This window comes from Thunnus thynnus, chromosome 15, assembly GCF_963924715.1.
Source record: "Thunnus thynnus chromosome 15, fThuThy2.1, whole genome shotgun sequence".
NCBI classification, from domain to species: domain Eukaryota; kingdom Metazoa; phylum Chordata; class Actinopteri; order Scombriformes; family Scombridae; genus Thunnus; species Thunnus thynnus.
In genome coordinates this window covers 13522450-13752974 of record NC_089531.1, presented here as the reverse complement: position 1 = coordinate 13752974, position 230525 = coordinate 13522450, and the positions used below count along the sequence as shown (strand labels likewise).

The window sequence follows — 230525 nt, the reverse complement described above, 5'->3', positions numbered from 1 at the left end:
CTCACATGTTAACCAGCCGAACTCTTATCAATCCCTCTGACTGACATCCTCACTTGCAGAAGCTCTACTGCCTGACTGAATTTCCTCTAGCTGCCTCTCTCACCTCCATATTAGTCTCTCATCACCTCTCCATAGAAGGCATGATTGCTTCAGTGATAACGGGCAATAAAATATGCTGATATTATATGACTCAGATACTATTACTGTGTGCCAACAAATTAGCTTAATATAATCAGGTGAATCACCTGTTCAGTGCCAGAGGTTTTGACATATTTAATTCATTAATGTAACCTAACTAGTCATTAAAAAATATTGAAAATTGGCCTGTAAATTCATTACAGACCTAATTAGTCTACAATTCTACAATTCTTGGCAACAGATTTTATTTATAGAAATATAACAGAGATCCATAACAAGTCCCAAAAGTAAGAATTAAGATCTTCAGAATTTTAGGCAGTTTTCTTGGTAATCTACCAAAAAGTGTCCCAAACTACCTGACTTCCCCCAAAAATGGCTATTATTCCCTTCAAACTTTGCTTTGTGACCTGGACGATGATATTTTAAAATGTATCTATTTCCAAAAGGAAAGTCAGAAAACACAACATATGAATCAAAATGAACATGTATTTATACTAAAGTTAAACAAAAGTGACCACAAAAGATTTAGAAGTGAGTAGTTTTTCAAGATTTACAATTATACTTTAATTCACTTTCACAAATCAGCCCCCAAATATTGTCTCCCATCATTATATCCGATGATTCATATGTTGTTTCTTCTGACTTGATGTTAATGAAAATGTGCAAATTTGCCCGTTTTCCCATTGGAAATAAGTATATTTCAAAATATCACTGTCCAGGTCATTTTGGGGGTGAAGTCAGGTAATTTGCAATAAAGCAACATCCAACAACCATTTCTGGTGTCATACATTCATTATTTTAGCTGCAGTACTCTTATTCCTTGCTAGTTCCCGCCCATCCTAGTTATCTCAGACCAATCAAAATGATTGTTTCATGTAAAGGACATTTGTATTGTAGCAAAAATGCAACAACATGTTTTGTACTTGGCTGCTAATATCTAAAGAGCCCAAGATGCAAAACTGTATTTGTCCCATTTTACCTGATGTCCCACATTACCTTTTTAAAAAGATCTTTACTGAAATTCAGAACCAAATAACAATTACATATATAGTACATACATACAGTACATCTTGTTTTCCACAGTTTTAAACATAGATTACTCCAGAGCCCCTAAAGTCTCAAAAGGTGGTATTTTTTATCTTGTGCACACAACTTATTATCTTGTAGGAACAAGTTATTATCTGAAAAAATACCACCTTTTGGTACTTTAGGGGTTCTGTAAAAAACATAGCAAATTGACTATTCAAATAAAGCGATGAACGCCGCCATGTTTCTAACATACTTGAGAAATCAACAAACTATTAAAAGCTATAAACCCAACTTACCCCCTAGGTCTTCAAAGCATAGGCCTATCATGCCTTTACTGTACAGATATTAACCTGTTCCCACAAGATAATAACTTGTGCGCACATGATTAAAAAAATACCAGCTTTTGGGGCTTTAGGAGCTCCGTACGACACCTAAAATCATCTGTATCAGGCATAAACAATTAGGAAATAACACACGGAACAAACATTGTGTTATTTAGAGTAATGGGTGGTGCACACTCCGGAGCAGCAGGGGGCGGTAAAGCTCCCAACACGCCGGTTGTCCACCACCAGGAGGCAGATAGCCGCGCAATGCACGCTGGTACTTCCTTTCTCTCCGTGGCCATATTGGAGTAAACTCACAGTAAGATCAGCTCCGAGTTTTTTGTATTTAAAATCATCGGGATTTGTGTATTTGAGGGTTTTGTTTGTATCCAGAGGTTAACGACAGTCTTCTGTTTCCCTCCTGTCGCTTGCAGGTTGGCCGGTCCGGACTAAACCGCAAAAATGGTGGCCGCAAAGAAAACGGTGAGTGCGGTCGGCTCGGGCCGCGATGCACGCGCTGCTAAGGGGGCCAGGCTTCACGTGGAGACTCATGTCTGCCAGGCCCTCTTCATCTCTCCTTATATTTCTTATTCTGTTTGTGATTAATATTACATGTAGCTGCAGTTATTGTAGTTAGACACGGCCGATGTCTGTTAATGTGTCAAACGACGCTGAAGTCCGCTTCTAGTTGCCGGTTAAAGGGAAAAGTCAGAGAAAGCAAATGATGATATTTAGCAGCTGATTCTTCGTTTTTGCACCATTTACACTCATGAACAGTGTTAGACATCGTAGCAAAAAGCCTAAACGCTGTTTAAATCCTCTTCTAAATGTGTGAAACCATCTATTTTGCTTACGAAAATTGAAAAAATGGCGATTCCACTGTTTTTTTCCCTCCTCCACCCAGACCACATTAGAGCAGATCCAGATCAAAAACCACTACACTTAGACTTGTAATCTAGTTGATTGTAAAGCAGATCTGGACTAGGTTATTAAGATTTTACAAGTTTAAGTACAGTAGTTTTTGATCTGGACCTGGTCTCATTTGGGCAGGATGGGGGAAAAGCAGTGAATTTGCACTTTTTCTCTGTTTTCATAAGCTAATTAAAGGTTTTACAAATCTGTAAGTTGATCTTAATGAGTCTCTGTAGTCTCCTTGTTAATATAGTCCAGATTCAACAAGTCTTAGTTTAGTGGGTTTTGATCTGGACCTGGTCAAAAAGCAGTGAAATCGCCCTTTTTTCAGTTTTCATTAGCTAAATAAAGGTTTCACACATCTGAAAGTGGGTTTAAACAGTATTAAGGCTTTTTGCTACGATGTCTAAACACTCCTTCATAAGTGTAAGTGGTGCAAAAATTGAGAATCAGCAGCTATATATCATATATGCTTCCCTTAACATTACCCTTAACCCTGAAACTTCTAACAATGTACGTTAACAGATTTGATGTGCTAGGCTCCTTGTGCCCACTGTCAAAATGTTAATGGTAGATATTGAATGTAACTTACGTTGTCGGGGCAAATGGTGTAAGTTATTATTAGCAGTTTAGTTTCTTAGCTGTCACTGACTTGACTCTGTCTGTGTGTATTTAGAAAAAGTCCATGGAGTCCATCAACTCCCGACTCCAGCTGGTGATGAAGAGTGGGAAATACGTCCTGGGCTACAAGCAGTCCCAGAAGATGATCCGTCAGGGAAAAGCCAAGCTGGTCATCCTGGCCAACAACTGCCCTGCTCTCAGGTATAGTGGTGGGGTTTGATGCATGAAGCTGCAGTTATTTTATTCATTTATTTATTTTATATCATTTAGTGTTAGTGGTCAAGCAATACAGGGTCATTGATGTCATTTGTTGATGACTGGTCTGTAATATCAGGGCTGTATTGAAGATAATAAGGCTGAACATTCAAGAGGATGTGTAGGTTTTTGTTGCCGTATTCATCCCTCTTGTTAAAACTGGCTAATATGAAGCTTCAGCCGTCTGAATAAGTCAAATCAAGTAGATATTTCTCAATGTTGCAGGTTACTAATCATGCTTTATTTCAAATACATTCTTGTAAAGCCCCTTGTTTAATTAAACAGGAAGGTTAACCAGACATTTGACATCGATCAACTCATGAAAAACTAATCAAAGCTGATGTGGCACAACTTGGCTCTGGTTTATCCCTGTTGCCATAGTGACCAAAACTCAAATACCACTTAAAAATTAAATTTTTGATAGTGTTGTGTAGTCGGCTGGAATTCACTTTGTGCAAATAACAGATCAGGATTCTGAGTGAGAGTAAATCATCAATATAACATTTATTTCTTGGCAAACATGTCACACTGTTTAAACTGATTATTTTAGATAATAGTTAAAATCCTCTCAACTAATTTAACCGTTTTAAAACTAACCTGCTTAGAGCCTCAAGTGTAGCACGACTAGTCAACACCTTTTTTGAGGCATTTTTGCTGCCTCTTCCTGTGTCCTTTGTCAACTTTATCATGTTTGTGCGACTACCTGCTACCTTGACTCACATTTTTTTTCTGTCTTCCCTGTCCAGGAAATCTGAGATCGAGTACTACGCCATGCTGGCCAAGACTGGTGTCCACCACTACAGTGGAAACAACATTGAGCTTGGCACAGCCTGCGGTAAATACTACAGGGTGTGCACACTGGCGATCATTGACCCTGGTGAGTATCCGCCTTGGTATTGGACTCCTTCTAATGTAAAGTTGATCTCCAAACTTTTCCTTTTAATGCCACAGACACCGAGCTTGTTCTTTGGCTCAGACAAGAATATTTAATGGACTAATGGGAGGTTTCTGATGGTGGACATTAGCCTGGGGGGAGAGTTCATGATAGAATACAACATCTGTGTGTGTTTTCAGATGGTTGATCGTCTTTTTATTGCTCTGGATACCTTAAAAATGCCAGTTCACCTGTTTGCATAGACTAGTAATGTAGTATTTGTTACATGTACTGTTGCATCAAATGTTTTTAGTTGGATGTGATGTAACCTGATCTAATATCCATGCATCAGTGTCTCTACTGGAGCTCAACCTCACGTCAAAACATCATAAATAACACAAATGCACACAAAATCAAGTCATCAGGGTTAAATTCAGCCAACAAATGACTCAAAAGGTCTCTGAATTGGTCTTAATGTTCACATTTAAGACTAGATGGGGGAACTGTACTTAGATTGAGCTTTGTTCAAACCGTTAGTGTATATTTTGTTACTTCCTGCCACTTTTGTTCAGTTTCTTGTGCCTGTTGGACCGGCTGAACTTAAGACTAGTGGTTCACTAGATGAAAGCTTGTCAGGGTACTCAGTCCTGTCTGATCAGTTCACTAATGCTCCGTTGGTGACATTTGCATGTTTGTGGGGGGTATTTAAAGATTTATCTGTCCTGTGCTCGAGGATATGACTTTGATGTCTTGGTACTGAGTGTGTGGAAGTTTCTCTTTATTTTGATCCACTGACTCTTTGTTTATCTTTTCTCTTCAGGCGATTCTGACATCATCAGGAGCATGCCAGATCAGCAGCAGCCACCTCAGTAGAGCTGTCCCCCACCCCGTTGTTATAAATAAAGTCGGTGTTAACAATACATGCTGCTGGCTTTTCTTTTCTTTTAAATCAACCTGCCTGTCATGACATGGTGTTAGTCCTGCAAGTGTCCACAAGAGAGCAGCACTGTCCTCTTTTGGTTTTTCTCAGATGAGGAGACCAACACTCACACTTCAGTACCTCCTTCTGTGTTGAAGGATTTCCTCTCGTCTCCACTGAGCTGTTTATAGTATCACACCGTCAACAGAGTTACGCCACAGAAACGATTCTGTAGGTCAAATTGTAAACAGACTTACTTCAGAGACTTGTGTAACAAAGCATAACAGGGTTATCAGTTTCTGTGTAAACCATCATGATCCACTCAACTGACCGCTTATCAGCCTGTTGATGTCAAAATTACGCAACTGCTGGTCTTTGAGAATTGTTTTTTTTTTTTTTTTTCTCACTTACATAAACCTCACAAATGACCGTCTGCTGCATTAGCTGCAGCCTGGTGACTGTAATAGAGTACGGACGTGCTGCTTTCAGAGGCATTAAAGGCTTTACGTGGGCGATGGCTGCCGCTGTCACACATACTGTTGATGTTCTGCGACTTGTAGGAGAAGCCAAGAATGAAGTGGTTGGCGGGTTAATTTATTTTCAGCCACATGCCTGAGAAAAGTCTCAATGAAAAGTTTTGTTCACAGAGGAAGCAACACAACATGCTGATTATCCATGTGACACTCGTATTTTACACATACTATGGTTGAGTTTGTATAATTAAAGTGTATAATTCACTTTAAATAGAGATTAAAGTTCTCAGGCACTATGCCTGATTTGAAGCATAGAGCAGTTATAAATTAATTTAATACTTAATACAATATGTTGTACATATTTCCTCCTGGAACAACTTTTCATGCTCACAAATCTTTTCTTGCTTTAATCCCTGATAGTCTTTTCATTTGAATTTTAAGAAGCATAAATTTAATTTCCTGCGTCCAAATTTTTAATATGTGCATTAATAAGTAATCAAACAGCAAAATGTTCTATGCACAGTACTAACGTATGACCTTCTGAATTTATATCAACTTTTACTTCATTAACCAAGCTGAAAACGGCTCCATACTTCAACATTTAAGAGTCAAATTTGGCTTCTCAAGATGGTAGTTGTACTCAGTTTAAAAAGGAATCATGTTAAAACTACTTAAAGATGTTTTTGGAAGAGTACTGACACCCATCTTTATACATTTACTTGTGAAATAACACAATATTTCTCTCAGATCTTTACCGATTAATCCACTAGGAAGCAACATGTCTCCATTTGTAACAAAGGTGAAGAATTTCCACTTCAAACTCTCAGGTTGCATTTGGAGCTGCATCAATTACAAGAATGTTACAACCACTACAGCAGCACTTGCGCAACAGAAGAACATGCTGGTCATTTGCTGGCTTGAGGGCGTACATGTGGATTGGAAAGCATGACGGAGCTCCTGCCAACCCAAGTGATCGTGGTTACATATATAACTTCAGAGGTGGATAAATGGAAAGATTAATTCACCCTTGAGGCAGCGGTGTGTTCTCATGTAGCTCTGAGATCACAGTGTAGCTACAAACCTGCTCTGTTGCTGCTGCTGGTGGAGGCTGACTGCCTTGCTGAAGGGCAGCTCGGTAGTGTAGGTGGAGATAAAGTAGATTAAACCTTTCATTTGCAGCTGCTGATGGAGGTCCAGTCTGCACTGGCTCAGTCCTTTATGGCTGCCTGAGCAGTAGCAGCCCCATCAGTGACACTAAAAAGAAGCAAACTTGTATGCAAGATATATAAACACTGATAAACACTGTTTAAGCTCCATAAAAACAACTGAATATGAGGTAATGTCCACTCAAGGTCCACTTACTCTGGGGCCATCTGGGGCTCTTGACTGTATCACACTCAACATTTAAAGCCAACATGGATGAAATGTGGTCATCTAAGTCTCTGAAAGAAAGACAATAACCTCCGAGCCACATAACAACTATTACATTTTCTTGTGACCTCAGTTGTCAGAGTCAGAATCAGTTTTATTGGCTAAATATGTGTGGACACATGAGGACTTTGCTAAAACAGCTAAAGCAAGTACAGCAGGCTATCAATAATAAGTAGACTTAAAGATATAGCTGTTATATGCAGGCAAGTAGGTGAAAAAAATAGAATAAAATCATAAAAAGTGCTTATTGTATGGTGTAATGTTATAAATTACTTCATGTGCATACAGTGGGTTATGTTTATGCATTTAGATACACACATTTTTATCCTGTCTAACCTATGTAAAGTTATTTGTAACATTTTGTACATGTTTATATTGCACAATTTTAATATAAATGTAATACAATATATGTGATTTATTGTATATGATCAGTACATGAACCAGTAATGTCTGACTCCAACCTGTCAGATTACATTTATTTGGTTTATCTCCTATTTCTAAATACTTAAAGAGAAATGCCTGCTGTAATATTTGTAGGAAAACAATGTTGTATACATCATTCACACACATTTATGACATCAAAACGGCCTGTTCTTTTTCAAAACACATGAGATTTTACAAGGGAGGAGCTGAATACCAACAGCAGGCAGATGTCGTCTTCATTCACTGGAAGGTAAGAATCATGAACTGGCAAAATATGATAAAAAAAAAAAAAATTAATCCTATGATGTGGAGATCAGATGTCATTCTTTGGCGTAGGTTTGTTGCCCTGCAGGGGCTGATGCATCCACCCAGAGGCAGACATAAACCGTCCATTATCCAGCGAGGGGTTTGGCCCAGTTTTTCCAGTCATTGCATCCCTAAGCCGTTTTCTGGATTCCCAATTAAATTGAGTGAAATCATCCCAGATGATCTGCTCACGTGCGGCAGATGCCCCGAATCAAATGAGGACAATATCGAAAGAGAGGCTGCAGAGCAAGATTTGAACTACAAGTGTGAACAATTTGCACCGAAAAGAACGAATATCTGTTGAATGTTTTTCATCCCTTCACATTTTTGGGCTACAGTTAGGTCTTTTTTTTCTGACTGGAGTTTGAGTTTGTTTGTAGGTTATTCATGCTCGTAGATAACTGAATAGAAGCAGAATTTACATTAATAAAAATAGAAATATATATCATAAAAATATAAAACTACACATACATTCATACTCATACATACACATTTACAAATACAACCTCACATACAAACCATATATACATTTTAAATGCCATAAAAAGAACAATATACAACAAAAACAGACCCCAAAGACTTCCTATTATGTAGGACAAAGTACTTTTAATACAATTCAGTCAAAAAATCCTAAACACAACGAATAGTTTTATCATGTTGGATGCCAAAGTACATTTAAAATATTTTTCACCCTGAATGCACAAACTGAACAGTCTGTGTGCATCAGTTACACCTCAGTTTGTGTTGTGAGCTTCATTGTATATTATCACACAGAACGTTATTGATCACACACTTCTCTCGGTGTCTCTGGGGAACGTCATAACAGACAGAAAGTGAAATTGAACTCCGGGCAGTGTGAAGGAATTTTCCATATAGACACCAATCAGACCGACATCTCTTCATGGTCGTTCTCATGGGAAGCTCCGCTGAAGTAAATAATGTTATGACTCGAGTCAAGACGGCTAAACAAATTCTTATCTGGACTTAAAATAGTTGTTGCTCACATCTCCTCAGACGTCTGGTAGCATTTCACAATTTCAACTCTGTGCTCTAAAACTGTATCCAAATGTCTCCTTAATCAATTAATATCAATAAATTATTTTGCTTAAGACTTCCAAGGTTTCTGAAATACAGCTCCACACATCACAGGCAGTAAACCGAGCAGTTTCAAGGCAATTTTATTTGTATAACACATTTCAACAACAAGGCAATTCAAAGTGCTTTAGAGTATAAAAGGCATCAAGACAGAATATAAAAGGCCATGTAAAAAGACATTTAAATACAATTAAAAGGTGTATTTGGAGTGTTAATTCAGTTTAATACACAACAGAATGATTGAATTTATGGCTCTAAATCAGTGGTTCTCAAACCTTTTCACCCCTAAACTGACGCAAATTAGACCACAGACCCCCATCTGGTAAGATTTTTGCTTTTAGATGTTTTTTATTACAGACAGTGTATGAAATCCATTGTGTGTGTGTCATTGTGTTACTTATGGATGGAGAATCACTGCTCTAAGGGGATGTTAAAGTCTCTCTAATCTTTATTTTTTTAGTTTTAGGTATTAGTATACAGCGAGTTATTTTTTAAAGGGCTTCGGGGTAAAATGTTTGTGAAGTAAAATATCAAAGGAGAATAGTGAATTCTATCTAGGTCACAAAACTGAAAACTACATGTCCTCTTTCATATCTCTCCTTTTTGCAGCTGATGTTATTGTACAACCCTCTTTCCGCATCCAACAAGCATTTCAACAAGAAAAGAGACAGAATGTGACCCACTTGTGTTTTTTTTTTTCCCCCCTTCTGGCCTGTCCCAGTGGGAGAAAGTAGGTGAGTGTGTCTGTCTAGTAGCCTACTGTCAGACCAAAGGTAATGCCAGCCTCCATTTTGAGGCAGGCAGCTAAATCCTTGCTGATCTGGCAGCTTGTTCGTCCCCACTGGTTGAGGGGGAGGATGCTGAACCTCTGAGGGCAGCAGGATGCATCCACATCAGGCTGACTCCCATTTTCTGAACAGTCATACTCTTGACTTTTATTAGTCTGTATGGTAATATAATCCAAAAGTGGTTTAATAACACGGTCTAATAACAAAGTTTAAAGCTGTTGCTGGTTTTATGTGCAGAATAAGAGCAGAATTTGTGAGGACTTTTGGTTATATACCGAGCTGGCACTGAATCAATCCAGTCAGCCCTCAGTCGGCCACTGTGCTCAGTTTCCGCCTGTTAAGCATTTAATTATTGTTGACTGATGTTTCCCCAAGATGCCAACTCTGCTATCACAAGACACAGTGCACTGTAATTTGAATAGGATGAGCATGACGTTGGATTCAGCCAGCTCTAAAAAAAAACAAAAACATACTTCCATGTGAGAAAGACTGTAAAACCCAGTTCAGGTGCAGCATTTTGGCACATTTACACTCACACTAAACCCCAAATGTCAGTTTTTCTTGGGTCTGTGCCTCCAATTGAGTCTTTCTCATGCAAGATATGTCGACATGTCATTTCAGTAAATAATGAAATAAAGGATGGCTGAAGTCCATCTAGCTGCCTCGGTTTCAGGGTCCTCGCATTGTACATGCTGGCTCACTGTCACATGGTATCATGGTTTACTGGGATACTCGAATACAGTAGAAATGTCTGCTGTGAAAAGACTCTATGCTGTCAGTGTGAGAATGAAACATATTTACTTAAAATGTTATAAGGTCTCTTTAAAACTTATAAACTTCTGTGTACATTATGAAATAAGAGATACGACCAAAACCATGAAGCAAAATACAACTAGAATGGAAATTGCATTTACATGAAAAAAGGAGAAATATTTTCATTATGAAGAATTAACATATGTACCTCAAATTGTTTTATGTACTATAGATAGAGGAAAGTGAATTAATGTTGTTGTCTGTTCTTTTTGTGCTTATATTTCTCTATTCATAAAATGTTATCTTTGAGCTTATATTGCCATAATATATATTTCTTTTTTACATTTTTTTTGAGATGACAATGAAAAAGCTTGAGTGCAAAACAAACAAACCAGTGACTCAGTGAATAAATATAGCAGACGTCAGTTGATTTTGTTGGGTTTTTTTTATTCAGAATTGAAGACATGAGCTCATGCAGATCCAACAACAGGATGTGTGTGAATGGAAAGCGATGAAAAACAGTCTTGAGTGATTCGAATAAAATGGGTCATCAGCCAGATCACGGGTTCAGATACAAGACATTTCCTCCTTCGACTATACGAGCATCTCAAACAGCTCTGCAGCTTTTCTGTCTCATCGCACAAACACTGACGTCGAGACACTCACTTCTGTATTGTGTGTTTTTTGTTTTTCTTTGAAGCTCGTGTCATCCGGACAAGAGCGGCTGATGACTTTACCGTGTTACAGATGAACAAAACACAAACACGTCAGTCTTCAGCGAGCTCACACTGACTTTAAAGTGCAATTTTCATTTTTCGGATTTTGTTGGATTTGCAAAAGCAAAAGCGTACATAATTCACACAAGGACAACAATGAAAGGGGGCCGACAAATGGCTACATTATCAACTACAGTATTAGTATCAAATGGAGTACTACTTCATGGTATTATCCAGGTCTAAAGAGTTGTTGGATGCACTGTTGCATAGCATAGTCTGAACGTTTCTTTTTTTACTGTTGGTAGCAGATACTACTTGGGAATAGTTGGAAACGATGGGATTAAGCATATCTAATATTATTTATTCCGTTATTAATTCTCATAATGCTCGACTGCCTAAACAGGCAAAACACAAGCATCTGGTTAACTAGCTTCATATACTGTATATTGATTTTGTGCTACTATGCTAAACTAAATCAATGCTTTAGATCCCATCCAATCGTTAATCTGAGAAAAAAAAAAAAAAAAAAGGTCACCAGCACAGGAAATATCTCGACATGATATCACTGTATGTGCAAAAGAAACGTTACTACATATAAAGGAGTTATGTCATAAGGTCGGGCAAGCACACACACACACACACATACACACACACAGTGTCTGCACGTACAGCAGCATGTCACGCCGTCTTTATAGGAAAATGCCCTCAGTCCAGCTAAGTTAGCTCAACTAAAAAGATCACAATATACCACCATGATCCTTGTAGAAAAAAGAAAAAAATAATAATCATAAAGACACAGTCGATGCTATTGCAGCTGCAACTCGTTTGGGAACACAAGACAGACGTCTCAACCGAAACATTTTCACACACACTAACGTTCACACATTTTTTTTAGATTTCGTGTATTGCCTCGATGTACGTCTGGAATCTGTAGAGTGCAAATGTGTAAAACAATTAGGTTTGTGATTAAGTGCTTCGCTGGATGATTACAAACGAATGCCAGTCGTTCTTAACTTTTTGAGATCTTGGAACAGGAAGGCAAACTGGATTAAAAATCGGAGGGTGAACCACGGTTTTCACTGGCAGTCGATGGGTTATAGGTTTACAGACGGTGTGTTAAGCAGATACAAAAGGAAGACGTACTTGTTATTGGTCAAGGAACCCTTTTCAGCATGATTTCCTGCAGGACAAGCTACATCAATACAACAGATGATATTTTATCACAACAGGTCACCCTTTTTCCTAATCGCTTCTTTTTTCTCTCAGTTTTTTTTTTTTAAACTGTTATACAAAAAAGTCATACAAAAATACCCCGACGTTACATTCAAAGAAGGAATTTTTCAACTTCTGAAAAAAAAAGTGCTCTTGCATAACTGATCGTGTATGTCGCTTTTTTCCTTCTCACTCTCTCTGTCTCTATCTCTCTTCAGGTAGTTTGTTTCTAGACAAAGACCACGAGGGAGATTCACAGTATTGAGGGGGTGCGGGGAGGGGGTGTTAACAGTTGGTGGCCAGACCGCTGCACGATTCACTCAAAGAAAAGTGCAAATTAAGTTGGGACAGAGTGTTCAGCGTGCAAGAGTTTAGACGCTGCCAGGGGGGAGACAGCAGCTGCCAAGAGGGGAGGGTTGGAGGTGGTGGTGGTGGCGGTGGTGAGGAGGGGGGAGCAGTTGGAAGTTGCTGCGATAATGTCCTTGGAGGAGGACAGAGGAGAGGAGAGGGGAGGATGATACGTCACAACAACGAGGGGCGGCGGTTGGGCAAGATTGATAGAAATACTGGCTCCGGGTCTCCCTAATCTAATCTAAACGTTGGGTAGAGTCACAAATCCGGGCTGAAACCAGCCTCTAACACGTTGTTGTGTCTTGTTTTTCAACGTGTTCAGGCCATTGTGGGAAGTGTTGGGGAGGCGGGTGGCGGGGTGTTTGGGATCCATAGAAGACGTTTCTCATGCCTCCATATACTGAGGCGGGGGCTCCTTCGGTGGGATGGCGATAGCCTCCTCGTACGGTGGCAGAAGAACCTGAAACGTAGCAGAAAAAAAAGTGTTGCTCAGTCTCGACTCATAGAGCTAATATGTCTTCATCTATTCTGCTGAACGGCCTTTAAGGAGTCACGTGGTTTCAGTTTGACAGTTTTAAACTGTAAATCGTGCACATGTGAGCTAGAAACATTCACCTAAATATATCGGTTCCTTGGACTGGATTGGAGTTATTGGTATCTTATCAAAACATACCCATCTGATTTTTTGTGCTTCTAGACATGACTGCTCGACATTAAGTACAGTTTCTTATTCACTGTCATTATAAAATGTGTTTTTCCCGCTATTAGCTACATTCATACATACGTTCTTGGTTGAGGTGGATCATCCACTCAGTTTTAGGTGCTAAAGCAAATCCCTGACCTCATGTTACTTTACATAAAAATTGCCCTAAAGACACAGATTTAGGAAAAAGAGAGCACAGATCAGTGCATCCCAAGATGTTTTATGAGAAATTTTGTGCAACATAATAATGTAATCTAAGACAAGGCCCACTTACTTGCTTTTTGGTGCTTTCTACTACATCTCATGGTCTCCTTCGGCAAATTGAGCTGGCTCAGATGTCATCAAGTGTTGAACCTCAGTTACGTGATAAAAAGCGGTCACTCCACACTGATGATGACACTTAAGTCTGCTCCATTAACTGAAGAAGCCTGTGAGATGTGATTGAAAGCTCCAAAAGCTAACAGAGGGACCTTTGAGCTGTTCTTTTCAACTTTTCACACAGATTTTCTTTAAAAATACTCAGTAGCTCTGAATTCTATATAGGAAAACACTCAATTTCTCTCTATTTTACTCTAAATAAAGGCAGAAATTTAGATTTTTTAAAGATTTTTTTTTTTTAGAATAACGTGGCGGACAGTAAATATAATGCACTCTTAAGCAAATAGATTCAGTGATTTCAGTCAGTCTTAACCACTGCTGCAGGTTTCCTCTCCATCTTTTGTGCCCTTTTACTCCATCCCTACATAAAGCATGACTAGCTGCGAGGATAACATCTACACACAGGCTTCTCTCTATCAGAGGTCTTTCTCTGTAAATGGTGTTATAAAACCAGCTCTGCTGCTAATTCAGGGGGGGAGAAAGAGAGAGAGAGAGAGAGAGAGAGAGAGAGAGAGAGGGAGAGAGCGAGATAGAGAGAATATGCTCCGAGGGGATGGAATTGTGAAGCGGCCAGGGAGGCCCGGCGAACACATCACAGCGGGGATTTGAAATGAAGCGGACAAGCAGACAATTATGTAACATGTCCAGAAGAAGAGAGGAGGGCGGACAGAGATATATAGAGAGGAGAGAGGGAGGAGGGAAAAAAAAAAGAGAGAGAGAGAGAGAGAGAGACCCGACCCCTGTGCATTTTAATGGCATTTATATAAAAGCACACAGATAAGCAGCTGGGTACTTGATGTTCGAGGCTTTAAAAAGCCATTTAGACACACTGCTGGCTCTCTAATAGTAAAAATAGATGGAGCACTCGATTCATTCAGAGCGGTGTGTGTGTGTGTGTGTGTGTGTGTGTGTGTGTGTGTGTGTGTGTGTGAGAGAATGCAGTGTTAAAACCATGTGGTCACTATTCATACCAATATCAGAGCTGTTATAAACCAATGCGCTATAAATATTTGTTGCATTTAAATAATAGCCGTCCCCTGATACATTTCTAATTAAAATTCACAAAGCTTGTGCTGTGGCTTTCATTTTGACCTAGTTGCCTCAGCTGTTTGCTTCATTTTGTTTCCTAATTCGTTTGAATAAATATCTGATTTTCTGGTATCCTTTTATCCATAAACACACACACTCACTTTGTTTCCATTTGATTAATGACTCACAGTCGGTATTTTATTCATTTGTATTATTTGTTCAATAATAGATAATTATTCTTACAAGCTGTGTGTAAATGATTCCACCCGAAAGACATTTCCTATGATATGCTCTTAAACTTCTTTTGTTTCATGTTGTGTTTGTTAACAACACAACAACAATTTCACCAGAGCTTATGCCAATTTTAATTGTCACAGAAAGGAGGGTTTAATAATACACAATAACTGCAGAATTTCAAGCTGCAAATGCTTCACAAATCAGCTTTAAGATATATTTAAACTGGCACTAAAATGGAGCGAATGGGAGCACAGTGGACAAAGTGTAGAGAACAATCTGCAAACTATTTACATTTTTTTTTAGTCATGAACTTGTGGCCTGAAGTCTTTCTTTTCATAACTTAAAGTTTCCTTGCGAAATCAATCCAAAGACAGCAATACTGAGAATGATCCCTGAAGACTGTAGACATTGATATTTGCTGAATATTGTGTTGGTTATAGTAAGGAAATGCTTGACTGCATATCGGCTTAGTGAGGATATTTCCACAGGAGAACAGACAAGCAGAGAGGAAGTGTAGGAAATGAAATTACCTTTAAACTCAGTTTACACAAAAACAAATGGTCCCAACTTACTGCATATAGTTTCTTAGGCCTATGAAATTAAGTGAAACCAAATGTTTATGCTAAGGCATAATCTAATTCATTGTGGCTCCATTTCTTTTTCCTCTTATATACTATTTTCAATGACTTTCTTTCTGTTTTCTGCTTTATCCTGCAACTTCATTTGTAAGTTAATTTTTGCAAATTTCTATAAGCAATTAAACTTGAACATGTAATATATAAAAATATAGATATATAAAGGAGGTATTTCTAAACCAAGTGTATTCATGACAGTGTTTCTCTCAACATTTGATTGAGGAAAACAAGCAGGAAACATATCTATCACATCTGCAGTGGACAAAACTGACTCACACTAATCCAATATTTGCTAAAACGCCATGTGATACACTAATGGATCCGTTCCTGTCTGCGGGATCTGTTTCATAAGGTGAAAAACGTGTCAGCAGTGTGAACCGGAGGCTACGTCACCACAAGGACAAAATGACAGACAGATGAAGGGCTACGTATTGAGACGACAGCGGGTGTGAAACAGATTAGTGTCTTATGCATGAGTGTGGAGGATTACAGCAAACAGACAAATGGAAACAGTGACTACGCTAAAGCCGCTCAGAAACCCCATGAGTCAACGCTGAAGGGGACAAGCGGGGATGGAGGACACCCGACCGGCCAATCGCACCTCAGAATGACCTACAGCACCTACTGTACTGCTACCCACAGCACCGGTGTCACTTCACTGGCCGTCAGGAAACTGAGACAAACTGCACGGTGACAACACGCGGCCATTTAAACAGCTCAAAAACAGAACTTTGGCCCTGAGCAATTTCACTATTGTACTAAAATCTACAATACAAACTATTTAGATGAAATTTAAGGGTTGCTATTAACATGTGTAGGATTCTAACTTTAACAAACAATTTACATATCTAACATAAACATAAAATCTGTGCAGCTGCAGGTTCTCAATCACCTTAAATACAACCTAATTTCTAATTTTAATTCACAAATATTTAAAATACTACACATACCTATACATGTATGTAGGAACTGTGATGTGGTAGATTATTCCTGTTACTTACTAAGTTACAGTGATTTTAAAGCAGGACCAGACTAACCTGAACCCCCTTGGAAAAGTTATCTGACAGTTATTTGAAATGACCACAACACATCGAGACATGATGAAAAGTTTATCTAAAATATGATTCTGCCATAAACAGTTTCTAAAGAAACTTTTTGGAAATTTGTTCTATATACACTGTAAACAAACAGTACACTTCCAAGTTACAGCCTATGTCTGTTCATATTTTCTCTTTTCTTTTTTTAAACAGACAATAAAAACGAATAAAATCATCTGTGATACTTTTGTCTCATTGTTATGTCTTTTATGATTTTTTTTTTTAAAAGTCAATTTTATTATCCTTTTTTAACTGGGGAAATGATTGAATAGCAAATGATTCCTGTCTTCCTGTGTGATGTGGATTCATTTAACTGCTCGAGTCTGAGGTTGAGGTTAATGAGGTTCTTGACTACTTTGAGAATTAACTTCCTGTTTATATTTCAGGATCTAAACTGCTGCTCTAAACACAAACGTATGTACATGTAATGCCTAAATCCTTACCTTGTACATTTAGTGGTATTGACTCATTGAACTGCAATAACATGCAAAAGTAAATATAGCCTATATTTTAGTATTTCTGAATAAAATCTCATCTTTGTGTTAATGTACCAAGCATCTGTGTTAATGTACCAAGCAGGCGGATGAAAACGACTTTTCAAAGCCTTTATCGGAATTACTTAGCTTAGCTTATATAATGAATCGAGAGCTTGTAAGCCAAAAGAGTAAAAAAAAAATCAATGCTGTGCCAAAGCAATTATATTATTATCCCGAGGTGGAGGGGTTGTCAGTGTGTCCTTGAGGTGAGGGGGCTGGATAGTGGATGTGGGGACTCACCGTGGTGTCGTTGGTGGTGACATAAACCAGGACCTCTGTGGTGCCCCTGCCGCTCACGTATCTGTAGCAGTTCCACACGCAGCCAATCAGGTAGGCCTGTGCCCGGGAGATGAAAACAAAGAAACACACAATGACCTTCAGCAACAGTGTCACCACTTTTCATTATTACTGATGGTGCTCGCTATGATGCCATCCATTCATCAAGGTTAGGCATGCGGACAGCAGAGATGCATCATCACAACTTGATGTATTCTACTGTGAAAATATAAGGATTTTACGTGTCGACATTTTCCCGTACGGTGTTGCCCTTTTGGTTCTTTAGCCAAGGCAACTTATCAGGCATCTCTTGCCTCAGCAAGGCTTCGGCTGCTCTGAGGTTTAGGTTTGTCTGACTTGGCAGGGGAACAGGAGGTTCATTGTGTATGTGTGTGAGTAGCGTGCTGAGTCGATACCTCTGCCAGCAGGCAACAGTAAGAGCAACCAACCAACCAGCAAGCCAGTCGGCCTGCTAGTCAATCACTATACCATCTGCTGAGTCTCACTGAGATACAAACTCTAAACTGAGGTCAACTCAACCGGTGCGCACCACTCTGCACACATCTACACTTGTATAACAACATATTAGAGATATTCTACATATTCATTCTATCTTCGAGAAAAGGTCCAAATATTTATTCTGTCCCTGACTTCAAAATAACCTTTTTATTTGTGGGTGTTTGACCATCTTGTCCATTTACATTCATAAATGGTAAACGCATTTATATAGCACCTTTCTAGTCTTCCAACTACTCAAAGTGCTTTAGTGCTTTACACTACATGCCACATTCATCCATTCTCACACACACTGTCATACACTAATGGCAAAGACTGCCATGGAAAGTGCCAACCTGCTCATCATTCACACACCGATGGCGCAGCCTTCGGGAGAAATTTGGGGTTCAGTATCTTCCCCAAGGACATTTCAACATGTAAACTGTAGGAGCCGGGGATCGAACCGTCAATCTTCTGATTAGCCGACGACCTGCTCTACCTCCTGAGCCACAGCCGCCCGTCATACTGTCTCTTTTTATTCATCCAACCATGTATTCATCTACATCCCCGTATCTACTGCATCCCTCTCTCTTCTCTCTCCAGCTCTCCCTTCTCCTGTCTGTCTCTGTCATTTATGCCAAGTGCATTCAACTGGAGGATGCTGGCTTCAGCAGGAACTTCAGCAGGTGTTGCCACTGTGCTGAAAGCTCGATCCTTCAGGTTTCATATCTGGCCCTGGTCCAGGGGACTGACCCAACTATCATCACTAAATGACAACAGTACACTTTAAGTGAATCCCATCACTGAAAAAGAGGATGGACTGCTCATTTTTTCCAAATTTCAGATTAACGTTTTGACGCAGCACAAACATTACATATTTGTTTTCATTAACAGATCATAAACTTGGACTTTTAAAGCAATAAGCAGTTTAACTACCAAAATATTCTGCGCAACAAAGCTCTGTGTCTGAGAGATGACATTTATAACTCCTGTCTGTGAGTCGTGCAGTGTGTCTTCCAGTGGCTGCTTCTGTTCATAAAACCCCAGCTCTGTCTCTGGATATCTGCCGAGAACATTTCCAATCTGAGCTTAGAGGAGAAACAAGTTGATTTGATTGTACAGATGACTGCAACTTCATGTCCCATCTTGTCCCAGAGCCCCAGAGCGTAGCTGCGCCTGGAGAATCATCCATGCATTAAGGGGGAATTAGCTTGACAGTAGTTGGTTTCCTGTTGTCCCTGACCCGCTGCTCTCTGACTGTGTGATAATCTCATGTAGAACATTGATAATGGAAACGTTCACGCTGGAGGATTCATTATACATGCCATATGGTTTATAATTCTAAGAGATGAGCACAGTGTGAGACTTAATTGGCTTAATCACATGGCAATATGATGAATAAATCTGTAAAAAAAAAAAAGGCGACTTCTGTACAACTGTGAGTGAGCAATGTTCACTGACTGTGTAGAATCTGAAACTATGTGTTGCATGTACGGTTCACACTGTTATGTTTTAGATTCAGTGGATGTTTTCAGTTTAATTAAGGCTTTAAAAAAGGCTAAAGATTTGCTGAGAGAGACTCTGTACCTTGAAGGAGAGGATGCAGCCAATGAAGAGAAGAACTGCAAAAACTAGGCACATGTTGTTGGTGGACATGATGTCCTCTTTGTAAGGGAATGTCCCCGGCTGGAGGAGGGCAGAAGAGGTAAAGAGAGAGAGACACATGAATATAAATAAATGCAAGGTGTGAAGCAAAAAAAAAAAAAAATCAGTGAAGAGAGAAATGTGAGGTTAAAGTAGGTAAGTGGCCTTTTTCTTTAAAATCAGACTCAAAACTTGACCTTTGAGTGCTTAACATCCAAGGAGTCTAAAATGGACACCTAATCTACATAACTAAGACCAGTGTTCATGCCTGAGTGGCCTGTTTTTTTTTTCTCCACCAAACGCCTCTTGTTTAGCAGCGTTACTCAACAGATGCTCTGGAGAAGCACTAATCCCTGAATCTGTCTTATGGTTAAGCAATTATCACAAGCTTCATGAGCTACTCCTTGATCTGAAATGGTTTTGTATTCAACTGAAACATTTTGTCTTTCCATTAAGAACAAAATAGAGGGTATGAAGAAAGTCATTTAGATGTAGAGAAACAGTCCTCACCAGCTGCTGGAGGTAGTCCTGCACGGTGTTGGGGTAAACCACCACGCTAATGGCTACCAGTGTGTTAAGGGCAAAGTCGAAGATTTGGTAGCAGAAGAATGGAATGATCCAAGCAGCGTGTTGCTATTTGGGAGAGATTGAAAACAGATGAGGAAAAGATGAAAACAACTTAAGGATGATTTTTATACATATATCTTTCTCATTTCTACTGTTTATTTACCTTGTAAGCACCGTATGTTGCCATGCCGCATATAAGAATCATGAGTAGTGATATTGCAGTGGCTATGCAGATATCTGTAAAGGGAAAACAGAACAATGTGAGAACAGTTAATCTAGTTTACCGGTGAAGAACGGAGGCAAACATGTAATTTCACTGGAACCTTGGAATCCACTGACGTAATCCAAAAGTCTTTATAGGGATGAAGCACCTTAAGTAACCTCACTATTTTTAGCACACAATCTGCGTCGGACAAAAAAAACATGATCAGCACGTGGGGTGATTGTTATGCAAGAGGTGCTAAATGTGATGAAACGTAACATCCCTCTCACGTTCACATTACAGCTATCAAAACTTGACTGATGAGACACTTGTCAGTGTCACTGCAGGAGTCCGCTCACGGGGAGCCGCTGACGTCTGGCTCAGGCAGGACATGTGCTGTTTGTTAAAAGTCCCAGATCACTATGCACTATTGGCAGTTACTGAACTTGGTATTCAGAATCAGTACTGACTGTGAAACAAAGGAATCAATGTATCCCTGCTAGAGTTTGACCAGCAGTGTTAGTGGCTCAGGACTTTTACTAAAAACAAGCTCACAACAAACTGAGTGAAACTTCATCATCACAACTGTTGGTGTGCCCTTACACTCGGCAACAGTGATTATGACAGTAGTGATACTGTGTTAAGACCCAGGAAATGATGATACCCTGCCATCTTTAATCCATTGCCACACACACACACACACAACAAAGACACATATGTTAAACCTGCAGTGCAGATCGTTAACATATAAATGAACTTCCGTTACATTCAAGCCCTTTGCCAAACGAGTTCAAACAAAGCTGATAAATCTCTCAGTTTTTAATCTGGTGTCGGGTTTGACATTCCTGCGCTGGCTGGGCTCGATGGGCAGAGCATGCGCACTAAAGACTTCCGCTGGGCAAGCCGCCTAACTTCAGGTTAGCCCTCTGCTAACTTGAATAGGGATAAAATAATTTAATCGTGCGGCTCTTCTAGACTTTCCAAATGTTATCAAACCGAATGGATCAAATTCTGACAGTGAAACGAGTCACTTCGTGGAGGTTGTGTGACGTTAAAACAATTCATCCACCGTTTTACAGCCACAACAGAACTGACAGAGAAGGCTACGGCGGCGTCTATGACATAAGTACGAATCGACAGTGTTTTTGTAATTACTCTCACTGCCAGAAGGGGGAGACAAAAGTCCTGCACTCCAGCTTTAACACTTTATATATACAATACACGCATAAATGCACTGCAACTCCTCATCCTACACATGTCATCCACACATCTGAGCTTTAATTTCATTATTTCTATGCATATGAACCTTGGTACTATTGACACCTGACTATTACAAAACCACGACACCAGCTTGTCTCCTTCCTTTCCCCACTTTTGCACAATCTTTGACTGATTCTGTACTAGTAACAACTGAGCGGAGGAGTCAGTCAAGATGGCCGTTTTAATCTGACGGAGAATTAGAGCAGTCGTTTTTAATCAGAGTGGCCAGTGACAGCGTCTGTGGCGCTCCAGAGGCGACCGTGACGATGATAGCCGCTGGAGGGGAGGCACTGAAAATACACATGCACTCTGATTTGTTCTCTATGTAGCCTGGCCGACTCAGCTATGTCTGTGCTGAGAGCAGCACTCTGGGAAAAGAGGTGATGGGCAAAAAAGGAGAGGAGGTTTTTGAGCTGCGCATACACATGGGGGCTACAAGGACTGATCGTTTGAGTGAGCGCTCTCTGGTAGAGCTGGGAGATACATCAAAATAATATTGTTACGGAGCCACGAAACTTGTTAGTCTGCTCCCGGTTTAACTTGAAATCCACATTAAATTAAATATGTGTGAAATGACCTATGATCACATGAATTACTAACACTGGAGGCACTGAGGCAAAAATATTGTGTTTTTTGATGTCAGTTGAATCCGTTCTGGAAAGAGATAAATGCACTAAAATATGAGTTATTGTAAATGTATTTGACATTAGAGAAATTGTTGTCTATCCATTACCAAAACCATAAACTTAGAGACAACCTACACAGCAAATTAATATAGATACATCCTGAATGGGTTGTTGAATGACTGTGGACATCTGGAACTGTCCTTTAGACGACACATTGCTTCACTGAGGGCGTTTAACATAATCTATTATACAATTTATAACAAGTCCTGACACGTAACAATGAGGGGATTAGTTGCACTCACTTGCATCGTCCATGACATCGATGTCAGTTCCCAGCTCGGAGCTGGTAAGGTGGTAGCGGTACTGAATTGGGTCATTGAGAGCCGACAACAAGATGAGTAGGACGACCGCATTGATGAGCTGCAGGAAAATAAAAATCAATATTAAATGTCAAAGTGAAGTCACTCATTCGTTGATTCTTAGATCATCCTTTGGCAGTGGTACAAAGATGTTGACAAAATAATGAAGTGGACTATTTCTAGGTGTAATATGGAAGTGATGGATATGAGAAAAAGGATTTGACTTACTATTAATTTACATACTACTAATTAAGGCTACGGGTTATATTGCTGATTAATCTTTTAGTCTATAAAATATCATTCAACAGCCCAAAATCTAAAGATAATCCTTTAAGAAAAACTGAAACACTCACATTTCAAATTATAGAAATCAGCACATATTTGTCATATTTCCTCGGTAAATTACTTCAAAATGTATCTCAACTGTTGTTAATTAAATTTTCTGTTGATTACAATTGATTAATTGACTAGTTGTTTTAACTCTAATGGACAGGTTCAGTGCAGCATATGTCCAACCAGCATGATAAGAAAAAAATATCTGTTTTATCTGTCAGGGTTTTCATCTATGTGTACAACATCTTGTGGAGGTATTTGTCGCTTTATTTCTGGCCTCCTTGGCTCGATCTGACGACGTATACTTGATTAGTAGTAGGGTCAAACAGAGACTGGCACAAACACTTAGTAAAGGTCAGGGATTTACCAGGATTACTGTACTATGTTTAAAACTTTAGGTTATCCCGTAGGTGCAGTAAAAACAGACGCAAACTCTATATTTAACTTGGAATCTGGTACAAATGTAGGACAAATCAAATGGAAAAGGTTAGCAAGATTATCATTTCAGCACAACAAAAAGTGTAACGGTTTACTATGAAGGAAGGCACAATCACAAATTATGCTAATTAAATATAAAGTCTGTAAACATACCAACTTCACTTCACCTCCACTTATCATTCCAATTCATATTGTGTATATTCTGTATCTTTGTCTGCCCTGCACTGTGTAGATGTTTATAGATTTTTTTTAACTGCTAACTGTACATATATATCCTAACACACATAACACACATACATAGTTTACTTACATTCTACTTTATATCTGTGTCTATATTGGTATTCATACTTCTATTTATATTCTGCTTTTTTTGCACACACAGTTGTTTATAATGTCAATATGCATGCACATAGTCTTAATACTTCTATCTATATTCTGCTTTTTTTGCACACAGTTTTTATCATGTCAATGTGCAAGCACATAGTCCACCCCCACTACACAGAAATGTTAATGACTGCCCCTCTCTTACACTTTTATGTTTGTGTTCATTGTGTTTACTGCTTTTTCTGTTGACATCTGGACCACACTGACTTCATTATACTTTCTACTTGGCGAATGAATCTGATGTGTTATTTGATTAAAAAAACATATATAGTATATCAAAATAGCCAAAATAGAGCCCCTAAATTGAAATGCTGGTGATAAATTAGCACATCTTGTTGGTTAAATGCGTTAAATTGATCCATAAACCGATGGCATCCTCAAAAAAAGAAAAGGCAAACCAAAAATGAGTCGAAAACAAACAAAAAAAACAGCAGTTAGTAGCTAGCAAGCTAAAGCTGGAAAACTCCACCTGACATTTATAAAAACATTTTAACCGCATGTTCCACACATTTTGCCATATTTGTGTGTTTGACATGACATTTTAAAAAAAAAACCTGACTTACCATGTACCATATTCCCAGGATAATGGTGCCCGTCCGTACATGGCAGCAGAGGCAGCAGCTCGTCGAGTACCACCGGTCCCACGGCGAAATCATTGTTTATCCCTGCTAAGAAGTGTCGAGCTATTTCATGAATGCTGCCCGGAAATGTTTTATTCAAGACTCATATGTCCTTAAAAACGAAAAGAAGAAGAAGGTGGTGGTGGTGGTGGTGGTGGTTGGGGGAGTCGTTGGCGTCCTCGGTGCTAGGACCGCCACATCTAGCGTCTGTTTGACACGGTGCTCGTCTGTTTCTGAGAGTCGGTCGGTTGGTCGGTGAACGGAGAGAGAGAGAGAGAGAGAGAGCCGTTAATCTGGCTCATCCCGGAGTCACGTGACCGCAGGAGGGATTTTGACCGTTGCTTCATAATCGCAGAATATTCCAGTTCAAATCTGATCTGATGCTGCTTTTCCTTCAGATCACAAGCTTTTAAACTGTTTTTTTTTACGAGCAGTTTCTTATTGGGAGAAAATCGATAGTGTTACTGGTTTGACAAACCATCCAGTCTGCTCCCATTAAATCAAAAGCCAAAGGCACATTCATTACTCTATTCTTAAACAAAAAGGACCTGTTTGTACAAAAAGGGAAATCATGCTTTTTTGTTAAAATTCTGTCTTAAAACAACAGTCAGGTGCCCAGATGAACAGTAAAATAGGTTTTTCTTGCTGTAATCAGTCCTTCTATTCATATTGATCATCAGAAGATCCCTTCATAATGCACTTTCAAGTGATGGAAGACAAAATCCACAGTCCTTCTGTGCAAAAATGTATTTAAAGGTTTATCTGACGCTAATATGAAGCTTCAGCCATCCAAATGAGTTAAATCAAGTAGATATCTACTTTTTTTTAGCGCCAAAGTCCCTCTTTTTGTCAGTATACTTCCACCACAGCTCAACAGGGAAACACAAAGAGAGAATTTGATGTTAAAGACTGTAAATGTGGCAGATATCCACTTGATATGACTAACTCAGACTGAACAAAAACAACTGTGGAAACACTGTGGATTTTGGTCCCCATTGCTTACATTGAAAACACATTTGAAAGTGATATTTTAATACCCAGTATGAACAGGAGGAATGATTACAGTGAGGAAAACTTCTTTCAGTGTTAATATGGGCACCTGACTTGAAAAATTGTGAAGTTGTCCTTTAATGCAGTCTTGAACATGCCCTGAAAACATTACATTTTTGGTTGTTGGTTGGTTGTTTCTGGTGGTCAGACTAAAACAGGCGCAAAAGCCACATGTCACTAAACACTGCACTTATGTTTAAAACCTTGCCTGTAAATGCAATCATTTTACATGCCTCCAGTTCAAGGCTGGATTACCAAACTGGAAAAGTGAGCAACTGCTCTGGGGTCATTTGATTAACTGTAATTTTGTTTTGGAGCGCTGATCTTGAGGCGCTGTCTTGAAGAGGGGCCCTATATCATAATCTAGTTTTATTACCCTCATTATTTGAGCTTATATTGTGCTTACATGATACTTATTCCTAAATTAATTTGTGTTTAATCATATGCCCACACACAGAAAATCTGGGGCAATCCAACATAGGAGTACAGAGAGGAGGAGGAACGGGGGGGTTAACTAGCTCATTGTTGCCCCGGGGCCCCTATAGCAGGTTAATCTGGCTGTGCTTCAATGCAGCTGTTTGAACACTTTTCATGCAACAAGTAACAACTTGTTAAAATGAAACAGGTTGCCCAAATACTATCAAGATAACATAACTTGATTTATTCTTGACACCAGCAGTTGCTCCATATTGAGACATAATAAGACGATGTCACGACAATTGCGTTTTTTTTTCTTTTGATTTGAAAGAAGACAAAGTCTAAAAACTAAATTAAATCACTAAAAATGGATGTGGTTGTATGTTTGTTTGTTTTTGAAACCTTAATTTCATGCCAGTTTCCCTCTCTCTCTGTCTCTCTCTCTCTCTGGGCAAACATCCTGAAACCAAGCCTGACAGATGGACCAGTGACCACAGCTCTAAGCTCTGGTGGGTGGACCACATTAGGAGATTTTCCTCTCCCGCCATGACTTAATACTGACCAGACTGCCACCTCTTTAGATGCTGGAACGCAATTTACAGAGGAAAATCTCAACATGGGCATCCATTTCTTCTCAACTAGTGTCGCTTAGCCCTCAAAGCATCCCGTATAACAGTCACAGTGACGGTATTTTGTACTATTAAACAGATATATTTGTGTATGTGCACAGAGGACTCTGACATAATGACCGGAAATACAAAGCCTAATCCTTTTTTCCTCAGACCTGCAATAAATCCCAGCGTCAGTGTTTGGGTGAACAGATTTATTAGTCTGGCTATATAATGTTTGGACACTCTGCCACTTTATTTCTCAATGTAGCACACATACTGTTGTTGCCTGTGGGTTTCAGACACAAGGACTTTACATGGATCTTTTTTTTTTTTTTTTTTTAAACAGCATTAGCAAGTGATTTTCATAGCAGGGCTTTGAGCAACTGCAGCGCCATCCATTAGAGCGTGACCTTCACTATTAATATATCTGCCTTTCATACACACAAACAAGAAAAATAAGCACAACAATCCCCTGGCACTGGCAGGGAAGAATGAAAAAAAAAAAAAAACGTGGTATCTCTTTGAAGTGAAGGTGAATGGACAGTGAGCCAAAGATTGCGAGGGATTAAAAACGGGTAAATCCTAAATGAACTGGGAGATAAGGGATGGAGAGGGATGAGAGACGAAGGAGGTCAGGCTCTGTAAACGTGCCACGCGACCGGCTCACCACATTGACTGGGGCAGCGGTTTGGCCTCAGGAGGTTTATTGCAACTGGGGGTCTGTCAGAGACTGACACAGATTTTCACTGTAGCATATAGTGAATCCACATTGTATTAATCACAGAGTTCGGATTAGTTTTCGCTGCAAAAACCAATACAACATGGTAGCAGACAGAGCAAAAGCCCCATTTTTTATCATTTACTATCATATAGCATCGCTTGTGTGTGAATGAATGGTTATTTTTGACATGAAAACATGATTCAAAGTGGTGAAATTATCAGTATTTCTTCACGATAATGACCTAATTTAGTATATATGACTCACCTGAGAAGCTCAAGTTGGTAGAGTTAGTGTCACCTTTCAAATATTTTAACTATTTTATTTGTTTCATTTAGGAACATTCATCACTACTGGAAAAGCTACAAACAAAAAGTCACTCTGGTTGCTGTCACATCTTTTTTTTTTTTTTTACTATTTTCTAAACAGGTGAAATGACTCTAAAGTTGTCTTTTAAGGCAAAATTAAAGACAATGCTTTAATCTTTAAGAAGAAAAGAAAGAATAACTAGTTCTTCGACGTGTTGATATCAAGCATTTCTCATTTATTTTTCATTTTCAACATAGAAATATCATTTGAATCTCCTCAAAGAAAATCATTCACAAAACCATTTGCTAATGACACGTATATAAATACATTGATTGAATCATCTTAAATCATCGGTAAAAATTAAATGAAGAAAAAAAAAAGAGAAAGGCGTCTGCTGCCACGGCGACATTTCATTTTGTTCTTTATGATCTATCAGGTCTACCAACAACTATGTACCATCACCAGCTGATCAACACTGTGATGCGCTAAGCTGACCGACAAAGGTCCTGTTCATTTTCCACTAAACCGGATGCCCACAGAAAACACTGCAATTATTCTCCTATTACAGTATATACACTGAGTGGTGCTCCAGGACCAAGTACGAACAGTTAAAGCAAGAGATTGTTCATTTCATTTCATGTACACAAGTACTATTATCAAAGTCATGCAAGATGAAATTAATTCTGACATCAAAACTTGCAAATTGGATGGAAATTATAAAAAAGGTCGTCAATGCACTTTCTATACAACTACAGGTTAAGGCAATAGAATTAATTGTAAAAATGTTCAGTCAATTAAATTCCTGTTATATATACTGTGTGTGTGTGTTTGTGTGTTGTTTTAAACCAACTTTAATGTGGATTTAAAGCTGCTATGTACGTCTTCATTCTCAATTTATGTCAAAAAAACTTTTTTTTTTTTTTTCCCCGTCATAAATCCTGGAAGTCAGTAACAAAGCAAGAGTTACACATTTCACATTCAGCAAAAAGGTAGAAAAAACAATTCATCTACATCAAAAAGGAACTCAATACAGCCTTTTGCACAGTGCAATCACAGAAACTGGAAAAAGCCCTTACAATCTGTACATAATGGCATGGCTTTTTCTAGCACAAAAAAAAAGAAAGAAAAAGGTTTTTAAAAAATCATGTAGAGTGCAGAAGGAACCATAAAAATCAATGCACAGTCTAGTCTGATAAAAATCAACATACTCAGAAAGATAAAAAGTAGAAGGGCAATACTCAATAGTGCTACTGCATTATGGGATAATCCCACTGCTCCTTAACTTCACATTACAGTGCCTCCTGGTGGTTGACATCAGTTACTATGCTCTCCAGTCCCCAGTATGAATCCAGGATCAGCTTTTTATGCCCAAATTCTAAATGTAGCTTTGAAAAAAACACGTTTATCTGATCCAAAAGTAAATAAAAAGTTCTGCTGTCCATTTGTATGCCCGATGTCTCCCAAACTATCATCATAGTTTCAGTAAAATATGGCTAAATATGCTGCTTCAGTGTCTTGCTTTCCCGATCTCTAAAGCTCTGAAGCTCAAATAGTAGAATATCAATATTTTGGCAAAACTATGAATGTTTGGAACATACTATCGTATAGATGGGAAGCAGGAAGGTGGATTACACAGCAGGAGCGGTTGTGGAGAAGATACTTTTTTCCTGCTGTCGCTGACATGTTTTTCAACCTGACCACAGCTGCCGTTCCTCATAAAGGAGCAAACTACACCGTCAACAATGATGTGAGTGTTTGTACTCAAAGGAAAGATTTCAGGGGAAAAGGTTAAGTTTGAGTCTGTTTTACACTCATATGTCATAGGTACAGTTTATCCATACAGGCTGTGTAATGATATCTTCATAGAGCGACTACGCTGTAAGAAATATGGTACGAATGGAAAAGATGCGTACTCTCTGTGACATGCAAAAATGGATTCTGAACTTCAACCGAAACTATAATGAGGCTTTGGCAGTTTGACATATTTGTCTTGACAGTCGCATGTAGGTTACTGCACATGTTTCGTCCCAGCAACAAACCTACATGCAAGTACCGGGACGTATCCCTCCGCCGCAGCTCAGCAAGGAAACACAATGAGGGAACAAAAAAGACAGTTACTTTGGAAAAATACTCATCAGTTTGTCTCACACTAGCTTAGCTGAAGTTCAGAAGGCATTTTTGCATAGAACAAGGTATCACTTCATGGCCTGAGTGTACAGATGGTATGTGAGTGTTGTATTAAGATAGACTTGTAAAAATCCAAACCTATCCTTTAAAACTGATCTGAGATCAGCACTCATAAGCAGTTTGCTCTCACACATTTAATTCATATCAGGACGGCAGCATTGCAAACAAAACAAAGTGCAACATTTGGGGGAAGCAAAAAAAAACAACAAAAAACAAGCGCCTCTCGTGTAAATTAAATTTTCTTATAGCAAAAAAATAAAAATGAAGAAAACCCGTTTTTGTATTTTTGGGTTAACAATGATAAACATACACTCTTGGAGGGAAAAAAAAACACTTGTGATGCCATTAAAAATATGAACATAAACATGTACCTCCACTGCAAGTTCCACCTCTCCTGAAACTCCAATCTTTTTTTGCAGTGTAGCAAATAGTGCAAATTAGGTAAGATTTAAGTCCATAGGACCACATTTCATCATTTTATTTAGTCAAGCAGGTGATATCCACTGCTTGTTCTCGTTTTATTTCGGTAACTGATAAACTGTTAACGTATCTTAGAAAGAAACTCTGTACCTGGTAATTATTGCATGTGACACATTTAACAATCATTTGCATAAGTTGTGTATTAGACCTGTGATGTGACTTCATGTTTCCCTTCGGACCTTTTTCTTTTGGGAGGGCTTCGGAGGCTCCACGATCTGCTCAGACTTCTCTGTAAGGACATGAAAAAGAAAAATAGGAAATAAGAAATCTATGTTTGAATCCTTCAGAACATATGGATATAAATGACAGTATGTGCTTTAAAGAAATGCATAAAAAAGGAGAGGGATTAAATATTTATTAGAAGCTAGTTAATTATGCATTTTAAACATTTTTTTCCTCACTGTGAGTAGACACAGATTCAGTCAGAACAGTTTAACCTACTCTGAGAGGAGGAAATGTTGGGATTCTGCTTTTTGGAGGCCAGCACAGGAAGCTCTTGGGGTTTGGGTACAGTGGGAGGCGCTGCGCTCACCGTCTAAAAATCAAACAAATACAATGACATTACCAGAACAAGGAAAATACACACTTTCATATGATGTGAATATGTACAAATGAATACAAATGTTTTACACTTTTGTGCAATCTGACAGCTTGATGGTTTTTTTTTCTTGCCTGAGCCTCAGATGCAGCCTCCTCTTCTGTTTTCTTCTTCTTTCTTCTCCTCTTCTTGGATTTGGCTGCTCCCCCAGCAGGATCCTCAGTGTCCTTCTCATCCTCTGATACCTGCGATAACAAAAACAGATATTCAGATTGTTTGAAAATTAGGAACACTAAATTCTGGTGACAGTGATATTCATGGCAGGATTGACACTACGACAATACATCTAATCACTAAAGAGGGTCAAAGGCAATCTGTTGCAGATTTTTATCATATGGCTATTTAACATGTTGGCTTTTGTTTTGCTTCCTTAACAATGTGACACAGTAAAATCCAGAATTTTAAAAGCCTACTTCACACGTTATCAAGATTTTCAGGCCATGCCTAATAATAGGGATAATTTAGAAAACAGATTTAAATAGCCATGTGGAGGCCCTGAAGATAAAGCAGTGAATGTGAGTGTCAGTCAGACCTTGCTGGGAGCGGGCTGCTCCTTCACTGGAGGCGCTGGTGTCACCAACACGGGAGGCTCTTCATAGTTTCCCCAGTGCTCTGATGGGGCATTCCAGTCGGAGCTGGGGTCCACTGCTGCCACTCCATCTTAAAAATTAACATCAAAAGGATGGTCGTTAGATACAAAAAAAATGTATATGCATCTCTCTGAGTGGATACTTTTTGTATAATAAGCCATGTATTTAGTTTTAAGATGTGTTAAGATTCAGGATGACACTGTGCCCAGCATTATCACTGAACATTTTTACATTTTTTCCCCAATCTGGAGTTATTGGAGAGGGTGTGGGAGAAGGAGAAGAAGGAGAAGAAGAAGAGGAACAAAAAGAAGAACTTTATTGGTATGCTGAAGGGGTTGCTGAAATACTCACTGAATCCAGACCATGCTTCGTCAACTTCAGGGTGTCTCGCCCACTGCAGCCCAATTGAATTTGATACTGAATCTAAGAGAGACAGAAGGTAAATAAGAGAATGAGGGAGGTGAAAACTGTAAACTGGCCATGATTTATATATATATATATATATATATATATATATATATATATACAAAATAATGGTAGCTTTTAAATTGAAGCGAAAAACTAGGTAAGATTTGGATTACAGATATGGGAAGTAAGTCTGGTTTATGACTGGGAGATAAAGCTGATAGTTAATCACTGTAACAACCTGTGGTGTTAAGTCCCAGCATGGAGAACGACACGGGGTTGAGGTCAGTTTTATTTCGGCCATTGATACCACTCCACGCTGCTGAAGAGATCATACAGAAAGACAGATTATTATTTTGTTAGAATGCTGTTCCGGTAAACAAACAAAAAATCACAGTGAACACAAAGCTTAAATTTGATTTTATAAAAGATTCTGCTTAGTCAGAATTTCATTGTGTCAAATATGAGTGTTGCATTGTGTTTTGCTTACAGTCAATCACAGCCACAAAGATGACAAAGGTCACTGCAGAAAACAAACCCTCTTCTTATAAAAGTATTTTTCTTTAGGGGTTTTTTGCTGTGGCTAGTGGTTAGTTTGAATTTGGATTCTAAATGATTTACCCACCTGTTGACAAAGCCTCTAAGAGTAAAGTTTTCACAATGCATCAGTAAAACTCCCACTCAGTTTTCATTTTACTAGCAATACCACTTCTGCCCAGTAGAGGGCTCAAAATTATTATAACCTGAGTGAAATTAAACTCAAAGAATAATCTAATTGTGGATCTTTTGGTCTTCAAAATGGCAGTGTTTGTGTTTTTGTGTTGTTAGGATTAGCCTAACATAGCCTTTTTTGACTTTATAGCACTGTGGGAAATGCTGAGATAGTAACGAAAGCTTTGATCACATTGAGATAATTTAAATACATTTAAAAGTGAGATTGTTCAGTCCCCCTAATACAGAAAGGACGAGTCCTACAGCGTTCATCTAATATGGATGTGAACATCTTTAGAGCTGAAAGCTCATAGTCACTGTTTCAACTGTTTCATATCAAATCTAACGTGCTGAGTAGAGCCAAAAACAATTAAAACCTCACTGTTTTAATATTTAAAGACTGCATTGTAGATTCTGCTGTGTTTCACGCCACTATCAATATTTATATTTGTGGTGGAAAAGGTCTACACAGGTCTAGGTGCTACCTTGAGTCTCCTGCGCCCAGGACTGGGGTTCAGGTTGGGTCCTGTAATGTGGATTTGTGTGGATGGCACTCCACTTAGTCCCCTCCATGGTACCCATCTGACCCGGGATCTTCAAGGAAATCTCGGTCCACCGTCCGCCGTTGACTGAAGGCTCCTCTCTCCAGCTGGAGGCCACTGAGCCACCAGCTGCCTCCCCTTTGCCAGCTTCTCTTGAATGCAGGGACTCTGAAACAAGGAGTGGGGGAAAATATGCTTGAGTACCATGAACTATTACTAGATCACTACTGTTTGGCACTAAACTAACTGTTCACATGAAGGTTGTGATAACAATGTATGTTCATCACATAATAACATAATAACATAATAGAGTGTTTAGGCTTTTTAAATTAAACTATATTTCCATCACTGATGGGTCTAACTGAGGGCCTTTTCACACCTGAAAGTCCGAACCAAGGTTCATGTTTTTGTTCCACTGTATACATTTGATCTGGTTAGTTTGGTTTCACATTACAATTATGTGAGCACACTAAAGAAGTTCATGTGACATACCTTCGTCATCACCCGCATGGGCTGCGTCCCCTATACTTGATTGGTTTGTAGACAGGCGTAAGTCTGTTGTAAGTGTGTTGTCAATTTGGTGGGCAGCCTTATGTCATCGTTTGAATTAATGTAAAAATGTTATATTATTATACTATATATACTACAGTTTCTTTATCTTCAGGTGGCATTGCTCTCCCATCCTCTCTCTCTCATCCTCTCCCAAAATATGTGAAAGTGTCAGCATTTTTATGAGTTTTTTCCAGTTTATTTTTTATAACATCGTCGGTCCATATTTCAATTAAAAACTTGGTCTCCTGCTCTCCACATGTGCTACCGCGGCTCATTTCTTTCTTTTTCCGTGATGATAGCCTGCCAGAACTTCCTGTAATTGGTCCAAAAATCCAAACCATCCAAAAAATGTTTTCACACTAGAAATAAACTGAACCATGGTTCAATTTCGTCGCACCAAGGTTCGGCTGTTTGGTCCGGACCGTGGTCTGGGGGAGGTTTCACACTTGTAATATTGGTCCAGATCAAACTGAAAAGTCCTAAAGTCCAGACCAAACGAGGTAGGTGTGAAAGGGCCCAAAGAGTTGGAGTACTTCTCTGGTTGTGAAAGTGATACCCAATAGCTATATTCTAACATCTGCTAGGTGAATACCATGGTTTCCTCTGTTCTTCTTAGTGTTGGTGGGTGCTGTGGCCGCAGGTGACTCCCCACGGGTCTTGGTGGCTTCCACCAGTCCTGAGCTACCAGAGTCCTCAGGGCCCTTGTCCTTCCTGCGCTGCTGCCTCTTTTCTCGGTTACTGACTTTGGTCTCCCACGCACCTGGTGAACACAAATAAAACAACATCAAACAATTAGGTTACTCCGTATATGCAAAGCAATTATAAAGAAGTATTCTAGATGGTCGATGGTGGGTGAAATTTGGTTGATTATTTAACGAAGAGGCCGGCTACAACAGGAAAAGCTGAATAATATGTGTAAATCTCACAAAAACTGGAGGGGTTAAGTAGGTCGTAGTGAAACCACAATGGGCACATAGTAGTCAGTTTGAAAACGAGAAGTTATTGTGAAATTTCCCCTGTGGCAATAGAGTGTTACCATCGTCAGGTTCCTTCCCATCATTTGTAGACACATTCTGGGCCGGTTTCACATCTGCCTTGGTTTTCTTCTTGTTCTTTTTCACCTGCACTGGTGCCTGTACCTCACGCACCTGCGGACAGACAGAAATAGGTTATACTAAGGTATAGTTAGGGTTATAAAAAGTAGGATAAAAGTTCACTAACAACACATTTGAGCTTTGCCCCCCAAATAAACAGTTTTGGGTGCACTTCATTTTGACAGAAGCTTCTTAAACATACCTTCTCAGTTTTGATCTTTGGGGACAATTTGGAAACCACCTCAGTGACTTTATTTTCCTCTTGAGCCACAGTCACTGGTTGTCCATTGGATTGAGTCTTCTGCCAGACAGAGCAAACAACAAGTTATAAACTCAGTTCACCATTTAAAAGAAAAAGATGAATAATCTAGATAACTTTTAATTTCAACATGAATCTTTAATATATATTTTACAGATGAAGTACCATCAAGCTGATACATGAACATGAGTTTTTGTTTTTAAGGGAACATATTTTTCATTTCTAAAACTATAATTTATTGTGTCTACACTTTATTTGGAGGTTGATAATCTTTACATTATTGGTAACATCTGATTACAAACAGTTTTGACTGTGTGTTGACTGGTACTGGACTAGTTTCTGGAATATAAAGTGCTGTCTGAATAACAAGCTTTATGAAAGATAACGTTGTTCACACATGTGTGAAACATAATGCGTTTTAAATGTTATAAACACAATTAGCAGTTAGCTAATATGGCTGAACAATTAATCGTTTTCAAATCAAAATTGCGATTTGAAACAATGTGATTAGCAAATTGCAAAGGCTGCGATCAAGAGAGTGTTTGTATAGCTGATGTCTGAAAGAAGAAGGCCAGACGTGCATCACCACTGATAACGGATCAAACATTATCAGAGCTGTGGAACTAAATCAATGAACCAGGTTTCAGTGTTTTGGCCACAGGCCTCTCTCTCTGTCTGTGTGTGTGTTCAGTTATGTTTGCTTGTTGTCTTCAGTGTTGTTTTTGCACTTTTGTCTTTTAGATATTATTATTTGAAAGCACTTTGAGATGCATTGTTTGTATAAGTTATATATACATATGAATTATTACTATCTAATGTATTATTATTACAATTATTAATAATAACAACCTGCTTTGCTATTTATTTGCTTTACTTATTATTGTTGATTGTATTGCTTGTTATTGTATTACAGTCTGAAAAATGCATTACTGTACTTTACACATTTAATGTTTTGGTTCATGATTTTTTTTTCTTTTGCAGAAAATGCTGTGAAAGATGACACAAGAGTAAATCAGGCAGCAGGACTTTATGGCTGGCCGTTTCTCGCACAGTTGAAAAAAGAAGACCACACTGAGCGAATTTAATCTATCGGAGCACTCGTTGATTACAGAGTGTCCAACAAGATGGGGCTCAAGACAGAGGATGACTGGGAGGGTGTTGGAGCAGAGCAAGGTCTCGTCTAAGGAAGACACGTCACCTAGTCCCCACTTGGCGGGACACAGGTCCTTGAATCAAACAACAACGCCCTCCGTCCTCTCCAGGAGTTTACAGGTGTCCTCTCTAGTGAAGCGTATGTAAGCGTGTCATATCTGAAGCCAGTTCTGCACCTACTGGCTGAAAACGACAAGGACACCGACCTTACCAAGGCAATAAAGTCAAGAACACTTGGCTACATGGAGGATAAATACAGTGAACCAGCCACACAGGAGCTTCTGGACATCACTTTGTTCCTTGATCCAAGATTCAAGATTAACTACATAAGCGCAGACAATGTCCCAGACATCGAAGCAAGCGTGAAGACTGAGATGGAACAGGTGGCAAGGAAGGTAACTTGTCTTGTTTTTCTGTGCAGAACAAGATGCCACATAAAATATAAGTTATTGTATTTTGATTAAATTGATTGGCAATCTTAATTGTTTACATAAAATCACATTGCATGACTTAACAGCTCTTGTCTCTGTGTTGCAGAAGAAGAGGGTTTGTGTCAGCACCGCAGATGCCGTGCCACAAAGTGTAGCAGGGGCAGAGTCATCCACTGTGAAGAAGGGAAAGCGGTCATTGGGCAGCTTCTTCAATAGCAGTGCTGTGCCCCCTGCTTCATCTGCTGAGCAGTTGGAGGACGCCACGGAAACTGAGCTAAACAGCTACCTGATGACTCCTACCATTGATGGAGAGGAAGATCAACTGGCCTGGTGGAAGGTACACAATGTTAACTTTCCGATACCGAGCAAACTGGCTCACAAATTCCTCTGCATACCAGCCACCAGTTTGCCATCAGAGAGAATGTTTAGTGCTGGAGGCAATGCAGTCACGTGTCAGTGTTCCTGTCTGAAACCAGCAAAGGTTGACATGTTGGTTTCCTCGATAAAAAAATCTGCAAAGAGTGAATAATGAGTGTTGAGAAATAGAGATGTCTGGGAAGCAAGTATTATGCAAGGCTTCTGTTGCTTGGAGTAATTTTAAGATTTTATTTTTTCAGCACTTTATCCTGTACTGGCAGCCTTTGTGAAAAAAGAAAATTGGTCAAAAGTTAAATGCTGGTTATTAGCAAATAAATGTTTTAGTTGGACTTACAACATTTAGATTCCCATTTCTATTATTATATATAGTGATTTCTTCTTTGATAATTATTCTGTGGTTTGTCAGTTTATAAGCTAAATGCTGGATATCAGTAAATAATGTTCTATTGATCACAGATTGTGCAATATTTAGATGATACTCCTGTTCCATAAGTGAATGACCTACCTATTGTTTACAGAAAGGTAGCCTATTATTTTCTCATTGGAATTATTTTTTTATTATTATCATTACTTTATTTTCAACAGTCATAGCTTTTGTGATAATTGTTCTATACCAATTAAAAATGTAATAAATAGCCTACATGTTGGAAGCAATTCATATCTTTAAGTTCTCATCCTTACATTAGATTTTAGAGCAGCTAATATTTTGATGGTATTTCATGTGGTTATGCTCCATCACATGTTTTAAATCTATTACACAGCGAATATGAAACTGAAGCTTGACTTATATCGCACATCAAATCGCAACATCTGTCAGAAAAATCACTATTAAGTTAGATATTTCCCCCCAAAACCGTTCAGCCCTATTATGTAGTGCTTTAGATGGTAACGTTAATTATCTTTAAAAGTATTGGCTAGGTTTTATGTTTTAACTGCTCGCCATAACTATCATCTCATATCTTTAGCTAACAGGTTTATTTTTGACATTTTGATAAGTGGGTCGAATAAATAAGCCCCTGAATAGCTTAATTTACGTTGTGTAAACAATGTTGGCTATAAAGATGATGCTAATTAGCTATATGTTTAATTTGTACTGCTTCTGTAGATAAAATAATGCTGGGTTTAATGTGTAAGTAAGCTAACAGCAAGGAGAACAGTTTCGTTTAGCATGAAGTACAACCGTTAAAACTTCACGTCTTTGTTTTTAATTCAGCCACCGTGATTCAGAGTAACGATACCTTTTCCAGCGTTTTCTTTCTGTTCCTCTTCTTTTGTTCCTCTGGTTTAGCAGTTTTAGCGAAGTGGGCCTTAGCGGGCTCACCGCTGCCTTGGGTGACCGGGCATCCCCGCTTTTTCCCGACGAGCAGAGCGCCGCAGACGGCGGCCAACAGCAGCCCCACGGCGGCCGTAGTCAGGACGACCCACGTCGGGTATAGCTCGGGCTTCAGACCCAAATCTACCCCAAATTGAGCCCTAACATACCCTTCTCCGGAGGACAGGAGATCCTTCAAACGACTGGAAAGCAGCTCGGCTTTTTCCAGCGCAAAGCCTCGCAACTCTCCTGCCATCTTTCCTAATAGCTAAAAAAAAAAGAAAAAAAAATGTAGCTAGCTGTTAGCTATCATCGCCGTATGCTAAAACGGAGGAGTGGCTAATTTAATGTGACGGTTGAAATCTCAGTGAAACTACAATCCGCAGTTAATGATCTTAATGTTACAGCTCTATAAATCAGCAATAAAAGCTACATGCAGGGATTTAACCACATGTTAACCATACAGTCAAATCATGTTATATTATAGTTTGTCACACACACTTTAAATGAATACGGTTGACTCTCTGCTGTATGCAACATATTTCATCATTAATGCTATTTAATTACCATACAGAAACCATCTTCATTTTACAAAACTTTTTTTTATTTTGCATTAAAAATAACAGCATATTAAAACAATTTCCCCATAGATGCCAGCAGTAACAACTGCAGACTCAATAAAGTCTATTGGGTTATATTATAGGTACAAAATAGTTGCCCTATCACCTCCCACATTATTTGTGTTTAAGAAAAAATGAGGTTGTACTATGCATATAAGTGTTGAGGTAACAAATAGCCATGATCTAGGCTTTCGTACTTTAAATATTTTAGTATTTCTTCTCCTATACTTACTGCTTATTACAGTAAGTCAACGTGCAATTTTCAGTCCAGAAAGTAACATATTTCTCCTGGAAGAGTGTCATTTTAATCTGTCAACCATAATTAATGTTCTTGCAATCTTGTGATTAATGCTTGAAAAACCATTTGAATAAGACTGTTTTTGTTTTGTTTTTGTTTTTGTTTTTGTAACAAACCCCATACACAAAATAAATAAATATGACAAATGTAACAAATATTTAAGTGTCATTTTGTTTTCAGAAGTCAGCATCAAGAGTGAATTCGCAGTCCATCATGCTTGACATGACTCCAAATTTCTGGTACTCAGCAACTCGTTTCTCAAAGAAGTTGGTTTTCCCCTCCAGCGAAATGGACTCCATGAAGTCAAATGGATTCTCAGCTTGGTAAACCTTGAATTACAGGGGTGAAAATAGGTTATTTACGCAAAAATTTTGCACCATTACAAACAATAAACGTAACAATAGCATACACTGAACACATTTTAATGTGATTTAGTTATACTTTTTTAATCAAATAATATGAAAAACATATGTCTTTATGGTAATTTTTGCAAGGTCTGTGGCTTTTCTCAATCCTGGGCTCCACCTCTTAAATATGACAGTTAGGGATTTAATGAGAAATTACTATTTGGCTTTGATTGGCTCTCTTTTCTTGGGGATAAATTTAAAAAGCATCACCTTGGCCAGTCCAAGGTCAGTGAGAAGCCGGTCAGCCACAAACTCGATGTACTGCTTCATCAGACAACAGTTGATTCCAATGAGAGCCACTGGCAAGGCCTCTGTCAGAAACTCCTGCAACACAAAACAGGAAATGTTCAATTATTTACAGAACTGGTCTGGCCTATTGAGATTGTAGTCTTTTAGAATCAGACATTGAAAAATTACTAAACATTCAAGCTACTACTGGAGACAAAAGTAAACACTAGCTGACCTGTTCAATGCTGACAGCTTTGGTGATGATGTCCTTCACCCGATCCACCGATGGCTTCTTCACCAGGTAGCTGTACAGCAGGCAGGCGAAGTTACAGTGCAGGCCCTAGGAGAAACATTAAAAAACATGTCAGAAAAATTTATATAAAAACAACAGATAAGTGTGAGTACTGTCTCATCAGCAATTAACTGTGTTCATATGCACACTGCGACCATATTTTCTACCCAACCTGACCAAACAGCACTTAGATCACAGCCACTCAGACAGTTTTTAAACAGCAAAGTGTGGGTAGAAGTGCCGAACAAAGATGGCAACCACATTACAGGAATGGTAAATGCCAACAGTTATACAGTGCTGTGATCTGGGAGTTAGTTGAGTGACCTGAAATTACAGGAAAAACTTGATCCGCATAACCTCAATGCAGGTGTGTCAGATGAAATCATCCAAGATACACACAAAGTATAATTGAGCTTAAACACCACACCTGCACTGAGCAATACTGTATTAGTTGGTGTATGTTCACTTTACATGTAGGCTTTGATCAGTCATAAGTCATCTTATGATTGACCCAGCTACACTCTCTTTTTGACAGATTAGGCTACATGTCTGTCATTCATGTCACCTCATCCCGGCTGATCAGCTCATTGGAGTAGGTGAGGCCAGGCATTAGGCCTCTCTTCTTTAGCCAGTAGATGGCAGCGAATGAGCCAGAGAAGAAGATGCCTTCCACTGCTGCAAAAGCCACGAGTCGCTCCCCTGAGGGGCAAAAAAAAAGTTTTTGTCAAAAGAACTATTAACTCCAGATGAATGTAAAAGCCCTCTTGGTGTTTCATTATATGTGATTTAAAACACAATGTCTCCCTTACCGAATGTGGATTTGCTGTCATTTATCCACTGGAGGGCCCAGTCTGCTTTTCGTCTCACACAAGGCATGGTCTGAGTGGCATTGAATAAATAGTCCCTGAAATACATACACAATACAGAATTAGTTAGTTACTTTTGGCACATTTCACATTTCACATGTGTACTGATAACCATTTCCAGCTTTAAACATATAGCATAACAATTAATTAACCTATAAAAAGTAACAACAGCCTCACTGCTTGTTAAGGTAGAGGATTAAATGAATGCAGCAAATGCAAAAACAATAAAATATTAAGTCCAAATACTTTTATAAGCATTGTGCAGTAAAGTGCCTGTAGATGAAATTGAGACCATGAAATTGTTGTCTTCCTCATCAAGAGGTGCTACAGCTGGGAATGCAACGGTAACTGCCACAAAGTGGTGAAGACTTATCCTGTTACAGGATAACAGGTGCAGGTTTTACAGTTTGTTTTGAATCTTGAGAATTTTTTTTATAATTGAGGAATAAGACTTTATATGGTTGTGCACTTGCTTTGAGGCCACTGAGGCTCAGACACATAACGTTTAACCATCTAACCACTACAATATGTTACAGTTATGAATACTGACTTAGTAGAGGGAAACTATTTTATTGCTGGAACTGTTTTTAGTACATATTTAATACTCTACTGTTGTTCATTAGGCCAAAAAAAAAAGCAATACATTTACAAAATTGTCCACAGAAATCTGCTTGTTTCTAGAAGTTATACAGAGCCACTGAGCCATGAGAAGAGAGGACTGGACCGATGAGTAACTGACCTTTCCTTCAGGTCACGAATGTAAGTGTTGATGAGCATGCTGTACATCTCTGAGTGAACAGTCTCTATGAGGATCTGGAAGCTGTAGAAGGAGCGCGCTTCAGGGATCTGCACCTCCTGACAGAACCTCTGCACCTGTTAGGAAACACAGAAACACAAATACAAAAAAAACCACAACTTAGCCTTGGCACAATATTTCATTAAAAAATACAATCTTCAGCTATCATGGGGTCAAAAATGAGACTAAATCTGACTTAAGTTCACTCTAAAAAGTGTGCGCCATTTTGAAGTTGTGATATGAAATCATTTACTCACAGGGTAAACCTAGGACACAAGTTTCAGTGAGGTTGCGGTGTGCTAAAAGACAATCCGTACTGGCAGCGGCTAGAAACGCTGCCAATTTTGCAAGCGACTGTGGGAGAGGATCCACCTGTGCTCAGACAGTTCTGTATAATTCTGCCAGCAATACATTAAGATAAGTTGCTCTAAATCTATTTGCTCCTTGCGGTAGATACATTAAAAACGTTACAGATCTAACGCTCTCTCCAGAGGCTGCAAGACACCTGTTACAACTGAGTGATATGCATCTAACCCCTCTCTCACCAGGTTCTCATTCACGATACCATCACTAGCAGCAAAGAAGGCCAAGACGTGCGAAATGAAGTGTTTCTCCTCAGGTTTCAAACGATCCCAGTGTGCCAGGTCTTTGGATAGATCAACCTGAAAGACACATTAACAAGCCAAATGTAGATTGTTTACATTTTTCCAGTGATTATAGGCTGTGGTGCCATTTGTAGAAGGGTGAAAAACACAAATGAATTACTTATGGAGTACTTGGTTCTCCTTTACTAGACTGATACTGAAAAGTTTGTATTCTCTGCAAAATAACTTGATACATCTCTTAAGATGATTGTGGGTTTCCCCTTTAACCAAATTAAGTGAAACATTAATATTTTAACACCCACTTCCTCCACCGTCCAGAAAGAGGCTTGTGCCTGCTTGTACATCTTCCAGATGTCAGGGTACTGGATGGGGAAGATGACAAACCGCCTGGGGTTGTCCCGGAGCAAAGGTTCTTCCTCCGTCTCTGAACCACTCTTGGAGTCTGGATCTTTATCTTTGAAGCCATTCTAAACAAAAAAAAAGCCCAAACCAATGAGTAAATACATTTTAAACACATATTTAAATCAGTTTATATCGAAATGCTGTCAGTAGTGTCCCTACAATGGTTTCTTTTTGTTAATATCAGAGGTTTTCAAAGTGGGAAGTAGGTCCCAAACAGTTTCAGGGGAGACTCAGTGAAAGGAAGTGAAAAAATATTACATTAGTTATTACATTCGCTATCAAAATTAGATAACTTAGAATAGCAATACAGTAGTTTTGGGGAATTTTACTGTTTTTCACACTTTCCCAGAGTCAGCAACAAATCAATGCCTTCAGACAGACCTTTTTAATGTGGTCTGAAGCATGTCAAACAGCGATATCACGCTACCTTGGCTCAATTGTAGAGTGTCTATGGGATCATATAACATAATCATGATCCCACAGGCATCCAGGAATTGAACGAAACTAAGCAACTTCCAAGTTTTGTCTGAAGGGAAGCCCACAGTGTCAGACTTTGAAAACCTCCGGTTACTAGCTAAGAACTGTACCTTTAATCACAAACGAGGTCACTGCGCTTGCGCGTGAACTCGTAACATCCCAAAAACAAAGGACATTTCACATGAACATAGACAATATTGGATTTCAGTTATTTATAGAAACTCTAATCACTGCTAGAAACGATCTCGTTACTCTCCATAAACAAATTCGCGCATTTTATCTCCGTTTTTATCGGCGGTTGTGTCACATATTTATCCGACAAGCCTCCTAACCGTCACTGTTAGCTAACATGTGCAAACAAGGCCAGTTCTGATATTGTTATAAAACATGTGATAAACTAGTCATATAGATAAAACATGACTTTCATCCAGAAGTCTCTCTAATAAGGTTAACACACCGACAATAATGAACGTAATGGTTATTTTTACGTTACGACCCTCAACATATGTACATACATTCACACCGCAGCTATGTTGAAAACACTTACCGACTCTCTGTGAATATCAGACTGGCCATTTACATTCATTAGATCCATTTCCAGAGAAGTCAGTCTGTAAACGTCGGTGTCAGTCAGGGCTGCATTGGTTCTTGTTGTCAGTCACCTTGTGTGCAGCTGCAGCTCTGATGGTTAAACCCTTTAAACTGGGACCCTTTTAAAAGGAGTATTACTCCTCTAGTGGCGACTCACAATGCTACACTATTATAAAACCACATGACATATTTCCTGCTAAAGACAGTAAGACTTCACTCTTTCCATTATAACCTACTCACTTAACTTTCACTATTAGTCATCATACTATTCACTTAACTTACAATATTAGTCATCATACTATTCACTTAACTTACAATATTAGTCATCATACTGCACTCATTGGGGGGAGGGGAGAGTAAGTAAATACAGATGTTTGACAAAGCAGACAAGTATTCTGATAAATTCTTTTATTTGACAGGAATGTAATTTGACACATGACATCTGCTGTGTAAAATAGCAGAGGATAAATGTGCTGTAAACACAGAGGAACCATGTATACAATTCCCTTGCGTTGTCCGCACTGACATCTTCACCACCGCACTCATGCACAGCCAGATGTTAGTGTTTGTGTGAGTCGACAAAGTTGGACCGCTACACCGGTATGTTATGTATCCCCAACCGGAACACGTCATTCGTGCAAGCCCATGCGCAGTTTTGGGACTTAAGCATGAACACTTGATGGAAGGCCATTGGTGGATCGTCATCAACCTGGTGCAAAAAAATTGGGGAAATATTTGTGAGCAATTTGATGACATAATACAAATGGTCAACTAGGGCAAACATTTATTGTACATACATCACATAGGGTTTTATTTTTGCCATACATGCAATATTCATGATAAAACAAAGACAATCAGGCTGTTTAAGGAGACAAAAACCTTGCTCAATTTTAAAATTCATACAACAAAAACACAACAGTGATTCAGGTGGAGCAAGTGCGCAGGGCAACTGATATAACATGCAGTTGAGCGGTTGATAAATTTGCATGTTATAAATAGAAAATCTTATCAGCTTACCTGTAACTGTCCGAACACCATGATGAGGATGCAGCTGTCTATCGTGGGTTGGAAATCTTGTTCTGTGATAATGTGCTTAATTCGCTTGAAAGGCAAGTTCTGTAGATTGGAAACAATACAATCATTGGAGCGTACAGCAAAACTACCAATCGTAATGAATCACTATTAATATGCTATAGTGCTGCAACATACAATTATTTTCATGATCGATTAGTCTGCAGATTATTTTCTCGATTCATTGTGTATAATTTCTTAGAGCCCAAGATTTTTTGTTTTGTCTGTTCAACTGTCCAAAATCCAAACATATTCAGTTTACTATCATGTGCCACACATACAGTGCTGCTTGAAAGTTTGTGAGCCCTTTAGAATTTTCTCTATTTTTGCATAAATATGACCTGAAACATGATCAGATTTTTACACAAGTCCTTAAACTAGATAAAGGGAACCCAATTAAATAAATGAGACAAAAACATTAAACTTTTTCATTTATTTATTGTGAAAAATTATCCAATCTTACATATTTGTGGGAGGCAAAAGTATGTGAACCCTTCAGTAACTGGTGTGACCCCCTTTTGCAGCAATAACGTCAACCAAACATTTCCAGTTACTGTTTATCAGCCCTGCACATCGGCTTGGAGGAATTTTAGCCCATTCGTCCTTACAGAACAGTCTCAACTAGGGGATGTTGATGGACTTCTTTGCATGAACTACATGCTTCAGGTCCTTCCACAGCAATTCTATGGGATTAAGGTCGGGACTTTGACTCAGCCATTACAAAACATTAACTTTCTTCTGCTTTAACCATTCTTTGGAAGAACGACTTGTGTGTTTAGGGTTGTTGTCTTACTGCATGACCCACTTTCTGTTGAGCTTCAGTTCACAGACAGATACCTTGATATTTTCCTGTAGAATTTGCTGGTACAACTCAGAACTCATAGCTCTATCAATGATTGCAAGCTGTCCTGGTTCACAGGCAGCAAAGCAGCCCAAACCATGATACTACCACCACCGTGTTTCACAGATGGGTGAAGGTTCTTATGCTGGAATGCAGTGTTTGCTCATTGCCTCATTGGTCTCAACCATCCACACATTTTTCCAAACCCGTCCCGGCTTAACCTTGTGATCTTTAACAAACCTTAGACGGCAGCAATATTCTTTTGGGGGAGAAGTGGCTTTTCATTGCAACTCTGCCATGCTCACCATTGATGTTCAATGTTTTCCTGATGGTGGACTCAAGAACATTGACTGTAGTCACTGCAAGAGAGACCTTTAGTTTCCTGGACGTTACCCTGGGGTCCCTTATGACCTCCTGGAGTATTACACACCTGCTCTTGGTGTTATCTTTGTTATTCGACCACTCCTGGGGAGGGTAACAATGGTGTTGGATGTCTTCTATATCTACACAATCTGCGTGACAATCAACTGGTGGAGTCTAAACTCTTTAGAAATGGTTTTGTAACCCTTTCCAGCTTGCTGAACATAAACAACTCTTCCTCTAAGGTCCTCAGAAATCTCCTTTGTTTGAGCAATGACACACTTCCACAGACCTGTGTTGTGAAGCTCAGAGTTTGACAGTGAAGACCCAGATTTCTCTTCTTTAAATAAGGCAGGACTTCCCAGACTCACACCTGATTGTCATGCCATTGACTGAAACACCCGACTCTAATTTCCCCTTCAAATGAAGTGATAATCCTAGAGGTTCACATACTTTTGCCACGCACATATGTATACGTAACTTTGAATAATTTTCCTCAATAAATAAATGAAAAAGTGTAAGGTTTTTGACTCATTTGTTTAATTGATGTCCCTTTATCTAGTTTTAGGACTTGCATGGAAATGTGATTACATTTTAGGTCATATTTATGCATAAATAGGGAAAATTCTAAAGGGTTCATTAGCTTTCAAGCAGCACTGTACAAGCTTCAAAATCTCACATTTGAGAAGCTGCAACAAGCAAATGTTTGGCATTTTTGCTTAAAAAAATTACCAAAATTATTAATCAATTATCAAAATAGAATAATTTTATGTTGATCAACTAAACAAATAATCAACTAATTGTTGCAGCTCTAATATCCTTAATAGAAGAGGGGAGCTGTTCAATTTAGCAAAGTGAGAAACATTAATGGTCAGTATATGCACAAATGTAGGCACTTAAAAAGGTACAAAGAATAAAAAATGGACGGACTGGAAGCTGCCAGTAAATGGCTCCAGTCAGAAGAGATACGTACTGCTAGTTTGCCAGTTATGGCTTCCCTCCCCTGAAAGGGTGATCCTTCCCACGTCAAGCAGGCGTCAGCAGACTAAGAAAAAAAATATTTTTCTTTACATCAGATACAAGCACACAATTTAATCTATCATGCATCATTTACAAAAGTAATTTCAACAGCAAATGTCAAGTGAGATGAGATTTAGTTTTCAGCAAACGTCAGTGTTGATGTTGTAGCATATTTAAATTGTAATCATAACTGAACAAACTTACATATAGGTTACCCAGTCCCACCCTGTTGGTATTGTCAAACTGGTTGTAATATTCTTGTACGAAGCCTTCTCCGATTTTCTGCCATATTTCTTTCTCACAAGCCATGTGTGCAGCTGTGGATCTGTAAAGGAGAGGAAAAAAATAGTCTCTTTGTTACATGGCAGTCAAAGTTGTAGTAGATTGCAGGCTGGTCACTGCAACCCATGACTGATCACATTAATGAAGACTGTATATGGATGAATGGAAGGAGGTCACTTTCATCTAGGAAGGCAGCATGTTTTTATCTACAAAAAGCTACTGAAAAGAAAGGCGTACACCAATTAGGACCGAGTTACACGATTCTAAACAACATTACAGTTGTTATAAGCTCATAATGGTCCAGTTTGATCGAATCCATTAAAACACGACCAAATATGAATTTTTGTAGATGAAGCCACGAAATTATTTCTTAATTGCAAGATACTAAAAAGTCTATTCAGCTGCAGTTTTCCTTAATGAGCATCCACCAACCCTCTTATTATCTACTATGACCCCATGATTAGCACACACACACTCATCACAGTTAATGAATACATGAGGGAGAAGTTGACTGTGTTGATTTCGAAATTATAATGCACAGAAAGGACAATACAACTCATACTTGTGCATAATTATGGAAAACTTCCAAATCAGTGGATATATTCAGACTTTGACAGAAAGAGAAATACAAAAAACTAGTCTATCCAAGTAAGTTTCAAGTATGGGAAACATTAAGACATGTTATCAGATGAAAGGTCTACAGTGAAAGTAATCTGACAAATAATTTAGGCCACAATAATGTGTTTTATTTCACAAATGAACTGTTAGTAGGCTTTCTTACTTATGGATATAGTTAGTTACATGTTTTATTTCTGCTAATGTCCAACTTCTCCATGGATTACAACGATAACAAACACTAAACCTGTGACAACACGAAAAAAAAAAATCAACCTTATATCGCTGAATATGTTTTATGAAACTAGTCTCGGCAGCTCGACGTGCAACTTTAACGTTGTTTTCACGTCAACGTTTTTTAATGTTTACGGGGGCCAAGGTAGAAATTAACCCTGATTTAGAGTCATCATAGCCTGAGGGGGCTTATGGGTGTTATCTACTACATTTAGAGATAAAGAAAGACCGCAACAGAAAGCTGGAAACAACCCCAAACTGTCCACTGGACAACACCGGGAGCCACAAGTTGTCCAGTCACCCAACTTATGGCTAACAGTTACCGTTAGCACACAGATTTCCCGGAACCGTTTAACTATTCTTTGTCTCTTAATTTATCTTCGTTATACTCATCCCGAACAAGCCCGCGTTGATACAATTCGGCAAGTCATCATCTTTGAGAGGCACTTAGCTCAAAAAGAGTACTTTACCATGTAAGTTTTAGCTTACTTTTTCAATTAGCGTACAAGCCAGCGTGGAGTCAAATCCTCGAAGCTGATGAGCGTTCCCGCTTCCTCCGAGTTATGACAAACGTATGACGTCACCTGGAGGCCGACCAATGAAAGCTCAGAATTCTTGGTATTTCATCCCTGAGTTCAGGCTGTCAGGAGATCTTCCGGCCGGGATTTGTACGCAGAAGGAAAGGCTGCCTGAAAGACTGAACTCAGGACTACAGGTCTTATAATATTTGTAAGGAAGAAAAACTAAAAGTAAAAACCATTATGGCCATAATTGAAGGGGGAGGAAAAAACTAATCATGTGACATTCAACAAAACACTTGTCTCAAATAAATCTTTATTATTTTAAAAATGTGACTAAAATTAACCTGTAACTGAAACATATTTATTTCTAACTATTTTTGGCAAATAATGAATCATAGCTGTGACCATTATTGATTTAACTTTGTTTGAAGGGCAAGGGCTACATCACATATCTAAGGTCCAGTCGTCTTCAAGGTTCCTCCGACTGTTGTTACAAAACTCAATCACAGCTTCAACACCAGGCCAAACACAACTCAACTGTGCTTTTTTTGCTTTTAAAAAAGAAAGGTGCCTTCAAATATGTAGCCCATAACATCAGGCTAGAAATACATTGAATATTTGGAAATGGAAGACTTTAAATACTTAATTGGGTAAGATCAATATTGCTTGGGGTGACTGATTAGACATTAAAAATACAGATTAATCCATAACAGCGTGCAGGTCTTTACAAACACGAATAACAGGAATGTGATATATAAAAAAAAAAAAAAAAAGCTGGGTTGATCGTCACGTAATACATCTGAAGATCTTTACAACTCCTCTTATCGTACCTTCTTTTCAGTGTCCTATTGGCAGGTGGGATGATTTTGTCCTTCTGACTTGTTACAAATCTAACATCTTACATTGTTTTCTTCACAATTAGTGAAAACAAGATGGACAGAAATAACCATTTAGGCACTTTTTTTTAGAAAAAAAACGAGATATCATTTTGCTACAGTTCAGTGCTTGTTGCTGCCAAGAGAACGACACTCAAAAAATGCAGAATGTCTTCACGCACTTGACTTCCAGTGACTTGTTCAGAAAGGCTACTATTGCTTTGTTGAGGCCGCGGCACAAATAGATCCTTCTCGCAGTGGATGGCAGTAAAAGTTGTCCCTCTACAGTTTCACCCAACAGGCCTCTGAGGTTAGAACCGAGTTATCTGTTAAAATGTTGTAGTTATGTCACTGTTCTGGCTGTGATGTGAAATAATCATCTGTCTGGAACACGCTGGGGATCTCTTGACGCTGATGTGGTGCTGGTCTTCTTGGGCTGGCTGGTTTCTATGAGTGAAAAGACATAAATTAGATATCTCAATTGTCAAATAGCATGGGCTGGAAACAAAATAATACTTTCTGGACCCATGAAGTGCATGTTGAGGCATTTAATGATTGTATATTTGTATTGTGCTATTGTATGTAGCTTTGTATTTTGTATTATGTGTCCTGTGTGTTTTTTGCTATGTACTGTTTGCTATTGTGCTGTTATATGTTTCAATTGTGACCTGCCTAAGGGACTGCAGATGCAAATTAGCTAAAAGCTAACTCTGGTACAGTACATTAAATGGTAACATTTATGTTTAACACTATACATGGTCCCAATAAATACATAAATAAATGTAATTCCTGAATTCCTGAATAGAGATGGAGCTCTTATGACAATTAGGAACAATCATAGTGAAGGATTTTAAGGAGAGAAGGATCTCAGGCCTCAGTAGAAAAAAAACAATCCCTTAATTCACTGATTATGGTTGTTGATATGAAAACAAATGAAATCCATACAGAGAAATAGCAATTTAACACCAAAACAAATGACAAGTACATGAAGGAACACTCACATTTAAGAAGCCCGGGACACTCATTGTTCGGAGTATCTTCTTGAAAGCACCCGGTAATGTTCCTAGTTCTCCTTCTGCCTGTGTGACCTGCTCCTCCATAGCATTGACATTGGCTCCCACCATCTTTACAAAAGCCTGCAGGCACAAGTCCAGTCAAGTTTATTTATATATAGACTGAAATCACAAATTTACCTCTTCAATCTGTGCAGATTATGACACCTTCAAACCACAGACCAACCAAATAAAACATTACACACATGTAAAACAAAAAGGTTTAATAAGACCACCCAGGCACTCGTTCAGTGCCAAGACTGAGCTGAACGAAATCTCTAAAGGTTTTAAGTTTTATTATCTCCGCCAGGTGTAAGCCTGGAGGGGATCATGTGTTTGGTTGTATGTGTGCGTGTGTGTCTGTCCGCAGCTAATCTAACATAGTACTGGACTCATCAGCCTCATATTTTTTGTGCACATTTATGACACTATGTTCAAGGACCTCTCATGGTTGCGGTGATTCAATTTTTGAAAAACCTATTTTATAATGCCATTCCTTATGAGCCTATCGTAAAGTTTAGACTTTCATCTTTTCAGCAGTCCTCGCCATTTTACGATATGCATTACAACATAGCAAAAGGGCATTTCCAGCAATCTGCTAGGCTAAAAACAAGGCTTACCTAATCTTTTGCAGGCCATATTTTGGCCTCTCTCGTGGCTCAAAAACTGACATCCATAGAAAAGTTTGGTCTCATCTTGAACCAGAGCATCTGCAGATTAATTCCATACCCAATTCGTTATGTTCCACTAAAGTTAGACTCAATACAGGATGAATAAATCTGTTTCTGTTATGTTCGCCGCCATCTTCAATGTACACACATGGCAGAGATCTGCTCTCGACTGAGTTCATTCTTCTAGTTTGATCTTTTTTTAAATGGGAGTAAAGAAAATTGTTCAACTGAGAAGGCTTGTTCCAGTTAATTACATTTGCTATAACTAGGTCAGTTTTAAACACAATGTGGTCTACTGTGACAAAAGAATGAAGAGAGAAATATTACATCACTGGAAAATTTTGGTGACAAATAATTGTGAATGTTAGCAAAACATCCCCTTAGATGAAGAATGGAAATGACAAAAAAAACTTCAAGTGAAAGTAACCGTTTTCACTCTGTAACTTACCAACTATTAATGTGTCAGTGTGTGATATATTATTAGGATATGAAAACAGGAACAAACTGCACCACTAGGCCGATGTTTATTTCCATTAGTGCTCGAAGAAAAAAGGAAATAGTCTGCCACTGATGATGAAGAAAAGCTCTCTCCATCACATGTTACATCAAGGGTTTACGGTTTTATTTGATTTCATCCTGAATTAAATCTTTTTTATCTTGTAAACCATCCTGAATAGCACTGTATCAAATGTATTTATTATTCATTTTTATTATGATACAATATGTTCATTTCAGAATCCTTGTTAGTGTGTTTTTCCATTCTACTTTGGTCATTGGAGCAAGAGTGAATTACAAACTGACGGAATACAAAAATATTTTATACAAAACCAATTAAAAATCCCTTCAACCATCACTTACCTCTAACTTATCAATTCGTCTGTATATTTGTCTCATTTCATCCGACTTCTGCTGGATTTGAGGTAGGTTTTCACTCACTATCTGCGAGGTATCATTACGAATCTGGAGACAAAACACAAAATGATGTGAGACAGAAATATGCATGTAAATCAATAAAAATGAGATACTGTATAGAGCTGCAGCTAATGATTATTTTCATTATTAATGAATCTGTTGCAGGGCACAAGATTAGCACCAGCCACCAGCTAAATGCTGGCAAAATATTCAAGTGGTAGATTTGCTTCACTCACCAGCCAAAAAAACAATGATAATCTATTGAGTGGCTGGTAAAATTTGAACAATCACTCGTCATTTGTCCAGTGGACAAAAAGAAGTTAATTTTGCACCCTGTTCTCTCAATTAATCAATTAGTTGTTTGGTCAATAAAATGTCAGAAAATGGTGAAAATTTCATTGTTTCCCAAAGCTCAAGATACAACTTAAAATGTCTTTTTTTGTCCAGACAAAAAGTCCACAACCCAAAGATATAATAGAGGACTAAAGAAGCCAGACATTTTTCACATTTGAGAAGCTGAAATCAGAGGATTTGTCAATTTTCTTCTTTAAAAAGACTCAAAACAATTAATTGATTATAAAAATAGCTGGCAAGTAATTTAAAAGTTGGCAACTAATCGATTAATCGCCTTATCATTGCAGCTCTAACACCGTACATTCATAATCTACTACAGTTTCATAGCGTGACCTAGCTTACCATATCCAGCATTCCAACAAACTCGTCTACTCTCGTCAGCATTTCTTCCAAGCTTTTCTCTAAGCACAGGATCTAGAGGAGAAGGTTGCAAAATGTTACACAGAAACACACACACACACACACACACACACACACACACACACACAAAGTAAAGTTACTGACCAGTTCAGACAAATATCATAAATAACAAATTTGCCTCAAGGGGCTTCAACAAATCAAATGAACTTAGCAAACCTCAAACTTCTAGATACTTCAAATTCAATCCCTCACACCAGCTTCAGCTGAAACTCAATAAAATGCCTTTAAATTATGTCAGGACGAACCTCAGGAGCAAAACACAGGGGCCTTTGTCTTCCTACGGAGCCAACTAACTCACTCAGCTTCTATATAAATTGCCTGGTATCACGCATATCCAGTTAATGTCAGTCAGTGGGCTATCACAAGTAGAAATCAATACCTACAAACACAGACGTCTGCCTCATTAAGCTTAGAGTGATGCTGTTTTGACTGCCTCTGTGGCCTCAGACCATTTATGTGTGCGATATCACATCTAATGGGTTTGATTCAACACCTCAGGTTTGTAATGCAGACATCTGTTTGAAAGCCACAAGTTCAAGTGGAGATACATCTGACCACATCATGGGTTTTTTTTCTTCTTTCAGACTTCTGAAAGCTCCCATCAAAGCTACACATCTGTTTTCACAGGCTGAATAACAGCACTGCTTATAACAAGTAAGCTGTAAACTTGTGTGAAGTATCCTTTGAATTATAGGGGTGCTGTTTTATTTAACAATGTTTGAATAGTGTACATTTGGTGGAGGGTGCATAATGACTTGTTAAGGACACGAAACACAAACTTTTAGACTTGACTTTGGATTTATAATTACAAAACAATTATTTTTATCCTCTGTAAGCAGTAAATCAACATAATGTGCTGTAAAACCAATCATGTCGTTGCCTCAGCGTTGCTTAGCAACTATTCTGCTTAACCGTTGGTCCAGAACCGCATTGCTTCTTTGTTGAAACTGTTGTTAGCATATTGCAGTGATACAAATGTGTGCAGCATAGCTAACGTTAACGTAGCTGGTCTCACATGACTCTTGGCGGCCAGCAAAGCACAAACCTCTTCTCCCGCTGTCGCCCTGATGTAAGAGGAGTAGCTCAGGGCGGTGTGTCTCAGCACTTCGTCGTCCTGCTCTGGGTCTTGCTGGTCGTCTGTCCCGGGCTCCGCCGCGTCGTTGAGGCTCGGGCTCTGTGGGATAACGTTAGCTGCTGCGCCAAAGCTGGGGCTCTGCGACACGGTGCCGCTGCTCAGGATCTCGCTCACCATGGACAAACTGCTCGCACTCTGGGACACGATGCCGCTGTCTCTGCTTATCTCAGCGCTGGACTCCTCCAGGGGAGACAGGAGGCCCACCCTGTCAATCCGATGATGGTCCATGTCGCCTGTTTCTCTGATCTACACTGCTGTGTTTTGCCTTGTCAACTGACTGGATCACGTGTGTTGTGCTGCTGATGGTGGCTCATGAGGGTCAAAAACAGACAGTGTGTCACACAATAAAGCGCTTTAAACAATACTTTGAAACCTATTTTGATAATATATGTGTAATTGAAGACCAAGCAAAGCCACAGAAATATCAAATAAAGACTGAAATCACAAATACTGTTATGCTATAAATCTGCTATTGGGTTTAACATAAAAAGTTGGCTTTATAATCAAAAGCAATGCAGTAGGGCTTGCAAATAAATTACCTTCAAAACAGAAGAGGCACAAACTGATGTTGCTATCTAATGATTTTTTGGGAAAAGTATTTGCATGTCATGATTATAAAAATGTAGGCCTTCTCTTCCATCCCGAACCACTTTACAGCTCCTCCTAGTTATAATCTCATTAATTAGGTGTGCATTTCTTAATCTTGCATGTGTCATCTTCCAGCAAACACTTTGTGCACACACTGTACTTCCTCATGCTCATCAAAACCCTCTTAAAATGAGTAAGGGGGTGGGGTGTTGCTCGAAAAACGGGTAAAATGGGTAAAATGGGTTACCCCTCCACCCCCTACTCACCTTACCCATTTTTCCCATAATACACCCCTGTCCCATTACCCATTTTACTCTTCAGGCACCAGATATAAACATAATTGAATCTTTCTGTACACTTTAGGACTTACTTATGAACATCATTACAGAGAAGTCAAATATTAAACCTTTTTACTTTTACCTTTATATTCTCAGTGCTGTCTGTTTCTGTTATTTTGTCCACCTACTGTAATTTAATTAGAACTGTGAGCCATCTCAAGTCAAGTCTGCAATTTATACTTACAAGTAATTTATTCTCGAAATATTCTATTGTATGCAGAAATATTCTTGAAGCCCCTATTATATTGACTTCTTATGTCACTATGTTTGGGTTTTTTTTCAATATTTACCCTCCCTATCTATACTGTGCTATTTTTGGTGTTTACTCACTGATAAGAAACACAGTGGGAAAACTCTCAGCTGCAGTTGATGCACATGGAAAAACTTCCCAATGCTATTGTCACACACAAGAAACTGGGTAAAGTGGGTAAAAGGTGAGTAAGGGGGTGGAGTTACCCAAAAAATAGGTAAAATGAGTAAGGGGGCCTCCACTCTGTCCGGGGAATGCCAGGAAGGCAGCACTCACTGCGGCTTGTTTCCTGGTGGAACAGAGTTACTGTTATTCATTTTATCCATTTTTCCAATAATATCCCCTTTTGCCCATTTTACTTACCAGTGCTGGGTATAAACATAATTGAATCTTTCTGTAGGACTTACTTATAAACATCATTACAGAGAAATTAAATATTAAACCTTTATACGTTTACCTTGATATTCTCTGTGCTGGGTGTTTCTATTATTTTGTCCACCTACTGTAATTTAATTAGAACCATCTCAAGTCAAACCTTCTACAATTTATTATACTTATAATTAATTTATTCTTAAAATAGTCTGTTGTATGCAGAAATATTCTTGAAAGCCATATTATATTGACTTCTTTTGTCACTACCACCAAAGTTCTCTTTATTGTTTTTTTTTCTTTCAAATATTTACCCTCCCTATCAATACTGTGCTATTTTTTGGTTTTTACTCACTGATAAGAAACACAGTGGGAAAACATGCAGCTGTAATTGATGCACATAGAAAAACACTCCAGTGTTAGAAGAAGAAACTGGGTAAAATGGGTTAAATGGGGGTGGTAAATAGGTAAAATGGATAATGCGGGGGGTATTACCTGAAAAAATTGGGAAAATGGGTAAGAGTGGGGGACTGGTCTTGGTTTGTTTCCTGGTGGAACAGTGTTACTGTTATTCATTTTACCCATTTTAATAACCCTCTACCCACCCATTTTACTCCTCAGACATAATTTAATCTTTCTGTAAACTTTACGACTAACTTACAAACATCATTACAGAGAAATTAAATATTAAACCTTTCATGTTGGATGCTTGATATTCTCAATGCTGGGCGTTATTTTGTCCACCTACAGTAATTTAATTAGAACCATCTCCAGTCAAATGTTCTACAATTTATTATATTTATAATTAATTTATTCTTAAAATAGTCTGTTGTATGCAGAAATATTCTTGATATAAATATTCTTATTATTATTATACTGACTTCTTATGTCACTACCACCAAAGTTCTCTATTGTTTTTTTTTTTTTTTCTTCAAATATTTACCCTCTCTATCAATACTGTGCTTTCTTTGGTTTTTACTCATTGATAAGAAACACGGTGGGAAAACAGTCAGCTGCAGTTGATGCACATGGAAAAACTTCCCAGTGCTATTGTCACAAGAAGAATCTGAGTCAAAATAATCAAGAATTTCAATCTACTGACCAGATTTCTGTTTTTAAAATTCCTTGACTTGATTTTTCACGAGTTTCTGAACCACAATAAGTGAGAGATGTGATCAGATGAATACCCCTCCCACACCTCCCACCCTAACAAACACACACACACACACACACACACACACACACACACACACATGCACACACACACACACACACAAACACAGTGTAGAGCGTAGAGCTCAGCTGCCTGCCGCTGCGTGGTATTTCCAACATAACATCCCGGGTCAACACACTGACTCTGTCATTTTGTCTCTGACCCTCCACTCCGCTCTTTCTGTCCCTCTCTCTGTCCGTCGTCCTCAGGCACCCAGACCGGACGGAGGACCAACACCTGCTGGTTTCAGGTATGAGTGAGAGCAGCACATCAACACATCAGCAGGTTTCACACTGCAGCACTGGATGGTTTAGTTCAGTTTTGGGATTATAAAGGTTAAGCCTGCTATTGAAATGGCCCGGAGGGGTGAGCTGAGGTCGACCTCGGCCTGGACCAGGATCGAATTGTTTCCACTGGTTGTTTGTGCTTCATGAGCTGACATGAATTTATGAGGGGAAAGTGTTTTTTGTTTGTTTGTTTGTTTTTAAAGTTATGTGCAGGTGCATGTTGGCTTGCTGGTGAAATAAAGCTGAGCAGAAAATATACTTTGATGACAGCAAGAGACTGAACAATATTTACTGCATGTGTTCCTAGAATGATCAAAATTTAGAAGCAAGTGAGATTCACCAGAATAATCTTTGTCCTGAGTACAGTACAGTTTATTTACAGTCTTAGAGTAATGATCTCCAAATGTAAAATTGGCTTTTACATCATTAGAGGTCAGGATGGATTGCTTGTTCTGGTCTGTTGACTCACTTTATTGACATTTTATTAATAGGTCTATTGATTCTTTTTGCTCTGGCTAATTAAATGATCATCATACTGGCCTATCTGTTATCCACTTTGATTACACACAAGTAATTGTTGACCTCAGTTGTATTTTTTTCATCTTTGCCCCTAACTTACAGACCCTGTCACCAGAACTGAAAAGTCAGACATGATGAGAGGCATCGGACGAGGGCCGGTGAAGATGCAGAACATGTTAATGGAGCTAATGGTGCTTGTGGGGTGAGTATATTAAAAACTGATTACAGATCATCTTAACAGTATAGGTTTTTATGGAAGCCCATTTCCGCCAATGTGATAAAAAAAAAAAACATCATATAAGTCAATATAACGACAAACCTTCTCAAAATAATCACTTGGTATCTCAAAATAATGACTTAATATCTCAAAATAATTAGAAATTTCGCAAAATATTGAGAAATTATTACTAGCTCATTAGTTTGAGATACTAAGTCATTATTTTGAGAAAGTTTCTCATTATAACGACTTACAGGATCTTTTTTTTTCATCACATTGGCGGAAATGGGCTTCCATAGGTTTTATATCACACCATCATTTGTAATATTTTTTTACTGTGCAAGTAATAACTGAGAATCCAACACGTAATTCAAACCAAGTGAGTGCTGAAATTTCGACTTGATTTACTGCAAAAAGAGATGACTGAATGTGATTTTAATTTAACTTTAACTTCATAGTTATAGTCTTAAAGGGCTTAAAAATATTCAACATCATGAACTACAAAACACTTATGAGAACCCGGAAACCCTCTGAAGTATCTTTGTTAGATAATCTACATCTCTGACAAATCTCATGTTTTAGAGTCACTGGTATGAGTTACGGTGCCACTCAGAGACCTGACTATGATGATACACCCAACCCGGAGTTCCTCAACCCGTCCTGGATGGCCAGCATCCCTGATGACCAGCCGCTGTCTGAGATCACCATGCCTGGGACCCACAACACCATGGCCCTGTACGGCGGCATCTATGCTGAGTGCCAGACCTGGAGCCTTGAGTCCCAGCTCCGTGCTGGTGTCCGCTTCCTGGACATCCGTGTGCGTCACGTCAAGGGGAACCTGACCATCCACCACGGGGTGTCCTACCAGCGGGCTCACTTCGGCCACGTGCTGGTGGGTGTGGCTGACTTCCTGAGCAAGCATCCAAGTGAGACCGTGCTGATGCGCCTGAAGGAGGAGTTCAGTGAGACGTATGACATCTACGGGGCTGTGGTGGACTACATCCACCGCTACGTCCACTGGGACCTGCTATGGCACAGTCGGCTGGTGCCCACCATGGGCGAGGTCCGAGGGAAACTCATCGTCCTGCAAGACTTTTCTGGGCCAGACTTGGGGATGCGTTATGGTTCCCTGGACATATCTGACGACTGGAGGGTATGACAAACAGTTATGACTCTTATCTCTTATTCTTTTATTGAGGTTCTGATATTTAACAAACAAAATGCATCCATCCACTCTGAAATACATATAGAACCACATTTCATCTTAATAACACAGGAAAAACACAGGTTTGACACTACTACACTCACTTTATTACAATCAAGTTACTTGTCTCTTTATCAGTTAAGCAAGTACAGCTAAGAATAGTGAATGTTTCCCATAATTGATGCTCATAGTGTTTATTATCTTTTGTATGTAGTCATGTATCAGTCTGCCGTTGTCTTCCTATGTAATCAATAGGATAATTTATGACTCTTGAAATCATGATTGACTCCCAGGTTCCCACACTGCTGCACGTGGAGAAGAAATGGCAGAGCGCGTATGAGCACCTGGAGGCTGCACCCACAGGAAACATGGCCCAGATCTTCCTCACCTACAGCAGTGGAGCCGGTGTGTTCGCGTACCCAAGAGCCGTCGCTCAGCGCATCAACACGCAGCTGTACAACTACCTGAGGGCCAAGACGGACCTGAACCAGCGTTTTGGAATCATTTGCATGGACTTCCCCTCTGCTCCTATGATTCAAATGATCATTGAGTTCCAGCTTAAAGATGAGATAAAGAGAGGACAGGCCTTTAACAGAGTTCCCAGCAAGGCAAGTTTGAAATATACGATTTCCTTACTGAAAAAGAAGATGATCAAAGGTTTTACTGTTGATGCCTGAGCCAAAAATCAAGCACATGTACTTGTTGTGAGGGAAGAGTAGATTAGTCAATGACTGTACAATCAATGAGACGTCACTACAGCTGCTGCTCAAGTTCAATAGTGAAACAAACATGATTAAAATTACACCTCGGATGAAACTTCTGATTGTGTCATTCACCAAAGATACTGGGAACAAAATAAATGTCATAAAAAAATCAGTAATGGCAACATGTGGAGTTTTTGGTGTTTTCACACGTTTTATGAATATACATCACCAGTCAGATAATTTAGAAACTGTGAAAATAAAGCCAGAATAAATAACAACAATAACCATTCCACTAACACCTGATAGAAAGCTCCAAACACTTGTTTTGTTTTTGTGGTTCTGTGTCTCTTTGCATGGCTGTCAGGAGTTGTGTTTGAGATATAAACAGTCACGTTTCATTGTCACAGGGTGGCAGTGTTGCTGCAGGGCCGCGTGGCGTCAGGTTGTGTTGGCAGTAAAATCCTGTGGTGGCTGTTGGGGTGGGAGGTGATGGTGTCTGTCAGTGTGTAAACCTTTGCATCACAATTCCACTGCAACTATTACACTGCTGTTTCACTAGATTTGCAGGGAAACAGAGCCACATTCAGAGTTGTTGTTTTTTTTTTTTTTTTTTTTTTAACTTTTTAAGATTTAACTCACTTTTTCATCACTTTCATTACTTTTAAAGAGGCACATCAAGATCAGTTTACACATCATGTCTTCTGTGACTCTTAAAGAGCTCTACAGTATTGTGTCTGAAAAAAACAACCCCTGATTATGTCATCTGGGCTTTCTCAGCTTGGGTTTGACACTTTTTAACAGAAAGCCTGTATTACAAACAGGGGGTGAGGAGTTTGAAAGAAGTAGATGTTAAATAGGCATTTTTAGGAGTGTAGAATCTGGTGTTATAGGAGCTTGACACACACTAGGGACTAAAAACCAGGATATTTTGGCCTCTGCTGAATTGATTTTAACTGTTCTTCTAGTGTGTCTTTTGCAAGTTCCCCACCTTTAGAGTAGTGCAATACTGAATTGCTGAAATCACCACAAGTTTGCAGTCTTATGCCATCAGACTGTTTTGATTAATGCTGCAAACTCAAACTCTTCAGACCATGTGGTGAATGGACCATCAGGGCTACCATATCTGTTTAAAACACACTTTTATCTGCTAAAAATCAAATATAGATCAATAATTCTTCAACTCTTTTAATTTTTATGTCACTTTCACTCATCAGCCATAAACAGCAACATACTATAGCATAAGACTATAAAACTAGTAAGTGATGTTACCATTAAAATATACAAACATCTGCTCTGTTCTGTCAAAAAGAAAGAGAAATTAGAAAAATATTGGAATATTGAATGTTATTTAAAGATGTAATATGTATGTTTGTCAGGAAGAGTAGCAGGAGATGGACACAAACGCAGGACGCAGGAGCCAGTATGAACTGAAGAATGTCCCTTTAATAAAGATCCAGATGTGCAGGCATAGCAAAACAGAACAAAACAGAACTAAGCAGAGCAGAACAAACAGAGCAGTGAAGAACAAAGGAGCCAACAAGACTGAACTGAAAACCAGGACTTAAATACAAACTGAACTAATGAAACAACAAGGAACAGGTGGCAAGACACAGAGGCAGGCTGGGAGCTGATTGGCTGGGAAGACACATGGAGCAGGGCAGAGCTAATGCGGTTAATGCAGGGCAGGTGTGGAGGGAAAAGCAGTACAGAGACGCAGGAGGAAAACTCAGAGCAGCAGCAACAACACAATCCTCATCATAATAGATCATCACACATAAACCAGTTCAAGAACACATGACTTAAACACACAACCTCACCACAAGCTGCAAACTCTTATCTATAATCTCATGATAATGCAGCTCCTCAAATATGGTGCACAGAGGTTGAAACAGCAAATCACTCAAACCTAAAGAAACAAATGCCAAAGAACGTCTTCTAAAAGTACTGAATGCAAATACAAAAGACATGTTGAATGAACTGCCTGGTGTATAAATTGCTAATATCAACTTTAAGGGCATACTGCTACTCAGTCAAGTTAAGCAAACAGAGAAAAAGTCTGAGGGTATCTGACGGACAGGTGGAGGGACACAGAACCAGACTGGGACAGAACCATGACAATATTCTTGTATTATTTTCAGCTGCACTCGGCTTTTATTTTCTAATTGCTTCTCTGACAAGGACAAACATTATTGTTGTTATATAATAGCATTATATCCTCTTAGTTAAACACAAAGAGCATTGATTGCAACACACTTGTTGAAATGTTTTGGCCGGAAACAAAATGTCACAACTTCCTGCGAAAACCGAAGAGGATGTTAACAAAGTTGATGCTTGATTAACGCCGACTCATGCCTGGTTCAGCACTTATTAAGTGAAACCTGAAAGACAGAAGACAAATTAAGGCAGTGAAGCGTCTCCATTCAGAGTTGGACAGGTACAGTATAACACTCCTTGCTGCAGCTCCTCCTCCTCCTCCTCATGATGCTTTATTATCTTTGACTCCTTCTTCCTCTGCTGTAGATATGAACACATCTCCACAGATGGATTTCAAGTCTCAAAGCGCCGCGACGATTTCATCAATTAGTGAGACGTCTTTCCTCCAACACATTCATGCCTTCTTTTTGTCTTATTTGATCTCTTTTACTGTTATAATAATCCTTAACCTTCCTCCTTTTCCTTTCTTGTAGTTGTGGTGAATATTATTTGGTGGATGCTTATGATTGCAGCCATTGGTGTGGGTAGGTTTACTTTTTACATCAATTATGTAATATATTGTAGATTTTTCCTTATTTTTCATCATCGTCATTCACGATTGCATCTTGCATTCATATTGTTGTTCTGCATTGTAGGGGCCACAAACATGGGCCGCTGCCCTGTGCAGCCCAACGTTCCCATCTATCTGTTAGTACTGGGAGCGGCCAGCATCCTCTCTCTATCTCTGACCTACACCCAGAGCATCTGTGAGAGCGGTGCCGTCTGCCTCCTGATCTCATCCTGCATGGCCCTCCTGCACCTCTTCAGTTTTGGCTGGTTTATTGCAGGTGGGAGATGGGCAGGAGGAACTGTTATGTTTTTACTAAGATAAATCCATCTAGACTCTACAATGAGTACAAATTTTAGACATTTGTACTTTCCTTTATTTACATTTCATGCTACTTTATACCTCTATAGCCTTCATACCTTTATTTTACAGATTAAGATTTTATATATAAAGCTAAACTACCCAAAAGTATATAAAGTAGTTAAAATTAGCTCTCCCTCAACAAACTGCAACACTAAAATGCTACTTAACATAATATATAAGGCAAATATGAGTACTATTACTCTTGATACTTTAAGTATTGTTAATAGTGCTTAGCCTAGATACTTTTACTTAAAGAGACATTTTCAATATAGGATTTTAACCTGTAATGGTGTATTTTTATATAGCAGTGTTGCTGCTTTTGCATGATGATCTGAATACTTGCTTTTAATATTGTTTGTGGATTTTCCATTTGTGTTTAGGCCACAATTCAGTGTTGGTTTGATGGTTAACATACTTATAATAGTCCCTAAAAACCTCAAATTTCAAATTTTAAGTAGAAGTTAAGTTTAAAGCCAGGACAGAAAAAAAATCTTTATAGATAAAGTCTTCTTAAACTCAGTTAATCAGCTTCACTAGCACTGTGTGGATGTGGTTTGATCAGATTCGATTAATAGTAACCAAACAACCACTATCTGTAATCAGATTAAAAGTTGCGCTCAATCCTGATTGGTGCAGAGAAGTATGACATCACGTTTTCCCCACAGAGCCGCACTCACTTCAGCCGCCAAATTACCAAAATCACTCCAAAAAACAAAAAAATATATGTTTTCAGGGTCTTTAAATTCATTTCATTGTGAGGTTTCAGCTCTAATCTTCTGTTTTGTCTCTTTCTGTCCCTTGTAGGCACCTACTGGGTTTATAGTGTGTATCCTCCCGACTACTCACCTGGAGCAACTCGGTACTGCCAGAAGACTGCCTTTCAGTTTGCGTTTGTCGTCACCACTATTTTGTGGGTCACTTTGGCTCTATCGTTTCTCTGCGGCGGCTGCTTCATTTTGGTGGCCTGCTGCAAGTATGTAAGTGCGAGAAACAGGTTGTCACCCAACCGCGGCTCTTTCTACGGTGCGATAGGCGAGTCTCATGGAGGCGCTGCTGCCGGTGATGTGTGATTTAAATCCTGGTTCATGTCCTCAAATATCGAGGGAGTTTTACCTGTACAAAGGTTTTGACAGGAGTGAAACGTTTTGACAGTGATGATACTGATTCTGCTCCTGCTGCTGAGGATGATTTTTTTATTATTGGTTGTGGTTATTATAGTTGTTAGGTAGTTATAAAAGCTGTAGGCAGCTGCACTTCACTTTTTTCTTTACAAATTTCTTTTATGTTGCGCTTGAGGTTACATCTTGTGACAGCACCTCCCATCTTAATTTAACATTTGTTACTCACCGTAGGCCAATATAGTAAAATTAAGAGTTGTTGAAACATCACACTACTTTTACTCAACAGCACTGTCACACCACAGGCTTCCTGCATGTTGACACCAAAGCCAAATAGTTAACATCCGAGCCAAAAGAAGATAAGATGAAAAAGATTATTTAGAGGCAACTAATATTGACTCAGAGCTGAGATGAAGAATACATTGTAAATTGGTTCTATATAGTATGTGTTATATTCTGCTCTGCTATGTGTATGTGTGTGTGTGTGTGTGTGTGTGAGAGAGAGAGAGAGAGAGATGTTTTATTGCAGTGGAATAGTGTTGATTGCACTATTTAAGATGTTGTAATAACAATGGATTGTGCAGCGTTGCTTGAACATAAAAGTCGATGATTGTTTGCATGATTTGATTATATAAGTATAAGGAAACAATATGTTCCGTTAGTTTAGTGTTTTCAATGAATTGTTGTGTTGCCACTGCTGACTGACAGTTAAATGAGATGAACATGATTAAGGCTTGATGTAAGGACTTGAATAAAATAAAGTTCAACTGATTTTTGTCTCTGTTTTATGTTTTTTTTTAATGGTCACTTGCAGAATAAGGTTCTGACGCCGCTGAGTTTGTGACAGGAACGGTTTTAACAATAAAGAAAATAAATAAATAACATGGATAAAAGGCAGAACCAAAGATAACGAAGTTGTCTTTTATTGTAACAACGACCTTAATCAACTTTATTGATGAATTACTCCCACAATGATGCAAAGTACTTATCAGTGGGACAGTTTATTGGACAATATTAAATAAATAAATCAAACAAAGGGAAGGCTCTTCTATAAAATTGAAAAGCTTGAGAATTCTTATTAATTTATCCGTCTGGAGCTGAATGATGTTAGTTTAGATGAAGTCAATCTGTAGATTTTTATATTTTTTACAAGGCGGGAGGACTTTTTCCATTCAGGCATTTTTCAGGACTACTATTACAGCTAGCTGACGTCACTCAGACGTTGGTCTTTTCAATAGGACCCATCCGTAACTGGAGCATGTTAGCTTTGACTTTACCTGCTCCAATGAGCAATGATTAGGGGATAAATTGATGTTTGCAGAGGCTGTTTGTGGATCGTTTTAGAGACTTTAGTGTGATTTGGATATTTAGCGGCTGTCAGCTGAGTGAAGATGTGGAGTTCAGGCCGCCGTGTCCTTCAGGAGCTGCTCAGTCAGCCTGCTGTCAGGAGCTTCTCTGTGACTCCTGCACAGGTCAGTGTCTTTCTGAGCCTTTTAACTGAATATTAATACTATCTGTCAGTGTTTTAAACAGCTTTGACCCACGTTACTGAGCACGAAGCTGCTTACAGAAACGTGTCGTACAGCCATAGCTCGGTCTAAATTAAATGAATGAAGTAAACATTTTTATACGCCTATCACAACATCAACAGATTGTTTCTCTGTCTATAAAAATGACTTTGGAAAAAGGTTATATTTCAACTAATGGTCATACTTATAGTTTGGAGTTTTTAATTGATTATTTCCGTGTTTGTTTTGTTATTATAAACATCATTATAGTCTTGCAAATATTATATTATAGTTATGGTTATATCTATTTTTTATATGTGAGTGAGTATTAAGTTATCGTATATAATTTAATATTTAATTGCATTTGTTTCTTTTAATTACCTCATTATTTTTGTATTTTGATTTATGTCAAGCAGCTGCCTTTGGGATTAATAAATTACTCCATCCATTCATCCATCCATCCATATCTAATCTAATCTAATCTCCCCACACCACTGCATTAGACCAAGGTTGGATTACGAAACCAGCAAAGCAGGCAACTGCCCAGGGGCCCCAAAAGTGCACGTTTACTCCATATGTATCATTTGTGTCGACTTCATTTGATTAATTGAAAGTTAGTGAGAAATTTGCACCACTGAACTACAATATCAACTATGCGAGCTCCTCCATCTCGTGGTCCTGGTCTTGAAAAGTGACTGAGTCAAGATCTAATTTTTAAGACATGAATTGTTTATATTGAGCTCATTTGTTGTAAAGTTGTGTTTCATCAAATTACACACAGAAAACTGAGGGCAATGTAGTATTATTCCTTCATAGGAGTACTGTAAGGCTGCTATTATCTTCTTTAACAATCAGATATTCCGTTTATAAAATGTCAAAAATGCTGATCATTATTCCCTGAAGCCCAAGTTAACATATTCAGATGACTTGTTTTGCCTGACCAACAGTCAGAAACCCAAAGATGTTGAGTTTATAATCATGGAAAACTCAGAAAACTGAAAAATTGAGAAGCTGTTATCAGAGAATTTTGGGCATTTTTGCATTAAAAAAGGACATAAACAATTAATCAGTCATCAAACTTGTTGCCAATTAATTTTATGTCAACTGATTAATCATCTAATCACCTCAGCTCTAGATCATCTATCATATCATATGTATCACTATCATACTCTCATATGTAGTGGAGGTCATTAGGGGCCCAACAACAAACTTTTGCCCCATATAAGGTTAATCCGCCCATGCATTAGACCCTTGGAATAGGCTAATAGTTCTAATGTTGTTATTAGGGTTGCAATTAAGGATTATTTCTATTATTAAGTATATGTCAATTATATTTACGTTAATCTTTTTAACTAAAATAGAGAAAAAGACCCATCATATCTCCTCACAGCCGAAGTCTTCAGATGACTTGGTTTGTCTGACCAACAGCCCCAAAAACTCAAAGATATTCAATTTTTAATGATTAAAAAGAAAGACAGAGAAAACCTGGAACATTCTTCCATCTAAAAAAAACTATCAATTATCAAACATTGTTGTTCAACTTATCAATGAATCCCTTCACTTGCACCAGTTTGTTCCTTTCACAGCATTATGTTTGATTCATTTGCATTCAGATGATACATACATCTTTAATTTAAGTTGAAACTTGTGCGTCTGTTAACACAACCCTTAATGCTCTTAATGCTAAATGAAATGTTTATGAACAGTAAGCGGTCACTATGAGTGGGGAAAAAACATAAACAGCTCAGTCGAATAAAACATACCGATCTACCTCATAACATCCTCACCTGTGTTTTTTCCAGAGAATCATAACAAAAATCAAAACAGTTGTACTCTCATATAAAAGATACTGAATATTTGCACAGATTACACTACATGTAAAGTTGTGTGTTATTCACATTGACATTGTGGCAGACATAGAAGTTTTTTAAGAGTATATCCGTGTGCTTGATGTTCCTACAGAACACAGTTATTGTGGAGCGCTGGTGGCAGGTCCCCTTGTCTAAAGTAGGCAGCCCGCCGAGGCTTCACCCTCGAAGACACAGAATCTACAAGCTGGTTGAAAACACCAACCATGCTGCCAAGGAGAAGATGGAGCTCATCCTAACCCAGACTGTACCGAGTGAGTATGTCCAACTCTCATAATAGATCATGTAAACCTCAGATTTATGATTTCTGATGTGTCACAAAGTGTCAAAAAAAACTTTTCTTTGCACCAATAAAACTCTTTACTTTTATAAAAATAACTGTTTCTTTGTTTGTTCTGACAGAGCTCGGTGGACGAGGAGATACTGTGTTTGTCAAAAAGTCTGTTGGCAGAAATAAGCTGCTGGCCCAAGGCCTCGCAGTGTATCCATCACCAGACAACAAACAGATGTTTGCTGAGGAGTTAAGAGTGTGTATTGCACTTTAATACTTTCATTTATTTCCCTTCACTTATTCGATAGTTGTTGATCAACTGATCATTGTCGTCTTTTTACCTTCAGCTTTTGCGTGAAGGGAAACCAGAGGAAAGAATCCAAACCCGCACTGGACAACTGGTAAGTCTTATGCTGCATTCAAGTGCTCCTCAGATTGTCCCATTTCCTGAGTTGGGAAGTCGTTCTTCTGACTTTGGTGTGTTCATGAGCTTTTAAGTCGTAATGTGGAAACAACATGGACGCTACAAAGAAGATGTGTTGTATTTTGTCCCAGAGTTGCTGCTGTACCAGTACATTCCCTAAAACTACTAAGATATTGCTTTATCTGACTTGTTATCAAAGTTAATGCTAATAAATAACTTTTCTAACTAATCCAGGTCACTCTACGTGGACAACAGCTAACGGTTACAACCTAATACCACATTACAAATCACATGTGAGCAAAAAATTCATACACAATACATGAATTAATAAAACGTTTCTTGCCATCAACCAAAGATTTGCTTTTGTCCGCCATGTTTCTATGTATATGATGTCAACTTTTGGCAAGTTGTGTAGCAAAATTGTCGCAGACTTTCCGAGTTGTTATTCAGACTTGAGGGGGTCATCGTGAATTTTCCCAATCGGGAACTAATTTTTCTGATTATTCCGACGCCACATGAATGCCACGTTCATCTACTGAAGATATTTGAAAGTATTGAATTTTTTAAGTCTTAACAGCTGTCGTCAGTGTTTTTAACAAATGTTTCCTTGTCTTTTAAAGACAGTGGAGTTCCTTAAACGTTCCAAGCTGAATATCAACAAAATGCCTTCTGATGAATTCAAGCTCACTAAAGAAGTCGTCTGCAGGCAGCTTCTCAAGAAGGTACAGTAGCTTTTGGCTCAATGATCTTATGTTTATTTTCTTCCTTATTTTTGCTAAATAACATTAAAGTATCCAGGCAAAACACTGAGAATTGTCAACATTAAGTTAATTGTTTAATTGAATGTGACTTTTCCTCAGTTGGGAGTTGTTGTGCCACCTCATGCGTTGAAACTTCCATTTGAGCCAATCACGGACTTGGGTGACTACTGGTGTGAAGTTACGGTAAGATAAGATGATGAATTTGTCATTTTCTTTTTCAAAACATCATAAACATCATTTTACTCTCAAGCACTGTAGATGTCCTTTTTTTGAAGGTTTTTTTTTGTTTGTTTTTAGTGTTTAAAAAGTGTTTAAGATCTTATTACATATAGGTGCTGTATGTTGAAAAATAAACACACTGTATTAATAATAAAGAACGCTTTCTGGAGAGTTACTGTGGAATTTGTTTTTCCACTATGCCCATAAAAGCACCTGTTCATGTCACATTTGACTGAAGTTAATCTCTGTTCCTTCTTGTTTTCCTCCTCATTCAAACTATTTACATTAATGACAAAAGCTTGCATAACAGCAGTGGGGCTGACTGTTGTTTTAACAAAAAAAAACAGACTAATTTCCATCTTATCTTCCAGGTTAATGGAATGGACACAGTTCGCGTCCCCATGTCACTGGTGCCGTATGAAGACCCCTCTGCAAGTTATCAGCGGCAGTTGAAAGCACAAAGGCGGCAGCAGGCGGCCGCAGATGTTTCAGAACCTGCTGAGGAGGACGAAGCTGTTGTGAAGGCAGTTTCTGAGGTAGCAGCGGAAGCCGAAGCCGGTATAGACTCTGTGAGTCAAGTTAGTGAAGCTTCAGCCTTCACAGGAGCCTCTAAAGCTGAGCAAACAACAACAACAGCAGCAGCAACTACAGAGACGAGTCCAGACTCAACAGCACCACCAAGTGACAGCCCGAAGAAAGATTAATGAAGACGTCCATACAAGTACAGTGGGTTGTGTTTACCTGCAATACACATTTTACATGCATAAGAACAGTTGTCAGTGTGATTATTAAAATGCTTTGCTTTTTTTTTTTATTGTGTTTTAGCAAGTAAACACAATCCCTGTCTGTCATTTTGTGACCAGTGTGTCATTCTGGTGGTCGTGGTCATTATAATTATGTATCTAGTCATAAGAACATATTAAAACTTAAGTTTGATCCAGTTTTGGGGCCACTGTGCAGTAATTAGTATTGTGGAAAATAAAAGGTTATTTGTTGCCTTTCAGTGGGTTGACTTGTTAATGTAAGTTGTGTGAGGCAGCAGGTAGGACCTCGTCTTACATTAAAGGAACATGCAGTGTTGTGTTGGGGAACTATAGAACTACAGATATCTTATATGTGAACTCATTATGGTGAAAAAAATTCCCTAAATGCGGAACAGGAAGAAATACAGTGAAAGCCAACGCTCAACCACCTAAAACACTTGCAATGATTTGTTCATTTGGTGAATTTTCAAAGGGTTAAACGTGCTTCCTGTTTCGTGTTAAAATCAGATGGTTCTCTTGCCTCACTGTAGTTCAAGAACCAGCTGAAACTGAAATGCATATTTGGTTATCTGGCTGTTTAAAGTGATTTAGGACAGTGGGTAGATGTACTCTTTCACCACTGTGGCATTTTCAACATAAAGAACATAATAAAGCAAACCTTAAAAAAAAAAAAAGCCACATACACATGAACAACTTGCCCCCTCTAAAGCTTCATGAGCCATTATGAGTAACTGCAACAAGTTTGTGTTCCAACATCTTTACTTTTTTATTAAAAAATTGTTGATTCAACATATAAATATGTAATGTGTCACAGCTGTCTAATGACTCCAGTTCATTTCTCGTTAGCAACGGAAACATTTTACTGATATTTGTGATCATTGGAGAACCAAACCTGTTTGTTTTGGTAACTAGTTTCAGGGCAGAGTCATCTGTCTTTATCACAGAAGAGGAGTCATACATCAGTGTTTGCCATATGATCAGGAAGCATTCAAAGGAAAACGTTTATGAGGGGCATTTCAGGGTCTCACTACATCTGCCACTGATTGGACAAAGGTACCTTAAAGATAGGTATACTGCCTCTATAGAAAATAAGTGAAGTGACTTTATTTACTGTAAACTACTATTAAAGGAGAGTTTAACGGCTGTGACTGGATTTTCAATAGAGGAGCAACATCTTGTCAAACAAAAGAACTACTAAATATTAACAATTCAACACAAGTACAGGATGGAGGGCAGGATGGAAAAATCTGTATTAAGGTACAATATGTGTATTTTCTTCCCAAACGCAATCTTTCTCTTTGTGTACGGAAATCTGGAAAGCTCTATTCTAATTTCTGACGCAGGGTTTCCATCAAGAGTCCACACAATATGACATTTAGAAACCATATTTGGCCTGGGTCTGCCGGCGGGTTAGCTTGTTATCTGCCCAGCTGTTCTTCAGCTCCAGCTCACGTTCCTTTGCCTGAGAAAGAAGAGAAGAAAGTTAAATTCCTGGTCAGCTTTTTTTAAAGACAAAATGTCCCATGAAATGTCTGATGATTAAAGACCCGGTCTTATCTGTTTTTATTAAAGCTCAAGTGCTATAATTTAAAAACGTTTGCGAGCAGAGTCAGACCACCAGAGATATCAGGGGAAAACTTTATTATAGACAAGCCAAAAGCCTGAGTAAACAGACAAATACGAGCTTTAAATACCAACCAGCTCAACAATACAAATAAATCCCCTCCCTGTGCACTCACCCCAACTATGAATACCATCCGTGGTGTGTAAAAATAAAATCTATGTGGTGTGATAGAACAACACCCAACATGATCATTTGATTTGCCACAAGCTTTAAAAGTTAAACAAGTAACTACTGGATAAGATAAAACCAATTTGGCTAGTTTGTTGCTTGAACTTGCTGTTACTATACAACTCAAAGGCAAACAGTAGTCAACATGAGGCTTGAGCTTAGCCGTGTACAGACAAGCATGGCGGCCAACCAGCTGGACGTGTGCAGGCATGAATCCTGGATCTTTTGACTCCCAGCCTGCTCTGTATCTCCTATTCTGTGTCCACTTCCATCATTCAATTTATAACATAGTCATTTGTTTAAGAATGCAGATATGTAGACAGCTGAACAATGTTTATGGTTTTTTTATGTCGAAAGTATAATGTAGTGTTTTGAGGACTTACTAAAGCTCTGTGGATCAACTTATTTGTTGTGACCTCAGATTGGCAGACGAAAACACATCAGCTCTGAGTGACTATATGTTCTACTTTTTAGGTTAAATAATATTTGCTGCATATCGGCACAAGGTGACTTATTTGGGTGGTAAAATATGTACAAAACAGGCTGACTCAAATATCAGATGTAATCCTTTAAAGGCCCAAATATACATACAGATGTCCTCATGGACCCTCAAACAAAATTTTAAAAGTCACACAGTCACTGAAAGTGTAATGTGAGCTGAGTTCTCACCTGGTGAATGAGATATGTGATCTGGTGCTTGCGTCGCTGTTGTCCCGTAGGTTGTTCTCCTTTTTTCTGCAGAAATGAGAAAGTTTGCACATGTTGATGTTTCTTTGCAAAAGATTCTTGTGAGCGATCATGACCTGTTCTGACCTTTTATGCTTTCTGACTTGCATGGAATCTTTCTTGTAACAATCCTGTGAAGCTCAAGCCCATCTGCATTTTTAATTTGGTAGAAACCTCAAGACTCAAACCAAAGTTATTTCCTTACTCTTGGATTTTCATGTTGGGAGAAAAAAAAAAAAAAAAAAGACTCGTCAACTGAATCGGGCTATGAAATATTTTTAGATTCCACCACATCCAGCATTTTATGGCTAGAGGGCTTTTGGTGTTCCCAGTTTGAACTAACTGTAAGTCAATAGTAAGCAAAAGCACGAAGCATCCTAATCTTTTCCAAAAGCTGAGCAAAAACCTGACCATAAACCTCAGCACTAACCGGGTTAAACTTGTGTCAGGGGTCTTTCTGAATGAGTCAATGTACGAACAATGAGCAGCCCCGTGTCATACACCAGTTTGCTGTTTGAAAGGGGTATAAAGTCAAGTAATAGAGATCTAGCAGGTCACCTTGCTGAAAGACTGACGGACTTGTTTCTCCTCTGTTATGCTCTTGGTCATCCACTGCTGGTTGCCACTCAGCTGGTCGTCCCCTTTAATCTCCAGGAACTTCACCTCCTCTTTGCCCCTGTTTCTTTTCCCCTGCAGCCGCATGAACTGCAGCACAGGAAGAAAACGCTCATATCAGTTAAACAAGTTTTTCAAACCCAATATGGGACAGAACAGACGAACAAAAGATTGCTGGCAAGACAGCGCACAGCTGCAAAACTAGCAAGAATTCACTTAGTTATAAAGTATGGAGTTATATGACAACAACATAGTAGGACAATACAGAGAAGCAGCACAGTTCTTACCGCTTCATCATCAAACATGGCAGAGTGACCAGGCTCTTCAGCCTCTGCTGATCCAGCGTTAGGATCTTGGTAGTATGGCTCATTATAGTATCCCTGTCAAAGGAGAAAATGTTTGGCATGTCACTTAAATTCATTTCCATTCTTGCTAATTTATCTCTGTTAAATGTCTTTAGTTCTTTTTAATGCTTCAACTAATTATGAACTTACCAGACAACATTTTGAACTGGATTGTCAGGTTATTCTAAACTAATTAAGGTTGTTTTTTTTATAAGATCCTGACTATGAAACATGTTCAAAATACTCTGATTATTGTGATTACTTGAATGCAGTCCGTGTAAACTCAATCTAAAACCATTCATACATGTACATACAAGCTAAAGCCAATGTATAAATCATGATTACCTGAGGGAAAGCCTCTGGGCCTGCCACTTGCTGCTGATACTGAGGATATTGACCTCCCCACGCACCACCTCCCTCGTGGCCTCCCCCAAAATCGAGTGGAGCATCTGACTGGCCAGGCTCATCAGCAGCTGCCAAAGGAAGAGGCTCGGCGGGGGCTCCTGGCTCAGGGTCTAAGCTTGGGACGACTGCGGGGAGAGGCTGGGAACTCTCGCCTAGAGAGAAGTAATTCTGTGGGGTTATGTCATCCTCGTTGTCCTGGTCGTCTGTGGCTATTTGTCTAGCCAGCTGCAGGGCGGCTGACTTGGCTGCAGCTTTGATAGCGGAGGGAGACGCACTGGAGCCAAGCAGACCCTGGGCGGGTGCTCCGGGTTTGGGTCCTTTGGGCTCTTGGCGCTTTGTGAGTGCATGAGGAATCAGGGGTCTATCAATCTCCTTCACTGTCAGGTTTTTGGGTTGTGGTAGGAGGGAGGACAGACCTGAACCTGCACCCTAGAAGGGACAAGATGCATGGGAGGAAAGGGGCAATTTGAGTTCAGTTACATCACTTAAATCAGATTTTACAGTATAGTTTGCAAATTGAATGAAATACCATATTTTGTGTCATTGCTTTTCTTTCCCTTTATGTATTTTTAGCTTCACTGGAAGAGTAGAAATAAGAGGGACATGACAGAGCTGAATCTACTTGCATGGGCATCTAGTATGTCTCTCTCTCTACAACTAGAGTGTTTACATACCAAACATTCTGGATTATAGTTAAACCCCAGTGTTTTTTGGTCACATAAAAACATTACGTAACGTGTACACAATCCCCTAATGTGATTATGAGAAGGTCAGACGTGACAGCTGAGCTATTTCTATGCGATCAGCGATAGAGAGATGAGACAACAGTTTATTCTGTCCAGTGAGCATATTGAACCACTCAGTGTAATCACCACAGTGGGGAGATATTCTTACCTGAGGTTGTAGTTTCTTCCTTGCTGGTTCATCATCATCCGAGTCTGACTGGGGACGGAAAAAAACTTATTGATACATCACAACCTGATATCACAGTACTGACAATGTTTCAGAAAACAGCTGAACTAACTCACGTCTTGTCTCTGGATCTGTGGTACGGTGATCCTCACGGGCTCTGTTCGCTTCCTCGGCTTAGGGAGGCTGGAAAATAAGCCTCCCTTGGACAGCTGAGGAACTGGGTCATCGTTTGACGTCCTGTCCCCTGTTGAAGGGTTTGCTTTAGCCTCCTTTCTTGGAGCATCGTTTCCTCCTACCAAGCTTGGCTTTTTAGGCGCAGGCAGACGTGAGAAGAGCCCCCCTGAGCTCAGTTTGCTCTCCGGTGCGGCGGAGGTCGAGGTTTCTTCTGAATCACTATCATCACTGCTGCCATAGGCGACTAAAGACATGTTTGCTGATGTTGTTATTAAAGATTATTCCTCTGCAGTAACTCGTGGACATGGATAACCGCTTCCCCCTCGATTGGGTCGTGAGAAGCCCGTACTCACGCTGGCTTTCCGACGAGCTGACTTCGATTTAAAAAGGTACGATAATCTATGAATAATTTAGCCACATAGATAATAAAATCATCCCAGGAGGAGCTGTAGTATCTTCAAAATCTGAGGGCTTCGCAATGAGCTCGTTAAATGAAATGACTGTCCAACTTCAGTGCGCTAGCTATCGTTAGCTAGGCCGCCGCAGCAAACGATATTAGCTTATTCACCCCTTCTTGCTTTGTCAAATTAAATCCTCCTCAGATTATTTCACAAAATATTGCATCGCCTGATGGAGCAGCTGGGTTTTTTAGAACACATAAACCGGGATTTTTGTGCGGTGTTCCGTCAGCAAAATGAGCTACTTAGTCCTTCGACTCCATCAAAACATTCGCGTCCATCATTGATTGAAAAAAGGACAACTGCGCAGCTTTCTGCGCAGCCTGTTCTTCTTCTTCTGTGAATTTTTAGTTAGTCGTCAGTAAACATGTTTAAAGCATCACCGCCGCCAAAGGAGCAAGACTGTATGAAAAATACAATAAATTCCGATTATTCAATTATTCTGTTAGTAATCAGGAACATAGCTACTTTTGAGGACACGGAGATCATGTCAGTTTGTCTCATGTTTTATTCTGTTATTTATTTATTCGTGTTTTTTTTTTGTTGTTAATTTGTGTATCTTAGCATCCTGGATGGAGTTTATATTGTACAGTTAAAAACTTACACTTGGTGGGTATTTTATAAGCTGATTCCTGCACTTTTAGACTCAATATGTTTAAATTCAGCTACTTTTAGGCTAAAGAAATAACAACTGCATACAGGATTTTATTCCTGGCACTGTGGGGAAGGCTTTGAAACACCAATTAGACATTTCATGTCAGAAAGCAAAATTTACAGAGAGGTTAACTGAACAGTTAAACAAATAAATATGAAATATATGAGTATTTAAATATAATAACAATTATCATCATTATAATTATTGTCTGAGGGTAATGAGTGGAGTGGACTTGTGACCCAAGTATTTCTAAAATCCTGCTGACGACAATACAATACAATACAATACAATATAATACAATATAATACAATATAATACAAACAACTTTATTAATCCCACTAGGGGCAATTTGTTTGGAACAACTTGTACACAAAACACAGTATCACACAAACAAACAAATAAATAATACAATATCCAGCAAAAAATTTATATAAAAAACATCAGGGAGCTAAATGTGGAATAAAATCTATAAATAATATTGATAAATAAACTTGATTAACACAATAAAATGATCAGATAAAACATTTATCAACAATGATGATGGTAAAAAAAAAACCTATGGAGCATTTAGTAGTCGAATTGCGGAGGTTGTTGGTGGTTCATGGTTTGATCTAAAATAACTAATAACTAGACAGGGCCACAGACCCTCAGGAGTCCAAAAGCGTCATGTTTACTGTGTAGCGAGTAGTTTGTTGTAATTTTTTAATTGATAAATATAAACTGAAATGGAAAGGTTATTGCTACATCTTTACTTGAAGAGGGTATATTTTTTTAAAATAAATTATATTAAATCAACTTATAACCAAACTAAGTTTGGCAAGTTTTGTTCAAATTTAGCAATCTCTCACTTCTACAAGCATAAGATGATGTTTTTGATGATAGTGTACTTCCAACAAGGCAACAGTTTAGAGACGACCCTTTCCAGTTTCAACATACTACTCCCGTGCATAAAGGGATCCATAAAGAAATGGTTTTCCAAGTTTACTGCAAAACACTTATTGCTCCAAATCACTAATGCTCTTGTAACTGAATTCACTGCAGCCAACTCCCAAAATCTCATGGAAAAACTAATAAGTGGTGGCTGTTATAGCAGGATGTTGATGTCCATGGTTTTGCAATGAGATCTAAACATACAAGTCTAATTTGGGTGTCTGTATACTTTCAGCTGTAATGGAATGAATGAAGATTAGGACCAAAATGACAGAAATTGGAAATGTCAGCCCTGAGCTGACTGCACCGATTCTTGCTGTTCTCCAAAGGAATCTCATAAGAGGTTTGAAGACTCAAAACTTCCCATGGCGCTTTCTTTCCATACGGTATTTCAAAAAATGTTGCAAGTCAGATTTGGGTAAAAATAATTGCTTTACATTAAAAAAAAAAAAAAAATGGATTACTAACTGGTCAAAGTGGCAACTGCCCTTAGGTCCCAAAAGCTGCAGACTTACTGTGCATTAAATGGTTTATCCTTATTTATAAGACCTGCATTATTTTCACTATTGCGCTTATATGTTGCATATTCATAAATTAATGTTTTATCACAAAATATTAAAAAATAACCACACAGCATTTCTAGGGCAAGGGAGTATTCAAATGCACGGAGAGAAGTAAAGGGGTGCTTATAGGGGCCCAGCAGCTCCCTTTTTTCCCCAGACTGCAGGTAAAAAAAAAGAAGTTAAAATTAAATGTTAAATTCCCCCTCCACTCAAAAATATGCTTTTCTTCTTGTTTCTACAGTTGAATGTTTGAGCTTGAGATGTACTTTTAATGATTTAAACAATATAATTGAACTTTTTTGAGGAGAAACCATATCGGATAATTATTGTTCAAAACAGAGTATTTTATATACGTCTTAAAACATGTCTGGAGAGAACGTTTAAAAATGAAGTGTAAATTTAGGTGGTAAGAGTACATAAAGCACAGGAAAATGGAAGGTAAAGGAAGGAAAAAGGTAGAGCAAAAAGCCCAGGTTTAAATATATGGAAGATCACAATATCACAAACTTGGGATACAGAGCTGTGATTATTCTATGATATCATAACTTAACATTGCCTGTTTTTTTTTCATTTAGTTCCTGCTATGGAATGAAATATTTCATTTGAATTGCTGTAGAAGACGTTATTTCTTGTACTGTATATGCACTTCGTTTGAGTAAAAAAACAAAAAAAAAAAACATTGCCATGCAACTTTCCAAGTAAATAACTGACTTATTGCTTAATTTCCTAAAAAATTAGTTTGTCAATCGCCATAGAAACATTAAGATTTTTTTTTTTTTTTTTTTTTTTTTGCATGAAATGTACCTTCAGTATGAGGTTTTGGTCAAGGGGGGGCGCTAACTGTGCAGCTGCATCAGGTGCTGCTGGGGGCGCGTCTGCTAAGAGGGAAGCGGGTTTCAATTTCAAACCCAAACAGTCCGACAGACAAGCCAGTGGATTGTGGGATAACGTTTAAACTAAACACCCGCAGCGTTTAGCCACAAACTGAAACGCTATTCCAACATAAAACCTAGAAAGGTAGCGTATATTGACTGCGCGTCGCGGCTACAGTTCACAAGAATCCGCGAAAAAAGTCGCCCGCCGCGTCTTCGCTCCAGTTTTCCGCGCCTGGTTAATTTGGATGACAAACGGACGCTTGGCTTATTTGTTGCATGTGTTGATCAACCCGGATACTGCACTAGCCATTTCTGCAAGAAACATGCCGAGATCCAACAGGCAAAGGGAATACAAACCTGGAGACCTTGTATTTGCTAAAATGAAGGGGTATCCACACTGGCCTGCGAGGGTAAGCAACCAGACGTAACACATCTTGTTTCCAGCTTGAGGTTTGGTGTTCATGTCAGCCTGTCCGGTGGCTCCTAGGACTTGTTTACCTGCAGGGCCTAACACTGGTTAGCTGCCATGAGTTAGCCTAGCTGTGTCGTGTTAGCTAACGTTGCCCAGCATCCACACACACACATTCAGCAACTCGACTATAGACAGTTGCACATTTCTTTCGGATGATTCATCGTGTCGGCAGACACCTAATTACCCTTACAGATAACTAAATGTGGATGTTGTTGCGAGCTGCTCTCGACCAGTAGCTAACGTCGCTTTTCGTGTCCCGCTTTTCGTATTAAACAGCCTGCTTTCGTCTCCCAGGGGCCCTGTTAGGCTAATGTTAACTTCGAGCTTTTTTCGCAACCGTTAAACAGTCGTTGGGTAATGTAACGTCCGCCTGCGGAGAAAATTAACGGTTGTGTCGCTCTGAGCGTCAACGGCTGTCCGGCGGTTAATGTTAACTTAACTGGAGCTAAATGAGGACAGCAACCACGAAGCCGCGTCGTAACTTCTTAATGTGCTAAAATAAGTTTGAAGTTTTCTCCCTTGATTAGCGTTAACTGTTGCATTTCGGAGTACATGCGGCTGCTGGTGTAGCCATAAGTTGAGGTGCTTTGTAAACATTCCCACCTGCGCACACTTGTTGGAAACCTAATGTCTCTGCTTGTAAATTTTTAACCCCCATTACGTTCAAATATAGTCAGGGGCTAATAAAAAACTGTGGTGTAAGACCATAACGTCATGTCTACCCGGTCCATAAACACTTAACTGTCGCCGTCAGTGTTTCCTAATCATACAGCGTGGGAGAAAATGTTTTCATTCAAACTAGGTTCCCCCATTAAAATGCTACCTCGCTCTAAGATTTATGAATAGTTAAACATATGCAAAAAAGGAGGAAAACAGACAAAAATAGTTTTGCGTTTTACTGGACTTTATCCAAAACTGGCAGCAATCCATACAACTGAACGCAACAGCTTATTCCCTCCACCTCCATACACTTGGTTTATTAAGTGTACTTATAAATAAGATCTGCCCATTCACTTACAGTGGTAGAGTTTGCGTTAATTGATCTGTGCCTTTTCCCTCCTTTTTCTGAGTCTTATCAGTCATGCCTCATGACAGCAGGCTGCAGGCCCTGCCCCACCTATCCTGACAGGCAGTGTGGCCCTATCTGGGAATGCCCCAGAGGCAGGAGGTCTGGTTGGAGGCGAAGAGACATAATACAGCTAGGCCGTCATAATAGGGCTTTCCTGTGCCCCCCCCCCCTTGTGTCTTGCTGTGCACGTTTTAACACACATATAAATATTGGCAGAGTGGAGGAGGCAGGACGGTGCGCTGTGAGAATGTTTAAACGTGAGAAGTGAAACAAAAAGCTACCTCTGTGTTCTCAGTATGAGTTAAATTATGAGGGAATTTTACACTCATCAAGCTGAGTAATACATTTAAAATAGCTTTCAATCAGCAATGGAGGGAACTCAATTTTGAGGCGTAACTATCCGGTCATAAAAGCCTAGTTTAGTATTCATTTTTATTGGAACATGTAATTTAACAGTCAAGTCAAAAAATCAAATATTTGCTGTTTCAAGCCTCCTAAATGTGAGGATTTACTGCACTGTTTGTAGTTTATAGCACTTTGACTTTCACTATGAATGAAAGGTGCAGTAAAATTAATTATTATTTAGGGTTGCAACTAATGATTGTTATTGTTAACGATTAATCTGTTGACGTCCTCAAATGTTTTCTTATGTCCACAACCCAAAGATATTCAGTTTACTATCGTAGAAGACTAAATAAACCAGAAAATATTCACATTTGAGAAGCTGGAATCAGAAAATTTTGACTTTTTTTCTTAAAAAACGATTAATTTAATAGTTGGCAACTAATCAATTAATTGACTGTTTGTTGCAGCTCTATTATTATTTCTCTATTTTATCATAAATCAAATATTTTGGGTATATTTTTTGTTCCGTTTGTCTGACAAAAGACCAATTTCATGATGTTACCCTGCGCTCTCAGAACTTATGATGGGCCCTTTCCATAATATTTCACTAATATTTATAGACTAAATCATTAACAAAATATTCAACAGATTAATCGATACTATTGAAATGAAGAGAATGAATCCCAGCATGGACACTGGTGACTCAAAGAGCTGCCACTTTCAGAACACATTCACATCAATAATTTATAGCAATGAATGAATGAAGTTAACTGAAGCCGTCATTCTGGAGACACGTGACCTCTGTTTTTTGGTTCAGTGTTTCTCACTTCACGTCAGAATCGGTCACCTACTTTTGGCTCTTTTTGTTTCACATCATCGCTTGAATATTTATAAAGCTTACATCAATTTTTATCAGCATTCTTTCTTAAGACGCTGTGTGCTCAATTCACAGATTGACGAATTACCGGAAGGAGCTGTGAAATCCCCCTCGAACAAGTACCAAGTGTTCTTTTTTGGGACGCATGAGACGTAAGTAAAGTCTGTTTATGCTGTCGGTCTTTTTCCAGGTGGCGCCTGAATGATGGCAGAAACTGATTGAGATGAATGAAATGAAATTAAAACAAACATCCTGCATGAACTAATTCTGCCGGTTGGGAAATACCCGTTACTAATGATCATTTTCTTATTGGTATTTATTTAGGTTAAGTTATGCAACTGTGCCACACATACAGAGATCCAGCATAAGAAATTTCATATTGATATTCACTGTCACCGGAGGACGATTGTGTAATGATTTTGGTGATCTGTGACTTTTCCTGAACACTGTTGGATCAAAATTCTCCGTAAACCCTCACATTAGTCCAAGAAGAGTCATTAAATCTTCTCTGAATAGCCTATAAGTAGCCCCCTGATGTTACATTATAATGTTTTGGGTGACCCTTTGCCAAATTTTCAGTTTGTACACAGGAAATATCAGTCTAATGCACAGTTTACATGTCTTACATACCAGCTCCACCGCTGTTAAGGCTCTAACAAGAGCAGCACAATGATCGGCATGATGCTCGTCCCTTTAAACACTTATGTTTTTACAGTTTGCAGCCTCTAAGGACCATTAAGAGCTTAAGATGTTTGGTTTTGTTACTTGATAAATAATTAATCTTTATTGACTTCATAAACTTCAAATGTCAAATTTGAGTGGATCAGTCCACACATTTAGGACAGATATTGACTTATGTTGACATCTTTGACCACCACAGGGCGTTCTTGGGGGCCAAGGATTTGTTCCCATACGACGAATGTAAGGAGAAGTTCGGAAAAGCAAACAAGAGGAAAGGCTTCGCTGAGGGACTCTGGGAGATTGAGAACAACCCCACTGTCACGCATGAAGGCTACGAGGTTTGTGTATTTGTAGGATACAGGCCAAGTTTGTACAACTGTGCTGTGAGTTGTAGTTTTTTTATTATTTTATTATAGTTTTGAGACACATTTTTAAGGGTTAACTCTGATGGAGGGACAAAGAGGGAAAAAGCAGTTTTAAGTTCAGTTTCTGTTTATGTGTTTGTTGTGTTGTGTTCAAGATCTGATGCTGCCGATCAGATTTTGACAAAACTTGGGGGCATGATGATGCATCTCAGGATGCAAAAATATCACATGTCAAAAAAAAAGGAAACCTACTATTTCTTGAAGAATTCATTAACTGCTGAGGATAATATGTTACACGAAAGTCCTCTTGTCTGTGTGCATTTGATAAAGTTAGTTTCTTCAACAAATATCTTACTACTGGTACCATCTTTGAATGTTTATCTCAACTTCCAAACAAACGTCTGAGAAATTGGTACCAGCCACTTGTAAGTATTTACAATCAGTGCAGCGGATGAATTGAGTATGATGCCAAATGCTGCAACAGTGTAAATAAATGTATTATTCTACTTAACAAAACATTCAGACTTGCTGCTGTATGCTATATATGGCTCAGCAGGTTAATCTGCAACATTTGGGATTAAAATGTGACTGAAGTTTTATTTCCTTGTGTTTTACTAATATTTAAGTCTCTGCCTTTAGTCATCAAAGAAGGACAACGCGTCAGAAGGAGCAGGAGATACAGCTAGTTCGGAGAAAGCAGATGCCGAGGGCAGCAGCGATGAGGACGAAGGGGCCCTGGTCATCGACGAGAAAAACGAGAGGGGAGGAACTAAACGTAAAGCAGAGGAGTCCACAGAGGTGAGCGTCTCTCTTCCAGCCCGTCACTCAAACACAGTCCCAAGTAGAGAGTTTCAGAGTCGGCTCGTGGTTGACACTTCCTCAAACCCTTTTGTTAGGCATCTCCCAAACGGCCGAAGGATACGGAGGCAGAGGGCGATTCTAAAGTAGACAGCGTCAAGTCCAACACAGAGGAGAAGCTCAATGATGTGGCCGGACCCAAGGCGACTGCTCCCTCCTCACAGGGCGAGTCAAAACCAGAGGCCCAGGAAAACGCTGCAGCAGGGGGGCAGCTAACAGCAGATAAGGTAAGACGCTCCACTTATTAATGTTGTTTTACCCTGGAAACATCACATTATAAGGGGTCATTTGGGGCTTAAAGGACCAGACCAGTGTTTTTACAGGTTTTAACACAATAACAACAGATTGTGTAGACTTCACAATATTGCTGACCATGTAATTGTACGCAGTCACTGTCTTCAGTTCATGATGGTAAAGTATGAAAAGCCAAATTGCAGAGACCTGAAATTTGTTTTAGATCAGTAAACAATGACAATAAACATTGTTTGCTTTAGTTGCATTCAAGTGCTTGTGTGAAGCTCTGACATCTGAGAACTGGGTGCAGTAAAGCATCATCGTATTGGTCCAAATATAAGACTTTTCCAACACATGTTTTTGGGAAAAAAGAAAAACTTTTTGATGTTACAAAAAACTGTTGGAAAAGTTTCCACAAGATACTAATGGAGTCCTCAGCCTTGAACCCTTTTCACCTTTTTAAAGTGATAAAGTTAGAGTGACACGAAAGCAAAACATAAATCCCACATTTGTGTGGCTTCTGTAGCTAAGCTGAGCTGACTTAACACTTTTAGCACTGACTGACTCATAATAGTCACACTTTAAATGTTGTTAAAGAATCTTGTGAGCGTTAGCAACACTGAGGTTACAAACAACCCATAATGCAACACTCTCTGTGGTAGCAGGTGGCACAGTCTCCATCTTTCATCTGCTGGTTGCTGAGAAAGCAAATCCAGAAGTAAAAGTTGTTCCCCCATAAACATAGATGTTGTCAGAAAAATAATTCAATCTTGACATTTTCTTTTCACTCTTGGACGTTTGAATTTTTCACAAACATTTGAATGCACCACGATTGAAACTTCTTTAAAAAAATGCAATCTGATGTTCACAATGATGGATCGCTTGTCTGAAGCTTATTTCAAATCTGTTGTAAGTAAATTTTCACACCTCTGAAAATAGTGATTGTCATAATATGGTTTGACTAAGGTTTGGAAAATAGTCTGCAGTAATGTGAAGTATGTAGATATTTAAGGAGAATACAATATAACTAATTGTATGTATATACATGCTGTTGTTTGTAGAATATCAAACGTTCTTTTACTTGATGAAGACGTTGTAATAATTCCTCTTATCACTCTCTTGTTCTCCCTGCAGCCGGTGACAGACAGCGCTTAACATCAACTCAGAAGAAAACCAAGAACCTTTGATGCTTCTCTGGAATTGAAGCATCAACACAGATTACATGCAGGATGCCAGATTTCAGCTGTTTAATTAATAGGAGAATTTTAAAAACCTAAGTGTTTGTATTGAGAGACAAACAAATCCTTATTTGCCATTTTGGGATATCATATATCCCAGAAAGAAAAAAAAAGTTTGCTAATCTGATTTCAAACAATTGAACTGAGCACTTTGAGGCTCATTTATAAAATGGGATTTTGGTGTGTATATATTTTTTATTTCTAAGTGCAATTACATAATTACAAAGACTGAATGCTAGGTGTCAAAACATTTTTTTTTCAGTTTAGAGGGAATAAAACACTGAATATATAATAAATAAAAAAGGAGAACATTTAAAAAAAAAAAAAAAAAAAAGATATTTGACAAATACTCCCATTTGATGGTTTTAAAAGATAGATATTGTACAGGGAAAAAAAAGACATTTTCACTCATGCTCTCTCAGCTTTAATTCCTACATGAAATGTTTTACTTCAATTTGTTTCACCTAGCTTCTCAGCCTCATCTTAAAATCATATATTCAGTCATTTGGATACATGATGAGTTGCACTTTCAGAGTTTTTTCCTGCCCCATTAATCATTGTCTAGTTCACTGTACGACGTTTTAACGCAACACAGGTTTTGTTGCTTTGGTGTAGTTGTGTGTGTGTGCTTCAAACGCAGGTGACAAAAACAATGTGATTAATTTCCCACAACGGATCCCACAGTGTTGCCTACTCGGCTTTTGAGGAAAAAAAAACAAACAAAACATTTGAGAAGAACTATTTTAAGATTTAAAAGGTTACTTAAGTTTGTAACCCCCCCCCCTCCTCTCTCTGTATGTTCCAGAGTAACTCTCTCTCTGATGATGATGATGATGATGATGATGATGATGTGCATTATTGAAAGCAGAAAGACATTCCTGAATGTTTTGTGTGTACGAGCTCGGTCTTGAAACATTTTAAGTAAAGATGGAGCTGAGGCATTAGCGTGCGCGGGAGGGAAGTTATTCGTCACCTTTTTTTTTTTCTTCTTCTTCTTCTTTTTTTTTTCCTGGAGAAATTATCGCAAACTCTCTTTTCAAATCCATCAACTCTTCAATTTCAGTTATCATTTTCATATTTAGCTCTCATTAATGCTGCCGTTGCTTGATGCTGGTGATGTAATTGTGAAGAACACTTGATTGCATTGCATTCAGTAATTGTTTGTACCAAATATGTTGTTTTTTTTTCTCTCTTTCAGCTCTCACATGTATCGCTGACATTGTTAACGCCAACATATGTCGTGATTTTATTTTATTTTTTGAAAGAAATTGAAATGAGAAGAATCTACTGAGTGCACCATCTGTAATACTTTGATTTCTGATACTTTTTTTTTTTTTTTTTGGTTTCCAACCCTCTTAACTGGAATCTGTTTTACTTCAGTGGTCTTATTATTTTGGCTGTGAAACAAAGTTGTGTGTGTTTTAAAGAAGTGTTTTATTCAAGACATTTGTTTAGACAACATGTTGTTCAATATGTGATGATGTTATTTTCCATTATTGGTAGATTTTTTTGGTGCAAACTCATCCCTAAGGTTCAAGTTTTGTTGTTTTTTCTTTTTAAATGCTTGGCCTGCTCACCATGTTGATGTTATTATCGCTTTAGTGTTCTTTCCTGTATTTGGCAACACGAGCCCGCAGTTTAACCAAATTATGAACCTAAGGGGAAAAGCTCGGCTCTTACAAGTGAGAAAGTGTTGTCTTAAGATGGTTTACACACGACTTTTACAACCAACTTCCTGTCACCAATACCACTGATTTCAAAAGATATAAAATGGTCAAAGCGCCTCCCGCCCCCTTCCCCCCCTCACTCAGACCTGGAGTTAATTGCACAGGAATAATTTGGTATTGAAGTGTAATTCTTGGTTTAGCTTTCTCTGTTACTTTCGGAAGCTGCCATTCATCTTAATCTGCTGCTTAGTTTACTATTGTAGTTGCCAGTCCATTTAATAAACATGTTGATTACAAAAAAAAAACCTTTATTTTTGTCATGTTTATATTCAATAAGCAGTGCTTGTTTGTTTCAGATTCTCTGGAAAGCACCTGAATCAATTAAATCTTAGTAATTGTTCTCTGTTTAGCCAACAAAATGTCCACAGTTACTTTTTTTTTTTCAGATCATCCTCTTGAGTCACACTTTTAAACCAAACTGTAGCTTCATCAGTGGTTCACAACTCAAGTTTCAAACAAGGGGAAAGTCTACTGCTACTTCTCAAACCAACCAAACCTAATTAATCGTTTTCAGATCTCATTTTTCACTCGATTATAAATGTATTAAACTAGCGATGGCACCTTTCTGTGTGTGTGTGCACTTGTCACAAATAATTTGCTCCCAAGAGAGACTAATGGCACAGTTTGGGGCTTTGGGCTGTGATGGTTGAACTAGTTTTTGGTGTTACATAAGATGTCCTGACAGCTTTGATTTTGTCATGGGGGTTTGGTTGAGTTCTTTGAATACATTGTTTGGTTGGTGACGCTGTTTTAAATCTGTGCTCGTTTCTCCTTCTCATACAACATATGAACGCTGCTGTTTGATTTAAATACTCCATTTTGTTTCCTTAATTAAAATAAAGCAAATGTATTTCACTTTAATTTAGATATATTAGTTTTGCTGCAGTTGAAATCCCTCATTTAGGGCTGAAATGTTTGATTTCTAAACGTGCTGGTACATCTCGGTCCGCATGATTAGTGACTGCCTCAGCGTGCGTTCATGTTCGATTGCAGGTTTTCAGAAATGTTTCTTGCCTCTAGTCTTGTGGTGTATATGGGTGCTATAAATATCTCCCAGCCTGGTCACAGTAGCATTACAGTATGTCTTGTAATAACCACTTTCTGTATTCAGTATCTGCCTCCATTGGTGCTCCCAACCTGAAATAAGGGCCTGTTTCAACAGTCAACTGGTCCCAGTGTCACAGATAAACCGACGTGATCAACACGCCGAGTTTAGTAAATACAGATGCTGCAGTTTAATTAAGACTTAGCCAAAACAGGATATAAAACTGTATCAACTTTATCAATCAAAATATATTTCCATTTTATTTTAATACAACTTTACAACAACAAGAATAGTTAACAGACAATAATTACAGAAAAAAATGTTCAATGTTTTCAAAAATGTGATTAGAATATTTAAATGTGTAGATACGGTTTTATGTCATTTTAAAAAGTGAAAATATAAAGTCTTGAGGGAAAATATTTAACATTGGTATTCTTATATCATAATGTGAGTAAACTTTTCCCTTTAAAATCATAAAATTTGCAATAATAATAATTATCTTTGGGTTTTTACATTTCAAAGCATAGTTGACATCTTTAACAAAGTAAGTGATTTTTGTACAAGAAATCAATATTAGTGAAGCGTGCAATAAAAAAAGTCACATCTTTACTTTGATTTTATTGAATGTACAATATTTTAGTGTAAAGTCTGACGTTACACTAAATCTTACATCAAAAAATGATTGATTTTACATCACTGCAGCAGTTTACTTTCTCTGTTCTGCATCATCCACAAATTTTGTATTTATTCAAGTCAACACATCTTAGATATTTCAATCACTTGTAAATTTAATCCAATCTAAAATACAGTAAACTGCAGTCGTGCTGTGATGCTGGAGAGCATAAACCACCTTTTACTGCTGTAACAGACACTCAATACATTGCAACATTTTGGCAGAAATCCAAAGAAAATAAATTACATTCTTGTCTTTTCCTTTGCTGGTAAAGACATTAGAAGTAACATTACAATACTGCTCATTTGGGTAATCTTGTGAGAGAACTAAACAAACAGCAATCTCTACACTTAATATATATATTATAATAAACATTGAAATTTGACTTTTGGAGTTGGTGTTTAGCACATTGTGTGTTTAAAGGGTAAGCATTAAACAAGTCAGTTTGGTTCTTTCCAGTAGGAGTTTTGCACAAAACAGTTTTAAAATACTTTAATACATTCAATTAACTAAATCCTCCTGGAGTGATCTTGCTCTGTGCGTTTCACATCAAACATGCTTTTTACTGCATTTTGAATCAGCGACATGTAGACCCTCTAGAAACTGCTTGAATACACTGGAGTACACAGCTGAAGTACAGTGAAGGTCATCTTGCGGTCAGCGGCCTGCATCCTGCCCACAAATCAATCTCTCATCTCTGTTTGTGCACCAACCGCACCAAGATGCATCGATCGGCCACTGCGCATGCGTCGAGGCAGCTGTCACTCTCCTGTCCAGTAGGTGGCGCTGTCTGTCGCTGCGACTGTTGGTGTGAATGCGGCTACATGTGACATTGACATACAGAGAGGGTAAGAGCTAAAGTTTCTGCATGTTTCTAGGTCAGTTTTAGTATAACTACCTCTTTAGAAAAGGGTTTATCTGAAAAGATACGTAGCAGTGCCGTGAGAGATTCTTGAATGTGTGAAAATAGCGGCGAATAGCTGATGTTAGCTAACTGTTGTCAAGGGAGACTGATTAGCTTTTACAGCTAACTAGCTTGGATTTGATTTTGTTCCTGCAGCACAATGAGGCTGACGGCTCTCCTGTCGATGGCTGCCAGGGTTGTTGTGCCCAAAGATTATCGCTACGGCACCAACAGACCGTGGACCGTGGCCGCGAAAAGGCTGAATCCTGCGGGGAAGAAGAGGAGAAAGGTGTTTGTGGAGCCGTTAGCGCCGGAGGACTGGTCCGTGTTCAGAGGAGACACTGTGAGTAACAGAGGACCTGAGGACCAGGGTCATAACATCATATACTACAGATAGAGTTAAAAGTACATTTCATCAAGCACAGAGTTTCAGTGTAAGTTTGAGATAGACACCAGCACTCAAAGGACGGGTTCACAATCTTTTAAATCTGTTTTAAATCAACATTTCGGTGCCCAAATGAACATTGAAGCAGGTTTTTGTTGTCATAATCATTCCTGCTGTTCATACTAGCCATTAGAAGATCCCTTCATAATGCACAAGCCTCCTTCTATGCATAAATGTATTTAAAAGTTTACCTGAAACTAATATGAAGCTTCAGTCGTCCAAATTAGTCAAATCAAGTAGATATCTTCTTTTATGTAAACAGTGTCACGGCTCTTGTCAACCAGATCTATTTCTCTTTTTAATTTTTACAGTCTTTTTAGTGCCAAAGTCCCTCTTTTTGTTACTACACTTAAACTCAACAGGTAAACACTGCCAGAGGAAATACAAAGAGGGAATTTTGTGCTGAATATCCACGTGATATGACTAACTCAGACTGCTGAATGAGTTTGCACTAAATGACTGTGTGGACACACTGTGGATTTTGGCCCCCGTCACTTACATTTAAAGCGCATCTGAAGGGAATCTTTCAGTATGAACCAGAGGAATGAAGGAAAACCTCTTTCAGTGTTAATATGGGCACCTGACTTGTTTGAAGACACACTTAAAAAAGTTGTGAACTTATTCTTTAATCAAAAATGATGACATTTTGTTCTACCTGTGGACCAGCCACAACGTTAATATAAGTTCCTCAACCCTGAAAGGAACTGTGCTTTAGATTAACGGTTCCCAAATTTTTCTGTCAGATAAAATATAATTACGTCTTTATTAACTGGTAAACTAACAATATTATATTATAATAAACTAGTGACAACAGGGGTGAAGTTGATTGAAATAACATTATCAAGAACATGAATTGCAGGTTTCTCAATAGTTTCTTTTATGCAAAAGAAAAATCTTAATTCAACTTTGCCCGAACTACCAGCTTTTACACACAACAGAAAAATGTCTATTGCTAGTACACTTGATAGTAAAATTGATATTGATTAATTGATATTTTGGATTTCACTTTACTTGTTAGTTTACATGATGAGCATCACCAATTTCTTTTTCTTACCTGTCATGTTGTAGTTGTTTTGCTTTTTGGATAAATCTTGCTTACCTGTATCTTGCTGGCCTTGCCAAATGAATCAGATGCATAAACTTTTTTACAGCGAGCAGTTTGACATGTCATAGTAGAAAAAGCAGAAGTGGAACTAATAACAATAACGATGGCTCTGTTCCAGCAATTATTGCCATGTAATTAAAGTAATAATATTGGTTAAACCTGTGTTTGACAAGTCAAAATTCAACTTAAGTTTCTCTCCACAATTTCTCCCTGTGCCTCCCCTGCGGCCCTACTGCAAACCTCTGCTTCAGAATAAATGAGTACAAGAAGTCAATTTTCAAGCTCATACCTGTTTTTTTTTTTACCTCAGTAACATTTTAAATGGAGCTATTTTGATAGAATATTTCTACATTGTCAAGTAAGAGTGGGCCATGTGGATATATCACTACGTGGATATCCTTCATGCAGAGTAAATTTTTAAAAATCAATTTAGAAATGTCTGGATAAAATAAGCCAGCAGGAATGTCTCTTTTTATTTTAATACCTGACACATTAAGGTACTTCAGCACACTGATGCAAAAATCCAGTATTGCCATAAAACAGTCCTGATCATTGATTTGCACCTTTGCCCATGGTGGTCTTATGTAAGCAAAGATATTTAAAGGATAGTTACATTAATATGAAATAGTGTGACAAAATATAACAAATGTGTATCATCTCACGGTTTGGAAAATTACGGCTTTACAAAAGAATAATATTTGACAGCTTTTCCACCCTTAAACTGATAATTAAGTCATATTTCTACCAAACTTTGACTGACAAAAGTAACTGGTACATTTCATGAATCTTCTTCACATGAAGAAGAACTTTTTATACAACAAAGAACTGAGTGTCTGTCTGTCATTTGTTTTTCAGGTGGAGATTCTGGCGGGGAAGGACAAAGGGAAACAGGGAAAAGTGATCCAAGTCTTCAGACACAGAAACTGGGTTATGCTGGAGGGACTGAACACAGTAAGGAAATCATGTTTTTGCCAGAGGAAACAATTGTCTATTTGTTTAAGACGTGGTTGCCAGCAAGCTACATACACAACACAGAACATTATTCGGTGTATTACAGTGTAATTGGTAGTGCTGTAAAGAGGATAAAAGGTTGGCTCTTGTTCTTTCTACACAGAATAGCGACGCCTCATTTAAATGAACTCGACCAGTGTTCTCATTACCAATCTTCTCATTTCACCAATAAGTGAAGTTAACAGTAAAGTTTTCATAAGCATTACTGTTGTTGTCTTACACTCTGTACTTGTTAAGCTCCACCAGATGGAGCCAGATGGTGTATGGTGAAACATAACAGATCAAGGTGCAGCTGCTGACTAAGTGCTCCACATAAAAGCCATTTGGCCACCAGCTGTTTTTGACTTTTTTTGGCCTTTCAAGATGGAGAACTGTGAACATTTATTTTCTGTCTCAGCATCACAGGTATATTGGAAAATCGGGGGATTATCGTGGGACCTATGTTGCCAATGAGGCTCCCCTCCTGATCCGTGACGTTGCCCTAATCGACCCCTCCGACAGGTACAGTAAGCCTTGATAACGCAGGAATTCAAATTGTGGATCCCTACTCCAGGGTTAGCAGACAAAATGAGTCATGGTTCTTTTATTTTAGATGGTCTTGCATTAACTCATTAGCTTGTGCTGAAGTTATTATAAATGTTACCCTGAAAAGGGCTGTTTTTGAACTCTTAAAACCTTTTTGACCAAGTTAGCACATAAGATATTCTGTTCACACGCATTTTAAAAATGTATTTTTTTGCGTGACAGAACTTTTTATATGCAGTGTTTCTGCGCTGTAGTTCATGTTTCTTTTTCCTTTACTCTACCATTAAGATAAATGCCCTATAATAAGTCTTCAAACTACTTTCCAAATGTTAAAAATAGTGAAGTGTTATTTAGATAAATGATCACTGGTTTCAAAAACAGACTGGCTATTACATACTGATCTTGATCCTCCAGGAAGCCCACTGACGTGGAGTGGAGATTCACTGAGGAGGGCGAGAGAGTCCGAGTGTCTCTGAGGACAGGACGAATCCTCCCAAAACCTGTTGTGGAACGACGAGATGGCATCGTACCGCAACAGTGGAAAGGTGAGAGTGTCTGTCTTGTGTGTGTTTTGACTGGAGGAGAGTTCTTCTCACTTGGTTCGGTTTATAGCATATGTAACTGACAATCAGTTCATAACACAGGATGACTTTCCACTCTTTGCAGACGTGAATTCCAAAAATAGGTTTCTGAGTGATGCAGTTTGATTGTTTTACAATGGAAAAAACTCAGCTAGAACATGGGAAACAGAAACTTTTTTCCCCTCGAGTACTGTTTATTATTGCATGTGACTAACTTTTATTTCTGTCCTCACAGATGGTCCCAAAGATACCAGCCCAGAAGACACTCTAGAAAAGACCTACGTACCTTCTCTTAAGACCCTGGAGGAAGAGGTCATGGAGAAACTGGGCATCGTGGAGAACAGGAGGCAGCGGAGGTCGTACTGGTACTAACCAGATAACTCAGAGACACTCAGATCCCTTTGTTTTGTCCACTTTTCACACTCTGAAGATACCTTGTTTTGGTGTGAGTCAAGCTGAACGTCATATCAAAAGAGACTATGGGAGGATGACATGAGTAAGGCTTTTGGACTTTAAAATACTGGTGCAACATACACATTAAGGAAATGAATGCAGTGGTGAAACAGACGTGCAAACAAAGCCAATAACAGATCTGCTACTTGAATGTTTCCTGAAGGTGTGCAGCTTCGATCATTCTCTCTTTACAGTGCTATCAGAGTTTATCATGTTTGTTTCTTGTATTATTGTGAATAAATATGATGTGTAAACCAATCATTTTAATGGTTTGTGTTTGCTGTAAACTAAAGGTTCACTTTATATTTTAATAGTGGAACAACAAAACTACTACATCACAAGTATGATATCAAAACTGCAGTATTTATCTGCAATCTCATAGTTCTAACAGTTCACAAGCAGTGGAGCTTTACAGATATTTACTTTTGCTAGATTACTTTGGTTATCAGTATTTACCTTGCGAGGCAACTGGATTCACAAGATCACAACATCACTACATCATGCAAGAATCCATCTTGTCAGGCTGTAAGTTATGTGCTTGTATCTGAACAATCGGTGGTTTGGACCAATCAGCATCCTATGAGGGTTCCCATGTGATCTTGTGGTCTAGCGAATCCAGCTGCCTTGCAAGGTAAGACGGTGATAGACAGATAGTTCATCCAATCATCTGCCAAGTATTTTTTTTTTTTTGAGTGTGCCTGCCCTTTTCCAAACAGTTTCCAAGGACGACTTCTCAGATGGTTCTGTGTAACAAACCCTCTGCCGTGTCAGGTTAAATCAAAGTGTCTTTTTAGCATCTTTCAGCTGCATTCAGCATTGTCCTGGTTTTAAACTTCGCTGTTTTGGTTCATTCTTACTGCTCTCATCAGTGTAATTTCCAGCTGCAGCTTGTAGCTTATAAACTTACTGTGCTTCCTGCTCAGCACCAAAGCAGGCGGACAAAGTAGCAACTAGCTGTAGAAGCTGGTGGAGCATTTAGCAGATAAAGAGCCAGATGTTTTCCTCTGGAGTTGATAGTGACTGAGACGGAGCTAAAAAGAGAGTGACTATTGGACTCAGATTCCTCAAGTGCATTCAAGCATGACCACAAATCAATGTTAATGTTGCTCCGCGTCTGCTGGATGTGCAAATACGTAACTGTTTGATAACTCATTTGCCAAATATATCAGCGTCAATGTGCAGCAATTTTGGAAAAGAACATCAGATTTTGCTCCCACACAATACAAATACTTGGATAATATTTATTCAGCAGGAACTAATCTGTATTATTATAAGTATCCGAAGCTTCTGAAAGCTGCATTTTGGCTGAGATAGCAATGTAAAGTCCTCGAGAAAAGCATTTTCTTGCCATTTATTGTAGAATACATAATACATTCAGTCTGTGAGATTGGTAAATTGCATTTTTCTTGGTATTGTCAGGGTTAATAATTCTAATGGTTGCAGAAAATGGTTGCAGTTTGTTTGGATAAGTCATAAGACTGATGATGGTCATATTATTATACAAAGCCCCAGACAAGCTGCTTTCCAAAACTTAAAGCCTTTAGACAAATGAGTCTCTCTTTCCAACGTGTCTGGGAAACAGGCTGCAGAAGGAAATGGTTTGGGAGGAGACTACACAGACTGGATAGTTTCAACAAAGTCCAAACTCACCTCATTTGACTTTTTATACAATGGCACTGCATGTTTTTCCTTGGATTTGTGACCGTTTTGTGCATCAGGTTTCAAATAAGACCTCACCTATGCATTTGTGACCCACTTAAATACAAAACAGGGTTATCGAGTAACTTGATCTTTATGAGGAAGATAATGATAGCCAAAATGTTCAAGAAGACTTCTTAATTTGATTTAGTTACTTACAAGAAAATTTCTATCACGATTTTTTTTTGCCATCAAGCTCATCAGTTAATATCAAAGCTTATCAACTCACAAGCACACATTTGTTCATTTTAAGGTGTGGCAAGCTAAAAAAGGTTGGGCTCAGCAGCTTTAGGATGTGTCTATCTGCATTTTCAGACACTTAGTTCTCCCACTGAGCAGCTAATTGTAGTGGTAAAGGGCGTTTTTTTATGGTAGCTGTTAAAGAATACAGCCTTACTTATTCACTTAGTCTATTCCATCCTCTCCAACAGCTCAAATGAGTCGCACTGGAAACCATAAAAAAATTTTCCAAACTAGTACTCCAACAACTTAGAATTTTCAAATATAATATATTCAGGGAATTTGTGGATCCAAAAACACCTTAATATGAACCAACATGATCCTGATGTGAACTCCATAGGCCTATGACGATCTCAAAGTTAAAATATGTTGTATGAGCTTCAGTTTATTACCATGTGTGGTGTCAGTAACAGAGTGGTGCAATGTGAGCCATAAAATTGCATAGCTTCGTGTGGACATAGATAATTATATAGATAAATATGTTTAAACTGGTCTGTTTTTAGGCGAAAAAACATACATATACAGTACCAGTCCAATGAGAAGGTGTGTCCAAACTTTTGACTGCTACTGTATGTTGAAATAAATGAAAATATAATTAAGGGATACAGTGTTTCTCCTCCAGGAATATATAATAAGAGTGTGAAGAAGGCTTTGAAACAGCATTTAAACCATCATGTAGTGATATACAATTTACAGAAAATATAAGTCAATGGTTAAAAGACTGAAGAAAATTTCATTTTTCACTTTTTGTGATGACAAGTCAAATTTATTTATTTTTTTTGGCAAGGGGGTTGTACTGCGGGATTTGGACTCAGTATTTCTACATTTATAATTCCTGGCTACAGCCCTGTTTAAATTATATTCTTTACTTTTTAAATTACCCCCATGAAGCAAAACTCCAATATTTTAATTCACTTAAAATAGCCCATTGTAGCTATAAATATCCCCTATTATCTATATCTGTCAACGGGATAAGCTCAGCCTTAGATCTTCATGCATCTGTGATATACGAGTAGGGCGGCTCATGAAGCGTATGAAGTCTCTTTTTCCTTGCTGGTTAGCCACAAGTCTAGATTTACCAAGAGACAGAGTCTACTTGCTGCCAGATCTCCAGCTGTAGAAGCAACTAGCCTCGTTGTCAGGCAGCGATACAAAAAAAACGATGTGTCACAGATAATATAATTGCGTCAAAATTTCACAGTGGCTCTCCATACCCCAATTTCTGGTCAGTGCAGTAACATCATGCAGAAAGCATGGCAAGCCGTTGGTTTGGCCAATGAGCGGATGAGTGAAGCAGTCTTCCCAGACTCGTCCCTCCTGCCCAGTTCGCCTCTGCCACTTTGAATCCAAGAGGGAATAAAAGCAGCCAGTCAGCGGAAACAGGGTTTTGTGGTTTCGCTTTTATGGGAGGAAAAATGATTCAAAGGCTGTCTTTTCTGTCGTTGCATGTGTGTTGTATGGATTTCAGTCTGGGATTATAGAAAGGTGAAATGTAATGTTGGTGAAGTGGAACCTTTGTATCCAGTCCTGCTTCATTTGTCTTTATTTTTCCATTTACACACACAAAAGCAAAGATTTATGGCGGTCTTAGCTTGTGCAGGGTAGAATAAGTTTTGAGAAGGGCCATCTTGTAATTTGTGGTAGGTTGACAGCAATTCTGGTAACCCAGTTAAATGAAAACCGCTAAACATGACTCACGCAGAATTAAGAATACATAAAAATAAACTGCAGGCTGTGCTCTGTGTTTTAGCTGAGTCATATTTGCTACTCAGCCACGATAACTAATGAATCCCACCTGGTGGGAGTCGGCTACACGTGTCCGAGTCGAGTTCTTTCACAAAATGCTACCTTAAAAGTAGCTCAACTGTCTCTTGGTGCAGTCTCTCTCTCTCTTCACATGACGGACTGGTTCTACATTGCAGCAATAAGATCTCCTCACAGAAATAGACAGAATTGTGATCTCTCAAGCATCTACAGAACATCTGAAGACACTTTAAACCTAAATTTGAGTGTTGCTCTTGAGTCACTTGATGATCTAAGCTCAGCTACAATATAATGATAGTGTCTAATTATAGGCTGCTTGTTTGAAGGCTGCTGGAAAATCTAACGTTAGCGTTGTACGCAGGTCAAAGGCATGGTTTGCATGCATGTTTAACTATGTTTGGTCTAATTTAGACGGATGGATTCTTGTGGATGACCTCGATATGTTAAGATGAGGAGCTGAAAAGGAAGGTAGAGCACAGGTCTTACTTTTCTTTTAGGACTTTAATTCCCTCATCCAGACTTGATTTATGATTTATGGGTTTTATGTTCAGTACAATTAACTCACTTTATTTTGTTTGTGCCTGCACTGAACACCACTTTAACTCCACTTTAAAAGCCTTAAGATCAAGGCTCATTCTTGAAAACAGCGGTTGAGAACAACATCTACCCACAAAGTTCATTTTATAGCTGTTCTGATGCTTTTAATCATATCACATGATCTTCATTAGCAAGGTCAGTCATGAGGTTTAACTATGAAACAGCATCCCTGCAGTAGGTCTAAGGAATGGAGAAGAAAGCTTCCCCTGGATTGATTCTTCCTGTCGTGGAGGTTTTTCTTTGAAGGTTGGTCTTCCTCCTCAGAAACCACTGTAACTGATGTTTAGGACAACTGACAGCAGAGAGGATGACGTCTTACGGTCAGACATAGCTTGAATAGCAAGTTGGACCGAAGCATACATCTGATCTTTGTCTTCTCTCTGAGCTTTGACATTTCCTTCCCAGACAGTCCCGCTCGTATCTGGGTGTCAGATTCCTCAGGTGTGCAACATCAACCGCTGCTGCTGAGCCACAGGATGTCCACCACAGAGTACCATTCACTCTAACTGTAGAGGGCACAGCTACACAATAAACTTGACCTTATTCAGCGCCTGTTACATACAGTTTAAACAGATGGTGAAATCCAAATGTGAGCCAAGACGATCCTTGGAAATATAGTGTTTGCTACTTGTAACACACTACTGAGAGTGAGATGTGATTCAAGTCGGCGCTGCACTGTTTCCCACTGATGAGAGGACCAAAGCTGGATTACTGACTGGGCAAAGTGGGCACTTGTGCCTCAGACCTCCAGGAAGCCCAGAAAGCTCCAGGTTCATTGTGTGTCTGTTGGTTTGTAGTAGTTTGAATCAGTGAAAATTTGTTTGTGAATATGCATCATGAAATGTCAATATCAACTGAAAGGATAAAGGTGTCAGTGTACAGCGTCTGAGCCAGGCTGCATCTGACAGTTTCTGCAACTTTCTGAAACCTACAATCTGACAATTAAGCCCACTTCTGGTGTGCAGAGGTGAGAAAGTAAGCTGTGTTTGAACATTTCTCTCAAGCTCTCTTTTTCTTTTTTCAGTCTTCATACAACTACCATTGATTTTCATGTGTACAAATGAGTGCAACAGAGGGAACAGTCCCAAAGTGTGCACTGTTACCTCCACATTCACATCTCATGACGTCTAACCCTTCTCTATGATGACAGGCTTTTAGCTCTGCTGTTGAATGTGGCCATTTGAAACAGCTACAAACACTTTTTCATTTAGAAGAGGTTGGACGACACATCAGACAAACTTTTTTCATTTCAACCAAACCTCAGCCTCAAATGTTCCCTGCCGAGTTTTCTTGAAAACAAACAAAAGTTATGTCTACATTCACTGTTACTCAGCAAAACTCATCGTGTGCATCCTTGTGATCTACAAATACGTTGAATCCATTTCCTTTCCTCATAAAACATTTACAAAACTATTTTTTTTAAAGTATTTTAAATCCTGCATTGTTTACCTGCTTGCAGTCTTCTTCCTCTCTGTCTTTGTTGGTGCATTACTGTGTTTCTCAGCACATTACAGCCACCTGTAGATCAGTGGAATACTGTGCAACGATTGGTAGGACTGTGTGTCACGTCACCTGCATGAATGTTGTTACGACCCACTCATGAAAAACTTCTCCAAGGTGCTGCTAGAGGTCAGAAACTCCACAGGGAAACCTTTAAGGGTCTGTAGCTTGTTGAGGAGCCCTCTGTCAAATCTACTTTTACATGGTGCATATCACTAAAAACATTTTTATTTGATTGGTTTTCTTGAAGATGACAGGAGAAATAATGCACAGAGCAAAAGTAAGTGGCCCCGGGGCCCCAAAAGGCTTAATCTAGCCATGGACAGGACCACAAATATATGTTTTATTGCTCTTTACAGAAATTTAAAAAAAAAACATTTGCATTTGATGACCCTTAAAGACAATAGGTGTAGTATTTTGTGTCATTAAACATATATTAAATATTTTTCCTATATTTTTAAAATATATTTGTGCCGAACGTTCTTGAATTTACACATTACTTTAACCATCTTTCTTTGAGTGAATGTTTTTCAGTGTTTTTTCTGGATTAGCAGCAATTAAATGCCTCCTACTGTAATTTGTGACATGCTCGAGTCTTAAATTCAATGTTGGTGTCAAACACGGCCTGCAGATTGATTTCTGAGTTAAAGTGGGAGGACATTTCTGTGGTCTGTCACACAGAGACTGTTCCTCTGCAGGATGTTGGAAACTGCTCATTATGATGCACGCAAACTTGCTCGAGGTGAATTAAAAAGATCCACTAAACTGAGAAAGCAGCAAAATAAGAGGATGTGTCTCTGTTTTGAGAGGCAGCTCCCTCAACATCCTTCTTCTCCAGTGCAGGTGACTGTGCTGCAATATCAGTAGCTACCTGCAGCAGCATCAGTATTGCTGCTGACTCAACTCTTCCCTGTGTATCCAAATGACGCTCATTGCATTTGTCGTTTCCCTGCAGGGGAAAAAAACACATATAGGACATTTCCTGAATGCAGACTTCCCATTATAGCCTATGACATCGGTTATTTTAGATGTCATCCCTCCCTATCCCCCCTGACAGGCATGCGCCATCTCCATCCCGATTGTTGGGTGAAAAAGTGGGCAGTTCACGATTTCATATTTGGCTTCACTTTCTCTCAACTCCCTCCTTTCTCCCGGAGCCTCGGAGTCGGTCGGACGGACACCAAGCCTCAGCTCCAATACCTGCGCAAGAGCATCCAAGAGCCTCTTTCCATCCCGACAGGACAGTCGCACTGCAGCAAGCTGACGGAGAATACTTTTTACAGCCAAGAAGTCAATACATCCTTCATCAGCTGAAATGCTGCTGAGAAGAATCCGGTAGGTTTTAGAGGCTGTTGTGTCGGTGACAGATGCGCTCTTGGCCGCTTCAAAGTTGGTTTAGATATAAAAATTTAAAATGATGGTGTAAGAAAAAAAGCCTCTTTAACATAGTTGCTGTCCCCGGCGGAGGTCCTGAAATTGTGGCCAGTAGTTATTTTCCCCCCAGAAAACGTCTTTTGGTGCAATTGACGCAGTTAGTTAAGTATAACTTTTTTCTTACCTGTGTTTTTTTTTTTTCTTTTTTCTTCCTCGCACAACATTAAACCCCCCACAGTGTTTTAGCAGAGCATAGTTGGTTTGTCTCTTAAGGGTTTGTACCACTTCCTCCTCCTCCTCCCCATCAGTCCCCATTAATGTGAAATGATTATGAAGCCCAGGTGTGAGTCTTACTTTCCTCTACATTTCTTGAAAGCAGCTGTTATGGCATCCAGAACCTTGGAAAAGTTTTTTTTATGTCTTTTAAATGCTATTGTTCTGGGATTAAAGTATGTATGCTGCTGAATTTAAGATGTAAAATGTTGCTCCTGTGCCCTGCAGGAGACACAGGAAAGCAGCTTCTTGTCTTGAGTGCACACTTTACTTCCTCTGTTCACTTTCTGGTACACCTTAGGGCTCAGGTGGACCCCATTAATGGGCAGCTAAAGAGATAGAGAGAGAGAGAGAGAGAGAGAGAGAGAGAGAGAGAGAGAGAGAGAGAGAGAGAGAGAGAGAGAGAGAGAGGGCAGCTGAATAATGAAATATGCTGTTTTGTAGTTGATGGTCCGCTGTCGACTCTCTGGTCTAATATTAGCCAATGGAACAAGTGAAACTGAGAGTCCTGGTTATGATTCTGTGGTAATTTCTGTTCAAACATTTCCCAAATATAGCCCTTGATCATTTGTGATAATCAGAGCTGCTCTTCATGACCGGTCTGTGGCCAAAATTCAACATCTGTAACATCTGTACTAATACTCAACCATTAGGTTAAAAAAGCAGATGCCAGTAAAGTGTCTCGATTATTTGATCCCTACAGAGCTGGCACCAAGTTTTAGCCTTGACCTCAATGCTGAATGTCTGAAGAGCAGATTTCACACTGTTTTATAGATATTCTGTAAGTCTGAAGATATTTTATTGATGGGATGTGATGGCGTACCACGTGTTGGGGTGTGGACACTCAGAAAAAAATCTCAGCTGATGCACTAACTTGTACTAGAAATGGATAAAACAAGATGGTGATTCATTCTGATTATCAGGCTTGTGAATATCAGATAGAGCAACAAAATAAATATGTGAAACCACTCAGTGTGTATGTAGAAATACTTCTTGCTGTTGCTTAATGAGATCAATTGCAAGTAAATAGTTGGAAGTATGAATTGAATTTTGTGTTGTGTCCAAGAAGGAAATGCCAAAGTTTTTATTCATAGAAGTTATTCCTTCTAAAATGGTCCATAATTTTCTTTGTTTTCTGAAGTTTTTAAAGTTTTTTAACAACTTAAAGCATCCTAATCTATATTTTTATAATAACAATGTGTCAAATGACAATGTGTTATGTCAGAGGCGTGGCTCGTATGGATGAACCAACAGAGAATTATCAGCAACTCTGAAGCTCCCCTCAACTTTACAGAGCTTTATAATGAGTTTCAGGTCATAGTTTAGCTGTCCGGCTACAGTTGTCCTGTTTTGGTTCACTCTCAAAACCTACTGTACTCTACCTGCTCAGCTACACATGGCAAACAGACACAGTTAGCGACTAGCTGGTGAACATAGTGGAGCATTTAGCAGCTAAAGAGAGAGAGATATCCTTCAGGAGTTGATAAAGACCAAAAACTGAGCTAAAGAGCGAATATTGATTGACTTACCTTCACCAGGTGGACAGACACTCGACTCCAAATGAATGATAATGTTGCTCATCAACTGCTGGGTGTGAAAATAAGCAACTGTTTGCTAAGAAGTTTTCCATGTCAACCTAAAAGGTGGTGATATGTCGGTGTTATGTTCACAATTTGTTTCTGCTGCCCCCAAGTGGCCAAAAAAAATCTGTTAGTACAGACTTCAAAAATTGATCATTTTGTTTCTGTTTCTGATTTTGGAGCAGAACATGTTAAGTTAATTAATGTGTTGGAATAAATTCTGCTGGCAGGCCTTGACTTTATATAACAACTCATCGATATATTTATTTGGTCAAACTCAAACCAAGCATCTGTTTCTTGATCTGTTGCTTGAAGGGTTTCTTTGCTCAGACAGTGAAGTCTGGCTCCACAGATGTGCTGAGTCAGGTCTGGGATCAGGTATTTGTTTGGAAAATCCTTTGACTACCATTCCTCTTCCCAGGCGCACAGGATGGTGAGTCATCTGGTGGGTGGCTTTTATGTTGGCCATCTTGTTGGGAGGACATGCCAGCTGGTTTATTGGAGATGTCTGCAGAGCCTGGGATTGTGGGGAGGAATCCTTTGAGTTTAACTCATCGGATGTGCGGAGGTGTCACGTTTGATGGTTCAGGGAGCCAGAGGAGTGGTTTTGAATGAAGAGTCCCTGTAGGGAACTTAATCTGCTTTCCAGAAGCCATGCTGCTATCTTAACTTTAGCCTTGGTAAAGTCTAAAAGTGGCTCAGATGTATGTGTGACTTTTTCTTGTGTTAGGTCTCATATTTTGCAGTATTAGTCTGACTCAGAGAGGTGTTAAGTGAATATTTCCTCCAGGGATTCAAAGCCTGGTGCTGAAGTTATCAGACAGGTGTCATCAGCATAGATGCATTTGTGGGATCTGGTATTTGGTGATTAATTTATATAGAGGTCAAGCAGGGTAGGAGCAAGAACTGATCCTTGAGGGATCCTATCATTCTGTCATCTATATGCACTTTTAATCTGTGCAAGGTGAATCCTTAACCTCTGGTTGTTAAATATAAAGTAGATTAATACTGTTGTCCATATAGAGATCAGTTTTGTCATCAAAGCATAAATAAAAATCAGGATATAAATGCTAAAGTTATTTGAGAAATGACAGTATAATAAAAATCAATACCTATTTAGGTCAGAAATGTAAAAAAAAAAAAAAAAAGAGAAAAAGTTTTACACTGATACTGGTTCTAAGGTTGCAAATATTATCCAAAATTTGAGATGCTGCATCTTTAAAAATGCCCAGAGCTGGATGGAAATGTCTTTGCTGCCATTTCCTCTACTTACTCTGATGAAGATATGCTTCACCTCAAAAAGTTAGTTGCTGCACTTGATTAAACAGCTATTACATGTGAATGACTCCAGATGCTGTCTTAACTGTTGAGGCACCAGTTTGAGCTCTCAGATTGTAATGGATTTCCTTATTTTAGAGTAGCAAACATCAACTAAATATTTGGTGGATGGTTAAGAGACCTGATGTGTTACAAAACTGGAGATGAAAGGAGAGGAATAAAGCAGTGACACTCATATACGGTGGATAGAAACTTAGACTAGAGTGGATTTCTACCTCAAATAGTGTGCGTTTTAGGATGTACTGCAGATCTCCATTTTATCATGAACTCATTAGTGCTGAAGCCAGTTCCAGCTCAGCACTCTGCAGAGATTACATCAGTCAAACCGGTGTCATGGCATGTTTCACCTGGCTAAATTGAGATCAGGAGTCATTCTCCGGGTTGTTCGGGTGAGACAAGGTCTGCCTGAATTGACCTTGGTGCAGAGCAAGGCCACCCACAAGATAGAGTCAGCAAGCTTTTTCATGCCTCTACTCCACGGATGACCAACATGTCAGTCTGCTTTCACTCACTTGCACAAGGACGAGACTGGATTAGCTCTGCTTGTGGATAATGCATCGTGTGCACTTTGTAGACCTGTAAATGCAGTTTGCAGCACTGATTGCAGCTTCAGTCTTACTCTCATCAAAAGGAGCAGAAATGCAGGCGCAGTCTGGTGGCAAGGCCGAAGACCTCCATGAAAAAATGTGATCCAAAGAAGGCACAAAATAACCAGCAGCAACCAGGATTTTCTCCTCTGTCATCAATCATAGAGCTTCAGGGTGAACGCAAACTGATGTTTACTCTCACAAGAGTTATATCATTTTGTGGGCAGTGTCTTGATGTAGCAGTTCCTTCAGCACAAAGCCTGCTCTAGGACGATTCTTAGTGGTTTAAAACTTCCTTTTCAATCCTTAAAAAGAGCGAGAGAAAGGAAAGAGAAAAAGTAAGCAAGTGTGCCAGTGCCCCGTCCTTTAATTTTCCCCCAAGCCCTTTGTAAAGCGGTCGGTATGAAGTGAAAGCACAGTGCGCAGCTGTCCTCCTGGCCCACTGCTCGTTTTTTGTGAGCCGTTTTCTTGTCAAGAATACTAATAGTGAGACCAGCCTGTGGAGTCCACCCAGCTGGCGAGGAAACAGACAACAGTTATTCTGCCATCAAAGAAGGCCATTTGATTTGACACAAATTGGTGAGTTGTGTTTGTGTCGACTCTTACCAACGATGCATTTTATATACAGAACGTTTACCAACGCTTGTTAAACTTGTGGCTCACTCCAGTCGTTCTGACCTGTATTCGATGGTTCAACTTTTACATTTAAGACGAACGCTCCTATAACAAAGTGTGGAGATTCTTTACACCTTGCCACGTAATAAGAGATCAAAACTGAGTAAGACACTGACATAAATGATTGAGGTTTGCATACACATTCGCACACAGTACCTTCTCTTTGCTCTGTGATCCTTCCAGAAGCTTTTTTCAACATTTTGTCCATCAAGAGTTTGATTTAGGAGCTTTTATTTCACGAGTCTTGTTGTGTTGGTGGCATGAGCAACAGTCAAGTGATCTGTGATTTCTTTGTTAAGAGTTTCTCTGGCCTCGTTTGAAGCAAAGCGAGCTCAGAAGTCTTCACTGAAAAAACATGAGCCCATTCGCAATTCAGCTGCTCTTTCATTTTCATACTCCAAGTCTTAAAAATCCCTTTTTTTTTGCTACATCAGCAGTGTGGCTCTAGGGATGGTTATGTCAGCCTGTCAGCTAGTCAGCCAACTACTTTGATCTTGAATATCTCACCATGAATCGGTTGGATTGCTATGAAATTTTATACAGATGCATTATCCCCAGATGGTGGTGATCCTCTGACATTTCCCCTGACATCACCAGCATTTTGTTACATTCATTTAAGGTGAATTGTGATCACTTTGGTTACCAATTTAACTTTCCATCTAGTGCCATCAGGTCCAGATTTTTATTTGTCCAGTACTTTAATGACCAAATACCAGCAAAACTAATGTTGATGATGTTAGGTTGGATGGTTGGATAACCGCAGTAATGTACACCATATATTTTATCATTTTTGAAATCCATAAACAACATTGATTTGTCAAGTTGCATAGAGTTTAGTACTATAAGTACTAAAAATTATGTTGACCTAAGAAAGAAAACGATTTATTTAATTACCTGGAAAATCTTCAGATGGGCCAATAAATCTTCAGGTCTACCACAACATTTTTAAAACTCAGATATAGTCAGACTCAAAAAACACACTTTAAACTGGCAGAGTTTAATGTGAATATGTTTACTGTGCATCAAGTATAATACAGAGCAAACCGAGGCTTTGATCCCAGAATTAAAAATCTACCTAAAAAACATAAAACATCATCTTACGTACTCTTCATAACTCTTGTTGTGGAGCCTATTTTCCAGGGTTTCATCCTCTTTAATTCATATTCATAATTTTCTACCATTGTTGCTATGGTGTTGTTATGGTTTCTTTGATTATTCCTCCTCTGGTAACATCATTTCCAGTAAAACTCACACCATAATTGGTGATCTTGATATTTTGACCATGGTTCAATTATAATTTGGTGTAGAGATAATGGCGCCTGGAACTTCTCTACACTTAAAAATAAATTGGGCCTGCAGCCTTTAATCAAAATCAAACAAACATCAACAGTGCTAACCACGAGCTAATTGACCATTTTGTGTTCTGTCTTTTGTGCTGTCCCTGGCATGACTATTTTCCACAAAACACTTCAATATAAACATTAAAATTGATTCAAATCTCTCAATTTGAAGGTACTTATGAGTCTATCAGCCCTGAAAATTAATTAGGAGTCGCAGCACCACTCTTTAATGATGAATTAACATTTCCAGCTTCATCATGACTGCCTCAGGAGGTTGTGTGAGGTCACTGTGAGCGTCCTGCCATGCCTGCTGGGTTAATAACAGGGCCAGGCTGGTGACGGAGAGCTGGCAGAATGCCGCTGGACTGAGAAGCTGTGTCATTAGCTCCCGGAGGTGATGAATGGCTTGTGGTCAGGAGCTGCTTCCCTTTGAAAACCAGAGAAGTTGCTTTTTTTTAATTTTATTTTAACTGTCGTTTAGCTTTGAGAGAAGGTTTTCAGTATCTTATGGGCCTCTTTTACAAAGAGATTCTGCTCTGATGTTATGATGTCTGTGAAAGAAAGAACGTTTCTGACAAAATTAGCAGGTTATTGTGATTTATAGATCTATGATATACACAGTACACTTACTTGCCTTTTTATTATGTAAACCTTGCAAAAACTAAAGCAGCCTGATACAGCAACTCTGCAATAAATCCTACCTTTAAGACTGTTATACTATTTCTGGTTTAGAGAGCCATCGATTCGAGTTTATGGGCATTTTGGACGCTGTAGTTTACGGTGCTGTTAAATATTGTGGCATTATAATACTGACAGGTGTTTTTAATACTACTTTCTACTTTTCTGCTTTCTATTTTTTCCCATTATGCACATTACAGGCATAATCATATTATTTTATTCTGGTCTTAAACCCACGCGAGCAACGTAGCTTTAGGGACAGACCTCTACTTTGGTCCAGACTTTAATATCTTTCAGAAACAAGATGGACTGCCATGAAACTTCAGAGAGGAAAAACTGGAACATACTAATTGATTTGCAGAAGTTCTCATTGAAGTTTGCTGTCCCTGATCTGAGAAGCACCTGATTCAGCTGCATATCGCTGGAAGAAGATCTTTCTACTTGAAATTTTTTCCAGACATTCATAGTCCCCAGAGGAGGAATCCAAATGGTCGTGGCTTTTCCTTGACTTTTCCTTTAGTGCCACCATGAGGTTCACATTTGATTTTAGGGAAATGTCTCAACAACTACTGGATGGATTGTCAGGACATTCAGTACACACATTCATGTTCCCCTCAGGATGAATTATACTACTTTGGTGATCCCTTAACTTTCCATCTAGTGCCATCATCAGGACAAAAAATGTAATTTGTCTAATACTTTATGACCAAATACCTGCAAAACTAATGACATTCCCATCAGCCTCAGTGGGGATAACAGTGACTAGCTGCTAGTGTGACTGTAGACATGTATCTACTGTATCTTTAGTGGAAATAGATTAGCCATCATATTGAGCAGTACTATATACAATATAAAGTATATATTAAATCAGCTCTTTAAATTAGTTGCAACCAAATACAAACAATAAATGGCTAAAAATCAGCCCAGTAGAGTTAACCTTGAGATTGTCAAGCTTGTTACCCAGCTGCATATCAGTACATGTCCAAGACTAAAACCCCATTAGGTGGACGCTGTGGTAGAGGTAACAGACATATATGAAGGTGTGCAGGTTATGACCTTTGAAATAAATCAGTTTGGTGAGATCAATGGAGCTTGTCCCCTGAGTAGCTGAACCAACAACATCATTTTCAGTATCAGAAATCGCTTAACAAGGTTAAACATGTGTGAAATTGGAAACTGGAAACTGGAAAGGGGAAGTAATCTGTCTGTATCATTTTTATGTCCTTTCCTCCCTGAGTTTACTTTATAAAATGTTTTATTGATCTACATCTGTGTCATATTTGATCTTATATTGATTTATACTGTGTGCGCTTCTTTCTCTTTACAGACATGTCCAAATACTTCTCTGCGCAGTCTGTCATCTCACTCTGGCCTTTCCTGCCCAAGCTCCATCTGCATATGGTAAGTCTCTCATTACATCTATTATTTTCAATATTTTCAATGTACATGATTGTTATTGTAATATGGCATACAATACTCGGTATCAGAGAAACCAATATGAATTAAAAATATCATGATTCACTAACTATTTTCTGTAAATTTAAAGAGTCGTTCTTCATTTTTTTCTTCAGATGATGTCCAGTCTCTCAAGGTGAAGATCCCATACACAGGTCCAGTTTCTCTCCCACTGGGCAGCGCTGTCTCCATCCCCTGCACGGTGTCTCTGTCCTCCACACCAACCACCTCCTCCTCCCCTGCTGAACCGCGGGTCAAGTGGACTGTGGTGTCCGGAGGGGTGGAGACGCTGATCTTAGTGGCGCGGGGTCAAAGGGTGAAGGTCAACGAGACGTACCGAGCCCGTGCCGATTTGCTCAACTACCATTCCTCCCCTGAAGACCTGTCACTGTGGTTGGGAGATTTGCGCTCCAGTGACTCCGGTCATTATCGCTGTGAGGTACAGCAGGGCCTGGAGGACGCTAGTGACCTCATCCAACTCAAAGTCAAAGGTAAGAAAATGAAAGACGTGGATCATCATTGATGTTTTGGAAAGATGTAGATAGATGTGATAAAGTTTACAGTTTAGCAAAGACATTATTGCTTATTTTAATCTTTAATTAAATAATTAATTTTAATATATTGATGGACACACATTAATTCCACACATTAATCATTTTTCAACAATCATCTTCCAGAAATTGCTATAGCTTCATACTCTGGTTATTTTTGATGTAAATGAGATAAGTTCACTTAGTTCACTGAGCTTGAACTAGTGAGTGCTGAAAAGTGATATTAAGGGTCAGAGGCAAAAATCTAGTAGGATAATTATTGTCCTGATGGTAAACTTTACATGTTTTCTCCCTCCTCTGACTCAAATCTGAAATTATGTCAATATAGAGCTCAATTTCTATGATTTGTTCTAGTTATTGAGTCCTTTCTCATCTGTTCTCTGTAAGGATTGATCAAAAATATTAAATAGGATGTTGCTGTCATTGTGCTATCCAAATAATGCTACATAGTAGGCTGTGGCCATCTTGATCAACTGTATGATGATTCTCTGAATATTTACCTGCAACATAATGGGCTGTTTCATATACAGAACAAAACAAAATATATATGATGAAATAATGTTTTTGCTTGCATGATTTTATGGTTTTATACAGTAAATGCAGTTCCTGTTGTGTGACTACCTCAGCTTTTTCTGTTAGTAGGTTAAGCTGTTTGTTCCAGGAGTGTTTTTGCATACTCTGAATCCAAATGTGTGCTTACAGTATGTGTGTGCATGTTTGTGTTTAGGTGTTGTGTTTCACTACAGGGATGATTTGGGCCGGTACGCGTTTTCCTTCCATCAGGCCAAGAAGGCTTGTGAGTCCATCGGGGCAGAAATTGCAACACCTGACCAACTGCTGTTAGCTTATTATGACGGCTACGAGCAGTGTGATGCAGGCTGGCTGGCAGACCAGTCTGTCAGGTATCTCAACACTCCTATGACGCTCACACTGAGTGAAATACACAAACAGTATTCCAAAATTTAGCCTGACATATCTGGTATGTTTGTAAACTAAAGAATTTCCATTACACTTCATTGAGTTTGAACAATACATGTCCACTCAACATAAGTTTGCAATAATTTACTTGTCAGTCAGACAAGGTTTAAACTTGGCTGAAACTCTTACAGTAAATATTCATGACTAAATGAGCAACACTTAAAGTTCAAGTTTGGGTAGAAAAATTTTTTTTAGGTACTATTTATTAAGAGTTCAACACTGCTCTCATCTGGACTGTGTGGGTGCACTTTGATCAGATTTGATTGACAGTGACCAAACAGCCCACCAGCTGTCATCAGATTCTGATTCAAATATTGCTCAACTCTGATTGGTGCACAGACATATGTGACATCACGATTTTCCAACTGAGCCCCGTCCAACTCAAACCAGCAAGAAAAAACAGCAAAGACAGAAATCTCTTTGTGAAATTACTAAAACTGTTCCAACTTTGGCAGAAAATCTTGTGTTAATATTGGAACCCATCACTCATAGTAAGAAGCTGATTGAGAAAACAGGTTTTCAGGGCTTTTAAGAGCTCAATTTAATGTGAGAAATGCTGATTGTTTCCATTATTGCACTGCTTCTACAGGTACCCAATCCAAGTTCCCCGTGAAGGTTGCTATGGAGACATGGATGGCCAACCAGGAGTGAGAAACTATGGGACAATGGATCCAGTTGATCTATTTGATGTGTACTGTTATGTGGAAGAAACTGATGGTATGAATTACAATCCATATACTGTATACAATTTATTCAAGAAAATAAATTATCCTGTTTTTAAAAAACACTTTTACTGAGTACAGATACTGGATAAATCAAAATTTTTAAATATAGTATTTTGTGTTTGTAGGGGAGGTGTTCCACGACCCCATCCCACAGAAGTTGTCATTTGATGAAGCTCAGTCATATTGCAGAGCTGCCGGGGCACAGCTGGCTACGACAGCACAGCTGTACATGGCATGGAGTGAAGGTCTGGACCGCTGCAGCCCTGGCTGGCTGTCTGATGGCAGTGTGCGATTTCCCATCATAACCCCTCGAGACCGATGTGGAGGGCCTCAGGCAGGTGTCAAAACCGTCTACCGCTTCCGCAACCAAACGGGTTTCCCAGAGCCATCCAGCCTTCATGATGTTTATTGTTTCAGAGGTCTGTGTTTTATCCCTCAAAATATGTTAGACATGATTCATGTGATGCATGCAAATTGAAATTTATTGATACTGTTTGCAAAATATTTTGTCAAAAAAATTCAACCAGAATACCCCAACTTGAACAATAATCAATTCATGACAAAAAACATTTTCAACAACATTTATAATCTGTCCTCTGCAGATAATAAGAAAACGGCCACTGACTCTCCTGTGGACTACATTGCCACAGAGCCTGAGGACATTGGACAAGATGTTGTTATTCTTGTGGAAGCAGATCAAGAACTGAAACTAAGCCAAAACACAGAGCAAGTGGAGCGAGAGGCTAAGAGTGTGCTCAAATCGTTCCCATTTTTCTCCATGCCCTCCACTGAGGAAAACCTGGTTGAAACACACCCAACATTTATGTCAGACACAACAGAGTCTCCCTTAAACTCCACATCTACATTGGACCCCCTCCAGTCTTTTGACGAAACGTCACCTTCTACAGAAATGAGCGACAGCTCCCAAGATCCTACTGCGCTGATAACCACCATCATCAATAGCACAGAAACCTACAATTCCCCACATAACACATCATTGCTAATCACTTTTTACAACGAAACAGATTCCCAACATAACTTGAACTTCACCTTTCACCACTCTGACCCTGAAAGCACCACAGGGTTCCCCGAATTGCCAAATGACACTCACACACATAACCAGACAGTACCAGTCACAAACCCTGTAGAGAGTACACAGCCAACTGAGAAGCCACAGCAAATGCAAGAGACCAACTTGGATTTTAACACCACTCATGCCAATTACACTGAGATGGACAGCAACCATACTCAAGAGGAGAATATCCTGGAAGCAACCTCTATGACCGTTGACTCCATGCTTCAGTCGAAGCTGAATGAAACAGTAGTAGATGATCCTGTGCAGGTGTCTTTCTCAACTCAGTTGCCAAGAGAGGACAGAGAGCTTGTTACACAATCAACCCAAACTACTAATTCCCCCACCAAAGAGCGCACCTCACTGTGGATCCCTCTGGATGGGTCTGGAGATAATTCACAAGGTATGAATTCAAGCCATGCTGGCGGCATGTTCACCATCTTAGTTTAGTGTGTTCGCATGTTAACATTTGCCAACAATAAGCAATAAACAGATAGTACAGCTGAGGGAATGCCATTAGTTTCTTTAAGTATTTAGGGCGTTTTCAGACCTGTGCTTTTTAGTCTTTTTGAATTGGACTGTGGTTTGTTTTCCCCCTTGGTGCAATCTGTTTGGGCAGGTCTGAACGCAGGTACTTGGGCATGGACCAAAACCACCATACTGAGACCCTTTAGTGGAGGTGTTCTTGGTCTGGTCCCAAATGAACTCTGAAGCAGTTTGTTTGTGGTGGGAAAGTGATCTGACCTTGATCCGTTTAAGCTCAGTGAACGCTTTCACGTGGCTTGTAGTGATGCATTTTGGTTCACTTTGACTTACCTCTGTGTGAAAAAAAGGAACCAGTGGGAAAATTCACCAAGTTTACCACCTCATCCACTGATTTGGACCAGAAAAAACAAACTATAGGTTTGAAAACGCCCTTAGTCATGAACCAAAGTATTAGACTAACCAGAATTTTGAGCTGATGATGGCACCATTGGAAAAGTCAAGGGATCACCACATTTATTAGGACTGAACCTCTGACTCACCATGAACATCTGTACCTAATTTAATTGAAATCCATCCAGTTGAGATATTTTAGTCTGGACCAAAGTAGTAGACTAACTGACCAAGTGACAGACTGACATGGCCATCTCGAGACCTATGGCTCTGTCATGTCCAAAAACATACATTTTTGTATAGGTGATTGAAGCTCAAAAAATGTTTTATGCTCTTTTCCAGAAAATGACCTTGACACGGAAGCAGTCACTTTCATCCCTACATCAAATTCCTCCACTTCCAGCCCTGCCACGCAACAGTCACTTGCTTCAGCCAGCAGCACTCCTGCTGAGCCTCAGACAGCAGTCCCTGAACCAACCCTCTCATCTGGGTCGCGCCCTTCTGACAAACCAGGCATGGATATCCTCTCCACAGCAGCGCACTTGTGGGAATCCTCCATTTCTAGACAAGAGGGTAGCACAAGCTTAGAAATTGAAGACACTGTCACCATGGAAAGTAATGAAAAGCAGCTGCATCCAACAAAGTCTGAAGACAAGCTAATTTCTGGAGTAAGTTCAGCTACCACTGCATCTCCAAAGGAGTCAAACACCTCTCTAGCCCCTGTTAATTCCACCACAGCACATTATCAGACATCAGATTACAGAGTACATTTGGATACTGCAACTGCAACTTATGAAGAGGCAAGTGGATATGAACCTGAAATAGTTGCTGTAACCATTGGAGAGGATGATAAAGTTGCCTCAATCCTTGAAGAGAACGTTACAGTTAGTCAAACCCTTGAAGAGGGAGGTAAAGTCATCCCAACCTTTGAAGAGGAAGCTAAATCAGCCCCAACCTCTGAGGAGGAATTTACAGCTTCTCCAACTCTTGAAGAAGAAGCTAAATCAGTGCCAACATCTGAGGAGGAATTTACAGCTACCCCAACTCTTGAAGAAGAAGCTAAATCAGTCCCAACATCTGAGGAGGAATTTACAGCTACCCCAACTCTTGAAGAAGAAGCTAAATCAGTCCCAACCTCTGAGGAGGAATTTACAGCTACCCCAACTCTTGAAGAAGAAGTTAAAGTTGTCCCAACTCTTGAGGAGGATTTTACAGCTACCCCAACTCTTGAAGAAGACGTTAAAGTTGTCCTAACTCTTGAAGAGGGTTTTACAGCTACCCCAACTCTTGAAGAAGAAGTTAAAGTTGTCCCAACTCTTGAAGAGGATCTTACAGTTACCCCAACTCTTGAGGAGGATTTTACAGCTACCCCAACTATTGAAGAGAAAGTTAAAGTTGTCCCAACTGTTGAAGAGGACCTTACAGCTGCCCCAACTCCTGAAGAGGAAGCTGAAATTGCCCCAATCTTTGAGGAAGAAGTTAAAGTTGTCCCAACTCTTGAAGACGATTTCACAGCTAACCCAACCCTCGAAGAAGAAGCTAAAGTTACCTCAACCTCCGAAGAGGATCTTACATCTACCCCAACTCTTCAAGAAGAAGTTAAAGTTGTCCTAACTCTTGAAGAGGATTTTACAGCTACCCCAACTCTTCAAGAAGAAGTTAAGGTTGTCCCAACCCTTGAAGAGGAATTTACTGCTACCCCAACTCCTGAAGAGGAAACTAAAATTGCCCCAATCTTTGAAGAAGAACTTAAAGTTGTCCCTGCTCATGAAGATAATTTTACAGCTACCCTAATCTTTGAAGAAGAGCATGTTACAGTTGCAACAACCCTTGAAGACAAAGTTACAGTTAGCCCAACCTCTGAGGAGGAACTTACCGTCTTCCCTCTCGATTCACAAACATCTAAGTGGGCTCTGCAGACCACCACATCTGCACCCCAAGAGTCTCAGAATGATCTTGAGTACAGCAGAAAAACATCAGCAGCTCCAGATTCCCCCTCCAGTACAAAGCCCACTGCTACCACCACAAAGACCACCACCACCACACACTGGTCCAGACGCACCTGGAGCCCGACCACCTCTACACCCAAAGTTTTCCAACAGACGGCTGAGCCCCAGAAGGTGACAGCCCTCATACCACCAGTGGATCAAGGTCTGGTGGATGTTGAGTTTAGTCTCACCCAGCTGCCCACCCTGCTTATCTTGCCCAATGAGAGGGCAGCTGTAGGCGGTACAGGGAAAGCTTCAGGTAATGTTAAAGCCACTCTCATCAGCCTAACCGCCCTCTTCTTGCTACGCGACGCAATGATGCACTAAAATCCCTGGTCTTTCCTCTGCCCCAAGCTGCCTTGCTCCATTTTCTGTAAAACATCTCCCCCCTTTTCAAATGACTTCCCACACCTCTACGTTTGTTTCACTCGTTGTCTCAGCAAGCCCACTCACACTTCTGACTCCCCCCTCTTCACCTTAAAACACTCCTCCCTTCTCTCCTTGTGATCCCACCTCCCCTCCAAGATACTCACACCTGGGACAGCTTCCATTTGACATTTGTCAGCAGCCCAGTCTTGTTATGCATGACGTTTTCCTCATCCAAAGATTGACTTCTGTGAAGTACTGTAATATAGTTGTGTGTGTTATGAATGAGTGTTTCAGTGCTTCTTCTTCAATGATTGTCTGCAAGAGTGATGGTTAAAGCATTGGTAAACCTTTTCACGATGTCGATCAGTGGAGTTTATTTTTAGACAGTTCATCATTTGCACCATATGCAAATATCTTCACGCAATCATTTTCTTCTGGCTAACTGTCAAAACTCACAGTATCCTTTGCAGTAATCTGGAAGTAACTTGATAAGGGACTTTGATCTTTCTCTGGATTGTAACAGCAATTACGTTGAATGTAACAGCACTGACCAATGCAATTGCAATCACTTTTTATAGCTGATATTTAATCAATAACTGTCAGGTCATCCAGTGTTAAAACTGTCCTCAAGTTTTAAGACCTCTATCGCTATTTTAGACGGTGTACAGTAGTACTGAAAGCACAGAGTATTAATATGTTTATAAGCACAAATATTGTTATTGTTATTGTTAATTAGTTGTGAATGGTTTTTGAAATGTTCTCTAGGGGTCATCAACTGTTTCATATTCAAGTCATGGTCCATTGTTAAATCATGATCTTTCAAGATTTGTATTGTGTTTTTAGGTGTCAGAATGATAAAATCAACTAATCAATGTTTGTTTCTCGTCTCACCATCAGTTGATAAATTTATTTTGTTGTTCTTCAGTCTCAAATCATTTAGTTTAACATTTTTTCTCTCAGCATTGCATTGTATGGAAGCTCATTTCTGCCAATAAAAGAAAAAAACACATGAATAGTTAGAAATGATGAAAAAAAACCCCACAGTGAGTCAATATTTTGTTTGACTAAATCAAAATTATGAAATAGACTTACTATCTCACGATTTTGACTTAGTATCTTATCATTTTGACTTTACAATGAGTATTTGTACTTTTATTATGCATAACTTTCCATCTATTTTTTTGTTTTCCTGGCAGAAGTGGGCTTCCGTAGAATTTTGGCATAAATATGAGTATCATTAAAGAAGTTGTTGTCACTCAAAACTCTCTTTCAACACAGTGAGATTATGCATTGCTGTGGATGAACAAGACAGGATTACATTAAATATGGATCCATCCATCTTTACAGAGACTTTCAGATCAGCTGAAGTGTAATGCTTCACAAAATTTTTTTTCTTCTTTAGTGACAATTCTGTTTTAACAGCTTTTCTCATTCCAGTGAGCCATATTTGTGGTGATAATTGGCACTCCCTGTGCAACAGCTTCACCAAGCATATTAACACCGATTTAGGGTTAAACATATTCAAAGATTGAAGGTTTTTTTTAAGTTTAGAAACAAAATATACAGAATATAATGTCAAATATCATGGATCACTTGAATATCACTATTCTTGGGACAGATTGGGCAAGAATTTAAAAAAGGGAATTAAAAGGGAATTACAGGACATAGCAGCTGATATACAACAAGTGTTTTCATTTCACAGTTTTCTCTTGTTATAGATAACCATAAAAACAGTTTTTTACCATCAGCATGTTAATATTCATGGTGATGAAAGATTGAAGACTTACTAGCTTACATTAAGCAGAAGGCAGAAAAACACCAGGGACAGACCACCGGTCATGTACTAATACAAATAACTAACTTTACATTATCACCTATAAGAAATTTATTGTCCTGGACTGCTGGAGTATATCTATACAAACACCAGATCATGTAACCATCTCACAAAAAATAACCAAGGTTCCTGTCACTGTGATTTTCTTTTATTACTTTAGGAAGGCCAACATAAGGTTTAACTTTTTATACTGAAGACTTGAAAGCACTTTAATTGTTTTTTCATACCCCAGTTGCTTATTTTTCAGTAAAAACCAAATGATGGTTTAGTTTGAGTCTCATATGATTCTCATTAGACTTGTGTAAAACAGTTATTACCCTCCATACACATATACAATGACCTACATTTCTGTAATGAGCAGTATGTGAGTGTGCAGCATAATAACAGACACCACAGAGTTCTTGTTTATAGGGTGTCACAGGAAACAAATAAACCAAATTCCCTTGTAAAATGTTTTATTTCAGTTTGGACACACTTGCCCTCATTTTTCTCTCTTTTACAAATTTAGAACATTAAATCCATTTTCCTTTTTAAACAACTAGATTACCTCTTGCACAGTATAATCATCCAGACAGATTTGACAACAAAAATTCACAGTAGCAGGAGCCAATTTTACAAAGAGGTCAACACGAAAACTTCACTCTAGTTTAAAAGTGTACACATGTACACTAAGAGCTTTGACTTACTGACAATTGATAGAAACTGAACCCAAAATGACTCCTTTAAGAAATTCATAATGGCCCTATTAAAAAGATTTCACTTCATCATCTGATTGACAAAAAAAACTAAATTCATGGCAGCAACCATCAACTCCTTGAAATAATCTTTGTTTTTCTTCAATTTAGTGTCCAAATTGTGTCAGAAATTATCAGAAATTACTGTATATGATATATATAACATCCTGTCACCACTGGATTTTTGACAGAAAATACCCAACACCAGGGGTCTTTGTCAGCATACATTAGTGTGTCCTTCTTGATATCTTTTATCATTAGATATCATGACAAACATTGGTGGACACACCAGCTACAGTATCTCACTGCATTTGTAAAGGAACATTGTTGAGTTTTTCCAAGCACAATGTTTTCATGTTAAATAAAAAAACAAATACATTTTGGTATAATATCCTGCAGTGAACACAGTGTAGCTCCAAACACATTGTGTCACATGAAAAGCTGCCAATTAATGACAAATGGACATCAATAAATTAGACCAGAAGAGAAGAAGAACAGAAACAAGGTCCGGGATCGACCCCAGAACCTGTGCGATGCACCAGCAAGAGGATTGAACGGGACCTGAGGAGTTTGTCCTCATGTAACTCCCTCTTATGTTTGTCCCCTGCTGCCATCTGGTGGCTCATTTAGATTGTGACGCTCCAACATGTAATTTTATCTGCAGATGTGTGCTACAATATGCCACAATTATAATCTGTATACACATTAATCTACGTCTCTAAATGTGTGTATTTAACTATATTCATATATTTAAATTACCATGTGGCAATAACTGGTATCTCAAACTTTTAATCAGTATTTTTCACATCATTTGATCTATCAAATCCACTTTTTTCTCCCTCACATTTAGACTCTGCATTCATGCCAATGTTTCATGTTCAGTGTGCTATAAATAATAAGATGAACAGACTGTGATGTTTACGATCATGCAGTTGGAGCAGCAGAATAATCTGAACTGGTCCTCTGTTGTGTTTCAGATGCCTGTGTGAACGACCCCTGTCTCAATGGAGGCACCTGTACTGACGCAGGCGGGCAGATTAAATGCCTCTGTTTGCCAACGTATGGAGGAGAATTCTGTCAGATGGGTGAGCTCTCAGCTGCTGAAAGCACAAATCTGTTAAACACGTTGGGAAGCTGGTGGCTGTTTTATGAAAGATTATTATTTCATTAAGCCAAGACGTTTTACTGTAGATATCCTGAAACATCCTGCTAATATTGATCATTTAAATTACTGTAGACACACAAAATGTTTGTTATGAGCTGGTGGGATTATAGTACTGTACTGAAGTTTAGGTACTCTACTCGAGTATTTCCATTTTATGCTACTTTATACTTCCACTCCGCTACATCTCAGAGGGAAATATGATACTTTTTACTCCACTACATTTATTTGACAGCTTTAGTTACTAGTTTCATTTCAGATCAAAGTTTTACATAAAACACATATGATCAGATTATAAAATACAACATATAGTTAAAGATTAAACCTTTTTGTCTTGTGACCCCTCATATAAAATCAGTCATGTTTCAGATGTTTATGACATCTGAAACATGATGTCATAAACATATGTGTTTTACATAAAACACATATGATCAGATTATAAAATACAACATATAGTTAAAGATTAAACCTTTTTGTCTTGTGACCCCTCATATAAAATCAGTCATGTTTCAGATGTTTATGAGTTGTCACCAGTTTTTTCTCACATGATTTCATTTCAATAAATGTTCAAATGATCCAGTATCTCACAAAAAAATCAAAGATTAGAGAAAAGTCAAAAAACTTTTTTAAAAAAATGTATCCGAACTTTGTTTTTTCTTATTTCTTCTCCCTTTAATCATGTCATGACCCCTCAGATTTATCTGGTGACCCTTTGGAGGGCCCCGACCCCTAGGTTGGGAATCCCTGGACTAAACTAGCTAACTGTATATAAAGTAGTTGAAACTAGCTCCACCTCCAGCAACTACAACAGTAAAATACTACTTACACTTTGATGCATCAGTATTCAGTAACGTACTTTATTAAATCTATTTAGTATATCAGTCACAGGACTTTTACTTTTACTAAAAGTACTTTTACTTTTAATACTTCAAGTAAATCTAGCTGATAATAATTCTGTACTTTTACTTAAGTAGGATTTTAAATGCAAGACTTGTAATGGAGTATTTTTACATTCCTGTATTGGTACTTTTACTTAAATATATGATCTGAGTACTTCTTCCACAATGGTAATCCAATATGCACTGCATAAACTCACAGAAATCAACAATTCCCAGTAAATACAGGGATTGCACACAATTCTGTCAGCATGAAATTCTTTTGAAACATCTGAAGACTCTTTAATGTGGTGTCTCCTCCTCTGTGATGTTTTCAGACCTGGAGCGATGTGAACCAGGCTGGGACAAGTTTCATGGCTTCTGCTACCGACACTTCAGCCAGCGTCTGAGCTGGGAGGTCGCAGAGCAGCACTGTCGCATGCAGGGAGCTCACCTGGTATCCATCATGACCCCTGAGGAGCAAGGTTACATCAACAGTAGGTTCAGTTCATAGACTGTATGGCTTCAGACTGTGAGTTTAAATGAGTGATTTATTTATTCATTCTTCCTTGACGACTGAATACTATTGTCTTACTGTCCTCACCAGGTAACTATAAAGAATACCAGTGGACTGGTCTGAATGATAAAACCATCGAGGATGATTTCCGCTGGTCTGATGGCAACCCGCTGGTGAGAGGAGTGTTACTGTGTAGTTTTGTTGGTCTGTGACCTCCAAACACTGCACAATACATTGCATTGGAGAGAAACAACACAGGAAAAAAGAGAATGTCTTTATATATAAGTTATATTACGGAAAAAAGAGATTTTACACATCAAGATAAGTTTACGAGTCAAAAATTACGAGTACTACACCTCCTGTGAAAACATGTGAATTATGTCTTTTGTGTCTCAGGAGAAGCTTTAGTAAGTCTGAGAAAATAACCTTGATGATGTGTTTAGGGTTTAAGTCGACTTACACATGGAGACTGCAGATTTTTCATTTTTTGAAAGACATGTCAGAAAGTTTGAAAGACTTTTGTATTTTCCAGACAGAGCATTTGCTTTACGCATCATATACAATCCAGCATTTTTGAAGCCAAAGTCAGAATATCTTACCTTTGGCTAAATCAATTTCCTCTTTTTTGTGTTTGCAAATTATTAGTCCCCCAATGTTATAGAAGTGCAACAGTAAACTGCTTTAATACAGATTTGGTATGTTCTACTTGAAATTTCATACTTTATATATTAGGATTACTCTGTTTTTCAATGTAATTGTTTATGTGGTTTGTCTTTTTTTTAACTTTATTTCATATAGTCACTTTGATACCATGATTTTGTCATTTTTACAGGCTTGATTTGATGGCATTTTAATGATTTCATGTCACATTGATCAAAAACATAGCTGAACTAACATCAAATTGAACAGTTTATCAAAAAAGGACATCAAAGTGTTAAATACTTGTGTTTAATATATAACCTCATAAAAAATAGGGAAGTTAACAACATATGTTGACATGGAGACGCTCTACATTTTCATATTATTTCCTTTCATGCAAATAATTCTAAACAAAGTCAATCTGTCTATTCTCTACACGCATACAGTTGTATGAGAACTGGTACCGAGGGCAGCCAGACAGCTACTTCCTGTCTGGAGAAGACTGTGTGGTGATGGTGTGGCATGATGACGGGCGCTGGAGTGACGTGCCCTGCAACTATCACCTGTCCTACACCTGCAAGAAAGGCACATGTGAGTATTAGGAATGAGACTTAACACTGAAGTCATCATTAGAGTGTCTTATTAATGGTTTCAACACTCCCGTGTGGTTGTTTTTGGTATATATACATATATACATATATACATCTGTGCAGTTGATGCTTATGATGCAAAGTTGTGAAGACATCTAAGCTCTGAGGTGTTTTAACTCTTCCAACAGCCTCCTGTGGTCCACCGCCCAAGGTTCGAAATGCCTTCATATTTGGAAAGAGTCGACAGAGATACGAGACCAATGCAGTTGTGCGTTATCACTGCGCCCAAGGTTTCCACCAGAAACTAAACCCTCTGATCAAGTGTCTGCCTGGAGGCAGTTGGGAGAGGCCCCAGATCCTTTGCATTCCTGGTATGATGAGAGATTATTTTTACCCTGACAAAAAAAAATTATATTTCATAAAAACCTTCATGAAATTCTTTAACTGTACTTTCAAGTGTAACTAATCTTCTTTTCTATGTCATTTATGGAGCACACACAGAGTAAATTAATGCCCAGAAGTCAATTAATCCTTTTAGTAATTTAAACTGTGATTTATAATTGGACTTCCATGATTTTAGTAACAACACACTTGTTCAAATATTCACAAAACAAAAGTAGAATTAAAACAAAAGACACAAATTCAATCCAACATGGTACCTGGACTAGAGGCATATATTGTAAAATAAAAGACAAAAGACAAACAAGGTGTTATTTATAAAACTGAAGCATGACACAGGAACAAAAAAACCCACTAAAGGTTAATGTAACTTATTTCCTTTCAGAGTCTGGAGCCCCCACTCAGCACCCCGATGTGACGTCACCGACCAACAACAACTCTGCCGCGTCCGAAGATGAACTTGAAGTCACTAAAGAGTCACCACAGTACTGGGACATCAAGTTTTAAAACTCTCCAAGGCTTTTCTTGTTTACCTTTCTAAAACTCTGCTGTTTTAACTATCAGAAGGTGAAAAAAAAAAAAATCGAATGCTTTTTACCAATGAACGCTCAACAAGAAACAACAAACAAAATGAACCACAAAAGCATTAAGACACAAACTGAAGCTTCCTCTCAGCGCACAGAAAGACATTCCTATTTCTAAATGTCATTCAGAATATTTCCTACTGTATTTTGTCAAAGAGATTTTAATACATTCATACAATGACCGGAGAGAAAGACATACAGTCAATGTCTAAATTACCATGCCAGCTCCAAATATACAGTAAGAATTGTTCTTTCATATCAGCTTTTTGTTTGTGGTTTTTGTTGAATCAAGAACCTTTTACAAAATGGTGCTAAAGTCTTTAAGACCTTTGTAAAGAATCCAACAGATAATTTTGTTTTCAGTGTGGTGTAGGAGTAGGGACAAGTTCCTGCTTTTTTTAAAAAAAAAAGAATCCAAACAACTCCAAAGCACAAAGTCACAAACTTAAAAGAAACAAATGCTGTACATATATTAGTTTTCACACCTGTGATTGCTGTCCGCATTTTTCTGAGAGAAACCTTTAAATTTCCAGCAGACACAGTTTTGTTCGTCAGCTTTATGTTGTAATAAAGTTTTGTAGAACAGAGCAAAGAATAAATTGTTGTCTTATTTTACCCTCAGTGCTGTGTGTAGCCTTCATTTCATGATGGAAAACATCTATTTACACCGACATTACAAACTGACCACTGAGGAGACGCTCTAGAAGAGTTTTCTACTGATGGTCGTGAAATTATGTCAAACCAGGGGGCTACACAACAAAGAACAGTGACAGAAAAAGGAGACGTTCCAATATAATGTGATGAAACTTTATTTTCTATTAAATATAATAAAATTCATGGGTTGAGTGAACTGGACCCTGGACTGGGCCCTACCCTCTGGAAGAAATCCCTTCCTGGGAGGCTTGTTTTTTCTTGTTTGCACCTCCAAGGCTGCATCCTTATTTGATGTGAAACTAAGACATATTTAATAGTTTCTAAGCATCGCCAGATTAACTCAGTGGGGGGCACCCTCTCCTCCTTCTGTGTATGTGAATGATGTGATGTGAATTTTCCCGTGTGTGTATGTGTAGCCTTTACTATTTCCAGTCCTCCATAGTGAGAGCAGGCCACGTGTCTCAGGTCTTATCTGTTCCTTGATGCCCTCCTGATCATATTATTCACATGTCATCACTGTATTTTGACATCCCGTTTTTCCACGCTGTACTTCTTCTATCTTGGTCTATTCTGTACCCACATTGCAACAATGACAACGGACAACCACAACGCTTACACATACGCGAAAGGGATATGACGCCATTGACAGGTGACCAAATGAAACTTTACCTTTATTAAAATGGCGGATTTCTCTGGTTTGAACATTATTGCAAACATCTGGGAAAATGTAAGTACACAACTCAACAAAATATATGACATTGATCTAGTCGTTTTTAACCATTTAATACGGAAAAGTTACATATTATACCCTTTAAGGTCAGGTGATCAATCTGATTGTGTGCGCGTGCGCGGACGTGCACCTGTCATAAGCGACACAGATGTTACATATCGGTTTCGTCATTCCGTCGGAAAACTGATGAAACTGGAGGGATTTCAAACCAACATCTGCAGAAGTGAGTCAATAGTGTTTTATTAATGTGTGTTTGTTGGAGATAAAGTTATGAAGTGTGTATCTGTGAAGTGTGTGTGTGTGTGTGTGTGTGTGTGTGTGTGTGTGTGTGTGTGTGTGTTACCTGCGTGAATACCTGCGTGAATACTTGCAGCAGGTGATACAGCTGCCTTAATTGCCTGTGAAGGTCCGCAGGCCTGTTTTAATGATTAACCGAAATTCTGACATTTTCCTTAAGTAATTGACAGGTTATGGTATTCATAATTTATTTAACAAACTATTTACAAATTAGCAATTGACACGTTTCTTCATGTGATGACAGTGCAGTTATTTCTCCACCAGATGGCGTCATTGTACCGTAAATTGTTGAAATGGTTCAGCGGAAGCTAAAATGTCTGAATGTCAGAGGAATCAAGTGTTTGAGATCACAGCTGAGTCCATACAAAACATGTTGATCACAACCATACAAAGAGTAGAGAAGCTGAAACAAATTAATCTGCCTTTAAGAATGATTCATTACAGACAATCAGATACAAACAAAATATGTATTTATTACATCTGGATACTTGAGCTTTGACTTTTGTAATTAGCAGTTTTGGCTGCATATAAATTCTGCTGTTGTGCTCAGTTTAAGATACTTTCAATAAAAGTATCAGTTGTTTGCCATGAACACACTGTTAATTGCAACATCACAATCAGGGCACAAACTTACACCGGCCAACCAGCCAAATGCTGGTAAAATATGCAAGTGGCTGGTAGATCTATTTCACTCACCAGCCAAAAAAACAATAGTAATCTATTGAGTGGCTGGTAAAATTTGAATATTCACTAGTCATTTGACTGGTGGACAAAAAAGTTAATTTTGCATCCTGATCACAGTATTATATATAAGTAGCACTACTCACTGTCTCCTTCATTCAAACCTTTTAGTAATTTACACTTGAATGTAGTTTTCATAGGAAACATCAGACAGGACTTTGGCTTATGTGTACTCATATGATGTGTGGTCTACTTAATTATGGATTAGCATAACTGAATAACGTATCTGAGAATAATACAGAAAGGCTAAAACACAAGGAACATCCACCAGATCAAACTGCTACCTGCTTTAATCATAATTTAGATTGAATTAATATAATGTCCATTTAAATCATTGCATCATCCTTGGTTATCAGGCTTTAATTTCTCTGTAACTATACACATAAATACACTTGACTGAGACCAATTTGAATCCTTTTCACTGTAAACAAGGGCTGCAGCAAACAATTACTCTCGTTATTGATTAATCTGCTGATTATTTTGTCAATTAATTGATTAATTGTTTATTAAATGTTAGAGAATAGTGAAAAACTCCCATCACAATATCTTAAAGGCAAATATGAAGTCTTCATGTTGCTCGTTTCATCTGACCAACAGTCTTAAACCCAAAGATATTTAGTTTAATATCATGTATGACAAAGAAAATCTGCTAATTGTCATAATAAAGAAACTGGAAACTATGAATGTTTGGCATTTTTGCAAGAAAAAAAGACTTAGTTATTGTTAAAATGATTAATCGATTATGAAAATAGTTGAACATTAATTTTCTGTCAATTGACTAAACAATCAATTAGTTGTTTCAGCTCAACAAACTTGGAAAAAGAAAACTCATCAGGTCACAAACTCTATATTTACTGTATCTCTCTTACAGTGCGAAGCTGATGTAACATAACTGTCAGGATTAACGTAAAACAACCCAAAGACACTTTTGTATGTGCAAGTATGTTGAATGCAGCAACTTTCGAGGTAATTTCTCTTCCTAACCAGCAACTGATCCACATTAGTGCTGCTCAGTGGCCAAAAATACAGGATTATTATTGCTCCAGGCAGCTCCCCTGGTGAGAGTGTGCATGTGTGCAACCCTCCGTCCTCCTGTTGCAGCTCAATTAAAAAGACAGACCCACATTATCAGACCTGATCAGAGGGCGAAGTTGAATTCATAGAGATGTTCAGAAAGGTGTCTCTGTTGGAGCTGGACCACGGTTCTCAGGCCTTCAGTGGTGTCACACGGCTTGGCCTGCATGCAGAAGGTTGGTGTCCGTCCCCTCTGTCATAGAGCCGATAACACGGCACCAGATGGGAGTGTATTGTGGCCTGTGACCCCGAGGTCAGGGGGTCAGAGCGGAGTGAACAGAGGCCAGTCTTTAAGGACTCTTCACGGAGTTCCTCTTTCTTCCAAAGGACGCGTGGCTCACTAATTGAGGACCCACCTCCTAAAATCCCTGAGTGCCAGGTCCTCAACACCCGAAAATGACCGGCGGTGTGAACTGCAGGGAGAAGTAGGACATGAAGGGAACGAAAAGGAGTAATTATTTTGGCTGTGTTGTTAGAGCTGCAACCAGTGTTGTTTTTCCCTTCATGGATTATTTTATTGGTTGTTTAGATTTGTAGATTATGGAGCTGCAACTATTTCTACAATCGATTAATCGTTTTGAGTCATTTTAAAGGAAAAATGTCCAAATTCTCTGATTCCAGCTTCTCAAATGTGAATATTTTCTGGTTTCATTAGTCCTCTATGATAGTAAACTAAATATATTTGGGTTGTTTACTGTTGTTCAGGATAAAAAAAGACATTTGAGGACGTCACCTCGGGCTTTGGGAAACAGTGATCGACATTTTTCATCATTTTCAGACCAAAGGATGAATCGATTAATCAAAAAATAATCAACAGATTAATCAGTAATGAAAATTGTTAGTTGCAACCCTAGTAGCTAGATTACATTTTTATCTAAAATATATATATATAAAAAAAATAAAAGCAGAAAAAAAGAGTTAATGATTCAGTTGAGTCCAGGACTAGAATTTAAGATTATTTCTGTAATCGATTTATCTCTCTACTATTTTTTTAAATAATCGTTAAATCTGTAAAAATTTAAAAATAAGTGTAAAAAATGTACATGACAAGTTCTCTGAGCACAAGGTGACGCCTTCAAATTGCCTTTTTTTTGTCCAACAAACAGTCGAAAATTCAAATATTCAAATATTTTCAATTTATGGTGAAATAAAACCAAGAAAATCAGAAAATCATCACTGTTGAAAAACAAGAAACAGCTAATGTTTGGTATTGTTGCTTTATAAGGAACTAAAACTAAATTAATTGATTATCAAAATGCTGGTGATGAATTTTCTTTCAATGGATTGATCAGCTTATTGTTTCGGCTCTGACTGTGTTGCCTCGTTCACTAACAAAAAGACATTTATTACTTTTTTACAGCCCACATAAAATCCCCACTTTGTTGAAAAGATCTATCTAGATCTATAAAAATCATCTTTTCAATAACAGCAGTGTGAAACTATTTTAAGGTGTTTTTCATCGACTGCAGCAAACACATTTTCCAGATTGTGTGTTGCACAGTTTCCATATTGAGAATCGACGTGAGACGACTCGGCTGCCAGATTTTAAGAGGAAACGGAAGATGATTATCAAGTATCATATCAGTAATTGGACAACCGGTGCAACACTTGACAAGATCTGTTTGTCCGCACAATGAAAAGACAGGAGGGTGAGGAGAAGTTGAAAAGGCGTGCCAAGTTGGCTGGGAACCTCACCAGTGAGCTTTACCCACAACCCTTCACCCCACCATCGCTGCTTACTGGGATACAAACAACCTTTGTGGTGTCTCTCTCTCTCTCTCTCTCTCTCTCTCTCTCTCTCTCTCTCTCTCTCTCTCTCTCTCTCTCTCTCTCTCTGGTGCATTTCAATTTGCTCAGAAGCAGAAGTATTTTGATTTGATTGGCGCCGTCCCCGTCTTCCTCTGGTCTTACTTCAACAAAATACACTCACAGAGCAGAATAAGTCTCCTGTTGGTGGGAAGAAATCTGTGCTGTAGCATTTACATTTCACTTATAAAGGTCATGACATACAAAATCATTTAAGATTCATTCCTACCTAAATTTTAAATGTGATTTACATTAAAAAAAAAAAAAACCTACCATTTAAACATTTAAAAGATGCAATTATCTATACATTTAAATTAAATTCTTGAATGGTACAGCTAAAATCAGATTTTAGAATAATAAAGTTTCATATTTAACACATTTGAACTTTAATTAATTAAAGCCCGAGGACATGAGTTGCAAGTAGGGACATGCAGGTTTGACATTGGAGTTGCTCATAACAATAATTTCTTAATTTTTAGAGGCTTTGATGAACTTCACTGGAAGCTTTGCTCAAAATGTCAAATTCAAAGTGAAATGTCTCAAAAATTAAAAATGTCTCCTTCTGTAACTGCTTGGACATTTTCTGAAGAAGCTATTTGTTCACTTATTGATAAATAAATAACAAGAATAGACCAGAAGCAGTGATATAGTGACCATGTTACATGTTATGTTCATTGTCACTTGTGTACATTTCTTATCCATGTTTTTCATTGTGGACTTGACTTTTTTTGTTCATTTCAATATTTTTGAAAATTCTGCATATTTCTCTTCATATTTAATTCTTCTTTACTGTGATTACTCATAAATACTCTTATCACAGGATTAGTCTTTATTTCCCATCATAGCCTGACTGATACTGGATTTTTGAAGCTGATAGTGATATACTGATATCCAGATAATGATATATTAGTCAATATTAATTTTTAACATAAACATTGAACATACACAAATGTTCTTGATAAGGATCCCTTAATTTTATGAACCAATTGTAACATAAATAAACTCATTATTCTCTGACAAACAAACTGTGTGATGATGACACTGTTTCTAAACTAAATATTCTCCTCAATGATATTTTTGGCTTTTCTGTGCTCTAATTTTTTATTTATCAGCCATGATAAACTAATATTGGACGTTTTTATCAATCTGGTGCCAGATCCTACAGTATATTTTATGAAAATGGTCGATAGTGAGCAAATTTATAATTAATTACATTTTTATTGTGTTTCAAACATCTGAAACAATTTGGATTAACAATTAAACAGCTTGGATCAGTATCAGTTTCATTTACACACCGTTAATACAACTCAGCATGCTGTGTGTGAGGAAAACCTTTATAAGAACTGAGTTTATGTTGCTGCAGCAGCTGGATGCAGCTGTATCGGTTTCTCAGTGTGATAAAAAAGTGCAGGCTGCCTGCAGTCAGGAGCTCAGCTTTCAGATCAGCTCCACTGATATAATAGCTCCTTTAATCCGAGCCAATTAGACCCACAGGGCACAGGGAGTGGCTGTTTTCACACTGCACCAATTTGCGCTGGGGGTGGGAGGACTGATTGACAGGCAGTCGTGTGAAAACAGAGAGACAAATAGGTTATAATTTGAACCCATGGAGAGGCAATATGGAGGATGCAGCCTGCATGGGAGATTTGTTGGAGAATCATTCATTGAAGAGTTTTCTTACTACAGAAATGATCATTCAGTAGCAATCGATCAAACCAGAAACATGAATTGAGCCAATTAGACCATACTAAGAATCAAATAAACACACACTAACACTGACTGTTTCCAGGTGATTTTTAAAAAAGGTAAATGATAAGAATAATCATGTTACACTATTTAATTTTTTTCTATTGCAGTGGTTCCCAACACCTCGTCAGTTTGAATGTGTTTATGAGATGTGAGCAGTTCAACCAAAGAATGATTTTACTCCTTTGGGAAGATGTAAATTTATCTTTCATCCACAAATAAGCAACAATCAGAAAAAATAAACATACTTTTTTGTAGCAGCGATATTTCTTCTTTATTTTCCTCTCAAATTATTTCATGAACCTTCAGATTTATCTTCTGACCCCTCTGGAACCACAGTTTTATTGTATAATGAAAGTAGGTGACAAAAAAAGCACCATTTCTTAACGTCATTGTTGTAATTACTTATGATTGTATTTTTTTAATGGATTCTGATTACTTGGATACTGATTGATTTTTGGGCTTTTTTTCCATTGAACTAGAAAGCAAAAAGCATTTTGCAACTACTCACATTTTTATTTATGGGTTATTAAAGTCTATGAAGCAAAGTGTTATAATCATAACGATAACAATCTCAAAAATACCCAAAAAATTAGAAACAAAGTTGGCTTTAATTTGAGAATATTGCTATTTTTTGGGTCATATTTAACAAGACTTCAATGTCTTGATGCTGCTTTCAGTGACCCCATACCTGCAGTGCTACAGAAATCCAGCTGGGGGCACTCTGAACTGAAATTAGGCAAGCTGCATGGGAAACATGTGTTATGACATGATACAATATTCAGCGCCTGCTTTATCCCTGTGAAGGAATCATGTAGGACAAAAAAAAATAACCCCACACTCTTGAGGCTGCTTTGATGACGCTCTCACAGCTGTTTCTCTACAGTGACCGTTTATTCCAGATAACATCCAAGATCACATCCAAATCAAACATCAGTTTTGCAATGGTGTCAAAACGTCCCCTGAATTATGATGATGGGGGGAAAAAACGGAAAATAAACATTGTGAGAGTTGGCCGAGGGGGTTGCAGGCAGAGTTCAGCAGTCCAAGTGTATTTGATTTGCCATCAGTGGAGTCATGTGCAGATATTTACAGTGGACATAAATATCTGGCCAAAGTGGAAAGAAAAAGGAAAAAAATGAAAATAACTAACTAACAATGAATGACTCTTTTCTCAAAAACAGGAGAATACACACAAAAAAAGAGAAATCAACTCTAAACTGCACTTTGTCCCCTGAGATTAGGCCCAAGGCAGGAGCTGCAGACTGAAGCTGAGTCTGTCTCTGTATGACCTTGAGTCACCCCAGACTTCTCCCTTTCCCTACACAGAGAGAACAATATCAATTATCTCCTACAAAACACTCACAGTGTTAAATAACAATATACTGTCAAATAGAAATTCATTTAAGTTTACTCTAAAACATGTTTTTTCCTTTAAAAAGAGTACTTTAACAGTCAAATCCCCAAAAAGAGGCAAAACACACCTCTACCCTACCGCTCTTAGTCTCACCCCCTGAGCGACCAGAGACTAGAGGGCGAACGCCTCTGCACTAGTTTACCACTTCCTGATCTGACATGAGCAGCACGATAGAGAAAACAGATGAGGAGTGCGCAGTGGACCCTTGGGTAACATCTAAGAAACTACCATCTGGAGGACAATGAACTACAGTGTGTCTTCTTTTTTTCTGAGACCTGGGGGTTGATGTGCAGCAAAACTGGAACTGAGGATTTCATGGTCGACGGCTTAAACCTAGATGATCTGTGACATGTTAGCGGTATGTTGTCAAAGCATAACCTGAGTGCTCCACAGTCTTTAGATGTTAAACCGAGAATACAGTTGATGGCAGTAAATTAAATATCTTGGGTTGTGGACTGTTGGTCGGGACAATAGAAGACATTTGAGGACATCAAATTGAGCTTTAGGAAACAGTAATTGACATTTCTCAACATTTTCGGACATTTTGTAGACCAAACGACTAATCGAGAAAATAATTGACAGATTAATCGATAATGACAATATTTTATATAATCTCTAGTAACAGCCATATACTTAGTTAAAATCTAAAATGAGTAAACTGCCTCTTTTATGTCTTTTATATAACATAGTTGCACCACAAAAAGTGTTACATTTTCAATATTTTAAAATGTGAATAAATAATCAGTATCATCAGAAAATGGAGACAATTTGCAGTTAATGTTTGCAATAATGTTTCCTTAATAACTAAATTGTGAAAAAAAATATTGTGACAGTGAATACTAGAGGCAACAACAACAAAAAAAAGAGCAAGGACCTTAGTTATATAAAAATATACAAGATTTACTCCAAAAACACATTTACACACAGCTAAATATGACTCAAAGTGCTCTGGTGACATTTTTAGGTCACATTTAGTTCGTCATAATTCCCCCACCATCTCATTCATGTTTGCTCATGTCCATATTTTCATGTCATTTTGAAGGACATCCTCGATTTTGAACAGTTGGTAACCCAAAGTCCTTCATATCCACCAGCTAAGTGAGACACGTCCGTCAAATGTGAGATTGTTTCAGGGAGTGACGCATTTAAACAAACAGTGTCCTGACAACGTTATAATCACCTCTGTGTGTTGTTCTTGTGCTCCTCTGAATCATTAACATGTGAAAGCCTCGAGTTCCTGTGAACTTATTTGACCTGTGACCCCACCTCTATGTCTCGCAGACAACAAATAGCTGCAGCTGGGGATGGAGGGTTCCCATTTGGTTCTCACCCACAGACTCCAGTTCAGATTGACTCGGACATGTCTGCTCACAGGCGACAATGAGTGAGTAAGAATAAGTGATTATTATAAGTGGTTCTCACCATTATTGACTTATTGAGACGCACATTCTTCCTCCTCCCTTATACACTCAACATAGTTAACACAGATTGGAGGCCACAGACACAAACATACACAGTGTAGACTAGCATTCAGACAACAAAAACACCCCTTTTAGGTTGATTTTATACTGGATTAAAAATGTAAATAAAAGATTCTTCTCTGCACAAGAAAGGAGTCATATGATATTTGGCAGCCTGCAGAGGGGACTGTGTTGAAGTGAGGGCATAGTCTGTATATAAAGATGGATGTAGCAAGGTGTGATGTCATCTATTGGTTTGCATTGGAGCTGATTTTGAAACCAGGTGTTGTAGCTTGTGGTCGGCATCTTTTCCATTCGGAGCCAGGACATTACAAAGAAGGAGTGTGGGGTGTTTCATGCTCTAGAAACAAGCAAACACTTACTGGGAACACTGAGCTGTGTGCATGTGGGCTAATGTTAGCTTCTTTAGCTTTTACTTGGGCCTCAAGCTTTGGTAGTTTCCACTTTAGTGAGAGAGAAAATATGATATTAATGGACACTGAAGAGTCTGAGTAAACGGTTGGTTACATTACACTTCTGTCTTATGAATGTTCGCTCTGTTTCCTTTTCACTTCTACTGAAGCCTGCAGGACGGACAAATACAATTGTGGGTTTCCTGTTGCATTATCAGACTACTGTGCCACACTATAAACCGTAGCATCACATGTGATAGCTCCGATTAATTATTTATTACCCGCATCAGAAATGTGACAACATGTCCTTTTTTCTGGGTCAAGGGTCAACACATGTCATGTTAGCTTGCAGACATATTTTGCTCAGTTGAAATGATGGACATACACTCAAATATTTCACAATATTCTTGCCAGTCAAATTATTCATCTTTTAATTCATTTAATTAATTTAATTCATTTTAGTATGATATGAGCAAACAAAACTCTTCATAAATTATTGTCCATATATTTATGTACCTGCAGCATCACAGATATGAAACTTTTAAAGACAAATGCATCCAAACAAACAACCCAGTACACTATCTTATTACAAACAGGACATTAACTTCCAGGATTATTACAGGTTAATGATACAGTTCTTGTAACAAGAAAATTTAATTTGAGATTAGACTCAAGTGGTCACAAACAGCAACAGATTGGAGCATGAAGGTTCATTCTTGACCTTGGAAATAGAAGTGTTAACTCAAGGTTCACTTACAGCTCTTTTCCACCAAATTAGCTCTGATTCTTGAACCGGTTCCATTAGGATTCTGGGAACCTTAGTGCTGTCGAGTGAACCAGCCTGTGTTTCCACCAGTTTTGAACAGAACCATTGTAATCGAGGATGAGTCATCAACGGAGGGCGTTGCACAATGCACAGCAGAAGTAAACAGTAGCAGCAAGATGGTGGATCTCATTGATCACCTGCAAGCTTTTGTTCTGTTATTACAGATATTTGTTTTTATCCAAAAAACAAACATAGACCAACTATTAATGATAAGAAGACATATAAGACTATTACATGCAAGACCAGTGGTATGTAAAATGTTTTTATTTGCAGACGTATAGCCTACACAAGTGTAAATGAACTGTGTAGAGTCAGCAAATAAGTCTCTTAATTTGTCATATATAGCAAAGCATGGTAAGAAAAGGCATTAGTACACACCCTGAGAAGACAGAGGGCTTTTGTGTCGACACAGGCACAGCTCTGGTGGAATGCTGTTACTCCTGGCTACTCCTGGCTTCAACAATGAGCAATTCTGCAACTTTCGGATCTCGCAGGAGTCCTTTTAATTTAATCTGTCGTCATCTTTGCCCCGTTCTGCAAAGAAAGAACACCAAAGTGGGTTTGCGTATCCAAGTAAATAAACTGGTTGCCATCACCCTGTGTAGACTGCCCACTAACAGTGAATACCAGAGGGCACGAGTCACCTTTTTGGCGTTGGTATTGCGACTGTTTGCCATTGTGTCCAGGATTTCTGCAATGCTGTTATAAAAGTGCTGCTTCCTGAACACATCAACACACCGCTGATGCTTAGGAATTTGATGGAGATCAGAGAGGAGACTATGCATACCCATTGCAAACTTTGCTGATGAAGCCTTTTTCTGACACAGGCAGACTGTCACCACAGCAACAGAGGGCACAGTGCCAGATTAAGCAGTGTGAGGGCAACTGTGGAGATGACCATCGGGAGACTAAATGGTAAATGGAAGTGTCTCCTAAAGAGAAATTGAACCTTACAAAGAAGAGGGTTCTGGCTTGTGTGTAGCATCTGTGAAGAGCAATGCTATCAGTACTTTGAGGATGTTCCAGTGATGCATGTGAACATGGAGCCTCCTGTTCGTGTGTTACAAGAACATCAACAGCAGAAGAAGCTGATGTGTATTTTAAGTCTGACTGATGGACTGAGCAGAATTGTAGTGTAGGCTACTGAAGGCAACTGTATTTTTTATAAATAATTTCTGTTTGTATTGTACTGTACCTTCTCTGCTTTGCATATCTTTTTTTACTGCATGTGCATCCACTGTATTCTGTAAATATTTATTTATTCACTGTTTTTCCATGTAGCACAGTTGAGAGCAGGGGCATTTTTGGCATTTCACTGTACACAATATTGTAGCAAAGTTCTGCATTAAAAGAAAATAGAACTTTTTGCCATGTCAAACTAAAATAAAAACAGACTTTGCAAATGTCTGGCTAAAAAATCAAACACTGTATCTTAACATAAAATCATTGAAAATCAAGTATAAAGTATAAAATTGTGAACAAAGAAACATAAAGATAATAAACTTGACAAAAAAGAAACAAACTGACTCCAAATGTCAAACAACTTTTATTAAACAAAAATAACTAGTTTTGTAAAATAGTAATTACTGATTCAGATTCTCATTGCTGGCTCCCTCCATGGCAGAGAAGTGGTAGACTGCTGCATGTGTTGCAGCACTTCTCTCCTCTCTCTCCTCAGCCCTGTTATCTGCTCTCTCTATATACTCAAGGACATCTTGGACGTCTTGTCTCTTCCTTTTTCTTGACTAAAATATCAGCACTGTTTAAAAAGAAAACTTTTATCAATCAATACAGAAATAATTTTGTGTTAATGAGTATGTATGGGAACAATATACTTTCTGAATATTCAATAGCAGGTCAGGCATATTTAATCGTTATAAACTGACCCTGGAAAAATTGAAGGAGGCCCTGCCCAGCATACTTACTCCCTCTTGTCCTTGGTTGCTCCTGTTCTTTGGGGATTTATCCCTCCTCACTAAACAACACTGGTACCAGGTCTACTGGCGGAGGGCCCAGTATCAGAAGCAAGTATACTGGTGGATGTGTCTTATGCAATACTAAATCACAAAAATATTAAGGCTACTGACACATCACTTGAGGTGAATGTACAGTATGTGAACAGCTTGGAAATTTGGGCATGCTTAAAGTTGACAGTAAAATCGCCAGACATGATTATAGGCTACAATTTCCCAAAATAAACTTTGCACGCATATTTAAAAGACAGAAGAAATATTGTAAGATATGTGAGATGTAAACACAGCCTTGCAGACATGAATATCGCCTAACAAGATTTAGATAGTCACGGAAACGTAATAACGTAATGACATGTAAGTTAATGGTTTAGTATTTGATCAACATACATTACAGTTGTCTACAAAATCATCAAGGAGTGGTATTAAAAAGACAACATAATACAGTCAACCCACTGTCATAAAATGCTGATGTGGACACAGATGCAGGGTTGCTGGACTCCAGCATTGCTGTGGCTCAATTCAGCACCCGAGTCATCTGGTTTGCTGGTCTCTTGACACATCAGCTGCTGAGGAGATCATAATAGGGTAATATACTGTATTAGCCCGTCCAACTCTTCGACTAGTCCGCCGTACAGCTTACTCATTCTCGTACTACTTTCTAGCTTCTCCTGAAACTCAGGAGATCAGGAAATCGTCACCAAGCATTTGGTTTCGTCGGCAAACCACTGCACCCTCTTTTTTTTCTGATTATTTCTGACTTGACTTCTCCATTGTTGCCTTCTCCATCCTCTCTTTCCAACCTGTAAAATATGACATGCCCACTGACGTCAGGTTCCAAACCAAACATTTATTTTTGGTCAAAATGCTCAGAATGGTTCAAAAGTAGGTGCGCGAACTGGAACAGAACCTGTTCCTTGTTGGTGGAAATGGGGTGTTACTGTCTTTTTCCAGAACACTCAACGGCAGATGAGATGTCTCACCAACCAAGATGTGATTCAATCAAGAAATACAGGTAATAAGGGTGAAAAGCTCCAGAAAAGAGTAGACCTTTTAGTTAAGTTTGTCTAATCAAATCTGACTGTTTTTACTCATAGTACTAGTTTCTAATGACTTATGGTGTAGACAATGTTGTCCAGTTCAGTTGGGAAGCTGTTGGATAGAATTAATTATTAGTATTTTATATTAGAAATGAATAATTTGTACCCTCTAATTAATAATCCCTAAATGTGATTTGTGCCCCCATGTGATCCTACACAGGCTACTGGTTTAGAAAACTGCCAACCAATTTTTTGCTCCTATTCAAGCTACACTGTGAGGAAATGTGAAGACGTGAATAAACACCGGACACATTGAGGGATCTTCCTCAACGTCGTGAAGCCTTCATCACTCTTGCAGCTTTGTGATCGTGTTTACCTGTTTTATATGTTATTCGTCACCACGAGGACAGAGAACCACAAAAACTCCTCCGACATGTTCATTCATTAATTCAGACACATGTTTACGCAAACACACGCATGTGCTAGACACACATTCCTACACGTAGACCTGCACAGCCGAGAGACTCAGACATGCAAACGACACGGCGCACACTTTCTCACAGCGCCACCCAGACACACACACACCCACAGTGTGACGCAGACAGTTTGAAGGGCCTCATCTCGCCTGCCTTTTCTTTGCCTGTCTGCTCCGTCTGACCCGGGCTTTTTATATGTCTAATTAAGTAGTCAGACCCTCCAGCGTGCCATGACATACTCATGGCTGATTTCTAGCCATGTTTTGTGCCTGTGTCTTCGTCTGGATGGATAGGTTTTATATCGCAATCTATAAGATATTGTTTTCCCATTGAGCTCGCCGCCCCTCTGTCATTGGTCTGGGAAAGTTGAGGGATAATTCACAAAATGTTCAATAGCATCCACTAGACTGTTTTTGTGGGAAACCAGTGAGTGGATGACTTTTAGACAGAGGAAGAAATTGCAGACAATGTTCATTTGTGGAGAGAGGCTAAACTGAGCATTCCCATGCATGATCTTTGTCACGCATTCAGTATTTCAATTATGAGCTAAACAATATGTGGCAATGTGACAAAAAGGAAAAGTCAGACTGTATTGTTTTTAGAGCAGAAAATATGCATACCTGCATATTTTTTAAAAATTAGCTGTTAGGTTCATACATGTGTGTGTGCACGTGTGTGGAAATAAATTTCCACGGCTCGCTGTGATGGACGACACACTTCCTTGTCCTGTCTGACCGTCCGTGGAAGACTTCTCCTCGACCCCTCCCGACTGAGTCACGACCTCTGAGCTCTCATCAAAAGGAGGCCAAGAGGTTAAACTCAGCAAACCAGCAGGTCAACAACCTCTTTATCCGGCCTTGACCCCCCCTGCTCGGCAGTTTAAGAAGGAACCGAGGAGCCTGTTTCTGACTTTATAGCACATTTCTTATTGCTTTCACTAAACCTGCTCTCATATCATACAGACTGAATTCACTCAGATACCTCAGAAACCACAAACAAGCTGAGAAATAGATTTGTGTTTGTCTTGCATCAGCCCCAAATGATCACTGTCAGCAGTGATGGAAACTATGTAGTTTACTCAGGTATTGAACTAAAGTGCAGTTTTAAGGTTCTTTACTTGAATATTTACATTTTATGCTACATTATACAACCAATTCACTACAGTTGAGAGGGAAATATTGTACTTTTTACTTTACTTATTACATTTATGTGACAGGCGTAGATTTTACATTAAAAAATATGTATTGTCTCTCCACTCTTTTTATATTAAAGATGAAACCAGTGATTTCCAATCTATTTGACATGTGATCCCTCATGAAAAAGCAGTATCTATTCAGGGCTCTTTGTCATGTTGATTATGTCTGAGTTGTTAGCATTTCCGCCAAAGAGATATTTCCTCACTAACCTTCTTACATCATTTAATAACTAAAGGTAGTGCTGCAACTAACAATTATTTTCAGTATCGATTAACCTATAAATTAAATTGTATATCAGGATTTAATTTTTTCTCCTTTCTTCTCCCATTAATAATTTCACGACCCCTCAGATTTATCTTGTCCCCCTTTTGGAGGATGTATGTAGTTAAAACTAGCTCCACCTCAACCAGCTACAACACTAAAAGTCAGTATTAACAAGGTAATGATGTCATATATGGTAATATATCAACCACAGGGGCCACATACTTCTGATACGTTAAATCCATTTAGCTGATAATACTTCTGTACTTTAGCTTTAGTATCTTAAGTACGTCTCCCACCTCAGACCGTCTGTTCCAGCAAGTATTAATGGTATTAGATCAGGAGGGTGTGTGAGCATGAAAACTAACCAGTGGGACATTGCAGGTGTCTTTATGAGAAATCCCCAAGCTCAACGAGGACACAGAACAACAATCAAAGGGATCAAAGGTCAAGCAATTTGTGGATTTAAAAGGCCATCGAAGAGGGTCACACAGAGCAACCTCCTCCCATCACTCTCTCCCATGCCTCACACACACACACACACACACACACACACACTTTCAGTCAATTGTGTGTTAAGAAGTGCTGAATTAGGGAGGAAGTGACCATTGTCCGTCTGCCCTGAGGTCAGATCTCTTCATGTCACACTTAATTTCTGACCTCAAACAGGACGAGGACTTTAATTTATTCAGTTTGTTTTTCACAATTTAACCTTGATGTGAATTACATTGACTGTACATTACACACTATATCTGCTATTATAATCTAATCAATGATCATCTTCAGTTTCCAGTAACAGAAACAGAAACCAGTCACCTGTTGTTAATGTCAGAGTATTTATAGTAAATTTACAATGAATTGCTTGACCTTTTTAGTGTAAAAATCTAAATATACTGGCAGTCCATATCATGTTTATATCATGTTCACATAGGTTTAGAGGATAAACAGGTTTTTAATACTGACTGTGTGTGTTTTATTCATACTGTATCACAGCATATTCCCGTTACACACCCGAGTTCTTGTACAGACACCAAAATAACACATATTTGACATTTTACTTTGATGAATATTACATTTTTCTACAAAACCTTTTCATTCATTTGACAAAAATGGGGCGGCTATGGTTCAGGAGGTAGAGTGGGTCGTCCACTAATCAGAAGGTGGTTGGTTTGATCCCCGACTCCTCTTGTCTGCATGTTGAAGTGTCTTTGGGCAAGATACTGAATCCCAAATTGCTCCTGATGGTTGTGCCAGCACCCTGCGTGGCAGCTTGCCGCCATCAGAGAGTGTGTGTTTGTGTGTGTGTGTGTGTGTGTGTGTGTGAATGGGTGAGTGAGCAGCAGAAACATTGTAAAGCGCTTTGGATAAAAGCACTATATAAAAGTGCAGCCATTAACAAAAAGAAGCAAGATGATTAATCACATCACACAAGCAGCTGTGTAAAACGTTGCTTAAATAAAAGTCTAAAGTTGGCAAAAAGTCTGAGCAAGAATTCAGTGCAAGCTTTTGGGACTTGACAGCTTTTGCTGCTACAGACACATGTGGGCTATAAACATACTGAAGTTCAATCCCAACTCTTATTTCAGTGTATTCAGTTACTATGAATGTGACAGATTGCGTCATCATACTGTATAAACCAGTGAACCTTTAGAGTTAATGATGTTTACAGTAAGTGATAAATTGTCTTGTTTTGTTCTGAATCTGTTTTCCATATTTCATATTGAAGTATTTTCTTCAGGTTATATTTTATGGTATTTTGTCTTCAATAGTATGATTCACGATCTTACTGTACTTTCTTCTGTGCTCAAAAAACTTTTTAACAAAATTTGACCTTCACACTTCAGATTAAGAGATATAAACTGAAGCGTATTTGACTTCCTGTGAACGGCTCTTGACCTCGTTTCATTTTCATTAAGGAATCCGAAGCAACCACAAATGGATCTCGGCTGGAGTCAGACAGGATCCTTTGGGAGACATTTTGCCTTTATTGCCTCAACACATAATTTGGGATTTTCCGTCGAACTTGAGCCAAGCTGCCGTGCTACACCAACTCAAGCACTCCAGCACCTCCCCCGTCACCACCACCCTCCCGTCACCACGATGCCTGTCTTTGTGAAGCTGTCTTCCTTGACTTTCCACATCCCCCGTCTGGCCCTCTGCAACCTCTCCTCCATCTCTGCCCTCCCCGCCTCCCCCAAGCAGCCATTCTTCACTTCTGGGTTTGGGGGGCTCCAGGAGACGGCCTACGGGGACTCGCAATACAGAATGCTAATCAGGCCCTCGGCGGCACTTCCCACGATTTTCCTCCCAGACATAGGCTTTTGTTTTGTTATTGATTCCATTATAATCAGACGGTTCCCATAACTTTTCTGCTGTCTGGAGGCCGCGCTGCAGCTCTGAGGGTCTACCTGTCATATGGTCCTTCTCATTCACTGAGGATTTATGGTTTTTACCTTGTAAGTCATGAGTCAAGAATACAAATTCTCATGTTTACAAGATCTGTAGTGGCACCTATTATTGTAATAACAATGGGATTTTGAACAGAAGTAGTACGTTTTTTAGCACTTTTGTTAAAACTTTAAGCACAACAAATATCCAAAAAATAGAAAATAAGTGAACTGAGGAATGTTGGTTTTCATCTTGATGTAAATATAACTAAATCTAATTATAATTATAGCCTTGATCTTCACCACTCTGTAATTAGGCATCTGTTACAGACAACATGCTGCATAATTTCTCTTACAGTTGATCCTGGCTCTGTTTTTAACATGCATGAGGTCTAACAGATCTTTTTTTAATCCAGTTTCCACATGCAGTTTGATGTGACATTGTTCATATTTATTGATGTAACCTTTTTATTTATAAAAGGTAGGTTGGCTGAGCTGCATACTGTACATGCTCTTTTACAGCAACACCAATTAATAAAACAACAAAAAAACAGAAAATAAACAGAAAACAAGCTCAGTGGAAGCAATTACAGGCGGGCTGTGAATGAATATTGATAACGATTATAGACGTGTTTTGATTTTTAGGTGACGTTGGAGATTATTCCATCAGACTGCTGCATTAACAGCAAAGACAGTTTTCAGCATGTTTCCTTTTGGTAATTTTTCTCTCAGACCAACATCTAATAGCTCTTCTCTGTTTCGAGTTGACTTTCACCTCCTGTGATGACTGCTCAGTGTTTTAGTGCCTTTTTAGATTTAAAGTACTACATCTAATCGTTAAGCTCTCAAATCGTGACTTTTTAAAGGCAGGTGCATGAAGGTTCGCCAGTTAAGACCACATTTTGTTAAAACATGTAGACGTTGTGGTAATGTTGGCATCAAAGTCTTCTATTGTTTTATTACGCTGCCTGTGACAAACCATCCAATGTCAAATAATGTTAAAATAACAAACATGTTTATATCCATTCTGTATTCATTAGAAAAATAGTAAAAATGTACAACACTGCTCTATGTGTAACCAAAATGCTAAAATTTTGGCAATGTGTGTTCCCAAAATTAAAAGAAAAATAGTTTTCACATAAAAGTGAAACTTCCAGAGTAGTTTATATGTTCTATATATATATATATATATAATTTTCTTACTGTCTGAGCAAAGTCTGGTCTTCAGACTGATCCTCCAAAGTCACCAGACTGTGACAAACGAAGTGAGCACATCTGAGCAACCCTACGTCTCATTTGTTGTCTGAAAAGTTATGACGGAAACAGTCAAACTGTTTACAGTCATTTGTCAGAACAGCTGAAATATAACTTTTCTTGATTTTTATTTTATGAATTTGTGTTGTTGTGTCAACTATGAAAACCTTCACTGACCATGTGTGATCATGTAAAACAGTCTGTGAACATGCAAAAGAATATAAAACCATCAAATACTCAAACTTCTTACATTTTAAAAGTTTTTTAGGAAATATGCTCAATTATTTGACATTTTATGCATATTCTCTCTAAAGCATCAAACTTATACCGACCTCCATCACTCCTGTCGTCCTGTATCGCAGGTTGAAGGAGAGTTTTGCTCTCCTTTGTTATGTTTTTTCTGCAGATCTTATCAAATTCATACTTATCATAATTGTAATGCATGAAACATCATTCCTCAATGCAGTCTTTCGCCTCTTTAGTGTTTTTTGAGCCGAACAAGGAGCTCGTTGTCTCAGATGTTTCCAGATGCTGCTGCTGTGCTGCACGCAGCAGCAGCTGGATCCACTGGCCTGTGCCTTCTTAAGAACAGCTGCGCCACGCTGTCCCAGACACAACACATCATCCAGACGTGAATATGATTTTTTTTCCTCTGCAATTGTGCAGTGCGTGTAAACATTGATCAGTGATTGTGTTTAGTGCTCATACAGTATAAACATGTTGTTCTTTTCACCACTGGAGCCCAACTCCGGATCATTTTTCTGAGTGTTTGTGGTATAAGTTGAACAGATACATACTTGAACATGATATTATTACTTTCAGTGTAGAACTGAACAGTCACGCTTTTATTCTGAATTTATTTACATAATAAAATCAAACTGAGGCAGCTTGAATTCCAGCGAATAATGACCATGTAATATACACAATATTTTAACCCAAATGGATCCACTCAACCTGACAAGTTCTTGAAATATTTTACATTCTTAAATTCTCATTTATAGAAAGGGAAATCCATCTTTATATTCGCAGCAAGGCGGTCTGTCAAGGTTAGCTCATTCATTATTTATAAAATACACAACATTTATGTAATCAGATTTTACCCCGTCTCGTACTGTTGTGTGATTTAGAGGGAAATCATCCCTAACTAGTCCAACTATTTGCCTCATAAATATGACAAAATACATTCTTTATCACAGACGGCACTGTCTGGATTAACAAAACTTGGCAGAAATGATGCATCTGACATTTTTTTCCTTGAGATTTGCTGTACAATCACAGAGAAAGAATGAGTGAAATTTACATACCAAACTTGCTTGTAACCATTAGACAGCTCTGGAGGAATCGGCTCCCTTGATAGTCTTGTTCTTCATACTTTATCCAACACTTTTTTTTGTCTTTTTCCTTTTTTGGTTTGTGTCCTTTGTGTTTGTTATGTTTTATTTCGTCTACACACTTATTACATTAGTTTTGCTGCTCTGTATACTCTCAACTGTGTTCCTGAAGGTTTTATATTCGGTTCATTGGAAAATGAAGCTACTGAAGTGCATTATTTCAGGATTTTGAAGATGTTTCAATAAATATACATAAGACACAAGAGTGAGTGACATTTAAATGAGTGAGATGCAATGATTGTGACAGTAAAGTCTTCCAGAAAGTGAGATTACAGGCTGTCTTAACATCTACTGACGGCAGGCTGTTGAGTAAAGCAGCGAGCCACCAGGAGTCGAGCTGCTCTGTGGCTGATTGTACTGACTGTACTGGACTGAGGGGAGAAAGTGTTTAACAGTTGACTGCTGAAAACGCAGAAACACACTCAGCTGACTTTATCATTAATTAATAACAGATAGAAAACAACTGATGGCAGAAAATGAATGAAAAACTATTTGACAACACACAGCTATGTGGTTTTTGTATCCAGATATTCCCGCATGAAGCAGAGCATCTGAAGTTTGTGAGGTACTTCATCCTACAGTCTTAATTTTTCCATTGGCTGTTTCTGTAAACGAAAACCAATACGAGACTGGCATCACTTATTTTGTGAGCCTTTGCCAAGTAGGAACAGGGGTTCATGTATAAATGGTAGCGTCTGCCTTCTTGTGCATATTTACATAATTTTGAGACCAAACAGGAACAAGACAGGCTGTTATCCTGATGATCTTTTACTTTGTTACATGTTTGATACATTAAGGATGTCAGAATAACTTAGAAAGAACAGTTCAGTGTTTCATACTTTGTCAATTAATTAAAAGATATCTTGAATTCTAGATGTATTTAAATATGAATGCTGTGCTCAGATAACTATGGTACCTGCGGGCTAAAAGGTCAATCAGTTCACGAAAGTTAGCCGCAAAACTTGTTTGACTCCTCAAAGGTTGTTTAAGATCAGGATGTTGAGAAGGAAACATGAATGATGATGTAATTTGACGGTACAACAAACTTTTACATTTTGAAAATCATACAGATTTAACCGTTATTATGTAAAATATTCATCATGGTTGTATTGTGGTTGATTATATATCTTTCTACATTTTATATAATGTACCTTTTAAGACACAAAGGGGGACAAAATATAATAAAAATCATAAACAAAAGAAATCCACATACAGACAGGTATTGTCTCATTGTAAACACAGGATACTTTTATTGATTTATATTAACTGCAGTTAAACACATTTGCATAGTACAAACAAAGAGCACACTAACAGCTGCTTATGTGCAAATCGAGCTCATATACGACTCCTGAAACAGTTCAGTGCATAATCATGTAATCAGTCACATTATTTCCTCTAAATAGTTTTCATACTGCATAGAATCTATTGCACTTATTCACAAGATCTCCACATGAGAGCAAAACACAATGTGTATTCAAATATATATTAAATTGTCAGAAGAGCTGATTTTAACAGAAATTAAATGAGGAGACTGAGTCTGATTAAATCAATTGAAAGACTACACTTTTTCTAGCAGCGTCTTGTAATCAAACCTCCTAAAAACACACATCTCAGCTGATACATTGCACCTGTGCTCATATAACACACACACACACTAGTATAACATCAACATTCACCACATTTCACTCACACAAACTGAACCCGTATGCTTAGCTGTTAATGTGCAAAGTCAACAATATGTGCAAACACTAATAGTGCAAACATAACAACACTTCATATAATTTCTTTTGCATAGATACAAAGTAAACATGACATAGTTTTAAATGATGAATACTTCCTGCAGTGATAATCTCTTGATAAAATGTGTGTACTGAAAAAATAATACAATCTAATAAAGATTGTAAGAAATTGCTGTGAAATTATGCTCCAGTCTCATAATATTGTACATTAAATACAAAATATTACAATAAAATGTGATGCACAGTGGCTGAAATCTTTAAGACAATACAGTACAAGAGCTGCATTAACCTGCACTGCATTCAATGCACCTCAGTCAGCATTTGAAACATTTTGAGGAACAAAGGTTATGCAATCATTTCTGTAAATGTAATAAAATATAAAATATACAGTTGCTGGATAATGAAATTTGAAAAATGTAGTGTACTGTATGTGTCTGAAAATAATAAAAAATTCAGAAGAATTGATATATAATTCATACTTTGAATATAAAGTATGAGAAATATTTTTGTTATTGCACCAGGAAGATTGTTTCAAGTGTTTCAAGTAATCCGGTCACACAGATTGTCAACATTTAAATAACGTTATCAACATTAAATCGACACATTATGAAAAAAAAATCTGTTTTACAAATGAGACTAATTTAATTGCTATCTAGAATAATTAGAAATTAATAGAATAGATAAAAAGGATATGTGAATAGAAATGACTTTTTTTTTTTTTTTTTTTACTATTCTATGATAAAATTCTTGTTAAACTAATGAGTAATACTAATAATTCAAAACACCACAGCTACTATTTTAATTTTCATATATCTTTTTTCCTATTTTTAAAATGACTTTGAACCTCATATGTGCATTAATCTGAATTATGGCTTCACTGAGGTTGTGTGTGTGGGGGGGGTGGGGGGTTGGATTTAAGCTCTGACCTACATGAAAATCTAGTACAGATGTTTCCTGAACAGCTGTGCAGAGCAGATCCCGAGAACACAGCGTACACAACACACACACACCTTCAAGTCCTTTACTGTCAGAGTTTCAGCCTCACGATGCCCAAACATCAATTCGTCCGCTTGTATCAACATAAGTCGTCATCGTCTTATTTCTGTGATCGTCCAGGTAAAGACGGTCTGACGCAGCAGCCGACAACAGTGACTTTTGTATCCACCTGTCAGGTTTAACTCTGTCCACTGTCTGGTTGCCGGAGACGCCTGCTTTCTCTGTATTCGCCCAGTTTCCTTTTGTATAATAACAGCAGCTCATTCTGATGATGATGATGATGACGATGTAGTCCTGTGGGGACACAGGCATCACTGGACTCAAAGTCATAGTCCAAAGCGCCAAGAGGCAAAAATTTAGGTGATTCCCAACTCCAAGCTGTTCAGATAACCTAAAAGAAGAGAAAGAGGACATGTTAAAAGCAGTCGGTGAATGAGCTACGAGGGAAAGTTCAGCTATATTTATCCAGAAAATACAGAAAGAACACGCAGCAACGCCAGAAAATATAAATATAATGCCACTTTTTTATTATTAATGTCCTGATAAGATGTACAGTTTATGGATTTATTCTTTACTAATAAGTCTACAGTAATGTGGAGCTACAGAATATATGTTCATCCATTTTTAACACTGTATTTTATTCAAAGCATGTTTATGAATCAGTCATTTGGGACTTAAATCGATAAAATCTCTCAGTTCCTCAGATTCTACTAACTTCTACATTACTGCATATGGACTGGAGACGACTAGAAGATCTCAAGAGACCACCCTGGATGAATAAGTACTGCATCTACACATGCAATAAATAATCTAACACATGTAGCCTGTGTGACGCACATATCCCGTATTACTTGGGAACAATGAGCCTTTTTGGTCAAAGCCAACTTTTTTTTTTTCTAATTCTTGTAGATGCTGAAAAGCTGCCAGTGATGTTAAATATGTGGAGGGATTGGAGTCGGACCAGCTTACGAGTAGGGGTGGGCGATATAAACGATATATACGCTCATAATGATGTAGAATTTAAATGATAAAAGAATTAGAAACTCCGATATAACTGTCGATAGGAAACACTGTCTGACAATGCACAACAGCCTATCAAATGACAGGGACAAAGCTATTTGTAACCAATCATATGGCAGTATTTCAAACAGCCCAAGCCCTCAGCATGGCTGGTTGACTTAGCTGAACAAACCACATGCTTTTATTATACAAAAGAGTCATTAAAGAGACAAGCGCTCGTTGAGAGGAAACTTCAAGTGCTGATGAAGAAAGAAGAATTAAGGAAAGGAGATATTGTGGATAAAAAAGGTAAAAAAGATTTTGGGTAGGTGGAGATTTTTTTGGCTACTTCAATTCCGACTCGCAACAGAGCGCGTATTGTAAACTCTGCCAAAAACCTGTTGACTAAAACGGGAAATCACCTGAAATGGTGTCCCCCAATTGCGGACGCAGAGTGCGTTTACAGTCACAACCACCAGCAAACTCGTCCCCTAGAACGAGCAAGAAGCTACTCAGAGAAAATCCCCATCAATAAACTGTCCTGTCGGCGTTTTCTAGCGTTACACCATACGACAAAAAAGCAAAAAGACACACAGAAATAACACAAGCTTTTGATTTTTTTCTTGCAAAAGGCCTGATTCATGAAGCTAATGAAAGTAATGGACCCGCAAGCTGAAAGCAAAGCAATGAGCGTGTTCTGACTTTGCACTTTTAGAAACCAGGTTTGTGTAATTGCACTTTTTAGTGTCCTGTAATGCTTGAAGGCTGTTTAGAGTTCACACTGAGAAGATTTAAGTTTATTTTGGTATAACTTCTCTATTCCAAATGACTTGTCTGTTTGCAGCTCACACAGTTATTGGTCATTTTTCACACTCTGAATCCACTTAAAGGAAATCCTACAGGAATTTGAAGTTTAAGGGATATTTGAAGTTCAAAATATTGATTCATATCATGATATATATCAATATCGACTGATATGAAAAAAGGTATTTGCCATATTGCCCAGCCATACTTTCAAGTCATGAATCATATGCACAGACATGTTTATATGTTGTGAGCTAAGCCGGGTATCATCTATCCAAGGAGGGTTTGAATCAATGGTAACTGAACTTGGCTGTAGATAGTTGAAGATGTTTCGCCTCCAGAGGCTTCGTCAGTTCTAACTGACTGGCGGGAAGTCCCGGGTATTTAAATTCTGTGGCATCGTTATCAAGGTCATTAATGCTATTTGGTTCGTTAGTGCTCCGGGCTGTTCTAACCACAGTGGTTAGAGTCGTTGGAGTCACCTGAAGCCAGGTGTAAACTACAGTCTTTGGAGTTGTCACAAGACCAAATGTGAATTGTTTAGTCTCCTGGGAAGGCATGAAAGGACAGAATTATCCTCCTCCCCCTCTGTTAAGAGATGGTTTCTCCACTTTGACGTAGATCGCTGCCGTCTCTCCCCTTTCAAACCATCTGTCCTCAAAACAGTGTCCCTTATCTTTCAGGTGTAAGTAAACTGCTGAGTCTTGACCTGAGGAGTTGACCCTCCTGTGTTGAGCCATGTGTTTGTTTAACGGTTCTACAACCAAGTCCAGCTGCCCTCAATTCAACTCTCAGAGGAAAACCATGACCTGGATGACTGGGGAATCTTCACAGACATTGTGTAATCTATCACAAAGCTTAGTGCTACTGTGTCGCCTTTTAAATTCTATACTGTAAGCTCCTGTTCACCGCCGATAGATGGCACACTAATTACAAAAGAGAACAACAAACTCAACACGACCAACCCAGACAGACGAGGTAAAATATGCCCCCCAACCCCCCAAAAACCAAACTCCAAAACAACCGTAGTCTAGACACAAGCTGCTCTCCCAATCACCAACATCACACCTCCTCTCCTCTCCTCTCCTCTCCTTTCCTCCTTCTCTCACTCCTCCTCCTCTCCTACTCCTCTTCTCCTCTCCTCCTTCTCTCACCCCTCCTCCTCCTCCTCCTCCTCCTCCTCCTCCTCACCCCACCATCATTGTCTGAGCCACCAAACTGTTTTTCCCACGCTTTATTTTTCCTCCATCCTGTTTGTAGCCATGAAGGAGGAGGAGGAGGTGGTCGGGGGGGGGGGGGGGGGGAGTTGGGGGTTGGGGGGTAAGCACTGATGGGGTAGCCATGGCAACCCCACATTGGCATGCCCCTGATTGGAGTATGTGGTGGCTAATTATTCAGCGCATATGCTTAAAAAAAACAATAAAGTAGGACGTATTTAAATGCAGAGCCAAGCATCGCGTGGTGTGTGTGTGATTAACATATGAGCCCAGCGCCACTTTTGAAGAAAAGACGCCTCAGTTTCATCTCAACATGAACAACCTACACACAAAATAATCAAATTTAATATTTATGTTAAATACATCAGGATATATCTTAATTACAGCTGTAATAATTTTATCATGAATACTAATTTTTGCTGCACTATAAACTTTCTTTTCATGAATTCTTTATTTTTTTTTACATGTTTGTACTTACTAAACTACTCAAACTAATTACATTTATCTATGAGAAGATTATTATTTCACATTTATGCCAATTTTGTATGATCCGATCAACCCAAACTTCATAGTAAGGCTGCAAAAACTAAAACAAAAAAAAAAGCTGCTATTGGCAGGCCTCTGAGCGCTGGCATGACAGACAAATTGTGTGTGTGTACGCATGAATGTGTGTGTGTGTGAGGGTCTGTGTGAAAGAAATCAGTGGGGTAGGGGTTTGTATGTGTGTGTGAGAGCTAGAGAGAGAAAGGGGGGGTTACATTAACAATGGCTGGCATTGTTTACCAATCTCCCTCGTCCATTAATCAGGACGATCCAGCTCTAATTGGCGTTTTAGTTAAGCTGGTCTCCAGACCCCCGTTCCCTCCAATGGCCTAAATAATGTCGTTACGCCACAAGTGCCGCCACACATTGGGGAGGACAATGTGCCGCTTGTCTGAGGGCCTAGAATAGGATCCCCACCCTCTCCTCTTCCCCTCCTGTCTTAGCGCCCCCTGCACCCCCCAAAATAAACCTCACACAAGAACACAAAGAAGGCCTCTCACTATTGAGATCTCACTGTCGCAGGCTCCCTCTCCCTGTCTGTCTAACCTCCCAACCCTCTTCCTCCTCCTCCCCCTTTCCCTCACTTGCTACACTTTTTACTCCCTGCACTCTCACGTGGTTCCCTCATTTTCTGGTGGTAGTGGTGAAAGCTGCGGACTCAGTGGTGAGGTCAGAAAACATATTGAAGGAAGTGATCCTACTCACTTTATAATCCCTGCTTGAATGTTAGATAAATTGCCACTTTTATATGAAAACCACAGAACTCCAAAGTGGGTGATTTTTCATGTTTTCACACCAGCTGGAGATACATTGATTAAGACATTTCTCTGACCTCTTAGACGTGTAAAACCCATTGAAAACCAACCGGTTGGTGTCAAAAAAGCGTGATCATAAAGCTCAATGTGAGTTGAGAAAAGTTGACATGATGGTTTTCATTCAACCGCAACAAAATTAAATGTGACAACATATTATTTTAGGTTATTCAAGTGTTATTTCTAATTAAATTTCAAACTTCAGACATTCCCTCAGTTGATAAATCAGTGAACCTTAATGATACTTTGTCAAATATTTCATATGGCCACACATTTTTCCCCTCTATGAGCCAAATAGGAAGTGTACTGCACATGTGAGAAAACTAAGTGTGATAACAAGTGTAGATTTATGAAGACTCTTGTGTTGCTAATTATGGCTCCTTTCAGATATCAGGGAACACGTAGGTGTTTTTTTTTTCACATCATCAAATAAAGCTGTCTGCATGTTCATGCGGCATGAATATCGTGTGAGTCCACCACATGCAGAAATTATGCCAGTACTGCAAATAACTCTTTGCAATCCAAAACCTTTGGATAATCTAATTAATGTCGCAGAAACCACGAAGCTGAAAGTTTTCAGAGTGTCTTGGAAATCCACAAAATGGTCGATCATCAGCGTCTGCAGCGTGACGACGGGCACAACGAAAGCAAACGCAGGAACCACAGCTGCCCTTAAAAATGCCAGCTTGCCGACACTCAAAAAGCTACTGGCTCCGCGGTTTCCTCCTATCTCATCCCTTCCCGCATGTCTCTTGGGGCGATCTCTACAATTAACACACTGGCAGTAATTAACACTGTCTTGAGGCAACCAATGGCGCGGAAAGGCTCGGGGCCAACGTGAAGTGGGGGAAGGTGCTGCGCTTGGCTATCCACATTCCCTTTTTCAGCTGCCATTTTGTGCCAGTCTTACACCTAAGATGGTGGCAGGACTGTGACTTGCCGTGTGGGAGAGGAGGACAAACTGGCAAGGGAGGGGTTGGAGAAGAGGAGGATTATGGGATTGAGGAGGGAGTCTCTTATTTTCATTCTTCTAGTCGGTGCATTGCTGAACGGTTACCAAGACAGGGGGAAAGAGAGGCGGAGAGACAGAAAGAGGCATGATCGTCAGATTGCTGCCCTACATGCACCACACATAGAGGAGGAATTCTCCCACACATGGACACACAAAGACGCACACACACACACACACACATGTCAGAAGGAAAGAACAAAGTGTTTATACAGTGTGGGCGCGAAACACAACACCCTGTGATGGTCTGTTTGTGTAAAAAACGTGTAATTTACATGTGCTTAATATATGCGGCACACATATTAACACACAAACACTCACACATGTGCCCATGCATGAACACACACACACACACACACACACACACACACAAACAACCAACACAGCCGTTCTCATGATGGTCTGCCCCTGAGCATGCAAATGACATTCATTATGCAAATGCATACAAATCAGAACCAACCATCTGAGAATCCAAGCTGGGAAAAAACGAAAAGAATAAAATTAAATGAATGAGGGGAAAAAAGCATAGAAAAGAAAGAAGAAGCGTGTTGGGAAGTGTCTGTGTGTGTGTGTATCTGTGTGTGTGTGGAGGAAGTACAGCCTCACTTTAAGGTGCTAAAAGGTGAATGTGGTCGACAGAAAATAACTTAAAATCTGCTTCATTAGGACACAAATCCTTTGTCCACTAGAAAAAAAAAAAGGTTTGAAATTTTAAAAAGCCAGAAAACATCTCAAATCTGGCAAATTTAGCTGCAAGTATCAGAAACGTAGAAACCGATGAATTAAAAAGGAGGCAAAATTTGCAAGTTTTAAGATTAATTCAGTGTAAAAAAAAAAAAAAAAATTTCAAACAGGGGACTTTTCCAGATGAATGCTCTCATATGCTCAGTGTTTACATGCTGATCATGCAAGCTTGATGAAGCCTAAGAGGTTGAAGAACTCAAGCTTTTTGTGATACATTTTTTATAAGATGGTAAGTAACACTAAAGATGGGCGACGAGGGAAGACACAGATAAATACACACAGTATCCTTCCTCTCTGCCTCGCTGTGTCCCACTGATGCCACGCCACCGCCTCGTTTGTGACAAAGTCCATTGACTTCTTGAGCAGGCAAAGCAGAAAATCAGCTTGCAGAAGAGCATCAACTGGAGTGGAGATGCTCCAAATGATGGCAAAGTGCCGCTAATTGCCTCTCGAGGTCTTCTTTGTTTTGTTTCACCTTTCTCACCACCACCGCTGCTCATGTAGGACACGTTCTCTAAAATCTCAGAAGAGCTGCATGCATATTATCATCCTTTTTATGAATCATGCAAACCCTGAAACTCGCCAAAAATAGAGATGCTTGTCTATTTTTACTGTATGTAGCAGAAGAAGCCAGTGGCTTTCTTGCTTGCTTATTAATTTCTTAATTCCTGTGGATATAATACCTTTAAAATATATTTATATGAGGGTGTGTGGGAGACAAGTGGATCTCTCCCAGCTTGCTAGTTGCAGATGACTTGATTTAGCAGGTGTCTGAACGCATGTCTCAAGCGTATGTAGTTCACACCTTATCTAACGGCTGCAACAGCAACAAACAGATTTCCTTCCTGAAGGAAGAAAAAAAACTGCACTGTGCTAAAACCAAAATTTAGCCAATTATCTAGTGTCGCTGATATGGCAAAAGAAAAGGCTAATTAGAAACAGATTGAGGCCAAATTCTTATCCAAAACAAAGTGCAAGTTAGACAAAGAAAATTCAGTGTGTGTACATTATGTGTGTATCCGTGTGTGAGGAAGAGGAAGAGAAGGAGGCCTATGACAAGAGGGAAGGTTTAGGATTTTAGAAAAAAAAAAGTCTTTCAAAATCAAATCAGTGTTTTTGTTTTAGAGGAAACAGAAAACTCATTTATTTCACCATCTTCTCCACACTTTGCTCCCTTATTCTTCGTATTCATGAGATAACTGTAGCTTATGCGAGTGAATTGCTTCATTCTCCACTGATTTGTTCTTGCATTAATAACAGATTTGTCAGAGACAAAGCTACCAAACCCTGCAGATGAAGACTTTAGCGTCCTCACTTTGCAACCTGATTTCATTTGCGATCAGTTGGAGAGGTCTTTAAACTAAAAAAAGAGACGAGAAAAGAGGTGAGGGCCATAAATCTTTGAGGCAAGAATAAAGCCTCCTTGTTTACGGAGTGTAAAATTACACATGCAAATAATTTCACAGTTTGCTCTTCTTGTTATTGATTGTTGGGCTTTGCCACATAAGAAAATACAAGTGGCAAAATGTTTTGTTAATCACACAATCTGTCATAGTTAGTTTCATACTAGATGGTCTCTAATGTCTAAGGGTACACATTCATATGATACTTAGAGCAGATTAAAGCCAATCCTGAGAAGTAACTTGATAATTAAACTTGTACATACATCGCTCAGGTTTGAGTAAAAGTCAGCAATGCTTGAATTTGACCCTTAACTGAGCCACATCGTCTATATTTTTTTTTAGAAAAAGACTTCAGCTCTGGATGTTCTCTCACCACAGAGACTCAGAAGAGGTTAAAAGTCACAGAGAAGTGAATTTTCATAGCTTTGTACTTCACTAATTTGCTGCATTTCCTGCTAAAGTAAGGTGCTGGAGTTGGACATTAAGTGGAAAAGACTCATTACAGACTGATAAACCAATTAAATGACAGAAAAGGGTAATTTTACTTGATTGGGAGGTTGGACACAATAAGATTTCTCCAAAATCTGTGACTGAATAATTGGTTTGAATTATTCTGTACACCTTCTAGTCACCACTGAAGATTCTTCATTTGCCAGAACAGAAAAGTACGTTTTTAGATGTAAAAATAACAGATTATTCTATTATTTTCAGCAATATATCTTTTGAAAAGTTTATATATTTATTATTATTAACTCAAAATGAAAAGTCATTTTTTTCAGAAGGACAAAGAAAAGCTCAGTGTTGAACTCTTTTCCATACTTCTCGACCCTTTGATTGTCAGCGTGTGCTACACCGGCGGTTTAAAATGAGCCGACGTGAGAAATACTCGCACACAAACACACTGGTGCACAGTCCACACGTTACACAATCATCCTGGCAACCAGCATGACGTACACACCCACGGGGCAGCGTAAGCAACAGCAGTGAGATGCAGATTTGATGTATTTTATGTAAAAAAAACAAAAAAAACCCCACTGATTATGTGTGTTGTCTTTAGTGTTACATCAAATCCTATATGAGACACAACACCTCCTCCCTTCCCTTTTTAAAATGACCCCTTATGTAACGCAGCATCATACCTTCACGTCATCGTTCAGCAACGTCCGAGTCCCGTTACTCTCCCTCTCTCTTTCTCTCTTTGTGCTTTTTTTCTTTTCTTTTTTCCGTGCAGGCGTGTAATGGGATTCTTGTTACTTTCGGTTATCTAGCTTTATGAAGAATGTACGTCACTCATACAGCTAGATAACCAAAGATAACAGACAACCCCTCAGGCCTGCAAACACAGCTCTGTGCCAGCAACGCACACACACACATGCACACAACCTCCAATACACCTGTGAAGACAAACAATGACAGAGAAAAAAAAATTGCTTAAAGGGCTAATTCACCAAAACAAAGCTAAATATAGTGTCTCACACATATTTCAGAGGTGGGAATAATAATAAAAGTCATATATCTGTAGCGTTAATGCAGAAGATTAATCATGTGGTGTTAAAAATGCCTCAGTGAAATGAGATGAAAAACAAGCATGACTAAAGATTCACAGGGGATACTGCTGGGAAAACACATTTTCCAAGCTATTAAGTGCTTTTATATGACTGAAATGTGAATGGGGTTCTTGTAGGAATTCAAAGCAAAACAAAGCATTACAGCCGAGCACGCAGTGAACTAAAGACAGCAACAATGAAAATCTTTATGAGGGCATCAGACGACGAGGATAAAACAGCACTGAGGGGAATAATTTACACCAAATACTCCTGTAGAGAAAATAATACTGCACAGTGTAAAAAAAAAAAAAAGGAAATCCCCAGAAAAATGCACTCATTTTAGCTAAATACACTATAATGTTCATATTCTCTATGCTCACTATAATAGGAATATTTTTTATTTTCCTGTACAGGGAGGTCAGATTAATTCTTAAACCATTAATTCATACATTTCCCCCACAAAACATTATTAACATAAACTTTTTTAAAGCCTCAAATTATTCCCAGCTCACATATTGTACAAAAACTATAAAGAATATCTTCAATCCAATAAATGTCACTTTATATGCAAACATACCTAACTACACTGACATTGCAGGAGACTCATATCTTCACATAACAAAGGCTGATGAGATTAGAAAAGGTAACTTTAAATAAATCAATAGCCTTACTGTATTTTGGAGGTTTATTTTATTAATTTAATTTGCATATTTTTTTGGAGCAGTTTATTCAAGGCATGTAATTTCCATACACTTGTGGATGAATAAATTGAACCTTTGAGTATTAGAGGATATTTAATTAAGCTCCTTTTTAGTTGATGATGAATTATGTACACACACTATGTGCATTTTTTATAATTTCACGTGATTTATATTCTACAAATAGCGTATAATAGCCTACAATATTCTATAATTCTGTTAAAAATAATAAATAATAATAATAATGATGAAAAATAGAGTCTTTCTGTGTCTCTCTTTAGTTGCTCCCTGAAATGATCAATTAAAAAAAAATCTTCCTGTTTTTTTGTTTCTTTTAATGGCTTTAATGACGAGAGAAGGGGAGAAAGGGGAGTGACGTCACAGGCGTCGCTGCCTTTCAATTAATGCGTTAGCAGCGAGGTGTGATGCCTAATTAACACACACACACACACACACACTCAAACATGCCGTTATGGAGAGGATGTTCTCTCTTGCAAAGCATCGTGAAAAAGGCCACAGCAGAGTCAGTAAAATACACAACGCTGTTTTGCAGAAAGCATCTAAAAAAAACAACAACGGGGAATAAATATATAGCCCGGGGATCTTATACTAATTTTAAACATGCTTTACAATTTATTTTACAACTTCTCTCTGGAAGGTCTCCTGTTAATCAGGGGGAGGATTTGGATTTTGGCCAAATAAACATCCATTAGTGGAGATTTCACTTTGCTGCTGTTTTTGCGTTTGAAGGCCGAGACACGTGTTTTAACACGAGTTCACGACTGCGAGGTTCACACTCACACCTACTGACGGTTTTTACTGCTATACAGACAGACATTTGATCCAAGGAATCTTTATTTTTCTAATTGCATGAAATGTGTTCAGGATGTCTGCAGCTCTGGCTGTTAAAACGGACAAAACTGCGATGGAGTTAGTTTAATATTATGACGAGTATCACTCTGTCTAACAACGATGATGATGATGATAAAAATACTATTACTACTAATAATAATTTAAACATTTATTTTACTGCAGCTCAGACCTCTCCCTCAGGGGCCACTTTTAGATTTTCACCATCCATTCATGAATTAAAGCAACTATCAAATACTGACTATTAATTAACAGCTCAAATAAGGACGATTTGTCCTAAATTCTTTAAATTATTTTTTTCTTTGCTTCATGCTGGATGTTTGATGCATTTTGATACATGCAACACAGAGAGCATGATTGCAAAGAAAGTATTGATACTTACGGAGCAGCTATACAAAAAATATACATTAAAAATAGAGAAAGAGAGAAAAAAACTGACTATAGGTACCAGTGACACTCAGGCCTGCAGGGAAATTACTCTGAGAATTACACTGAGTCTTCGTTCAAGGTGTAACTTGGCAGCAATACAGTGAAAAATGTTCTAGTTTAATAGATTGTCAGGGCCATAAAAAAGGCTGCTGTAAATGCTGCAAAATGTGAGCGGAACAGTCGCGTCCACAAATGGATCCCGAAAGGATTTAGAAATGATTTCCAGGAGTAATCAATTAGTTCTACACAGCGTGCTGCTGCTGCGTGGCTTGATTTTTACAGAGAGAGAGAGAGAGAGAGAGAGAGAAAGAGGTTGTATAGCTTATGGATTTTCCTGATTTTTTTGACGTGCAATAAGAACTGCGAGCCAGTTTGAATCACATCCAGAGTCATCAGTGGGAACTAAAAGTAAGATCATTCATATTCACCTGGAAGTTGTAGGAAGCATTCATCTTCATTTCTGATGCTTTGTAGTGTGAGGATCTGGGGAAAAAAACAGAAAACATGACTTAGGGTGGAAAAAAACTACTAAAATGTCCCATAAAGAGATGCTTCTTTAAAAAAATAATTGGCTGAAATAATATTACACGAATTCAGCGTTTCTTGACACCTCTCTCCCTCTCTGGAAAATCCCTGGAAAACACCTGACCTGGGAAATCTGCCTACTAGGTCAATGAAAGCCCCCAAACTAGTCCAGTTTAGTGTTTAGCTCAGCAGGCTCCTTCAGCTGGAGCTTGCACCTGCAGCTTCACTGACTCTGCACCAGTTGATGCTCCAGAGATGCTGCTGCAGACTCACAGCGGTCCCATTTCAAATTACATCTTCCCAGCCTCATTTGTTCTCTCTGCACGTCTCCTAACCCTTTCATTCATTCATGACTTGAGGGACTCTAATGGGCGAAGTCAATCCACACCGGATCGTGTTTTTTTTTTTTTTTTTTTTTTTTTAACCTGGTTTCACCTGTGTAAGTGCAGAGTCATGGTGTGTGTGTGTGCGTGTGTGTATGTGTGTCTTCATTCGCCTTTGCGTCACCTGGCCTGGACCCCTATAGGCTATATGAGTGTGCAGGGCCTCGGTGCTGATGCGAGATCCAAAGAAGTAGTTCCTCCTTGCACTTGTAAAAAAAAAAATCTAGATTTCCATTGCAAACAATTCCTCTGCACATGAGATTAGTGAGAGAAAGTACAAAAATATTAAAAATCTGACAGCCTGGCGCAGCACTCATGAATACTTTCACTGTATTTCTCAATGTTATAAACATGTTAAGTAATTATTTAAGACAGAAATTAAAGAATTACATATATGCATAAATCTGAGTCCCTCTCCCACAGATTAAGCAGCAGGCCTTATGTAAGAGCTCCCCATGCACCGCGCTACGCTGGCATCATAATCCCAGGCTGCAGGAAGCCTGAGCCGCACACTGCTGGGTTCATGTAACTACAATAATCACCTTTGCTTTTTCTTTTCTTTTTTTTTTTTTAAACATGCTTTCACCTCTGCTTAGCCTTTCCAGCGCGTAATCTGTTGACAGCGAACAGGCCGAACACAACACAACACTGTGCTGTACGGCTGCACCGCCCGAGGCCATGACACCCGTCACATGCAGGCCGGCGGTAGCCTATAGACCCGCTGCAACACCATCATTATAGTCCATAAAACCTTCAGTGAGACGGCTTATAAGTGTACAAGTTGCTGTAATACTACCTCTCCAGTTTGTGAAGTAATCTAGTGGAAAAGGTTTAACTTGTGTAAAGGACTACTAGAGTTATAAGGGGGTCAGCATGTTTGCTTGATTAAGACGAAACCTGTGTTCCTAAAATAGTTGCAGAAAAAGAAAAGAAAACTTGCTTTCATTAGTGTGGGATTTTCTGAGAGTATTCCTGTTTAAAATGTAGGTTAAATAGAGTGGGAAGAAAAACAGGCTTCACGAGGAAATGCAGATCTTCACTCTTTGCCACAGCAGAGCAGTTAACATAAATATAAATGAAGCTGACTGAGAACTAATCAAAAGGCCTCCTGGGAAGACTGTAGATCACCTGTGACCCCATATATCGTCAGAGGAAAGACCATCTGTGGCCAAAAACTCAGTACTGACTGGCTTCATACTCGCATGGTCAGATTTCAGTAAACTCCCATTGACATATCTAGAGCCAAACTGCAGCCACAAGTGAAACTACACGTCTGTGCTGCTGCCATCAGATGATGGTTTTAGCCTTTATCTCATGATGCTGCTTCGCACCGTTCATACAGATCTTAACACTGGTGTGGAAACCAAACAAGGCTCATTGGAAGATGATGTAGATTTAGTCAAGAATAAGCTGTTGGGCCTGTAAATCCTCACTTAATTTGCAGTAAACACATAACATGTTAACACACGCGTCTAAATATCGCCATAAAAACCATCTGTGATGCGCCGCTACTGCGTCGCTCCTGCAGGTTTTTTTTTGTTTCTTTCTTTCAACTCAGACTCATGCGCTGCAAAATCACTTATAATAAAGAAACACGGTTCTTACTGTTTTCTCTCTCCTCAGCTGCAGCAGGGTGGGTTGCACCGGGCTGTGCGGAGCTCCTTGTAAGCAGCGCTCCCTCCGGACGTGCGGCATGCTGGGAGCCAAATGAGCGCGTTCACGAGCGGCGTATTGAGCTTTGTGGCGACGGCGCACCGTGACGTCCCGCCGGCCCCGTCCATTTTTTTTTTTTTTTTTTTAAATCTAACGGGTCCTCTTGTGTGTAGGTTTTTTTCCGCGCATGTCGTCACACGGCTGCCCTCCACATCCACAGCCTCCCCTGTCCTCCCCTCACCAAACAGGGGAGTTGGAGCTCGTCCGCCTGGATGGCTACATCTCCACCACCGCTTGTCTCCAAATGTGTTTCACATCTCATTTGTCCAAAATCATATACGCCGTTCAAGGCCCTCCCCCTTGTGAGTCAGTGAGGTAACAATGTTCCCACCCCCTGAGATTTTTGATATTATGCAAGACGGCCGATGTAATTATAATAAGGGACCTATGGCAGCGACTCTCACGCCCCCCAACAGACGCATGCAGAAGTGCATGGTGGCACCATCACTCATCCGCCAAACATCACTCTAATTCCTATAAAGGGCTTCCAGTTTGAGTGAGTGTGTCAGCTGCACTATTACATCATGTTGGTTATGTATTATTCCTGTAATATCCAAATAATACGAATATAGAACATTGTACAGATGCAATTTGATAGAGAGGTATTTTTCTAATACTTGTAAGTCTTCTACTCATGGTTTTAAAGTGCTCATATGTTTTATTTCAGCATCATCATGTTCCTACAGACTATTCCTACATATAGTTTTTGTGTATGGGCCCTATAGTTGGCTATCTTTTAATAACTCTATAAGCCTATTGAGGTATTTATCCATAAATGTAGTGCAGAGATAACAGTTGGAAGAGCCTTATAGTTATGTAAAGTCATGTATTACTTACTTACAAGAATACATATATACTCTTCAGTCTAATGCTAAACATGATGACATGAAATTGCAAGGAGGCTTCGGTGAGAAAAAAGTATTTAAAGATTTAAGGTTTAAAGAATATAAATTAAAATGAATATAGAATATAGTGTGCAAGGTGGAGTTGGTGCAGGGATTGTGCAATAGATATATTAGCTATATTTGGCTATTATAGGCTACTGCAATACAGAATATACAGAGGTTCAGTAGTGCAAGAGGATCAGATGATCCAGTTTTATGAATTGACCTACTGTGTTGAGGTATTCTCACTCAGTATATTGAAATATCTCAAAGATGTTGGAGTCTGCAGCTGAAACTTGTAGCGACAGGCCAGAGAGGCGCTCCGGCTTGGCTAATTATCATGATAATCACACCAGAAATCTTTTTTGAATCGATGAAAGACGAATCCACTCAAATGTTATTGTATAGGGTCTCAATCTGTCTGTCTGTATGCGTAGACATGCTCATCATTTGCATGAATGAAGTTAACTCAGTCATGTTGATGTGTCTAGACGCGCATCAATGTGTGGAAATGCCTTCACATTCAACGCGCACTTTGGCCCACACACCGCAAAAATATATAAATCTCCCACATTTAAGCTTAACATGGCTGTAGTTTACATACTTTTGTAATTAAATACGCTTTTAACAGAGTTTATAATTAGCAATTGCTTTATTAATGGTTGATACATCACTTAAAAAGCTTTATAGATCAGTTGTAATAATTTGGGGTTGCCAGGTTGTGAAAAGTCCTTTGAGTGATTGAATTACTACTTTTCTTATTAAGCATTTATTAATGGATCACTAACATTTATAACAGCATTGCCACAAAATAGAAAGTATTATAGTAGAAGGGATTTGTCACAGCCTGGCAACCCCAAATTAGCTCTTGCAAAACGGTATAACTGATATAGCATTAGTAGCCTACATGACTTATTAAGCATTTATAAAGCCAGTAGTTACGTTTTATAAACCCCTTATACACGGTGCCTTATTATTAAGTCTATTCAATTCTATTCTATTTTTGAAGTTCCTGAGTTCAGAAATGTTTCTCTTAGTCTTTTGTCAACCTGTTGTGACTGGATAAAGGGAAACTAACACCAGAAACATGTGAAGAACTGTGTGATATAAAGAACATAGAAAAAAACGCTCCGTAACCAGGGGCGAACCTCGGGAAACGGATATTACCGGATATTACCGGACAATGGAGCCGTTTATCTCTCTCTGTGCTGGGGACCAGCATGGGAACCAGATCCACACACACACACGTTTACTGAGCTGTGATGAGATAACTCAAGTTCATTACCGACAGAGACCCTCCACCGACGAGCTCTCTGGGGAGCTGCAGCGCTCACAGGCGCGCTCACCAACGCCTGCGCGCACCCGGTTGCTAGGAAACCGCTGTAAGCGCCGATGGACCGTTAATGTGAAAACTAACCGGCAAAAACTCGGTAAGTTTTAATGTAGTAGCCTTTAGCGTTAGCTTTTACCATTTTACCATTAACTGCCTGGGGCTCCCAACTAAAAGGGCCCTAAACAGCTAGTATAGATTTATTATGATGCTTAGATAGGAAAAATATTGAATTATGTCGTTTTATTACTATTATTCTAACTCATTGTACCACGAAATAACTTGCAGAAGGCTCCCAAAGCGCTTAAAAGTATGCTACTGTATACTGCTTACTTACTGTGTACTTCTACTTCAGAGGAATACATTGTACTACTACATTTACCTGACAGATAAATGTTACTGGTTACGTTCCAGATTCAGATTTTACTCTCAAAATATAACAGTTAAAATAAGATGTAGGCTATTAGATAATTCATTAAGCCATTAGTTCCCAAAGTGGGGTCCAGGGACCCCCAGGGGTCCTTGAGAGGGTTTCAGTGGGTCCCTAGCAAAGGGGAAAAATTTATTTTCACTATAATTTCATCCATAAGTAATACAATGACAGAATGTATGACTATTTTGGTCATGGGTTTCATAGACTTCCTGTAATAAATGAGGGGAAATGTGACAAAATCTTATCAAATGTGGGTCTGTGGTCTAATTTGTGTCAGTTTAGGGGTCCTTGACGTGGAAAAAGTTTAAGAACCACTGCATTAAGTTATCAAGCATTATATAAAATAGGATTAAAAGCTCCACCTCAAACAGACGTTAAGTAGCCTAAATTTAAGTACATCGTGCTAATAATCCTTCTCTTTAACTCTTCACTATAAGTAAAAATTTGAATGCAGGACTTTTACTGTGCAGTATTAATAGTTTTACTACAGAAAACAAGTTTTGAGGTACTTCTTCTACCACTGCCAATACCAATAGGCCTATTCCCAGTTAGAGAAAGAATGAAAAGTAAAGCAAGACAGTGTTTTCCTGGGGCCCCCAAATCACTAAATCTGCCTCTAGTAGTGTACTTTAGAGAAAATATATTTAGGCTACTAGTCAACACGCTTGAGTTTGCCAAATATACAGTAGCTATGTATAAGTAAGGATTTGAACTGCTGCCCAGTCTTAGGAAACAACCTCTTCAAATGTAGGCTAATACAGTCAGATTTAGGCTCTTTATATAACCCAGAATTATAAGTTTGCGTTAGAGGACTTCTTAATCTATTGTTAGGCAATCATTGCTTATAGTATACGGAAAAAAACCTCAAAAACTTTATTAGGAACATGAGAGGAAGGATCCCTCTTATAGGACATATACATGCAGTAGGACCTGTGTATGAAGGCAGAAGTATCAGTAATATATAATTACAATGTTGAGAAACAGAGATACCGCATGGACTACAATCCATAATTAAAGAGAAGTAAGCTACTCATGATTGAAGTACCAACACTGGCAAAATACCAGAGCTTGTAGAATAATTACAATATAATGACTTAACAGGCTAGTCTTGTAGCTAGCTATATAAATATAGTGCAGGTTAGAGTTTACACAAGTGTTCAGAAGCTTTTCTTGAGTAAAGGTATACAAGTATGTATCAGAAAGTTAAGCTATAGGCCTAATTGAACTGATTTTAGCCTACAGAAGAAAAGGCCCCTGTGAGTGTCATATTGGATTATCATCCAATTGATGCATTCATGTGTAAGCAGCATTTCACTGCTATAACTGGCCGAGATGAAGATATAGTTGAACTACAGGCCTATTGATGGGTAATTCAAACGATGAGAACACATGGTATTCATTTGGTTTATGATATGTTTTGTAGGCTATGTGTTGTCTATCAGCTAAGTCACTAATAACAATGTATATCTGTCAGAAGTGGAGTAGTTTACAATATTTGCCTCTGAAATGTAGGCTAGTGGAGTAGAAGTGTAAAGTACCACACAATGGATGTACTCAGGTATAAGAATGCTTCCTCAAAATTGTACTTAAGTACAGTATTTGAGTAAATTAAATTCCACCTCCTAAAAGCCGATAAATTGCAGAATATTTTTAATTTGCTGTCTCTTGATGGGGATCTGTCCAACTTTGATAAACAAATTCAAGGTTAACTATAATAATCTTTGGCAACTATATCAAATTAAAAAGTTGTGACTTACCTGAAACGTCTGCTAAGAAAATGTGCATTTTAATTCATTATGATTTGTAGAAGTGGTTAATCTGTTGCCCTGGTAACGACAACATAACCACCTTGAGATTGGATTATATGAAGAGAAGTAATACAGTCTGGTGTCTTGTTAGTACTTGTAACGCGTTACAGGCCGTGAGAAGCAGACAGTCTTTTGGCTGGTGGGTCACAATCTGTCTCAGACCCTCCGACAGCAGTAAACCACCCTCAGCATCACTCCATTGTTTTACTGCTGCCGGTCCAGACACTGTGTAGCGCTTCACTGAACAGAGAGGCGGCGTACGTGGCGACGGCTTTTACGCACAGATTACGAGCGGCATCAAGTACAGCTGATGTGCACAAAAAACTTCACCTGTTATTGCTGTAAATATGTCTAATACTTTTTGCGTGTACACAAGGATTCTGTGTGTGTATTTGTGCGCATGCATGCTAGGACTCGGACCTGGCAACCCCCTTTCACCCCCACGTCGCGCCAATATTCAAATTGGGATCCTCTGATTTGAATGGGAGCTTAATGAGACATGGTGGTGTATAATAATGAAAGTGGGGGGAACTTCATGCTGCAGGATTACTATTATTTCAGACATGTAGCAAGCATTTTTAGACATCTGAGTTGTTTTTTTTACAGATTAATATATATAAATCTGAGGGTTTGTTATTTGTTTTTGCACGTTAATACAATTTAAAAAATGGTTTATTTATAGCCTATTGCCAGTTAACTCCAGCTAAGTGTAAAAACTGTGAAGAAAATATTCAAGATGGGCCTATAGAAGTGTAGGAGGTGTTCAGTGCTGTTTAAATATAGATAAATGTATAGATAGGTTTACTTTATGTGGAGTGTTTGTTCGCATTAAGCATGAATTCAACTGGTAGTTTAAGAGGAACACCAGTTAACCTTCAGGGGTCAGAGGACTATGGCTGCAACTATTTTCATTATCGATTAATTAGGAAATCATTTTGTCCATAAAATGTTAGAAAATATTGGAAAATAATCTTGGTGATGTCTTCAAAAGCCTTGTATTGTCTGATCAACAGTCCAAATATCCAAAGATATGCAGTTTACTATCATTTAAACACAGTAACACTTCGATCCTCACAATTGTAGGTGTCATTTAAAGCTCTTGTCTCAGGAAGGATACAGTATAGGGCTGCAACTAATGATTATATTCATTATCAATTAGTCTGCTGAATATTTTTTTAGTTAATCGACTGGTTGGTTTGTCAATAAAATATCAGATAATGGTGAGAAATACCCTTAATGATAATTTCCCACGGCCCAAAGTGACATCTTCAAAGCCCAAAGACATTGAGTTTATGGTCACACATGACAGAAAGTTGGAACCCGGGAATAGTTTGCATTCTTGCTTTTAAAAAGAGACTAAAACTATTATTCCATTATCAAAATAGTTGCTGGTTAATTTTCTGTCAGTCGATTAATCGTTGCAGCTCTGCGGAGGACTGATTGTGTCATATATGATGGAGGGAATTTGCAGTATTCTTCTTAAGTTGCAGGACACATAAACACATGATCACATTAGTATAGTAAGAAACTGGCAAAAGATGTGTATTTTTATTGTGATGTAAAATCTGACTCTGTTTCTCTGACAGTGACTGAGATACTAATATTGAACTTGAACTTGTAGTTTTTTGCTTTCAGTGAAATTTTAAAGTCAACACCACACAGTGTATCAAGCAGCCTCATTTTAAATCCCAGTGATGTGATGAGCTCACTGCTTTTCTCTCTGATTCCCTGTCTTACAGGGAAGAGTAACGCCATTTTCACACTGTATGTCCTGCAGCCCAACATCCCTGCAGACCTGAGGCTGTAACTGTTTAGATTTCTTTGTCTTTGGTCACTCATGTGTCCTTTTAAAGTAGCTGACAGTTCCTGAATAAGAATCAGAATAAGTCCTGTCTTCGCTGCCAGTGGACGTGATGAATTGTGTCTGTGCTGTCTCACTCGAATAGCTTCACTTTAAGCAGCAGACGCATCTTTTAGTGAACCTTGAACACACTCACCTCCTCGTCACTACTCACGTATGTTGTTTATTAAAGAGTCCCATCAGTTCTTTCTTAGGTCCACATATGATAAAAATGACAATATGCACATGAAACAATTATGCATATTTAGATAAGTTTATCACAAATGCCAAGACAAGTACATTTAATACAAATTAATAATGATAAGTAAAAAATAAACATGCCTAAACAATGTTTAGTTGGACTGGTAGTGTGACAGTAACAGCTGTTTTACACTTCGGGGTGCCAGATTTTTATGTGTTTTGCTGCTCAGCACATGAATGATCTTCTTAGTAAATGAGGTCTTGTAGTCTGTTAAAAGGCTGTAACTGACAAGTTATACTGGCCTGTTGTGTGTGTATGATGATGTTTTAAAAAGTGAAATTAGAGAACAAAATCTACTGTCAACCATGGCAACCTGTGTGATGTGAATAATAAGAATACCAGGATAATAAAAAGGAGATGTGGAACAGCTCAACACAAGTGTAACTGCTCTGTTGTTTTCTGTATTAGTTGCACTTTATTCTTGTTTTGCAGCTGATAGTAAAAAAAAAAAGTGAATATAGGAGCCCCAAAGATGCTGAATATACATGTTCAAAGGATTAAGGATAGATAGGTAGGTAGGTAAGTAATATGTAAAGAGTATTTTGTGGGGAAAAAAGGTCACAATTTAAGTCTACATTAGGAACCATGAGTGTGTTTTTCATATATATTTTTTGGCATTTTTATTATAAAGAGGTTAGAACTCAAATCTGGTTACATGTGTTTTTAAATCACTTGTACCTCATGAAAAGATTGAAAAGATAGACTATATAAAAGATGATGAAAGAAATTTAAATAAAAAAAAGATTCTTAGAATTAAATTTAGATTAATTTGAGTTTTGTATATGTATAGTGGCCATGAATGTTAAAGGTCAACCCACACGATAGGGGATTTCTAAAGTCATATTTTTTCAGTTTTTTAGAGGAAGGAAACAAAACGTTATTTAAAAAACTCCCATTTGATTGCTGTCTGGCACTCGACCAACCATTCCTTTATCACAACAATTTGATATTAATATTAACAGATAATATTTGATATTAACTTGACTTGCAGTGAGTGAAAATACATTTCTTTGCGGGTTGATATTTAACTGTGTTTTCTGTGTAAAAAAAAAAAAAAAAAAGCTGCACCCAGCATGAGAGTCTGAACAGTAAAAGTGATGAAGACGTTTTAAAAACTGACTCAGACCAACAGGTTCACACAAACGCAACTAACCGGTAACTAGTTCAGATAAATAGGCTACGGAAACATAATTGTATAATCGTCATACGCATAAAAACACACACTTTTAAAAATTCCTGTTTTATGAAAAATAGCCTAGTTTTTCTCCCCGTGCACGTGCCCTCACAGTTTATCTTATAGCTTTAAAAAATATTTTTATAGCCTAATTTTTAGAGACATTGAGACAATTCGAAACTTCTTTTTATTATCTAATAATAAGGATCGTGCACAACTGAATTTTCAATGATCGATCCTTTAATGTATAATATCCAGTTACAAATAAAAACACATACTTTTTCTAATTTTTACACAAAATATATTTATCTTAGTTTAGTACATTTTTCGGCATAAATGTGTGCACAATGATTTTTAAATTTTATTGGAAACGCTTTGATTGCTCCTGAAGTCACAAAAGAAATGTTGTAAATGTAACGAGCATCTGAATTGCGCCACTGCCAAAAGAAAAAAGAAAAAAAAAGAAATTCAAAAAAATCCAGTTTCCTTTATTTAGGCTACACTTATTCGCTGAAGTATTGTGTTATCGCGTAGTTCAGATTTTCTATTAGATTCAGGCTATTTCAGTCCAGTAATTGTTTACTGGCTTGTTAAACATGACTGTGGGGTCAATAGTTTCAGACGGTCAGCACTGTTGCTTCTAGCTAATCAATGGCTCTTCATTTAATATAAACTAAAACTATTCTATAAGAGATATCGAATAATATAAAGAGTAGGATATAGGCTATATAGTTCGACCATTTTCCATTTTTGAGATTAAAAACTTGAGACTATATTATTTTATTCTTGTCTTTAATTTGCAGCGTGCGTTGAAAACATGTTTCTGTTTAAATGTCACAGCTTTTATAAATGAAAACTACACTAAATTGATCATTAAGTAGCTGAAGTCCATTTCCAATTCCAATTTTTGGAAAAATACAGTTAATTAGGTTGTAGCTGATTGGTTGGATTGATTAGGGGAACGTCCTATAAGAGCAGATCTCAGATGAAAACTGTAAATCTGTAGGATTGAAATGCTGCAGGACAAACTGAGCTTTAGATGTCATAACAACAGATCATCATTGTGAAGCCGTCTTATGAGTTTATGCATATAATAAAGAATAATACGCATTATAGTACACAGAGAGGTTACAGTATGTAGTAGCCTGCAGGTTATAATAACAAAATCAGTCGTTTTATAGCACATGAAAACGGTTTTGGGGTTAAAGTGATTGATCCTCTATCATATATCCCAGTTTGTGTTTACAGATCAGCTGCTAGTAGAATATATGTTAATTTTTTTCAGTTTTGATTAATAAATTGCATGGCTTTTGTTCCTGAAGCAGACTGATGAAGACTAAAGACTTAATTTTCTCTCTGGTCTACTGCTCCCACCATGTGGTGTATTTGTGTATTACATCATCACCACCGAGGGTTGTTGATATCTAACTATCTGCTGCCCCATCTGGCCAAAGAGTGTACAGTACAGTGTAAACTTCTGGACTGAATTAGTAACTGAGATTATTCAAACATCAATAATCACAACATTGATTCTTTACTTCAGGGACATACAGACAATGTTATCATATGTCAGTGGTGGGCAAACAGCGGCTTGTGGGCTAAATCTGGCCTTCCAAAAAAATATTTGACTCCCTAACAAAAGCTGAAGTTTTCCCTTTTTATAGTTTACATCAAATATTTTACTCTTCATAAATCTATAGTCGATTGTAAACAATGTAAACACAAGGCTGGTGTAAATTTACAATAAATATGACCTCATAACATCTTATAAATGTACAAAAATGAATAACAGGGACATAATTTGGCCTTAATGACCACAACAGATTTGTGTCAATAACTGTATAGGGCATGGTTTATTGTGTGTGGATAAGCGATCAGTTACATTTCTAGTCTCATATACTGTATGTTTATGGTAATAAGTCATTTTTGCATAATGAGTATTTAACATAAGCTGCTGTAAATCTGTTAGTCCTCATTTACTAATGTGAATTATGACATCAGCTCTCAGATATGACCATAAAACTGCTTTTATAAATCAGTTTTGTTCTTGAATGAATTACAAGAAATACACAAACATGTTAAAAACACATATATGTATGTTTTTACCTTATTTTATTATAGTTTGGGTATTTCGTTTTTTTTTTTTGTTTGTTTGTTTTTATTTTCTACACCTTTAATTAAGGTTTATGTTTTGTATTAAATTATGGTGTTAATTTGTTTTTTCCTATATAAAGCACTTTTTAACACTGTTTTTAAAGGTCTTATATATAGAAAATGTATTATATATATATATATATATATATTGTCCCTTCTTTACCTTTATAAAAAGGCAAAATCAATAAAATATTAGTCATAGTCGTTACTGCCACTAACTGAAGACACAGACCAGCAGTACCTTGGCTCTTTTCTTTGGTATCCTTGTCTTCTCCAAACCCATCACCACTGTTTTCTTTTTTATTTAAACCTTAAGAAAGAAAGGCTTCCCACAGACTATAATCAAAACCACAGATTTTCTTCCATAATCCTCTCCTCTGTTCTCATTTGCATCCTATGATACAGTGTGGTGTATGGTTTTTGTGACATTTGAAAACACATTCAGCGTTGCCCAGTTTCATCATCGTAGGTGGAACACACAGTCTTACATATAATGGAGCATATGGCGTTATGTCCTTAACTAATAAGTCAACAATTCTATCATGGTATGCAGTGTAAAGCCCCATGTCCAAAATACTGGCGATTCAGAATATGTAACACAGATTTAGTTATAAATTTATTGTCATGATGCAAATACTGAGCTGTTAGGAAACCAGAAGGAGCCATGGAAGCATATAGCAGGAGGTGGACATGTTATCTGATTTTTACTACAATAAATGTCCTCATGAATTATTTAATTCATTCTGAAACATAAATAGGAACAGACTAATCAGCAGCGAAAAATAGAAAATAGCTCCATCCAGAGCTGAAGTTGTTGTAATTCAACTTTAAATGTCCAGAAACACTAGCTGGCATTAGCTGATGTTTACTGCCTGAATAGAGTAGATGATAGAAACAATTACCCATTCAGTGACTCTACCGAGGTCATTTTAACCCCAACCCATTGAGGTCAGGCTGACCTGACCACACACACACACACACACACACACACTCTTTTGCAGTGCAGACCTTTCCATCTCACAAGGGAATTTTTCAGGAGTGTTGCTCACTGCAGCTTACATCCCTCTGCAAGCAAATGCTAAGTTAGCACTGGCTAAACTACATGATGCTACAAATGAACTGCAAAACTCTCATCCAGACGGTTTATTATAGCGGGGGATTTCAATCACGCCAACTTTAAGACTGTGCTCCTCAAATTCTATCAGTTTGTGGACTTTTCCAACCAGAGGAAATAATAAGTTAGACCATGTCTATTACAATATGTCAAATGTTTACAAAGCATCGCCCTCGTCCCACCTTGGCCAGTCTGATCACATTACTCTGTACCTGATCCCGGCATACAAACCCCTCATCGCCAGGATAAAGTCCCCTGTACAGACTGTCAGAGTCTGGCCAGAGGGAGCCATGTCCAGACTACAGGATTGCTTTGACAACTCAGACCGGCATCTGTTCAAACGAGATGCCCCTCAGAACAATCACACGGACTTAAACAACTATGCATCCTCCATCCTGGACTACATTAACTTCTGTATGGACACTGTTAAGAGCTTTCATACATTCCCCAACCATAAACTTTGGATGAAAAGAGATGTTCAGAATCTGTTGAAGGCACATGATAATGCTTTCTGTACAGGAGATCCAGTGGCTTTTAAAACAGCCAGGTACAACCTGAGGAAAGGCATTAGGGAAGCAAAGTGCTGCTACAAAATGCAAATAGAGGAGCATTTTAACAGCTCAGACTCCTGGCGTATGTGGCAGGGCATTAAAGCCATCACAGACTACAAAGGTAACACCTGCCCAACACACACAGCAAACTCATCTTTCCCTGATGATCTGAAACACTTCTTCGAACCGTACAACAGAGACGACAACCAATCCATCACCAAGCTGACACTGCAGGAGGCTCCATCTGGTGCTGGGCTCCCACGAGGTGAGACGGGCCGTAAGCCACATCAATCCCAACAAAGCCACTGGACCTGATGGGGATCCTGGATGGGTCCTGAAACACTGTGCAGGACAGCTGACAGCTGTGTTCACCAGCCTGTTTAACATCTCTCTGGAACAGGCCACTATCCCATCCTGCCTCAAGTCTGCTACAATGATCCCTGTGCCAAAATAGACAGCAATCAGGTCCCTGAATGACTATCACCCAGTGGCCCCTAACCCTGATAGTTAAGAAGTGTTTTGAGTGACTTGGTTTCACATACATAAAAAGCAACATCCCTTCCTCCTTGGACCACCGCCAGTTTGCTTACAGGGCAAACAAGTCAACTGATGATGCAGTCTCACTGGCCTTCCACATTGCCCTGTCACACCTGGAACAGCACAACATGTCCGGATGCTATTCGTTGACTATAGCTCTGCTTTTAACACCACCTTTCCCAACAACCTGGCCATCAAACTAAACAATCTTGGCTTCAACACCCAACTGTCTAATTGGGTTCTGGACTTTCTTACCAGCGGACCACAAACAGTGCGCATGGGTAAGCATTTCTCCTCCCCCATTACACTGAACACCGGAGCAGCACAGGGCTGTGCACTGAGCCCCCTCCTATTCTCCCTCATCACGTACGACTGCAACCCATCTATGATTCCAACATCATAAACAAGTTTGTGGATGACAGCATCATGACAGGTAGGATCATCAATAACAACGAGTCAGCCTACAGAGAAGAAGTTGAGAACTTGCAGAGCTGGAGCTGGGACAACAACCTTGTTCTCAACCCAAATAAAACAAAAGAACTGCTATTGGACTTCTGGAGACTGAAACATAATGGCCACAGTCCCATCATCATCAGCAGTGAGAGGGTGGAGGCAGCTCAGAGCTTCAAATATCTTGGAGTCCACATCAGCCAGGATCTGTCACGGTCCATCAACACAACAGTGATGGCCAAGAAAGGTCTTCTGAGGGTTCACTTCCTGAGGTGCCTGAAGAAAGCACAACTTCCACATGTCCTTTCATTACATACTGCATTACAGCCTCCAGTACATCATCAAAATGGCTCAGAGGATCATCGACTCACAGCTCCCAACACTAGAAGAGATTTTTCAGAAGCCGCTGTTGCCGCAAAGCCATGAATATCTGCAGAGACCTGACCCATTCCGGCCACATTATCTTCACCCTTAAGCCGTCTGACAAGCGTTACAGAGCCTTGTATGCTCACACAACCAGGCTGAAGAACAGTTTTTATCCACTGAACACACAACGCCCCACTACATTACACACATTTAAACACATGTTGATCATGTGCAACCGTTCTTCCTGGCACGGACTGATATCTCAAACACTGTTTATTATTCATCTTACCACTCCTCAAATGCAATAACAGAATTATTTATCAACCGCTGTGACTGTTCTTTATTTCAATACCTCCCTTAACCATAATCTGTTCTGTGCAATATATCTTCAAGTGCAATAATCTGTTCTATGTAATATTTCTCCAAACTGCTGCACTACTAGCTCCACTGCTCCCAGTACCTGATATTTTACTTTATATTCTGTGAATATACAGTATTTCGTTCTTATCTATTTTTTGTATCTTATAATATATAGGGTCTATTTTTTATTCTTAATTAGGCATCTATAGAATTTCTCCAAACAACATTTCATTGTACTTGCACAGTGACAATTACCATACGAGGCAGCTGGATTCACAAGATCACATCATGAGATCATGCAAGAATCCATCTCGTCAGCCCTCAAGTTTTGCGCTCTTGTCCGGGACTAAACACAACCACCATCGGTGGTTCGGACCAACCAGCTTCCTTGCCATGTAAGACAGTAATAGACGATGATAGACAGATAGTTCATCCAATCATCTGCCAAGTATTTTTTGAAAGCGCCTGCCTTTTCCAAACAGTTTCCATGGACGACTTTCTCAGATGGTTCTGTGTAACAAACCATCTGACACGTCAAGAGTTACAGTGATAATAAAGTTCTTATCTTATCTTACTTTACTTTGTTTATGTTCACATAACTCTCTGGCCCTCAGATCAGAGGTTGTGTTTAGTCCCAGAAACAGCTGGGATGAGTCATTTTACTACTTGAGCAGAGTCTTCTTCCATCAGCACTTCACACATTTACAATATAGGCTTGAAGCTTTTACAGTGGCTCTTATTGAAAATAAGCCGTCTGTTTCATTCTATTTGGTAATTTCTTTGGTTATTTCCAGTGATAACAGTGATACACTCATATTATAACAAAAACATGATTTTTTCACATTATCATTTGATAATTATTTTACTGGATAACTCATAGATAATTTATTTCAGCAAGAAGGAGAGCCAAGACTTTAATAGCTAGAAATTGCTAGAAAACACCCTCATGAGTAGCTAGAGTGACAAGTAGCTCGAGTCTCCACGATAAAAGGAGATCACGGAAGAGTAACATGATGGCAGAGTGGAAACGTGGAGTGTGTGTGTGTGTGTGTGTAGGCAGCAAAGTGGGGTAGACCTGCATGAAGAGCACTTTGGCTAGTTTTTGTCATTACCACAGTTACCACAAAGCACATTTACAGGCATGCAAATGGAAATACAATCACAATCACTGCTCAGGTTTAGTCTGTCACAAGAATGGAAACACATTTGTCAAACAATAGACTTGCTTATTATGCTGCCCTTTGTTCAGGTTACTCCGACCTCTTCTGTATGTTGAACTATTTTCATGCACTGGTAAGATTATAAAGTGAGATTTAATTTTTGGGTTGGGAGATATGACAAAATATATAACTTGAGATGACATACATTTTCAACTGCCATACTTTCACCCTTTAATATCTCTGATTGTAAGAGACCATTGTTGGCAATTGTTGCCAATCAGTGAGCAGGACTGCTTTATGAAAACTGGATTATTTTTGCATCAGTGTCAAGTATTTAATTTGCTAGATTATTCTTTAATAGAGGATTTTATTACCACTCCAAATCTGATTGAGTTCACAATCAAAGTTGACTGAAAGCAATAAATATGCCAAGATAATTAAATTCAGTACAATACCTCTAATACATAATACCTTTGTGAGTCTTATATTGCTCAATATCTTTTTATACTTTGTCTTCCTTTTAAATTAAAAACATGCTCAAGAATCACAAAAATCACATATATGAATTTGCTTAACATCCTGTGAGTGAGTCAGAAATGTGTTTATTAAACTTCATGGTGATTTTTGAGGCTGTAATTTGTGGTGTTGTCGCAGTGTATCACACTGTATTGTGAAGTGTTATCTGTGCATATCTGCTATAAATATACTGTATCCTTTAAACTGAATTAATGCAGGCAGTATGGAGCTGATCATAGCAAGGATGGCACGCTGCTTGGATAATTAGACGCAGTTCTAAAGTGCAGCATGTTTATTAAGAATGTTATTGCAGTTTTAAAAGAACAGGATTAACAAATAAGTGTTTTACCCATGTAGCAAATCCTTTTTTATAATCTCTTTGAGATGAGCTTTAACTGACTCATGCTTATCTATTGATTTGGTTTTCTCTGCCTTCTTTGCATTCTTTCAAAATTCCTTAATAATGCTATCAGAAGATGTCTGGACTTGTTTGACTAAACTTGTGAATCTTAATTTGACAAAACTAGTGACTTGTGACTTCACTTGGACTTAAACTTTTTTGACTTGGGATGTCTTGATATCCTCCCCAAGCCCACTGATCAAAAATGTTGTTAAAACGTGTTCTGTGAATAAATTTGTCCTTTTCCTGACAAATAATCAATCCGTCATTAGCCGATCACTTTGTGTGAAAAGGAGGGAAAGGATGGAAAGGTGCGTTTGTCAGTGCGGACAGACAGATGATTATTAGATTCAAATAAAGACTACGAAATGGAAGACAACATGCAAAACATTAAGCTCGGGAATATCAAATGATTCATTGTGTCACAGCAATAACACACCAAGGTACACCTGATCATTTGGCATTTACGTGTTATAAAGTTTATTTCTAAAGTGAAGTAATAAGTAATTTTAAAAAAGTATTCATTGTTTATATACTAACTGTTTAAAAAGGACTCAAACACATAGTTGAATTGGGATTTTTAGTCTTGACTAAGGATTTGTGTGACTCTATCATGTGATTCTTTGAGTTTTCTCCTCTGGTTCACTGTTGATTTGGGCCACTAAAGTACTCTACCTGTCTGCAGTCGCAATGTTTCACCACTCCAAAGTCACAAATAACATCCTACAATTCAGCAAGTTTAAGCAATTTTACTCTAAAGCTTTCCGCAGCTGGTCCAGGACATTTAAACAGATGCCCACTCTGTTCTTTTAAGGAGCCCGAGGCCAATTCCTTCACGAGTTTCTTCAGCTGAACTTTTCCTTCCTTTCGCTGCCTGATCTCTCTGCTCTCTGCACCCTGCATTTCATTTCTCGTGTCTGCCTCTGGACAGAAGTTGAATTGCTAGTCACCACTGGACTTCATCCAGATGACTTCATGAACTTCTCAAAACTTACAGGTCATCATATTGATTTTTGGGGGGCATATGGGTTCCTTTAACATGATCTCTTTCTTTCATCCATAAGGGAAGACCTGCTTTTAATCCTCTGCAGCTCCTGGCCCACAGTAATGTCCATGCCTGCAGCCTGAGCTGGTTGTTGTTGTGAGGTCTGTCTATGACTCATCTCTGTGCCTATTTGTAGCTTATAGGTTTGAATCCAACATATCAAGCCAGCCTTTGATACTGTGTTTCTAATCCAAGATGTCCCTTATGAGGCATTTTTCCAAGATGTCATGCGTTTTATCTCTGTCAGCCTCTCTATTCCCAGTAGTACCCTGCGCTGGGTCTGATACAGCATATGGTTTTAAACTAGGACACAAGTCTGCCTAGAAACCAGAGAGAAGAGAGATAGCTAAGAATAATGTGGGCAGCACGTTACTAGAAAAACAATGTTTTTAAAAGCAGATGCTTTCAGAGGCACTTCCATGTGATCTAAGTTACATGATGAACTTGGCCCACTAGTTTCCCCTCGGTAACCATTATTCAACTGTCACACCCGGGTTAACATATTCACGTGTCCCTGGGCAAAAAATACTCTGCTTGAAATAATGATTAGTGTCTGATATCATTTTTTCCACATAAAAAATTCAATTACCCCGTCAAAATATTTAAAATGACACATACTCCTTCTCCCCTTATTGAAAAATCCAGGATCTATGAATATGCAAATATTGTTTATGATGCAATATCTTTTCTACTTAACTGAAGAGTCCATTCTCAATGTTTGTGCACTGGAGGCTTCAAGTTTCCACATCACACTTATCCAAACTAGTTGTGATGTCACAAATCATGCTCATAGGTACATGTCTTAGACTCAGATTTAAAGTATGCAAAGAGAAACTTTCCCCTTCCTGCAGATGAATGTGAAAACAGCCTTCTAGTGTCAAACTCTGCACATACATCATCCTACACAGTGAAGCTCAAACATCAAAGTGAAGTAACTATAAGCAAAACACATTTTTGAGTGGAGGGCAACTTTAAGTACAGTGCAGGTAGCAGAAATGGACCATGGCAGCTTTATGATGCACTCAGAAAATACTGTGTGTTGAATACTTTGTGGTGATTTATTTAATTTCATGATATACAGCTTTACTAGGGAACCACAATATACAGTAAATTAGACTGATAAAGGTGCTAAACTAGATTTGATTTTGCCACAGGGCCCCTCTACAAGACAGTGCCACAAGATTAAGTAAAAATACAGAATATGCTTTAGTTGATATTGTACTACAGTGGTGTGAATTCCCTAACACAGGTTTCTGTTAAATTATAAAGTTTCTAAAATTTTTGAGGAAATATATCAGATGTATTAGTATTTTCAAATGCAGACATTTGTCATCTTTTAAGACGCTCAGGGAGACAACATTGGTAACTTCACAAGAATAGTTCTAGCAGGTTTCTCTTCAACAGATATGCCACATTGTGAAAAACTCCTTTAAAGTTCCTGTCAGTATTTCTCATTGAAAAGAATGAAACTGCTGCCAGCAAAGTAACAAGCTCCAGTAGCTCACTGCCCGCAGAACCCATTTGAATGAAAGTGGGCATGGTAATAAGCTGTTTCTCATCGGAAAAGAACAACACGGATGATTTACAGTGTTACCACAGAAACGGCACTGTTCAGTATGATCAAAACAACACCAGTAAAGGAAACATGCCACATATGTAAATCAGTATCAGCTTTATTAGCATATTAACACATACATGGAATTTGGCCTATGTTTTCAGCAACTTTTAATTTACTTTCACCCAATGCAGAGAACAAATTTACAGGAGATTACAAATGAAGATATACAGAGAAACAAATATTAATAAACCTAAACCTATAGTTGATCCATACAGGCAAGAGCTGGACAACAAACTATGTACAGGTCAGATTACTATATATTACTATATATACTGTATACAAGGTTGTGGTACATATAGTGCAATTGCCCCGGGGTTCCTGAAGGCCACTGTTGTAGTAATTTGATGAAATGAGAAATTGTACCTCTATAAAATATCAGTCAATATTATGTTTATGTGGTGTATGTTCTTGAATAAATTGGATTGTAATCACAATATTGAACACTAACATGGGACATTGGTGTGGGGGATGGAATAGGGGGCCATATTCAGCCCATATAGGGTTCCCTGTAACTATTGTATGAATATAAGTGTTTTTCTGCATATATTAGTATACACTGTGCTATCAGTGATGAAAGAACTACCCTTTACTTAAGTAAACGTACTTAAGTAAAAGTACCAATACAGCAATGTTAAAATACATAAAGAATCCTATTTAAGTAAAAGTACAAAAGTATTAGCAGCAAAAATGTACTTAAAGTATTAAGGTAAAAGTACTGATTTCATTCCTCTTATTGATATAGTATTATATATGACATCATTAGATTATTAATACTGAAGCATCAATGTGTAAGCAGCATCTTACTGTTGTCACTGCTGGAGGTGGATCTAGTTTGACCTACTTTATATACAGTTAGTTGGTGTAGTCCAGTGGTTCACAACCTAATCTTATCTTATGACCCTTTGGGTCATAAGATAAGTCTGAGGGGTCGTGATATGATTAATGGGAGAGGAAAGAAGAAAAAACAAAGTTCTGATACCCAAACCTATTTCCAGTTTTTGTACTTTTTCTCTAATCTTTTATTTTTGGTGAAATATTGGATCATTTGAACATTTATTGAAATGAAACCATGTGAGAAGTTTAGAGGGAAAAATCACTATTTGGTGGAGCTGTTAACAACTCATAGACATCTGAAATGTTACTCTGACTACACAGACACTAGACATCACTAGACATCAAAAGCTAAAAAGGTTGGAAACCACTGGTTTAATCTTTAACAATGTGTTGTATTTTAAAAGCTTGTTATATTATAAAGCTATAAAGCTGTCAAATAAATGTAGTGGAATAGAAAGAACAGTATTTTCCTGTGAAATGTAGTGGAGAGGAAGTATAAAGTAGCATCAAATTGGAAAACCTCGAGTACAAGTACCTCAAAATTATACTTAAGGACAGTACTCGAGTACGTGTACTTAGTTACTCTCCACCACTGTGAGCTTACGTGTTGTATGTGCTATTTCACAATGTGTGTTGCACTATTATAAGTAATATTATGTAGAAATTCACAGAAATATGCTTTTTTTTTTACATGGACGTGGGCATTTCAGCAGCCAATGTCGATACCATAACGTGTGACGGCATGATAAAGAAGGTCTGGGAGGACAATTTAGACTATAAACACCTCACAACATTTAACATTTCTCTTTTTTAGCAGCTTTATCAGGCGGTTATTTGTCGCTAACAGTGCTGTGGTGATTACAGATGAGGAAAACAAATGGCCTAGCGGGCTCTCTTATGGAAAGCAGGCAGGGCACAGTGGGGCGACAGTGACATTTTCCCCACATGCAAAATCATGCAAAAGGTAAATACTGAGGCGGAGGGATACAAACACTAGTGCAGAACATGGCCGTCACCTCCGTCATGTCCTCTCTCACAGACCGGCCCCCTTCGTCGACGGCGCTCGCTGATTGGACGAGCGGCACGCACGTCAGCTTCTTATTGGATTTCCGACAGGTCAATCACGGGCTAATGTCAATGACGTCGATCATACACTGGGTACACTGAATCGCCTGGGTGGACAGTATAGTTACTTCAACATTAAATGGAATAAAATGCCGCGGATTCATGTAAATAGAGACGTCGCTTCAGCGTAATTAATTAATGTGGCTTAATTAAGACAGATCACCTCTGGAGCGGGTGGTGGCAGAGCTATTTTTGGTTTTATATCAGCAATATTTCAGGGTAAGTGGAGTGATACATTTCCTTCCTGCGTCTTTTTTCCTCGCTCAGGAGCACAGCCGCTTGCTTTATTATTTAAATATAGCAAAGTAACAAGAAACGCTGTACAGATTTGTATTACAAAGAGAAACAGAGTTCATTTGAGTACAAAAATATCCGTTATGTGATTTAAAAGTAGTCCGTGCTCCTGCTCGCCAAGCCGAGTAGTATGGAGAGGAAGGTAATGGCTGTCGGTCGGGCTCGTAACTAGAAAATTGTGAAATGGCCTGTTTAGAGTGGCTCGTCCTCTGCTCTGTAAATTATAACCCGGTTATAGGGTCCTAAAGGACGGCGTATAGTTTGGTAAAACAAGGACACACGGTTTGATAGCAGTCTTAGCTCCACAACCTGTCAAATTAGATCCTGTAAATATACCTGTGTGGCGTCAGTGGGCCTACTCATGTCTCCAGACTCCCATCTGTCATAATGTTTGTAGCATACAGCAAAGAGTCCTGCTCCCACTTGATTTAAGAAAGAAAAAAAAGCTATTTTAACCCCATGTGGATGTCCACATACCAGATCTAACATGGTCTGTAGTGTAAGGAGACTTAACTACACATATAAAAGAGCTATTGTTCAAAGCTGTTCATGCAGCTGCATTTTTTTTACAGCTCTTGAAGCTTCACTTTAACAAGAGCCTCAAGAAAAATTATATTTTTCCTGCACTGGTTTAAGTTACTGTGACATAAATGACTTGATGAGATTTTGGCTTTGGAGTAGTTTGGATTTTGTTCAAAAGACATACACAAAACACCAGATGCCACAGGGAAGGAAAGGAAGCTGCACGGCCTTATATTATTGTGTATATATATGCATTCTTTTAACATTAAACTTAAATGAAAGCTTCCTCAGGCTCAAACAAATTAGGGCACTGATTATGGTTGAGTATGGAGCTGTATGTCTTCGGTGGCTGCTGGCATGTGCACAGGAAATCAGCAGCCATGATTTCTGTGCCATCCCTTGGCAGATACCAAAGCTGCTGGGCTAGAAGTAGGCCAGTTTGACAGAGTGATCCACCATGTGAACCGTCCCTGCTGATGGATTCATATAAACATCTGTTGGCAACGCCGTCCTGCTGATTGAGAACACAGAATCAACTCTCTACCACTTACCTGTTTATTATAATACCAATTTTGGATTTAGTGCTTTATGCTTAATTTGCAAAGTAAAAGTGAAGTTCTGCTGATCCCAAATTTTCATCTAATTTTTGGATTGCAAAGTCCCATTTCTCTGCTGACCTCACAGCAGGATCAAAATGTTGTCTGGCCAAAAATCTTACTGGCATCAACAAAAATTTTTATGGAAATGGTTAAAATAACAACACTGTTGAAACTTGCAGTTCCTATGGGTTGGACTTTGAGCTGACAAAGCTGCGAACGGTTGCCAAGATGAACAGAATTTAACCAACCAAAGGGTTTCTCAAAAGCAGCATTTATATCCTGAATTGTTAGCGTCATTTGTAGTATTGTCTTAAGTCTCTCAGGTGAGGTAAAGCCCAGCAGAATAGACAAAAAAGTAATCACATTTGATGTTTTATCTCATATTGATGGCGTTTGGAAGATTTAATATAAAACAAAAAAATGTAAGCTCATTTTGAAGTGATTGTCTTTATAAATAGAGTATACACATTTCATTTCAAGTTTGAATCCCTCATGTTCCTTTGGGCATTTCTACACAGTTACGATCTATTTTCCTTTTTGTAAAGTTGAAAATAGTTCCCTTAAACTGCCCTCTCAGGAAAGTAATGATCGCTAGATGAGGAGGAGCATTTTCCATCCAAACATGTTAAGAAATATGTCTCACAGGAACACCCCACTCAATGACTTCAGCAGCATTTATTGGGCACATGTTCGATCGCTGCAACAACTTTGTCTTTTTTTTCCAAAGGTTCTTTGAGAAAGACACTGGCTCCTGTGGCATATGAGCATCAGGCAATTGCCTAAAATATTTAATTAGGATGATATTGCAACAAAAAGGCATTTTTTGGAACAGAACTGGAGGTTTTAAAGGGGCAAGCATTGATCTGTTTGCTTGTGGTAATAGCTTTTAAAGCTTTTATAGCTTTTAAAGATATGAAGGGAAATGCAGAGGCATTCAGTTAGATGTGAGAAAGATGTGTTTCCATGAAAAATAGTTATTTAGTGAGGTATTATAGTTTTGACATAATGTGTTTTAATGGCAGTCATCTTGTAGTTTCTGTTCTCAGCAATATTTAGTGGTGGTCACAGCAGCTCAGTTCATCAAACGCTGTTATAGCTATATTGCACAACATCATAAATGACATTTACGCAATAGGTAGCTCTGAAGTACTTCTGCTTACAGTGTTGTATAGTTTAATTATTATCAGTTTAACGTTCTGTGAAAATGGGCAACTGTATTTAAAGTAGATAGCGTGTAGAGTGAAAATGATTTAATGAATTAGTAGAATGACAGAAAATGAATTGCAAAAATGATTCATCTAAAGTAAAAATACAAAACATTCGCTGGTTTAACTTTTCAATTATGAGGATTTGCTGATTTTCTTTGTTATATATGAGAATAAATTGAAGGCATTTGTTTTGGACTGCTACTTGGGCTCTGGGAAATTCAGAATGTGTATTTTTACATTTTCACAAAAAGCAATAATTGAGAAAACAGGCAGAATAATTGATTGTTAGTTGCACCCAACAGCGTGTAATGCTTGTAGGCGACATGAACATATCCATCTTTCATCACTAGATGTTCCTTTTTTGTTGTCAGGAGTAATGCTGATGCAAAGTCACAAGACAACGTGAGTGCAAATCAACCTTGTGGAGTGAAGATTGAGCCATTAAGGCCTTCCTGAACCCCTCTCTGAGAGCTGTGGACGCGCAAACCCAACTGCAAATCACGACCGAGGCTGCGACCATTTATCTCAGGGCTTTGGCACATTTCATTGGCTAGTGCATAATCCGCTAAAGGTCACTTCCACTAATTACAGTCCTCCAAAACAGACGGATGTCTACCCTGAGCTTGATTGCGCTCTCCTTCATCAGAAGAATCTTTAAGGGTTGCATAACCATCACTTGGATGATTCAAATAACATATGCACGGTTCATTTTATTACTAGAGTGACCAGATGCCTGCTCTCTTAAGATAATGAGGCAAACGTTGCCCAGCCAAAAGTCATTCATTTGCCACAATTATACTCTTTAGTGTCTTAGATTGACTCGTAAACTGTGTCTTTTCTGCTTCTTTGGGTTTCCGTATGTCACCGAGCAAGCTCGGTTTGGCTGGGTGCTGGGCTCAGTTTTAGCCAAACGGCGACCTCATTATCTTGGCGTCCAATCAGTCCTCCGGCCAGCTCCTAATTGAGCCATCAGCGCCTTAAGGGGGAAGAGGAGGGATGAACGTGTCAATTACAGTAATGAGGGGGTAGCCATGCAGAGGGCAGTCAGGGGGATGGAGGCTAGACAGAAGCCTTGCAGCGTAGCCCTATTCTGGGCAGTTCACGGCTAATCAAAGATAATATTTTGGCCTAACAGTGGCAAACTTGGCAGAGTCAGCAGAGAAGAGTATTTTTTTAATCATTTTTCCATGTAGCAGTGGGATATTTCTACATGTCTTGTTGTGATAATTGTTTAGAGTTAGTGACTTACAGTTATAGCTAATGAATTTATCTATGATGATGTCCAGCACTGCTGTAAATGCAGATGCAGCCCAGCACGAATGACATCATACATGACTCTTTCTTTCGAGTATCGTCTAAGTTTTGAGGGTTATCCAGATTAATTGCTGGGTCTGTATATAATGTTGTTATGGCTGTCATTATAGGGGTTTAAAACACTTTTAAAGTCTCTTATCATAGATTGTTAACTGGCTGTTGTGTGATAGACAAAAAATTAATCACCAAACATTTTGATAATCGATTGATTGCTTTAGCTATTCATCAACCAAAAATGCTGAAGATTGAGCAGTTCCAGATTCTCAAATGTGATCATTTGTAGCTTTTCTCTGTTTTATTACACTGAAAATCAATTAAATTTGGACTGTTGGTCAGACAAAACAAGAAAAAATTAAAGATGTCACATTGGATTCTTGGAAATTGTGACTGACATTTGTCACTTTTTTGTAACAATAGGTAAACAATGAATTGATTCATTGAAATAAATAATTGACAGATGAAACAAATAATGAAAATAATCAGCTAGTTGCAGCTGTACTATGATATGTATCCACATATTTGTGTTAACAGGAAAATAAATACACAAATAGGGTTACAAATTGGTGATTTGGTGTATTTATTTTCACAATAACCAGTAACATACCAACTGTGATTGGCCGACTTCCCAGAAAACGCCTCGGTTTCCAACCAGCCTAAGTCATTTGTAACACCTTAACACCAGACAGGAAAACGACACCTATTGTCTTTTCAGTCCTTCACTTCATCCTAAAAACATTTTGTTGACTCCTTGTTCTTTCTGATAGTGAACGCTTATCCCCATTCTGTTGAATGGTTGATGGTTTGTGAATACACCAGAGACAACAATGGAAATAGGTCTAGGACTTTATTGTTCTATCCCTGACAGTCTGATATGCTGTATTTTAAAATATATTGAAGTGTTGTCAATTAACCTAAACTAGGGATGCACCGATTTTAACGGTGTCTCTCTATTATGATTCTGATACCTCAACTCAGGGTATCTGCTGACACTGAGAACCAATCCAACACCAATGCTCTTTTTCCCAGATTCAAAATCTGTGTACCACACTGCGTAGAAATCATTAAACTCATTTTTATGTAAAGTAACATAAGGACAGGGATTGCTGTAGTGTCGATACAGATCTTCCCAGTAAAAAGTAGTCAACAAAGTGAGCTGAAAGTCATCGATAAATGGTTGAAAAGCATAGCTGCAATTCAAAGTAATCATTGTATGAATGCAAACTTGACCAAACCTTCTGACAAAGATATAGACCAAGCCTAAATATCAACATATCCAGGGTTACTATGTCTGTAGAAATTCATATGTGCAGCCTCAGATCCATGTCAGCCACTGTTGTGAACTATTCCAGGAAAACCATCTCATATATTGAGAGGGTATTTGAGGCCATTTGATATAGTTGTGGGGGTACACCTGTTATCCAGGGAGGGTTGACTTGATGACTTGGTTGTACAGCAAAGTCTGGTTGCCCTTGATTCAACCCTCCTTGGATAACCATGACCTCCTGGAGAATATTCACAGATGAGGTACACCTGTTTAATAGCATGTACCATTATTTGAACTTGATCAACATCAGTGATAGGCTGTAATATTTTTGGAGTTGTTATATGCTGCTGTTGACGTGTTAAACGGCTCTTAGAGTTGAGCCTAACATGCTGAATTTAAGTACAACTTCTGATTAACTCTCAAGCTGGCCACTCTCTGAAGTGTTAAAATGTGGTTTGTGGAGGCCCCATGTGCACTCCAGTGGCGTTTTCATTTTTTCCGTCTGGCCTAACAACAATCCCACAGGAAAGCATGGATGTGGAGGGTTCAAGACTGGAGGAAAAACTTAACACAATTGCAACAGGGCTGAGGTTATGTGTAGGAGGAAGCATTGGATTTTAGTGAAGGTATTGTATTAAATATATCTTTGGTGGATGTAAAACAGGTCTAAACTGAAAGCTTGAAGGTGTAGAAAATGTGGTATTACTGAGAAAGTTGCGGTCTATAAGTAGAAACTAGTTTGCTGTCAGTTATTTTCATGGGATTGATTTGTAGTCTTATTTTGACTTTCAAATGTGTGGCTACCCGATCGAACAAGGTCACATTACTACTCCTTAATTAAGGACATTAAACACACGCATACAAACAAATCCATGATAAAAATGTCAAATATGAAACCAAATAAAAGGCAAAAAAATTGGTAAAATTGGTTCAATGTTGGTGAAGATTGGTCAGACATAACATGTATAAGTTGGGAGTGCTACATTAGTGCAGCCAGCCCAAATGCAAAGCATCATCATTGCATCTGATGGAGTTTATTCAATGGTCGAAACCAAAGTTTTGATTATTATACTGTGCAGCTCTGCTGTAAAATTAACTCACAGTTGTAGGTGTCATTAAAGTTCTTGTCTCAGGAAGGATACAGTATAAGGCTGCAACTAACAATATATTCATTATCAATGAATCTACTGAATATTTTTTCAGTTAACGGATTAATCATTTTGTCTATAAAATGTCAGATATTAGTGAAGAATGCCCTTTATAATTTCCCACAGCCCAAGTTGACGTCTTCAAATGTCTTGTTTTGTACAACCAACAGTCCAAAACCTGAAGAGGTTCAGTTTACCATCACAGAAGACAAATAAAACCATAAAAATCCTCACGTGAGAAGATGAAACCAGCAAATATTTCACACCTTTGCTTTAAAAATGACTAAACTTGTTGTTTCTGTTTATTCTACAGAAATGTGTGGGAAGTTTTAGTTCAAAGTATGTAGTCAACAAACATACATGATGCGTTACATGATCTTAAAGATGTTACAGTTGACACACTAAACCAAAGGACACGACAAACTGCTGCTGGATGTATTAATATCTAAATATTCTTGAGCTGAAGTGATTAGTTGATTAATAATTGATTAGTTGGTTGACAGAAAATTAGTTAAAACTACTCAGATATTCTAATAATTGTTTCAGTTGTTTTTCAAGCCAAAAAAAGACTAAATGTTATAACTTGTGAGGATTTTCTGCTTTTCTTTGTCATGTATGATAAATTTAATATTTTCTGGTTTTGGACTGTTGGTCAAACTTGCAGTTTAATGATGTCAGCATGAGCTCTGTAATGTTGTGATGGGTCCTTTCCACCATTTTCTGACGAATAATTATTCACTTTAAGAGAACAGTTGTCAGATTAATCTATAATGATGGCATGATTGAACTCAAATAATTGTTCTTGAATATTTCATTAGGGTAATTTATATTCTGAATTTGTAAGTCTATTATACATTGCAGTAATACATGCAGGAATATCACTTTGTGTGCAATTAGACATTTGACTGAAACAGTTCAGGTACATTTAGTATCTAGTAACATTTTTACATGACCGTCGGTGATTCAGCCTGCACACAAAGATGACTAATCAACCTATAACGCAACCTAAAGATGCGAGAAGCACTTAGTCTGCTTTTATTGTCGTCAGTCTACTACTCACCTCTACATTTGAATAAATAAACCAGAGTGGAAAGATGTGTGTTTCCAAACATTCACGTGATCATATTTTTATTGATGATGAACTGCCACATTGAGTTTCATTATTGCCACATTGAGTTTCATTATTCCAACAGTCAGTCTTTATGAAAATCTGATCAATAACATCTGAGTTATTGTGCGTTACTGAAAGATAGATGGATGAGTCAAACACCTTGATAGTGAAAGCGAGTTTCAAAGTTACTGCTCACAGTCGAGAAGTAGTCTGACACATAACCTCCCGTAAAACAGGAAATTTTAATTCGTTTTTTTTGAAAGGGTTAAACACAAGATATACAATGTTTTCATTAGTGAGCGCCTGAGGCTAGCTGTTCCCTATTGTTTCCAGTCTTTATGCTAAGCTAAGCTAACATGCTGCTGACTGCAACTTCATACTTTACAGACGGACATGACAGTGGTATCTCAGTACGAATCAGGGTAATTCAGGGTATTTCCAAAAGTGTTGAACTACTCTTTTAAAAGTTTTACCAGTTAAACTTGTGAATTACAGTACATTTTTTGCAAATTTTGGAGCATTTGGATGAGATCTGCGTGAAATAAACAATGAAACTCTGAACACTCAGGGTGACCATAGAAACTTGATTGAGATTGTTTGTCTGGTTTGTGTAAATATGTCCTAAAATCATCCCCCCCCCAAAAATAATCAGTCTGTTGACCGAGAGGTTTTCAGCGTTCTGACATTTGATTTGGTCATTTTTTTTGTGCAGCTCTAATTCAGGGCCAATATCCAGCTTCTTCTGGACAATCAGTTATGATTACTATGAAAAGCTGTTCAGCTGCCCACACTGAGGCCTGTTGACTGACATCCATGTCATGGTGAAGATAAAGAGGCTGTGTGGAAAAACACGCTGAGTGTTTTGTTGTACATTGTGACGGCCCACAGGTTTAAGTTCAATGCTGTGATTGCAATAAATTAGTTTCATCATTAATTCATTTATTAATCTGCTTGACCTGGTCACACTTTTGTACACGATCACTTAATCATTTAGCCTATAAAATGTTTAAAATCTATATGACAAATGTTGAGTTACACAATGACGTCTTTAAAATATATTATTTTGTGTGTTATGTTCTTACGATCATCATTACTTTCGACACTCAGATTTGTTGCTGTAAATTAAACATAATGCACCAGGTAGCATGAAGGGAATGATGTTGGACAGCTTAAAAGAGGCAAGAAACTCTGCATTTAAGAAGCAAAGGCAGTTTGGGACTTATTTTGTAATAAATGACTTAAGTTCATTATCAAGATTATTATTAGAACTGAAACAACGTGTTGCCAAATCAATACGTCGATTGACAAAAAATTAATTGGCAACAAACTGTCATTTTTTAAGCAAAAATATCCCATATGTATTGGTTCCAGCTTCTAAATTTGTGGATTTCAGTGGGTTTCTTAGTATTTTAAAGTAGTAAATTTAATTTGGGGTTTTGGAAAAGGTCAACTTGGGGTCTGGAAACTTGTGATGGGCATTTGTCACTATTTTCTGATATTCTGTAGACCAAATGTTGAATTGATTCATTTAGAAAATAATTAGCAGATAGACTGATAATTTTTTTTGAGCGGAGGAGGACTTTAAAAAACCTTTTCTGTCTTCCTCTTACAGGAGAGGAGTGACGTCCTCACCACAGCGACGAGGTTTTTCAGTTTTGTCCCTGCTGAGCAAACGATGAACTGAGGACCCTCCGACTCCTCAACCACACACATCTCTGCATCACCCACTTTTCACTCTCTTTGCCTGTCGGCGAAGGGGTCGACCTCGTTGCCTCACCACACCTGGGCAGAGAAATGCGTGTGCGCCTGTATCCTGGGATGCATGACTGTGTCTGAGTGTTTTCGGGCTGAAGTAAGAGGTTGTAGGCTGCGCTCCCTCTCTCACCCTCCGAGAGGCACTTCTCCACTTGACTGACTACGACATTTGCCTCCACAACTGCAAAGCATCATGGGTAGGAAAAAGATCCAGATCCAACGGATCACCGACGAAAGGAACAAGCAGGTGAGTGTTGACTCAGCATCAAATACCAAATCAAGAACCAGAAGTTGGCATCAAATATCTAGTTTCTAATCTTAATGATTTCAGTTACTCATATGACAGTTCCTTATTTAAACCACAAAATCTGCCAATTTTAGACCTCAGGTCTTGTATGGCTGCTGTTAACATTGAACATTTGAGAACTTGGGTTGGTTTTTTTTTAGAATGAAAAAATGATGTAGGTTTTGTAGAAAAATATTTTACTCTAAGTAAAGCATCAAAGAAGTATCACTTTGGTACTTTGGTATTGGTACTGAAACTTCACCCAGCCCTACTATTGTATTATAATTATGGCAGATTTAAACCTGAAGTCTGTATTTGTTGCCACTGCTGCACAACATCATTGTTTTAAAGTGCCGCCGTCCTGATAGTAAAGAGCTCTTTATTTAGGACATTTCTTTAATGCTACATCCACACTTTCCGTTTAAAACGCATACATTTTTGAAAATGCTGCTGACCATGTTTTAGTTTGAAAACTCCGGGATTGCATTATAGTCTGGACAGGCGGAAACAGAGACTTTTGAAAATGATGAAGCAGACATCTACGGTCGCTTCCTGATTGGGTCTTATCAATTACAACGTGTCCTTCCCTGATTCGTCACGCCCCTATCACGTGGTAATGTTTTCCGCCGTCTTGACCGCCTTATACTCATGTGTTACTTTCTGTAACAGTTCAACCTCGTCATCGGTCCAAGCAAAGACATCTCTGGTCTTACTTTTCGCCATTGTTGTTCTTCCTCCATAGTATTTTCTGCAGCTAAGCAACCAACCGCAGAGTAAACAATCTGCTTCCTGTTTACACCAGTGTGCACATGCCCAGTGTAATGGTCATGTGATATGCTTGTTTTGGCGTGTTAGTATGGATGGAGATTATTTCTGAAATGGTGCTAAAATGGTCATGTGGACAGAAATCGTTTTTGTTTTAAAATGCTGTCTGTATTTAATGTAATGTGTAGACTAGTCTAGTCTAAATTATTAATTATTATTGTTATTATTATCATTATTATTATTATTATTATTGTTTAATTATGTCTGAAATATTACATGACTGATTTAAAGTTGGATTTAAAGTCAGGAACATCTTTAGGGGCATGAAAACATCACATCTATGGGTTAAAATGCACTTTGCAAAAATGTTTAACATTCACCATTGAAGAGGCTTCATTCTTACATATATCAATGAACATCAGTTAGCCAATCACACTAGAGCTACACTTATCAGGCTGAACCCTGCTAGACCTGACAAAGTCACACACAGGTCTCTCTTCATTCCCTTTAGGCCTAAACGAGTCATATTTCCCTTTGTCTTTTTACCGTGAAACACAGAATATCAACACATAAAATCACACTTTCTGTTCACATTTTCAGTCTCGTAATTAGCCTCACCAGCACTTTCTGTGACATTTACAGTTGGAGCTTATCAGCTGCTCCAAATCATCAACTCAACAGAAGCAATTAGCAATTACTCGAATACTGTGTGTTCAATCAACAGTAATAAACTGTTTTATTTTTGCATGGCACTTATAAGTATCTTTACTCAAAGCTATTTGCTCAATGTGTCAAATATATATTATAACAATCTTATATAAGAATATATACTGTATGTTTCCATGGTGAGTTGACATCTGTGCAGTATGCATATTTTTAAATCAACATTACAATTAAAATGGATGCACCGATACTCCCTTTTCCATTTTCTTTTTGTAAAGTCACAGTTGACGTGTTCATTTGCCAAGCGTAAATTTATTGATTGAATCTGAGTGGTGTGCCAAAGTGCTCAGTTAAAAATCCATGGTCATTATGACGGCATTATAAAATTATAAATCCTATTGTACATTTAATTTTATCATTACATCTTCTTTTAAAACTCCTCAAATTGTATCCCCCGGGCAGCACAGTGTTAAAATTGATTTTATGCTTAAGTTAACGTCATGAATAAAATACAATTTTAAGCCTTGTACATTTTTAAGCACTGTGTCAATGGCAGCGTTTTTCCAATAAAACTATGGTCTGCATGATCATAAAAAGGCTCTGAAATTACAACTGAGAGTGATTTTTGGTGTTGACGTTCAGATGGTTAAATTTGTCTATTTCACTACCAGTCTGAGGCAGCTTTTGGATGTGAAAAGCAGCTGCCTGGAAGTCATTCACAGGTTTTTTTTTTTTTTTTAATGGGAGTCGACTCATGGCTTTGGTCCGGCCTTGCACGGTGAAGCTGCTCTATTGTAGATTTGGCTTCACACTTATGTCATTGTCCCATTCGGATGTGTTTGCTTCAGTGAAAGGTCTCAAGTCCTCTAAAGCGGGCTGCCCTCAACAATTTGCCCTTTTCAGCTCTGATTGTTGTTTCCTTTCTTGTCACAAGTCTTCCCTGCATGAGGCTGCCACCCCACTTCACAGTAGCGATGGTGTTGGATGGGTGATGAGACGAGTCTGCTAAACAAAGTGCTTTGTATCACAGTTTCATCACACCACATAATATTTTGCCTCATACTCCAGCTCAAACATGTGCCATTTTTTTTTCTACCACTGATTTTCTTTTGGCCCATTTGCTGCACAGCTCATATTTGTAAAATGCTGCATTGATTGTTATTGTTTTTGGATGGGTTTACCGTTGGAGCCAGGACGGACATTGTTGTCTTCTCAGTTTGGTCAGATGAGCAGTTATACAAAAATGTGTGAAGTCGCTCTCTTCCGTTATCAGTGTTTTTGTTAAACCACAAGAAATTGTGGTTTAAGGCCAGTGTCTGTACTTCCTCACAGCTGTGACTCTCTAGACAGATTCCTGTACTTCTCACACAGTAAATATGTGTTTCATTGTAAATCATTAGTTGAGTCAAATTGCTGTGACATAAGAGAACAATTTGCAAGTACCCCAATTTAGTTGGTTGAATAAGCTGTAATGGCAGAGGACTTTCCAGGCACTTTCAGGCGCTTTTGCGCTGAAAATAACTAAACTCATTAATAATCAGTAAGTTGTTTTGTTTATTGTGCCACAGTATACATTTCTAATTAGACCTTAGATTCCCTAACATATATATACAGTACGTTTCTGAAAAAACTAGTGATGTTGGGAGCAGAAGGAAGACAAGAAAGACTTGACTGGCTTAGCAGAAATCAGCCAACTGTCCAGACATCCCTCCTCTTTTTATTGGCCAAACATCAGAGACTCAAAGCTAAAAATAAAATCAAAAATCTCAAAATTCAAAGCATTTCCTTTGACTGAAATTTAATAGTTTTACTTGTATAGAGAACTATTGACTAGTATGATAGAAATCAGTGATCAATGAACTGTGACTGGTAATTGTTTAAAAGCTTGAGTTTAAAGGCTATTATTTCATTGTAGTGCTGATAGTTATGAGCCATAAAAGGTCCACAAAAACAAGGATGCGCTATTATTGATGCTGAAAACTGATTCCACTGACTATTACTGTTACTTTCATGTCACACATGAAACATACAATAACTATGAAATATCTGTGTCATCGGTTAAATAAACACACCATTTTTCTCCCAGTTCTTTTTGGAGCCGTATGTAGTAGTTCATCTGTTATAGAAGATGTATGTGTTAAACAATATTGACAAAGAGGCCAGCAGTTTTGTAATGACCTTTTTACTTGTTGCCAGGAAGATCTCTAGGAGGGAGGTATCATCTTTACTTAACCTGTCAGAGATATGTCCAAGATAGAGGGATGTGAATGTCATACAGATACTAAAACTCAGGATTTTTGAGATGATTGTTGCTACTTCTTTCCAGAAAGTCTGAATAGAGGGTCAAGACCAGAACACACAAGCATGATCAACCATTATTTCTCCACACTCCCTCCAGCAACATAGCTGAGTGCCAGTTTGTTTAGACTTATGTTTGGGAGTGATAAAAAAGCGGATTAAGTTTTTCCAACAGAAGTCTCTCCAGGTCGGGGAGTTGGTGGAGGACAACTCTGTTTCCTAGGTGTTTAGCCACATGTTTTCAGTTATATCAACGTCCGGCTCTTTTTGCATTGTTTTTTCACATAGTCTGTAATGTCCTTATTTAGTGATGTGATGCCATGGTACAACTTGCTTATAAGACCTTTATTTCTCTCTGAATTATAAGGATCAATAAATATATGAATAACAATTGGTGGCTCTCTTAGAATCTATTTACCTTTTTGCAGAAATGGTCATGAAGCTGTACATACCTGTAGAAGTCCTGCCCACTAAACCCATATGTCTGACATAGGTTATCAAAACAATTGAGTTTCCTTTTTTTTTAAACAATCTTGCATATGGAAGTGATACTAGAATAGACCCATTGCCTGTATCTATGATCTTACGATGCTGGTGTAAAGTCAGGGTCATATGCAGGCTATCTAAGCAGTTTAACCTCTCTTTGGAGTTGGAAACATTTAACCACTTCCACCCATACTTTCAGTGAGAAATTCCCCCATTGACTCGTCATCTGTAATGTTTCCCTCTCCTTTCCAATGAAGCCGAGCATTGATTGTTTTGGCGTATCTATTAAAGATAACTCCATAGTCGTACATTTGGCTACATAAGATGGGTTACGCCAGTATACAAGAAGTCTCGTCTGAGCTGATAAATAATAATCCTTTAAAGATGAAAGGGCCATATCCCTCCTCTCCCAGCAACTGAAGGGGAGAGAATTTCACCTTTGGTCTCTTTTTATCCCAAAGGAATATGAATATATGTGAAATATGCTTATTCCATTATCTAAATTGTTTCTGAGGGATTTCTACTGGAAGTGATAGGAAACTATATAGTATATATAATCTGGGAAGAATGTTAATTTTAACTGAGCTGATTTTGTTGCCAAAGTTGAGAGGGAACAAGTCCCACGCATTGAGGTCATCATATGTTGTTTTTTTTTGTTAATGCAATCGTACTTAATATCAAATAGCTGTAACAGATCTTTGGGTAAACTTACTCCCAGGTACTTGATGTGGGTTGAGTGCCAGTCAAAATGAATTCTTGCATGTGAGTGTAATTAAATGTCATAACCTGTTAGGGACATACACTGAATACATTCCTCATACGTTTCCAGCATTTTCATCAGTAGAGGCAAGCCTGAACCTGGGTCCATGATTGTGACCAGTACATCATCTGCATAGAAACCTACTTTATACTCCACTGCTCCTATACATATACCCTTTAATTCTGTCTCCCTGCCTGCAGCCATGTCGCAGATCTTGCAGTAGGAGAAAAGTAAAGTGCCTGGATACAGTGTATAAAATCTTTAGTAAAACCAAATCTGTTCATTACTAGATAAAGAAATGTCCAGTCAACCCAGTTAAAAGCTTTTTCAGCGTTTAGGTCCACTGACTTTGTAATGATAGGTCAGGCTGTCAAGAACACCAGAAAAATACATAATACAGTATAGGTGATTGCATATGTTTTCTACATCAAAATGCAGCTTAAAGAGTATTCACAGTTCTTCAACTCTGTTTTCAACTTTGAATTTCTTTTTGATTTGTAAGACTGGACCTCGGTGTGTGTTTTGTATTATACAAGACCTACGCAAAGGAACCCTGAGAAAGAAACTTTAGAGACTGGAATAATAGAGAAATTTTCAGACAAAGTTCTACAAAGAAAAAAATATTAAAGATGGATATCTGACTGACCTCCAGTGAGAATTTGTTTTGCTGTGTTGCTGAGTTTTCTTTCATTTTTAAGGATATCAACTTTGTCCTCCCCTCAGGTGACATTCACAAAGCGAAAGTTTGGCTTGATGAAGAAGGCCTACGAGCTGAGTGTATTGTGTGACTGCGAGATCGCCCTGATCATCTTCAACCACGCAAACAAGCTGTTCCAGTATGCCAGTACTGACATGGACAAGGTCTTGCTCAAATATACAGAGTACAACGAGCCTCACGAGAGCCGGACCAATGCAGATATCATTGAGGTAACAAGATTTCTGTGTTAATCCAAAAAAATCTGTTCTTCTGTCTCCACATTTGATATTACAGGGAAACTGTACCCTTAAACTGAGTAATCAATTAGTACTCATGGATATTAGCTGCTTATTCTTACAACTGGAAGCCAGACAATTAAGTCAAAATCAGGGAATTTATGGCAACTTTCACAAGAAGTTTGTTGGGATTTTTTGTCTTTTAAATGGAACAAGACTAAAAAAAAGACATTTTGAAAACTGTGACAGTTAAATGTAATCATAGAATTAAGTAATTGCAGAAATATAATCTGTGAGCACAGTTAGTCTAACCAGGTACATGCAATTCAAATGTCATTTTAGAGTTTTAATCTTGATCAGTTATTGTAAATCACTGTGATTAGCAAATGATACCTACTGATTGTCTCCCAACTAATTTAAATGGAACATTATAGATTAAAAAATAAAAAACAATGAAAAAGTAGACAAACACGCAAGTCGGTGTCCAAATTCATATTATAATTGCAGTATCAACACAGGAATGGGTTTGCTGACTTTTGCACGGTCTTGTACCCGCAGGTATTGTCCTGTATATATTATATTGTGTGTGTGTGTGTATTAAAGAAGTGGTTCTGGGACTCCCACAAAAGGTCAATGGATTAATCTAAGGAGTCACAAGATGATAGGACAGGATATGACAGATAAAAACATATTTCTGACACACAAAATAGGTTTTTTTTAAGCTTTCCTGTAATGTTTGCTCTATTTCTATTTCTTGTGAATTACTGTATTTTATCTCCTCAAGCCTCTAAAAGTTATTAAAATAAAACGAAGTAAGTCCTCTTTTGCTTAACTGGTGGACAAAGCAACATGTGACAAAGGTTATGAGGCAGACTTTGCTTTATTTTAAGGGGTCACAGGCCAAAAAGGTTGGGAACTACTCTATTAAAAATAGGAGCTACACATTGACCAATTGACTGACTACTTCCACTCATTACTCTTCTTTTTCTACATTCATAGACTTTGAGAAAGAAAGGCTTTAACGGTTGTGACAGTCCAGAGCCTGACGGCGAAGACTCCATTGACCAAAGTCCCCTAAATGACGACAAGTACCGTAAGACCACTGAGGACCTGGATGTTCTCTTCAAACGCTACGGAGTGAGTCATCTAACCTGCATGTCACCAATATAATGTGCTCACATTTCATACAGAGTTTAATGTAATTACTGTTTGATGTCCTCGTTTTCTCTTGATTATTCTTCTTGGTCAAGACTCGTCTGTTATTTTGTTCATCTTGAGTGTGCTGACAGGAAATGACTACTGGTGTCAAGTTCCTCTAACTGGCTGTTTCACACTTTTTTTTTTTTCCCTGCGTCCTTTGCAGAAGACCAGAAACTTTTGATCATCATAAGACGTGACGGTTATATGAACAGTTTATTTGCTGCTGTCACATCTGGTCATGGGTCTTAAGGCTAATAAGATTAAACAGATATGAAGCTTTGGTTGTTCATATGAAACTGAAATTGTGCTCATTCGCTGCCTGAAAGCTTTCAATTTATTCAGAACAATATATTAACAACAGTAATGTTCCCTTTTAGACTTCACAGGTTGTAAGAGTCTCTGGTCTTATGTGTTCAACTTTTGGTTTCAGACCTGAAAGTCTCACAACTTCTGCTGCTTTGGCTTTAATTTTTCGACTATATGCTGACGATACTTAGCTGTATTTCTCATTTAAATCAAACTGTCCCAGTGGGATTAAATCATTGCTGGGCTTTATGTCAAGAACCTTTTTCAACTAACTTTTGAAAAAGTGAAAATCCTTAAATATTTACTGAATTTCAACTCACTTTCAGTTGTTGCTTGATCACTTTGGTTTACAAACAAGACAAAGAGAAGGAAACTAATAAGCTAATGGTGCTCAGACAGATAGAGGCTTTACTGTCCATTTTACTGAGCTAGAACAATCAAATAAATTCCAAAATGTCTATTATATTATTATCTATCTATAGTTATTTCCTTTAAAAAATGTACAGAAATGCCAAAGATATGTTTGAGGTAATTTAAAAATGGTGTCACTATTACATATTCAGACCTGACAACCCAATTTCGTTTACCTAGATGCATGAGATGCAAATCACTGCTGTTTGCACAATGAGTTATTGTACATAATTTGCATACATGCAGAAGTCAAACAGACAGAAATGTGAGGGAAGCACTGATATGAAAATTCTTGATACCAATATCAGATTGTTTACAAAATATCTGCAGGTGCCTGTACGGTTAGTTGTCATTTATGCCTATGTCTGTCTGTTTGTCTTTCACCTGCCTAAATGTAGCTTACCAAAGAACACAATTTCTCTTAGACTACACACTAACCGACCACTACTGCTGCATTTATATACTTTCTAATGTTTAGACCTCCTCAATAATCAAACTTTAAGCCAATTTGATTTTTGAAAACATGATTTTCAGCTAATTTGAAAAGATGATGACAAGTAGCTGTAAAACCCAAACCAGCCTAAACAGACCATATATTTTAGGACTGTTTAATACAACTGTTCTCATTATAGGTAGGCTTATGGTATGATGACCTAATAACAATACAGACTGAATATGAACATGGCTGGTGAAACTGTAGAAGTAATCACATCCCTCCTTACATATTGTGCTTAATTTGGAGTAGTTGAAATTTTCCTAGAGTAGGCAAAGTTATAGACTACAGTGCTAACACACACAACAATCTGCAACACACGGACAATATAACCTGACGTTATTTTGCCAACTTAAATGCCTGGTGAACAAGCAAGCTAGCTTTCAAAATATGTAACATTAGACTAACGTTATTAACGTTAAATATTTTCCCAATGTTGGCAGTGCTATGTTAACTTAAGTTAACTCCATTCACAATTTCAACTTTCCACATTCACCCCAGTCCTGTTGACCTTTGCAAAGGATTTAAAAGAACCGTCCACACTTGAGGAAGCAGCCAGGCGGAGTGAGGAGGGGTAACGAGAGTGATAAAACCGATGACGTGTTGTTGTCAGTTTACGTTGAGAACCCACACAAAGTGAGGTGCAGACCTGTGTTGAGTAAATGCAAGTCCATCAAAATGAAAACACAATGCACAACTCTTCACCAGTTACACCATGCTATATTCACCAAGCACTCTGATACAGGGTGGTGTTAAAAACAAATACAGGCCGAGGTGTACACCAAGCACCAAGTTTCAGCTGCAACAAGATATTATATAATTTCTTTCTCAGAAAAGTGAGATCAAAGTCGGTCGTATAAGTAAATGAACATTAGTAAAACGTAGACCCTGTCAGGTATTATCTCATATTTATTAATAATGCAGGTAAAGAGAAACAAGGTTGTACTGACACCAAACTTAAAGAATACATGAAAGCGGTACGTACTTTTTGAATTCGTTGTTGCAGGGTGAAGTGGCGAGTTGTTCAATCAAAGTGAAATTCTGTCACTTTTTCACATTTTGCAGCAGTCCACAGCTCCGCCCCAGACGTTCTCCATGCCCATCACAGTCCAGGCATCCAATCAGAGCACACTGCAATTCAGTAACCCTGGCAACGCACTGGTAACTACCTCCTATGTAACATCATCGTCGCTCACGGATACCCACCTCCTGTCGCCACAGCAACCGGCCCTTCAGAGAAATACGGTGTCTCCGGGGTTGCCACAGCGACCAGCCAGTGCAGGTGAGCAGGAGATGTTCAGCTGAATGTGGAAAGACTGAAGTCATCTGTTAGACTAATAAATACCAGGTGTCGGTTAGAGATATTTCTGACACGCTGTGAAGAAAACGAGGAAACACTCGGTTACAGCTTCATAACAAAATTTGACCTTCTAATTACGTAATTTTTCCTACTTTTATACCATCTGCTCTTCCTCAAAATCCGTCTAATGTTCAACTCTTCAAGGATAAAACTGCAATGTTTGTGTCCATTGTTACATCCAGTTGTGAGTCATTCTTGTTAGATAATCATAGATTCACCGCAGAGTAACGAGCTGCTTCATTCCTCAGGGAGCAGTGCACATTTTCTACTCAAGTCTAATCTCCTCCAACTTGGATTTTTACAAACTTTTTTATTACCTTTTTAATTTATTAATTTGTTCCTATATTAACCAAATATTAAGCATGGAGGAACTGGAGCCGATAACTACCTTGACATACTCTTGAGGAAGTGCTAAAAAGGGTAGTGTGCAATGTAGAATAATAACTGGAATGAGAGTTGAAGTAAGGTGAGGTGAGCTGTGTATTTTTTCCAGCATATAAAAATGCAGAATATACATATTTATATAAATATATTGTGGATTTTCATTGACAATTTATGAAACAACATTTAGTTTATTCTGACTTTGCAAACTGGAGCTTTTGGTTGCATCATAAACTTTACAAAGCTGCAGTATGTTGTATGCGGCTACGATATCCAGTACCTCATTGATTCCTTATTTTCCAGATTTTATCAGAAGTAATAGAAATATGTGCAGTACATTACAATATTTCAGAAATACAGGAAGCTTCTAGTGTCTTTTTCATAATGCACTCGCACAAAAATCCTTTCTATTCATTGAATCTGTTTTCAATAGGTGCTCTTCTTGGAGGCGACCTGAATAATTCAAATGGAGGATGCCCAAGTCCAGTCCGTGAGTACTGTTGTATTTGTTGAAAATCTGAGCTTGTTTTATTGTTTAGTTGTTGCTGCTTTTTCGCTGCCAAGTGTTTTTGTCATCGGATCTGTATTGGAGTGTTTATTTGAAATCCTCCCCGAGGTTCCTCCTCTGCACCATCTGTGATTGTGCCTTGGAGGGATCAGGGGATGCCACCAGTAACATCAACAGACATGTACGGGATTCCCAGCACTTCCCTTTCGGACATGTAGTCAGCTTTATAGATCATAGTTTTACTTAACATCATGGCACTTGGAATTTATTTCAGTTCTTTCTTTTTGCACAGGAGAATGTTTTTAATACTTAATTTTAATCTGATAATTAGAGTTAAAAAAAAAAAAATTGGCTCCAAAATCATTTTGATCATTTGTGGAAGTGTAGAGACATTACAAAGAAAGGAAATTGCATAAGATTTTATTAGAGATGATAAATCTTTCTTGACATTTTGCTGAATAATCTGTCACAGCACCAAAAAGATTCTGACATCATCCATTTATGTCTCGGAATATTTTACGAACAGCTTTATTCTGTCGACGTGTCTTTAAATTAGAGACTCTCAGAATAGGAAGAAGAAACCTTTTGGAGGATTGTTTTAACACAACTTTGAGTGTGCGCACTGTCCAGATCCCGCTGTCTGCATTCACCTGTTTGATTTTCCTATCGATTTCTGCCCATTCGCACCTCTATCTCCCCGCAGCTAATGGATACACCAGTGCCAGGGCCTCCCCAGGCCTCCTCACCGTTTCCAACGGCAACAGTCTGGGGAAAGTAGTTCCGGCCAAGTCTCCACCCCCACCTCACAGCCCCCAGATGGTCAACAGCCGCAAGCCAGACCTCCGAGTCATCACCTCACAGGGCGGAAAGAGCCTCATGCAGATGGTGAGCTTAACCAAGCCGAACTTGTGCTGTCTGGGTACAATTAGTTAACATTTTTTAACCTCATGCAATGAAAGAATGGCACTTTGTAAATCTGATACATTTATTATAACAAGTAAGGACCTCAGGAGATAGCAGATAGATTAATTCCATTTTATCAAAGAAAATCTGGCCAATGAGTGACACGAAAACTTAATAAAAACATTGGTAATTAATATCAATGTTCTAATTAAGCAAGTAGAATGAAGATAAAAAAAAAAGTCCAATAGAGGCTGTCTGCCATCATTTTTGTGTTTCTATTAAGGACCTGAGGGTTAACACTCAAGGTCAAATGTCTCAGTATTTACTCTGACAAAGTTAGTAAAATCTCAGATGAATCAGCTGACTCCCACTGACACACTGATGAGATTTCTCGTAACCTCATATCTATATCTATAGATGCACCCACGTTAACCTATAGCCATGTTCAACCCATACTCCCTAACCATCAACAGTTTTAGGTCATTTAAATATTATATGATGTATATTATAATATGTTCTTGACTTTGGAAACAGTTGACTCAGTGGTGTCACTATAAGGTCCTTTTTAGTAGCTGTTCTGGAGCCTTAAATTATATCTCATTATTGTCCTCAGCAGATTGAGTTTGTCCAGCTGTCATGGCGTTGTAGATGTTTATATTTCTCTGAGCATTTTAAAGCTGCTATAATCAATATTTTATATATTTACAATGGATCAAATGACTGTTTAATATGAAAATGTATATGACACTGTAGTTGCCCTCAGCTTTACAGTGTTTTTTCAGCGTCTTTCAGCTCATCGTTTTGGTTTTATGACCCACAACTTTACCCTTGTTAAATCCCACAGTTCTCATCATTGTAGTGCTAAAGAGCCAGATATTTTCTTAGCAGCAGCAGAGCTAAAAGGAGATTGAATATTGGGCATACATTAATTGTTTAAGGTAATAATATGTGTTTACAGATTGTTGTGCTGCCCCCAAATGGCCAAAAAAAATCAATGATTGCATTCATGATGGCTTATGAATTGAATATTTATTCTCGACTTTGGAAACAGGAACTGAGGATAATTCTGTAACAAGATCAAAAGCTCCAGAACAGCTACTAAAAGGACTTTACAGTGAGATTGTGTTGTCAGCCATTTCATTTTTATTGACTGCTGATGGCTGGAAGCAAGCAGAGTAATGCGTAACAACATTTAGCTTACAATGACTTATTTCATAGTTAACTTTGCTAGAAAAATCAGTGATATCACCAAACTACAGTAAGTAGTTTCAATATTATTAACATTATATTTTCAGTGACTACTTGTAGTTACAGACATGAATCAGAGTTGTAACCCTCTCTGTTACCACCCTTTGCAGACAGAGGATGAGCTGGAATTGGTAAACGAGGTGAATTCCCCCACGTCAGTCACTCGCATGAGTCGATGGATATCGACTGCCCGCACATTATTAGCATGGTTACGATACAAGAGTTTCTCATCGTTCTGGTCTTCCTTCACTGACATTTCTTGGGATGGTCTTCAAGTTTGTGGTTCCCACCTGACTGCATGTGGCTCAGGGCTCATGGTTGTGTTGTTCCAGCATTTTTTATAATCTCAGGATCTTCTCTAGAAGTCTAGAAAATACTCAAAGTAATCAGTAAACGGTGATTTAGCAGATTTGTACTTGAGTGATCCTGTCAGTTTTCAACCAGGCCCATTTATTTATCATATGACACCACTTAAAGCATGGGGTGTCTCTTCACTTGGCATTGTGGTGCGGAGCGCCGCGGCAGCATGTTCCCCATTCACTCTGTCCTGGTCCCGTCCCCCCCCCGGACGTTCACACCGACTCTCATTTTCATCTTCCACCAAAAAATGTCACTTAAAAGATGTTTAAAAATGAACTGGCATTACATTAAAGGCATTGCACTCAAATGTTTTTCCTCAGTTACGTCTCAAAATGTAGCTACAAAAACCTCTTATCGTGTCGTATTTCAGGATGACAAGTGCTAAAACTAGTTTTAATTAACCTGCAGGTATTCTGATAATCAGTTAATTGTTTCAGTCATTTTTCAAGCAAACATTCACTGGTTTCAGCTCCTCAAATGTGAAGATTTGATGCTTTTCTCTGTCAAATATGACAGTAAACTAAATATTTTCAGGTTTTAGACGGTTGGTCAGATAAAAAAAAGCAAATTAGACACCTCGGCCTCTGGGAATTTTATAAACTGAACGATTAATTGAGAAAATAATCAGCCAAATATTAGTAAGTAATTAGTTAGTTGCAGTCCTACAAATGATACTTGCCATAAATATTAGAATTTGTAAAATAAATCATTCTTTCAACCAAAAATAATAAAAAAGTACAACTTGCTGATTGAGAAAGCTTCTCATTATGTAAAATCTCATTTTAATTGATACTGATGTTACTCAGAGAGAGAGAGAGGTACCTCCTGATTCCTGCTGCTGCTTTTCATTCCCCCTCTTTTACAATTCCCCTCAAACTTGACAGGCAAGAATCTCATTTTACAGGGGATAGTGATTCATTTTCATCACTCTCACCCCGCCGCCCCTCCTCACCTCTTCACAAAGGCAGTTAATTGAATCTGGCCCCTCTCTCCTGCCTATCTCCCCTCTCTCTCTGTAGATTCAACGTCATAGTCATAACTCTGGCAGAATATTTCCTCTAAGGATGATCAGTCTCTCAATACAGAAGAGTAATTCCAGACCAGAAGTATTATTGTATCTCTGGCCTTTTGTATGCAGACCTTCTCTCTTTTTTCTTTTTTCTTTTTTTTACAAAGGATCTCCGTGTGCTTTTATCTGTGAAATAATTCAGCTGAACCAGACTCTGGAGTGTCGTGGTTCTTCTGAGAAATGTGTCCAGCGCAGATACATCATAATAAAACCCTCATGGTAACAGTTTCTCAGATCTAGCAGCATGTCTGTTGCACCTACGCTGAAGAAACATACATATATATAGAATATTTTATCATCTTAATAGCCAACTTAAATGTACAAACACTGAGCAGGCAGCAGGTTTTCACCTCATTTAGCCTCCTCTAAGAGTAAATTATTGAAGCATAAAAAGTGTGGGTTTACGGTTGTGGAGTGCAACCAATGCAACATACTGAGAGGCCTTTACTGACATCCACTGGAGAAACATGAGATGAGCTGTACGTAAATTAAATGTCAAACAAGATCTGGGTCACATCATTTACAGTAGAAGTTGTGCCAAGCTGTCCATTAGAAGAGTCACTTCAGATATACAGTATGAACGTACTGTGTGTAGTGTAGAATTTGACTGCAGTATGTTGACATTTCAGGTTTTATTCTAGTAGTTTTGCAATATTTTCAACAGAAAGGCGAAGTAGATGTCTGTTCTTCTTTATTTGGATAGTAGAAATCCTGAAGAATGTTATAAGAGTCGTTTTAAGAGAAAAGTTTAGAACTGTATCATCTTCTCGTATTTAATTTAGTCACATTTAAGTTAGAATAAAATAAAAAACAGATTAACTGAGCAGGGAATCTGCTGGACTTAAAGTCTTATAACACATTTAATTTAATTTCCTCAATAATAAAAGGCCTTACAAATCAAAAAAGTCTCAAAAATAATTTAATTAACAAAAGTCTAAAATATCTTCTCCAGCAGATGTTAGTTATAAAATGGTTTTGTATCCAATTGTTGGCTGTCAGGAGACATTATACATCTATAAACCACTGGTGAGACTGGTGTGACAATGGGTTGGGGATGCAGACGGCTGTTTAATCCTTTTTTTTGCGGACTGTCATTCAGCACCATCAAACCTGTCGCAAATGCCGTCACTGCTGCTAGCTACAGCAAAAACTTTAATGAATTTAAATGAATTAACCATTATTAATTGGTCCATCCATCCATTTTCTACCGCTTATCCGGGTAGAGGTCATTTGATTTAATTAGATATTGAAGAAGGAAGAGAAAGAGACTTTTTTTAATAATAAAGAATTCAAGACTATATCTGATTTTCCATCATACTTTCGCTGGTATGATTGTGAAACAGGTATTAAAATTGCAATCTGTGTGATATTAAAAAGGTCTTAAATTTAGTGAAATGTGGAGAAATCCTGCTCAGGGTTTGCAGGGCCAGCTTTCCCTTTCCATTGTAGGGATTTATAGTTTTTTTTTGTGTATGTGGTGCTAAATATGGCTGACTATATTCTGTATTTCACTGATGGTAAACAAATCCAAAGACCAAAACCAACAATAAATTATATACCTGTGTATCTAAAACCTGATATAACTTACTCCTCTGTGCTGTAGAGCTCTAGAGTTGTCCAAAAACTATTAAAAGCTCATAAATGAGCCACACGGTTGCCCTGGGAGACGTGTTCCTTTATTTCTATGAACATGAACACTGTAGTTTATTTTGAGACAATCCAACATTTATCATTCTGCTGCTGTAAATAAACGATTGAAATACTCCCTAAAAATACTTTATTTACTCTGGTTTCAGTGAGGTTTGCTGAAAGCTGCTTGTGGAAATGATGTAACCTTGTATACTAGTTTCTTGTTTTATGTGTTGAGTAGGAATGAACAGGCGCGTGGTAGACAGAGTAGGGAAGTTGGAAAGTACCGAGAGAGAGGAACTAAAACATTGCTGGCCTTTAGCTTATTTGCTGACATTAAGACAAATGTGGAATTATACCAATCTTACCCTTTAAAAGACTTAAATAGGATGCAATTCAAAAAAATGAACCCACTGTAATTCTTCGCTGCGTAACTGAGGGTTGGTTGCCTTTAATGTAATACACTTTACATGGCTCACACATAAGGAAACTGTTTTTGATGCACGTCATCAAGAACCTCCTGAAAGTAAATCCACATGACTTTGAGATTTACTCGACTCAGCACATCATGATGAATAAAGTCATGCGCACATTTGTCATTCCAAGCATGTCAGACTTTACATTATTGGAACTAAGTCTTATAGCTTCAGGCCACATGGTGTGTGGTTGGTTTCCCATGTTGGCTGCGACTAACATGTTGTCGTCCTCTCCGGCAGAACGCCCAGCGGCTGGCGGCCGGAGCCCAGGTGGCGCAAACCCTCACCACACCGGTGGTCTCTGTAGCCACGCCGAGCCTCCTGGCACAGGGGCTGCCCTTCTCCGCCATGCCAACAGCGTACAACACAGGTAAACACGCCAGCTCAGGCACCAAAAATCCAGAAAATTTAATGGCTTAAAACATTTTTATGCTGTAGTATGTCCATGCTACATTTGAAATTTACAATAAATGTATTTTTGGATTTTTTTTTTAAATTTGGTGTGTCCAACAAATGAATAAATAAAAACTGACAGTGCTGACAATATTCTCAAGGTAATAAAATCCTGTAGGAGATTTGAATTATGACATGTTTTATCCTTTGTCCTCTCTCAGAGTACCAGCTGACGAGCGCAGACATCACTGCTTTACATGCTCTGGCGTCACCGGGCAGCTTGTTGCCAACCAGTGTGTCCACATGGCAACAGCAGCAGGCTGTTTCCCAGCAACCACAGCAACAACAGCAGCAGCAACAACAACAGCAAACACAACAACAACAACAGCAGCAGCAGCAACAACAACAACTTAATCTTGCATCACTCAGCAACTTGGTGTAAGTCTTTTCTTCACTTTCTCACAGGCGCTGCGTCTTTCCCTTAAAAAACCAGGGTTGAGTTTCTGAAAAACTCCTCCGTCACTCACATCCAGTGGCGGCTGAGATATTTCTGGTTAAACCAGGAGCCCCGTGTACGAGCTCAGTCTACAGATAAGCTTTTAAAAGCTGAAATACGTAACTACTGACCCTCCCAGTCAGCTTGCATGATATCCATACCATGACCTTATATGCAAGCAATTCACATTCCTTATTTAGTGAATTGGTCTCTCACCAGCATCTCACCATCTCAGCCTCTTCATAACATCAATCTGAACAGTATTCCCTTTTTCTTCTGGAGCTGATGCACCTCAGCAGTATGAAACTATGTGCAGCGTTTGGAGGAAGGAAGAGAGATTATTGTCTCAGAGAAAAAGCGGACTTGTACATACAAACATACAGGCTGTGTAACATATAGTAAACTAGAGCTGGTCAGTATACCTCAAAGTAATCACAGGAATTCAAAGTATTTGCACAAATGATTAATTAATACAGTATTTAAAGGTGCAGTGTGTAGAATTTAGTGGTATCTAGGGGAACAGACTGCAGAAATGGAATATAATATTCGTAAGTGTGTTTTAATTAGTGTTTAATCACTTGAAAATAACAATCGTTGTGTTTTTGTTACCTTAGAATGAGCCTTTATATCTACATAGGGAGCTGGTCCTTTTCCACAGAGCCCATCATTTTGCACCGCCATGTTTCTACAGTAGCCCAGAATGGACAAACCAAACACTGGCTCTAGAGAGGGCCTTTAGTGTTTTTTTTTTTTAAATTTAGATGCCACTAAATCCTACACACTGCACCTTTAATCAGTTATCAAAAATATTGTTGACTACACACAAGGCTCCCTGACAACTCTTACATGGTTAAGTGTCATGTCTACATGCATTAAACTGTAAGATCAGGTTACTCAGCACCTTTATTTTAAAGAGGTACATCTTCGTTGTCCAAGAGCGCCCTGTACAGGCAGTCGTTCCCCTGTCAGTGGCAGTCTTGATGCCTCCAAACCACTATATAGGGCTCAACAAGCTATCCTACAAAAAACAACACAGCAGGCTGCAGTAAATCTGGCAATATGCTGAATATTGGCTTACGTTTAGGTGTATCTCCCATCGTTTATACAAAATATGTTATATATGTATAGATAGACCAGTATATTCAGCAAATAAGGGTTTAGACAGTGATACAAAGTGTAATGTTTTATAGATTATTTTCATTATTGAAATTGTTTTGTCTATAAAATGTCAGAAAATTGTGAAAAATGCCTGTTATAAGTCCAAAATGACATCTTCAAATGTCTTGTTTTGTCCAATCAATAGCCCAAAATCTAGAGATAATCAGTTCACTGCCATTTATGTTATAAAAAGCTTCAAGTTATCACGTTTGAGAAGCTGCAACCAGCAGATATTTGGCATTTTTCCTTTAAAAACTAAAACAAATTAAACTAAAACAAACTAAAACAATTATTCGATTATCAAAATAGTTGCCGATTAATTTTCTGTCAATCGACTAATCGACAAATTGTTGCAGCTTTAATGTTTTATCTCATTTGTATTTAGATGTGAGATGAAAGTGATTAGCAGCTCAAATATTAATTCAACAGTCAGCACAGCGAGTTGTCAGTGGAGCTTTTGTGACTGTTTATCCAATAAATAACCTTTCTAAATTATGGTCTGTGTGACAAAATGTAATGTAAAGGAATGAAATAGTTTTACTGTCCAGATGTTTATGGAGATTACTGTTCCACATTTTGGTGAGACACATCCACACATACACATATCTTGTTGTTTTCTGACTTTGTTTCATGTTTTATAATTAGCAGCCTGATCGTAACGGCTCCTCTTCAAAAATCAGTCATGTTATTTAGTGCACAAGTCAGTATTAAAATCTTACTTTCCTTTTAAAGAAGTGGAAAATTCTCCCAGTGGTGTAAAATATTGCAGCTCCATCTGACTTTAGTGCAGCTTTATTTCTTATTTAACCTCCTAGAAACAACAGCCAAACACAGTATCAAGTAAATCATTCAGTTTTTTTTGTGGATTAATTCAAGAAACAAATGGTTGGACTTTAGTTACATTGGAAACACCATTGGAAGACATTTTTCTCTTTTTTCGCCCCCCTTAAACATAAATCTTATGAAGAATTTTTAAATGAAGTATTTTGTACAGAACTAGCAGTGCTGTTGCAGTGTGACGAGAGCTGCGTGGGCTGAACGCTGCAGGGTTCGGGTTTGGTTTGGAAGCGTGAACACCAGATCTTTGAAGTGTGTTCTCTCCTCTTGTCAACAGCATGTGGGGCGTGGACAAACAGAGCAGCGAGCTGTCTAGCCAAGTGTCCAGTCTGGCTGCCAATCTGAGGTGAACAGCCACTAGTGTGCCCGTGTGTGAAATGTCATGACCTTGTCTGTAGGGGGGGTTTGTAGTCCACATTTGCATTTGAAGGGGTTCTGTCCAAAAAAAAAACAAAACAAAAACAAAAAAGGCTGCATTCAGTACATGTTGCCATTAAAGGCAGCAGTGCATTTACTTGATTAGGTCTTAACAAAAGGAAGAACTGGCCTTCAAAATAAACTTTTATTAATCTTTAAGCTGAGTAAAACGACAGCTGTGACATCTACGAAACACCAGCTTGACTCTTTCAAATGTGAACGTTATGATTGATTTTGTTGACAAAGATCAGGAGAATGTAAATATTCATTAAAGGGCTGCTGAGAATATGCAGCATTTTAAAGAAAACTGGATGAAATCTAAATATTTGGTTTGAATAAAAGCGATCACATAGAAATCTCTTAATTAATCATGGACACTAAATTAGCTCAAGCTTATTAAATTCCACTGCATGTTGTTTAAACTTTTAAGTGTTTTTATATCTTTTATTCTACATTTACATATATATGGAGTAACCAGACTATCAGCTTAACAGTGTGTTTATTAACTAGTTTTTTTTTTTTATAAATTAGCATTTTATTTTCACATCCTTGTTTTTACTTAGTGTCAATAGCAGTGGTGACTAATTGGAACTAAGCTTTTGGTGCAAGTGGTTCTGTGATCCTGCAGCTTTATGGTAGTTTACTAAATATGTGCTAATAATGTGAGGCAAACTGAGCACATTATTATCTATTCTGTGATGGATGAAACACTATCCATCAGTAATTCAGTTAATGTTTAAGCTCTGACTGGACTTTGAAGTAAATTTACTGTTACTATTAGACTATGCAGGAATCCCACAGACATACAGTATTTTTTGATTATTATTTTATCATTAGGCTTATCTAACCCTATAAATAATTTTAAAAAAACAGGACATAAATTATTGCAGTCATGAGTTTTTAATAATAATCTCAGTAATATTTTCTTCTACAGTCTAAACATTTATCACTGTAACACTACAGTCTGTTGCTGTGACAAATCAAATTAACTGTCAACTTTTATATTTCCTTCACTCCTATTTTACAGCCCTGAAACACTGACAAGTACGGTGGCCTCAAAGCACCCAAAACACATACAAGAGTGAAAGCACAGTCAAAACGCTACAAATAAACAAAAACACATACAGAAAGCAAATGCACAAACATTTAGAGAAATGCATTCTAACGTCAGAAACAATTCAAAACACGAACCACGTGGTGTTCATGCTCGTCTTGTTCGTCAATCCCGTTTGTCTCACTACGAGCACATTTCTGTTGTTTGTGTTTTAGTATTTGCAGATTCGGAGTGCATTTCTCCTCATAAAAATAACACTTCATTTAACCAGGAAAGTGCTTTACTGAGATAAAAAAGTTTTGGCCAGAATGCTAAGGTTTTTGCATTCACTTTTGTATGCATTTTTGTCCTTTTAAGGCCACCGTACACACTATACAGTAAAGTGAAAGTTCAAAAAATGACGCCTGCTTTATTCTGACACATTCATTCTTGTGTAAATGCTGTTTATAGATCAGAAAAAAAAAGATTTTCATGCTTGGATTCTTACTTGTGCTGGAACAAAAAGAAAAAACAATCAGCAGATCAGGGTCTTTGTGTTTCTGATGCTAAGACATTATTAACATTATTGCTGTTGTTGAAGAAATCTTGCTCGCAATAATGTTTTCACACTTTTTTCCACACATGCCTTCTAATCCACCTTTGGTTTGGGCTCCAACATTTTGTTTTCTCCCCACAGTGTTGGCTCTCCGTCCAACCTGCTCTTGGGTAGAGATGAGTGGTTGGGCCGGTACTGTATCACACTTCCTTTTTCCTGTGTGTCTGTGCGCTTTTGGCTGGCTCCCCTTTAGCATGTCTTGGTGCTGTCTGCAGTCAAACAGGAAAGAGACGTAGTTCCGGTTTCCACCATGTTCTCTAACCCGAGATTATTTTCTGTTTGTTTTGTTTTTTTAATCATTTTGTAGTCACATCATAGCTGACTCATTGCGAACCACCCTGTCATACGAATCATTTCATGCTTCCTGGGCTGTTCTGTTGATTTATTGGGAGCAGCGGGGTTCTCACTTCTGCTTTGAAAAGGCTCAGAATTGATTGGACTATTGAATAATCGAATGTCGCTTTTCCCTGTTGGTGCTGTGCCTTGTAATGTGGGTTTTTGTCTGATGCGAGTGGCCTTACAGTTTCTCATTCGCCTTTGTCAAGTGGCTAACTGTTTCTTTTTTCTTTTTTTTTCCTCGCCTTTCCTCTTTGTTCTGTCCCTTATCTTCCATTTTCCTTCCTGTCTCTGTTCTCCGTGACCCTCTTCTCAGGCCTGTGACCCATTTACCTCAAGGCGCAATGCTGACCGTCAACACAAACTCCAGCGTGAGCATCAAATCGGAGCCCGTCTCGCCCGGCCGGGATCGCAGCACCCCTTGCCCTCCTCCTTCTTCCACCACACCGTCCTCGACCTCAGGAGGGGCCATCCTGACCGCGCCACCGCAGTATCCCGGCTCCCTGCTGTGCCTGGAGCCCCCGACCGGCCGTTCCCCTGCGGACAGCGTAAGCAGCAACGCCAGCTCCTTTGAAGGCAGCGATCGGGATGACGCGGGCGCAGCTGGTGCTGGCGGTGGAGGCGGTGGCGGCGGAGGCAATGTTGCCGGTGCTACAGGAAACGTCGGCCCCGCCAGCCGGTCTGTGCCGCCTGACTTCAGCCCCTCAGCCGAGCTCCTCAGGGCGTCAAACGAACCAGAACAGGAAGGAGGCAACATCAAGCGCATGAGATTAGACGCTTGGGTCACATAGAGGCAGCGGCAAGATCTTTTCTGCAAACCCCCCCAGTGAAGTTTTGATGACACTTAAACACCCACAAAACACACACACACACAGATACACGCACACACACACACACACTCATCTCTGAACCCCCCCCCCCACTGCCCCGACCCCACTGCCATGTGACACTATCATCACACATCTGCCTCTGTCCAACATTATACAACTCAGCTGCATCATCCAGACTTACGAGGCTTTGCCAAAAAAGAATAAAAAAAACATAAAAAATAACATAAATCCTTTTGGGGATCGCGCTCTGAGTGAGGGGAGGATGGTTTAGTGCTCAGCTGGATATTTTGTCCCAGGTAGGCCCCTTGAATAGAGGGACAGTAGATTTTTAAAGCCTTTTTTGCTTGAATGGACTCCCGTGTAGTAATTTCTGTTGGTAGAAACGAGGTGTTAAACCTTTCTGCAATCTTGATGAAACCATAAAAACATTTATCTTTCACATGGTTTCCCGCATCATCACCTTCATGTATTTACATCGAGCTCATTTGCTACATTGTTCACAATGTGATCGGTGGCTTGTCGACATCACGAGACTTCTGCAGTATCGACTCGCCCACGTCCGGCTCTTTAAAAATCCAACGTCATTTGAATTGTGTGCTGTCCATTCTTCCATAAGTCACTTCCAAACTGCACTTTTGGAAATAACTTTATCTGGACGAGTTTTGAGGAACTGAGCATCTTATCTGGCGCTGAGCAAATAGAGACTCAAAACAGGCTCTGTCTAGATAAGGATAGTTCACCACCAGTGGATCTTTTAACGCTGACACAATTACCAACCTCGTACACCCAGACAGGCCCGAGGCCCTCAGGTGGCACTCTGCAGCTGTGGAGTCGAGCACCTTCGCCAGAGTGCCAAAATCGACCTCTTCTTTCAGAAAAAAAAAAAAAAAGAAAAATGCCAAATGCCTCTCGCACACACGGTGCAGGGACACTGACGAATTATCACTCGCACTGTCACGGAAACGACTGGGACTTAGTATATGAAACTGTCGATGCTTTTTCAGGCTTTGAATTCGCCATCACACTCTCTCTCTCTCTCTCTCTGTCTCTCTCTCTCTCTCTCTCTCTCTCTCTCCTCAAGACTGGGTGCTCCTCCCGTCCTCGCACCTATTCTCCTCTGGAACTCGGATGGAAATTTGTTGCACCAGAAATCCAGCCAGTCACTCAGCTTATTACCAGGAGTAGATGCCATCCAGTTAAAATGCATAGTATGAGTTTTATGAGCCTCTGGTGGCTTTTTTTTTTGTTTTTGGGTAGGGAAGTATTTGGTTCTTTCAGTCCAAGTGTTCTTTATCTGTTGGTATTTTAAAAATCTGTTTTGAAGGTCTGTTAGTTGTCCAGAAGTAGGAACTTTGTATAAAAATCACTCCTTATACAAAAAGCTTTGATGTCCTCTCTAGCTCTCTCTAGCTCTCCTTATCTCTTTGCGGTGTTTCAAAAAGTGAAAGGAAAAGACATTTTCTATATTTCTACCGCTTCAAGTTGGCGACAAAGTAAAAATAGCTTTTCAGCTTCAACGACGTGTATGTACATATGAATATATTTGCATAGACTTTGCTAGGTATCCCTAAAAACAAGCAATGTGTTGATTCTCAGTGGATCTGTTTGCATATATGAGTGTGAATTTGATATGTTTCGAGCTACGGTGCAGGGGTTACGCCACACTAGGGTAGTGATGGTGGATCGGACTCGTTTCAGTAAACCTATTTTAATGCTAGTGTTGATGGTGTGTGCACTTTCTGTCTCTCACTCACAGAGGCCTGCTTGGTTGTGGTGTCATCATATTCTCTTGCCACACATTTTTAAAAAAAAAAAAAAATCCACGATCAAAAGTAAGAATTGTCCATAACCACCTTTTTAATATAAAATCATGAAGACACCGTCATTCACTCGTAGTCTAGTTAAGAGATACAGTACACGGCATATTTTGATTGAAAGAATCATGTAAAATCTTTTTTCCACATTTAAAAACACAGATTTCGCCTTTTTTCACTATGAAATTAAGTCAAGAATTTGGCTAAGAAGTGCTGTGTTGTTTAATTGTATGCTTTTTAGTACAAATTCGTTGTGCCAGAATCATTTCAAGTTTGTGTATGAGTGTGTGTACACAGGTTGTTTATAGTCTACAAATAGAAAGGTTTCTCCTGATCTGTTTTTTTTTGTTTTTTTTTTTAACCTTGAGAATTTCAGACTGGCGCGTCAAGCTGCCGTTTGTTGACAGTTTGTTCTCTCCGGAAACAATCCTACACTTAAAAGTCGGTGTAGATGAAGTGGACCTGGTGCACGACGACGGCAGCTTTTATGCGGAGTGTGTCTGGGAGGCTGTCCAACACCAGTGTTTTAAATTTTTCTATCATCTCACAAATTTTTCCGTCCCCCATTGACAGTGTGGTGGGTAGCTTTTCACTCTGCTAATTGACCGTTTGTAAGCCACGCCCCTTAGTTACTGTTGCTACGCTCGTCCAGCTTCGCGTAATGTCATGGTACAAATGCAGTTTACAGCGATAACGGTGGTAGATTTACCACAAAAAAAGTCTTAGTAATTTTTGAAAAAAAATGGGTCCTTGATTTCCGACAGGTGAAGATAATTGATTGGAATTGATAACTCGCTGACAGATTTGATCAGCTGTAGCTTACTGGTCGTTCAGTGATTTGGTTGGTCTTCATCTGATGTTTTTAGCTGACTCGTTTTAAAATGAGAACCATGTAAAAGATGCACTTATTGGCTACAAACACACTATCATGCTAGAAGACGTTAAAGCTGCATGTCCAGAAAGTCACTAGTTGATGATCCATGTAGAAGACATTAAAGGGATAGTTTGTATTTTTTTGAAGCGGGGTTGTATGAGGTACTTATCCATAGTCAGTATATTATCTACTGTAGATTTGGGTCGACACACCCCCAGTTTGGAGAAGCAGGCAGGCGTACCGGCATGGAAGTTAAGCAATGTACTGCTGTGCAAATTGTATTTTAGCCACCTAAAAATTTTTTAAAAAAAGCAACATCAGTTTAAGTGTGCGCTATATTTAGAATATTTCCACCACTTTCTTTGCCGTCAGCCCTTTCCTTTGGCACTACGTTTTCTTAAACGTACAACTTCCGTATTCCTACGCATGCTTCGCACTCTTATTACGCTGCAGATCAGCTGTTCGGGTCAGAAAGTGCTGCTGCAGTGTAATACTAACGGTGTTTTTTTCCAACGGAGATAATAATCTCCTCTTTTACCACACAGTCATTTCCATTTTTACAAAAAAACGACGACAAAAACATAAAATCAAAAAATCAATTCCATGGAAACTTTGTGGGCGCTGATGGTTAACTGAAATGTGACACCACACCGATTGGCTTCGGCATCCTGCCACATGCAGGTTTGTTCATGTACAAAAAAAGGTTCTCTGTCCAATCTAGCAGTGTAGTCACAAGACAATCTATATGAGAAATGAAAACCTGCACCCCTGTTACTTGTTGTGTACAATGTTTTTTAGAATCTCACTATTTTTGGATTAATTTGTGCTGGTGACAGTTCCATTGTCTATGATTATAATGATATTATTATGGAGCTTTTATTTTATTGCTATTGTGTAGGATAGCCAACTGTTTTTTTTTTTTTCTTCTTCTTCTCTCTCTTTATTTTATCTTCCTTATCATAAACATATAGTACTGGTTTCCTTTTTTGAAACAACTTGCTGAAAATTGCACGATCAGTTATTGTGGTATTAGCAAATGCAATGAAGGAAATACCAGTTAAATGCTGCAATTTTAATTAAGATATAGAATATATTTATAAAAACGGGAAACAACTGAAATTAGTAATTCATGAAATTTGAAAAATGTTAATGCATGGGATACAGGTAACAACAAAACTTATGTTACGTACAGTAATGATAAAGGACATGCATCACAAATGAGTTAAAACAACTCAGAATAATGTAGCATATGAAATACTAAAGATGAAATTTATAGCTAATATATTGTGTTGAGCTAGTCTGCTTTGGGTTTTGTTGTAAAGAAAATATTTCTTTTTGTTGTTTTTTTGAGAATGATATACAGTTTGTGTATATTTTCATATACAAAGTATGCACTGATATGTTATTGAAATTCTATACCGCTTTTACAAAAAAGTGTTTGTTGTACCAAAGTATCCAAGTCCCTTGAAACCTTATCCTTTTTGCGTATGTTTTACCGTATTTTATATATTAAATAGACAAACTGAGTGAAATGAAATTGAATCTGTGGTTTATTTTCTACGCTGACATTTAACTGTGTGACGAAGCAAAAGTGCCTCTAAAATGATCCAAGACTCCAACATCAGGAACATGTGACAGCAAAGAGAAGCAAGTAAAATGTCCACAAATCTTTCTTCATTCACTTCAGAGTCTTTCAGTTTATCATCTGTTTTTTTTTTTTTTTTTTTTAACTCTGTCACAGTGACAAACACGTGAAATGAAGCTTCATTTCACACGTTCAGTGATAAGTCGACGGCTAAATTTAACTGATGGCTCATGACCTCCAGTGAGGGAAGCAGGAACTGCTGAAGCATCAATGTCGTCGTCAGATTAAAGAATCACCTCATCACAATGAAAATATCTTCATTCATGAGATCTTTTGTCCTACTTTTAATATTAGTTTTGGCTGTTTTGATCCTCGACAGCGGAGGAAGAAGTTTTCAGATCCTTTTATTTAAGTAGAATCACAATTCAAAAATGCTCCATTAAAAGTAAAATTCAGCATTCAAAGTTATACTTGAATGTAGTGAAAGTACAGAAGTATCGGTAGAAAATTGTACCTCAAGTATGAAAAAGTAAGAGTAGTTGTTATGCAGAAAACTGGTTCCCATGAGTGTTATGATATTATAGAGCTGAAACCATCAGTTGACTAATCAATAAGTCAATCCACAGAAAATTAATTGTTAATTATTTTGTTAATCTATTAATCGTTTAAGCCATTTTTAAGTTAAAATGCCAAAAAATTGTCTGGCTCCAGCTGGTCAGATGTGGAGATGTGCTGGTTTTCAGAGTTATTTATGATCTTGAACTGGATTTTTCAGAATTTTAGAGTATTGATTGGACAAAAAGATATAAAATTCTTACATCTTATGGGAGTAGTCGCTTGCAAAAATAATAAACAGATAAAGCAATAATAAATAATTGTAAATTGCAGTTCGTATATATTTTTTGAGTACTATAACAGATGCATTATAAATGTGTAAGCAGCATTTTATTTTAGCTGGTGTTAATATTTCGTACTTTATATGCTGTGCAAGGTGTTTAATTTATAGCTGTTCACTATAAGATGTTATCAGGTTTCCATTTCAGATCTGAATGTAATGACTCCTCCAGCTGACTAATATAATACAAAGTACAGCAAACTACAAAAAGGGCTGATTAGTTTCCACTCGTGCATCTCATTGATTCCCTCACATTCAAATCGGCTAAATCATCATCATCCGGAGCATCAATAAAAGGGCACAAGTCAAGAGTTTCCATTACACTGTTTAAGAAAACTTGTTAAAGATAATAGAAAAAAAAGTACATGGTGGGAGGTAAAATGTACTGAATGTACTAAACAGCACATGAAATCAAAAGGATGGAAAAGAATATCAAGTGTCAGACAAAGGTCAATTTTTACCCTCACAGCAGCTTCTGTCCTCTATTATGTGTGATGAGATCAGTTTTGAAGGAGAAACGGCTGATAAAGGTGTGGATCTACTCATCACACCAGAATATCACGGAAAGCTTCACGGACATCTGGTGATTTCAAGTCTTAATGAAAACAAATGTCCTATTTTTAATTGTTAGACCCTTGTAATGAATTTGTACATCGTGTTTTCCAGGATTTATTACGCTGATGTCCTGTATGACTGTTTCAGTGCTTTACTCTGCCGTGTATTTACCTGGATTATGTTCATGGTGGGTGTTAATTTGGCCATAATGCTTCCCCACTGCCGGACATTAGACTTAGAGTTGATTAAATTATGTGTTTTGTTTGTTTTGAAGCCAAATTCTTGAGGTTTGCGTCACTGTCAGTAAACTGTCAGCAGCATTGTTCAGGTTTTAAATCTGGGCTCCAGCTGTTTGGTCTTGTTGAAGTTCGCCTCATGATAAATCATAAGAGCGGACACGTACTTGTAACTTACCCTGTGAACTTCCTGCAAAATTAAGGACATTTTTCATATTCTTTTGTTATGTCAACCCCTTCTACACAACACAGGTATCAACGGGTAGTAAATGAGATCTGAATCATCATGTGTGACACTGTTGAATATTGTATTTGGTAATGAAGCTTTATTGAACTCCTTCAAGCCCCCAAATATTGATTATATTTACTTTAAATACTCATTCATTCATTCATTCACTGAAAAAGATCCTTCAAAAGAAATAAAAGAGAATAAATCTAAACATAACCCAGCAGTTTCTGCTGCTATAAAATAAAGAAAATTACATTTTACAGTCTTGGTTGTAAATTTTTACCTTTAAATGTCAGTTTTCTGTTGACAATATAAAAAAGAAATAATTCATAAAACAACTTAATTTTAATAATTCAACTTCATAGTAAAAGAAAAAGAAGCTTCATGCATTTCTTGTTACTCCTGCTAAAATGTACAGTAAACAAGGTGCTGCATACAATATTACCCTTAATATTTTATCTTAAAGGTACATTCAGTATCCACATCTTTTTTGTGCTTATAGCTGAAAGTTTCATGTTCAATTTTTCCATTTCTGTGTTCTGCTGCAACACATCCGAACACTCAAACTGAAACTCTTTAAAGTGGATTTCTTCAGCTCACTGATAAGATGAAGGTTAACACAATTTAAAGGTTTATAATGGAAGATAAATGGTACAAAATTAGCGAACGCACATTGTAAAAAAGAGCTCATGTTTCAGGCCACATCTCTCTGTAGGGTTTTAATTTGATGTAAGTAAACTTTTCCAATTTCCTCGCTCACCTCTCATGTGAATATTGATGTCGGTCTGCACTTTTTAATACAGAGAAGAAGCTTCCAACACCCTCACAACCTGCTGCATGTTATTGATTTCTCTCTAAAAACGGACACCAAAAGACCGAGCCTGAGATGTGATGTTTTGTTATGATATTTGACGGTGTTTTGCAGCTGTTTTGTCTCTCCTCACCCCTTTAATTCCACCAGCGTAGCCTGGGAGTAGGAGCTTTCGTGGGCGGTCCCACGTCAAAAACCGCTCCTTGTCCGACTGACGCGCAGACGTAGTAGAGGTTGGCGCCCAGCATGACCAGTATGGGGAAGAACGAGAAGCCGAAGCCGAGGCCCCTGATGCTGCTGCCCAGTGAGAGGCAGAGCCAGTAGATCAGCCTGCAGCACAGAAAACAACACAAACCGACTCTCAGAAACATGAGAAACACATAAAAAAAGTTACAGAGGCAAATGAGATGGACGTACTTTCTTTCCTTTCTGTTTAATGTATGTTTATAATCAGCTTGATTTGGATGAATAATGATTAGAGGATCTGACACACACTCTCCCTTTGCAGCAGGAACATTAGACGGCTTAGCTGCTTCATGCCTTTCATCAGTTTTTAAAACAAGAGCTTGATGACTCAAAGCTGGATTAACAACTTAATAGATGCTTTATTCTTCTTCTGACTTTCCTTCACTCATGTATTCAGTTGTTTTCTTTCATAGCGGTCGCAACTCAAACTGAAAAAGGCATCAAGGATGTGGGTTTAGCACAGTGCTGCCCGTTAAAACACATCAAACACCGACGACTGATCAGACTGGTTTTAAACAAATCCTTCAGTTTAACCAGTTTATTTGGAAGTGGAAAAAGTGACAGTATTCAAAATGGATTAGTCACAAAAGGAAGTAGTGCTGCAAAAAGCAACGGACCCTGACAACAGATAGATTGTGTCAAAAGTTAAAAAGAGTTCAGATAATACGGCTGGTATCTCACTCATCCATTAGTGTTTCTGACAGAGGACATGAAACAAAGCTGTATCTGTCACTGCCATTGATGTGTCAGTTTTATGTTATAATTATTTATTATTTACTGTATAGACTCTTTATCTGTTTGTTTAAATAGCTGTCGAGTGTGTGAAATCATCCTGCTAAGACCGGCTGACTTTGCTGAGGTCCAATCTATCGACCCGCAGTTCATTTCCTTCATGCTGTTTGAACCAAGATGCAAACAAACGACACTGATTACGGCATCAAGCAGCAATTTAGTCATGACAGGGAGGAAATCTGAAGCTTACAGTTCACTGTTGTAGATAAAAATCTGAAATGGTCATATTCACAAACAAAAAATATTTATTTTGGCTCATATTTGGCTCAGTAAGGCCTTGTTTTAAATCTAATAAGAAGTTGAGCTTGTGAGTTTTGTGATGTTCCATCAATTATGGTTTTGAGTTATTTTGTAATTTTTTTTCTTTCTAATTCTTCTTTGCAGATTTCTTCAAGCACTGACAGAATTAAACTCTTTGATTTTTGAGCTCAAGAACTTTGACATTATTATTTTGAAGCTGTTCCGGTTAATTTATGCCATTATCCTTTACCCTCACTACCACATTTGACATTTTGAAGCAGATCTTAAAAATATGAACCCATCTTTTGTTTAAATTCAGATCTGATGAGTCCGTTTTATGTGGCCTCTGAAACCAAAACGCCCCCTAAACATGAGACTCATCTGCACAGAATGAATACTGATTAAAAAAACAAACAAAACAAAACTATAAACTGCAATAATTAAGTATCATTCTTGCACTATGATAAACAAAATTCAAATTTTCTCTCACATGGCAGACTCATCTATCCCTTCATCTGTGCCCAGTTTGGCTTCTAAACATTAGACAACGTGCTGCTGGGTAACGAGCACACATACCTGCCGAAAACAAATATGATGGTGAGCAGCGGCACCAGCTTGACCAGGTCCTGGCTGATGTATGTTGCCATGACGGTGAGCTGCAGGAAGTAGAAGAGGAAGAGGGCCAGTGATTCGTTGATGTAGTGCCAGTGCACCGCCACCTCTCTGTTCACCAGTTTGCTCTGATAGAGGGGTGTCAGCGAACTGTAGCGCAGCCTGGCCACGCCCTGCACCAGCACACCTGCAGAGAGACCAACTCACTATTACCTGGTTTTTATTAGACTGTGTGTTTAACTGTGTTCATTTTACATCATATTTCACAAAAACAAATGTGCTGACAGTCTTACCGAGCATGATGGGGATGGTAGCGAAGAAGGAGCAGCGTAATGTGTACACCACCCTGAGGGGGGTGCTCTCCAGCAGTGGCGAATCAAAGGGGAGGAAGGCGTAACCTCCCCACACCAGGAGAGGAAAGAGGAGCCCTGCAGCCACCACCGCCAGAACCAGCCTCAGCCTTTCACTGCACACATGCTCACACAGGTCTGAGGAGGGGGGAAAAAAAAAAAACAAGTCTGTCTTTCTGCCGTCTTTCATACACAGTTTGGTAAATCATCATTGATTTAAACTGTCTTTATTAGGACAGGACGGTGACAGCGAGACAAAGAGGACGAGACTGAGACTGAAGTCACAGCATAATTCATTGAGACATGTAATTATATCTGATTACGGAGAAAAGAGATCATTACACCGAGCTCAGTGAGTAATGACTCAGCGAAAATGTGCCTCAGAAACACTTTATCCTGTCTGAATAAGAACAAACACAGCAATCAGCTATGAGATGAGTTAATCAAATGAAAGTTGTTTGCTCATATCTAAGACCCTCACAAAAAATAAATAAATCTAAAAATCTTAACTGTGCCTGGCTGCGTCTACTACATCACTTAGAAACCACAACACGGTGAGATCTGATCTTTGTTAAATCTGAAGTAGATTTGTGTGTTATTCTTTCCAAAAATGACATCATTAAAGATAATCTTGCTTAGTTTGATTTGATAGCTGTCAAAAGAGGGTATTTAGGCAGGAAATCATTAAAATAGTTTGAGGAGGATGAAGATTTGGTGGCTTTCGAGTTTAAGCTGTAAACCATGAACCCCATGTCCCAGGGACCTTTGCTGCATCTCTCTGGGTGCTTTTCAATTCCCACATTTGATCTTCCGATTCCTCTATTTCAGCCTCCCCTTTATTAGAAATCCGTTGGTGATCGGACGCTGCGGCTGATACAACATCAGTAACACCGCAGTTTCATACCGGGACCAATAACAGAACCGACTCAGCTGTTTTACTCCAAAGTTTTAGATTTTTATTTTGTTTTTTGATTCACAATCTAGTTAAAATAGCGGTCTGATTAACAAAAGACAACTTTCTTCATATATTAGAAAGGCTTTTCTTTTCATTATCTTATTTCTCCTTTTAATCTGTATCATGGATAATATTATAAATCAGGGAGAGGAGGAGAGTCTGTTGCCTTTCAACAAGAAACACATTTGTTTTGTTTATCGTCATTTCCATTCAGTCACATGTGAGGCTGGAAATCCTTGTGTGTCTGCTAGAAGCTATAGTTTAATGTGAGTATTATATACTCACAATCTAAATAATTCTACAATCAGAATATTAATAAATTCAGATGCAGATAAAAACCACACTGTGGTTCGACTGATTTGTACACAGTATAAATACAGAATGCAAACGTTTGTGTAATAAATGTAAAAGTTCAGAAGGAACCCTGATTCACCATTTCTGCAAATGTATTGAAATTCAGGATTTTTGAAGCAAAATACAAAGGGAGTTGAATAAGATACTGGGGGTTTCTCTCTACCAGAGGCATTTATCTTGGATACTTAACAGGAATTTCACATTCCTTTTGCACACACACCTTCTACAAACATCATTGTATTGTGCTCCTAAGTGTATTTTAGAAATGTGGATCACTGATAAAAGACCTTCTATTGTGCAACGCATTCAAAATATAAAATGTCTGATCCCTAATGAAGCTTTTTGTACAACTTGTAAAGGTTTGTAAAGGTTTTTTAAAACTTTTAAGTTTGATAAAATATGGGATCCTTTTCTGAACTGTCTTGGACCAAAGAAAGCAGAGTCAATAGTTGAGGCCTGTCTGGACTCGTCTGGAGAGCCATGAAGGATTCATTTAAGTTCACATTAAACTGAGTAAGTACAGCTGCATAAAGATATGTGAAATTTATCAGTTATTATATGTATTATGGAACTGATTTATGTTATTTTTGTAATTGTGTTTTTTCCTTGTGTAAGTGTACATTTGTTTCTTGTTTTTGGCGCTGATTCTGTTTTTCATAAACCATATTGATAACTGTTAAAGTTGACGGACAGCTGATCCAGCTGTGCTGCTGTCATCAGAAATGTGGACGTCTCAGTTTTCTAAAATTATGTTTTCTCTTTTCCTCGCATCTATTCTGTGCATCTCTCCTCGCTTCTTCGGTGGGGGGAACTGAGATGAAGGAAAAGACGCAAGTGAAGGAAGTGTGGATGCAATTAAGGGAATTAAGGGAATCTCTCCTATCAACTCATCAATAAAGATTTAAAATGCCCCCAAAATACTGTTTTTAAACTGATTTGATTGAATTGTGTTTTTCAACATAACTATTAGGTTTTCTAGTTGATTTCCTATCTCCCCTACAGCTGTTGGCTACAGTTCATGCCAGCACGGTATGAAAAACAACTTGCAGAGACTTGAAAACAAGCAGCAACAACCACAGCCAATGTGGAAGTCTCTTAAAGTGCAAAACCACTGATGGCTGCTAGATGCTGGCTCCAATAGACTCTCATTCAAAAAGCATCAACTTCTCTCATGAAATAAGAAGTTAATACATTTTTTCAACAAGTAATTATGGTCTCAATCTCTAAATACGGGCCCTCTTGCTCCATTTATAAGATATAAAGACAAATAGTAGCTTTGATGCCAGAGCGTGAAAGGAAACAACCCGCACTACTTATTCGGAAGGTCCTGGTTCCAAATGGAAAAGATGGCGCCGACCATAAGCTGCAACTCTGGGCTTCAAACTGGCTCTAATGCAAACCAGTGGGTGATGTCACACATCTCTACGTCCCTCTTTATATAGTCTATACTTGAAACTAGACTCCCCCCCCCCCCCCATTACTGTTATGTGGTTACAGGCCTTTAACAATGAGTCTGCTCTATTCAAGTGTCCCAGTAAGTCAGTAAGTAGCAGGACCCTGAAATTGAAGCAGCTAAATGTAATTCAACCATCACTAATGTTAATATAGCTGTGCTTTTCCTGCTGCGACATGCCAAATTATCGTCTGTGAAAAAAAGCCTCTGCAGTTTCTAAAGGGCAATGTTTTGAAAACTCTTGTTAGTATGTTCGAAGACACTCCCAACATCTGAGATTTAAGATTCAGCTGCCCAAAAGATGAAAAGCATTGCAAATATGAGCTTTATCAGAAAATCAAATCCAGGACAGTAAACAAACATGGATGTTGTGAAAAGGATCATCTTAATTCAGTTGTCTATTGCATTAAAGGGGAGGGCTCTACTGATGTCACTCAAGTCAGCGTCGATTGGTGCTGAAGACTACAAGTTTGAGAATGAAAATATTTTGGGGGGAGTTGAGTTAGAAAGAAGTGAGGGTACCAGATCCGTGTAGCCCACTCCTTATGTCTTCTTGACGCTAACAGCTCGAGGCTACGACAGCCACTACTAGAATAATGCTCCTAACTCTGTACAGTTGAGTGAATTGAGTCAGGTTGCATTGTGGGTAATGTAGGTGCCAGAGTTTGACAAGGAAAAATAATGTGTGGAATAAAAAAAAGACAATATATCTGGTTCTGCTGCTTCAAATTTTTGTACTTTTCTTTTTTTTTTTAAATTGCCCATCATGAGTAGGGACACCACAGTGAGGACATTTTCCCACTGACTAATAAACTGTGACAACACCGGTGTTACTGGTTACACCGGACGTTTTACAAGATAAGAAGTTCGTCGATGACGCTCATATGTAGATCGCTTACTTTGATCTTAAATGTTAGATTTTTAGTTTAGATCTTCCCCTTACTTAAGAGTTAGTGACAACGGGCTTCAGGCTGCTGCCAGCAGGTCCTCCTCTGTGTACAACCCGCACACAGACAGGGACAAGTCAGAGGACGACCGACACTTAGAACCAGAACCAGAGCAACTCGTCTGAATTTTTAGCAGGCTGAGCAGGCAGAGAGCAGGAGAGTTTCTGCCGAAAACAAGCACCAAGACCCGAGGAGACATGGGAGCAGCTTCTCGTTAAGAGCTAGCGTTACGTTTGTTTACAGCAGAGAGCAGGACGGAGAACAGATGTCTCACTCTGCTACTTTTTGCTGCGACTCTGTTGCTGCTGCAGATGGTCATGGAGCAGACACTTTCAGTTTATAATTGTAATGTCCGTCGTCCGACTAAATATTGATAACATGCTTGATACTTTACAAATTAGAGTTTTTTATTTAATGAACGTGGGCTCTGATACATGAAAATTAACTAAATGGGTTTTATTTCTATAAAAAAGCAAAACTACGGTATGGGCGGTGGGCAAGTAATGTAATCGGTGTATGTCCCAACACCGTGTAAGACCGGTAACATCGACAACCGCGGCAAACCTAATCGTGAGTGCGACCATGTTATAGGAGTACAATGCTAAATCAGAGGAGTACTCATTTAAGAAGGCTGTTGTCTTGGATGTTGTGTTTTCCCACAAGCACTCAAACACACCAACAGAGGTCATTTTTCATAAAACTTCTCTCTCTCAGTTGTGTTACCATGTATGTAATGAGTACAATTGACCAAAAGTAAAGTTAACTAAATGTCTTAAGACTGTGAAATACTGTAAGTAGTTTCAGGTTTGTTCTTCTTTGGAGTGTTTAATTAACACCTGTGTAGGGAATATTGTCCATTTTACCTAACCTATACTTGAGATTACTGTGCTGTGCAAAGATGTGAATTATCTTGCCACTTGTCTGACATTATAATTTCCTCCTTTTTCATGTGTTTGTTCATGTGCATTGCTTTCTAAAGCATAGCTTTGCAATTTTGCTTGTAATAGCAAACTGTAATGAATGTTTAACTGGAAGGAGGGTTAAAGGTTGTAATAAGATATTAGAAAGTAGTAAGTGACATGTACGCTCTGAAAATGTGAAAAACCGAGTCCTGGTTCTTAAAAATGTATTACATGTAATTATGAGTCATCAGGAGTCATACAGGGCCCCAGACATTAAAACTAATTACATCTCTATATAAAAAGGCTTTTGTTGTTCAATAGATGTGGATATAATTACCTGAAAAAAACTTTGTTGATTGACACATCAAAAATTACGATCCAGAGATCCCTGACTATGTTTCCTTTACAGTTAATGAGGTGTTCATGCAAAGAATTTAATTCAAGTTTTGTTTTATTGTTTTTACATATATGAGGGGCACAAACCAAAAAAAAAAAAAAGTGTCTGTAATAACTTTCCGTGCATCTTTACTGGATGCTCTTGTCAATACTAAAATCTCCCTGTTTTATGATTTCTTAGATGCACCTCAACCATCAGCAGCATCTTATTATCTAATCCCCCTTTATACATTTTTATGTTATAAATATATTAGATTATTGTTGTGAATTTCAGATATTACGGTAATTGTTAGTGGAGATGTTATTGGTTTTATTTATTAGACTTATTACTGGCCAACCTTATCATTATTGTTCCAAGCAGAGTATTATGTATGTCTTAATATACGTCTGGATCTTTAAATATTTCTTAAATGGACAATGTGCAGATGTTGGGTAAAGTAAACAGTACATGTAAGTAGAAGTTGCTTGATAAATATGTCGTATTCTTCCCTTTCAATGAATACATTTTCTTTAGAGCAATGTAAAGTGTAACTCTTAGAAGTTTGATATATACGGGCCCAGATGATGAAGATGAAGTGATTGTGTGTATTATACTCACAATACTTGTCGTCCTGTTCTGTCCAGTCGGGGTAAAACTGCGCTGCAGAGTTGGGCTCCATCTGCGGCTCCTTCTCTATGTCTTTTTCTATAAAGAACGTGCTCTCCTCAGGAAGCTCTTTGCTTGACGGACGCACAATCGTGACTTTTGGAGTGAAACCCGGAGCAGCTTTCTCTGAAATCCAATCTGACTCTCCATCTTCCTCCTCCTCCTCATCTTCATCATCTGCCAGTGAACCGTCCCCTTTCCCGTCCCGCTGCACCTCGATCTCATCGTCCCTCCACCTCTCGCCCTCAGGCATGCTCTCTCTCCATTTGGCTATGCCCTTTCTGTCGCTCTCTGCCTGGCTCTGCTCGTCAGACGTATCCTGGCTTCCTCCATTTATCCCTGCGTCCTTCTCTTCAGGCTCTGAAGCTCCTTTTTCTGAGCGGATTTCATCATCGTTGTCTGTCTGCGGCCTCTTGTCTTTATCTCCCGGCCATGGCAGAGTGCTAGGCTCCAGAAGAGCAGAGGCGCTCACTTCCTCTTCTACCTCCTCTTGATCCTCCTCCTTCTCCTTTACTTCCTTGTCTTCAAATGTCTTTCCGTCCTCTATGCTGTTGCTCTCGTGTGGCTTTTCACTTCCTGCTGTTTGAGCTTCTGCAGTCGGACCAGCAGGTGAAGGTGCCGCCTCTTCAGTCAGTTCAGAGATTAAACCACTTTGGCCAGACATTCTAATCCAATTTCAGTTTTTAAATCCAATTTTCTCCTTTTTCAGTCAATTGATGTTGTACTGTCAAGAGTCTGACTGTTAGCAAAGCTGCTTCCACTTGCTAAAAGTCATTTTTGGACACATCTGTTGATTTCTCTGTGAGGGGAAAAAAGTTACAACAATGTTTAAAATACTACCCCACCTTCAGCTTCACAAAGAAAAAAAATCAAAGTTCATTGTTTATCATGGGTGTGGCCAACCCAGGGTATAGAGCAGTCAGTCCTGTTTAAATATTTTGTGTGTCAGATAATCAGGTAAACTGCACATAAAGACTGTTATTAATGCTCGATCTGTGGCCTTAATTGAAGTACGAATGGTTAAGATTCTCCCAAACATCAAAAAGTAAAATATCATACATGAACAAATTCAGCAAGAATGAATTACAAACTTTATGGATACATCAACATCAAATCAGGTTATTTCTAGTTGATACAGGACGGCTGGATCCTCAATCAAAAACGATTGAGAACGGTCAATTATCAAGCAGAAATTGCAATGATTCTCTAGTCCCAGCTTCTGAAATATGAAGGTTTTTTCTGTTTTATATCATTGTGAACTGAATATGTTTGAGTTGTAGACTTTTTGTCAAACAAAAAAAGCAATTTGAAGACGTTGCCGTGGGCTCTGAGATGGGCATCTTTCACTATTTTCTGATGTTTTTCAGACTAAACAATTTTCAAAAGAATGAAAAGAGAATAATTGTTAGTTTCAGGCCTCATGAGGACAGTCCAGTAAATCATTATATCTATATAATGATTTATATCTATATAATGATATACTTATATTGATATATAAGTATATCAATACACATTAAAAAAAAACCTAATCTGTGATCTCATCTATATGTTAAATCTGCTCTCTTTAAATTTGGTAGAAACGTTTGGTATAATTTATACACAGTGATGCCTATTTACTAAAACATTGTACAGCCAAAATATAAGACAAAAACTCTTATCCATGCTTCAGACCTACCAAACCACCCAAACTACAAAATCTGACTTTAACTTAAACCAAAATCACTGTTTTGCTAGAACAGAAGCACTAAATCAGAGCTGCAGTCGGCTGCTTTTTCATTAATGATAAATCTAGTGAAGTGTTTTTTTCAATAAATCATTTAGTCTTTGAAATATCAAACACTTTTCTAGAGTTCAAGGTGACATCATCAAATGTCTTGTTTTGTGTGACCAACAGTCCAAAACCAAAAAAATATTAAATTTATTATAATATGAGACAAGAAAAGGAAGCTGGTTCTCCCATTTGAGAGGCTGGAACCTCAAATGTTTGTTTGTTTGCTCGAGAATCAATCAATTACCAAATTAGTTGCTGCTGATTCATTTTCTGTCGATCAGCTACTCATTAAATCAATTAATCATTGCAGCTTTCGTCCAAAATATAGTCAAATATATACAAATATATTCAATTTAAAAAAAACAAACAGAAAAAGCAACATATCCTCACATTTGAGAAGCTGGAGCCAATGAATGTTTGGCATTTTAGCTTGATAATCGACTATCAAAATTTATATTGATTAACTAATTGACTGAACATTTCACCTCACTAAATATGGCATATTAACCAAACCAAACTGTAGGATGTGCATGTGGTTATCCTAAATGGCCAATTATTAACAGAACACTGATTCATTTCAGCTGAGTAATAAACTGTAAACATTCCTGCTCTCTGAAGACTAACTGCCTGGACTTTGCTACACACAGTAGACTATATCACTATCATTAAAATGTCATCATTTCCTGTTCAGTCTTTAAAACGCTGAAAATCGTCACTAATTGTTGTGACTGAGAAAACACATTCATGTTCTGAGCCTAAACTGCCTGTCGGTACCATATTTAGTGTTTGTTCACTTAAAAAACAAGCTTGTTTACCAACTTTATGGTCCAAAGTTTGCTTTACCCACTGAGGCTTTCACAAAGACTTTTCCAGCCCTGTTTATGTATTCAGGTGTAGCTAATCAGGCCTGGTGTCGACCAGGAGGAATGTAGTTTCAGGCTGGAGCTCAAACTTGTTTAACAACTCGGTATTTACGAGCCGAGTCTTTAGAAACTTAAACAGAAATATAACGTTAATACTGAGTCGTTAATGGTTGACTTACCTGCTTTTACTTCGGACACATCACCAAAATACATCCAACTTTGCCTGAAAGTTGTCTGGTTTAGTTAGTTGTTTCTCACTGTTGGAAGTCAGAAGTTACCTGGCAGGTGAGACGCTGTTCGGTTGGATCAGCCGGAGACGAACTCTCGTCAGGTCAACATCTCGCGAGAGTTTCACAAATCGCCCCCTCGGCTGCTCCAATCTGACACCAACGACGGGTGCCCAAATCAAAGGCTGAATCTCAATGTCGTGAGAGGGTAAAAATGCGCTTTGAGACGGGATTTAAGCCCTCCACTGTTTCCATGGAGATAAATTAAAATTCTTGACCCTGTAGTTAAGTTCAATGTGTTTTTCTGGACGGTTCTTAATGTTTCTGATGTTTAGCTCTGCTGGTTTACTCTCAACAAATCTGCTCATTGAGATTTTTCTTTTACATGAGCTGTTAAACACTGTTAATATTATATTCACATTAAATCCTTATTGAGGACCTTCACATTGTAGACGGACAAAAACCAACCTTTGCCCGTCTAGTTTAGCAGATTATAATAAACAAGTCCAAGTAATTAAGCCTATAGGTCTATTATTCTGTATGTGCATTATACCTCACGACATCAATTGATTTACACAACAAAAGTTTAAAAAAAAGAAAAGCAAAAGTCATCAAAAATAAATATTTTACATTGGTTGTTATTATTAATCATTGTTTTTTGAATTATTGATCATAATAATTAGTATTATTATTTTCTTTTACATTGTCACTTTACAGCCTATTGCTGCATGATTATGGGTAATTTCCCCAGTGAAGTCTGCAGAAACTCCGCTTGAGGCCCTTTGTGAACTTGATAAGTTGCGGATTTGAACAGCCCGCGGCACTTATGGACTCTCCAGGAATGCGCCCGCAAAGTCCGCAAGTCTGCAAATGCGGTGAAGTCTGGACGTTATAGAAGAGCCTCTTCTTCTTCTCTCCAGCAGACTAGACACGGTTTAGCGCATTGTTGCCTCCCACTGGTGTGGTAATGTCATTGCTACTTTTACCCTCTGACACCTACAGTATGTCTTGCTATATACAGTAGATTTGTGGTTTGCAGGAGGTGTACTACTTCTCTAGCTCTCGCTCTTTTTAAACATCCCAGTTTTGTTGTAAGGGAACATTTTTTCAATTCAATTCCCAGTTTACCTTTATTCCATGAACAAAACCCTTCTTTCCCCAGCACAGAGCGGTCAATGTATCAAGACATGTTGTACAGCCTCCAGGACCCCACAGTGTTCACCCACTTGCTAATCAACAATGTCCCAGCCTGTCTTGTCAATTGAATCTCATCTCTCCGAGGCATATTGCCAGGTTTGACTAATGGTTGGATGCTGTATTGCTTTCTCCCTCTGCTGTCTGCGTCCCTCCTTACTGATGATGATGATGCTGCGGCACTCCATCCTGCCAAATGGCACCTGC

The 230525-nt window shown here is 38.5% G+C and overlaps 15 protein-coding genes and 2 long non-coding RNA genes across 22 annotated transcripts; 9 read left to right on the top strand and 8 right to left on the bottom strand.

Annotated features, from left to right (window-relative positions):
• The first annotated feature begins 1720 nt into the window (after positions 1-1720).
• Positions 1721-5072, top strand: rpl30 (ribosomal protein L30). Its single transcript, XM_067612765.1, has 5 exons — positions 1721-1809; positions 1925-1973; positions 3079-3224; positions 4025-4155; positions 4973-5072. Exons 2-5 carry the CDS (start codon positions 1953-1955, stop codon positions 5023-5025), a joined length of 351 nt encoding a protein of 116 aa, XP_067468866.1. The 5' UTR covers positions 1721-1809; positions 1925-1952; the 3' UTR covers positions 5026-5072.
• Positions 5073-10766: 5694 nt separating this feature from the next.
• laptm4b (lysosomal protein transmembrane 4 beta) lies at positions 10767-24710 on the bottom strand. The gene is made up of 7 exons (XM_067612763.1): positions 24382-24710; positions 22607-22724; positions 20380-20453; positions 20160-20282; positions 19593-19691; positions 17475-17570; positions 10767-13079 (listed from the first exon to the last, which is right to left on the bottom strand). Exons 1-7 carry the CDS (start codon positions 24472-24474, stop codon positions 13005-13007), a joined length of 678 nt encoding a protein of 225 aa, XP_067468864.1. The 5' UTR covers positions 24475-24710; the 3' UTR covers positions 10767-13004.
• Positions 24711-27757: 3047 nt separating this feature from the next.
• On the bottom strand, positions 27758-38599 carry mtdha (metadherin a). 3 transcript variants are annotated; one of them, XM_067612760.1, is made up of 11 exons: positions 38161-38599; positions 34905-35003; positions 34645-34756; positions 34201-34368; positions 33000-33224; positions 32045-32122; positions 31750-31821; positions 31341-31468; positions 30883-30993; positions 30652-30745; positions 27758-30439 (listed from the first exon to the last, which is right to left on the bottom strand). In XM_067612760.1, the coding sequence occupies exons 1-11, from the start codon at positions 38488-38490 to the stop codon at positions 30372-30374; spliced, it is 1485 nt and encodes a 494-aa protein (XP_067468861.1). In that variant the 5' UTR covers positions 38491-38599; the 3' UTR covers positions 27758-30371. The 3 variants fall into 3 exon arrangements, with proteins under 3 accessions (XP_067468861.1, XP_067468860.1, XP_067468859.1); XM_067612759.1 differs by having other exon boundaries at positions 32045-32125; positions 34905-35000; XM_067612758.1 differs by having other exon boundaries at positions 32045-32125; positions 38161-38596.
• Positions 38600-38816: 217 nt separating this feature from the next.
• Positions 38817-43943, bottom strand: rrm2b (ribonucleotide reductase M2 b). Its single transcript, XM_067612761.1, has 9 exons — positions 43773-43943; positions 42649-42813; positions 42287-42403; positions 41685-41818; positions 40889-40983; positions 40645-40778; positions 40023-40127; positions 39770-39883; positions 38817-39481 (listed from the first exon to the last, which is right to left on the bottom strand). The coding sequence occupies exons 1-9, from the start codon at positions 43818-43820 to the stop codon at positions 39329-39331; spliced, it is 1065 nt and encodes a 354-aa protein (XP_067468862.1). The 5' UTR covers positions 43821-43943; the 3' UTR covers positions 38817-39328.
• A 266-nt stretch (positions 43944-44209) lies between these two features.
• LOC137198807 (nuclear transport factor 2-like) lies at positions 44210-48881 on the bottom strand. The gene is made up of 5 exons (XM_067612764.1): positions 48729-48881; positions 47313-47433; positions 47062-47133; positions 44834-44932; positions 44210-44525 (listed from the first exon to the last, which is right to left on the bottom strand). Exons 2-5 carry the CDS (start codon positions 47415-47417, stop codon positions 44409-44411), a joined length of 393 nt encoding a protein of 130 aa, XP_067468865.1. The 5' UTR covers positions 47418-47433; positions 48729-48881; the 3' UTR covers positions 44210-44408.
• A 175-nt stretch (positions 48882-49056) lies between these two features.
• Positions 49057-54564, bottom strand: bloc1s4 (biogenesis of lysosomal organelles complex-1, subunit 4, cappuccino). Its single transcript, XM_067612762.1, has 5 exons — positions 54090-54564; positions 52967-53038; positions 52217-52318; positions 50637-50771; positions 49057-50082 (listed from the first exon to the last, which is right to left on the bottom strand). Exons 1-5 carry the CDS (start codon positions 54405-54407, stop codon positions 49984-49986), a joined length of 726 nt encoding a protein of 241 aa, XP_067468863.1. The 5' UTR covers positions 54408-54564; the 3' UTR covers positions 49057-49983.
• Positions 54565-56969: 2405 nt separating this feature from the next.
• On the top strand, positions 56970-60040 carry si:dkey-266f7.9 (uncharacterized protein LOC100006223 homolog). The gene is made up of 4 exons (XM_067611803.1): positions 56970-57187; positions 57846-57945; positions 58543-59113; positions 59458-60040. Exons 2-4 carry the CDS (start codon positions 57875-57877, stop codon positions 59839-59841), a joined length of 1026 nt encoding a protein of 341 aa, XP_067467904.1. The 5' UTR covers positions 56970-57187; positions 57846-57874; the 3' UTR covers positions 59842-60040.
• A 2157-nt stretch (positions 60041-62197) lies between these two features.
• LOC137198802 (transmembrane protein 272-like) lies at positions 62198-64881 on the top strand. Its single transcript, XM_067612757.1, has 5 exons — positions 62198-62302; positions 62389-62451; positions 62556-62606; positions 62718-62909; positions 63797-64881. The coding sequence occupies exons 2-5, from the start codon at positions 62391-62393 to the stop codon at positions 64060-64062; spliced, it is 570 nt and encodes a 189-aa protein (XP_067468858.1). The 5' UTR covers positions 62198-62302; positions 62389-62390; the 3' UTR covers positions 64063-64881.
• A 440-nt stretch (positions 64882-65321) lies between these two features.
• On the top strand, positions 65322-70164 carry mrpl9 (mitochondrial ribosomal protein L9). Its single transcript, XM_067612754.1, has 7 exons — positions 65322-65582; positions 67581-67740; positions 67889-68013; positions 68105-68158; positions 68802-68903; positions 69042-69125; positions 69533-70164. The coding sequence occupies exons 1-7, from the start codon at positions 65502-65504 to the stop codon at positions 69863-69865; spliced, it is 939 nt and encodes a 312-aa protein (XP_067468855.1). The 5' UTR covers positions 65322-65501; the 3' UTR covers positions 69866-70164.
• A 502-nt stretch (positions 70165-70666) lies between these two features.
• Positions 70667-75664, bottom strand: prcc (proline rich mitotic checkpoint control factor). The gene is made up of 7 exons (XM_067612753.1): positions 74836-75664; positions 74702-74749; positions 73748-74236; positions 73346-73438; positions 73002-73148; positions 72387-72452; positions 70667-71387 (listed from the first exon to the last, which is right to left on the bottom strand). The coding sequence occupies exons 1-7, from the start codon at positions 75145-75147 to the stop codon at positions 71301-71303; spliced, it is 1242 nt and encodes a 413-aa protein (XP_067468854.1). The 5' UTR covers positions 75148-75664; the 3' UTR covers positions 70667-71300.
• Positions 75665-78370: 2706 nt separating this feature from the next.
• Positions 78371-86485, top strand: LOC137198801 (hepatoma-derived growth factor-like). Its single transcript, XM_067612755.1, has 6 exons — positions 78371-78784; positions 81213-81289; positions 82018-82156; positions 82823-82981; positions 83080-83268; positions 84410-86485. The coding sequence occupies exons 1-6, from the start codon at positions 78620-78622 to the stop codon at positions 84428-84430; spliced, it is 750 nt and encodes a 249-aa protein (XP_067468856.1). The 5' UTR covers positions 78371-78619; the 3' UTR covers positions 84431-86485.
• Positions 86486-88711: 2226 nt separating this feature from the next.
• On the top strand, positions 88712-93060 carry mrpl24 (mitochondrial ribosomal protein L24). Its single transcript, XM_067612752.1, has 6 exons — positions 88712-88806; positions 89019-89205; positions 91268-91363; positions 91821-91924; positions 92363-92493; positions 92765-93060. The coding sequence occupies exons 2-6, from the start codon at positions 89023-89025 to the stop codon at positions 92899-92901; spliced, it is 651 nt and encodes a 216-aa protein (XP_067468853.1). The 5' UTR covers positions 88712-88806; positions 89019-89022; the 3' UTR covers positions 92902-93060.
• A 6714-nt stretch (positions 93061-99774) lies between these two features.
• LOC137198796 (brevican core protein-like) lies at positions 99775-122595 on the top strand. The gene is made up of 14 exons (XM_067612751.1): positions 99775-100116; positions 107954-108027; positions 108198-108572; positions 109360-109534; positions 110200-110327; positions 110461-110754; positions 110938-111810; positions 112626-114530; positions 118186-118293; positions 119584-119742; positions 119853-119935; positions 120848-120992; positions 121180-121362; positions 121776-122595. The coding sequence occupies exons 1-14, from the start codon at positions 100097-100099 to the stop codon at positions 121895-121897; spliced, it is 4644 nt and encodes a 1547-aa protein (XP_067468852.1). The 5' UTR covers positions 99775-100096; the 3' UTR covers positions 121898-122595.
• Positions 122596-123470: 875 nt separating this feature from the next.
• On the top strand, positions 123471-134541 carry LOC137198140 (uncharacterized). The gene is made up of 3 exons (XR_010931588.1): positions 123471-123581; positions 131721-131823; positions 133966-134541. It is a non-coding gene; the product is annotated as an uncharacterized lncRNA (long non-coding RNA).
• Positions 134542-144335: 9794 nt separating this feature from the next.
• LOC137198795 (uncharacterized) lies at positions 144336-154761 on the bottom strand. Its single transcript, XR_010931680.1, has 2 exons — positions 154519-154761; positions 144336-146239 (listed from the first exon to the last, which is right to left on the bottom strand). It is a non-coding gene; the product is annotated as an uncharacterized lncRNA (long non-coding RNA).
• Positions 154762-179514: 24753 nt separating this feature from the next.
• On the top strand, positions 179515-215596 carry LOC137198793 (myocyte-specific enhancer factor 2D homolog). Of its 3 annotated transcripts, XM_067612746.1 has the most exons (12): positions 179515-179724; positions 188578-188967; positions 194702-194905; positions 195911-196048; positions 198387-198603; positions 199496-199552; positions 200274-200455; positions 205496-205625; positions 205870-206086; positions 208417-208485; positions 210287-210337; positions 210858-215596. In XM_067612746.1, the coding sequence occupies exons 2-12, from the start codon at positions 188914-188916 to the stop codon at positions 211330-211332; spliced, it is 1794 nt and encodes a 597-aa protein (XP_067468847.1). In that variant the 5' UTR covers positions 179515-179724; positions 188578-188913; the 3' UTR covers positions 211333-215596. The 3 variants fall into 3 exon arrangements, with proteins under 3 accessions (XP_067468847.1, XP_067468848.1, XP_067468849.1); XM_067612747.1 differs by lacking the exon at positions 210287-210337; XM_067612748.1 differs by lacking the exons at positions 208417-208485; positions 210287-210337.
• A 2038-nt stretch (positions 215597-217634) lies between these two features.
• LOC137198794 (transmembrane protein 79-like) lies at positions 217635-229276 on the bottom strand. Of its 2 annotated transcripts, none has more exons than XM_067612750.1 (5): positions 229176-229276; positions 226216-227062; positions 220554-220748; positions 220225-220447; positions 217635-218700 (listed from the first exon to the last, which is right to left on the bottom strand). In XM_067612750.1, exons 2-5 carry the CDS (start codon positions 226925-226927, stop codon positions 218508-218510), a joined length of 1323 nt encoding a protein of 440 aa, XP_067468851.1. In that variant the 5' UTR covers positions 226928-227062; positions 229176-229276; the 3' UTR covers positions 217635-218507. The 2 variants fall into 2 exon arrangements, with proteins under 2 accessions (XP_067468851.1, XP_067468850.1); XM_067612749.1 differs by having other exon boundaries at positions 229077-229269.
• Positions 229277-230525: the final 1249 nt, after the last annotated feature.

Coding starts and splice junctions, on each gene's coding strand:
- LOC137198807 (XM_067612764.1), bottom strand. CDS start 47,417: ATGGCTTGTGAGAAAGAAATATGGCAGAAAATCGGAGAAGGCTTCGTA. Junction 44,933..47,061: donor CCATAACTGGCAAACTAGCA/GTACGTATCTCT, acceptor TCCAATCTACAG/AACTTGCCTTTCAAGCGAAT. Junction 44,526..44,833: donor TGGTGTTCGGACAGTTACAG/GTAAGCTGATAA, acceptor TTTTTGCACCAG/GTTGATGACGATCCACCAAT.
- si:dkey-266f7.9 (XM_067611803.1), top strand. CDS start 57,875: ATGATGAGAGGCATCGGACGAGGGCCGGTGAAGATGCAGAACATGTTA. Junction 57,946..58,542: donor GAGCTAATGGTGCTTGTGGG/GTGAGTATATTA, acceptor CTCATGTTTTAG/AGTCACTGGTATGAGTTACG. Junction 59,114..59,457: donor ACATATCTGACGACTGGAGG/GTATGACAAACA, acceptor ATTGACTCCCAG/GTTCCCACACTGCTGCACGT.
- mrpl24 (XM_067612752.1), top strand. CDS start 89,023: ATGAGGCTGACGGCTCTCCTGTCGATGGCTGCCAGGGTTGTTGTGCCC. Junction 89,206..91,267: donor CCGTGTTCAGAGGAGACACT/GTGAGTAACAGA, acceptor TTTGTTTTTCAG/GTGGAGATTCTGGCGGGGAA. Junction 91,925..92,362: donor CTAATCGACCCCTCCGACAG/GTACAGTAAGCC, acceptor TTGATCCTCCAG/GAAGCCCACTGACGTGGAGT.
- LOC137198794 (XM_067612750.1), bottom strand. CDS start 226,927: ATGTCTGGCCAAAGTGGTTTAATCTCTGAACTGACTGAAGAGGCGGCA. Junction 220,448..220,553: donor TACCATCCCCATCATGCTCG/GTAAGACTGTCA, acceptor GTCTCTCTGCAG/GTGTGCTGGTGCAGGGCGTG. Junction 218,701..220,224: donor ATCATATTTGTTTTCGGCAG/GTATGTGTGCTC, acceptor TCTGTGCTGCAG/GCTGATCTACTGGCTCTGCC.
- LOC137198801 (XM_067612755.1), top strand. CDS start 78,620: ATGACAAACGGACGCTTGGCTTATTTGTTGCATGTGTTGATCAACCCG. Junction 82,982..83,079: donor AAGCAGAGGAGTCCACAGAG/GTGAGCGTCTCT, acceptor CCCTTTTGTTAG/GCATCTCCCAAACGGCCGAA. Junction 83,269..84,409: donor GGCAGCTAACAGCAGATAAG/GTAAGACGCTCC, acceptor TTCTCCCTGCAG/CCGGTGACAGACAGCGCTTA.
- rpl30 (XM_067612765.1), top strand. CDS start 1,953: ATGGTGGCCGCAAAGAAAACG. Junction 1,974..3,078: donor TGGTGGCCGCAAAGAAAACG/GTGAGTGCGGTC, acceptor GTGTGTATTTAG/AAAAAGTCCATGGAGTCCAT. Junction 4,156..4,972: donor ACTGGCGATCATTGACCCTG/GTGAGTATCCGC, acceptor TTTTCTCTTCAG/GCGATTCTGACATCATCAGG.
- mtdha (XM_067612758.1), bottom strand. CDS start 38,490: ATGGCAGGAGAGTTGCGAGGCTTTGCGCTGGAAAAAGCCGAGCTGCTT. Junction 35,004..38,160: donor GAAAGAAAACGCTGGAAAAG/GTATCGTTACTC, acceptor TCTGTCTGGCAG/AAGACTCAATCCAATGGACA. Junction 30,746..30,882: donor AGGCTGCATCTGAGGCTCAG/GCAAGAAAAAAA, acceptor TTTGATTTTTAG/ACGGTGAGCGCAGCGCCTCC.
- rrm2b (XM_067612761.1), bottom strand. CDS start 43,820: ATGGATCTAATGAATGTAAATGGCCAGTCTGATATTCACAGAGAGTCG. Junction 40,984..41,684: donor ATTCGTGACCTGAAGGAAAG/GTCAGTTACTCA, acceptor TATGTATTTCAG/GGACTATTTATTCAATGCCA. Junction 39,482..39,769: donor CTGACCTTGGACTGGCCAAG/GTGATGCTTTTT, acceptor CTGTAATTCAAG/GTTTACCAAGCTGAGAATCC.
- LOC137198796 (XM_067612751.1), top strand. CDS start 100,097: ATGCTGCTGAGAAGAATCCG. Junction 100,117..107,953: donor ATGCTGCTGAGAAGAATCCG/GTAGGTTTTAGA, acceptor TTCTCTTTACAG/ACATGTCCAAATACTTCTCT. Junction 118,294..119,583: donor AGGAGAATTCTGTCAGATGG/GTGAGCTCTCAG, acceptor TGATGTTTTCAG/ACCTGGAGCGATGTGAACCA.
- LOC137198802 (XM_067612757.1), top strand. CDS start 62,391: ATGAACACATCTCCACAGATGGATTTCAAGTCTCAAAGCGCCGCGACG. Junction 62,607..62,717: donor GATTGCAGCCATTGGTGTGG/GTAGGTTTACTT, acceptor TCTGCATTGTAG/GGGCCACAAACATGGGCCGC. Junction 62,910..63,796: donor TTTTGGCTGGTTTATTGCAG/GTGGGAGATGGG, acceptor TGTCCCTTGTAG/GCACCTACTGGGTTTATAGT.
- laptm4b (XM_067612763.1), bottom strand. CDS start 24,474: ATGATTTCGCCGTGGGACCGGTGGTACTCGACGAGCTGCTGCCTCTGC. Junction 20,283..20,379: donor CAACATACGGTGCTTACAAG/GTAAATAAACAG, acceptor TCTCCCAAATAG/CAACACGCTGCTTGGATCAT. Junction 13,080..17,474: donor TCACCACCAACGACACCACG/GTGAGTCCCCAC, acceptor GCTACGTTTCAG/GTTCTTCTGCCACCGTACGA.
- mrpl9 (XM_067612754.1), top strand. CDS start 65,502: ATGTGGAGTTCAGGCCGCCGTGTCCTTCAGGAGCTGCTCAGTCAGCCT. Junction 68,014..68,104: donor TGTTTGCTGAGGAGTTAAGA/GTGTGTATTGCA, acceptor TTTTACCTTCAG/CTTTTGCGTGAAGGGAAACC. Junction 69,126..69,532: donor ACTACTGGTGTGAAGTTACG/GTAAGATAAGAT, acceptor CTTATCTTCCAG/GTTAATGGAATGGACACAGT.
- LOC137198793 (XM_067612746.1), top strand. CDS start 188,914: ATGGGTAGGAAAAAGATCCAGATCCAACGGATCACCGACGAAAGGAAC. Junction 198,604..199,495: donor ACAGCGACCAGCCAGTGCAG/GTGAGCAGGAGA, acceptor TGTTTTCAATAG/GTGCTCTTCTTGGAGGCGAC. Junction 206,087..208,416: donor GCATCACTCAGCAACTTGGT/GTAAGTCTTTTC, acceptor TCTTGTCAACAG/CATGTGGGGCGTGGACAAAC.
- bloc1s4 (XM_067612762.1), bottom strand. CDS start 54,407: ATGGACCATCATCGGATTGACAGGGTGGGCCTCCTGTCTCCCCTGGAG. Junction 53,039..54,089: donor GGGCGACAGCGGGAGAAGAG/GTTTGTGCTTTG, acceptor CTTCTCCTCTAG/ATCCTGTGCTTAGAGAAAAG. Junction 50,083..50,636: donor GTGTCCCGGGCTTCTTAAAT/GTGAGTGTTCCT, acceptor TTTCACTCATAG/AAACCAGCCAGCCCAAGAAG.
- prcc (XM_067612753.1), bottom strand. CDS start 75,147: ATGTCTTTAGTCGCCTATGGCAGCAGTGATGATAGTGATTCAGAAGAA. Junction 74,237..74,701: donor GGAAGAAACTACAACCTCAG/GTAAGAATATCT, acceptor TGTCCCTTCTAG/GGTGCAGGTTCAGGTCTGTC. Junction 73,149..73,345: donor CCATGTTTGATGATGAAGCG/GTAAGAACTGTG, acceptor CCTGTGCTGCAG/TTCATGCGGCTGCAGGGGAA.